We start from the raw sequence: 288,358 nt of genomic DNA, 5'->3' as shown, positions 1-288,358 counted from the left end.
AATGGAACAGTGATTGTATTTTAATTAGGCTATGCATTTATAAAATGACATAAAATCATCTCCAGTGAATAATTAATTTTAAAAGGGCTGCTTATATGTATATTACTTAGAAATAACTCTGAAGTTTTTGGAAGACTGTTTCTATGGGAGGAAATGCTACTGTGAGGTTATTTTACTCTTCATCCATTCTTTCCAGTATTGAAACAACGGAGCCTTATATGCTTCACCTGCGGTGCAGAATCCCCTACTGTCTTGCCCAAATAACATGTTTATCAAACACCACCACTGGTGGTTCAGGCAAGAAGGACCTGGACTGAGTGCCGGGGTGCTAGGGGAGGATGGGATCAGCAGACAGCGCTGGAGTTAGAGCCCTGCTCCGTTCTGCACTGAGATTCAGCAGCGCTGGTCCGGGAGACCCATCCGATGCTGCGGCTGTGCTCGGCTGTGCCACAGGGTGAGCAGCCCTGCTGATGCCTGTGGGACCCCTCACAGGTCAGAGCCTGGCTGATCTGAGCAGCAAGGACTCAAGGAGGATCTGCTCGGGTATGACATCAATCTAGACGGAGTGTGAGAACGTGCCTGTACTTCTGCTGAGTAAGCAAAAGCACCCAATGCGGTGTTTAGGCTGGCTTGCTCCACAGGCATCCCTTGGATCTCACGGCACCGTCTGAGACATCTGGCCTCGCTCACCTACCCGCCTGCTGCATGATGAGATGCGGTGTTTGTAGCCTGCTGACCTGGGAGTCCAGCCTACTGAGATCACCCACCACTCTGAAAAAAAGTGCCAGCTCTGGGATGCCACCAGCGTCTTAACACTGCACAGCATCACTCCATTCTAATTTCCCCGCTTCCTGGATGCATTCTGCAAACTGCGCTGAGCAGTGGCACTATCCATACCTGGCAGCAGTCTCTAAAACAGCAATGCCAATGCATGCAGTCTACCACCCGTTCCTTCCCGTCCTGAATCCCATACAGCAAGAGATGGTGCAAGTGGCTGCAAACTACTCCCCAGTTTCTCATCCTAGTCCTGGGCTAAGAGGATACAGCTAGGGCTGTAGTTCTCCACTCCACCCGCTAGTGCTGCTCTGAGGCATAAAGTAGCAGCAGGGAGTGGGACTGCCCTTTTCTCAGACCTTCACTCACTTTACAACCATGCGCTTCTCCAAACAAGGGCTTCACCTGTGTCTAGACCAGGCCAAGGTGACATGAACAGATGGACACTGCAGCATCAAAGACACTGCTGTAATCACTATCAAATATAGCAGATGTACCAAAAATGTATCACAGTCCGTTAAAACTGAAGAAATTTATCATTTTCTTCATTTTCCAGTGCAGAAGGAGCTGACATCTTTTGGTGTCCATTCTTCACTCCTGTAAGACCATGACAATCTTGCTCCAGTGCTGCTGTCAAGTAAAAGAAGGTGGCATACTCTTGTGGGTGCCGGAAAGCATGGTCTTTTCGGGGTTGGCTGGAGAAATGGCTCATTGGCAGTCCCCTTTCAGTGGCAATTTTTCTGCTGCTCCTTAAACTGTTTTCTTCTTCAGCCCAGTCATGAGAATGTGACTTCAAAACCATCACGCTCAAGAGGAATATTCTTTGCTCACTTGTCTGTTTTGGGAGAAAAGAACAGAAAGTTTTGGTGCTTATTGTTTTCCACAGATATATTTTAATGGCAGAAGCCTGAAAGTGGAGATGATGTGAAAGACTTCACAAAGATCTTGGCTGTCTGGTAGTGAAACTCAAAGCATAGAGATAATTTTCTAGTGTCCAGTGCCTAAAGAAACCAATTAGATGGAGACAGAATCATTGCAAGTGAGAACAGCAGGAGGTCCCAAAGCTGATCTCTGCAACACTGTGTCTTGAAACAGCGCAGGGGAACCACAGGTGTTCAAGAGCCCCGAAAACGGAGCTGTGAGAAATGAGTCGTATTCCAACCAGGCTCGAGCTATTTCCTCCCTTATGCATTCTCCTTCCGATTCCCTGCATCTCTCATCATGTTTCCTTTTAATTTTGTGTTCCTTGTTCTACTCCCAAATTCTACTGCTGGATTTCACACTGCCCTTTTAGCAATCCTTTGAATGCCTTCCTCCCTCCTTGTCAGTCACATAGGAGAAATCAGAAAGTGGATGACTATCTAGCTGAAAGGAGACACAAAATCTTTCAGAGAGTGCTCTAAGAGCTTTAACTCGGCTCAAACACATTATCAACCCAAAGTAAGTAGCTACCAACATCTCAAGTTCCCATCAAGAGCCAGTAAAGTTATATGCATTCATCTTACATGAATATATAAAAATATGCATCGTTTGCATGAATATATAAAACATGGACTTCCAAATGAGATACTTGCATTACTAAATCAGCCAGGAAAGAACACTTTCACTCTTCGATAGGCTGATGATTTGCTAATAATGTTGTCAAGCACAAGGGCCCCTCGTTAATGAGTTCTAATAACTGGTGACACAAGGAAGAATTGCACTAAGACCAGGACTGGCTACAAAAGCTATGATGCTGCTGCCACCTGAGGTTTTCTTCTGGAAATACAACTCTTGCGTGGAAGAGATTGCACAAAAATTGGGGTGTAGCTGGAAAAGGGAATCTGAGGCTCATTAGAGCCAGAAGAGCCTCGCCAATGCAAGAAGAGACTGTCCTCATGGATATCTTTTCCAACTCTGCAGAAGAGCTGCAGAAGCTGTTCTCAGTGCACACTGCTGCCAGCAAGGGCAGTTCTGCCCTCCTCGCTGCCCTCACCAGCCTGGGCCTCCTCCCTGCCATGTGCTGGCACCAGTGCTTTCACAGCCTCGGGCTGACACAGATCAGAGAAGTGATCCAACTAAAATTAAATATTTTTTAGACTGCATCTAGAATACCATGCCCAGATTTGGGTCCCCCAATACAAGAAGAAGTGCAATAAGTTTAGCCAAGGGCCACCACAATGGTCAGGCCTGGACCACTTGCCCTGTTGGAAGAGACTGATGGACCAGGGCTTCTTCAGCCTGGGACAGAGAAGGCTTCATGGGGACAGCAGCTTCCCAGTCCCTATGAGGAGGTTATGAAGAAGGCAGAGGCAGGCTTTTCTCTGCAGTGTACAGCGAAAGGCAAGAGACAAGGAGCGTAAGTTGAAAGAAGAAGTTCAGGCTGACTATGTGGAAACCCTTTTTCACCATGAGGACAGTCAGGCAGGGCTACAGGCTGCCCAGAGAGGTTGTGCAATTGCCATCCTTGAAAGTTTTCAAAACCAGTCTAGACAAAGCTGTGAGCAACCTGGTCTGACCTCGTAGCTGACCCTGCTTTGAATGGGAGGTAGGACTAGAGACCTCCTGAGGCCCCTTCCAGCCTCAATTACTCTGTGAACCCATGATCCTTAAGCCACTTGTGTCTTCATAGATCTTTGTAGCTGTGTAATCTATTTCAACTTCACACGCAAAAATATTTTTCGCTACCTCTACCTTGATGTAACCTAAATTAAGGATTGCAAAGGAGCCAGCTAAAGTGAAGGCATTCCACCATTACCATGCTGGCAATCTTTAAAACCAGAATACTGAACAACTCTCACATAGGCTGTGGTCCACACGCACTGCTCCAGAGTATCTACAGCACGACAGGGAATTCTTCCCACTCCGCACATAGACATCTGCATCGAGCAGCTTGCTAGCAATACCGGTGCCCGAATCCATGTAGTCCTGATATAGCATGTGACAGAGAGGCAGCCATGTAGTCCTGATATAGCATGTGACAGAGAGGCAGCTGGGGGAAATGGATGGGGTTTTGAAAAGCCCAGCAGATATTAAAAAAAAAAAAAAAAAATTATATATATTTGATCATCTTCCCATCTTCTGTTGTTGGTATTTGATTGTAATTGGTAGAGACCATGCTGTCATTTGTGCCCAGCTTTTGATCCTGTTCTTGGCTTTCTCCTCCTGTTGTAAAATACCATTTTAGTCATAAAGTTATCATCTCATTCAAACTTATCTCACTGTGGACCTCAGCTTTGCACATGAATGTCCATTAACATACTAGACCAAATCTAGTTAAACCTACTCTTCTCCATCACATTCACCATCACATCTTTCTGGCTAGAAAAAGTATAAATTACATTTAAAAAAAATTAGGAACATAGCATGCTTTTTTGAACTGTGAGTCTCACCAACAGAGTGTTTTGGACTCCTTAGCTCTGCTTCAAAGCCTGTCAAAGCTTCCATTATATCCTAAAATAGTTCAAAATAAAGGTAGGCTATTTTTTCAGATCATAAAATATTAATAAACCATGAATAACCAATTATAATTATTAAATATCTTTTAATAGTTATCTTTTTTAGCAAATGATTTCATTCTTTATTGCTTACATTCCTTATAATGGTAAAATTATCGCACAATATTTAACATTAAATCAAATAATGATAAAAGATTAAGATCATCCTCTCTCGCAATCAGATAATTTAGAAAAAAATATTTGTTTCTTGGTTTACAGAAGTTGATATTTACTATTCCATAGCTGTAGACATAATTTTACAGAGGGTTTGCCCGATTTTAATAACTCCTCTGGCATGCATCTCCAGAACTTACTGGTATCCATACTTTCAGTGCATTTCTGGAGTACCACATGGGATCTCAGACATGACACAGCAAAATCTGATAATTTTGGTTGATTATGGTCATCCAAAAGTATATTTGTACTGGAATTCTATATAGATGTGTACATATATAGCTTACCTATGAGAAGGCGGGGAGGGAGAAAGAAGGGAGAGAGGATGAAAAATCAAGCAAAGGAAATTCAATGCTTACATTTTCCTAATGCATCAAATTCTTCCTGTTCATTAGATAAATATTTTTATTGTGCATTACAGCTCCAGTGAAGCAATCCCATTTATGTTCATGCTGGAAGAACAAGCTGAAAAAGTCTACCACTTTCAGTGAGATTCCTTAATTTTTTTCAAGTTGAGCAGATGCTTAAAATAAGCATGGACTGGGTCAGTGCCTAACCACACTGCTTAGTATTTAGTAGTAGTAGTGAGTGGCTAACATAATAGTTCTTTCCATTCTAAATTCTCTCTTCAGCTGTTCATAACTTCCAAAACCAAGTTTCTTTTTGACCTTAAATTCCAAATACTTGGCCTCATGCAAAAAAAGCCAATCTTTGTATATGAGTTCCTGTAAAATCCATCCATCTGAATTCACATTATGTGGGGAAGACAGAAGTGATTACTGTGAACTCTAGCTCAAATTTTTTCATTTATATAACTAAGAATAACCATGAAGTTTCAACCATGGTTGAAATTGCAAAGTTCAGCCTCTTGTTTTACAACGAATCTTCTGCAGGTGCACCATGAATCCCATTCATGGTTTCACTGAGGTCAACAAAAAATTGAGGAGGATCAAGGTTTCATCTGCATGATGTTTAGGGAAGGACTGAGCACCCACAGTCACTGCAAGGGGCCAGGAGCCATGGGGAACCCCCACAGGGAATCCCCATGAGGGTGAGCAGGCTAGGGACCATCCCACCAACGCAGCAAGGGAGCAGAGCATACAGCATGTATGAAAATGTCATTTCTATGACATGCCTTGCTATTCTGCCACATATAACAGGGCAGGGCAGGAGAGAATGCAAATACTGAAAAGCTCTGGCTATTCCTAGTAATATATTCAGACATGTTTGCTAGGATAGAGAGAGACTGTCATGATAAAAGTAGAGACACTAAGTAGGTACTCTGTATAATACAACTATTCCACTTCAAAAAGCATAACAGTTGAAGCCAATCTTAAAAAACCCCACCATATGATAATTGCTACCTCTCTGTTTTTGAGTATAGACTAGATATTCACTGAAGGGCTTTGATACACAGTCTACTCTACATTCCCTCCACCTAAATGGTCTGGTTTGGTTTTCTTCATTAAATGCCACACAGTTGAGTTTTGTCATCAAAATTAGGAAATAACCTTGCAACATTTTCAGAGGGGCTGAAGTTCATATGACTCTTTTTCAGTACAAAATAATGACACTACTGCTGAAGAAGTACAAATGTATCTATCTGCAATACCAATACTTTCAACACCACCTTTTCTTACCTTTACAAAAACGAAATGCTTAAAACAGACATTGAAGCAATTGGGTTGGTATGAACACCAGTGGATAATGGAGAGTGGTTTACATCGAGTTGTACTGGAGGCTTTCAAAGCCCATTTAATCTCAGGAAAAATCTATTGCTATTGCAGGTTTCTGTTATTGGCAACAAGGGTTTCTCAACTCATGTTGACAGGGCAAATCCATTTTCAGTGCAATTATAAAAGACAGAGACCTAGGAGTTTATGCGCCATCACGCGCCTTGAAAGGGTGCTGAAAATGCTTTTGTTCTGTACACGGCAGGATTAAAGAACTTTTTCCTCTCTACCCCCTACCGCTCCTCTTACATCACAGTAATTAGGATAAACGATCTCCTATTTGACCCTCTTCAATGCCTGCGGTGCATAAACCCGGTGTATAAGATAACACAGGTGCTACACTTAATCCCCTGTTCAGGAAAGCACTTAAATGTGTATTTTGAGACCAGATTTAAAGGCATGTTTAAAAAGAAACAGTTCTTAATGGCACTGGTGAATTGGGGCCTTAACAGACTTTCACGGTCATTGCTCAAGGAAGCCATGAGTTAATGTAAATCTTTGGAGAGCAGCACTTGTTCCGTGCCTCCCGCCAGTAACACAGCTGTATTGCCCAGCACGCTCTGCCCCTCCACACCTTACACCCAGGTATTGCTCCACGGGGGCCTTTGCTCGATCATACGCGAGTGTTCCTCCTCTCTCCACGTTCCAGGTTTCTTCAGGAGCATCATTTGGTGGTATCTACCGAGAACCATCTTACACAGATATTGTCCAGGGCAGAAGTAACGGAACAGCCCTGGTGTCCCACGGTGTGGCAAGATGTGCACAGCACTGTGGAGCCTCGCATGGAAAGAGAAAATCCCAGAACATAAATTCAGGTCAAATTCTCGGACCAAAAGTACTCTCCAGCAAACATTTTTCTTTGGGAATATATTTTAATATAGTCAACAACAGGATACCTCGTATATTATTTTGATGAAGTTTAACACAGAACGGAACTGCCAGTATTTATTTGCAACTTACGACTTCCATATTATTTTTTCTTAACATATAGCAGAACAGCCTATTCTGAGCAATATCCATCTAGTTCAAGTAAACTCGGATGAAGAAACCTTGGCATAAGGTAGATTTTGAATCCTTGATCACTCAGTAGAAAGAAAAGGACCAGTATTTTATATATGCCAGTGTGGTCTCAGGAAAAGCACTTTCACAGACAATAGTTACCAGCACAGAAAGGCATTAAAGGAAGTAAACAGTCATCTTAGGTAAATGTGCTATGAATTTGAATGTAATGTTGGCTGATGACAATACAGAAAAAATAAGACTAAAATGAGAGCTTAACTTCAAATGTAATGGCTTTGAACTTTTTCTATAGTGTTCCAAGTGCAAATTGTTTTTTTACCATAAATAAATGTTTGGTGGATAAAGGCTGTAAGATTTGCTGGCAAAGATGCACGGCCAGAGCTATAAATATGTGGGAAAATCTAATAGTTCAAATTTACGCCAAAGGTCATCTGGAGTATAAATGTATTCTCAGAAAAAATTATGCAGAAATTTTATCATTCTCTTCTTCACATGGGCTAAGATTGCAGGAAATAAGTAAGTCCTCACAAAATATAATGACAGGAAGAGAAAAATGCCTGTGCTGTGACTGAATCCAGTTTCTATCCAGTTTCTTCTAACAAATTATTATGTGGTCTGTGACATAAATTCCAACCATTAACCACTTCCATAGGCATGAAGCCAGAAGAATAGCACTGTTAAGACCAGTTTCAGCTAACCCCTGGAATATTTTACTCTTGAAAAGGCTGCATTTTCTAGACAAAGGAGGTTTACATGCAGCTTGGCAAGAAGCTAACGTGAAAAGGAAAAGCTAAAACATAAAATCAGGTCACAACTGCAAAGCTTCAATTTCTGAATGAAAGAGTTTCCACTGTTTCTTCACATGTTTTGCCTATATATTAGTCCGGAAACATATATAATCAATATGTGAATTACAGTGCACAGATGTTCTTAAGACTTGTTAATGTGGGATGCAACTGCTCTATCATAAAGAGAAAATGCAAAGGCATTACATCTAATACTTGGGTCACAGGGGAACGTGCAAGAAGTGCTGTGTTTGCCAGAATAAAAGATAAGAATAAATACATGCCAGGGAAGATGCCAAAGACTTTTCCTGTTCCTTTGCTTGTAGACAGGCACAAGGTCCCAGGAGCACTCTTGCATTAGGAGTGGCTCCAGGACGGCTGTAAGAGATCCAGTTCACACTCTTGTCCATAATGAATGGGAATAAGCTACACTTCATGGGAGCACGTATATGCTAATTAGTACCATTTCTTCTGCAATTATATTTTAATTAAACAGTCTTTAACAGAAAGCAGACTGATAGCAAGTCCTCCCAAAAACAAGCACACAAAAAGCCTCTGCCAACAGACACTACCACATAACAAAACCCAAGAAAATTATTACAGTATTTCCATCTGTACATAAACTAAATAAAACCATGTGCAGATACTTTCTATCACCTCTGATGTCTCAATACCACTAGCCAATGAGTTATTTGTAGCATTATTGACAGCAAAAGGCAAGTTAATTTTCCCTTCTTCTTTTGCCCTCTTCTAAACATTTACCCTGGGAAGTGGAATTTCAAGTCATTTAGTTACAATGTTCCTCCTATTAAAACCACTCAGCAGCCTTCGAAAACCCACACCAAAATAAACTTAGACAAAATTAATATTTACAAGACTCAGATTACACACAGCACCTCCTGCCTGGCCTGCTAGCACGTGCTAGCAAATACTAGCTCAAAGGGATGGCCACTACCCTCGCCCAAAGACTGCACATACATGTGGTGGAATATGAGGTCGTATCTCTACTGATTCCTGCTTTGTTATCTCAGCCCTCATCAGTACAGGGTAGGCTCAAAGTCCCCTTACTGATTTGTATTTATCACTAAAGATACTCAACCCAAATTTCAGAAAACCTGTATTATTTAATGGTTCACTGCTCATGAGGTTTCTTTTTGGCCAGACCTTCAGGAAAACTATTATTATTTAAAGCACACTGAAATCAAACCTCAACATGACCAGGTAGTTTGAAACAGTAAAGCTGAAACATGCACTGTTTCCAAGAGGTTCAAACTGTTCCTTAACATATTTTGAATCATAAGGTCAGTCTCTAGTCTTCTGTACTCTTAAGCACCAGCAAATAAAGAAAACTAGGGAAACCCCCCACATTTCCTGAATGGAATTATGCAAAAAATGAATGTTCTGTGTATTGAGGAGGATTACCCATTATTAAAACATGCAACTGTCAATATTAAACCAAAAGGCAGCCTTGTTTTAAAGCAATTTCTTATTTATATTTGTATTTTTCACACACTCTGGACTACTTTGCCATAAGCCACTGTTAGATCCAGACCAACATTTCCATGTGAAGTCTTTGAAAATTGCACAGCTAATAGTCTCAGAGTAGTACAGAAATAATAGAATATCTCATCAATATTTTCAGCACCAAACCATGGAAGTGTTCAAGGCCAGGTTGGACGGGACGTTGGGCAACCTGGTCTAGTGGAGGGTGTCCCTGCCCATGGCAGGGGGGTTGGAACTAGATGATCTTTGAGGTCCCTTCCAACCCAAACCATTCTGTGATTCTATGATTCTTTGGATGTCCTAGCTTATCAATGTGCAACATACATTGCCCGAGAAAGTTAAGACTGTCTCAACTGAGAAGATAAAGAAATATTGGGCAAGATCTTTGTAAGGCAGGAATCTCATTTTCATGAAGCAGCATTATTTTTAGCCTACACCTGTGTCTTGGTTTCAGCTGGGATAGAGTTAATTTTCTTCCTAGTAGCTGGTATAGTGCTGGGTTTTGGAGTCAGTAATGAGAAATATGTTGCTAGCACACTGATGTTTTTGTTGTTGCTAAGCAGCGCTTACACCAAGTAAAGGACTTTTCAGCTTCTTATACTGCCCCACCAGAGAGAAGGCTGGGAGTGCACAAGAAGCTGGGAGGGGACACAGCCAGGACAGCTGATCCAAACCAACCAGAGGGATATTCCATACCACATGACATCATGCTCAGCATATAAGTGGGAGGAGTTGCCCGGGGGGCAGCGATCGCTGCTCAGGGACTGGCATCGGTCGGTGGGTGGTGAGCAATTGTTTTTCATTTGCATCACTTGTTTTTCTTGGGTTTTGGTTTTTTTTCTCTTTTTGTTGTTTTCCTTTTCATTACAATTTAGTATTAGTATTAGTATTTTATTGTAATTATTAAACTGTTCTTAACTCAACCTGCAAGTTTTCTCACTTTTACCCTCTGATTCTTGCCCTCATCCCACCACAGGGGGGTGAGAGTGAGCGAGCAGCTGGGTGGTGCTTAGCTGCTGGCTGGGGTTAAATCACAACAACCTGCTTCAAAAAATTAACAGCATATGTTTGTATCTGTATGTATCTGCTTTGTGGACTTCAAATAACTTTTCCACTCCAACCAGCAACTTTTCACTGAAATTTTATGTTGTATCATCTCTGATGTTTTAAAATTGTTATGGGGGTGCAAGGTTTTTCATACAAACTGAGCATTATTTATCAACCGTTTATGGAATTAAAAGATCTTCATGGTTGTTTTCCCCTTTTTTATCACCACTATTACACTCTTTTCACTGTTGTGTCCACAGAATTAAAACTAATAATTGAAGAGAGTGGTAGAAGGATGCTGAAGAGAAAAGTGAGACTCTGGCAGGGGATTTTCCCTCTGGCGGGATACTGCAGTTCGGAGCAGCAATGCCGTGGTCCAGAGCCAGCACTGGGGACTCACACTTGTGCTGAAGGCAGGAACAGAGCTGGAGCTTTAAATCTCTTTTCTATTCCTTGCATTTTGGAGGTCTTCAATCTGTCTATTTCTTCAATCTCTCCAAAGACCAAAGCAAAGTTTACAACAAAAGTTAATAATGATGATGATGATGATGATGATGATGATGATGATGATGATGAAGTGGTAATGCATTTTTAGAAAGAAGCAAATGCTAAGTAATAAAGTGATGTAAACAAAATAGTATTATTGCTGTTCATTTTTTTATCTTGCCAGAGGTACAGTGGGTGATTTTCTGTCCTTTGGGTGTGGATCCATGATATTTCACAAAGACTTGTATTAGCCTGCTTTTTCATCTATGTCACAAGAGTAATGTTGCTGAGTTGGTAATGGACTTATCAGGAAAGCAAAATAATTTCCTTTATTTTGCTAATTAAAATTTATGTATTTTTAAAATATTAATTTTAAAACATTTTACATTTGACAGCAATACACATTTTCATACATAAACTCACTTTCTCTATTGTCAGAAACCTGATTGGGATTTTGTTAATAAAGAGCTTTTCACATAAAAGACTTTTCTGTCACAGAGATTAATTACTACTAATTAAAGTAGTGGTATCAGTGGGATAGGACATGGGGTACACATGTAACTGATGTAACCTAAGAGATGAAACTACAGTTTCACAGCCAAAATAAAACTGTGCTAAAGTTAGTCTGTATTTAGAAACACCATCGATGATACCATAAATGGAATCTACATATTGCTAGATTGTTGATGAATTAAAACATCTATAAAATTAAAAAAATGCAGCAGTTCTATATTTGTTTTCTATTCTGTGTAGAAGTAACAAACTTCACAGATGCAGAATGACAGTAAGCCTCTGAAGGAAAAATCTACATTTGTATTCTGAGAACTAGAAGGCACTTAACATGAGTTTTGCAATTTATTGCCATCATGGGAAGCATAAATTTCAGGAAAGCATGTCAGCTTCTCAAACTATATTCCCAGCATCAACCTATTTACAGAAAGAATTTCAATGAGAATTATAATTGTATGTGGGGCTGACGAAAAGCATCTTTTCCCACATCAGTGCTGCTAGAAACTGTCAGTCAAAGCATATTTAAGTATTTTTTTACCTTAATGACAAGATTCAGGGATGCATGCTACGCTAATTGTTTCCTAAAAGAGAAAGAGGAAGAAAGAACTGAATTCTCTATATTTTTATCAGCACTTCAGTAGAATTTTGTAGCTTACCTTAGTGTATTAATTCCTCTACAAAATTCAGCACAGCACAGCCAATTAAAAACATTAGTTAAAAAATGCGTATGTTGCCAGTTTGCCTCTGGAAAGCTCTAGTTTTCAAGCAGCCAGGTCACCATAACCACTGCTACAACTGGTTTCCCAAAGAGAACGCATACGTGCCCGAAGTTCTGCTTCTACACATCTCTCCGAAAAAAGCTGCGGAATATTTGGGGTGGTTTATGCAGGTTCTGTATTTCTAGGCTGCGCAGTAGACGCAGGTATGTTCCCTAGTACTGCCCTAAAATGCCATTAACGAACTTAAATTAGATGAATGATGCCCTCTACTTCCTGGAACATAGGATGCAAAGAATGTTTAGGTAACATTTTCCAGCACTGCAAAATTTATTCCATCATGAGGTCAGAAACTTTTGTTCCCCCTAGCTCTTCATTAAAATCATATCCATTGGAAAATGTTCCAGACGTGTATTTTAGATAGAGGAGGAGCTCTGCTTGGGATTTCTTCCCCCAAAATAGTATCTGACAGGACTGACACCTTCAGCTGCCTCCGAAGTGCTTCCCGAGTGTAACCACAGCCGTGCAACCTCTCAGCGACGTGCAGATTTCATAGGAACCTGAAGAGAAAAGCAACATGATTTTGGAGAGGGCTTAAAGGAGAATTCACTATGCAGATAACGCCTAACTTCTGTCATCCACACAGGACAGAGATGCACACAGGGCAATTTTCAAAGTATTTTGAGATTGCGTGCGCATTTCCATCTCTGGGCAAAAATCCAAAGAAGGCCAATGTGAAATACCAGCCACAACGTGTTTCTGAGACTGGCAAAGAAATATTCAAACTGTTGGCACCACAGCATGGCTGGGAAACAGTACCAGTTTTCCTGCCACCTACCTTGAGCCACACACTTTCACACTGGCACCTGGTGTGTACCAGAGCTCCAGTCCTGCTGCACAGGAAAAGTTATTTTTTTCTGATGCTGTCCCAAGCCTAAACACTACTGAAAGACTAACTCTTGCTCCAAATACCGTTGGAATGTGATACCCACAAAGAAAGTAGTTGGGCCAAATGTTAACTAAAACTGTGACTTTATAATTAAAGCTGCTAGAACAGGGTGCCACCCAAAAAGGGCAATTCCCTCTCCCTGTCACCAACCCCTGTGTGCCCACCGCCCTCCTCCCGTCAGCACAACCAGCAGCCCCCATGCAGATCAGCTCGTACTGATTATGATCCACACATTAAGTTATTCAGTACGGAGTTATACCAAAATATGGTTATCTGTTAAAGTTTATTTTTGGAAATGTTTGCTCCTGAAGTTCTTCAGGATGAGCTGCTCCTCTTGCCATCCACATTCCTTCTAGCCTAGGCTAACATGCAGTTGTAAACAAATCACTGTATAAAAATCAAACAAGGGAACCAGTTTAGGAGAGAGCAAAGGCATAAGGCAGTCCCAAATCCATGCAAACTCTGCTAAAATTACTACTTAATTTTGGTGAACAAAGGTGTTTTTAAGTGGGACGGTAAACCCCACCTTTCTGGGATGAACATCTGGCTCAAGCAATCTCAAGTACAGCCTATTCCACACCCTCAAAAAAGTACACAGATCTTCATAATAACCTGTGCAGGCATGCGTATTGCAAAGCACTTCAGAAAACCAGCAGTTTAAGAATAAGGCAGTCCCAGACCTGCCAAAGGAGGTGGAATCCCCCTGCTCTCATGCAGGGAGGGCATGCACCAGGCAAGGAAGCCTTCCACACAGAAACTCTCCACCAGCCTGGGAAATTCAGAGTCTGTCTGGGCAGCCCTGGGAATTAAAGTCCATACTGGGTGATTTGTCTGCAAAGAGTCTGCTAGTATTTAAGGAGAATGAACACAGAGGCATGGTAGAGGGCATTTGAAGATATTTTTTTATAAAAGCTTCTTTTCTTTTTTTTTTTTTTTTTTTAATTTGCCAGAGGAGCTTATGCTGGGTTTGTGGCATTTTTTGGCATTTTTGCCTGGAATGACTTGCATCACAGCCATGTAAATAAAACCACACATTTCAGTCCTGCTACTATACTAGAACACAGAAGTCTTCAAACTGAGATCCAGTTCTTAGAAAATACCTTGGAACTGATGCTTTGGAAGCCTGCTGACAGATCACTCTCTCCTTGTTACAGAGATGATTAAGCAGAATCCTGCCCCAGCAGTGATGTTCAGTTAAAGGAAAAGTGGTAGCATCTAAAACACAGCTAGTAACTTTGGACATAGTGCTTTAAAGTAACTGCACAACAGTTGTGAACAATTCCTTCTTTTGGCCAAGAATCAAAAAAGCACCATTAAAATGGTTCACTTGCAATTACAATGATTTTGTTGGCAGGTATTAATGAATGTCTTTAATATTTTAGCACTGATATTAGATTTCTAATTAGATTAGATGTCTAACACCAAGTATTAGATATAATGAATCAATTACTTTAATGGCTGACCCATTAAGATCTAGAGACAACCATCTTCTAAAATAATTTTAAAATCTATTTTTCTCAGGCAAGGATCTCTAAAATCCAAAAGCAGTATTGGATAACTGGATTAGGATGTAATACAATGCAGATGTGCTCCAAATGATGCATGCTTACAGAATGGTCACTAAGATCTCACACAGATGACAGCAGGCCAAGTTGAGGGATTTACAGTAGAGATTTACCTGGATCACTCAATTGCCTAGCGTTAACTACCACTACTACATCATTCTGGCTGCTTTCCTGCATGTTCAGCAGCAACCATTTCTGAAACAGGCTTAAAATCAAACACTGCTGTTGAAAATATGTTCCCTTAAATTAAATGAGTGTACTTGACCTATCAATTTGATATGGTTTTTCTTTCCTGAAAAGCAAAAGACACATAGGGTATGTCTCAACATGGACTTTCACCTTCCCCTTGTTTATGTAACTTAGATGCCTCACTTTTAGGAGGGAGAGAGCTCAAGCACAGCTGGTGCCTTAGCAGAGGACTTTTTTGCAAGACCAAGACAGGACCTACATGCTCCAGCCCACTCAACCAGCAGATCCCCTGAAGGCGGCTGTTAGTAACCACAGTGTAGACCCTTTGATCCCAAGGGGTAGCAGGCTGACAGCCACCACAGAGATTACAGATGTGTTGAGTGTAAATCCACTCTCTAGCCTGCTTGCCTCTTAGTAGATACATCCTTCTGGAAAAGGCAGCACCGTGGATTTTTTACCAAATTGGTTTCATAGAGGTAATGCCACTAATAGCAGACCTTGTAGGCAACACCTGCAGAGTTGGACACGGAGTGAAATACGTAATTCATTCTTTTTAAATGAACAGGGGCTGCTGAGCTGCTTTGTTGCTGCAGAAGTGATACTTCTGCTTTTTAAGTCACAGCATTAACACCTGGCATTAATACATCTCAATCCTAAAAGCACTGGAAAAATCTCACCCTAATTCCACTTCACAAAAACCTGAGCAGTTTTTCACAGGAGGCAGGGTTTGTCCAAACAGCATCTTCAAAAGGCCAAATGGGGATGATGCAGACAAGAGTATTGAAAAACGCTGGATTCAACAAAGATCATTGTCCAGGCCATAATCTCTACAAATGTACCACACACCAATGAATAATATTTCTCAGGCATATCATTCAAAAGCAAGTTATAAAAGGAACATCTAGCTAAAAATTCCACAGTTATTATCCAAACCTCTGGCTGACTAATAAACCACTGTTCTTCCTGCTAGTATCTGAGAACGTCAAGATTACACAAGACTCACTAATGTTCTTAAAAATGGTATTTAAATGTTAATTAACACTAGGAAACACTCAGGTGAGAGACCTGTCTTCAACTCTTTTTTCCTTTGCCGGACCAAGTGTGGTATTTAGGGGTCTGTACTATTCTTTTCTGACTGCTGTTCCAGAAAGGCACCTTGAAGCGACGTGGAAGTACTTTGCTGTGTCTGGAGCCATGAGCTTTGTTTCTGCCTCACGCAAAATGAGCAGTAACTATATATCTGGCACACGTATTCTGAGACTTAACGCTGGTCTGCTTCGCACAACTAAATAATTAAACTTGTGAATAAGCAAAGGATTTGCCACTGACCCACTTCCTGAAGAGCCTGCATGAGGCTGCCAACAGTCTTGTTCCACCAGCACCGGAACAAACCTCTCACACCACTTTTGTCCTTCCCTCCATATTTTTCAGCGCCATGAAGCTCCAGCAAGTGTCTCGAAAACCACTCAAGCTGTGGAAAAACAGGGTGCGAAAACTCAGGGCTGCTCGATGAGTAACAGCACCTCATGGCCCAAAGCCCCCTCAGTGCCCTTCGCATTTTTGCCTGAAGACACTGAAAGACACCGAACATCTCGTTTCTTTTCTGAGAGCCTGTTGAGGGCATTGCAGGAGTTGCAAGTAGCCTCTGCACATCAGGGTCAACCTGCATGTGGCGGCAGTGAGGAGACGAAGGTAACTTCAGGGACGCCTTGTGCCTTCTGCAGCCACTCCAGACAAGCTCTTGGTGCAGGCAGCGCCTGAGGGTGAGCTGTGCCCTCCCCTCCTTCCAGCTCTCCTAGCACCAATACGCAGCCAGAATTACTCCGTGTGGGTACTTCTGCAGTGATAAAGCTGTCCTAGCAGAGACACGGACTGTGTCATCAAAGCAGGTTTGCTGACTTGGTTTTATGGGTACACCTACAGCAACAGGCCTGCTCTTCCACGGCAATAACCATCGCCTTCGAGTTTTTTTGCCAGCTCCTCCTTCTCCTTTTCTGCCCTTGCCGTGCCCCCATCCCAGCTGACATTCCCACCCCAACTGCACACTGAAGACAGCACAGTGAGCTGAAGCAGTCCTCCATAGTTCAGACTGCCTCGTGATGCCCTTCTGCTGGTGTAATATTCTGTACATTCAGGGTGCCATTGCTTAAGCATTGGCATCCAGTGCCTTTTAGGATGCTCCAGGGTATCCAAGGCATCTGCATGGCTTTGCAGATATAACAGAGGATTTACAGACGTCCGGTGATTTTCTGGAGGAGCAAATGGGATTGAGGGTGATACCCTGAGGGCCATAAAATGACCCTGGACGCTTATGTTTAGGCATCTGAATGCCACCCCTATTTCCATTAGCAGTAAAGGTTGCTTAGGCACTTAGTACACATGTAGATACCTGTTTACAGACACCTAAATGCAGTTGTCTTCATCTGGAGCTGAATCCTGCTCTTCAATCTCTGCAGAGCAGACTCGACCAACAGCTGCAAAGCCATTGCTACTTTAAATGCAGGATTTTTTTTTTCCTTTAACAGCATACAATTACTGTTGATATCCATGGGAGTTCTTATCAGGGTTCAATTGCACTAGACACTCAAAGAGAAATAAGCAAATCTGACCTCAACTTTTCAAAATGCAAGGAAAAGAAAGGTTCAGAATTAAAAGTGTTCATGACAAAATAAGCTCAAAAGTTTAGATAAACTAATTTACACGCGTACACCCAGGTTTCAGACGACAGAATGACTAGCCATTACAGGTGATGTAGGCTGGCCGCTGAAGACAATTAAAGCACATTGGAATTTGTACAGAAAGAGTAGTTAAGTGTTTTATAAACAGACTCCATATGGCATTCCCAAAATTCAAGCAGCTCCTACTGCTAAATTGAAACTGAACAAAATAATATCAAACTCGAACCATGGTATGTAACATTATCTCCGTGCAAAAAAAAAACCCCAAAACCTTCTTCCATAAAAAAAGGAAAAAATACGTATAACTGGGCTGCCAGTGTAGCACTCTATATTTCCCCAGGATTCAGTCTTGCACATGGAATAAAATGGTAATGCTCTTTTTTTCAACTTCAGCAGTTACTAAAATAACAAAGGTGGGGTTATTAGCAAAGACAGCTTTCAGCTCGATCCTGACCTTAAAATATAAAATACCTCAGCTTGTCAAAATCAGATTGCACCCCTGAAAGATATGAGACTTGCATAAATGGACAAATGCCTTGGGAAAAGACTTTTAATGCTAGGATTAATTTATTAAGTACCAGCACTACTCTATTAGCTGCCGAGATATATTGATCCTGAAGTTCTGTTTCCAAAAGGAAACACACCCACCCTGACCCCATTCAAAACGTCTCACAAAATTGCATCAGTCACGCCAACGTATCTGTTCAAGAGCTGTTCACAATCCTTAAAATAAAGGTCCAGGCAGTGCAGGCAGTTAACTTCCACATCGTGCTCCCCGGCAGGTAAGCTCGTACCCCCCACACTGATGGACTAGTGCCACCAGACAGCTCGGTTCCTAGCCACAACCCATTTCTTATTGCATCTGAGACCTCCAGAGAGTCCAAGACCCAAAACTAACCCGGTGTGTCTTATCAACAATGCACAGGGAAAAAAAATAAAGGAGCTAGTCAAGTTACAATATGGTGAGGTATAATGAAAAAATATATAATGCAGATGGGATTTAATAGGAAAAAGAATATACGTATCATTAGGGAAAGATGAGGGCTTTAGGAAACTGAAGGAATATTGAGAGAAGTTTTTAGTCCTGGAATAATGAAAGGTTGGCTGGTGACCTGCTTGCTAAAGAGTAGAGTCTTTCTCAGGAAACTGTAAGTACTAAAGAAGATAAACTCTCTTCCCTTGATGAGTGGATCTGAAAATTCACCATCAAGGATTTTAGTGCCACAGATGGCACATCTGTCCCTGAATTTGTTACTTTCCTGCCCTGTAAGAATACCACGACAGTTTTGCAGCTCCATACTGTACATTTGAAATATAATTTGGAAGAACTTTGCAATTACAAGGTTATCTCTACTTCTCATGGAGAACTTCGTATTTTGAGTGTGAGGATAATTTCACAGTAACTCGTGTTTCTTCAAATTAAGATTCCTCAGGATCACGCAATAAAATGATCCCTCTAAGTTAACTAGCCAGCTATTTTGAAATTAAGAGAACAAAGTTCAGCTGGGGATAAATTAATGGTTAATGGCCATGCGGATGCACCTATATAATCAAACTTCTCTCCTCTGTGTTCCCACATCACTTTGCATCTGAACTGCGTGCGTTCCAAACACAAATTGCCTGGATGTTACCTCCTTGTTGAAAGGCTGGCGGGCAGCCACGGGGCCCCATGTGTGACTACGTACTCCTGGAACCGCACACCCGGCGCTCCAGCAATATTACAGCAGTCATGTCTCGTGCATTTGTACGGAGCCACGCAGAGGTCACGGACTTTGCAATCTGGGAAGAGGAGACTGCTTAGCTCTGCCTCAGCAAGAGCTGCGATGATGTGAAGATACACAGACGTATATCAAAGCGATGCTGAGAGGGGTCACTCTGGGAACACCGCTCCAAGCTGCAGCAAACGAAGGGGCTCTGGCACAATGATTTAAAAACAAACCTCTGGAAAGAAGCAGAATCCTGGCCACGCTCCAAGTACCTTTCCCAAGTACCTCCCAGCGCCAGATGGACTTTTTCCAGCAAAGCCACCGATTATGTATAACACAGACAAAAGGCACAGAGGAGTCCGTGGTGCTTAGCCAGGGCTCTAGCGAGAGCAAGCTTCCTTTCCCCATACCGGAGTCCAAACCAGGACCCGGAGAACAGAAAGCTCTTTCACCCCTGCACGCACGCACGCAGAGTGGAAGCGTCTAGCCAGTCCTAAGCGAGTCACTGTGGGACCGCAGCGGTTTCAAATAAAAATAGTGTGATGGAGGTATGTTTATGGAAACATCAAATACAGAAAAGAAAGGCAATGTAAAACATACTTTGCTTTTTATAAGGCATATTTAGCATTTTATAAGGTATACTTTCCCAAGTGAGGAATGGAAAATTGCAAAGCACTCAGCCAGGCTCGATGTTATTAAACCTCGGTTGAGTACAGTCACTCCAAAGCACTGCTCACTGCACAGTGCATTCTGCGTGCAAGTAAGAGAAAAAGATCTTAAGACAAGAACGATGCTCTCTGGCATGAAAATCACAGGCTTTATCGGTATTGCAGATGTAAACAATTTTTCTATTCCCATCTGCGGCAATCCTGGCAGACTGTGCTCGTTGAGTAGCGTCATTGAATCATTTGCTGCTTTGTCTCCTGCCTTTCTGAATAGGCCCATTACTGCTTCTTGGTGGCTTACGTCAGACCTACATCTTCCATGCAGGAGGTGGGTGTGCAAAAGTGCAAAGGTACACATGCCTGTTTCCTGCAATCTCCTATCTCCCAGCCTGTGCCTAAACTATTAGCCCAGCCAGGCTAACTATTCCACAGCTTTAGCCTGATTACTCTAAAAAGTTCTCAACTTTTCACCCTGAATCTTCTTTACAGCAGTTTAAGCCATGCTACCTCTTACATGATACTTTCTCCACACCTGGAGAAACTGCAACAGCCTTTTATAAAGTATTTGAACACTACCATCATGTTTCTCCTTCAGTCATCTCTGGGCTCAAACTATTAGCAGGAGATGACTCTGCAGCAATGCTCTGAAATTTTCTGTTTCTCAAGCAGAAGTGAGGCCGTCTCTACAAGGCATTTCAAAGAAAATTGCACTGCATGTATTAGGAGAGGTCAACACCAGATGCTTGTCCGGAACTCTAAATGCTTCTTCTGGGAGAACATCGGTGGTGGTGTTCAGCAGAGGCACATGCATAAAAACAGACAGCATAATTATTTCAAAACAGTTACTATTCAGCAATGCAAACAATGCATAAATTTCCAAATTCAGGATTCAAGCTGAAAGATCCTGCTCTGCAGCAACTAAAAATGCAAAATGACATTAGGAAAACCATAACATTATTATAATACTATATAATCACAGAATCATGTAATTTTTTTACTTATCCTTTGAGAATCTGAATACAGTAGAAGCCACTACTTTCCATTTTTTAAAAGCACTTTATTTTAAAAATAGTCTGATCAATAGATGTATGTAATACATTTCTAAAGTGTCTATCCCTTCAGTTTCTTGGCATGCTTTAGATAATATGCATAAGTTAAAGAATAACATATTGTGCTCCTCATCCCACATCCCAAAATTGTAGCTTTTGTGGATTCCTAAATGTGAGCTACAATCTTGAGCAACTTTGGGGGGGGGGAGAAGCAATTCCACGAGTATAAAGTCTGATTGTACAAAGTGCTACATGACGCCTGAGAACTGTTGAGCATCTTTGTATTCTATTGAACTGAGTTTACTTTGAAGACTAGGAGATAGATCTAGGAGAAACCTTGAATAAAATTCTACTTTGCATTACAGGTTTATAGAAGTGAAATTCATCTCTGGTGGGATATACACCGACAGAGAACATGAATGCCCAAAGCCTCTTTTACCAGTTATTGCTGAACACAACTGCATGTTTGTTGCCGAGGACAGCCCCAGCTTGCTGGAGAACTCTAGCATAGCAGCTAGAGGTGAATCAAAGGTGAAAGCCAGTAGAAGGGCTGATTTTTCAGCCTCTGGAACTTCATCTCCAGACCTTTCAGACCTAAACAGACACAGGAAATAGTGTTTAAGATAAACACAAACACAACTCTTCCTCAAGCCATCGTGAATCATGGCCAGGCCTGGGCGGGCACGCTGAAGAAATCTTCATAGGGAACCCAATCCTCCCCTGCTCACGCAAACCCCGCACGCAGAAGCTAAAGGACGCGGGTGTCTCTTCCCTCCCAAGGTCACTGCCCGCCCAGGCACACCGCGCCGAGGCCCCACACCCACCGGCCACCCGCGGCCTGGTGACGGCCGTTAGGCCGCAGCCGTTGGCACTGCCACCCGCCACCGCCGCCGCTCTCCTCAGCCCGGCCTCCCTCCCGCTGCAAACTCTGCCCACCCTGCAGCCACAGCGGGGAAGGCCGGGCGGGAAGGGAAGGAACGGGCGGGCGGCTACGGCCCGGCGCCGCGCAGAGTCCCCGCCGCCGGCCGGGCACGGCCGCCCCCACAGCGCCCCCTGGGCAGGCGGGCAGCCGCCCATCGACGAGCTCGACCGCTCGACGGAGGGCCCTGCTCGGCGGTGCGGAGTGCGATTGTCGCTCCCGGAAGCGGGGCGGTTGTCGCTGCTGAGGGGGGAGGCGGCGGTGAGGATGGCGGCGGCGGAGCAGTTCTACCCGCGGAGCTCCATCGAAGATGACTTCAACTATGGCAGCAACGTGGCCTCGGCCAGTGTTCACATCCGCATGGGTAGGGACCGGGGCGGGGGATGAGTGAGGCCGCCATCCCCTCTCCTTCGCCCCCCTCCAGCCCTTGCGGAGCGGCCCCTGCTGCCTCCCCTTGCTGGGCGGTGGAAGGGGGTGTCGTTCCCCAGCGCTCCCAGCTAGTTCCTCTCTGTTAACCCCATCGCCTGTGGCGTTCAGCTGAATTCAGGGTCTGCGCAGTATGTTAAGCTTCTGGGTAAAGGCTGTGAGTGGGGAGCCGAGGCGTTACTTAGTCCATCGAGGGTGAGAGAAAGATGCGTGGCTGGTGAAAGACTGGATTTCATCATTTCAGTGTATAGGGACAGGTCTTTTTATCTGAGGGATTAAACCCATGTAGGTTCAGACTTGATTTTTCCCAGAGTGATGCATTTTGAAGCCCAAACATGATACTTAAGATGTATAAAAGTTAAAATTGCTACTCGTAATCACAGTAGTTTAACCAGGAGGCTGAGGGATTTCAATTTCTTCTGAGAGGTGTTCAGATATTGTCTCTTCTGCTTAAGCGTTTGCGTGCTGTTAGGTCATACTAGTGGCCGTGAACTATTGCTTTGCTGTTAATACGCACATCTCCAATGCACTGAATACTCTTGTAGAAGGTTTTTAGTCAGTAATCATTGCTGAAATAGCTATAGTGTTACTGGATACATCTTGGAAGAAAAGCAACTGTGTGCTGTGAATTTTTATAAGAGATTTCTGATAAATAGGAGACCTCTTCCTATAAAAAATACAGTTTTATCTTTGGAAAATCAAGGATGCCATAGGAAATATGAAAGAGGTATTGCCATTAGCAAAATTGCTGATGCACTTAATAATGTGGGGAGAAGGCTATGCTAGCTAGCAAGCTGCTTCTAGGTTTGTGCAGTTTATTACAACAAAGTAGGCCCTGGTCCTTCATGGCTTACAAGCATATTTAACGTTACCTGCAGCAAGTATGTAATTCAGCTTCCTGTAGTATGTGCTCTTAAACTTGTTTAGGCTGTGCTGTTGAAGATTGACTTGCTTCTCCCTGTAAACTTACTCTTCCTTTCCGAGCATTTTGCCTAATGGACTTGGTCTTCTTCCATTCAGAACAGAGGATATCTATATGTCCTGAACCACTCCCCACACTTCATAATTTTAGAATTATGAAGCCTGTTAGCTTAATTCTGGGATTATTTTTTTCTAGCAGTCTGTATCTGTTGATACCCATTCAATACAATGCAAGTCGCAAATGATGATTAATGATATTTCACATGGCAGAAGGTAAATCAAATAGATACTACTGTAAAAGCTTTTCCTTTTTAAACTTTAATGGCTGTTTCTGTCTTCCACCAAACTTCCAAGTCAACCTTTCTTCATTTAGGTCCATTAGATACCAGTAATGTGATGTAGAAGGTATACCGTTAGTAATTTCTTGGTGAGGTTAGGTGTATATGGTTTTTAAAATAGTCTGAAGTAGTGTTTTTTACGGAATAGAGAGTTTCTAATGGTTCCTTATCAAACAGAAAGCTTGTGTCTGATTTACTGTTGAACATTGTAAGTGTAACTCAAAAGTGATTTCATTTTTATTTTCCTTATTCTAGCTTTTCTACGGAAAGTCTACAGCATTCTTTCCATTCAAGTTCTTTTGACCACAGTCACATCTGCAATTTTTCTGTACTCTACTGGAGTGCAGGCATTTGTTCATGAAAGGTAAATACTAAAATGAATTGGAGGTGTTTATCATGTGTAAGGTGTAGTTTATGTAGTTTGTTGCTCTGGAACACTTTAGTATTCCCAGTAGTTTTGATACCCTGTATTTTGATTCTGTAATAGAAATTTTGTAACCTGATAGAAAATTACTTTTCTTCTCTGACATTGTTCTGATTTGGCTCGCAGCTAAAAAAAACACAGAGCCGTTTGCTCACTTCCCCTCCCCTCAGTGGGATCGGGGAGAGAATCAAAAAGAAAAAGATAAAGCTCATGGGTTGAGATAAAGACAGTTTAATAGGACAGAAAAGGAAGATGATTGTGATAAGAATAATAGAATATTCAAAACAAATGATGCACAGCACAATTGCTCACCACCTGAAAGCGGTACTCAGCTAGTTCCTGAGCCACACTGCCTCCCAGCCAACTCCCCCAGTTATATGCAGAGCATGATGTCATATGGTATGGAATATCCCTTTGGCCAGTTTGGGTCAGGTGTCCTGGCTGTGTCCCCTCCCAGCTTCTTGGGCGCCCCGCACCTTCTCATTGGTAGGCCGGTATAAGAAGCTGAAAAGTCCTTGATTGCTTGGCAACAACTAAAATATTAGCATGTCATCAACATTATCCTCATCCTAAATCCAAACCACAGCACTACACCAGCTGTTAGGAAGAAAATTTAACTCCATCCAAGCCAAAACCAGGACAGACATTTTTCTCTTTGGTTTATTATCAAAATTTATTTTTATTATTATCATTAAAGTTATTTTAATCACTATTAATAGTGCTTATTTTAATATTTACGCTATGAAAACCTATACATCAGTAGCAAAACTTCTCAATTATTGACATTTCTTCTTTTATGATCTAAGTATCTGCTTTTAGAATCTGGAATGCTGTTCAAAAAAACTGAATCATATCTTACTCCTCTCCCTCCCTCCTTCCTCCATCTTCTTTTGGATTGTTTTTGGTTGTGGGTTTTGGGTTTTTTTTTCCCTGAAAACTAGTCTGCTAAAATTCGTGTGGGCTTGCTTCTTTTTGCCTCTCAAAAAACAAACTGTGGTGAATGGGCAGGGGAAAAGAACAACTAGGGAAAGGAGGAGGGCACCGAGTCCAGTTTTGGTTTTCACCCAAGTGCACTTGCAGACTTTGCTTTTACTTTCACTTCAAAGCCCAGATAAAAAAGGAGCATCAAACACTACGTGAAAGTTTGTATAAGCTGTAGTGCGTACAACAGAGGTTGTAAAACTACAGTTTTCTACTTAAATCTGATAATTTACAATCGTCCTGCTCACTTAGCACTGTTGTGATTTTGTGTTTCATTTTGGTCCAGTTTTTGCTAGGAAGGTTGCTTGAATGATGTAATTATAGGAATACTTACTGGTCAGTAATGATTTTCTTTGGTGCAGTTAGTGCCCATGTTTGTCGCATTCAGGTGCTTATAAAAAAAGAGTTCCCTGAACGTGAAGTTCTTAATAGGCAAAATATAACATATACTTTAATACTGTTAGTTTAGTACAGATGGATTTTCCTCTTCATACGGATTCATCTCCAGATGATGGATTCCTGGGCAATCTTTAGCTTCAGTATGAAAAAATTGTCTTTACTTGTGACTGTATTGTTTTTATGTGATTATCTGTGGTGATATGTTTTAGAGCAGTTCTGTAAAACTTGCTTTACATTAACTTTGGATATATGGAGCAGTATCTTCATCTAGGTGATCACTTGAAAACTTGTTTTATATAAACTGGTTTTTAGTCTTCCAGATACTTTATTTTAATTTTGATGACCTTTTTGTATGAAACTTTACAGGCCTGCCTTGCTTTTGATATCTGGGTTTGGATCTTTGGCTATAATCGTGGCACTGACCCTCTACAGACACCAGCATCCTGTGAATTTATACCTGCTTTTTGGATTTGTAAGTATTTATATAAATTCAATCTTAGTAGTCCCTAGAGTATCTTTCATTGTGATGAACTCCTTGAAGCAAACTAGTGGTGGCTAATTTGTTTTTCTTGTATTCCTTGAAAGATACCCTGTATACTTAAAAAGTTCTGAGTTACTTTTTTGGAGGTTCTATCTACAGGATGTTCCTAGATAGCCTCTACTTCATGTTTCTTCCAGCATCTTTTTAGGAAGAGTATTAGAACTTGGAATCACATTGAGCAAGCTTTTTTTTCTCTGTGTGTGTATAAATGTATCTATCTGTCTGCTCTCATTGTTCTGTTGATGTCAGTGATTTTTCTATGAAACTGCTCAGTAGGAAAGGAGGCATTTCTGTTACCTTATTTGTTTAATGGATGACCTCCAGCAGAGACCCAAATGCAACCAGCCATATATGTTTATTTCATTACTTGTTTTCTTTTTGATGATGAATTCTGAGCATGTTTCCAACAGAGGTAGGTCAATCAGAGCTGTCCTCAAATTTCAGTCTCCTGCCTGATGTTGCAGATTGGTAGATATGGGCTAACTGATGCTCTTGGACATTTTGGATTATGTAGCAAAACAGTCTTCTGAAAAGAAGTCAGAGTAGCACCATTGGAATTTGATGCTTTAGGAGTTGCCTAAATTGTATTTGTGATACAACAGAAAGAGAGCTTTGCTATGTAACTAAATAAACTGTTCAAATTGTAACACAGTTATATGCTTCCTGAATTCAGAACTCTTGCAGCAGAGTAAAATGGTTGAGAACTTTCAACAAGTGCAGCTGGAACAAAGAGTGATGTAATGGTTTGGCCAAATGTGGTGTGGGAATTTGTGATATGACAGTTTAAGTATTACGTTGCGTAGGAATAGCAGGATTCAAATCTGTGTGTGATAAATTGGTTTAAACAAATCATGGGTTAAATGTTCTGTTATTTCTGACCTCTTGGTTCGAGCCATAGGTACTTTTCTCCTCTTTTATTGTAATGAAACTTAATTTGAAATTACCTTTTTGAAAAATTCAGTGCTTGTACTAGCCTTCAGCCCAGACATCAATAATAGGTTTGATTTTATGTTGGCTGTTTCAAAACAAGGACAAGTGGGAAAAGGAAATTGATGCAGACACTTAGCTGTCTAATGAGATTTTAAGAGTGTTGGATGAAAGTATTTCAAATATTGAAAAGCATGCAAAAATCTGAAAACAATTAATTTCTTATAGCAGCTCTATAAGCTCTATTTCTATATGGAGAAATTTTATAGCCCCTTGAATGGTTTGTAAGAAGTGTGATAAGAATGCTGTGTGCTTTGAGTAGAAAACCTAAATGGCTTTTTTCTACAGTGGCTGTCTCTTGTTCATTTTCAGTTTATATTGTATTATTTTTATGTAACACAACAACTTCCAGCACAGTAAGGCAGTATGATTTCTTGTTAAAACTAAACATGTTTTCACATACAAAGATGTAACAGGAGACCTAACGTATTGCATGCTGGGCTTACATAGCAGAATGGGACTCATGGCATGTGAAGTCTCCATGTAAGTGTTTTGTGAGGTTTTTTTAATCCTTGTAATTTTTTGTTTTTACTTTTTGTAGACCATACTGGAAGCACTGACAGTTGCCATTACAGGTAAATGGTAGCCATCCTATTGTCTGATTCCTTAAAGAAATTGGAAAAGGAATCCAATATGTTGTACTAATTGCCATCTGAGATTCCTAGACGTGATTAAAGTGATAATAAATCCCATGTTTGAAAATTTTAATGACAGTAATATGAATTTAGCAAAAAAACCCCAGGGAATCAACAGAGAAAACTGGATGCTGATCCAGAACTGAAACTGTGTAAACTTGAAGTGAAAAATGAGTTGTGCCATCCATTCTTTTGGTACAGCTAGCAATGTTCTTTCCTATAAGGCAGCTCTCAGCAGAGCTGCAAGTGAAATAACCTCGTCTTCCCCCTCTGTTTCCTCCAAGGGGATTAATTTGAGCATGAAGAGTTCTGTACTTTGTTGTCAGGGTTGAGATGGGGTGGTGTGCGGAGAAGTTACAGCATCACCTTGCACTGTAGCTTCCAGCAATCATTATGGTTTATGGTCTCCTGAAAAAAAAAAAAAAAAGCCATTTGGGGAAAGGAAAGATTGAGGAAGGAGGGAATAGAAAAGTTCCATTCATTTCTCTTATCTTTCTCTTCCTACCCCCTAACCAAAACTTTTATGAGCCTTTGCAGGGGACTGATTGTCTTGTGATTTAATTTTTTGTTGTTTGAGCATCCTGAAAAATTCAGGTAGCTTTTTCCTTAAGATCTCAGATATCTAGACTTAAAAATACTTCTTATTGTCTTTTTTTGTTTGTTTGTTTTTATTGTGAGTAAGATCTGTTATCTCCATTTAGGAAGCTACAGCTATACTGTAACTGTCAAACTTAGCTAGTGCAAGGGTCTGTAAGTCCTATGATCATAACTTCGAAGTGCAAAGGCAAGTTCAGGCACAATTTACTTTTTTTGTTCATAGTTAAGATTATTTTTTTTCCTGTCTGTGAAAGTTTAAACTTCTGTTTTCTCAACAGAAAATTTAGCAAATGTATGGTGTAGTGCTCTTTAAATGACAGTTTACTACTTCTGTTTATAGTGAGTTTCTATGATGTGTCCATCGTCTTGCAAGCCTTTATTCTTACTACTGCTGTATTTCTTGGACTGACTGCATATACCTTGCAGTCAAAGAGAGACTTCAGCAAATTTGGAGCAGGGTATGTTGTCATATTAATGATTGGGGTTTTTTTTTAAGCTAGTTTTTCCTTTTTTAAAGCAAGCTTTGCAGATATGATAATGAACACAGGTCAATAGAACTTGCTTCAAGGGAATGGTGAGACTGTTATTTATCTTAAATTATTAATTTTATGCAGTTCTGTTTTCTTGGTAAAAAATTCTTTTCTGTGATTATGATTCTTAAAACCATAGTATTACACTAAAGCACTAGTTTATCTGGATTTTTCACTCAAAGGGAAGCTGCTTCAGATATTTTTTAAAAAGTACATTTAGGACAACTTTTGACAGCTTTATAAAACCGAGTTTTACTGCTGATGCCAATGAACAGTTGGCATCTAAGAATTAGGGACATTGACTTACCAAATATATTATAAAGAGGTTTTATAGAAAGGGAAGAGATTTTAAGTAAAATTTAAAAGAAAATATATTGTTACTCACAGTTTAATTTTTTTTTTCAGCCTCTTTGCTTGTTTGTGGATTTTAATCTTCTCGGGTTTCTTGAGGGTAAGATACCTTGTGTTTACAGTTAAAAAATATTCTTTACCATAAATCTTTTACTAACTTCTAGTATAACAACAAGGGTTTGGACAGTTCAATATAGCTTAATGAAAGAAATTTCCTAACCAGATCCATTATTGCTGTTGATTGTGCTGCTGATCTTCTAACCATTTGTTTCCAATTCATTTTTTTGTTGGATGCTGTTCTTGCTAACATGTGAGTGGTATTTGCGTCGCTTGATGAAATTTGTCAGTCGAGATCCACGACTTGACTGAGAAAATGGGAAGGAGATTTGGGGTTTAATTGCATTTTGTTTTTCTAATCTTTCTGCTGTTAATATTCTGGAGACCAGAGCTTCCTCTCTCTGAAGTGGAGGCACTTTTACTCAGTTCAAGAGATTGTGTGACTGGAGACTATATGAAATAAGAACATTGAAATATAATACTGTATTTGTATGTATATAATAGTAAAAAGTCAGTGTGTATCCTTGTTTGAAGTATGGCGTATCACTATGCAGGGATTTTAATATTAAAAAGAAAATTAAATTTACAAATTTTTTTTTCATGTTTCATTTGCCTCCAGCTGTTTTTCTATAGTGAGACAATAGAGTTGGTGTTTGCTGCTGCCGGAGCTCTTCTGTTCTGTGGATTTATTATTTATGACACTCATTTGCTGATGCACAAATTATCCCCTGAAGAGTACATACTGGCTGCAATCAATCTCTACTTGGACATCATCAATCTGTTCTTACACCTGCTGCGTTTACTAGAAGCATTTAATAAAAAATAGTCAAAAGCGGTGTGGTTTGACTATAGCATATATAAAGTTAAGTACCTAAATAGCATTTGGATGATCTACAAACTGTGTAGCTCTGTCTTCTGGACACTGAATCTTTATTATTTTTTCATTCCATTAATATTGATCCCTTAGGGGGAAAAAAAAAAAGGCTTTTTATGTAGCTAAACTTCTTCTCTAGAATATATATTTTATGTAGTTGACAGGCTGTCATCATTTCAGTCACTTTTTAAATCACTTAATTTGCACTTGACATAATTCACAAGTAAAATACTTGCCAACTTGCGATTGCTCCAGAGTAAGCCTCTCTCTGCTCTTCTGTAGCTGCTGGAAAGGTTTCCTTTGGGATTGTAAGTGTGTGCACCACATAAGGGTAGCCTGAGTTTATCATTATGCAATGTTTTACTAAGCTAAAATTTTTTTATAGTTTTTGTTTGGTAAAATGGAATGCCGTCTCTAACAGAGATACTCTGTTCTTGTTAAGGGCTGTCTGATTATTATGTAAGCCGTGAGGGTGTTAATTAAAGGGAATGTTCTTCATGTAAGTATTATTTCTTGCCTATCTTTCAGTGTTCTGAAAAATCATTTGGCGATGGATTCTGGCATTTTATCAACTTGTGTATATTAAGGTTAATCGTCCGTACGTAAAAATTGGGAAACCTTTGGTCTGTTCTTGCAGCTGAGACCGGAGGCCTCGGGGGCGAGGAGAAGGAGCGTTGCTATCCTTGCCGAGCGCTGGCCGGCGGGGACCGGCTGCTCACCAAGCTGCTGAAACCCTGGAAGGGCAGGCAGGGTAAAAACGATTTTGAAAGGCTTTCTTACTTCATCTGCAGCGTTTCTGTGGAAGTATGGTTACCGCTCGCTGTCGTGTCAGCGAGAGGTCAGCAGAAAGGTGACGCGCTACGTGGGGAACGCCCCACGTCCTACACGCTGGAACTTGACCGAGGCCACGAATTGTTTTGAGCAAGCGCGACGATTTCTCTCATCTGTCGTAGGGTTTCATTAAGAAATGTGTGGAATTAGCTAAAAATAAAACTTCGCTTTTTTCCTTGTGATGAAATACGTGTTTATTTTATCACCCATCCCCACCACTCGGTGCTTGGACGTTATTCCCCGCCCGCAGCTCGGTCCGTGGCACACGCACGGGGTGGGAAGGCGGCGGGGCGGGGCGGGGCTCGCCTTCCTCCCGCCGGTGGCGGCCGGGGCGCGCTGGCTCGGAGAGTTACGGTAGGCGCTGCCGGCCCGCGGGGAGGCGGGGGAAGTTCGGTAGGGGCGGGGCCTGACGAGATCAGCCTGCGCCGCCCTGCGCATGCGCGGACAGGGATCGCAGCCCAGCGCGAGGGTGGACGGCGGGCCTCGTGCGCGGCTGGGGTGAGCGGGGGGAGGGGCGGGCCCCCCCAGTTCGCGTGCTGCCCGGCCGTTGGGAGGCCCTTAACGGCTCCTCTGCCCTGCGCTTGCTTCGCCCTCACTGCTTCCCTTTTCCCTCCCTCAGGACATGGCGAAGAGCTTGAGGAGCAAATGGAAGAGGAAGATGCGGGCGGAGAAGAGGAAGAAGAACGCGCCCAGGGAGTTGGAGAGGCTGAAAAAAATCCTGGGAACCAACGCGGATGTCGTCATGGAGGAGGTCAAGGAGGTGGCGACCGTGCTGCCCCCTAATAAAGTCCTCGAGCAGGGGGGTAAGTTGGGCTCTCGCTGGGCGGTGCTGGAGTTACGGGGAGGGCCCCGCTGACAAACCGGACCGGCCCCCGAGCGAGGCCGAGGCGCCCGCGCCTGACCCAAATCTTTAGCTTTTAAAGCTAAAAGATGCTGTTAAATCATTGAATCTGGTCACATCACAACATTAGCTTCTGTATTGCATCCGGTCACTTGTGGAACAAGCTTATTAACGTTTGATTTAAAGCATGTAATATCTTATAGAGACATGTCTCTCTGTGAAGACATCAGGTGAGTGAGGATTCATCCCTTAGCAGTTGTTCCAATCACAGCGTTATATTTGCTGTTAAACTGCAGATAGGATATAATTTCCCTCCTAGTTAAAGGAAGACAGTAAACATATAAAAATTGGATCTAAATCTAAAGTAATTTTGTAGAGATTTTGTCAAGAATAAAATGATTTTTTTTTTCCTTTTCAAATGTACTGTCTCAGGGTAGAGGGAGTAGGGACCGTGGGTTTGTGTGCTAATTAATGCTGCGTTGCACATGGTGCAGAAGTGGGGGGTATCAGGTGTCTACACGTAATACTACCTGCCTCTCTATTCCTTGAATAGGATGTAATCTGTAAAGGAAGTAACCCAGGAAGTGGAAACAAAGGTTTTAAATAGCTAGATACTGGACAGGAGTCAGAAGGACACCTCTTTCCAAAACTGCAGTCCAAACTAAATCATAATCCTCCTTACTTCTCCAGTTTATGCCACTTAAGCTGTTGGGATATGATTTTTATGTGGCATGCAGAAGTCTCTTGAGATGCCACAATGGGGATGTAGAATAATATGATTCTGTGATTCTAATAATGATAGTAATAGCTGTCAGTCACTCAGTCAGTGTTTCAGAAATTAGGAGAGACAGGGAAGTGTGGTGAGGTTGAATAGCAGAGCCTGTAAACTATATTGAAAATGGAAATCGAATCCTATATAAAAATACTGGCCCGATTAAGGGTAGCTTGGAGTATAATTTGTAATTTTATCCATGGTTCTGATTTGTCCCATAAACCAGATGTAAAAGTTATTCTTTATGGGACTGTTAGAATTTATTTTCCAAAATGTTTTGGAACATTGTCAACCTTCTGATGCTGAAGCTGGAGGAAACATCGATGTCTTAAACCTAGTTTCTGAAGCAAATGACTGGCTATCTGTCATTTCTGCACCCCCTTCCAAGTCTACTGGCAACTTTTCTACAAGTTTCACTTGGCCTTTGTAGAGATAGCAGCCTCAGAAATACCAAAGAATATGTATATATTTCACAAAACAGCTACAAGTTTTGCGAAAGTAACGGTGTCATCTTTGAGAGGACCTTTCAGCACTAACTGTTTGTGGACACAAGGGAATTCACATGGCCAAATGTTATAAGGACTGAAGTAGATGAAAGCTTCTTCCCACATACGTACTTTCAACAGAGAGGTGAATAATTTTCCAGCCTAAGAAAGTATATAGGTGTATACTATGGACATTTTCCTGTGTTACTTTAAGGTATTTTTTTCACAGCACACTGTGAAATTTATTTATTTATTTTGTTGTCAGGAGAAAAAATAATGGAAGGTCTGGCTAGCCTTTGGTCAAAAATGGTTTTGTAGGGTTTTTTTAAAACTTTGTGGGCATGCACATATTTTTCAAGATAATTATATCCTCTATTTTGGTAAACTACTTTTATAGCTTTTTCCTTTCGTCCTTTTCTCTTTGTCTTTAGCCCCTTTGATATGTTTTCTTTATGTCCTTGGACCGCTTCTGTTCAGTAGGTTTCTTCCTTATACTAATTTCTACAGCATCCTTGAGATTGCAGAGTATGAGGAAAACATTGTGCTATGTGAACAACTGGTATTATTATTTGTCCAGGAGTATTTCTTCATTCAGTTAATGTTGCGGCTGACTTTGATTGTGGATGTGCTTTTTTGCAGTCAAAATTCATGTAAAGATTAATCTTAATCGTATGATAGGAGAGGAATTGGGGAAGAAGCTTATGTATATAGAGTTGGTTTTCTTGGGGTGTTGGTTTTTTTGTGTTGTGTTGTTGGAGGCCATGTCTCATTCTATGACATTTGGAAAAAAACACTGTTAAGAAGGCCTTGTGTTCTGTTTCTCTGGTGTCTCAGGAGGTTTCTGGAGCTGGCACTCTTCTTTGCTGCCAGTCCCATGCTGGATCAGCCTTTGGTTGTGCCAGCAGGCTGTAGGCCTCTGCAGATTCTCTGCTGACAAGTATTCACATCCCAATTTCAGGGCTCCCTAAACACATCTCTGTGGTGCAGATCTGTGTAGACACATCGGTGGATTGGAAATAAGGTTGAAATTAAATAGTAGAGCGTGGTTCAAATCTGTACTTAACTAGGTGTTCCTCTTGTAGCCTTGTCTCACTGAGACATGACATTCATGTGGTGTTAGCTAGCTGGGGACACCGTTCTTGGGAGCGACCATGTCACAGGAAGCCTTCCTGATCCTAGAGATTAATCCTCTCTTTCTGTCTCTAAAGATAGTAGACTTGACCTTGTGGTCACTTCTTGATGCAAATGTAGCATCACTGGCTCGTGCTTCATACTGTCATTGTGTTTCAGCTTTTCTCTTTATTCTTCTCTTTACCTGTCTTCATCTTCCACTCAATTTAATTTAAATTTTTTAGAAGAGATCTTAAACATTACATCATAAAAAGTGTTTAATTGTGCATATGTTTCAGGAAGCCTGTGGTTTCCTGTATAGTTGCAGCTTTTGATGGAGACCACACACGTTTTTAGACACAGTATTGGAACAGATGGCAAACTAAAGAATAAGGTCCTTTGCGCAGACATGGGCCTTTATGGAAAATTCTGCATATTTACTATCAGCTGTTGAAGTTACTGGGTTATAATTGTATTGGTTTGGAAAGTGCTTTCTACGTGCAAATACTGTTGTGTGTAGGGATATTTTTATCATTTTTGGCAATCTAGTAACAAAATAGCTTCTGTGAAACTGATTCATGTATTTTACTCACTATAGATACTTTTGTTTTTCAGATGACTGCAAAATGGACATAGATAATAAACGAAACAAAAAGACTCTTCTAGACCAGCATGGACAGTACCCAATATGGATGAATTCCAGGCAGAGAAAGAAGTTTAAGGCACAGCGTGTTAAAGGGAAAAAAAAATCAAAATTGGCCAAAGGCCTAGTCTGGTAAAATCAGAGTTTTGTAAGATCATATTTTACTCACAAAATAAGTATCCCAAATAAGTACATGATATTTTTGTGCTTGGCCACCGAGTATAATTTATTGTGTTGCATGGACTTTTGAAGAGATTGTTAGGCCAGCAAATCATGAAAGCAATATCAACTTGGTGTCTGCCAAACTTAAAAAATAATAATACAAAAAGTAAGCTGAGTGCCTTTGAATAGACTAAGTGTCTGTGGTTATCTGTTTTCTTGAGGGGGAAGGGTCTTCATCTTTTATGTTGCGAACATTGAAAATGCTAAAGGAAATCCTAAAAATAATGAAACTGTAAATGTTTTTTGTATTGTGGTCTTTGTCAATGTAACCTGTCTTGTAGTAAATTTAACCAAAGGATTCTGTAAATTCACCATATCCTTTAAATTCTTCTGTAAAATTACTTTTGTTGCGCCGATTTTTGTTGCTTTTAACATCTGGTAATTAAGAAAAACAGTCTTTTAATATGTAACTTAAAAGAGGTTATACACTGAAATCAACACCAAGGTTTCACAAAACTTCTGTAAGTAAAAAACCAAAGTCTTCACAAAGAGAAAGTTGTTGGAACAAAAACATATTTCATTGCTGTCTGCAACTGAAATATTGTTGGAACTAAATAACTGAAAGTAAACCTGATTAATATGAGAGAATAGAAATGCGCAGATTAGAAATAAAATTTGTTATTTAAGACCTTTTCCAAGTTTTAGTAAAGTAAATGAGAATTTACTTTTCCATATGTATTTTCAGTAGCCTTTTATTCTTCTTACAATGGTACTCATCTATCATGCTTTACATTGTGGGCATAGGATAAAATATTGCATGATTGCATAGCAGATGCCGTTTGTACATGATTAGTTACAGTTGGTTGCACATTACTCAGCAATAACACACGATGACAGATGCAAGAATTAGTTGCCCTGAAAGCTTGTGTTTTTAAAATGTCTCTCATTACAAGGATGGAAATAATTACAGTACCGGTCCTGCAGTATGTTGCCTCTTGAAGTACCATGCATCAATACAGAGCGTAACCTTTGTCCAGCTTCATCCAAGATGGGATCCACATTCTGTAATTGCCCACAAATTGCAACGTATCTCTGTTGATAACTTGGGCATAGGAAATAGGATTTATTCCTTTGAAGGTAATTACACTAGTTTATACTGTGCTAAAATCCACTGAGAAGACATTGACCTGATAGAAAAGTTAGTTTTTCTTGAAAAATATGGTGGGATTTTTATTATTGTTAGGGGAAAAGTATTCTGATGCTCAGGTAAAGAGCTCCAAAGACGTTGGAGGAAATACCAATGCTTCTGTTTTCACATATGTTGACAGTTAATGAGACTTGGTAAGGTGTATAGATCAAAGTTTACTAAATGATGTGCCATTAATAACTTTGGACTTTAAAAATATTTCCATTAAGTTGATAATAACCCTGCTAAAAAAACCAGATGCTCTTATTTTTTTTGTTTTATTAGATAAATGGGTCTAGATTTCAGTATCAAACATTTAGATTAGTGCTACTTAAAAATTAATATGGAGGAAAGTGTCCTTTAAGGATCAAATTATGTTTATCCAAAAATGGAATAACAGTTTGTGTTTGTTTACTATTTTAATGACATAGACTGTATTTTGCTGAATGTGTGCTTTGGGAGGTTGTGGAGTGGAGCTTCTTGGGTTTAAGTGCTAACAATTTGGCTTCTTTCTGTAGAGTAAGCACAGTGCTATTTTTAACATGCTTGTTTGTAAATCAGATTACTTTCAAGCAGCTGCTGGTGGGAAAGCAGGCTGCTTTTCCTGTGTGGGGGTAATCTAATTGGCAAAGTACTCCCATTTAAATGTACGGCTTCAGAGTGAGTTTATTCTCATTCTTTAGGTGCGCAGCCATACTCTGTATCTCATCTTAATCAAGGCTGCCATCCCTGTACTGGCTGTATTTTCTCTCCCTGGAGTAGTTCCAGTTCTGCCTCTGCTCCTTCTATAAGAGAAAATGATCTGCACAGCTGAATACTCTTTCTGATTTCTGCTTTCATGACCTAGCCCTGAGCTTTGTTGCGCAAATTTATTAGTCTACTGCTTTTGTGACCAGATTAGGGATTTGGATATCAAATGAGAGACAGCAGACGCTGCACTGATCTTTTATTTAGCAGTTGCTTCCTACCAGCTGAAACAATACTGGCTGTGTGAGGTATTTCCTTCATGGTGTCCAGGATAGAGTCAAACAGGTTCACTTAAACTACAGATATTTTAAGACATCCTGTTTGATTTTTGAGCTGAAACAGAGGATAAGAAAGGAATAAAGCCCAGTCTTTACTGGGAGGCAGATCTTAGTCTAGTACTGATGTACTTGTGCGTACAGCGTTACAGCTCGCTTGAGTGAGGCACACCTCTCTGGGCCAGGAAAGATTTTGAGAGCCTGGTTGGGTGGGATCTGTAATCCAGGCTGAAGGCTCACTTGCAGACAGATAGCAGGAGCCTGGCTAAGTGCAGCACGGATGTAACCTCGGAGGTTGAGTCACAGATGCAGCAGGAAGTTTTATCTTCTAGGGTTTGAGCATATACTATTATTGTGGTTTAACCCAGCCAGCAGCTAAAACCCCCATGGCTGTTTGCTCACTCCCCCACCACCACCCAGTGGGATGGAGGGAGAGAACTGGAAAAAAGGTAAAATTTGTGAGTTGATATAAAGTCAGTTTAATATGACAGAAAAGGAAGATGATGACGGTAATAATGATAAAAGAGTATACAAAACAAGTGATACACAGCACAATTGCTCACCACCTGCACACCACTGATGTCCAGTTAGTTCCCAAGCCACAGTCCAGCCTCCATTCAGCTTCCCCTGAGCTATATATTGAGCGTGACATCATATGGTATGGAATATCCCTTTGGCCAGTTTGGGTCAGCTGTCCTGGCTGTGTCCCCTCAGCTTTTTGTGCACGCCCAGCCTCATCGCTGGCGGGGCAGTATGAGAAGCTGAAAAGTCCTTGGCTTGGTGCAAGTGTTGCCTAGAAACGACAACAATATCAGTGTGTTATCAACATTATTTTCATCCAAAATCGAAAACAGCGCTATACCTGCTGCTAGGAAGAAAATTAACTCTATCTCAGCTGAAACCAGGACAACTATATATGGATATTGTAATTTCGTGTCTGGAATTTGCTTTAGATTTGCTTTGAATCTTTTTGAATGTGAATACCAAGTTTTTAGTTGTCATTGAATATGTGATTTACCTTGCTGAATCTCAAACACATTCTGTTTGGTCAGTTGATGGAAAAAAAAATCATTTGTGTTTCCTTACAATAGAAAATGAATTTAAACGTATTAAGGTTTGGCTGAAATATGTTTTAAAAGCCTGTAGAGGGATTTTCAAAAAAGTAAACTATCTGCCTCTAAACAATGTTCTAATTATATCATAAGTTGTTGATCTTTATCTAAAAAAAAATTTATGTTGTGATTGAGGGAGAAAAGATTGCAGTTGATTAAACAAAGTAATGGAAGTCTGTAACTGAAATGGCATTGTCAGAGTTGTTTTGGGTTTTTTAAATTGTGTAACTGCACTGTCATGAAACTTCTTTGTTGAAGCTTCCTACCACTGTAACTCTGCCACCTACCTGCAAAGTGCTGTGGTAGCTGTATTTCATGGACCTACGAGAGGTAGGGGAAATAACGTAGGCAGTTTCGAACTACAAGCATAAATGCCAGAACTGAAAGAATTAAATATTGTCATTTTATTGAAATCTTTATGTGTATAAAATGTGTCTGTGTATACAGTGTAAAAACTGCATTAGCAAATTGCCAAATGTGCTGCAGATTGTTGGCAGCTTCCTGAGAAGACGACAATGCCTGCTTTTTTTGACGCAGTCCGCAGGATTTGGTTTTAAAGTGAGTTATTTCAGATGCCTAAAATAACTGGTGGTGGTGGTAGCACAGTTCCTGGGCTTTTCTGGGAACTCGTTCCTGCACTGGGACACCTTTTCACCATTGTGTAAGTCAAGTGGGTTGAGGAACTAATCTAGCTGAGATACACTGAAAATATTCCTCTTTTCCCCCATTTTTTTTTTTCCCAGCTGGATTGGTTTACAGCCTTACTGTACAAAAAGCATTGTCAGTAGGAGGCAATGCAAGACTGGGAACAAATAGCTGGTGTGAGACAGTCCTGTTGCTTGAGCACTGATCTCATGTGCCACCTTTTCTCCTAATGGCACTAGCGGCTCTTGTTCTTAACACAGCTGCCATGCAGTACAGAATTTTGAAGACTGGGAGAGGTTCTGGAGATTAGGTCAAAGAAATGCATTGAATAGTGGTTTTGAAAGTTTTATTCAATGGAGGGTATAGTATTAGAATAATTGAGGTCAATGTTCCTTCTTACAGGCCCCGTTAAGTTTTGCTGTAACGCTCAGATGACACAGGCTCCAGTGGTGCATGTAGTCAGCTGCGAGCTTTTAGAGATTCTTTCTGTTTGCTTTATCTTCGGCTTTATCTGCAGCTGATGCTGCGGTTATAGAGCAGACTAAATCTGGTAGTGGGATGTCTAGTACTGGAGGAAGAATGTCATGACCACGTGATACAAAGTGCTCCTCTGTCATATGGTCACAACTTTTTTTTTTTTTTTTTTTGTTTTTAACAAAAGTAGCCCTCCTTCATCCAAAGGCTTTATACTGTTCTAGTATGCTACTTTTTCCTCCTGCAGCCTAAAGAGTCACTTGGGTTCTAGTGAATTTGGTGGAAGCTGGATGTCTGATCTGTATCAGATTTGTAGTGGGAATTGGTCTGATATTAAAGATTGTAGGAGCACAACCTTAGCGTTGCAGAAATCTGAGAGGTGCGAAGCAATCTATTCCTCTGAGCGGCATGGTCTTAACTGAGTTATGGCAGTTACAAGGATGATCAGAGTCTGAAGCAGTAACTATGATTTGGTCTCTTCAGGCCAGGGTTTTGCCATCAATTTTAACTTACTTAAGGGTGAGGTTTCAGGGGAGGACTGAGCCTCTGATAGCTCGCTGCTGCAGGAAGAGGCTCTCCTTTTCAACTTTTTCCTCTCCTTTCTCCAGCTGCACTGCCCAATTCATGATTTACTGCTTCAGGAGAAACAGGCATTGTGGTTTTTTGTTTGTTTGTTTGTTTTTGGCTTTTTTTTTTCTTTCCCTGAGCTAAAAGTAAGAGAGAACTGATGACTCTTCCATTTAATAAGCACTGCACAGCTGTGACAAGCCCGCCATGCCCACTGTCTTTTTATTCTTCCTACACTACCCCAGTGTTCTGATTTCAACTTCCCCTTATCAATAGCAACAGTATTCAAAGGAAAAGAGAAGGCAGAATGGGAGGAGGAGGAGTTTTGCGCTGCCCCCCTCCCTCTTCCCAATCACTTTAACATCACTCTCGCAGGTCTCTTAGTTTTTCTGATGTGCATATATTGATAGAAAAGGTCGGAAATGTTAGAAACAGTAGGTGGCATGGTAATGGAGGGTTGTGTATCAAGGGTCCTACACAAGGTAGCATGAGGACTGCTTTATGAAGGGCTTGTATACTGAGAGCAAACAATCAGTGACTTGTTTTCCTCTGATTTCAATCTCGTTAACTGGTCAGGAGACTATGAAGGTTATGAGTTCTATTCTGGTTCGGTAAACTATTATTTAGCATGTTTTCTCTCTAATTGCAGTTAATTTTCTTGCAAGGCTTCTAAAGTCTGGATGTAGATTTTATAGCATTTTAAAACTTTTGCCTTTAATCAGAAATTCAGTTTGTGGACAGTATTTCAGAAAACAAAGGTACCATTTGTTGCCTCATACTGTTCATCTGACCCAGTCCAGCTTAGCCGTTCATACCTATTGCTGTTATGTGAAACACATATAATGTCTCTTTTTTGAAAGCTGACAAACTCATAATGTATAGGCACAACACCTATTCCATGCTACAGCTTGCTACCTTGAGTCTTTGAATGACTTTGACAAGAGACGTTCTGAAAATTTGGCTTGGACAGATTGTAACGTCTATAGATGAAACAAGAACTTTTTAGACCTATTGATTGCGCTTCCTGGCCTGGCACTATAAGCCTTACCGTTAATTTCTGTCCATCCTGCTTCTGCAAAATGTGACAGCACTCAGTGCAGAGCGGATCAGAGCTGCAGTTTGTCTCCAAGTGAATACAAAAGATTTCTATGAAGGATTAGAGGGAGGGCTGTGTGTCAACAGCTTCTTGTTCACAGAGTCTCAAGTTTAGACCATTATCATTATACTACTGAATATCCTCACCCCAAATGCAAAATTCCAAGTTAGTTCACTTAATATAAAGAATATGTGCAAAAATATATCTTAAATGAAATTGCTTGAGAGAAATAATTAAGAAAGATATGATATATTGCTTTTTCTAAACTTCTTGCACCCCCCTGGAAGATTTTCAGAGGGTATTTTCAGAGGATGCAAAGAACGAAGCTGGAGACCAAAGTGCACCAGGTTATGTGGGAAGCTGGTGGTGGAGCTGCAAACTGGCCCATCCGAACCCCAGCCTGGTGCCCTCAGACACTTTCATTACTTTTTCTCTCCTAAATGTTCTTAAGGCTGCCTGAGTTCTTGTGAAAATGACACAAGGTTAGCCATGCTTATTCTAGAGCAAGTGCAGCCCAAGTGTGGTCCATGTACTAGCAGTTGCCTGGACTGCTGCTCATTGCCTTGGCTGTTACTGTGTTGAAGAGAAAAAAAATTTAATTCCTTGAGCGTAAGACCAGGGTGTAAGATCATCCATAGGAAAGATTATAGGTTGGTCTGTTGATGCAATAACTTCAGAAACTATTGCTATATAGGGTACGGTGTGTTTATATACTGACACCTGCGTTTTTATCTGTCCCTTTTAAAGCAGTAACTAAGTGTATGACAAGCACTAGGCCTTCTCTTTTTCTCTCTTGAGGGATTAAATTGCACGTGGATTTCTTGTTGTTATTTTGCTTGCTGTTTAAAATGAATACTCATCTGCTAAGCCCTCTAAGTGTCCAATGTTTTAGAAAGATTGTTGTAAAACGTCCAAAAAATACATTTGCAGTTTGTTTCCTTAGCCAACCAGTAAGATGCTAACAGCCAATGCACATCCTTACCACATGCTATCAAAGCTCATCTCCAGAATTTCATCCCCTGCTAACTGTAGAGAGATTGGAGTTTGAGGAAGTAATTTTATTTTTAATTTTTTTTCCCCTATGGAAAATAAGCTTTTTTTCTAACTCCTTAACAAGCTCCTGACAGATACTCCCAGCAGTGGGAACTAAATCTATGCTTCCATGTCTGGTGATTGCCTGGTAACTGTGATGGGAGGAGGAGGAGGAAGCAAGAAGTATAGAATCATAGAATGGTTTGGGTTGGAAGGGACCTCAAAGATCATCTAGTTCCAACCCCGCTGCCATGGGCAAGGACACCCTCCACTAGACCAGGTTGCCCAAAGCCCCATCCAACCTGGCCTTGAACACTGCCAGGGAGGTGGTACCCACAACGTCTCTGGGCAACCTGTTTCACTGCCTCACCATCCTCACAGTGAAGAATTTCTTCCTAATATCTAATGTAAATCTACCCTCTTTCGGGTTAAAGCCATTACCCCTTGATTTTTAAATATGTACCGGGAATGATAATTTTGCTTCCCCTCTTGTTGTCATCCCCCTGCTAAAAAGCTTACAACACATAGAATTATAGAAAGATACAATGGTTTGGGTTGGAAGGGACCTCAAAGATCATCTAGTTCAAACCCACCTGCCATGGGCAGGGACACCCTCCACTAGACCAGGTTGCCCAAAGCCCCATCCAGCCTGGCCTTGAACACTGCCAGGGATGGAAGTACGTAAGTATGCCAGGCAATGTCTTTGCCTGGTCGCCATCTCAGCATTTCACTGTCCATAACAGTGTTATCCAAATTCACCAGTAAGGCAGTCTGGATTATCTGTTGTAGGGCCCAATGGCGTCGCCTCCTAAACAAGCGATTTGAATTCAGCGGTGACGCTGATGAAATCAGTTAGCGGCTTCAGCCCGTTTCCTCCTACCTGGATTGCTGCCTTCACTAACCGGACCATCTCCTCGATATTTTGAGAAAGACGTTGTGAAAACCGAGCCTCCCTCCAAGGAGCGATCCGACCTGGGGCAGGGAGCGGAGCCTTCGTACAGCCCGGGGTTTGCTTTGGAAGCTGCTGCCCGGTAGGTGGCACCAGCGGCAGGGGAGAGGCGGCGGGAGGCCGGCGGCCCCGGCACCCCCGGACCGGCCCCGGCAATCCCGACACTCCCGGCCTGGCCTCGGCCCCGGCCCCCCCCCCCGGCCCCGACAGCCCCGGTCCCGGCAACCCCGGCAACCCCGGCCCCGACAGCCCCGGCCCCGACACCGCCGGCCCGGCCCCGACAGCCCCGGCCCCGACACCCCCGGCCCGGCCCCGACACCGGCCGGCATGGGGAGGGAGCCAAACGAACCTCTGAACGTGTCCCCAGCTCAAAGGACCATGTGAGAAATCACATCGCTTAACACCCTGTACAATATTTTTTTCGTTTAAGAAATATCATTAGTTTCCCATCGGGGACATGCGTTAATTGCAGGAAAACGCCGGAGGCTGTGTACGTTGCAGAATATGGCAATGTTCTGCAATTGTCTGGGGGGGGGGGGGGTGGGGGGGTGTTTGCTGTGGGTATTTCTGGCGCTTTTAGAGTCATCGTTTCCCTAATTGTCAGAAAAAATGCTGGAATTATTGTCAGATACTTTATCCCAATAAAGAGTGACACTGAAATGTGTAAAATCACTTATTTTTACTGATACTCAGTTATCCTCTAAAAACATTCTAAAAGTGCTACTTGATGTGAGTGCTTCCCCAATCTAATTTTTTTTTTTCCCTTAAGCATGTCATTTTTCCAGAAAAGGACACAAAAGGATCCATGACTACTTCTGATATATGGTGTTTTGTTTTTAAAAGGAAGGTTCTTGAAAAGCCTTTTATCAATCAACTGAAATGTTTTAATGAAAATTTCAGAAACCTGGTAGAAAGAGACTTGTTTTATATTTGCTTGTTTTATTTGGATTTTAAAATCTCCACGTGGTGATTTCAACTAAGGTACTGTGTCAGGGAAACCCAGAAGTGAGGTTGACCAGAGACAAGTAAAAATGCCTGTGTTGTTTTCATTGTCCAAACGTAATGATGTGCAATAATTTAAACCAGCAGTTTCACATGGTTAAAAATGAATTGGATTTTTAAAAATTCTAAAAGTAACCTCAGAAATACCAAAAAGGATAACTGTTTGTGTTAGGTTAGAATTAGTTTTGAAACTACAAAAACTGTTTTCTATGCATAAAAAAAAAAAAGGTTTTATTTTTAGGAATGCATAGACAAATTTTTGTTCTTATACCAACAAATACTGCACAACAAAGGCATCCATTCCTGTAGCTATCATTGAAGCTGAGAAAAATAAAACAATGTGTTTCAGGATTAAGATACAAAGATATAAAATTAGAGAGAAAAAACATTTTAAACGTACAAGATACACTCTGTAATTAAAACACAGAAAGCAAGGTTTCTTTATCTAAACAGTGATTTAAAAAACAAATACACAGTGATACAGTTGAACGAATTTAGGGAAAATATTTAAAACTGGCAAATATTGTTTAAGTTATAAGGAAATAATTGTTGCTTAACTCGGAGAAATAGATTCGTATTTTTTAAAAAACTAAGTTAGATATAGATTTAATTTCCATAAATCTATACAAATAAACTAATTTTATGTTGTATCTAAACTTGCCGATTTCAGTGAATGGGAATTTTGCTCTTGGTTTGCCTGGAAACAAAGATTAAAGCTTAAAAAAAAATTAGAGAAGCTGAAGTTCCAGCTTTCATTAAAGAACAACAAATGAAAATAACATGTGCAAAAAAGTTTTTGCAAAACATTTTCTTCTGTTGTTGTTGTTGTTGTTATTATTATTATCATCATCATCATCATCATCATTTCTTTTTCATTCACAATCTCTACATTTTAGGATCTTATTTCTATCAGAAACCTCACTGCCACAAAAATGTAACCCAACGAATGCAGGTTCTGCTCTGCCCTGATATCTTTAGAGATTGTTTCATGAGAAACAGAGGACCCACAGCTTTCATTCACCTTTAGATGTAATGTGAATTTGCTGTGGAAGGAAATTAAATGATTTCCAAAATGATCTTTCCCAAGTATCTTCTTGCTTTAAACAGAGTTTGGATTCAGTGGCTCCTAATGAATTTGGATATGTTAACAGTGACTGGATCGTATCCAAATATGACTTGATGGGAAAGCCATTAGTTTTCTTCCCTGAGGTTACACTGGGATCCCATCTGGTGATTGCTAATAAATGTGGATATGTTCTGGGGAAAAAAAAAAAATAGATCTTGTATTGGATTCTAGTATGAATTACTAGGAGTGCAGTTTCTTGAAGTTTCATTCATGCACTTCAGGGAAGCTGAATTTGGAGTACCTTAAAACTTGACAAAAGGAACGCGTTGCTCACAAGACGTAAGCCTTCAGATAATTTTTTTGTTCTATAGCAATTGTTTTTGCAATAGAATTGTGTTTGCGATCGGCAAAAATGTATTGTTATGTAAAAACATTTATGAGAAAATCAAAAGCAAAACCAATCATTGAAAGCAATTTTATATTTGATTGTAGCTACCAAGTACTTACGCTAAAATAACAATTTTAATTACCAAGTGAGTGCCTGAACAGCTTTCCTCCTTAGTGGGACGAAATCCGGTTTATCTTTCCTCTGAGCCATTCAGAGCACTTAGGCAAGTAGTTTCATTTTTATATGCAGTGTTAGGGCGAAAAATCTTAAGAGGAACAGAAACATATGTTTGTCTCAACAAAGAGGAAATGCTCATCCATTTTCGAAATGCTATATATTCTTGGAAAATACAGCAGTACATTTACAATAGTAAGGCTAGTGGTTGTATGCAGCGTATGTATTAATTACATGCAGGGAAAGATTACATTTCTTTCATAAAGAAAAAATTCTGTTGTTCAGCTTTTTTTTTTTTTTCTTTTTTTTCTTTCTTGACAAACCAATTATTAGCCGGTGCAAATTGACCCTGGTTTTGATCAAAGGAGCAATTCATCTCATCCTGCAAGTCCTGCAGCCTCAGAGCTATCTGTCATTACAGAATGTACGGGTCGTCTTTAGCTGCCGACCCCATCCAGGCATGAGAAAAGGGAGTGAGGAAAAACCTATAAAGCCCAAAATAAAACTGCGGATTCTTCTGGTTCTTGTCAGGTTCAGTTACAGTGGGGCAGAAACAGCAGTAAATTCACTGAGGCTCTATCAGATCAAAACAGCTCCGTTATAAATATCATTCATATAAACCATGTGGGCGAGAGAGAAACTGTCAGAAGAAGGAAAGGGAAAATAGGTCTTCTGCACTTCAATAAAGTATATGATGTTTTTATAGATTATAACATAAAAAATTAAAACTTAACATATGTATGCCTATACATGTGTGAATGCATGTATGTGTGCATAGCCACACGGTAGTAGTAACTTAAACATTCAAGTGTTATTAATCCAAATATTTTACTTCAATAAAATACAGAGATTTCCGTGACTCTAGATAAAATGTAGGTATAAATCTAGGAGAACAAGAGCTTTGAAGAAGTGTTTCACCTTTTCCTCAGCAGTTGACTCAATAACTTGACGTGCTTCTGATGGGATGAACGACATAGTCCCGCTTGGATTTGCAACTGGTGAGTAGCTCAGAGGGTTGTGATCATTGAAGGTGATGACCTTTAAAGGTGACAGGGAGGTGATGACCAAAGCCCTTGTTTACCTACACAGTTGACAGAAGAAGGTGGGTTCCTATGTCTCCCTGCTATAATTGAAATTATCAGTAGGAATCTTAATGACATACAATTTTGCCAAGTTCTCTGTGCTTGATGTTGATGCGTTTGGGATTTTTACATTTTGAGATGCCTTGACACTATTATTGGAGTACAATTAAAAAAATCATTTACATGAAATAGCTAGAAGTTGCCAGAGGATAATACATTTCCCCTCCTTTCCTGTCTCAGCTAGTTCTAAAGCAGTGTCTTAGCTACCAGAGTTCATTAAGTAGTGAGAGGTTTATATATATATGTATGTATGTACATATGTCGGTTCAGTAAAGCATAAATGAGAGAGAACACACTAGCAAAATTGTTAATATTGCAATGACTACAGCTATACAATAAGAGAATAGAAATACATGAAAATGATGGGAGTGCACCAAGGCTTTTAACAAGGGAATTAGCTTTGTTACAGAAGTTCATGAGAAGCGAAGCTACGTACAGATTACATGCCATCTACCAAAACGAGTAAATCTGTTTTCTTCTTAAAAATTGTCATAATTTTGGGCACACCACTAACTTTGAGCTTTATTTTAAAACAAAACGAAACAATTTTCAAGTGGGGTTTTTTTTGCCACTGTCTCTTGATTTCTTGCCCGGGGGAGCTGAGGTCGTTGAGTTCTACTGTCAATGCCATGCATTTGCTGGTTTAGGTCCCGAGTCAGCTGAACACACGGATACTTGCTTAACTTCAAAGGGGTAAACCACGGGTTTCAAGATAAGGTTGGTACTTATCTACTCAGGGTAGATTGCTCGCTGCCTTACAGGTCAGTCCTTAATGACCACAGGGAGTAAAGCCAGAGCCAATGAAAAATGAGGTTCAATGGAAACCAGGAGCACAGAGGAGGAAACATACAGAAATAGGAGCCTGAACTTCAAACCTGTGAAGCAAAAAGACCCACTAGCTGCCTCCAAAGTTTCTTCCGTTCTCTGTTGGGTTTTCGTGTTCACTTGGTGCCTATAATTGTGTTTCTGGTCATGTCCAAAACTATTGCAGACTGACAGCACATCCTTGAGCACAGCTGTGAAATCAGAGAGGCATCATTTGCTCCAGCTTTAGATTCTTTATGTTAGGTGCTTTAATCAGAGCTGGTTGTCCTTAGCTCCCTTTTCAATAAGTGGAAGAAATAAGGGACAGCTCAAGGGGATATTTAATCTAATTTCTGTTGACTACTTCTGCATCTAGTAATGTGTTGTCCTCTGCCCACTTCTGTGCTTTCACTGCTAACTACAGTGAAAGCCCCAGTGAGTTAGACCTTTGGATTAGACCTTTAGCATAGGGATGCCCAATGTCTCTCTCCCAAAGTTTCCTCTTTCCCTCCCACACTCTCTTCCCAACCAGCAGAGCCCACAACCTGGTAGCTGAAGCCACAGGGTGACAGGACGGAAGGACTTGACTTCTTGCAAGCAGAATTTGTGCCTTGCATTAACCTTGAAACTATTTCATTAATGGGGCTGCTCCTCTGGCTGTATCTGAAAAGACAAGGCTATGAAGTTTTTTGGGAGGAAGGATGTAAGCAGCAGCCAGCCCTTTAGGGAGCTTCCCAGGCTGCGGATTCCAGGTGAGCTGGCATCTCCTGTTAGTCCTGGATGTGGCACTTCCAGGCAGGGACAAGATTCAGGGCACAACTTGAAGTGGATGTTCAGCAGACTCTGACTCTTTTGCGGAGCCACTTACTGCTTGTTGTTTACTGTGAAGAATCAATAGACATCAAAGCCTAAGGATCTCCGCTGAAGCCTGCGATCCTGAAGCTTAACATTGAGCACTTCTTTTTTCTTGGAGTTTATGTCTTATGTTGAGAGTTGCTGTGAGGGCTCAAGTCAGTACCTTTTGCACATGCAGGTGTGTATAAAGTCTCAGGACTTTGAGAGTTTCCAGCACAGAGGAGAAGGATAACAGTACTGGGCTCTGAAGCTGCTGCTTCTGCTAATGCACTGGCAAGCCAGACCAAGCACACGTGCACTTGAACTACTAAAGAACACAAAAACCCTACAGATCTCGCGTTTTAAAAATGAAGGAAAAGTTTGGCAATACCTTTGATGGTGACCTCCCTACTGCTAGGATATCAGAAACACCTCCTCTCACCGGGAGTTCTCCTTCCTGCTCTGCCATATGTTGGCTTGGAGGGGGCAGAATTGTCAGCAGCACAGCCAGAAATAGTGGGGTGAATCCAGAGGTGAATCAGAGTGCGCGCACTGGGCCAGCATTGTCTGTGGAAAGGCTACTCTGAGTATTGCTGATGTCTGAATGTACAGACCGCCTTTGAAAGGTAAGTTTCTGTTTCTCTTCTTGACTACAGATGATGAATGATATTTTTCTGTAATTTTATTTTCTGCTGCAGCTGCCATCCAGTCTTTTAAGGTAAAAATCTATAAGCTACTGCTATAAGTCACTAGGTGGAAGCATCTACCTTAATACTAGTAGCATAACTCCTTATTAGAGAGGTAAGTTTTTCAGTTCTTTTCTCATCTTTAATTTCTTCATCAGATTACACAGTGTCTCATTATCAAATGCTATGAATCGCAGTGCTATTATTGTCTGGTTCAGCAAAGTACTTCAGCACAAGCCTGAGTCCATCCTGAGCCCTGACCCTGTAACATTTGGGAGCGCACTTTATTTTGTATAGTGACTAGTACTTGCAGGGTTGGGACTTCATTCGGTGAGACATGCAAGTACGTGTTTAAATTGAGCTCACGGGGGCAAATGCTTGAGTGGCTGAGCTGGGACTAACACGAGTCTTTTTGTCTTGCAAAATCTTTAGCAAAAATCCAGCATGATGCCTTCACAGAAGGACTTTCTGAGCCCCTTCCTTCTGTACCAGTAACTCCTATTGTCTCCACCCTGTGATTTCTCTTCTCCCTTTCCTCTCTCCACTCAGAATAATTGTTTGTCTTGGATAGAAGTCAGGATGCCAACTAGCTGTGAGCTGGGCAGCCTGGGGGATGGTTTTGTTATGATGGAAAACATCACTAATTTGAGCAATAGGTCTTCTGCAGCATCGTAGCTCTGTTAACTAGGTGGCCATGATCCACGCGTCCTTCTTTCTCCAGGATTTGGTTTCCTGATTCTTCCCCAAATCTGTTCTGGTCTGGAATATTCACAGATACGGAGGCAAGTGGAGATGGGCCATCCGGCTGGGTGTTGTGTGCTGGCATGCCAGAGGCTAAAGCTGCAGGGTGATGATTTCTAGGTCTCTCCACGCCTGCTGAAAAGGCTTCCCTACTCTGCTTCCCGCTAGCTGTTTCTGGCTGAAGAAATGATATAAGCATCTCCTAATCTACTTTAAGCAACAGCAGCAGGGCTAATTCAATTTAAACCACCTAAGCTAACCTGGTAGATTTTGCATGAAAGTGGATTAGTGAGTGCTGAAACCACCACTTTGCCAGCAGAGCTCCGTAGATGATAACCTCATGGAAAGGGACTGTAAGCAACCATTGGAGGTCAGTGGTACGGAGGCCATGCTGCCCCGGCGGTCTTTCACCCTTCTCAGCCATGGCAAGTCCGCAGCAGGAGGGCAAACCAGCCAGATCCTAATCCAGCTCTTCCTGGGTTCTACCCCAAATGCCAATCTTTATTGTTTGTGGGTGATACGTGAATAGGAAAGCACCGAGTTTGCTTTTCGTACTGCAGACTACAATGCTGAGAAATAAACAAAAAGAAATCTGGTTTTTACTTGTTAACTGAGCAGTTTGGATTTGAAAATCACTGACAGACGTCAAACATGGGACCCCACAATGAAATGTTTACAGTGCCATTTCAGAGGGACTCTACTTTGAAATTAAGTGAAAGTATGCGGGAAGTTTGCAGAGCAGGGCATGTGTAGGGGTAGAAAATTAAAGCATGATGCAGCCATCAGCATTCAGGGGTTAGCAAAAAAACTGGTATTCATATTCCTCATGTTTCTTCTCAATTGACAAGATGATCCCTTCCATTTGTGGTTATTGGGCTAGTTTTTGTCTTGATTTCTACGTATTTTCAATTTGCCGGCTTTGGCTTTGTGTTACTTTCCTTCATAAGTAGTACTGGTGAACTGTGGAGCTCTGCACAATTTATTGTGAAACGGACAAAGAAAACGACTTCTTTATGTTTTTCTTCTGTTTGCTTTTCTTGTGCGAACATGTGCAACGTATTTCACACGAACCGACGTGTTATTTAACACTGACTCTGTAATGGTATTTTAATTTGATGGAGAAATGCTTAACACTCTTGACACTCTTATTTCTACTTCATTTTCTCTTGGAACACTAGATGCTGCTTTCCGTAACGTAAATGAAGAAGACTAACTTTGACACTTGGAACGACTTTATTTTTTATTTATTTATTTATTTATTTATTACTAATTTGACACTTGGAAATACTTTATTAATAGAATCTGTCTGATTTGTTTGAATCTGTCTGGTTTGTCTGTTGGCACACCCCAAATATTCTTCCAAAGAGGAAGTTACTCTGTTAGATCTGCTATTATATATATATTAGAGTTATACCTCATGTTTTACCTATATAAGGCTCGTTCGCTTCCCAGTTCACTGTTTGTCACAGAGACTAGAGAAACCAATTACAAGGCAACTTGCTTTTTATTTTTAAAATGTGAAAGTTATAAGCTGCAGTGAGTTGGAAAAAAAAACGGAGTAACTCTATTGGGGCAGACATAATCCGAAGCACATTCAATCGGCTGTGGAAGTACAGAAAACAGGACCGTCAAGAGACACTTTGTGGACGTACCTGGCAGTAAATGAGATGTGACTCTCTTGTGCCTTCTGACAGCAAAGCCCCCTTTGCAATTTGGGTTTGTGTTTCAAAAGGCAGCATACAGGTGAAGGGAGGAAGTGATTCTTCCTTTGTACGATCACACCTGCAATATCGCTTTTGTACTCCAGGCTGGTGATTAACAGAAAGTATCGTACAAACTGGAGAACGGCTTAGAGAAGAGAGCACCAGAATTGGGGCAGCTGGGGGGAAAGGGATGCTCATTCATGTTGGGGGTGGGGGGGATACACAGGGGGTGGTTTAGGGGCCACGCTGGCAGCATACACGCTCTTAAAAGCTCTGTGCACTGTGGAGCAAGGGGGTCTATAGCGATAGGCAAAACTGAGGGAAAAACCTCAGGATGAATAAATATTAGTGCGTAAAATGGAAAGAAAGATATGAAGAGGGGAGATACTAGCTGAGGAAGCCTTCCTGTGGGTCAGCGGTTTGAACTTGCTGACTGCTCTCCCTGGGGAAGTGGCAGAAACCTCGTTGTTTGGAGCATGTGAAACTAGTCTAAACAAGACCATAATAAATGTTTGCTGGAGAATAGTCCTGTGCTGGCAGGGAGTGCTGGGTGACCTAATGGGTCTTTTCCATCTGTAGAGTCTATAAATATCAACACACAATGCAAAAAAAAAAAAAAAAAAAAAAAAAGGTGTGAAACTTGCACAGGCATTTTTCTGAAAGCAAATCACTTTCCTAAAACGGAGAAAAAGCAATCTGAAATCACAAAAAGACATTTATTGAACCTTATCTAAGTCTGGTTTTACAAAATGTGTTAGTAATCAACTGGCAGGGTGAAACCTTGGGCTGACTGATGTCCAGTGCAGTCCTACCACCGACTTCAACGGGGCTGAGGTTTCACCGCGAGGGAGGCTGCATCGCCTGGAGCTCTCCAGAGAGGACCCTACCTCGGCAGTGGTGGGGAAGGCCACGGCACCACGGCAGCACCACGGGTGGAAGGTGACTGTCTTCTCCACCAGCATGGCTGGACCCAGAGGAGTTGTTTGTTCACTGCCTCACAGTGGGTGACAGAGCATCCACCTGAGGATCCAGCTCTGCCTGACAGCGTACAGCTCTACAGCTCAGGGAACAGCTCTCCTGGGGCAACGGGGAGCACTCCCCACCACGGGGGCCCTGGTGTCTCCCCGGCCATGTCCTGAGGCAGGTGAGGGCTCTGGCACACCGGTTGGAGCAATTGGGGAACTAGAGTTGTTCGGTGCATTTTACCAACCAGAACTGACAAATAAACTTAGGCACAGCCCCTGCTCAAAACAGGTTTTAATCTCATTTGCCACCCCCCCAAAAAAAAAAAAAAAAAAAGAAGAAGAAAAGGGTCACAGGTATTTTAAAATCATCTAGCAATAGAGCAGATAAGAGCAGTGCACTTGCAGTCTCGCTCTTTCCTTCTCACAAGCCTGCCTCTCCCCCTCGCCCGTCACAGGAATCCCGCAGGGCTGTTTTGTTTGGTTTGCTTGTTTTGTTTGGATTGGAAAATTCCCATTAGTTGTAGCTCAAAAATTGTGGCAGGAAAACTAGAAAGTGAAACCAGCCAGATACATAAGTAAAAATGGATGGCCCACTTTCATTATTTTTCCTTCAATTTCAGACAGAGCAGATGTTCTCTCTTTTCTTCTTGTCCAAGAGCCGACACTCTTTGCTCAGGCTTTGTCCCCACTGCCCTGGGGATGCTTTGCCCTTGCTGGGCTTTCGGCTCTGCCTACCTTCCCTCCTGTGGTGATGCTCCTGAAGTTTGGGAACACGAGGATGATGGTGAGGAGAAGCAAGAGGACAACTGGTGCGAGGCAGGAGAGCTGTACCTCTGTGGTGGGCCAGCTGGGTGGGCAGGGGGACAGGGATGGGACAGCAGCAGCTCCCCATGCTCAGCCCCAGCTGCTGCGGCTCAGTGGGGCTCCGCGGCTCCCCAGCACTTGTTCCTGCCCGTTTCCCCCACCAGCCTCCTCCACTCGGTGACCTGACCTCACGCTCTTCCTCAAATCCCCCTTTCTGGGGAATTTCTGTGAGCCAGGGCTGCCAACCCTTGGTCCCCTTCATCGGGGGACGGGGGCGAGAGGAGGGGAGCGGTGCCGGGCTCCAGCCCTGCCGCGCTTGCTGGGGCTGTGCAACACCAGGATGTTCAAGAGAGCAGAATTAAAAATAGGGCAGTGCCGAGCCACAACGTCTTTGATTCATGCTCAGTAACCACATGAGAGGATCCCATGCTTATAAAACTAAACTGCTTCAGCATTAAGAGAAATATTTATGAAGATGCTGCCAGCACAGCTGACCTGTTAGTCTTCGGCAAACAGACTGATTTCCCGATGTCTCCTCCCTCCCACAACCTTCCTTTTTCTGCTAGGTTGTTGCATCTTTCTTTTGTCAGCGTTTGTTTTGTTGTGTCATTTCAGGGAGCAGAAAGGATGAGTCCCTCACCCGCCGCACCCCGGCAGCCCTCGGATATGCAGTGATCTCAGTACTCCTTTGCTGTATCCGACTGCTGAGTTTGGCATCTTTCTAACTGCTCCCATGACCTGCCCACAGTTTTGGGGACACCAAAGTCTACCTCCTTGGAAGTTGTGTCTTGGTTTTCTGGCCCACCAAAGCCTGTGCTTGGCCTCTCCTGCCAGTCCTGCTAGGGCATGCTGTGGTGGGCCAGCTTCGCCGGCTCTTCCTTATCAATCATGCTCTTCCTTCACCCTCAGGCTTTTGAACGTCATTATGGTCAGCTTTGCTTTGGTTGACTCCAGCAGCTTTCAGGGTGCTGCAGAGAAGATGCTGCGTGTGCTCAGATTCTCATTCAGGGCAACAATTACCTTGTACCCTTGGCAATGCCCAGGTATGCCAAATCGTACAAAATGGTCCATAATTTTCCAACTCACAGTGCTTGTCTGAACGTCCTCCAGGGAACTCCCCTGTCAGAAATGGAGGAAATAGTCCCTGGTGACCAGACAGCACCCTTCTAGTCTTTTCCCATGGCTGATTTGGGATTTCATGATGCAGCAGAGTTTCCCATAGCTGTTGGTCACCGTATGCACTGAAAGCTTCTCACCTACTGTGCAGGCTCCCCATCACACCTGGAGAGCAGACTCGCTCTGAGATTCATCTCGAGCGTGGTTCTCCCTTTGACCAGAAGTTCTGAGCATTTCCCCCCCTCAAGCCTCACTGCTGTTGCCTTTTCTTCCTGGCCATTACACTAGGTCCCTGCCCCTTCAACTCAGTCCCTTTCTTGCCCGTCTGGCTACTGCCTTGCACTGGAACTCTTACCTCCTTGTCCTTCAGAGAGAGGCAAGTCCAAGTTTTGCAAACCATCACGTGTGGCTTTAGGCATCTGAGCTTTAGAATGAAGAGACTTTCATTGACGCCTGCCCTGGGTTATCCTGTGGTTTTTAAAACAAGCTCTGGGCTGTTTGAAGGAAGCAGCAATGTTGGGGCCCTCACCATCATGTTTTCCTCCCTTCGCTGAAATACTTAGGCCTATCCATGAGGATACTGAAGGAGCAGTGTTCATTACAGAAGGGTACATATGTATGTATGCATATATGTGTGTTTGCGCAGGCATGTGGACTCCTTGTGCTAGATCAGGTGGCAGCAATGGGGTACAGTGAAATGAACGCCCATTGCTTGATTTTTTTGGATGTGCCAAGAACCCTACGGTTTTGTTTGGCACTGCGGTCGCTCAGAGCTCGGGAATTTTTTTGTTGTCTTTTTGACAGTTTATACCCTCTGGCAGGGAGAGGTTTTGGTGGTTTGATCCTGAGAGGCATGAAGAGAACATTTTTGGACTGGAGGCTGGCAAAGCATTTGCCAATAATTGTTCTAAACCATAGTAATAATATTAATAGGAAATGGCTAATGGTGTTCAACATTAAGCAGCACAAGGATGAAATAAATGGGTAATAGTAGTGGTGTAGGTTGGTGGATGAGGACTGTCTCCCTTAATTTTGCAGTGAGAGAATGCAAACAGTACTCAGTGTCTTAGAAAGTGAAACATTTTAAAACATTATTTAAGAATGAATGCTGCAAGCATCCCACTTGTAAGAGTCACGCGTATGATCCGGAGAGATCTGCTGGGACCCAAAGCATTTCAAAAGCGTGTTCCCTAATTAGATGTGTGCAGCAATGCCTGGCAAAGGGGTCTGAGCTCCAAGCAACATTTTTAGTTAGAACGAAACAAAGGATCAATCATAAAGAGCCACCAAAGGGAAGATGTGTAATATTTGCGTTATGCAGCCTTCGGGATACTGTAATGACAGCTCTGGAGCTTGCCCTGCAAAGCATCACCCTGCACGTCGCAGGCAGCGCTCGCTTCACTAACCCCACCAGGAAAGCTCTGAGCGACGCTGCTGGGGCCAAGTTTCACCCCTTACCTTTAGTCTTAGAATGCTGCTCATGGCAGTAACACATAGGCCAAAAGTACAGGCATGTTGGGGATTTTTTTTCCTGCAAAATAAAATTATGGCCCTTTCACGGAAGGCCCCAGAAGCCCAAAAAAAATTGGTTTCCACAGCATTGTGTGGGCTTCTGCACGATGGAAGCCACACATATCTTTTGCTGACTTGTGCCCCAAGAGATTATGGTTTGGAATGTAAAATCGTTGACAGTAATATACATTGAACAATCATTTTTTATTAGGAGGTTGAATGGTAGCGGTTAACAAATTAATCATGGAACAGGGCTACAAACATATGCCTTTACAGCTTATGGCATGGGTAGAACCCTTATTTTCTCCACTCAGTTAGTCTGTATGTTTTAAAAAGAATAAGTTATATGCTCATCATTTTTCTTGTTGTCCAAGATCCCAGCAACAAAACAGTAGGGAACTCCCATTACACATTTCGGCTCGAAAAGTATTCCTTTCTGCTCTCTGTAAAATGCTCAGGTCTAGTGATCCAAGTTAAACATTACTGGAATTTCACCATAAGTCAAAAACAATATTAATTTTGAGCCCACATATTTTTCTTCTGGTAGGGTATAAAAGTTTAAAATAAGTACACGTTCCAGACAATCTGTAAATGGTAGAGAGCAGTGGATGAAACGAGGAAAGGAAAACAAAACAACACGCGTGTTTAACAACAGAGCAGCAGCAATGTTGGGTGGTATGAACTTTTTTTTGGTACGATAGCAGGAATGAGAGGGTTTTTTCCCCCCTCTGTGGTCTGGTTCAAAGGGAAGTGAAGGCTGGCATCATGCCGCTGAGCCGGGGTGGAAGATTTCTGTCCCGTACAAATCCGTAATCGGGGTTACTCCTCGGTGGGAAGCACAGGGATTGTTGCAGAATATTCGTGTGGCATTTCTGAACTCCCGCATCCCTCACTCCCTCCCTGCGCGGGAGATACCGCGCTGCTGTTTGTCTGAATGCCACAGCCATCTTTTTCAAATTAAAATGGCAATGTAAAGTTTTGTAAATGTTAGTTCTCCTAATTGACAGTGGCTTGTATAATTAAAATAAAATCACTAATATTTTCTCTTGTTTTCTTTTTTATCACTGAAGTTCATTTTTCAGTAACTCAGACAAGGTCTTCATTTTTATGAAGACCGATACTGACCTCTAAATATCTGATTTTTTTTCAGTGAGTGTTTATGCCCATCTGGTTTGAATTTAGCATCTTATGAGTCATTTCACTTTGATAGGAACACTATGCTATAGAAAACTTCTTTTAATATTTTAACATTTTAAATCAAACATCGCATAGTGCATTACCTAAGCCCCGCTACAATTATGGAAACCGGTGGGTTACTTTTCTTCATCGGACATTGTGTTTGCTCTCTTTGTGAAATAAATGTTTCTCATAGTGGAAAGGTCTACAAAACACATGTGTTCAAGTGTTTTACCATCTTTTGCTGCCACATCCTTTCCCAGACTTAATAACAGCCTTTTTGGAAACAGCCTCAGTAGAGGAAGGATGAGTGATTCTATAGGAAGTAAGGATGCTCAGCACTTCCTTACATCTGACATTTAACCCAGGCAAAAGTGCTATATTTATTTTTCTATCAACATTGATTTTATTACTTATTATGTTCTTACTACATGCATTTCCTGATGTTAAAGACATAAGCAACTCTTTCGGGCTCTTTCTTTTTGTTCAGGGAAGCTTTTAAATAGATATTTTAAGAAACTCTTCAGTGATTTGCAAAAGAAAGGGAAAGAAAAAAGTTATAAGCAAGCCATTAAAAGTATTGTGTTTTAAAGACCATTCTATTTCAAAATAAAATCTGAGTTTGTCAGTATGTTTTGTTGAGTTGTAACTGAATCATCACATAAAATAGAATGGGTCAGTTCCAACAGGAAAACAAATGGAATATTTTAAAGTATTATTTGTTTGCATTAAGTGGAAATATGTTCTAACAAATTCACACTCCACTTCCTTTCTTGACTATTTAAATACTTTTTAGCTCTTAAGAAAATACAAAATAAAATAAAATGAAAACCTGATGGATTTGTATGAGTGAATTGCTTGAAACCAGGTGAAAAATACAATATGTGCTACAGGAAAACATAAGAAGTTCTTTTTTTCCGTAAATACAAAATGTTTAATCACTCATTTATTCTAAGCCAATCCTTAGCAATTTTAGAACTTGCGTGTCTTCTCACATACATGCAAATTAGACTCACGCTTAAGTCTTTTCCCAGTATATGGCCCTAAAATTTCCTTCTTCGAAGGGTCTGTTTCTCCTCTCACTTCTACCAGGGTAAGTTAGGATTCAGGTAGCAAAAGACGGGACCTAATCTTCAGAAGATCTTTAGCAGAAAACGCAGAGCCACACCATAATGCAGCATCATGAGGATTCAAATCGTTCGGTTTTTTGTATACCCATATGCTAGGTTATATTTTATGATGACCAGGGCAGCAGAGCAGCTCACGTGCTTTAGGCAAGACTTTTTCTCTCCAACAAAGCAAGTTTTTAAATGTTTGGTGAATCAGAGTCATTGTGTCTGCTTTATTTTGGTTGTGACTCAGTAAGAACAGGCCCATTAACAGGGGTTGAAACACAGTCCCTTCATTTTCACCATTCATATCTAGCCCGGAATATGATGAATACTTTTGTAATTCACATTAGTCACATTATCATGATGGAATAATGAAAGAAGAAAGGATTTCTTTTAAAGTGCAGTTCACAGGTGTACTGTTGTCGGACTGATGTCAGATTACCGCACTTTTTAAAAAATACTTAACTTCCATCAGTCAGGCAGATAAATACTAAAAAGACCCTTTCTAATCTATTTATTTCAGACATTATGCTTTTCTTATCCTTTATATAAGATAAGGGAAAACTTCAGCCTTGGTAAGAAATCTGCAGATATTTTATTGTAGAATTATAATTTTGCCAATTTTCAGTAATAACTTTTCACAGATTGTTCAACTTTGTTTACTCTATTTGCAAAAAGAAAAGCAAAATAATTTCTCTCGTTTGCTCAGTATACGTATACCCTGGTGACTGTTCATTTTCACAGGAAGAGTTCTAACATTTAATTGACCTAAGAAACATCCATCACATACATAGTCGTATGCGTGTATGCTCTCTGCCATTTTACTTCTGAGGATTAGGGAGAGGTAGTGGAAAGGCCACCCTTGCGAGTGTGTGAATTACAAGGGCTGTTAAGCAAAACACATTTTGAAGGTCTGACATTTTTTTTAATAGCTTCCTGCAGGTAAGCTCTTCCTTTCGGACATTCCAAGCACACAATCGTACCTAAGTATCATCCACAACTAGCAAAGGACAGAAAGATGTCCTTACAGAAAATCATTCTATTGTTGACTTTTTATTTAATTTCCAGTTTATAAAGGTAGAAACGGGACAGGCTTGCAGTTAAGGCACTGATCTGAAATGCTAAAAACTGGGCTCGGTTCCCCATTCTGCTGCAAATACCTTCCTGGCCACAGCGCACGCCCTCGGGGATGCAGCTGCGCCCTGCGGCAGGTCCAAGTCTGAGACAGAACCCCTTTTGCACGGACGCCATATGGGCGCAATGCTTTGTTCAGGTGCTTTACTTTAGTAAAACTGGGGAGGAAGGTTAGGCTCTTGCTACGATGGACCCCGATGCAAGCGCACACTGACCCACAGCGAAGGTGGGGAGGCCATACCCTGTTATCCCAGCTGCCTTCATGGGGACCCTGCGCCCCAAGCTGGGGGGGCTGTGGTCCCCCCCCAGACTCAGTAAGGCCTTGGACCCTGACCACCTGGGCAAGGGTTATGCTGTTAAATTGGGTTGAAATTGGCTAAAAGTTGTTTGTGAGGAGACTGACAGCAGATGGACAGTGTGGCTGCATAAACCTAGTTTCCTAAGGAAACTGGGTTAAGAAAGGAGGATAATAGCACTTCCCGACCACACGAGGATGTTGTGAGAATACAAACAGTTCTGATGGTGAGGTGCTCAGGTGTTACAGGGATGGAGACAATGCAAATTCCTAGACAACTAAATTATTTTTAGCATCTTTCCTTCCTCTTTGAAGTTGTGTACCACAGATGGTTACTTACGGGCATATCTTTGGAGCCAGCGGTTCTGCTAATACAGACTGTGTATGAAACATCAGCAATGAATGAGGTGGGAAGAGACTCAGATTTTGTCTGCTGAAACGCTAAATGTATGTGTGGCAAAACACAAGGATTCCTACTTACTCTTCCATGAGAAGAGTACATTTAGAGTACAGCACTAATCCCTGCCTCCAGAAAGTGCATCAACTGAAAGCAAACAAATATATTCTTTATATTTTTAATTGTAGTGTATTTTCTTTCTTTGAATTTAAAAAAAAAAAAAATTGTGCATGTGTAATAGCGGGAACAGCTTTGCAGCTCAAAACAGAAGCAGGATGGAGCCTCAGCTGTAGACAACAGGTTGCTCTTTCTGAACAGAAAGGTGAGCAGCAGTAAGTCATTAAAGCTCAGGTTCATGAGAAGCCCAACCGCTTCCAACAGGAATCTGAAAGAATTTGGGAAGCTGTTCCAAGGCTAGAGAGCCTCAAATCTGCTGTTCCTCCGCTGCCTGGTGCCGCAGGGGATGAAACTCTGGAAGCTCTTCAGTTTCCCATTTCCAAGCGCTGGGCAGGGGTAGCTCACAGGGAAGGTGGCCTCCGAGAGTCCTGGGCATGGGGGTGTCTGCCTTGGACTGAAGGTCTACTGAGACCCGCGGTGGAAGTATTTCTTCTTGTCATATTGTGCCTCACAAAACAGGTCGCTCACTAACCCAACATCAGCTCTTTTAATGCCCGACGGCAGCGGGATGGGAGAGCAATGTGCTGCCCTGCGAGGTGGGGCTAATCCCCTGATCGTATCTCCATGTACGCTGCCCTTGCTGAGCCAACCCCTGTTGCTTAACAAAAGTAGCAATTACTTGGCCAGGAAGAAGGAGCTGGTACATCTTTGTGCTCCTCAGGATGGAGGAATCCAGGCATCTGCTCCAGCATCTCTTTATACATCTCACCTAATGGCTTCTCCATCTACAGGGGGTCAGGGCCCTGGGTTGCTGCAGGCAGACAGGGAAATCGAATTTGGCTCTCCCACACGCTGGATGAGCACTCCTGCCACTGCATTACTGTATAAAGAAACAGCTGCCCCTGCCAGCTGGCTGTTAAGGGTATAAAAAAGCAGGCTGGCTCTGCTTTTGAAGGAGAGAGGTTAGCCTCTGGGCTCAGAGGAGAGGGAACCGTGGCATGCACCTCTTAAACCCTCTTTTTCCTCTGTGCGGGTTTTTCTGGAGCATCTCCAAAGACCACCAACTCCCCCTTCGTGCTGGAGCTCAGCACCCAGGGAAAAGGTCTAGACTCCTGTATCTATAACAGGCATCTCAAATTAGGTGGTGCGAGCCCTGGCACACGGTGATTTGGCCCTGCAGTGCCTGTGTTTGTTTAAAGAGCTATACGCTGAGCCAGGTCAGTGCCTATTGCATTAGTCATAACAAGCTTTCAAGATTATAAATGGGGAAAGTGCTGAGTAACTTGTGATTCAGCCTTATTATGATTTGTAAGTACATATTACTAATACACTCCCTGCTATTACGCTACTTCCCCCTCGATTTGACGCCTACACTCGTTCCCCGCAAAAAGCCAGAGCTGAGAAAGCTCCACTTATTTTCAGTAGCTGGTAGGAAATGTGAAGTTGGCTCATCCTCCACTCGGCATTTCTGTCACCCTCAAAAACTCTTGTTTTAAACTGTTTACTCTGTGCCGAGGTGTTTTCTTTAGAAAATAGTAGCGACAGAAACCAGCCAGATAAAGGCAAAGCTGCAGGTTCTGCACCCGCTGTATGTAGCTATCAGTATTTTTTGCCTTTGTATTTACCATGAGTTATCCACAGGATTTTTAAGGAAGAGTGAAAATTGAGCCATCAGGTGGTTTCTGTGGTCAAAGTTTGAATGTTTTATATATATATATAAAAAAAGACAACTTTGTTTCTTTTGGCATTGTCTTAGATGAAGTTAATGGTGGGTGGAGGCTTCCCGGGAAGGAAATGTGTAGGGGTAAAAAATGAAATTGTGGTGGGCCACCACCCTGTAGGGCCTTGGTGGAAACCCTGAATAATTATCTAAATGTTTTGGGTTATGGAAGTTTGAGTCCTCTTCAGCCGGGGTTCTGCAGTGAAGCAGAGTGTTGCAGAAAAGCCTGTTTGTGCACCTTCCCGTTGGCGAGAAGAACACCATCCCGTTTTCCCCCGAAGAGGGCAGACCCTTACCTGCTGGAATTCAATTTCATCAGCTTTACTTACATTGAGACATTTGTTACACCAAGAAAGGTGTCTTTTGAAGAAAGAAAGGTTATTTCTGTAGTAAAAGCCTGCGAGTCTGAAGTGCTGGGGGAGGCTGGGAGCAGCGATGCCAAGCTCGGAGGGGTTCCCAGCACCAAGAGGCATGCTCCTGCTCCCTAAACGGGGTCATGGAGGCTCCGAAAATTGGAGATGGAGCCCTGTGGCTCCCTCAGCAGCTGGTAGGAGGAGAATGACACCCACAACCCCCTGCTCATCTTCTCCCACTTTCTCTCCAGGGGCTGTCAAGGGACACTGAAGTGACCAGGCTCCTAATTTAGGCACCTCGGTTAAGCACCTGAAGTTAACAGGGATGAGTCTGGGACCTGAAGTGCAGATTACATCCGTGACAGCAACCTAAGAAGTTCCTCTCCCTCCTCCCCAGCTCCGCTGAACACCCAAGACCACAAATTTTTCTGGCATGGTCCCAGTTTGGGAGCTCCGGTACGTGGCTGGAGACACTACCAGTTTAGCATCACGCTGAAAAGTCAGTGCAGTGGTGTAGGTGAAGCCTGGGGATGCTGAGATGGACACCACTGTAGTCGATGAGGCAGGGGACGGAGGAAGGTCATGGGTGCCCAGGCCAGAGCTGCAGCCTGCTGACCGTGGACATGGGGAAAGAATACAATCAGCTGGAAAAGACCTTCCCAACAGCTGTTAAATGCAGACAAAAGAAGACACGTACAAAAATAAAAATTACAGAAGAAAAGCTAGGGGCAGTGACCCATTTGGAGTAAATTCGTGCAGCCCTTGAAGGCTTTAGTGGTGTTGCTGTGGTGTGCAACTGCCGGTGACATGGGGGTGAGACTGCATGGCATGGGTCAGGGTAAGCAAGGGGTGGTACCTGACGCCCCGCTCTGTGTCAGCAGGTACATCTCCTACACAGTATCAGTTGCTTCTGCAGTTCAGACGGACCGAAATGGTCACTATTTCCTGTGCAAAATGAGAGCTTTCCATTTCATAATTCTCATTTCACTTTCTTTAAACATTTGGATATTTTCCAGTGCTTCCCGGTAGCTGCCGTTATAATGCTGTTTCGAACAGAGAATCGCGTGAGTCACTGCGCTGCCAAATTTAGAATTCATCCTAGAAATGCCCAGGCTCTTCTTTCTCCCAGTCCCTTCCTTCACACAAGCTTCCTCCAGATTTTATCCTGAGGTCCTCACCACACCACCTGACCTCCTCTTTGTGGTAAAATCTAGTTATTACAAAACATCTTGAACTCTGAGAGGTTAAGCAGGCAAGCTTACATTAAATCCAGAGACATTTGGGTAAGCACTTTCTGACAAAAACAGTTTTATGTATTTGTAGTTCAAGGTCTGGTTGGAAGTGCCGTTCATAGAAAACAGAAAGACAAGAAATTCACATTTAGGAGTGGAAGGTTCACAATCAGGTTAAGGATACAGAAGGGAAAATAATGTTAATGGTCTTAAGCATTATTCTCTAAAGAACGTTCTCTCCCATAATTAGTTAGTCGTGTGCCTGTGTGGTACAATTTGGCTATTTAAAGTTTGTGTCTCTAATCCTGGATGAGATTATTTTCTGCATTACGGGAGTGATCAGAGCGCGTCTTTGGAACGATCTGTGATAATAAGGTAAACCTTCGTCCATGTGCTCTCCCAAGATTGTGGCCAGAGTAGTTAGAGGTGCAGAGTGCTGCAGGTCTTCAGGAAAGCTCTGTCTGTAGCCTGCTTCCTTCCCTCTCTGCTTTTTTGGAGGACATATCACAAAGCTCATGCTGTAGACTCAGCTTCAGCTGGAAGCATCCTTTCTATAGATGCAATTTGTACAAGGTTTTGGCACCCTTATCTGCAAAATAATCAGAATTATAGACAACTTACAGATTGTGTACTCAGCTGGGCATCCAGAGCTCATCCTGAAGATAAGCTATATCCATCAAAGGGATTTGAGGCTCAGCCCTGCTAATTGTGTTGCTCTTTAGCTTACCACTTTATTTCCTCTAGCTTTTCTTCTGCATGGTAGAAATCATTATGGTGTTTTTTGGACTTGTGCAGGAGTTACAGATCTATTTTTTTCCCACTCTAGTGTTACACCTATAATGTAATAGAAACTGCAGTCTTGTTTGAATTACCATTGTGTTGCATTTGGATGCTGCTGTGTCTGGTGGTCAAAGCACTGGGAAAAGTAGCTCATAATCTGTGAAACACGTGAACTACATTCCTGCGACATTTAGAAATACTTGGCAGAAAGAGAGTGTTGACTGAAAGGGAGCAAGGCACCGTTACCTTCCCTTGTAGTTTGCTTTGTGTTATGGTGGCTAATAATACTGTTGCATAATGATTTTTAATTGTATTTTTTGTAGGTGAAGAGGCCAGCTTCTTTAGCATAATATTCCTTTTTTTTTTTTTTTTTGTGCATAAAGAACATACTCATCACCACACAACACTGCTCATTTCCCAGTACGTAACTGGCAGCTCGAGTGGAGAGAACCTCCTGAAACTCCCTGCAGGTAAAGATGACCGATTCTTTACCAGAAAGACCTTGACTGGGCCCTCAGGTTTTACTACCGATTACAGTGTTTATCCTCTGGGAGATCAATTTCTTGAATTGAAAAAAAAAGTGGCAATCTAATAACCAATACTTCAGCTATAAACACCTCTTTTCCTTGCTGAGGACAGAAAAGAAAACAAACCTTACATTCTATACTAAGCCCCACTAAGACAGTTTTAGGTATGAAAAGGAATAACAAATCGTAAGTAGGAAAATGGCAGAACTTAATACCGAGCTGAACACTAGTCAATACTCTGTCACTGTGTCAGACTTTCAACTGTCCAAGTCTTGGTGAGTTTATTTAGCCATAAGAGCTTCCTCCACAAGTAGGGTATCAAAGGAAACCTTGAACCCTCAAAGATCTCCATGCACACTCCCACTAAGCCCCGTAGGATGTGATGGGATACATCCTTATGTCATGCCATAAACCAAGTTTGTCCGGATGCAATACAGCGTTCTTGTTATTTTGGGCACTTTGATCAGAAAAGCTACTGAAAGCTACCATTATGACACAGCGCCCAGGGAAGCTCTGTGCCAAATACTTTGTGATACGGCTAGAGCACGCCAGATGTGAGCAGTCTGCAGCAGCTCACCCAGGAATCAGGCTTTCCTCACTGCGGTACCCAAGGCTGCAGTAGCTGTGGGTAGCTCCTGATAATTTCTAACCTAAAGCAGTGTCTGTCTTCTGGTTGAAGAAGTCATGGGTCTCAGAGGTGGGACAGACTCAAGAAACTGAACGTTCATTCTTCCGTTGACACTCTGCACTCGTTTCCAGCCCTCTACCTATAAGTGATATTAATGAAGGATAGGTAATAGCTATAATAGCATATAAATATTAATTTATGATAGGTATGTGATAGGTATACTAGCTATGTCCTGGCGAAAGTCAGAAGCAGAAAGCCTCAGTACCTTGCTTATTCCTAAAGGACACAGACTTCGAAACGGCTTTTCATGTTACACTTTCTCTAAAATGGTTAAACTTGCTCCTCAGTTGCACAACAATTTGCCTGTGGCCCAGCTGGCAGGTAGCTGTATCAGCAATCCTCGGGGAATCAGCTGGCTATGCAGACCCTCTTTACCTCTGGACAACGGCCCTTGTGACCATGAACCGTACTGTGGTCTGACAGATTTTATTAGCCAGGGTGAGAGAGAAGCTTGATCTGAAGGATGAGGTGACGTCAGTTCAGGTGATGAGGTGTCTCTGTGCTGGACTGGTAGTGGGAGGGAGAGGGAAGGCAGAGGGCTATCGACCTCTCACCTTTCCTCTCCTACTAACACACCCCAACTATTCATATTGGGTTTGTATTTTTAAAGAAAAGAAATCACTTTTTAAAAAAAACCCCAGAACCCCCAACCTGCTATTAAGAAACATAACAAGGATAACTCTCTTTAGGTAAAAAAAGAGACTAGTAATCTCACAGCCTACATTATTGTACATATTCCATACCACCTAAATGGCGCTAAATTGCTAGAAGAAAGCTCTGTTTAACCTCACGCAGTGGTTAAGATCTCCCTGTCTCAGGGCTCCATAGCCGTGGGCTTCAGGAGCCAGCTCTGCGAACAGAGGTGTAATACTCACCGCTGTGTTTAAGAGCATTTGTTACTGGGGATTAGTAGTTTTCCCATAGCGCCCAGGAGCCCCGGCCACAGCGCAGGGCCCCGTTGTGCTCGGAGCTGCACGAACATGTGGTGGTGTTGTCTTTGTAATGTTTCAGCTTGATCCAAAAAAAAAAAAAAAAAAAAAAAAAAAAGGAGCCTGTGGGAGGAAGGTTTGTGTTGGCTGTAAACCAACACGTGCACAGTTTAATAACATACATCTATGTTCAGTGATTTCAGCTCTTATCTTTTAATTAGAAGCTATAGGACCCTAACCCAATTTTAAACAGCTTACAAGTGCAGATTTTATAGTCTTACCTTTTATTTTCTTTGTACTGAGGTGAAGTAGTAAGAAAAATCACTGTTAAGGAAAAAGCCCTTGCAGTAACTATTATTCCTCAACAGATTTTAAGTTTTTCTACTAGCTTTGAAGCTGCTATTTCCAGGTCTCTCTTAATTAATCCTGGGAACAGAAGGATTTGACCAGAGTGTGTTTTGCCAGTTTGAGAAGCCCTATCCTTATGAGCTCTTCAATTACATTAATTAATTAGTCTTATATAATTCAATTCACAGAGCTGAATAGACCTAATTAAAAATAAGTACATTTACAAGCTATCTTGTTACGACAGCAGTAATGGTAATGAGTTCATTAAGCTCCACGGGAAGACATTATCAGGCCGAGGGTACAGGCTGCAACATGTTGAAGACACTCGCCGCCGAGGAAAGGAGGCTCTGCCAGCAGAGATAGCCTATCTGCACCAAAAGCATTTACTTCAAAGATCATAGATAACGTTGGAGGGCTTAATGAGGGTGTATTTTTAAAATGTAAATAGGAGGATCTAGTGGGCACATAAATTGCATAACACTCATAGTACACCCTCCGTGCTGGCTTATGGAAGCAAAGAGGGGAAAAGTTAGCAGGTTACGTCGCTCCCCCTCTTTCAAAGGGGGTTTCTGCTTACAGATCGAGTGCTATTAGTCCGGGAGTGCCTGGCTGCGCTTGCTCACTGAACTCGTATCATAAGCTTGAAAGAGCTGCCACACACCCCATTTGTCCGAGTACTCCTATTTGTGAGGTTACTCCCAAAATGTTCAGCCGGTAACTGAAATAAATAAAAGGTGGCCAGCAACGCTGTTGTGCTGCTCTGCTTTTAGAATTGTGAACTTTTGAAAAACCTCTTTCAGATCAAAATGACATAAAAAGCATTATAGTAATACTGAAAACAGGATTTATTTTATGATATTCAGCACCGATAATTGATTCTTTAAATGTTTGCTGTGTTTTCACATGAAACATTAAAATGTTATGTGCTGAACTGGCAGACACAGGAAATTTTTAATATGCTGAAATAAAATGTGCTTAAATAACCCTCCACAATACTGTTGCATTCTTTGCTTTGCTTATATTGAGAACCAGCCGTCACTTTTAAGTTTTAATAAGTTTCATATGTTTTGTAGAGGAACTGTGTTTGGTTAATTCTAACCTTTAATTAGTAGCCTCTGGATTGGTGTATACCCCAGGCACGGGGATGTTATTAGTGTGAACTGAAAGCTATGTGTGTTACTCCATAACAGATCAAAACAAACCTTGTATGCTCTGACAGCATTAAACCCCACTGAGACCTGGTGCAGGATATGGTTTTCCACTTGCAAAAGAAAATTGTAATTCACAAGCCTTTGCCAGATGTTGTCCCCCCGATACTTCAGCTTCATTACATACCTACCGAGTAGGTGGTCACCTAAGGTAAAGCCAAGTGTGCCCTATTAGAGCATTAGCTAGACTAAATAATTTCTCCAGAGGGTTTTTTTTTCTTTTTTCTTTCTTTTTTTTTTTTTTTAAATAAAGAACAATAACAACAACAAATATTAAAAGGACGTGCTGGAAAAAAGGCTGTTTAATACAAAGAGGATCCTATTGTTTTCTGAGAGGAATGCAGACCCACGCTCGTGATCTCTTGTAGAGGGAAGACGTAGAGGCATGAAGGAATCTGCTGAGGACTTTGCTTCTGCTGAACAATGTCACTACAGAGCATGCTGCACTGCAAGTGCTGCAGCAGCACAAAAGCATGAGACAAACAGAACGAAGAGGGCGGGAGAGCGCAACAGAATACTTTGAACGTGGATTTCAGAAGACGTATTTGTTAAAGACAGAGGTATTCCTCAAACTGAAGAACCAAAGAGAGGTGTCCTCTAAATGAGAGAATAAAGCATATCAGTGGCTGCTCATCCCTCAGATGTTATTCACATGTAGATAGCTGGCACAAGCATGTATTACTATCAGATTGTTATCACATTTTAGCTGGTTAGCAAAAATCATCTGTATTATCTGTACAAAATGAAAAAAAGTCTTTTTTTTTTTTTCTTTTTCTTTTTTTTCCCCCAGAAAAAAGTGGAAAGTTTGCATGGAAAAAAGAAACTTGAACCAAAAAAAAAAAAATTGTACTCAGCCTTTACCCAAATTTACTTCGGAAACAGCTTTGGTGACCCTGTCTTGATGACTTTACATACTCAGCTGTAAACACAAAAACATCGCTTACATGTTGTAAATGTTATTGTACCTTTCGTGGTCCAAGGATATAAGTGAGGTAGGATTGTGGACAGAAATTAAAATTAAAACTGTGTTCCATAATTGGAAAACATGGAATAATTTTTCTGTAATTGTATGTAAATTTCTGTAAGTAAAAGGAGAGGTTTCTGTTTTAGGATATGCAGATAGCTTTTATTTGTTCCAGGAGATTTTATAAACGTGGCGAGTAATGACTGCAAGTGCATTTTATACACTAAAAAGCATTAAGATGACTTTTAAAAAGAAATTAAGTTCTCCCTGGCTTCTGGACTTTTCGAGAAGAAATAGATAAATGTTTGACTCTGGATGCCGTAAGGCAGTTAGGGTATGATTACTTGAAGCCATAGAAATCTTATCTGCTACCATGGTGGAAACCATCCTGTGAACATCAGACATTCAGCAACATGCTTACATGATCTATTTTTGACCGGGCCTAATGTAAGCGTTGTGATACAAGGGCAGGTCCTGCTGACACATTGGCACGTGAAGTGAAGTTCAAGCACCGGTAGTGCCACACAGCAGTCCTGCAAATGGTTTTCCTTCCAGAAGTAGCATGACGGGGCCGTGTCTGTAGGCATGGGTGCTCTCCTGCAGGATCACGCCTGCCTGAATGCAAATGGGATTGCTTTATTGATTGTTTTGATGCTTTGATGCTTGCCTGAATCATTTCTCAAGAAATGTATTGCAGCAAGTACGTTTCTTCCGTAAAAAGCCTCACGTAGCTTTAGTTCTATCGACGGGCTGCTCCGTCAGGAAAGTCAATAGCTGTCGTGGAAGTGATACGAAACTAGTCACACAACAACTCCTAGCTATTTTATTACAGTACACAGAGTGCAATGTTATTTCTTTGTCTAGAAACACCACACTGGTGACCCATTCTGAGCAACTGCCCCATATCTGTCTTTTCACACGTCTTGGATTTAGTGGTATCACAACTTATCTCCATGTAATTGAGGAAAAAAATCTTCTCTCTCATCGGCAGCAAGAGCAAATTTTTTTTTCTGAACCTGGCTTTTGAGGCCTTCCAGCACTGAATGTTGTGTGTGAACAAAGCAATAAAATTCACAGGCCAACCTGAGCTAAGCTTTGAGGTTTGAGAAGTCTGAAAAGCCAGGGCAGTTTTTTCCCCTTGTTTCCCCTCTTTTTCTTCCTCTTCCCTTTTAATAAACAGACCGAGGCAAATCTGCCAACTTCTATTCTAACAGCCTCTGCAACATACATCTTCCTCTACAGGTAAACACCGCAGGTCATTTCTTTCAAGCATGTTATCTTCCTGAGATTAGACTTGGATTAATCTCTTCTTGAGATGGGTGACTTTCAACTCCTTGACAGAAATCTGAACACCATAAAAAACCCGGTTCTGGTCAAAATTACAGATCAGCTGGAAGTTCACATCCAGTCACGCAGGATTTCCTCTGGAGGAATGAATGAATGAATGAATGAATGAGTGAATGAATGAGAGCCATTTTATTTGTCAATTATGTTATTTGCCTCCAGAGGATAATAGCCAAGCAAATTAATTAGTGAAAATAAGCCACAAACCCATCAAAACATTCAGGCAAAGCTTCACTCAAACTAACATGTTCAATGAAACAGAAACTTGGACTGGCAGCTCGGTGTTTTTACACTATTTGTTGATTCTACTGACAGCTTTAATCATAGCTGAGCTGACACTCCGGTGGTACAAATGAGTAAATAAAATGTCAGGTTTGCTTACTATGACATTGAACATAACTGTTCAACCTTGACAGGTCTATATTTGTAGAGAAGAGAATCACTTCTTTAGACTTCCCTGCAAGAATAACACAGCTAAAATCTGCACAGCTACCACATACATGGCCTGTAACCAATAAAAGTCAGTTATTTTTATTTGCGATGCTTTGACAAAAACTAATGGTGTCTTTTTTTTTTTTTTTCTTAGTCAGAAGGGAAGAGCAGCCACAACATGCACCCAGCTCCAGAGCTCAGAGCAAAAGCCTCACCACACCGAAACCGATGGGAGTCTCGCTATCAGCTCCTGTGGGCTCAGCGCTGGCTCTACGCTCGGTTCTGAGGATTACGTGAAACTCAGGGTTTTTCTGGGAAAAATCCTGTGTCAAAGAGGTTCTTTGTTTAAGGCATAACCTGAGTTGTCTGTCAAATGTGGGCCCCGATCCAGCAAAGCACTTAAGCACATGTGTAGCGTTGTTGAAACCGACGGGACTACCGCTCACATGCTTAAAGTCACGCGTGTGTTTAAGTGCTTTGCCGGCCTGAAGCCTTGCAGAAGTCCTTTATATCATGTTGATTTCAAAGCACATTTCATTATTACATCACCGTGCTGTTCTTGGCAGGGAATGAATTAATAAATGAGACAAGGAGAGGTCCGGCAGGAGCTGCCGGGGGAGTGGGACACTGCATTCCTTTCAAAACAAGGCCGTGGCAATAAGTTTTCAGGAGACATGAATCAGCCACGTAGGCAGTTATAAATAACATGGAGCAGCCGGGCCGGGTGACATACCGCTGCACTATGTATGTCACAAGAACATATCGATACTGGGTACTTTGTGTTTTTAATCTTCCCACAGACTTGGCATCCACTCACCTTCCGAGGCCAGCCGGAGTCTGGTCAGTGGGAGAACATGCTCGCTCCTCTCCGCACGGGATTTTAATGCTATTATTTCATGAGCTGGGATTGTATGGCTGGAGAACAGCGCTGTTTGTGCCACACAATTGGCGTGCAAGTGCTCTACAGATATATTAAAGCCAAACTGTCTCCCTGAGGACACATCAGGAAGCATGGGGTTGGGTGGAGGGATGCGTACGCTCTCAAAGCACCAGCTGAGCTCCCCAAGAGAGATGCTCCTGAACCCTGTGGCCATACCTGCATAGCTGCTTGAGCGCTGGACTTAAAGCTGAGCTTCTCTCATTTGCACAGTCCCGTTCAGATCATGCATTTTGGGGAACCCAGGAACCCACCATTGCAACATGACCATGCTACATCTCACCAGCAGCATCTTGATGCCGGTGGGTTGGCTTGGCAGCCAGGTCCATGCCTGTTGGCAAGGTTTCAGAGCCCACATTGCAGAGACCCCTGTGCCACCGCTGGCACTGACATCTCACCCAGGCTTGCAAGGCACAACAGGACCTGCAGGCAACATCTGCTTTGGTAGGGGTGGTGGCAAAAGCCATGCTGGTTTGTCCCCTTATCTGGTGATGGTAAGCCTATTTAGGAAGGGAGCAGCTAAACGGAAAAGAAAAAGCACTTTGGGGAATGGGGCAGGAAAAAGAGGGCAGGTGTAGAGGAGACGAGGAAGGAGGAAGAAGATGGCAAGCAATTGGTATATGAAGGCAATGTCCTGGGAATGGCTGAAGGTACCTTTTGGGATCTCTCACCTGGGAACTACCAAAGCAAGAATGGGGACAGGGGTGCAGCCACGCTCAGCTGTGACGGTGAGAGCACGTGCTCCATGCTGCGGGAAGAGCGTGCCGGGGGGGGGGAAATCTGGGAATGGAAATTTGGTACTGCAAAGAATCTGGCCTGGTGTTACCTGGGGAAGGCATCAGTGCCCCTTTCCCTTTGCTGGGATTGAGTTAAATACAACTTGTATTGATCGCACGAATGGGAGGGAACAACAGAAGCTATGGAGCTTTCAAAGTTATCTTCACACACAATAAAATGTAGATAAATAGCACAAGTCTAGTACTTCTTCCCTTGGAAAGTTTCTTTTAAGTAAGCCACTGTGCTACAGATACTGACAAGCAGCTGGAAGAAGAAACTTCCAATACTGTGAGGGCTGGTGGGAAGAGGGGCCAAGCTCCCTATCAGAGCCTCAACTCCATATGTCTTTTCTGTCGAAATCTGCAAAAACTTGGTAGGAAGGACAAGGGATTTATTTATCATTTCATCTTGGAATTCTAGCAGTTTGGCCCCGGTTTTCATTTTCTTGCACTCTTGATTTGTTTGCTTATTACTGATAGATTATTTTAATACCATTCATGACCAGAATACAACAGATCATGTAATTAAATTTAAACAAAGTAAAACCAACTACGGTTTTCTAGTCTGAAAAATGGCATGATTTAAATTATTTCCTTGAACTAGGACCCAATGTCCCCTTTGATGAAAGTTACAGGAAAGCTCTCAGCAGCAGCTTAGACACACACTGCCAAGCTCGCAACAGAGAAGGAGCACTCTCACACTTTCAGGAGGATGTTTTGCATCCTGTTATTCCAGCAGCACGCGGCATTGCTGTTACCGTGGAGGCTGAATTGCTGCTTTTCGTGGGAAAACCTCGTTTGGAGATGGGCTATAATCATCTTTTCTGACGCGTACGTTGCACAGGGCTGGGTCTTGATACAAAATGAGGACCTAATCCAAAGCCCCTTGTAACTGAGGGCAAACTTTCTGTGATTTCTCTGGGATTTGCATCAATTTATCTGCCAGTAGTTGCTGATACGGAAGGAATGTTATTTTTGCTGTGGTACTTGCATTAAGAATCAGAGCTATCGTTTGATCAAGCTTGTTGCAATATGTTTGCTAGCAAGAGACTTAACTTCTTTGAAGGATTTAAATCTGCTAAACCATCTGGGAAAGCAAAGATAATGCAAGATGTAATTTTAATGTATGTAAATGTAATGCAAAATGTAATTTTAATCAATGTCAGAAGTGAACCACTTTTTACAATCTGATTCTTATCTGCAATTCTTATGAATAATGTACTACAGCTTTTACATTTCTTGTTTTAGGACAGCTACCTCCCAATGATTCTCCTTTTAAAACTGCTTCAGGAGGGAGGCAAGAAAAAGAAGAGCTTGTGATAACGCACTGCAGGATATAAGTTATCTTCCCGATGCCTGTCACATTCAGCTTATCTCTGTGTGTGCCGTTCTGGTGCGGCTGTGGCTGTGCTGTGTAAGGAGTTGTCCCTCCAGCCTGGCCCCGGCAGTTCATCGCTGCCCTCCTGCAGAGGGTAAAACTCCAACAGATGGGCGTACCTGGCTTTTTCTTAACTCAGCACATCTCATTTTGAGCAATTTTGAGTTGTGGGTTCTGGCTAGTGCAGGTTTTTGTCTGGAGCAGCTTTGGGAGCACTCCCCAAGCAGGAGCTGCCTCCTGCCAGCGATGAGGACCTTGGTCCCATGTCATCGTGCTTTGCCACCCCCGTGAGCTCCTTGACTGTGGGTTGCCTGTGCAGGGCATTGTCCATCCTGGAGCTCTCTGGCATGAGCAACTCCAGCTGCTACAGCTGCAGGCAGGGCTACGGTGACAACTGCTGATCCACCTGAGCCTGTGGTGGTCTCCCCAGGCAGAAGGTCAAAGATACCGACAAACTGCACCTTTTAAAAATCACTGAGATATCTAACCCCTGCCACCAGAGAAGAGTTAGATGTGAAAAAAATCTCTTGGGATCCTCGCAGGGGTTTTAACCCTCCATATGAGTTGAGGCAAGTGACTCCATTCAGGAAGGGTGCCTGGAAACGCAGGTTAGAGGAAGGAAGCGTTAATTTAGGTAGGGGATGTCAGCGCAGGGACAGGCTGCAGGTAAAATTGACAGCACCTCCCAGAAAGAATCGGTTGCTATATAGCAGTAGAAATTGGGGAGGGCAGAGGTCTCCTGAGGGGGGCGGGTAGGGAAGGAAACTCCTGCAGCCTGCAAAGAGAGCAGGGGAGCACCTGGTCACTATTTACTGCTTTCCTGCACTCTTCTGCCCTCTGCTCCGTTTGGCTGTGAGCAGTGGTGATGTTTATCACTTTTCAAAGATGGCATTTCTTCTGCATGACACTATTTATGCTGGGTGTGGGAGGAGGTGACCCACTGATTATCCTAATGGACCGAAGAAGCAGAAAGTCAAGTTTCAAGCTATTGCTGTGACTTAAGAAACATGCAAGGCTTTTGCCTCTGGACATAATCAAGTCAACGTGTTCAGTATTGGTTTATGCTTAAAAAGCAAAGTAAAAGCAGATGAAGTGTATTTATAGGCTCATCAGCCGATGAATGGATGAAAGGGAAAAAGAAATTAATGGGAAAATGTCAGCCAGGATAGAGAAGGGACTCACTGTGAAGTTCATGTCCAGACCAACAACTTGGAGCTAATCCCAAAGACCAGGGTATCTTGATTTACAGTAGAAGAAAAATTGACACTTTGTCAACTCTGAATTTAAAAATAAACCAGTAAAAATAGCCTAGTGCAAAGGAGATTCTTTTGCCAGACTAGCTCAGGCTGGGAAAGGCTAAGGGGCTCTTAGGTCTGGCCACTTGCAAATGTGTGGCTTTGATTTGAAGCTCAAAATCTTAAATAAAAAAGGGAACACAGAAAGCAATGTTACAATAAGGAAGCCTAGGCTCCTTTACACTCCCCAGCTTCAGATAAACCAGGATGTAACTCTGAGAGCGATGAAGAGGATAGAGAAGTGGAGGAGTAAAATTCCGCTTCTCTCCGTGTGCTTTCCTGCTCTGCTGAAACTGCTGATTTTTGTGTAGGCGAAAATCTCGTATTTAAAAGCTATTTTCAGCAACATGAAATACAGGGACAAGCAGAAAGAAGCAACAGCCTTGCTAATTGAAATGTGAGGGTAGGCTAGTAACACAAGATACGATCACTGAACCATCCCTCTTTTAAAAATGATTTAGGGACTTGAGAAGAAGACTTTACATTTCATAAAAATCTCGTTGTCTGATCTAGTCTAGTATTTAAGAGAAAGGGATACGAGGAAAGCAACATAATGAAACCCAGCCCAAGGAGGCCAGACTAGAACAAAGGAGTTGCTGTTGATTTCGTGTCAAGCTTTGCCACGATTTGACTGTGTGATCTGGAGCAAGTCTTTACGTCCATGTTGCCATCAAAGGTGTGATTGCAACTCATATAATCATGCCCTCGAGCTCTTTTTGCGTCAGTTTAGCCATCTGTACCAGAGCCATCGCACACTTTTACCTCTTTTAAGGGCTGTAGCAGCAACTGATGTAACCTGAGTTTGCAAAAGCTTTTGTGGTCCTCTGATGAAAAGCATGGAAATGTAAGACACTGTAATATTTCTGCTCGTTGAACCTACTGCGAGAGGCATGTGTCTTGCCACTGGAGGAATCCTTTAAAAAAAAAAAAAAAAATCCATTGCTCATCCACTTTCTTCTGGCTGCAAAACTATCGCTGTGAATTGACGCAGGCTTAAAAATGTAAGCCAGAGCACAGAACTGAGCAATAATACACATATATATATATGTTCTTGGCAGTGCCTTGATGCAGATCATGACCACGATCTGTTTAATGAATGTGTATTATTTAATGGTCTCATCCGGTGTTGATTTAAAAAAGAACAAATTCGAGTATTTGTGCTCAAATGGCAACTAGGGGAAGATGACTCAAAATCAAACCATTCCCTTAATTCTGGTAGAACTCAGGGCTAGAAAGAGCCCCTTGAAATGGCTTTAAATGAGCCCAAGTGGAGTTTACACACTGGTATTCGTAATACAATTCATGTTCCAGAAAAGTAATAATGGAGAACACACGCACAATAGAGGCTCAGTGCACAAAGCTTGTAATGTATTATTTGCGGGGAATATTTCTTTAAAAATGTAGAGCAGGAGTATCACTTATCGTTCCCACATGGAACAAGTGGTGAAAAGGTTGTGGAAATCATTTTTATTGTTATCATATGTTTTCCCTAAATGTTGCTATAGGACTAAACCTTTTTTGGTATTACTTACAATATGCTATTGTTTGACATCCAACATTACACTTATGTTTGAATAGCTTACCCTTGTAGCATCCTTCTTTTCCTTTGTTGATTAAGTCTGAGATAAATATACCATTGTTTTCATGAAGACTTTAAAACTATTCAGTCTTCTGCCCGGCGACCGAATATTAAAAGAATGGCAGGAGCGATCTTAATGGAATAACCCACTCAGCCAGTTGCTCTTCAAACTGAGGGATCCAGATCGATGCTCTGATCTAGCTGCCTTCAATTCCTGTGCCCTAGGATGGTGCACGCAGCTCCTGGAGACACTGACTGACTCGTGCAGCTACCCAACTCCATCAAGAAGGGGGAATTTGTGGTCTGAAGCAGGTCTACAGGATTCGGGGATGAGTAAAACTTCCTACAGTTGGTTTCATTTGACTTGTGTGGTCAAAATGAATCATCGTGGGTCTTCTATGAAAGCTAATCAAGAAGGTTGTGCTGAAAAATGTGTGTGTAAATCTCTTGCAGAATGTATTTCAGGTTTTAGGAAAATGCAGCCTGGAGATGTAGGGGAGGAGGTAGTTTTCAATGTTACATTTTTCCAGTTTTCAGGGGAATACCTGAAGGTTCAGAAAAATAAATATGTATATTTTGATTTATTTTTTTTGTCAGAAAATCTCATTTTCTGATCATATATTGCCACTTCCATGTGAAAGGCATAGCAGGTCACAGTTTTATTCCATGTGAAACAGCTGCAGTAAGCCAGGCAGACATCCTTTGCTACATCCCAGCTGCCAAGAAACAGTTCAGTTCTACTGATGTTGATGAATATAAGATACCTAGCTATATTTTAAAATATATTCACCTCTATGAAAAGTTAAGAAGACTAGTACCACCTGACACAACTCCTCTTCACTCTTCCCAATGTGGAAACCAAAAGTGATTTTCTTATGCTTAAAGATATACGATGCATAAATACAAGGATAAACAGACATTAAGATATGTAAATATGTAAAGGAATCAGTGTTTTAAAAGCTCAGTGAATTTCCAAGGGCTTTAGAAGAAGCTGGGGCTGTCAAGACACTGATCGGATCACTGGACAAGATACAGAATCACAGGATGATTGAGGTTGGAAGGGACCTCTGGAGGTCATCTTGTCCAATGCCCCTGCCCACACACCTACAGCCAGTTGCCCAGAACCATGTCCAGATGGCTTTTGAATATCTCCAAGGATGGAGACTCCACAAGGTCTTTGGGCAACCTGTGCCAGTGCTTGGTCACCCTCACAGTGTTTCCTGGTGTTCAGGAAGAACATCCTGTGTTTCAGTTTGTGTCCATTGTCTCTTGTCCTGTCACTGGGCACCACTGAAGAGAGCCTGGCTCCACCTGCTTTACACCCTCCCTTCAGATATTTATAGACATCGATAAGATCCCCCTTCAGCCTTTTCTTCTCCAAGCTGAACAATCCCAGCTCTGTCAGTCTTTCCTCCTAATAGAGATGCTGTAGCCCCTTCACAATCTTTGTGGACTTCCACTATGTCCATGTCTCTCATGTACTGGGGAGCCCAGGATTGGACCCAGCACTCCAGGTGCTGAGCTGAAGGAAAGGATCACCTCCTTCGTCCTGATGGAAACACTGTCCTTTTGTTTTATTGCCATCAGTGTTCCTTTTGACGTAATTCAGCATCTAGAGGTTTTGCAGTGTTTGAGTATTCTCACAGATGGTTACTTGTCTGATTTGGTCTGTTGATCACACCTAGAAAAAAAGCATGTCCCAGATCCACTGATACCAGTTTGCAAGTCCACCACTGGCAAAAGAAATACCTCTTAACCTAGAAAACTTAATGAAAAGGGGAAGGAGGTTCAATTTCTAGAGAATTTTCTAGGGAAAGCCCAGCCCGTGCAAGCAAGATGGGCAGCATCCATCATCCACACAAAAAAAAAGAGTCCTTGATTGCTCAGCACCGGCTCAGGCCACACACCAGTGGAGCACAGCCAGGAGCACTCCAGCCTGGCAGCTGCCATGGTCTCTTGGACACTGTGGGTTGGTGCAAGGCCCAGAAAACTTTGATAAATTAGCCCTGCTGTAAAGAACAAGTGAAGGTGATAAATATTTTCACTGCTCATCTCAGGGAGAGGCAGTGCAAGCCAAAGGAGAGAGCGACCTGCTGCATGGCCCTGCCGAGGCCTCTTACCTCTCCAGCCCTCCTTCTCCCTTCACACACATCCCTCGCCACGTGTCTGTACAAAGTCCTTAGTGCCTAGTGTGCCGCTGTGACACAGAGAGTTTCAGCTGGTATTGCCTGTGTTTACTACTACACAGTATTTCTTCATAGACCAGGCCCGGTAATACAAAAAATGCAAAATAGCAGGAAAAAAATCCCTGGAAACTGCTCTGAGGCTGCTGGTCCTGCCCTTTTAGGGGCACAAAGTAACTTTGTTTCGGGGCCAGTGCTACAGAAATCCACATCTCTGCAGGAGGAGTTTGCCACTGGCTGTGAATTACATGCTACTCTCTGCTACGTGGGCTAGTGTCCACAAAAAAAGGGCTGAAAACCTGCCTGAGCCCGCAATCACATTACACGTGGCTTCACGTCGTGCCCTCTGAGGTGCACCATGGATATTTTATCGGAAAAACAGCCCCTTGCATTGAAGTGTATTGATTCAATAAACTTACCTCAGCCTTTAAAGGTAACTTGCTTTCACATAACGGTGCGTTATGTCAAAAATATATGTTGTGTAGCTTATGTAAAGTTTTCATCTCATTTTCAGTAACCATTTAAACATAAATGTTTCATTTTAGGTAAATGTTAACATTATGTTAAGTTGTATTCTACTTCTGTGTACTAACAAAGGTCATGAATAGAGTAATAAGTGTTTGAGGTTTGCAGGATTGCTTTGATGTAAATTCTATTTGCCACTGGTATTCTCCATTTACCACATATATCCCTGGGGAACGGCTTGCCTGCATAGCTCATAAATTTGTTCTAAATCATAATGCTTCTATTACATCATTTCCAACCTATCCAAGCTAAAAGCACAATGTGATTTTTTTTTTTTTCCCCTATGTGAAATTTCCAGTTTGGTGGCATATCTGCTGCATAATAAATTCCAGACAGTCATTCTTTCATGGTATATCTAACGTCTGCATTTTGGACCCAATCTAGTTGATTATTGAAAACTGCGGGAGTTTGCCAGCGGTTACGGCAGGACCAGAATTGGATTCTCTCTGTATCTAACTTGCCTTTGTTGAAGTAGCATGCTGGTTTGGAACCAGCTTGTAATGAGAATGTATCTGGAGCTGCAAACATCAGATGTGCTAATTGTCTGCTGAAATGCTGGTTTCAGTGCCAGCAGTAAGCATTGGGTTTCTCATTCAGTGCTGTTTGCTTTCTCTGATGATTTAACACCACAAAATTCATCTGTTACAGTTTGTAACAATGGCAAATGAGGAAAATGTTGGCTTGCAATGAACAGTTCTGCGATATGGCAAAACAGTGACGCGCTGTATTTCTCATATGTTTCTACTATGTATACTTTCACTCCAAAATAGGGAAGGGGAAAAAAATTATGTGATTTTATGTCACAGTATTAACCATGCTAGGTATTAAATCTTGTTGAAAGATAAGTCTGTTAGCCAAGTAAACTGTAAAGTATAAACCACCATTTGCAAGCATTTCTATACATAAGCTAGTCTCCAGACGTGCATATTCCATTGAATTCAGTGGAATTATCCACGTGTGTTCAGTTATTCAGTTGTGTGCCTGTAGTATTGGGACTTTGGTAGGAAACAGAAAGCTGAGATAAAACTGCTGGTTTATAATATTCAGAAATACATCAGCCTAAAAATAAATCACAGTCATAGTAATCACATGTTCTACTTCTGACCGGGGGCATAATTTGGTGCTTACATGTGAGTCTACCTGTTTTCTGTTTGTCTCTGATAACAATATAATGAAGAATAAAACTGCCTGAATAGAGAAAGCGTGTTTAACAGCATGATCTCTAAAAGTGAACAGAGATAGCAGAACTTACGTCTTTCATCCAGATTTTTATACAACTCATTAAGAAACAAAATTGGATTTGGGGGACTTAGTTGTTTCAGGTGGTAAAATGGTGGAAGTCTTTTCACAGTGTATTTATAAAAATGTGTTCTGAAAAAATATTGAAATATTACTTTCTCATTTCTTCATCTCATTCTTCTCATCTCATCCAGCCCATTCAGCACAAATGCAGCAGCATTTGGAATCAAGAAGCGGGACAAGCTGCGTCAAGTAGCGAAACTAGGGAAAAAGCTATGACAAAGGAACCAGAAGGGTGTAAAAACCAAGGCTTTTTAATTAATATTTTGGTCTTGTGAGATAGTTAGGAATGTGCAAGACCTAGAGACCTTTTGGGTTTCAGGATGAGGGCAGATTTGCAGAGGGCTCTCTAGAGATGAGTCTCTGCAATGCAGCCATCAGCAGAAGGCTGCCTACACCCAAGGGTTTTCCAGCGGACCCAGAGCAGGGACACAATAAACTACAGGGAATGCTCAGCCCACTGTGCTAAGCACTGACAGGATACAGGGAATCCCACATAGTCCCTTTTCCACCCCCACAAAACACCCTGCAGGAGAGTGATCTACCTGCAGAGCTGAAATGAGAGTTAAAAAAACTGTATGCAGCAATGGGTCAATTAGGTACATTTTTGCCAGCAATTTCCCGCATATACCCAAGCTCCGTTTAAAACAGAAGTCTCCTATCAAGCAATCCTTTGAAATTATTTACTCTTTTATGGTTGCAAAGTATGGCAACATAATACCTTTAATGGAAACCCAAATAAACGGCATATGCTGTGAAGTGTCTATGAACGGGCTTTACAATTATGACTCCAGCAAATGCCTTCAGGACACAGAAGAACATATATAGAGTTTTAATGAAGGTATAAACTGATAATGTTTATTTTAAAAGTATATTATCACGCTGAGAGAGAAGGCAGGGGAAATGTCATAAATAATGAAAAGACTTATTGTTGCAAAGTGCTTTACAAGTGTTACAATATAATAAAGAATAGTGGTCCCCAGTAAAGGCATTGGCTGCATGGGGCAGTCCCACGGGCTCGGCAGCAAGCACCACAAAGACCCCCTGGGCCGGGGATTAAGTGGCAATGTGATGATGTTCAGCCCGACGGGCTGTGGCAGTGAGCATCTGCCCCGGCGGTCTCTGGTCCAAAGGGCTGACACAGAAGTTTAGGGGTTTACACAGATGGGGACATACGGGGCACGTTTGGGTGTATCCCTGCGCCCTGTTGTGATAAACTCTTATTAACTGTGATTATCCAGACCTTGACATCCTTTCGAGCATGCTTGGTGCCAGACCGTAACCAGCCTGCAGTCCTTGGCGGGAGCCATTTTCTGCACATATTGCCAAGTTAAGACAACAGTATGTGACTGCTTCAGCTGGAAATGTTTTAAAACCAACTCTGGTGTGGCTCAGTGTTCTCATCCTCTTCCCGTCCCATACTATGCTCATCTCCTTTTTTATTTTAAAATCTTATTTTCACAGTACTAGAAACATGATTTATTTTTCCCATTAACAGTTGAAATGAAATTCCTTTACAACGTAATAACTATCCTATGTATAACCTTCCTCTCCCCAAAATGTTAAGATCCCACACTGTTATGAGATTATTCCACGATTGACGTATTTATGATCAAGCATTTCGTGGCCATATTTGGTGTGTGTTTAGCTGTTTCAATATGTGTTCAGTCCGGATATACTCAGCAATCGAACAGTTGTACGTGTTGTAAATTGCAATTACTTTAAGAACAGCTTTAGTGGCAGCTTTCCAATGGCGTGAGAGAGTCAGACCACCGCTGTTTTGGTACCCTGCCCCAGTCCCACTCAGCAGAAGATGTTGGGAAGGTGTGTGAGTGCTTAGGCATATCAAGATGTGGATTTGCAAAGTGTCCAGAGGAGATGCCAAGTAATTAGTGAGTCATAAGAGGAAAAAACAGAAATCATCTAGGGACCTGAATCCAGACCTACCCTGTTCAGGTGAACGCCATAACTTTAGTACCAGAGTCGTGTTTAGACGTGTCTATTTAGATTTGTACATATGACACAAGCTGTGCTGAAGGGGCAGATCCCCCACACCACAGTCCTGCTGATATCCCTGGTGGGTCCAAGCCCTCCAGCATGATCCACTGCTGGGGATCCGCAGGGACACATCGGGGCAGCCCTAGGGTCGAGGTGGCCGCTTTGCAGCCGGTGAGGGGGAAAGGGAAGATTTTTCTCCTGCTCTGAAAGGAGTCTAGCTGAATTTGTCACTTGCAGACCTCACCCAGGAGTGTGTGGGCTTTGGACGGGGCGTGCGAGCAGCAGGAGAGGCTGGCAATGGCTGGAGATCGTAAAGATCAGTGCCTTTGCCTGCAGCGCGGGCTCCTAAATCATCCGGGGAAGGCATCCGACAGCTTTACCCTAACCCACCACATGTGGGATACCATACGTGTTTCCCCAACTAACGCTTTATGGGAAATACAAACCAGAAAACGTTGACCCAATCCTGCTCTGTGCTTCTACCGCTGCCCCCCCCAGACAGCGCTGCCATCACGAGCTCTTGCACGTCGGTCCGGCAGCCTGGCTTCCCCACCGCTTAGTCCCTCCATGCACATACAGTATCAGATGACCCTGCTAACAATATGTTTCGGCTCCCATCACCTGGATGGTTGCAACAATCATATCCACTCCATCCTTACACGGTGAGGGTGGAGGGACTGCGTTTCAGGGACAGGCAGCCATCAGTCCTCTCCTGGGATTCTGAGCACAGAAGCAGGGAGAAGCCCAGAGGAAAACTGCATCCCAGCACCCTTTCTTACAGCACCTCCCAGCCCTGCCCGCTCACTGCTGTGTAAAAAGGCTCCCCTGTTCATCCTGTATTTGGAGTTGGGCCAGCGCTCAGAACCGCTGGTGTAATAAGTACCCTTACTCTCTGCAGAGAAGGAGGAAATCCTGGCTCCGGCAAACTTACAGGCAAAACTTGGAGGCATTTGCTTTATTCTAACAGCACTTAGCAGATGGGTTTCGCTGTTAGTACTGAAGCCCTGCACCTCCTTTCAAACTGCTCTGTGATGTGACTGCTAAAGTACTACAAGACCAACATTTACTATAAAGCTGAAATGTTAATATTTATACACAGTGTCCATTGGGATGGAGTAATTCATTTTTTATTAAGAAGCGATTACAGCATTTTTCTCAATTGCCCCAAATAGGTTTCCCACCTAAAGCATGCTGTTCCTTTTTTCCCCCTAACTCCTTTTTCTTCTCAGTGTATGGCTTTGATCTTTTGTTTGACTTGTGCTTCATGGAAAAATGCTCATAAACCTTCACAGAAAGGTTCTCTTGGCTTATAGCTGTATTCAAGAAGTATGGCAGATCTGTAGCAAAACTGTTTTAGGAGCACTTAGGAAGAGAAGTCTACTTTCTGAGTACCAGAACAAAAAGGTTCGCTTTCCCCAAATGTTTAGAAAGACACTTTCCAATACAGAGAAGTCTATTCTGATTTTGGTTGCAGATTGTACTACACTTTATAAAGCTTGGCCCTTTAAAGTATGAATGAGCTTTCATGTATTTTAATTCTTAAAAAGCTTTCAGGAATGCCGCAGCAAGTCCATGCAAGTCTTTCTGAATGCTTCCCCGGTTCAGACAAGCACGAATCCTGTGGCTACAAACAAGTCCCCGCCTGCTGTAACTCCGGGGTAGGAACCGACCGCGGAACAGGAGGGTGAGAGTTAGCAATTTGCCGTAATCCAAGATTACTACAGTTTTATTGCAGGTCTCCACAAATTACAGATGTATGTGAAACTAATGGTTTTTCTAAGTGCCGATATGTGCTCTGCTCAGGGGTACGGAATTAAGAGCAGAAAGATTATTTCTCAACAATTAGCACTTAAGCTGCTATTGCTGTAGTTTACTAATAAAATCCAGGAAGAAAAGTTCACCATATGTATATTATTCTCTCTCTCCTGTGCTGCTTTAATCCTTTTTTTTTTTTTAATAATTTCACTTTCTTCTGCTAGAAGCAAATAGGATGAAAGTAGTAATGAAAACCCTGCACATTATCCAAAGCGCTGTTGCTCTTTGCATTTTACTGTTTAAGCTTCACGAGAGATACTGTTTGCAGATGCAGGAGAAGGAGAGACCAGCCATCTTGCAAGGTGAAAGGAGAATTCAGGCAAAGGATGTTTTGTTTTTTTTTTCACTTTTACCCTATCCCAAAGCCTTTGAATCAAAGTTTGACCCAGGTCTGTGAAAGCTGAGACACAGCATGTCCAGGGAGGACCTCACCGAGTGCTGCGCAAGCCGGCTCTCAGCCTTCCCCACTCGCGGCTTTGGCTGCTTACATTGACTAGAGAAACTAGATGTGAGGATCTCATTTGGTTGCAGTACCCAATGTAGGTTAGGGTATATAGATGCTAAAAGGGTGCTCTTGGCCCAGGGACAAGAACCTATTCTGGGAAACACACTGTCAAGAAGGGGCTGAAGAAAGGAAGGAAACAAACTTTAAAGCAAAGTCTTCTCTTTCCCATGCAACGACTCTACAGGATGAAATAGAGAAAAGCTGTGTTTTTGGAGTTCCCTGGAGTTCAGAAATCTTCTTCTGGAAATTAATAGAAACATTCGTGCCTCCTGCTGAGGGCTGTAGTCTAACTCAGAGGCACTGGAGAATGTATCTCTCCCCATGACACTCAGCAGGTTTGCACGACACCAGGGTCGGCGCAGTCTGGAGATGTGGCTATTCAGTTTTGCAGGGTGCTGGTGACTTTGGGTATGTGCACAGCTGTGTGTGCTCATAGGGGTTGTCCAGGGGAGCTACATGAGAACGCGAAGGGGAGAGGAGTGATTGTAGAGCCCAAGGTCCTCATGGGAAAATCCAGCCTGGTGCCTTCACCCAGGAGTCAGTGCATTTAAACACAAAGTTTGCTTTTCTCATTAAGGTAGGTGCCAACTACGATGGGCTTCTCTGGACCATGTAGTGAGCCATGGCAAGGTGGGCGCTTGCAGGGCTCGATCACGTTCATCGATGCAGAAGTTATCCTTACAGCCCCGACTACTCCTGGGCACTCAAATCTGGCAGAGACCCAGCACTGCCCTCCTGGCTCCCACGTCCCGCTGCTGGTCCCCTTGGCTTCTGCCTGACCACACAAGCCCTTCCATGGCTGTTCCTGAACTGCATCAGGGGACAGCATCTCTACTTCTGTTGTTTTAGTCATTTCCAGCCAGCTCAGACTGAACAGGAAAATGGTGGAAATGAGCAGGGGAGAGGGGAGAGGAGAGGCTGCCCCTTGCAGCCAACAGATTTGTGCCTGGCTAAAGTGGCTCTGCAGCTCCAACCTCATGTTCCTTCACACCCCTTCTTTTGGTTTTTATTTTTCCCTTCCGATTCCTAAAAATTCATGTCTAACTTGCCTTTTTCTTCCTCTGTCTCACATGTTTCCTTTCTTCCACAGCTTCCATTACTCATCTCCCACCATTTCTCTCCCATAGCCCATGACCTCCATCTCCTCCATCTGGCATCATTTACTGGGTGCGCGCAGGGTAACCTGCTTGCGGACATACTACCAAGTGTCTCAGAGAAGTCCAGCTTGATGGATGAGTCCGTGGCTCTGGACAAGCTATGACTGTACAAAAACAGACATGACAGCACAAAACACGGTGGCCAGCACACGAGTGAAGTTTCTATTCTGGTTCTTCAGGCTGCATAGCAAAAAGAGATGAAGGAGAGAGACAACAATAATTGGGAAACCTTTGTAATTCACACAGTGTGTAATCCAAAATGCCTCGAGTTCAGTGCAAATCTCTGTATTTACTCCAAGCTTTGCCCGAGAATTGCAGGTAAGATTTGGGTCCATGAACCTCAATGGGAGGGCTCCTGCTTTGCCCTTGGGCTGTTTCCTCTGTGAAGAAAGGATGCTGGGACCAGGCTGTGGGCCATAAGGAAGGATGCAGAGAAGGCTGCTCGAGACTTTTATGTGCCCTTTGCTACACTATGTGAGCAAGGAGAAAGGAAGTATCTGGAGATCTAAAATGGATTAAAAGAAATACTTCCTTTTTTAACCCTCTGCAAAGATTGCTCAATAGGACAAAAATTTTAAACTCAGGGATAATAGTAATATCTATATTTATACCAGCTGAATTGCTGGTTGTCACAGTAGAGTTACAAAATCTTCAGATGAAGTGTTCTCAGCACCTTGCAGCATAAATGTTGACCCTTCTCCCTCCTCCCCAGATAACTCTGATACTGTAAAATGAATAAGATAAATTTTAGATTTAACCTGGAAAAATACTGTTGCGCTATCCTAATGTTCAGAAGAGAAGTTGTGTTTATTTAACACAAGAACATTAGCAGCTGGGCATGACATTATGATTCATGGAGATCTGCACTTTTAAACTCAGGAAATACAAATCAACCTATTTCTCATTAACCTTATCTCAAAAATCTGGTCGATGGGACATACGCGTAAGTTTACTCCTTTTTCAAAAAGCTTTTCCCTCCTCCAGGACTGCTGGTGTTCACCGCTTAGATCAAACTGCCAAGGTTAGCCATCAGGCTATTGGCTAACTACTTCTTGGATTAAGACATTCTTCTCAAATTGTTTATAGGCTGCTCCTCTCTTTCTGCTCAAGTCTGGACCTCTGTTTTTTAAATTACATACTGTGTTAGGCATCTTATCCCATCAACCCATGAGATCTCTTCTCTGCCCTCCTCGTTTCCTTTTATTCCAGAATAGATGGGTGCCATATGACTAATCTCCCGACACAATTCATTTCTTGCAAACCTGTATCATTTTAGTGGTTTTCTACCGCACCTTTCTAATCTTAGCAATAACACAATAGAGCCGGCCTCTCGCACGCGGCGCTCGGAAAGGGCTCTCATCAGTGTGCTTGACACTGCTGGAATAGCTTCAGTGGATTTAAACATCAGGCCTATATACCCAAAGAGCTCTCTTGGCTTTCTGACAACTGCCTAGCATGGTGCAGATGGTTTTAGTTTATTCCCCATTTACCACCAAATGATTTCCCCCTTAAAATTAATAGAAGAAAAATATTTGGAAAGTGATAGCTGGTTGTTAGATATTACTTTTAGTGTTCCTGTTCATATTTTTCTTTTCTTTCTTTTCTTTCCCATATGCGCTTGTTCTTGTGATCTTGCAGCATTGTAAAGTTATGATTCAGCAAAGGGCTGAAGGCGAGAGCACGGCCCCGCTCATGCCGTGGCCACCGCTGCAGCCGGGACCACTTCCCTGGTGTGCCTTCTGATGGGGCGCTCAGCTTGGTCACCTCTGCCACAGCACCCCGGCTCTGGGGTCACCATCACCTTCAGGATGTGGAGGAGGAGATGGTGTGCGTGGTGCCATCCCTGTGTTTGCCACGGACATGGTTCTGGGATGCAGCATGTGGATGAGGGAGGTTTTCAAAAGGTTTTCAAAGGGGTGTACAAAGAAACCCCCTGTTGCCTGTGTTTATTGCTTTTGGGGACATCCAGCCTCTCAATCCAGACCATCCCAAGGCTGGAGAGAAGAGGAGGCTTTTGATTCATACAGAATTGATAGCGTCTATTGAAATTAATTCCACATGGGGAAGTAAGCACTGTCTCCGCATAGTAACACCCAGTGTGGAGTATACTGCTGAATTCAGGCTCCGACTCCGAAAACGCTTGAAGGCAGAACATATGTTTTGGGGGGTTTTGCAGATACCACAACCCATGAGATATCTAAGGCAGCATGAACATGTTTCGTATAACCCACGAATGTAAAAAAATAAAAATTGTCAGAAGGCTTGAAACTTTTCCCATACATATTGCACTCAAATGAGCGTAACCAAGGTTTCTGCAGGGTTGCTACTCATTTATCCTCATATAATGACAATATGCCTTCACCTTCTAAATGGATTTGGTTGGGATCTAATCTAAGCATTCAGCTGGGCCTTAGAGCACCTGCCCCATCTTCAGGGCAGCGCTGTTAGACATTACCTCTGCTGCTCCTGTGCATCCCCTCTCTCCTCCCTTTCAGCCAAGGAGACTCTGAAAGTGTTTTGGCCCGAGTTTGATAGGTTGACTTCTTCAGTGGCGTAAGGTAGAGTGATTTCATTGATTTCCCAGAGCTACACAGATTCACACCATCTGGGAAGCTGACACAAAGGATTTACAGTGAAAAAGGTACATCATATTTTTATTATTTCCTGATGTTGTTTTATTGTTATGACATCACATTCTGGACAATGATAATTCAAAAGCCTCCTTTTATAGCCTTTTTACTGGACTGCATAGATGGAGGTTTAGGCTCCGTTCAAAGGCTCGACTGTATAGTTTTCATTCAAACTCAACCCAGCACGGGTAGAGTCGGTGCAGCAGGACCAAGCCTGACGGCAGTGTTGGTAGAAATGAACATTAGCTTTAACGAAGCAATCCAAATCACAGGAAGTGTCTGGCATGTTTTGATATGTTTAATTGCAATATTATCTGTAGCTGAGGGAATCTGATCAGGTTTGGGCTTGCAGTCTCCCATGCCCTGTTGCCGTCACCTGCTCTGAATCAGGAAGAGCAGTGCTGGTGAACTTTGCAAGTCTCAAAGAAGCTGCTGGCTCTTATTTGAAATATTTGTCCTTGGTGCCTGCAACATAAGTGCACTCCCTGAGCAGCAAGTCTCAGCTGAGATGGCTGGTTTCCACTAGAAATTTAAAACTTTGAGCATTTTTTCCTGTGTCTCATCCTCAGCTCACAAGGAACGTGACTGGACAGAAAAAGCCTGAAGTTAAGTCATGTAGGGGCTACATTCACTGCAGTGAGACTTTTTATTATGGAAGATAAGGAAGTATGCCTTGTGTAGAAGTGTATTTTGGCACGATGACTTGTGATCGAGGACATATAAATTTTTTAGTCTATAGGTCTAATTAGCCTTTCTTATTTAATTAATTGTTCCAGGTGATTTTAAGTGGAAACTATTTGAAAAAAATAGAGAAATCAGATGAAGAAATACCAGAAGACAATTATTTTATGACACAAAATGCTTCCCACTGACTCCTCAGCTGGTGCAGCCCACCTGGCCCACCCATCCTTTGGGAGAGACTGCAAGCTTCACGTTAGCTCCAGTATTTGTTGTGACTGTTGACGCTGTTCCACCCACTTTCTGAGTGTCGTACCGAGGGCTGGACAAATCATAAACAAAAAAAAAAATGATAAGAAGGTGTAGTGATAACATGACACTGTATTTTTGCCTTTTATTTCTATGTTTTAGATGCATATTTATGTTTGCTTGAGGCTTGAACTGATACTACAACAAATTAACATCTCCTTGGAGGTACGTGACAGCATTGTATAGCAAGACTTCAAAGCACGTATGATCTTAGTCTCCCTAATATACTGGGGGCATCGAAGGAGGGACTGGTGCATGTGAATAAATACCTCTAAGCTGTAAGTTTGAAATTACTCTAGCCTTCAATGCGTAGCATTCAAGGGACAGGTACGGGAATGCCTGCCTGCTCCAGGCAACGGGTCGTGCTGGCTCGGAGGGGAGATGTCAGTCTATACTGACTCTGTCCCTTTCCCAGCTTGGAGTTAGATGCAGAGCCTGAACCCTATTCCGGATTTTATGCACCTACCCGGTGCATGTGATGAAAACAACTGGCTTCTCTCCCTTTGGAGACACAGCTGGAAGAGGAGTCCAAGGGCAATTGCTCATGAGTGGGAGCTCTCAGCTCAGCCATGTAATTGGAAATGACCCATATTCCCATTTTTTTGGAGCTAGGTTAACATCACTGTCTCAGCTTCCTGAACAGTCAGTGGGGAGGGATCAGTGATTCATCCCACCCAGCTTAGACCCATATTTGAGGAAGGAATGAATTGCCCTCTGGCTGATTAAAATCTTAGATGAGACATCTAACTTTTAAATGACTAAACCTTGGTGACACAGATCTTCTAAATGCAGAAAACCTGTTTAATTTGGCTACTCTTTTGACCTGTATCTGGAAAAAAAACCAGTAACTTTTCATCAACACCAAACACTTAAGTTTACTTTTTTATTTACTACTATCCCACTGCTTCCTGGGGTCAGCCCTCCTTAGCTTGTGGGCGTTTGTCTCAATTAAAACCACAGCGTAGCTGCTCTAGTACAACCGCCTACACCTCCACAGGCTACGAGGGCATCTGCTCATTTTCCTGGTGCTGTCAAAGTGTCTTTAACTGCCCTTGTGCACGTGATGGAGGAGAAGAGCTCATCCCAAAGGTTTGCACTGCTGACATTATTGCAGGGCTCTGTCACTGAGGGGACTCAGTCCCCTTGGAGCAGAGAAGCCTTTGGAGTTTTGTCATTGGGAAACAGAGAGCACCACACACCCAAGGTGTCTGCAGCCTTACATCTCTGCGCATCGCCTTCCCAGCAGTGTAAAATCACATCTTTACATCCCAATCACCCATTGCAAATCTGTGGGACTGGCGCAGGTGCATTGAACTCACAAAAATAAGAAGTGTTTTGGAAGCTTCTCAGATGAGGGTTGGCTTTTCTCTGCTTAGTCACCACTGGATAATTTTACTGAAACCCACAACAATGGGTGAAAGGGAAAACTCATGCAAACCAATTTAACGCTGTACATACAGTACAGCAACCTTAGCAAGGGAACTAAAGCGAAGCCAAATCTGTACCATGCTTGCTGAGCTTTCAAAGGCACTTCAGAAGTCCTGAATACCAGTAAGGGTGTTTCAAAGCGACCCTGTTTTAGAACGTAATGGAGTTAGTACGTTAGCTGTGATAGTGTGGAGCAGGGAGGGAGCGGTTACTTCTGAACTGTTTATTGATCTATTTCCTCATTTTTAATTTTCTAGAGCAACTCACAGTTATGCTTAAGCAAACAGCAGCATGTTAAGTTTAGTAGGAGCTGTGTGTTAGCCTCTGAATTTCCATAAAGTATTCGAGCAGAAGAGAAGCAAGTTGTGTAAGTAGTTTGGTATCAGCAGCCTTCCGTCTCAAACAGGGGGGGAATGAGTAGGGGTCCCAACCTGCTGATGCACCCTGGGATGCCCTCTGCTCCGCTCCACATGCACGCGTGCATGTGACTGTTTTGAGTACTTTCCTATTTCCAAGCCAAGCAATTAGCCAAAATTCAGGGCCCTGGATGTGGTTTCATTTAGAAAGACAAATCGAATCAGGTGTTGCTTGACCTAAGCTTGCCTCTTGGTGAGGAGCACACTGAGTCTGGTCTCCCGAGCAAAGCAGGAATGGACCGAGGAGCCGTACGCAGCTTCTTTGCTCACAGGTTTAGTCTTTCTAGTCTGCGCTTGGGCTAAAAGTGTTCTTGCTGAGCTTTCCTCCAGCCATGCTCCCAGTGCTATTTGCGTCGGTCTGTCTCTTCTTTCCCCACTTCTGTTTTTCTCTTCCTTTTTTTTGCATATAATTTGCTATAATAACAATAAAATGTCTTTTACTAGTTTCAGTGTACAGAACAGAGGTTCCAACTTTAGCTGGTCTTCACTTCCATGAAAGAGATTAATTCTTGCTAACACTCATTGCCATAAGCAACTCCAGTCAGATTTCACCCAACTCCGCAGCACTGTTTTCCTTGCTGCCTCTGTCATCTGTGTGCATCCCCATCTGTGCTTATTTAGCCTCATGATTTTGCAGGTTTTGCTGTTACCAGAAAAGTCATTACTTATCCACGACCAGTTAGTTTCAGGTCTGCACATCCTAGAAGTGTATTTAAGACCTTGAAGTTCCCCATAACGTAGAGTTCAGAAAAGTACAAAGGTAAATCTCTGCACTACAAGCTGAAGTCAAAACTTCATGAGAAAAAGGCAATAGTAGAGGTCATCCTTTCCAGGTCAAGGCTAATTACTGAAAAGAATGGAAACAGCCTTGAAGTTGTTAAGGGAAAGGGGATAGACAGAAGATTATGAATGCTTCCTGTGTTCCACAGGAAATGAAAACTTCCTATTTTCCTTTCTTAAGCCTATTTCCTATCGAAATCAGGAGCTATACCATTTAGTTGTGTGTATTGGTTAAGAAAGATGGGGACTATTTTCATGTAGCGCACACATATAACCAAACCGAGGTGTTCTGTGTCAAATTCTGACAGAAGGAAGCCAGCTTCCATTCCCAGCATGGATAATTAAATGCTGATGAAGCAATTTAATTCTAAGGATTTTAATCAGAAACTGTAACTTTTGCCCCTATAAAAATGTGAACAATAATGCACTGAAACTTATTTATGAAACAAATGTCCTTATTGGTCTGGATAGTACAAGGCTTCTGACATTCATTCTCATCTCCTACTCTGCACTGTGTCATTGCTGTGGTGTTGTTTTAAATAAAATATAACGCTTTGCTGAGCGTGCCAGAGACACATGTGATAGAGAATCACCAGACACCTTTGAAAAATCTAAAATACGTGTATTTTTTAAAACTGGTAGAAAGATACAGTGAGAGCTATGGTCCTGCTGTATAGTTTCACGCACCCAAAGACAAACAGATGCGTCTCGTGACTGTAAACTGTTTGCAAAGGTGAGAGCGGGGGGGTTTGTTATGGCCTCCTCAAACACAAGTTCTGTGTCGTGAGCTTTGCCACACAGGGTTGTTTAGGGCAAGACCCCCTCCTCCCTGCAAAGAAGTAAAGTGACTTGTTGACCAGTCATGGTGGTACCCCTGAGACCTATGGGGACTATAACTGGACAGGGAGGTGGATCTCAAGGGCGTTGCTACTAACAGAAGAACAGCTGTATGTGGTCCTGCTTTTCTCTTGCTTTTTCCATGCTCTGGGGAGACCAAAAGCCTGGATTGCGGGGGGAGACACCAGCGGGTGACATTCCTCCAGGTCTTGGATCTCATTGAAGTTGCTGTGTCTTTGTTGGGATATAAATGCCAAACCTAAACCATCCCAAATGGAGCACATTATGAACCTTTGGCAAAATAGTCTTATAACAGCGCCTTAGATAGAGATTAATTTGTCTTGGCCCCAAGCGCAGCTGCAGTCTAGGAGTGGTAATTCATTGTAAACACCTTTAGAGCATGTCAGGCCTCATAAAACCCCTATCTTAGACTATGATGTAGCTTTAAAGACAATACTCTGCAGTTATGTAGGGCCAAAGTAACTCCTTCTATGCATCTGCTGAGCTGATTTGTTTTCAAATGTTGATTTAAATTTTAGTTTTTATTATGTGATATTGCTAAAACTATGGTTTTACGGCAAATGTGTTCCAGTGCAATAAAAATGTGCTTATTTTTCTGCCTACTCCCTGAACTAAGAATAAAATGCCTTAAGGGACTATATATATTTAATAGATTTTCTGAATTAAAAACCCCTACGATTAAAATCATAATCTTTGGTGGTCCCACATAATATTTTGTAGCTGACATTCATATATAATGTAATACAATCCTGTTTTTTGATGGGACTTCTGCCTTTGCTAAGTTTCCTCTCTGCCTAATTAATGTTTCTGCCTGCCATTGATTTTTCAGATCCACCCAGCTTTCATTTGTTATTTTCTTTCACCGATTATTTTAATAGCGTGCCTTAATGTAGCATATGTTTAGATTCCAGCTTCAGTTTTACCCCAGCCATTATTAACAATGTAAAGCTCCTCCTTTATATGACAATGCTAATGTTTTTAGCTGTGCTTAATTAGCCCCATCTTAGTAGGGAAGCACTGTTGAAGACTTGTGTCTTATCTCCTAATGTTTCAATTTCCCCTTTTGCTAGCAGATAAAAGCTGATGATAATCCTGTGCTGCAGGTTTGGGGCACAACCATCTGCAGCCTTATTTTAGACTGTAAACAGGCAGATTGCTTCCTACTTAAACTGCTACCACATTAGACTGTTATCTTCAGGCTAATCGTAATTACATTCACGTACCTTCAGAGGATGTTCATTACAGGAAGATGCCTTCTTTTTCTTGAATCCTGGAAGAAGTGCATTGCACGTCTGGAGCAATAAAGCAAGGGGAAGTGTTAAAATACAGGTAGGAAGGAAAAAAATGAAAAAAAAATTCCCTAAGCCAAAAAGGTGTTTGGGTGGCAAAGGGAAATAAAAGGTAGGAAGAAAAAACACACGTTAAACCTTGCTGTCACATGGAAGTGAATCACCCCAGAGCGTAAGAGCAAAGCAGAGCTCATCACACCGACGGAAGCACACAAGGACAGTCAGAGCAGCAACTCGGCCAGAGCAAGTGTCCCGCAACAAGGTGGAGTACATGCACGGGGCGGCTTTGCTCCTCCTGCGCCTGCGAGTGAGGTGGGGTCGAGGTTCCCTGTCACTAGTGTCTCCTAGCGTGGCCCATGGGCCCAGGAGCCAGGTGGGAACAGAGCATTAACCCACACTGACTATGCCAGCTACGAAACATCCAGACAGCAAGGATGGCTGTATTTTTCAGACGATGTATATAACACACAGTGGCAGACATTCATCTCACTGAGCAAGCAGATGTAACAAAGCTTCAATCGGTATTATTTCTGAATCAAGAAGGCATATAGCAATTGGACCTTTCTTTGCACTTAATGGCTATATGCCAACATACATTTGTATGTTTAAAAATTAATGTGATCAGGAAGATGGTGGGAGACTGAAAAAAAAAGATTAATTGAGAGACAAATTCTACATCCATATATGCAAATGTACTGGGGTGAGAATCATTGCTTTGTTCGGACATCAGGTGAAGTTTGAGCTGTGACAAATCTGACTCCTCGCTTGCCATCAGAGGAACACGTTGTTGCCATTACGCTGGATCCTGTCCCTAACGATGACCAGACCAGATGTTTTGGGTTTAAAAAAAGCTATGGACAATTAAATTGCTGTGCAAGGCACTGGCAGCACCAGCTTTAAGTAATTCCCTGTCTTTGTGTGGATGTGATGTGATGGGAGTGGAAAGCAAAAGCAGAAACTTAATATGACCCTTGCCACAGGCATCTTGGATAAAACACTCTTGGCTGCTAGACAAACGCAGGCCTCGATCCTGCAGAAGCCGATTAGTTTTATACTCACAAATAGTCCCAGTGTGGCATAAAGCGTGCAGAAGTTTACTGGAAGATGCCCTGAGAAGGGAAGTGGGCGAGAAGCAAGCTGGAGAAATGACTAGAGGGGAGTTAAGCACAGGGTAGCAGTTCAGCCACTTGGCTGATCCATAAGGTGGGTGGGTTACAGCTGGAGCATCCCATCAGATAAAACAACAGGAAGAGCCGAGTGATGGCAACCACAGGGAAGCCGACCACCAGGGAGACCGAAAAGTGGAATGATCCTTTAATACCACCAAGCTGGGTGAGAAAGGAGATGAGAAGAGGATACATAATGTGATGAATGCAATTACTCACATCTCTGACTCAGGACTGAATGGGTGTTACTACTTAATGCTTTTTTTGTGATTGTATTTTGGTTATTTTACAAAGAACCAAGTCCAAAGGGAACATGCCATGAAGCCCTTGGGAAAGCAGAGGTTACTAAGCCAAAAGAGATTAGGTGGAGAGTTTGCAAATGAGTGAACACAAAGAATGTGTAAACCTAAACATCTGAGGAATTAATATCTGAACAATCGTCTTAGGTGAGAGAGGCATGGTTGCAAATATGAACCAATGGACATGCACCACAATCTTTGAATCTCACTGAACAGGCATGGGGATCATGTAAGAGCAAATGAAGAGGGGAAGCCAGAAGAATCCTGTCCAACCTGCCTATAACAACTTCAGAGGGGTGAGTGTTTAATGCAGTGTTTCCTGAGCTCAAGTTTTGCTCCAGACTGTACCCAGCCACATCCCTGTGTCTGCTGCTCTGAGTACCTGCTCTTTTTAACCGAATGGCCGCAAAATATAAACTCCATGCACTTGGATGTGAACTGCAATCTTTCCTAAAAAGAGGAGAAGGCTCATCATCTTGGTGGACCCTGAAAAGGCAGGTTAGAAGCCAGACAACAAAACCCATTTTGGCCTTGCCTGAGCTATAGTATTTCCTGTTTGGCAGGGAGGATCGCTGCTCCCCAGCGCAGAGCTGAGCCCTTAGCTCGGCACAGCAAGTCCCATGCCAGGAACGGGTGCCTCACCTTTAGGGGAACCTCGTAAGACGTGTCCCCCTGCTGAGCGCCCACCCCTGGGGCCCCTAACAGCAAAGGCACTTCTCAGGCACATGCCTATGGTCCTGGGACAAAAAAAGACTACTTGCATGCAAAGCTTTTACAAATTTGGTCACTGTGACCAAACTTTATTACCCATTTTATGGAACTGTGACAAAAGTCTAGGAATCAAACAACATGGGGATCACAGAGGCTATTATGTTTATTGTGCTGAACAGACTGTGATAATCCATTAAAGGAACATTTTCAACAAGCAAGCGATTCAAAGTACAATCATAGACAGCAACTCTACACGAAGAACAAAGCAAAAAGTTAGAAGACACTCAAAAGAAAAAGTAAACTGTAGTTAAACATCTTGAAGCGTTTTTTTTTTTTCCTGCAAACACACCTCTCTTGCAGAAATGGTAGAAGTTAAATGTCCAGTCTTAGTTAGCAGTGACCAATGACAGCAAAGAACAGTCGTATAAAATTTATCTCCCACAAAAATAAACTATATATATAAAAAATTTTATGATGTTCTCACTGATTCAATGGCCACATGCAATTTTTCAGTCTGAAAAAATGAGGTATAGTAGGCCCTAAGAGGTAGTAATGTGTTTTGATTGTACTACAATATACAGAAAATATAAGATTCAGTTCATCAGAGTGGTAAGTCTCTTGGAGGTTGAAGCGTGACACACACCCAGCGATTATTTCTGTGTCAGCCACTGAATACTATGGTTTTAAAAAAAGCAAAAAAACCAACCCCAAACCCCAAAAGGGACTTGCTAAGGCTTGATTCGATGCCCTTTGAAGTCAGCAGAATTCCTTCTGCTGCCTTCAAGTGACACTGGATTTGGCCTGTTAGAGCTACTGTATAGCTAGGATTATTTCTCTTTCACTCAACATTAACATGTCTAGTTGTAATACTCCGATCAGCTCTTTCTCAGTGATTTCCGTCACTGAACCCTCTGCGGGCGTTCGAGGAGGTCCACATTTCTTGACACTGCCTCTTGGAAGAAGCCAGTAAGTAGTTATCTTTAACTGCATTTGGCTCGGTACTAAAGCCATACCAACAGACGCCTTCCTGAGAAACTACCCCTGGCCCAGTTATTAATACAATGGTACAAAGTACTGACTAAGAAAGAGAGGAAGAAGGGAAATAAAACAGAAATAGAGAAAACGAACAGGAGGGGAGAGAGAGAGAGAGAGAGAAAGAACAACAAAAGTGAAAGAGGAGAATAAAAAACCTCTACATAAGAAGCATTTAAAATAAATCTGGCTGAAACATATTACAAAATCACATTTGTGTAAAATACATGAAAATACTTGTCAAGTATTTTCTTACAATCTACTAATTATTTTTTTAAAACACATATTTGTGATTGCATTATGCAAAAGCTGAGCTTGTTGCTTCCCACCTACAAAGCTTCAAGTTTCTTTGAAGGTTTTTTTTTGTTCATTTTTTTTTTAATACGAAAGTAATTTAAAATGTGTTCATTTTCCACAAGTTATTTTACAAAAATACTTTTGAATTAGGGATTAGTTGCAGTCCTAACTGTTTCAAACGTCTCAAAACTAATGCTGAAAGTAACAAGTTCATTCCATTTAAAGTCTGGAGGTAGGTCTTTGTCAATCAATTAGTCCATTTCTTTAAACAATTCATTTGAGGTACAAACTTGGACAGTAATATTTAAACATTACAGCTAAATTTTTTTCTATGATGTCATGTAGTGTCATTGAAGAAAATTATCCTCACAAACCTATCAGCAATTCAGTACAAAAATATATTCAAGTTAACAGTACATTACACAGAAGTCTAGCAGAGAATAGGGTAAGTACATTTAAAAAAAAAAACACAAAACAAACCAAGAGAAAGAAAAATACATAGTCATGCTGAAACACAATAAAGATATTGCTTCCTTAACTGCAATTAAGTGTTGAAGTAAAAATAAGGGGAAAATGCAGATACTCATGATATATCTACCCAGTAAAAATTTCCTGCATTGAATGTGTATAGCAGCATGTATTTATCAGTCTGTTGAGTTATTTGTAAAAATCAGAGGTAGTATTGAGTAGTGGGGTAATATTGCATCTGGTGCTAAAAGTGCTGCTTTGAATGAAAAGATGGAGAAATGCCACTGGCACAGAGGTGCTCAGTGAACCATCCTATGTCAAAATATATCGCTTGAAGTAATGCACGAGCTTAGCTGAGGTACGTTGGTGTTGGTCTTTACATCAAGACTGATGAGTAATGAGGAGAGATTCAATTCTTTTGAAATACTGGTACGGGGCGAGTGGAATTAGTTGAAACTAAGCGAAACATCTGGATTATTTTTGTTCCGATAAATTCATGATTAATTTTGAGGTACCTTTCTGTATGTTTTAAAACACTTTTCCCAATAAAGACTTAATCATTAATGGTGTAAGAGTGTTTGGTGTCAGTCATTTGTGTTTCCAGAGTAAACGCCTGGCTTTACAGAAAGCCGACTCCGTCTAGCTTCCCACCATCCAGAAGATGAGGGCTGTTCATTTTGTTTACTACTACTTCTGCCGATATGTTCGTATCTATAACTATGCAACGTATCTTTGTCTTTCTTCCCTTTTGCAAAATGAAAGTACCTTTTTCGTGTTGATTTCTTTCTTCCGATTACCAGCTGAATGAAGTGAAAGATCAGCTTTCAATTTTTTTTCCTGAAATAACAGTAAGTCTTAAAAAAAAAAAAAATCAAGTACAAGTCTACATGAAGGTTACAAAAAAAAAAAAAAAAAAGAGTAGTATCTATCCCCTATCTTTGGTGTTCTAAAACAGGGAGTTCACTAAGTAGGGAGTGGGTTGCTGGAAATGTTGCAAGGCTTTAGTGTTACACACCCAGCCTTTCCTATTTCAATGCCCTTTATAATGACTATGTTACAAGTTTCTTGTTTATATGCAGTGCAGTGAATGACATAAACCTGATTCGGAGTTCTTCTTCACCCATTCACCCTTACTTAGCAGCTCAAACAAACTATTAGTAGGTTAAGAAAAAAGAAAACAGTAATTAAAAGTTGCATCCTTAATCTGTGTCCCCTTGTGTTACAGCAGTTTTTCACTAAACCTGGGACTGTGAAGGGATTACAAAGATGATGATTAGTCAAATCCTTTTTAAGGTTATGTGATTTTTTTTTCCCCCCAGGCAAAAGTGGAAAGACCATGGCAATAGAAAATAAGTGGTCAAGGCAGTGTCTTCTCCCTTCAAAAGACCCAACTGCTGATGAGGTAGAAATTGCATGGTGTGGTCTCCTAGTCTTCCTCTGCAGACTCTTGTGAGGACGTTTCTTCAGTCTCTTCCTAGAACACACAAAGAGATAAAATAAATACTGTGGCGACTGTGCACCTTGGACTCCCACCTCATTCTTCTCTCACGCTGCTGTCAATTACCTCCTGAGCTAACAAAATGCCCTTGACAGCTGCTGTGACATCTCAAGAAGCCACCTTGGGGAGGATAGGAAGGTTCCCTGCTCTCTGATCCCCCCACTTTGCCTTGCCAGGCTTTCCTCCTCCCCCAGGGATGCCAAGAAAAAGTAATCTGAGCCATGCTCTGTCATGGGCCTCGTACAGCCAGCAGACAGGGGCAGCTAGAAAATGGAAAGCATTTTAAGTAGGTATCCAACGTTAAGCGGGTGCTCTGGGAAGCCTTCTCCTCCACCCTCGTGCTGCCTTCACGTTTGCCTTCAGCAGGCCTGACCAAATGCGATGCTCTTACGCTGCTTATTTAACAAACGTGCAGAACCTTTCAGGACACGGGCAGTAAACTGGGGGCAATAAACATTTCTGATAAAAGGGGCTGTCAGTGAAAAGTTGTTTTTTTATCAAACACTGCACATCATCACCTAAGACAGCACGTGAAAAAGATCTAGGAAGAAGAGGAATTTACCCTCTCGGCCAACTGAGACCTTTTAAGAATGACCAGCTTAAAACAGCTTATAACAGTCTTCATACTTTAATAGATTTGATTTTCCACATGGCTTCATTTGTCTGGGTGGCTAACTGACACAATTTATAACTCTCTTCCTTTCCCAGGCCACTACAGTACACCATTCAGCAAAGCATGCCTTAAAGCTTCCCTGCCTTACATGACCAAACTTCCATTCATTAGTGTTTGAAACACCTCAGCTGTGAAGGGCTCCTAAATGCTACCATGTGTGACACTGCTGCGGAGGAGCGGCATCAAGGAGAAACACTGGGCTTTAATCATAGGCCACTGCTTGCTGCAATCCCCTTTCAAAAGGTTTCAACCTCCCCCCTTCCACCTCCCCGCAAGAAAAGGCTGGAAAAAAAAAGCTGTAAATCCAGGGAATAAACATAAGTATAAATGAATGGATGACAGCTTAAAAAATATAACCATAGCAGCATCAAGCCATGAGATTTCACACTGGTTTTGTTTAGTCTGCTTTGGGTTATGTGGGAAATGTGAAAAGCATGAAGCAAAGGCTCCCCCCCACACCTTCATACCCCCACCCCCTGCTAAAGCTTGGGCCTCAGATATTTAAGCCAGTAGGTTTATACCTCTTGACTAGGAAACAGGCCATGACCCTGGGGTACTCTCTCGAGCACCAGGCACAAAGAAAGATGTAGCATGATCAAAGCTCTGGATGGAGGAAAGAGAGCAAAGTCAAGAGTCAGCTGCCCCCTGACCTTGAGTTTTCAATTAATACTTAAATTCCAGAAGACACCAATCCATCATGCAGATGAACAATTTCTTCCTCGCAACAACTTGTGTCCACTCATAGTGGGGTTATATTCACCGTGCTGCTACAAAAATGATCCCCAACTCACAAAACGATTAAGCGAATTTTCCTCCATCCCTGACAGCACTGGGGGACCTGAGCTCATGCTCCCATCGAATCCCATGAACGTGTAATGCATTTTCCTTGCTTATCTTCCCTGCGGAACAGGACCGTGACTGTTACAACATTTCAGTCAAGAAGAAAAATGGTATCTACAGGCAGCTAACGAAGGGCTAATTTGGGCTGCATGTGGAGAGATAATGCAAAATATGTTGGTTTGAGCCTTGGTAATTCAGAATTTGGGATGAGCATGGCAAATACTGGCTTTGCTTCCAAGCCAAGTATTTCAGTTAAAAATTATGACTGTGGGTTCTGTGCTTTTAACATAATACAGGTAGACATATTTTGGTATTTGATGAGGATCATTTGATGATGATTCCTTACAGCACCGCAGTCAGCCCTGAGCCTCCCATCATTGTTTCCCAGAAGACGGCAGAGCACGCGTGGGAGCGGAGCGGCAGCTCTGTTTTATGCTTGGCTTGTCAGGAGACTACTGAAACCTGATGGACTCATTTTCCATGAAGGTGGACTTCCGATCACAGCATAAGAAGGATGGGGGAGAGGCAAAATATGTGGAAGGACATACTCCAGCACCCAGCCAGGGTGGCCACAGAAAGCTATTTTAGTTAAAGAGTTGCCCACTCTACTGATTTTTACTGTGAATCTCACGCTATTTTTTTCTTCCTTGTAGCCCCTGCTTCAGTGACCAAGAAAATTAATGAGAAGGTCTTCCTTCGTGTGTGTGTATATATATATATGTTCATGTAACGAAGGACGAGTGTCTCTCATCTGCATATGTACATGCAAATGTGTGTACCTGAAGTACCTGGAAGCATGAGAAACCAAAAATAAAGCCACCCCCTCCAAATATTTAAATAATAAACTAATTATTAAAAAATATTTGAGACTTGCAGACTTCAAGTTCACATCTGTCTTGGGAAATACTTTTTTCATGAAGCTGGCAAAGGGATCAGATTGTTGTGCAGCAAAAAGAAAACTTTCCTTAAGTTGATTCCTTGCAAAAGCCTAAGATAGCTCAGTTACAGACGAGTGGTTTTAAGCCAACCTATCACGTAAGTCTCTTGTCGAGACACAGATAGAGACATGATTGCTGCTCTGAAGTGCTTACAAGTCAAACAAAGGGATAATACAAATCAGACATATATGCATGGAGGGACCCAAAGCAAGAAGCGAGTAGAGGTTCTGAAAGAGAAAATGCAGATGTGTAAGACAGGAACAGAGAGGGATTTTTTTGCACTTGTAAAAAACTGGTTGCAAATATCAGAAGGTTGTCCAGCTGTGATCCTCAACCCATCCTCAGCCCCCACATGCACACACACTGCTCTCCAAAAGAATGGGGGGGGGGGGGGGGGGGGGAGTGGGCAGGAGTTTTGAAAACTGTGCACTCCTTAGAAGTTGCAAACCGGCTCAGTGCTGAGTCGTTTCAGCCAGAGATTCACTGACATCCATTGCTTGGCATGTCAGGGCACTGGGCACCTCAGGGGAAGGATGCTTTACCATCAGTTAGTGCCCTCCAGGCACTTGCAAGACCTCACAGACCCACCAAGGTCAACAGCATAGCCATGTATCACAGGATCAGTCCCTGAGTCAAAAGTCGAAGGAGGAACCAGGGCTGGAGTGAAATACTTTGTAAGTCCAGATGTGCTTCCAATCAAGTTGAAGAGAAGGGCAAAAATTAAGAAGGAAAAGCACGGTCATTAGAGCAGCCATTAGAAACCCAAGTCACTCAGTCACAGCAGGACAGCCATGCAGAGCATAAATTCAGCAACACCACCATAGGAAGTGCTCAGCCAAGAAGCAAAGGTTTCAAGTTACATGGCAGTCTTAATTCAGGTTGTTCTCACTTTTTTGGTGCATTCACTGTAGTTGTGGAGACAGAACGGTGACATGTGTTAATTGAGCGTAAATGTTCATCGACCCAGTTTTGCCTTGAACAGCTACTCCCCTGGTTATTTGTTTTCTGCTGCAGCAAGCTGGCAACAGGCTGGGCTACCAGACTGCAAAGGGAAACCTGAGAAAGCTTCAAACTAATCAGGTTGGATCCAGCTAACAGGGAAGCCACAGCCACACAGACCTCAGGGTGAATAAGACATGCACCTGAAGGGCAGGGTAAATACTCACATGCGTAGCTCAGGCTTTACTCCTTGCTGCTAAGACAATATCCCAGGTGGCTCCCTGCACATCCGTATGCCCCGCATGCATATATCCTCAGGGGCTGACTGACACGGGGATGCACCGCAGAGGCAGTTTTACGTGGCATGTCCTGTCCTTGGTTGTCCCGTGCATGGGTATGTGTATCCTGAGTAACTACAGGTCACAGCATGATATTGTAAGACAAACTGCAAGCCAGCACCCTGAGCCACTTCAACCCTTAATTGCTATAACTGCCCCACCAAGCTGGGAGTGATGTGGAGCTGCTGTCTCTCCCAAAAAAGAACACCAAGAAGGCTTTCTCCAATCTCCTATGCGCACAAATCCTTAACAGGTCTTTTGTTGAGAGGTATCACTGGCAAATGGCTGGCAGATGCATACACTGGACTGGAATTCACCAGTGCAGCCCCCTCACCTCTCACTGGCATTGGGTCCCAGCAGGAGAGAAAGGACAGATGTTTCCCAATGGCTCACAGCAGGTATCTGCCCTGGAAAGGACTACTCTGCGAGGGACTGCCACTGCTGTTGTTAGCCCTGATTTAACAGTGGTGAAGGCAACAAAAAGGACTGGGAGGCATCAGTTAGAAATGCTATCTGCAGCCAGTATGCCCATCTCCTATGCAGACAGGCTGAGAGAGTTGAGGTTGTTCAGCCTGGAGAAGAGAAGGCTCTGGGGAGATCTAATTGCGGCCTTCCAGTACCTGAAGGGGCCTACAGGAAAGATGGGGAGGGACTGTTTACAAGGGCAAGTAGTGACAGGACAAGGGGTAATGGAGGAGGGTAGATTTAGATTAGATATTAGGAAGCAATTCTTGACTGTGAGGGTGGTGAGACATTGGAACAGGTTGCCCAGAGAAGCTGTGGATGCCCCATCCCTGGAAGTGTTCAAGGCCAGGTTTGATGGGGATTTGGGCACCCTGGTCTAGTGGAGGATGTCCCTGCCCGCGGCAGGGGGGTTGGAACTAGATGATCTTTAAGGTCCCTTTCAACTCAAACCATTCTACGATTCTATGATTTGGACTTGCCCAACACACTATTTCAAAATACTACATCCTTGGTGGGATCTCGTTGCCTGAAGATAGGAGCCCAGAGTTGTTTTAGATGCCCTGGGTATCTCATCTGGTATCCAGCAGCCAGGCCAGAAGGGTACTGGTCTCCTGTATCATGCCTGCCTGCTCTGTGTGGATGTCTGTGATCCCCTAGGACACCTAAAAGGGCACAGAACAGCAGTGTCGAGATGCATGGACCCACTAACCCTCTCCAGAGCTATGATGCTGCATCTCTGCTTTTGAAGGTTCTCCACTGTGGAAAACCAAACCATTGTATGCTGCAGGAATATGTGAAATGATAACCACTAGCATGTGCACACCTCATTTGTAAAGCTCAGAGGTGGCACCATCCAGAATGACCATATTTTCTTTTCTGACCTGAAAAGATGTGTTCCCCGTGTTCCCAAGAGACTTCTTTCCCATGATATCCTGCATGGGTGAAATGTAGCTTTACCTGCCGCCCAAGACCTCCCTTTGGTGATCCACAATGGGTTGGTGCGGGCTATTTTTCTGTCAGTACAAGCATCCTGGTGTCCTCAAGAACACACAAGCTTAGTTGGGTCTTTGTATGTCCTCCGTATTCCTTTTTTTGCTGGACCCCCACAAAGTGGTCACAACAAAACCTGATGATGAGACAATTGTTGATGTTTGAGAGGAGCCTTCCCCCCATCTGGAGAAGGGCAACTGTTTGGCATTTTTATAAAAATGTTTGTTCTGTTCTAATACCCTGGGAAAGAGCTCCTTTACGGCTACTCGTCTTTGCCTCAAGAAACTCACTGGCAATTCAGCTGGCAATTCATTTTTTCACCTTCCGCTCATGAATTTCTGAACTGTGGATTAAAAAAACTAGAACCAATTTTGTGAGATGAACTGCAGGATCACTGTAATGCTACATATGGAGCCTCTGAATTTGTCAGAGCTTTTATTTTATAACAAAGTATTAGCTATTGGCACAGACTTCACTGGCTGCTTTCTAAGCCTGAGTGGCTATGCTTGAATAGATATGTCAAAAAGAACTGCTGACAAGAGCAACTTGGAAACTGTGGCCCATTGTCTGCTGTTAACTTGTCTGAAATCCCTGGCATGCAAGCTAGTATTTTTCGAGGAGTCCCTGAAGCCAGTGGCTCCTATTGCAGAGGCAGGGCCCTGGGCTGTGCCCAGCTGAGACACAGTGTCATCCCCACTGCTCTGCAGCCAGCGCACCAAACCACTTTAGAAATTCTTACAGCACTGACACTGAGAGTAGGTTTGCTCTGCTTGAAGCTTGAGGTGGGATCTGCTGGTTCAAGCCACTTCACCCCCTGCAAAGCACACTGGTGAGCTCAGCTACAGCTGTCATTCATCAGTAAGGCAAGGTTTAATTCCACAAGCTGGATTCAGAGCTCAAATTGTTGCAGGTATTTACTTCACACATCACAATAGAAGGATTTATTAGGGCAGAAGAGATCACCATGACCATACACAGGCAGGCCGTACAACTCTTCTTACAGCTGGATTAAAGTGTGTTTTTAAGAAGGGCACCTAAGGAAATTATTTTAATACAGAAGCTCTGTATCCAAATACATCTAAGTCAATCAGCCCACAAGCAAGCAATTGCTGTGCACTGTCACTCCTAGCATGCAAGAAGGAGCACGACTTCTGTAGCCTGGTGGTTAAAAGCACTGTTAAAACCTCTGCCCACAGAGCAGTTCTGTGCCTTCTCCCAGTGCTGTTTCTGCAGTCATTGTCTAAGGCATGGGACAGCCCTGGGGACAGTGAGCAGGCAGGTCCCCCAAGGAAGCTAAACTCTTGGTACTTAAATGACATTAAACAGAGAGAGAGAGAGAGAGAGAGAGAGAGAGAGAGAGAGAGAGAGAGGTGGCAGCTGATGGGGCAGTTCTGGGTTGAGATTTAAGGACTGGAAACCAACATTCTTTCTTTAAATGTCTAAGTCTCTATGGACTTAGCCTCTAATGGTCCACCTGGTCACCTAAGGATCTCGGCCTTCAAAAGACTACAGACTTGGCCATAGCGTGCATCCAGTATTTGCATACCAGCAAGCAGCCTTGCTGAGCTGCTGCTTAACTTTCCCGATGCTGAAGTGCACGCTGGTGGGCATATGCAGAGCTGCCTAATGCTCTTAGGAGCAGTCTAAGGGCTGGCAAGTGCCTTAAAGATCATTATGAGTTGGAGATGTCCTCAAAGTTTCTACACCCAGGAAGGCAATGCACAACAGACAGCAAGAGTAAGACTTATCTTTGAGTGAGCATGTATGCAACAGCACTGATTTGGAAACTCACATGCAGACTTGTTTTGAAATCCCTATGCTCTCTGATGTGAAGCAGATCCTTCAAGCTAGGTTTTCTACCTTCTAGGAAGAAGTCTACCTACTAAGCTGTTGTGTACGGAGGATGCATCTTTCTTCTGTTGAAGTCACTCCACTTTTATATAAATAATCAAATATTCTGAGGGATGGCATATGAGCAGAGAGAATAAAGCAAAACACTGATGCTGTCCTGCAAGTGACCAGCCTGTGGCTGTTGAGCTGCATAGTTAGCAAGCAAATTAAGGGTGTCCTCTCCTTTCACTGCTGGAACAACACTGCTTGACTAGCAAAAAGGCTGCTCATGGGGATTACTGGATAATCCACATCCCCAGCTGTCGGAGGAAGTGAGCTAGCTGGGGCAGCCAGAGGGAAGTTGCTGGGGCTGCGCTGGGACTCAGCTGCTGGTGAGCATGGCCATGGCCAACAACAGTGGTAGAGGTCAGAGAGAGCTACCATCCTTGCACACCCATCTACCACTCCTACAGATCCCCTTCCTCTGCAGCACAAGTGTCTCGCAAGGGTTGGTAAAGTTTTGGTCCTTGAGTAACAGGTTCAGATAAGTGGAGGGGACAAGGACAGTGCTCAGGAGGATCCCCTCAGGACAGGACAGGAGCGGACAGGACAGGAGATTCCTCTTTAAGTTAAAACAGCCTTAAATTCGAGTCTCTTCTTCCTGTTAGATTAAGGGGGATTCAAAAACATTTCTCTATCTCCTAGCTTATCTCCCACTAGGAGAACTGTTTGATATAATGGAGAGATAATGTGTCTCTCTGGTTACTTCGAGAGAAAGGGCTTATCTGACACAGGGTTTTTAAATCCAAGAAGGCTCACACCTCAGGACTTCCAGAGACAGGAATTAGGCTGGCGGATGTTTAGATACCCTAAAAAGTATCTGCCTTAGGCTCTACCTCTAAGCATCTCCTACACATGGGCTTAAACCAACCTCAGCTCCAGGTGCCCAACTTTGCCATGGATTTTAAAGCAGCACTGAAGTTAACTCAGCAATGAGGTTTCTGCAAGGCAGCAGGTCGCTCAGCGCTCAAGCCGGTGCTGCTGAAGCCTTTTGAAATTGAGATTCAGCTGTCTAAATTACATCAGGCCAGATTTCTTAAACGCGTTTTGGCATCTGAGTATAGCAAGTGCCTTTTTGATCTAAGCAGGTCAAAACACACTGAAAAAAATCTGTTCCCCATGTGATTAAAAGGAGAGTGAAAATCTCCAGCAAAATCTCAGTACTGGTCAGAAGAATTTTGCAGGAAGCACCGTTTAAAGTCCGCATAGCACAGTCCTAAAGCAAAAATGGTGCTTGAAGCAATTGCGGGTGCTGTGCTAACACTGACAGAGATGCATTTTGTCTTGGAGAGCTTCAACCCTACATGTAAACAGTTCTGGTAGGAAGGAAATAAAATAGTAAGGAAAAGAAGGCAGCAGTGCTGTTAGAAACATATACAACCAAGCTGGACTAACCCCAACTTTGAGAAGCTGCTCTTACAAACCTCTTGTGGAGGCTGTAAACTGGAGGAGTGGTAAACTGTTCTGCATGCACACAGCACACCATGCTCCAGAGCCAAAATCCAGACTGGAGCGTAAGGCAAGCAGAGGCTCTAATAATAGACTCTAATCACTAATATGTATCTCCATAATTAGAAGAAAGAGAAAAAAAAAGGTGGACACCAATCTTTAAAAATCCTTAGGCTTGTACAGTTCACTGAAAGGCTGTGGGTCACTGCATTAGCTCTGCTTTCTTGTGGCATGGAGACAGCAAAGGTAAACCTGAGGGAGTCTGCCTTCCTCCCGAGCCCCTCTGGTACTCAAAACGGCGCCGATGTCTGCGCGTATTTGACGTTGAGCGACAGAGGAAGGACTGTGGTGAAGGTCTCCCAGAATGGAGCGGGGAAAGGAACGCTAGGACAGGCTTTGAAATGGAGGTCAAACCCACATCGTTTACCTTTTGCCTCTCCCCCCCATTTTAGAACATGAAAAGGAGAATAAAGTAAGGCCTGTTAGACTTCTATTCTCCTTCCCCCCCTCAAAAAATGACTGCTTGTTACAGACAGGAAGCAACTGCCAGAAGTTATTCACCTCCAATCCTTTATCACTTAAAAAAGCATTATGGCTCAGTCCACGGAGCCACTGGCAACAGCTATCTATCTGTAATGATAAATAATAAAATAAAACGTCTTCCCTTCTGAATCCCAGCTGAGAGATTTTGCCAAGTGATCAAACTTGTCTGAACCTCGGAGCAGCAGCTTTGAAGTAATAAGAAAGAGGTTGAAAACCTGCAGCCAAGAGCCGCACACACCTCATTAGGGCCCAGCCATGCGGGAAGGCCGAGCGGCAGCCGCCGGTCCCGGTCCCGCGTACCCACTGGAAAGGGGCTGCGGGAAGGGAAGATAAAAGAGCCTTTCACAGTGGAAGTGCACCGGTGACATTTTTACGAGCACCAGCCCCAAGGCCGAGCAGTTCGCGGCTGCGCACACAGCCCGCGCCATGCTGCTGCCCGCCAGCGCTGGCCTCGGGGCGGGCAGGAGCTTGGGGGGCTCTGCCATTGCCATCCATCTTCTTCAGTCTCCCTCAGTCTTCCTCTTCCTTTCTTTTTTTGTTTCTGAAGGAGAGAGTTTAACGTACAGGACTCTACCTTCCTCAGGTCGTGCTCAGAACTGCCCCCCCACCCCAAATGAGAAACATATTTCTGAAAGATAGTGAGCTGGGTTCTCTGATCTGGTTCAGCAGAGTTCATGTGAGACTTTGCGGTATAATTCAGCTAAATGATTTTTTTCTTTAAAAAAGCTCAAACTCAAACCAAAACAAAAACAGTAAAGCTTAACAGACTTGTAAAACACTTTTACAAACGTCTGAAGAGTTTAATCATAGATCTTACCACACAGACACTGGTGAGGCTGTGTGCTGGCAGTAAAGCAGAGTATTTAACTTTGAGAGCTGAAGTTCTGGGTTTAATTTTCAGTTTCAGACTAAACAGCAGGTCTGCAGCGAAAGGCAGGGCGATGACTCCTGAGCAAAACGGGGTAATGGAAATGCTTTTCTTGCAAACTTCACTGGTTGTGTAACCATGGAGCACCTCTTTGTCCAGGCGAAAGCACAAAATCAGAGAAGTTTGTGTTGGTTTTAATAAACTCCCCGCCCCATGCCCTCCCTTTTTTTTAGTGCAAAGAATTCTACTGCTATTTTATTATGTAATGCTGCAGGCTAAAAATATATCCCTAATTTAAGCCATCTTGCCAATAAATCTACAAATACCAGGTAATCCAAAAAGGGTAGTTATGGTTTAATGACATACTCTTCTTGTCTTCTTAATATGTTCAACTCCTAAAGGATTTAGAATGATGCATTTAAAGATCATTTTTTTTTTCAACTTCTTGAATATCTCCACACAATCTGGTGGAGAGGGTGATAAGGTATGATCCTCTTCAGCACAGAGCAGCAGCCCAACTTTTCAAGCTCCATCTGTGCCGCGATCCGTGCTACCACAGGGTGAAGGTTTTTCTTCCTCTAAGCAAGATAGTCTGATTCAAAGTGAGCGGGGCTGTCCAACTTAATAGATAGTGATTATTTCTTTTTGATTACAGACCCTTTTATGGGAGTTTCTCTTCCAGTTGAACACATCTATATTCTATAATCAAACCAGAAAAGGTATCCTGGTGGAAATGTGTGTTCAAAACATGTTTTCTTTTAGGATTGAGACAGATTTACTGCAATTTATATCTCAATGTTAATCTATTCTCCTCTTCCAAAAAATAAAAAAATACTAATATAAATTACAGTTAATGCCTTCAGTATATAACACAGTTCTCAGGAGACAATAAAAGCCATGGGCGAGCCGCCTAACATACTGTAACTGTCTCTTTGCTGTTCTGATTTCAGTTTCCAGATTTTGCCTCAAAATATGTTTGAGAATCAGGGAAGGGGAGGGGGTGGAAGCCATTCACTGCGCCGAATCTGATATCTCTCGGGTCCTAGAGCTCACATGTCCCTTCCTTCCAGACTCAAGTCTGGTTTCAATGGAGCTCTCATTTTTCTTCCCACTAATCCTGCCGTGAGATCAACCATTGGTAACTCTGTGAGAAATTAAATACCAGGATGTGGGAAATCTGAGATCTGAATTCGGGCAGAATGTGGGTGATTCATTTTTTTATTTCTCTCCTTCTCTTTTCCCATGGTTGTTGTGTGGCAAATAACTCTCCGAACCTGAGATCAGAGATCGGCCCTGAACAATGTGACTACATTGAAGGAGCAGAAGCAAAGCAAGAAGTACATTGGCAATATTATATCCCTTTTTAGTATGAGCAATAGTCATTTCTGAAGAGAGATTTCGGCCAACATTTTCTGAAAACATTCAGGCATTTCCAGAAATGCCTTACAATGAGATCAGCAGCAGAACTTCATCATGGTGATGCTCACCATCTGCTGGAGCAGACTTCATAAAAAAATTAACATTTGTGGCATTGAGATCCCAATGAAACAGGATCCATGAGATAGTTTGCTATGGTGATGTGAGTGCTACAATGCCCAACAGTCAGGCAGTCATTTGAATGGCTTTTTTTCTTCCTTGGTGTGAGAAAAGCACATTTATTTATTTAGGTTCTATAAGGATGAATTAAAGATGCTTACAAACACTGGACTGCCCAAAGGTTTAGGTCCTTCATGCACTGCTTGGCAGTGTGCTGATGTCTGAAAACCTCCTACATACTCCTGTAGCCTTCAACGTGAAGTACCTAGGAGCATAACTCTCACTGCATAGTCTACTAAGTGGCTGTGATACTCCCAAACCTTTTGCTCGGTCTATAAACGTGGCAGCACCACGCTCATGATATCCAACGAGCAATCGATGACCATGACCTCTGAACGGCCCCCAAACAGTGGCCTGTCTGTCACAGCCCATACTTGCCGGCTGGGCTGCTTCACACCATCACAGCACTAAGGGACAGCACAGTGAGACCACCAACAGAAGTGATATGGGATGGAAGCTCCACCGGGGAAAATGGCTTTAGAGTATCTACCACGATTTTATTTTGTGCTTTTATGAATCCTTGGCCTGAGTTGTCCTCTCTGAGCTGCAAGGGAGGAGGCATGCTTGTAGGTCCAGCCTATCCATCCCAGCCTTAATGTCTGGCACAGGTGTCACAAGGTGATGGGCTGCCCAGGGAGGCCAGATTTCACCCCAAGGTAGCAAGGCAGCACTGATTTCAAGGAACTGAATTCACCAGATTCCACAAATGCCCCATAGTGACTGACAGAGTAGCTGTGAAATGCTTCTTATTCTTCTACGATTCCAAGATTGTTATTTTGGGCAACAAAAGGACCTTATAAAATTCCCCAGATGTCATGGAAACCCCAGAATAAAATACGATATTGACTTCTTATTGCTTCCTTCCAGAACATGTTTAAAGATGTGTATCAGTTAATAAGGGCTGAGCATACCGCTCTTTTCCCTAGCCAAATCTTTTTTAATAGTGCTGGTATGCAAATACTATAACTGACCATCCTAGCAAATTATTTAACAGTTAAAAAGTGTATTTTCATTGGTCTTAACTTTGATTTTCCTTGTGTTTACCTGATTCCACATCCACTGCAACATACCTCATTTTTAACATACAATTTGCAACAGATTTTATATAGTCCTGAACTGGCACGACAAAGCTGTAGCAATTTCTAGAAGCGGCTACACAGAAGGGTCATGTCCCATGTTTTTCGGTGCAGCAGATGAGCTGGATTACAGCCCTGGAGTATCTATTAATAATACTTATGTCAGGAAATAGGGCATCTTTCAGTGACTTCAGCCGGGTGTGGAGGAGCAACAGCGATGCTGACTGTGAAAGATGCAGAGCCTTTACAAGAAGCTCAGGAATCAAGCTCTCAGCGAAGAGCACTTTCTTCCTGCATAGCCTTCTGACACACCTCATCTTTGCTAAAAATCATTTTGATTATTTTTGTTGTGGTAAGTCCAGAGGCTGATTGTTCTGGTAGTTTCAACGTTCTGGATATCATTCTGGAAACATCTTAAAATAATCCAAATTTTCAGGGGGTAGCCAAGTACTGCCTAGAATCCTCTGTGTCTGTGAAGTAAGGTACCCAAGTGTTAGCAGCACGGACTCTTGTTACTCTTGGAAATCTTGGCCAAAACACGTAGCATGTGTATGCAAAAGTAGCACTGTTTAATTTACTCCTGACTGACTTTTTTTTAAACACTGTTCCCTGCCCAGCCATCTTCCTCGATGGTGTTTCCCAAGCACACGTCACAGCCCCTTGTCTTCTATCGTTAGTGAGATTTTGGTTCGCATCAAGTTGGAGCTAAGTTCTGAACCGGATGGAGTACCTCCCTAAACAGATCCTCTGGCCACAGCCACGGGGTCAAACACAAAGCCGCCCTGTCCATGTCCACTGCCTGCCCGTCTCAGGCTGCTTCCCCAAGCAGGGAGGGGACAGCGAGGAGGTGGGGAGAGGGCAAAGAGGAGCATTGCTGACTTAGGGAAGTGTTTTAGCTTACCTCTTCGGCCTCCAGCCTTCTACCACCAACTGCTGTGGCTGCTGGGAGTGCTACGCATAGAGCAGCTCAACAGCTGTAGTCCCTGAACATTTCTATGTGTCAGTAGGAACAGGTATTGCCCAGCACATGGGGAAAGAGCAGTGACCTGAGAGCATGTCTGTACTGAATGGGCAAATGTGTGACCAATGCTGCAGTCAGAAAGCTGCCTCCTGCTCTAGGGCTTGTCTCAAGGGAATTAAATATTGCATATTTGAACAGTTAAAATAATATTTTTTTGCTCTTGTTCAGAGCTGAAGGCTCCTCCTGTGCTGGGCTATGCCATGGCACTCCTGCTCTTCGACTCACTCAGAAACTGGCTGACAAGGACATGACATCTCCAAGCAGCACGTTGCAGCAGGCAAGACTCTGAATCCCCCAGACAGTCCCTGACAAGCCGTGAAGCAAAAATACCTTGCTAAATCTGATTCCTTTTTAGTCACATCAAATCATGAGTGCGTGCACTCTCATAACTCCCTTACGCAAGAAGGGAGCATCAGCACCTCAGTTTTAGCAGACGGGGAATCAAGGCACTGGGAGACTTGCCTAAAAAGGGACTTGCACGCTACAGTGCTCAGCACTAATGGCTTCAAGGGAAACAAGAGGCCCGCTCCCCTGCAAAGCTCATTCCACTCCCACCCCCTGCCCCCCCCCAAAATACTGGATCCGAGCAGAAGCCACACAGGGTTTGTAAGACCCAAATAACGTGGGAGAGGAGCCTGCAGCAGGCAGTACCTTATGGCAGTGCAGCGCCTGGGCAAGTGCCCTCGCTCCTGCGGTGAAGCCAAGGCGCCTGCTCAGTGCAGGAGAGACTGGGCATTTTGTCCTTTTCTCTATTACACATCCAAATGCTGCCTGCAGGGAAACAAGGCTGTCTGCACACCTCTGGGTAAATCAAAAAGGCTGGATAACAAAGCTTATTTGTGTATCTGAAGTGAAGCAGGGGTTTATGATACGCACTTAAATCTTTAACTACCTTTGTAAAAAACGTCTGTTGCCTTTGCATTCTTCATGAAATGGTGGAAACGTTGGGTGAGCTCTTTCTGTATTTTCATTACTGGTAGGAAGGGTTCAGTTGAAGAAAATACTCAAATAAGCTGTGAGTAAAGGCAACTTTTATAAAAGTGGTTTTTATAAAATTGATTTGTGGTAATGACCCTGTGACTCCAGTGTTCAGTCTGTGGAACTACTTGCTGGCCAGGTCTTCGCCATCCCAACACTGAGAGGCCAGTGTGTACCTACCACCATCAATAAAAGAAAAATTGCCTCATAGAGCAGCAACCTACATCTTCAGATCACTCCATGCATTTCTGATTTTTGACTCTTTAAAAGTGACTGAGTATCTGAACATACTCCTGTCCTGAAGGTAATTTTTTTCCTTCTCTTCCCTTCCTTCTAGTCACATAATATTTCAACTTCTTTAAAGTATTTACAGCCAAATTTTTGGAAGCAGCCATCTCAAAAATGTCAATCTATCATAGCTATGTAATAAATGACAATCAAAAATACTTAAAACCTTGGAAACCTGAATCTTACACTGATTTGGTTATTTAGGCATAGCCTCATTGAATGATGTTATTCAGAGTCTATTCAGAAGTTATGTCATACAAATAACAAAATATTTGCTGTCAGAAAGACCTAACTTCCTCTTCTAGCCCTCATTCTTCCGCACAGGTTAGTGCTTCATCTGTTCATAGAACTAGTAATTGCAACTTCTATATTTTTCCTCAGATTTTTGTTTTTATTTCAAAAAACTGTGTGCTTTTTTTTCTTTTTTAGTCATCACACAAACTATTCATTCTCCCTGTCACAATCAACCAATTATAAAAGAAGACTGAATATGTCTCACTTTGGAAACCATTTTACTTTGGAAGGAGAAAGAAGGTAAGCCCAGCACCCTCCATGAGACTCCACGTACTGCATCCAGGAAGAAAGCAAGAGACTTTCCTGATTTCCTCAAAATCAAATTCAAACCTCTCCCAGAGCAATGGTAGGTCCATTCCTGCAGTTCAGGCATCCACCTAATTTCTTAATAATTCTGGCTCCAGTCCACAAATCTGTTTTTTGTTTTTTCATTTTACACCAAGCAATCCTTACATGTTGCTTGAAATAAAAACAGCAGAACTTGTAACAATGAAACATAATTTTCAAATTGGAGCCATTTTTCATAAGACTTCCCATGACATTTTTATCCATTTGTTAAAATGATGTTTTCAAATCAGAAAAATGTTTCCAGAACACTAAGAAGCAAAATCTGGAAGGATTTTACAGAGCAGAAGTGTTCAAAACCCAAAATCAAATCCTATTTTGATTTAAAAAACTCAGTCCCCAAGCGATCATAACATTGTGAAGCTTTGGAAAAACAAATTTTCCGAGGACACATATGGGGAAAAGGGTCAATAAAACCAGGTTATTTCATCATGAAGCTATTTATGCAAAATCTCTGATCAGTTCCAACAAGCATCACCCCGCCAATGGTGGTGGTGGGAGGCAGGGCACTGAGCCGGAGGGTCCCACAGCAGGTCCAGGGCTCAGCCCCTCTGGGAAAGCTTTGGGCACCTCCACTGGGACCATGCTCCACATGGGGAGGTGGAGTGAGCCTGGGCTGATGAAGCTGTGATACACACTTGCTCGGCACGTGAGCACGTGGTACTAAGGGCCTCTAGCACATATAGGGTGTCTCCTGCGGCTGTCTTTGGGAAAACATTCGGTATTTGCTTTAAAAATAACAATAATAAAAGAATGGTAACTCAGCCTTTCAGAGGATGTTCTGGAGTGGTGTGTGTAACACATCGGCAGTTACCCTACTCTGAACTCTAAAATTCCACGTAGCTTTGGAAAACAAAGTTTTGTCCCTCTGGAATCTGACAACTTGCTGACTCTTCATACCAGTAAATACAGAAAAAATACATGAGACACAACACAGCTTTTACAATGAGGGTGGTGAGGCACTGAAACAAGTTGCCCAGAGAGGCTGTGGAGGCCCCATCCCTGGAAGTGTTCAAGGCCAGGTTGGGTGGGACTTTGGACAGCCTGGTGTAGTGGAGGGTGTCCCTCCCCATGGCAGGGGGGTTGGAACTAGATGATCTTTGAGGTCCCTTCCAACCCAAACCATTCTATGATTCTATGATTCTAATATTCCTGGCTCGGTAGGATGCAGGGTGGGCTTGGATAGTGGCACACACTCTCTCAGATGTGTATGTGCACCTGCACAGGTGCGAAGGATTTACCACCCTGCCTGTGACACTGGAAGTTTCTTTTCAACCTGCTAACGTGGATGTCTGGAGTACTTCTACTATATTTCTCTCTGGGATTTCCCAGAAGGGAATAAAAATAAATCCACATGTGGTGGGTAGCACGTATGCAGAAAGCCTGAAGCTTGTGGAAGTGCAGATTTATTGCACGGCACAGAGAGGCGATGCAGCACATGCACCGTGGGCCCGCCGGCCAGGGTGTCCCAACGCATCGGACCTGCCACACAACCACCATGGCTCCCAGGCTCAGCTCTGCTCACAAAGTCTGCTGCTTTTGGGCTGCATATAAATGCGTGAGTCATCCATGTAGCTCCTGGGCTGCAGAGCCTGTCTGCCGCTTTTAGCATTTGCTGTGTGCTACATTGAGTAGGCATATGTGACGGATGCAGCTGGGGAACACATATAACTTGAGGCTGTGAGGTGTATGTATATTATGACTAATTAACATCCATAACTTTACTGATATCAAGACTAAGAACTGAGTAATAGGAAAAAATACAATGAATCTGCATTTTCTTTCCTATACAAAATAACACTTTTTAGCTTTTATTCTTGTTGGGATTTTATTTTTTTGGATGTTGTTTTAAAAGCATCTAATGCTTTAGCATTAGGCAGAAAAGTACACTTTATGTATGCCTTTGGTGTCCTCCTTCTGTACACTTCTTTGTGTACACTTGTCTGTACACTTTATGTGTACTTTTCTGATACACTGTCTTTCTGACTGATATGAGTCTTTCGGACTCATATACAAAGGATTAGCAAGGATTTCAGATTTTAACAGACCTCCCAAAGAGATTATAAGAAGATTTTCAAAGGGCTGTTCTACACTCATAGTTTCTCTCCAGAAATGTTAAAAATAAAACATGTCCTGTTTCCAGAAAACTTTGATAGCTTTCATGATGTTTTCCTAAAAATATCTATTTCCTTTGTATTACTTACGAGTGTAACTCCCCCATATGGCTGACGCTACGGCTGCTACAAATAGCTTAAAAATGAGGAAATGGAGAAATTTCTATTTCTATTCTGACTGTTTATTTGCACACCTCAGTAAGAGTATTACTACGTCATGATTGTAAGATCTGGCTGTCCATTCTTTGGAGACAGAGCAGATTTCAAAGGAGCACCTTGTTTTTGAGGTTTAGGCACATATTTACGTGAAGGTGCTAAACTTACCGATGTCACGCAGTTAGGCTGGGTATCTTTTCCTCATTTTTCCCAAAGAAGTGTGAGAGTATGTGTCAGTGATCATCACAAAGATGTGTACAGACCATAGTAGTTAAAGGTTTGTATTAATGATATGGGTGTGTAGATTTCCGGTGGATTTTACTGTTGCATTTATCGTCTGCGTGATGGGAAATCTTCAGAGGTCTGGGGATGTTTGAAGATATTGGAGAAGTTTACATAGGCATCTGTACGGCCCTAAACTGGTCGGCAGATATCCATAAAGAGATTTAGAGCATGGTGGAGCCCTGCACAATGCTTAAAATCTGGGAAACAGTGATGGGAACAGCTGTCACTCATAAAATGCTAATTTTATCTGGTCTTGCCATTTCTGTATTTTTCAAAATGACACAAACCCAAGAGGCACAGGTACTAGGAACAGTAACAAGAGTAATAGTGATGTAAACTAATGCTCATAGAAATCTTTGAGAATAAACCAAAATTGAAGGCACGGCACTCAGGGGCAAAATCTGACCAAGAGTTTCTGCCACTTTTACCAAGGCAGGCTGGGGGAACATGTTCACCATCACACAGCAGTTCTTGACTCTAATGTCTACAGTCCCCACTGATGAAGAAAGGATACATTTCTAACTTAATCCAGACTGCCACATGGTAAAGCCATCTGGGAGGATATTTTGAAGGAAACAGATGGAAAAGGAAGAGATTCCTCTGAATGTAGTGTAAGATTTACATTATCCTCCATGAACTTCCATGTAGTCCTCATGTTTATATAATTTATCACTATTTCCTTAGACAGCTCAGATTAGGAAGCCTGCATGAGCTCATGTTCTTGTTGTTAATTCTGAGTCTGAACCTCCCTCCTTTAAAGGGAAATTCAGTAGTGTAAAAAGAAAACGGAGAAAGGCAACTGGACTTAAGTGAAACCCAGCACCATGAAGTTCCTGATCATCCCAGGAATTACACTGTTTTACCTCTCCTTCTTTCAGCCTCAGGAAGACACTGTCATGAGCGCTTGCACACAGCGACAGTTTTTGTTCTCTGCCATGCACCCACACCCAGCAAAACCGCAATGTTGTGCTATCATAAGCGTGGGAGCAGGGCCTATTAAAACCAGGAAGGGTTAAAGGCAAGTCGATGATTTCACTGAACATCCCCCAGGCCAAGGATTGGAAGAAAAAAAAAAGAAAGAAATGTTCTCTGAGTGAAGACATGGCACACAAATAATTTAAATAGTGTAATTTCACTAGTCGTGTTGTGATGACTGGGGATTTCTAAAAAGCCCTCTCTCTCCTTTCATGCATTCTTCTGTGCCTCCTCATTTTTCTATACAAACATTTCCATTACTAATGGGAATGTTAAAGGGCCTCCTTTTCTCTCTCTCTGTCTCTGACCACGGAGATGCTGTCGAGGCACCGTGCAGCAGCGGCCGCATCCGGCTGGCTGAAACACCCTGCGGCATGCCCACTGGAGTCACCGCTTTGGGAAAGAAGGGACAGGAAGATCTATACAGGAGCCCTGGTGCTTTGGTTCAAACGCCTACATCATTTTGCCATCAATTAAATCTGTCGTTACTTTGTTCTGCTACCAAAAGATGGAGACCCGGGTCTCCTCTTTGTCCTCCCACACCCCAGCCCAGCCTCAGTCCCAGCCATTTGCTCCTCTCTTGCGCTACGGCTCGTACAAACAAAACACTCGCAGGAGTGAGTGCCCGGGGAGATCAGAGAGCTGCAGCAGCACCACGTGTGCCGTCAGCAGCTATGGCTTCTGCCAGGCTGGGCTGTGGGCAGAGCCACCAGCTCCAGACTCCTTTATCCCACTGACGGCGGTGGGGATGAGCTCTGCTGTGTACCAGAGGAAACCGCAACACGAACAGCCTCCCGGAGCCTTTGCCGCCTGGATTTGGCCTCCCTTGCACAGCAGGGTTTAAGCCTCCCTGTCTCTCAGGTGCCACGGAGGAGATGGCTGGCTTTGTGCCCACAGGCAGATTTACTACCATGTTGTAGTAGGAATAGCCTGATGGCGGCCGTAACAGTTGAAGGATGTAAGCGAGACCAGGGAGAGGAAATATCTTTTATTAGAACAACTTGGTGTGTTTTGAATTGTGTGGTGTAGTTAGAAGGTTATAGATGGTAAGTCCTTGGGGACTGATGTTGTGTTTCTTGCATAAGCCGGCCTAATAAAAGACATTACATCTCCTTGCAAAACCTACCTCACTTGAAAATACTACTACGTTCATCCTGTATGTTTTATCCCCCATTCGGAGATGTTAATATTATTGCTAGTGCTACGGATTCATCATTGCTGTGATTGTATTGATTTTTTTTTGGTAGAAACCCAATTCTTGCGCATGCTTTTCAGAGTTACATCATTTCACCCCTTCAACTCACAGCTAGGATGTTTTCTGTTTCTTACGTAACAGCTCCTAATTCAGATTACAGTAGACATTATAATGATGTACACTGTACAACAACGTATTAAAACCAGAAGGTGGAAAAAGAAAAGGATTATTCCCTTCTGAAAGCAGACCTCTTTCCAGAAAAGCAATGGACCCTTTACGCTCTTGACTCAGCAATCATTCATATTCACTGAGGTACGGCAGCACAGCCCATGGACTCTGCCGGGCAGGGACAGACCTGCTCCCACGTACACAGGCTTTTCTCTGTGGGTGCATACAGATCAAAGTGGCAGAGTTAGGGTGTTTGGGTTTTTTTTTTTAACATGGGGTGGGCTGGGGAAACAACGTGGAGACGATCACAGATGCAGTGTTTGACCAGTTTAATGACACCCTAGCTTCTTCCAAGGTATTAATAATAATACCATTCAACAAAAGTTGTTCAAATGTGTTAGTCTTTACAATGGATCCAGTCTTGTTACCAAGTTCAGCCCTTTTTTTCTTTTTTGGATTGCATTTAGAGACTCTCTTAGACCAGTGGGGAGAAGCGTTTTATACCTGTGCCCCCTCCGTGCTGTAGCAGTCCCCAGTACCCACGTTCAGGACTCACAGAGATACCCATTGCATGCTAGACTTGTACCAGATGTGTGCTCGCCTGCCTGCATTATCATCGTAAGGTGGCTGCTGCAGAAAGAGGACATTTCTGAGCAAGCACTGTTCGCTGCTTCCTCCTCTCATTCCCAAGGGCCACCATATGAATTGTTCTGGTGGCTGTGCCTAGCAAGACAATAACTGTCCCCCAGCTCATACGATCGATGTATTTCCCTTCATTCTTTACAGCAAAAGAGACCAGTTTAAATAATGAAGAATTACTTCATTTGAAGTAGTTTAAAGAATTTAAATTAGCTTTTCTTACCTGAGCAGGCTTCTTTTGAACCACTTGTTGAGGCTGAAAAGTAAAACAAAAACATGGTGAGAAACAAAATTTGCTGAGGCCACTTCACAGTGATTTCACAGATGCTTAGAAAAAGGTTTTCAGCAATAGAAATAAAACACAGGCAAAGCCCACATTCAGAAATGGAGTGATGCATACACCCAGCTCTCACACCCAATCTCTCCTACACTTGTCTATACAACCTTGCTCTGAAGTAGTTCAGATTGCCATGGATGCAGAGGAATATGTTAAGTTTGTGTAATTAAAACCAAGGTGAATTCTAATTTAGCATGTTACGTCTGGCCTAATTTTGTAACTAGATTTTGTTGTCTCCTCTTATGCTCTCTTTCCACACTCTTTCAGTCATGAGTGGAGTGTCCTGCTGTGGGGAAGCCTGGCTCAGGCAGAGAGGTGAGGGACACATAGCCCCATCCCCGAGCCAGGGATTCCCACTTGACCTGCTGAAGCCAGCATGGGCTGGGAAGGGCAGCGGCTCCAGCCCTGGGAAGCTCTGGTTTGGGACCTCTAGCTGAATGAAGGCGATGATGTGCTGACCCTCGTGAGCCTGTTGACATGATTTGATGGATGCCCATCACTGGACTGGTTGGGCACGTGGCAAGGAGAAGTGGAGGCCATGTCCATCTGCCTTCATGGGACCTGGTGGCACAGCCACGGCTCCTCAGCAGGTCTCTCTGACTGCTCCCACCTGGGAATGGGAAACACAATCTCCACGTGAGTCAGGAAACCCACCAAGGTGCCAGTGCCCTCCATCCCCGCCCTGGGGAGGAGCAGAAACTAACACAGGTGTGCTTAAAATACACCACCACCACCCAGGTGATGTGACGACCCTTGTGGGTGCTAGGAGCAGCATGGAACAATAAGACCACAGATAAAGGACGAAATCCTGACACTGAGAGCACAAAAGGGCTTTTCTTATTTCAGCAGGGCAAAGCTGCTGCCTCCCCCCCCCCCGCCCAGGACTCTGTTTTCAAAGTATATGAATTGGACCCAATGATTTTCTTCCTGCCCTTCCTTCCTGCCTGTTCCTAATCCCAGCCATGATTTCAGTGCCTCGCTTGGGCAGAAGCCAACATGCTGTCCCTCTGCATGGCCAAAAACCTTATTTTCATGACAGTGTAGTAGGAAATAACTAGAATATTTCTGAATAAACAGTTTAGTGTAACTGGCCTTTCAGAGCAATATTTCAGTGGGAAGGATCAATGAAAATGTAAATTAAATGTAACTGATTCAATTCAGACTGCCCACTACAAGCGTCCCATTTTAACAAGAGATGCTTTGTTTATTTTCAGTCTTTTTCTAATTCAGTGGAATCCTGTTGCTGTTATATTTTTGTATCTGTGCCTCAGGCTCCAAGTTCTGCTCCCAAATAAATATGAGAAAAAAACTATGTGATGACTGGGTCCATCTTTAAACTTCAGGGTGGACCAATTTCTTTTCCATTAAATTCCCTCGCAATGGAGAAGCTATTACCAAGGCACACATTTTACTGATGCCTTCTCCAGGTGGACTACAAGCCCTGAACTCATTAATGGACATTTTCTGCCCTTGGACAAAGGAATGATTTGTTTTAAAGGAATCCCTCGTAATTACACAACTTAGTGAGCTCTTCAGTAATCTGCCACCAGTGCTTTCCCACTTTATTTTTCTTTTTTTGCCTGCTGATCACACCTGTACACGTGTTTACTCCCAAACCACATGAAATCTGCAGACATTCTTAGAGGCTGACTGTTTTCTCCTGCTCAGAAATCCCCATATATTTTTGGCCGTGCACTCTGCATTCATGTGACTCTCACACACTGTAGCTCAATGAAATCTTCTGAAAGAGCTGCCAACTCACCAAATTTTCCATGAATTAGGTCCTGACACTTCAATGAAAGGAAAGACAATGTCTGAAACAAGGCCAGCTCTGGCTTTCTGCCTAGTATGTGTCACAGTAATTCTACCAGCTGCCCTTCTACACAGCACTTCATACTTTTCAGACCACCAAAAAGCCCCTTGAATACTTTCAGTGATAGCTGGGGCTCAAGCTGCCAGCGTGTTTTCCCAGCCTCTGGCACCCAGTGGCTCCAGACTGGACCTACAAAGTTTTGTGTGTGTGTTTGTTTTGTTTTGTTGTTATTTTTATGAATGGCTTTCGCAGGGGACTCTGACTCCAGCACAATCCCATCCAGCCATTCATAAAAAGCAGAGGGAAAATATTGTACTTTGCCCAGTTGGAAACTGTCTCTGATACTGACCAAGGCTTTCAAGAATCTTAGTCATTCAAGACCTTTGCTATCGTAGTGCTTCATGTCGAGAGCTCCCTGGCAGTGCTTGCTTACTGCTGGCTAGGTTTCCTCTGGATTTGGGATCTGGAGTTCAGCGTGTGTTAAGGGAGCGCCTGCTCCCTTAAATGGAAGCAGCACAGCTATGAAAGCTCAAAAGCTCAGCCCCTCAGCCGGTATTAACGGCACACACCACCGACACGCCAGGAGCCGTGCCCACTCGTGTCACGCCGAGGGCTCCGGCTTGTGGCGGCTGAATAAATCCAGCGAGGATTGGCGGCTGCAAGCACTGGTTTTCAGGGGCATTGCTTTTCCCGATTCAACCTGGCTGAATGGGAGAGCAATCTGGATGAATGTGGGCTGAATAAATCCAGCGAGGTCCAGTCCTGCGAGGATTGCAGTGTCCCCTCACTTAGGTCACCCCACACCAGAAGAACTGAGGCGTATGGGAATAATGAGAAATTTCCCAAGCACCCCCTTTCATTCCTTTCACTGCTGTGGATGTGACGCCTTTGGAAACTTTTTGACACGCTATAGATACAAACGCCTCAACTCCCTGAGCTTTGTGTTCACTAAGAGATCTTTTCAGGGCTTCAAAGGAGACACCTCTGATTCAAAAGAGTGTTGCAACTGCATGTTCAACTAGCTGGAAAGAAAGAGAATCTGTCTTGGTTATGGAAAAGACTGGAACCATAAAAAAGCCAAGGACAAGAGACTTTAAAAAGGTGCTTTGGAGCAAAATAAAGTTGTATGCAAGACACGAGAGCTCTGAACTATTAAGTATCCGTGCCGGAGTCTGCAGAGTAAGGTGGCAGACCTGCTCTGCCAGAGGCTCTCTCACTTCTGTCAGTGATCATACGTAAGGGGGGCTTCGTGCACCACAGGACTTCCACATTTTATTTTTTTACCCTAAGTTTAAAAAACAGCTATTGTACATTGAATGTGTATCAGCTGAATTTCCATTCGCTTGAAAGCAAAATTAAATTCAGGGTTTTTTACATCTTATGCTAGTACAAGTCAACCTTAAGCAGCTTTCTTAAATCTGCATGAGACAGAAAGAACAAGTGACAGTGTTGGAAAAATCCTATGACCATGTCATTTAAATGTCTATCATACAAGAACAAATCCAAAATACAGCAGAATTTCTTTTGCCATCTTTAAACTATTAAAAATGTGAGCTAAGGCAAAAGATAATCCCTTAAAACTTCAGGATAAGATTCCTAACTTTGAACAGGAAAAAAAATAAACCACCTAAAGAGGAAGTACATGAAGTTTTGGTGGTGTTATCTTTGCTGAAGTTTTGGATGTTCAAAGCCCAACTGGTTATCTTCTGCAAGACACTTCTTCCACTCCTCCTCTGTCACCACATCCCTCATTTTATTTTATTTTCAAATTCTGTTACTTTAATCTTTGTCAATAACTTAGATGTATTCTTATAGCCTATACACTCACTGGTCAAACAATTTCTTTGCCTTCTCCACGAGAACAATAGAGCAGCCTCATGTGATGAGTCCATATTCATCTTGTACCAGCGGTCAAAAGTTGTATCAAATTCAATTTGTCTCACTTCTCATTCGCTGGAGTGCTTCTTACCCTGTGACTTCTCACAGCGTTATAAAAATAAGGAAGGATAAGGGTAAATCTATGTCAACTAGTATGAGCAATGCTGGAACACATTCTTAACGATCAGAGATAAAAGCACCGGTCTGAACGCAAATCATCCCCTGACTGCTGTGACTGAAGCTCCAAGGGCAAGCAGCTCCTGGATCTTGTGTTCGTGTCGTCTTCTTCAAACTGAGTATTATGAAGATGTTTGACTGATGCTTCTTGGCAACAGTGACTCTCTGTTTTATTCCCACAGTCTGACACAGACAAGACATTCGCATGGAGGTAGCTCTGCTGGTGAGATTAAATGACCATGATGGAAACTAATACCCAGTTAGGATGACATTTATAGTGCTGACAGCTCAGTGTTGTGCAGAGATCATTAAAATAATTTCATAGGTCACCCAAACACTTGTAGTTCTAAATTAAAAGATGAGTAAAACCATATTTAGTCTTTTTGTCTACATATCCTCAAAAAATCAGGAAGTTCGTATTATACCAGTTGAAACCAATATAATCCAAAATAAATCATGTCTTCCAAGCAGTTCCATATGACAGCAGAGTAACTACTGTTCTGCCCTACAGCTTTAATTGGTTCGAGTCCAGCCTTTCCCTCCCTCTCCCAGCACAGAGCGATACAAGGCTGGGACCGGGGGGCCCACGCAGCCTGCGAGAGAGCCCTCGCCCCTGGGCAAAAACTACTTTCAGCGCCATGACCATCAGCAGGGATCCACCCCAGACGGCACGGGACGGCAAGTCTGCTGTTCGCTCCTCTGATCCAGGTATGCTCACGGCTGGCCCCAGAAATGCTCTTCCTTTCCACGGAATAGCAGAAATGCTTTTTAAAGCCATCAATAACGAGGGGGGATGCCCCCTCTGCCCAGGCAGGAATGGCTTGTGTTTTGGAAGCACAGGTCATGAATTCTCCTGCCTCCATCGCATGTTTGCAGTCAACTGGCAACCGTGGTGTATGTGTACGCACTCTGCTGTGGGTCATTAGGATCTAACAGCAAAACCATCTGGCCCTTAGAGTTCAAAGGAGATTTCACAGTCCTCTGTGCAGTCTCATAAATGAGGCTAATAGTAATCTGTGGAGAATTTTGGCAAAATCTGTGGAACTTTTATTCTTTATTTTCTATCCTACTTGGCACTCCTCTGAGTTTTTAATACCAAATACAAAGTCAGGTCATTCAAAAAATATTTATTAGCTTATTAAACTGACCTCCCCTGACTGCTGCTGGAAAACCCTGCAACATCTCAGGAGCTGCACCAATAACTTTAGCTGACGACAAAGTAAATAGTACTTCTATTCCACTTGTGGAGGAGAGCAGAGAACATCAGAGTTTTCCAGGCGAACAAAGGGACTTTTAATAGTTATTTGACTGGCAACAAAATTTTATATTTTAATTGGCTTCAAATGACTCTTTTGGTAGCCTGAAAACTCAGGCACTGGCACTTACATTCAGTCAGGTATGTATACATCCAATGGAAGTCAAACAACTGACTTCAGCAGTGTTAGGATTTCACCGTTTTGTTTACAGAAAGCTACCTGTACTACAAAACACCTGTAAGTTGCTACATTTGCAATGGTTTTATGTTCTGAGAGGATAAAAACCATGAAAGAAATGTATTAAAAAACAAATTATGTTTTCTTCTACACTCGTATAGCCCATTATTTTTCAGTTGCTTTGATCCACCCTTCCTCCCAATGGTAGATTTCCCACCATTACCGATCTTGGTAAGTACAAATTTAATGGTTAGAATTAGAAGGAAAACCCCACAATTTTTCTTCATCTGCTAGCCAAACTGTTAGTTCAAGCACAACAATACCCCATTGAGTTTATCAAGGATATAATCAAAATTCAAAGCACAGTAGCTGTTAGTTCAGTGCTCGTGATAGATGCTATTAATTTTTGTTTCAGCCAGTATTGGTTACATTTCCATAAAATACTTAGGGTAGTGCGGCTTATGAAATACCTATTCAATGAGCCTTATATCTGTGGTTCAATACTATAAGCAAGGTTTAAATTGGCATACTCAGCTAAAATCAATACAGTTTGTCAGCAGGAGGATCTGTTGGTGCTGACTGCTCTTCTTCAGAGTCACCGCAGCTCTGTTGGGTTCCCCTGTTACTTTGTTATCATCCATCATGTATCTGATAAGCTTTCCTGATGCATTTTGCTCAGGTTTAGTTCAGCACCCTGTGCATTTCTCTGCTAAAATATTAGGTAGCAACTTCTGCCTTTCAGAATAATTCTAGTACACAGTTCAACATTGAGGTCTTCTTGATATGCACCTAAGGAAACGTGAGCTGGCTCTTTTGTCTGGCGAACATCATATGTATCTGTTTATTTATAACTCCCTACACAGACAGACTATTGAGAATGCCAAATGGGAGGTTCCAGTTATTCTCAGTTATAGTGTAAGGAAAAAACCCTACATTTTGGTAATGATATAAATGAAAATAAATGATAAGTTATTTGCAAAGAAACCAAGTCCTCGTGATTCAGGGATATAAACCGATCAGAAACTACTTAGCTTTATACCTTGCAGACTTCTCCAGAAAAATAACTACTGTGCAAGTGTTTATCTCCGGACTATCTTGTCCGTTTGGATACAGCAATCCCAGTGTTCAGCATGCATTTCTCTTGGCCCATGTGGGAATGATTTTTGGTCACTACTAAACAGGCTAGATTTGAATTGATGACCTAGAGGTGAAAAGCACCGTATCACATTACCATCCGGTTCTAACTTTTGTTTTAGAGTCTCCCCTCTCTTCTTGCTCAGGCACCTCCTGCCGTATGGACCGAAAAACCAGGCGCAGTTCCTATTGTCAGACAATGCTTCTCTTTCTGGCCTCCTGCGTTCATTCTCCTCCTCATTTTAAGGTCACAAAAGACCTTAACTCATTCAGTAACAGTGTCCTTATGTCATTTAGAGACTGGAAAACATGCACAGCCCATTTTCCACAGTGTAGATTTATATACAAACAATCAAATTCATTTCCAGGCCTATGAAAGCTTCTGCCAACAACAGGGCCAAGCCTAGAGGCAGGAATGGAAAAAGAACTGAAGTGGCAGTGACAGAAAACAAGGTGTAACCTGCTCCGCAGGGCAGCCCAGGGACACGGCGGTATCCCAGCAGTGTCCGGCAGCAGCTCTGCCCCCTGCCCCACGTCTCCACCAGACTTCTGCTGCAATGGCCACGCCACAGCCCTGAGCCGCACGTCTTCACAACAGCCCCTGGAGGAGGATACTGGTGAAAACACAATATGCACTTCCCTCAGCCCTTGGCATCTTCTCTACCCTGGGCAGGTAGTCATTCAAACTGCCTTGAAGGTAGCAATTTAAGCCAAGGAGTCTCAGTGTCATCCCTTGGGTATTTCCCAGTGGCAGCCTGTGACATATTTCTTCAGTTTAGCTGCATGCTAAAAGTGCTGCTGCGTCCAGGAATTTGCACTTTGTGTTTCAGCAAGGCACATCTCAACCAGAGGAGGAAACATCAGAACGGGCACTATGTAAAGGCAGGTGCAGGAGATGACGATCTGCCTAGGAAACCTGCAGACTTCACCTAGAGGAGAAAACAATCCAGTCCAGGTCCACAGCCCGGCTTGCATCCGTACCACCTTTCCTCCTCCTGTACGTGGTCGTCTTTTCCACGCTGCCTAGAGGGAAGAGCCCCTGGGCTGTGCTATTTCCTTAACCACACACAGGCACCAGGTTAGGTGGCAGAGGACAAGACGGTGAAGGAGAGAAGGCCCCCGACTGCACAGCACAGACGACTGCAGGCCAGTGCTTGCAGCTGTGCCCAGGCACTGTTCAGCTCGCTGAGCACAGACACAACTCTAGATCCTGTCAGGAAGAGCCATCTGTCCCCTCGTCTGGGGTACAGATACGAGGGATCTAGGCAGCCTCTCTTACACAGCCACTTCTGCCCCTTCAGAGATGTAAAGCATCTTGTACAGAGCTTATGTGGTCATCCCCAAGCCTGGCCCTAAACTCCTGCAGGAGCTTCCCCTTCCCATCCAGCCCATTGCCTCCGTGACCTCCTGTTGCCCTGTGATGGCTGGGCAGGGTTTTCCTCCAAAGAAAAGGCACACAGCGCAAGGAAGGGCTGGCTGATTTTCTGCAGCTGAGGATCTGGCCTGAGGCACTTCTCTTGAACTTCTTTGTCTGAGCAGACCCATTGGTAGCCACATGGTTGGCTGGGGATGTTTTTGTACGTCTGGGATATACAGATGTCTGATAGCTGTCTGTCTATCGAATAGATTTGATAATTATTACTGCCTCCAGGAAACTGATGCTGCTAAGAGTGTCTGTCAGGGTCTGACCAGAGCCTGCTGACATCCTGGCACAGTTTTATAAAGAAGTCAGTGTCCAAAACAGAAATACATTTTCCACGTACATGAACTATACCAGGGGCTTGGTAGCGAATGTCGTAATTAATCCACTTCCTGGCTTGATATATTTTGGGATTATTCTGGTGTGTGGTATGTTAAATACTGAATTCAGTTCACACTGTTATTTTTTAAATGGAAATTACATTCATTATGTCCAAAGGCATGATTTCTAGGCACTTCCTGCAAAGCAGAAAAAAAACATTGCTTTGCTTTGCTTTGCATTTCTGGTGTGCTTTTACTATTCACTCATTAATAGCAATTTCATCCCATGCATCATTGTGAAATCCACATGACACAGTAACATATTTTATAAGATGGCAGCAAAACGATTTTCTCTTTTAACCAGCTAGAAACCATTCCCTAAAAGATTGCAAAGTCTACAATATCCTATCATCAGCCTTTCGACAGCAGCAGAAATATGAACAATGTCTGTGTACACATGCCTCCCCTGGCCTGAAAGATGGGGGAAGACAGGGAGGGAGGAAGAGATTCTGCTCTTGATAATCCTGGTGTAATTTTGGAGTTGTTCTATTTATGTCCCTGGACAGACTCGTGACTTTAGCCCAGTCTAGGAGAGAAGAATTTGACTGTAATTTTTACAGGACAATTACCTGACTGTCTAGCTACAGTTATTTAATAGCCTTTTGGAAGCTACATCTGACCTGAAGATCCTATTTGTTGCTTGGATCTAACAATGTGAACATCAAAGGTATGCGTGTTAGGTATGCACGCAAATCCCCTGCAGCTTTTTTCATAATAGTACTGAAACGCAATACCACATCAAGAATGCAGCGCCTGGAGCACCCTACTACAGCCCTGCTCCCTCATACAGCTTAAAGTGGTTTCCTCGCTCCATACGCCACTTGGAAAGCGGCCCGCTTTTAAATGTTAGGGTCGCTAAGGAGTGCCTGTGAACATTTTGCCAAACGCAGGTCATTTCAGAGAATAAGACTGCTTGGTATTTACTCTCAGTTCCTGATAACTCTTCCATCTTTTGTTTCTGTTGCTTAAGTGACAAAACCTGATTTTTCATGCCATGCAAAATGAAGCTATATCCTGTCCTTGGCTAAATTCTGCCCCTGGTTCAAACCAGTTGCAGAGTCTACCCAAAGAGGTAAATGCTTCAATTTCCCAACTAGTCACATATTATTGTACTTGGAACCTATGTGGTTTGGGACGTGCCAAAAATACACCAGTTGGTAGCATCGGTGGCTAGGTGGTCCTGGCAGCAGAGGTGAAAGCAGCTTGCTAGGTGAAGGAGCAGGATAGTTGGCCTCCAAATGCTGCTGTAGTTGGCACAGAGAGATACACCCTTTCTGGGAATTAGGTATGCTGGGTAGACAGAAGCTTGATTTGCAGCTGAACATAATCCACCTCCATGAGATCAGGTATTATATCAGCACCAGATCGCTTAACAGCAGCTGCAAGATCATTTTAGCATTGGCAGCAATGTGGCCAAGGACACCCTGATACTCTAGATATTAACGGGTATCATGGGAGCTACTGATGGTGTGGAGCAAGGCCCTTCTGCTGGTGGTCAGCAGGCACCTAAATGTCACCACGATCCATGCCTGTGACTAGCCTAGCCTCAAGCAAGACTTTATCTTGAGAAGGGAGCCAGGGAGCCTGAGGGTGCACCTTGAGGTGAGCCCCATGGACACCAGAGGTTGCTGAGAGCCCACTGCTCTCCCAGGCAAACCCCATGGGGAGGGACAGCATTTGGTGGAGGGGTGAGGAAACAAGAGTACAGCTTGGGACAGTGCATGTACACCTAAGAGCTTCCGGAAATCTTTGCTGGTAGGGAACAGTGCTGAGAAGTTTTGGTCGGGTTGCACAGTGGGAAAGATCCAAAGGGATGGGATGGAAGAATGAAAATAGCAAGGAGAGATGGTGGGGAAGAGGGGGACCAAACGCACACCACCTTCCCTGCTTGCACACACATGTGAACGAGGGCTCTGCGCTGCCTGTTATGGGCAAGGAACTGAGAGGAAACACATAGAAATACCTTATTCACATTTCTTTCTGTCCACCAACGCATGCAACATGTCTGTATTGTTGTCAGATTTTTGGCTTCTTTTATGCTCTTAAAAGTGTGTGCGTTACTGACATATTTGGGGGTTTTGTGGTGTTTTTGAAGAGAGGGATTGGAAAGTTTGCTTAGACAGACTGTTTTTAGGCACTGGTGGGTTTTTTAGATTTTAGGATCAGATGCATTTTGTAGGGTTTATGGGAGTGCTTCATCTTCTCAGATCATAAAAAGAAAGAGAGAAATAGGAAGGCCCTGGGACTGTACTGCCTTGGGGAGCGGTGGATTACACCCCCACCTGCAAGCAGAAAACAACCTGCCATTCAAGGCTGACGACAGCAGGATCCACAGCAGCTCATGCTCTTCCTGAAGAACTCAAGCCATCTCTCAGTACGGCAATCTGTGCAGAAGCAGGTCTGCTTCAGCTGTGTGGTTAGACAACGCTAGCAGTGGGACAGCCAGGACGTTCTGTTTGTTACACAAGCACTTCGAAAGGGTAGGGGACAGTGATGGGATAAGGAGTTGCCCATTGCCTCTCTGCTTTTCATCACCTCTCAGGAATGTCTGCCTTTGGGGCTAATTTAGATGCATTTACATTAATAAATGTGTGGCCTTTTCAGCCATGTTTTTTCACTTTAATTCCTGTCTGCCCTTGCTGGCACATGCCCTTGGCAATTTGTGGTTATTTTGCTCATTCGGCACTGTATAATTTCCTTTATTACTGAATATAGGGGTTTTTTTTACACTTAAGCAAATGCAGAGCTCATGAAAGTGATATAGTCTAGCTCCATTTAGCTAATACTGGGCTTTTCTGTTTTTCTTTCTTTTCTTCTTTTTCTCAGTCAAAAAGACAATGTTTTGCTAACTGTAAACTGGTTTGCAAGCCCAAAACTGATGATTTCGTGAGTCTTCCAGATGCATCATGAGAGTTCCAGAAAGCTTTCTGACTGACAAGAAAGCCAGGACTTCTGTGAGACCTCCACATCAGGATATTATTAATAAACATTCTGTACCTCAGAGGGAACCCCCCCCAATATCACGTAAGCTCCATATGGCTCCCTGCTCAGCACTATGGATGTCTCCTCCCTCTCCTTACTCCTGAAGTGTGATGGGGCCCAACCTTTTGGGCTGGGGTTGGTTGAATGGTCCCTTACGGAGGTACTCAAGGTCTCTGTGCTCAGCTCCAATCATGACTTAATACATGAAGACACTTCTTTCACATCCACACTCATCCCATGACAAGACGATGTCTGTGCTTGGACCAACCAATAGACATGTGATCAGATGGGTGAAGAGCAGGATCCACACACCCTTGAAGAGAAAGCACAGCGGAAAGAAGGCTGCTGCCCTCTGCCCAGGGTAAGAAAAGAGGACATACGGTAATTTTGCACTGTTGATAATTTTGGCAGGGAAGATCCAGCTTTAGTTTAACCAGCCCTGCTACAGAAAACAGTTAGTAGGTCCATTTAAAATTTTGAACCTTCACTTACAGCACTGGCCAGTACTACCTGGGAGTGTGCTTTCCCCCAGCGGTCTTGGCCATGGTACACTCCAACTACAGGGCTGCCAATGTCCTGGGGGAGTCTTTCACATGCAGGAGTTACGTTCCTGGAAGAGCCTGGGATGCCAATGAACCATGGAGACTTTAGGAGCAAAATGCATAATACGTTCACTGATTAGCATCCCATAGTAACATAAATACAGACAAGGACATCTAGTTCCTGTAGACTACAGAACTAATCCCAATCTGAACCCGACCTATTGGTACACAGTAGAGAAGGGCAAACTCCAAGCAAAAAAACTTGGGAAGTGCCTGGATACCACCGTGACAAAAGTGTTTCTCTATCTCCTCGTCAGGATCACTTGAGGTGGATTTCTTTTTTTTTTTTTTTTTCCCCCCAAGTACATTTTTCTTAACCCTTAGTGATCCTTCAGAAATCAAAATCTAACTCATTACCAGATGTCCTGTGGGAGGGCTGTGATGCTGCGTGACAGGTCACACCAGTACTACTCCTCAGTTTAACATAGACTTTCTTATGAAAAGCTTAAGAATATATATCAGATAACTAAAACCAATCACAGTATCTAAATACATAGTCTCATCTCTGAATATCCTTTTCATCTCTGCAGATCCCAAAGTGATTTACACACTGGAAGTGACATGGGAACCTTATAAAGGGATCTGTTTCACTCTGCACCGAACTGCAGCCATTTCTGGGATGAGGTCTGGCGGCTGTTTTAACAGCACAAGACAATGGTACATACAGTTGGGGCACGAGGTGAAAAATAGCATAGCCAGTGTATACATGGCAGGGAAGGAAGGATGTAATTATCCAAATTGGAATTTGGCCAGGACACCAGGGTCAAAACCCCGACTCTTTTGAAAAGTGCCATGGGAACTCTGATGACCATGAGTGGTCAAGGGCCTTGATTTTACCTCTCATCTGAAAAACACCACCTCCAACAACAGTCGTCTTGAGTACCATGCAAAGGCATTCATCCTAAATGAACCAAAAAGAAAAGTGCGTGCCAGCACAGCAGCTAGATGTTCTTGGAAGTATTCATTTTGTTTCCCAGTTAGCCCATATAATCCGATAGCCCAGGGGACATATACACACCCCTTTCTCAGCACTGGTGTACAAAGAGAACAGGACACTGCTTGTGTTGGATGGATTTATCAGAAACTCAGATCACAACCCTACTATTTTCAAAACAGCAATACTCCTCCCATGACCATCTTGTGATTTGACTTCTGTTGTCTAAAATGTGAATCCCACTGAGTATTTAATCTGTGAACAGCTACTAACCAAACAAACAATTTTCCATCATGGAATTAGTGAGCTACTGCATTCTGCATGATTTAAGTACTAACACATCAATGACTTAAAAGGCATTTTAAAAGTCACCTGCAGGTAAGCAGCAATAACAGAATACATACAGGTTTAGCCTACTTCAGATGTGAGGATATACAGCATCACTTTAAACTATTTTACTAAGGTGAAGGAATAGTACTTAGCAATGAGGACAGGCTAGCAGCCTGTGCATGTGTAGGCACTAACACTTATCAAAGCTCAGCCAGGACCGTAACTCAGTTGTGCATTAAATATCATGTCCATGTCCATATCCATGTCCATATCTGTTCTTCCAGATTTGGAGAGAGGAGCTTAGTGCTAATGTACTAAGGTGGGTTACACCTTAAGAATGTTCATTTTTGATCGGTCTTAATTCTTAAAATCAAGTTCAGCAACCTACTCAACCTGAACAGATTCTGCCTAGCACAAACCATCACGCAGTTCTCAACAAGCCACTGCTGCTTCCAGGGTGATTCTCAGACTGTGCCAGCTGAGAGCTGGACCTAATGGCAAGGTGCCTCCAGGCTCTCCAATGCATGTAGCCCTTCAGCAGCTCATGAGCTGTACCGTGCTGGACTACGTACCACAGCCAGAATGGGACCAGGAGGAATCAAATCCTGCACTACTGGAGACAGGAAAACCCACCAAAGCTGACACTTCCAGGCTGCCCAGCAAATGTTCGCCCAGCTCCTCGCTCCGTTCCTGTCTTCTCATGGCACTGCACAACTCTGGGGCAACAAGCAATGAATCCAGCAAGTGAGGCAGAAGGACTTTGGGCAACAAGATTTTCATACAACATTGGGAGAGTCAGGGAAATGTCCTGTCCCTGCATTAGATGCTGCACAGCTGATCCCCTCACGTGAAGAACAGGTGCTCCAAACATAGAAGACTGACAAAAATTGGGCTGTGAAGAAAAGAGGCCCAGAGTGATGAAATGGTTCCTCACAGAACATGTCAGTGTCAAAAATATTACTGAATGCAGGGTTCTTGGAACTGGTCTAGACCTCCTATCGCAGTCCCCAATTTTAAAATATGACTCAAAAGATCATGAGAGTCTGTCACCTGCATTCAAATGCCACCCATAGGAAGGGATTCCCCTCAGGCTGTAATCCTGAGCAATCTGTAGGAGACCATCGCTTGCAATGGACTCTGATGGCCCATCCTGCACAGGAGGTCACATCAAATAGATTATCACATGGTCCCATGTGACTTTAATATCTGTGATTCAGCGGTCGGATACTAACGTCACTACTCTAACCAGTGAGAGCTAGTCTGTCTCGTCAAACCACTGCCAAGATGGTTTTTTTTTCACAAGCATTTCTATACATAGCAGGAACATGCGTGCATGTGCTGCAGAGAAATTAAATAATAAATTATGATCAAGGAAAATTCAAAGAGTTGACACAAACCCCACTAAGACCAGACGCACATAACGAGAAATCTCAAATTTGTTTGAACAATCTCACAGAAGCAAACCATACTCAAATCCATCGGGTCAGCAGCATGAGTAACTGCACACGGGAGAGCGCAGGACTGCGGCATTGGAAGAAAACAAATCTTGGAGGTTCTACAGGGTGAGCCAAGATATTACAGAGGTCTTTCAGCTATAAAGTTATATATAATGTCGGAATATGCAGCAATGCCTCTTCGGAAGAAATTTAAAATCCATTATCAGATTTTGCTTTAGGTAGGTACTGGTTTTGAATACACTTGAGGTAATAGCATTATGTACGTAAGATCACATTAGACAGCTTTCACTCCAATGAGATACAAGCGATGCAACGTGTAGACCAGCAAACCTAACAGCTCATCTCCTTTTTATAAAATCACAATCAAAATTATGGTTTTTGCCTGACAGCAACCAAGCACAGATCATCCTATTTTCAAAGTAAAATCCAGTTAACAGAAACATAGGTGTGTTTGCTCCCGATCACACTGTTAGAAGCTCAAGTGAATGTTTGTCTGCTTTGCTGGACAGTCACAAGTATTAATTAACCTGTCACCCAGCTAATTTTTACTTATTTAATTATACTAACACTATTAATTATTCCATAATATTTCCTCATGCCCTTAAAAGCAATTGAACTTAATGTTAAACGTTTTCTCCTATTTCCTTTCCGCCACTGCCTTTTCTGCAAAAAGAGCGCTGCTGCATCTTAAACGCACCCAGTGCCCACAGCATTATTAAAAACCCCAACAACAAATTTACAAAATCCAAGCCTTCTCTTGCTTGTTGCTTTACTCCGTTTACTATCCTCATTGTTTTACTTTAATTGCTGGAGCTTGATATCGTACTCATTTTCCTCAGTCAGTTCATAATATCAATTTCCCTGAAGGTCAGAAACAATACCTCAGGAAATACCACCTGCTATTCAGGGATATCGCAGGAAATTTACATTTCCACTTTGTAAAGCATTATTATTTTGGACTGACAACCTACATTTATTTCATTATCCCAAGTGTTGGGATCCCTGAAAGCTAGAAAGAGAGAGAACGGGTGTCCTGGCCAGCCTCCCGCTAGCATTTCATGGTCATTAACAATCAAGAGTGAGAAGACAAACAACTGGCTGCTGAAAGATGTGCGAGCTTCACACGCAGCTCTCCCTGTCACCAGCGTCTTCACCGGTCTCCCCCCAGCTCGGCCAGCCCTCCTTCAGAGCTGGGTCGCTGCCTGAACCCGTTCTTCCACCCTCTGCAAACAGCACCGAGGCGGCGGATGCAGCCAGAGGATTTACTCCCCTGCAGGAATACAGGAGGCTCGAGCGTGGTTTCCGCAGGGAGCTGGACATATTCCTTCTAGCCTTCTGTTCACTGGGTGTGAGAACGCAGTGTTTTGGGACCACTGGCAGAGGAAGAAAAGCTGCCCTCAGTTAGGTTGCTCGCAAGCCTTGCAGCCTTCACAGCAGCTGTAGTAAATAACCCAAAATCAAACTTCAGCCCTTCAGCATTTTTTCCCCAGAGGGGCATTTTGAGGCGGTCACCAATACAAACGCCAGCAATTTTATTCCTTTAGTGTTCTCTGCACAGCCGTGAGGGGTTGGGCAGGAAGGAGGAGACCTGTTAGAGGAAAGCTGCAACCTGCATAATTCTGATGCATTTTCTACACAACATGGAGTACATGAAGCTTTAGCAGCGTTCTTCCCAGCTCTTCAAACTCAAACTTATCTTTGGCTGTTTTGTTTTCTCCTCCCAAGCTAACGCTGGCAGGCAAGAGCCATGCCCTGCAGTGCAGAGCAGAGTACCTGCTTTGAGCAGACACGGCCACGGCAACGAGCGGTGAGGCTGCGCATCACATCCCTCACGCACGTGTCAGGAAGCTTGTGCTGCGTGAAATGTTGGGGGGAGAGGAGTATTCACAACCGCCTATCGCTTCTCCCAGCGAGTCTGCCCTGCGGCCCAGAAACATACCCAATGACGAGCACGAGGCAACTGGACTGGAGGCAAAAATGTGCTTGAAAATGGCTTTGTGGGGTCTGTCCGAATCCAGCTCCGTGGCTCAGGAGGAAGCATGACTGTGGGAACTTTCTTGCACAGTTTCTTTTTGGCTGACTGAACGCATCCCAGAGATTTCACTTCTGGGAGGAATGCCTTGAAGCAATTTTTTTTTTTATGATGAGGGTTTTTCAAGACATATCTCTATTTCAAGCAGCAGCACTGGAGACTGCTTGCGGGAGGGCAGCAAGTCTTACTGGCCAAATTAAAGGAAACTTTCTTTTTGGCTGGCTGCACGAAAGGGCACGATGGAGGCGGCAGCAGAGGAGCGCACTGCATTCACCAACAGCTTCCCTGAGTCACTCTCCAGCCCCGCTCACGCCGGGGAGCTGCACTGCCAGCGCCAAGCCAGCCTGCTGCCAGGGAGCTCCACGTTATGCAGAGCCAGGGGTGACGCAGGATCCTCTGCCCCGGTGCAGGGACGAGCCTCAAAGCTGCCGCTACGCCAGAAGGTCCAAGCTGCAGATGTGACACAGGCACGAGCAGCTCCGAAGCTGCCCAAAGTTACATGAGCTCGGCTTGCTCCTCTTGCCCAAGAAGAGGAAATGCAAAGAGGTATAAAGTCACCATCCCCTTTCCATCGCCGGGACTGCTGCAAACCAGCTGAGAATTTCCCCCCTTGGGGAGCCCTGCCCAGGTGTTAAGATTTAGCAGTCGGTGTGGATGGTCAAAGGAGAGGTCTTGCTGGCAGAAGAGAGCTTGAGCTGGCACTGACTCAGAGGCTGTTTGCACAAGGGCTGTCTTTTAAAACTTGAGACTGATAAAAGTAATGACTGTGTTGAGAGATGCTCATAAAACACTGAGTCACCTCTTATTCAATTAAGGAAGCTGTCACTGATCTTTCAAGGAGGCCTGAATGGGTTATTCCCCTCTACGCGCTGTTGAACTCAGAAATATCAATCTGCATGACATTTTGGATGACCTGGGCTGGCAGTCAGAAAGTTCAAAAGGTGAGGAACACCTCTCAACAGGAATAAACAGTGACGCACATTTGGAAATAACCCTTGCAATTACAATTAGCCATTTGGTACCCTCTCCTGCCTGGAAGCTTTTGTGCTGCTAAAAAGTTATCTAGGAAGGAAGGCAAGAAACAACTGTAAACCAGCCCCAGCCGCCTTCAAGGCTGATTTAAAAATCAGGAGGAGGAGAAATGCCAATGTTTAATATTTAAACAAAAAAATGTTTAATTTTTAAACATTTATGTTCCTTTTATGATTGTTAAATCAATATTAATACAGAATGTAAACCATTTTATAGCCTCCACACAGGACTCCCCTGTCGTTCCCTTCCCAAGAAGTCTGTTTTTTAGGCAGATGAGCACTACCAGAGGGATGTTCAGAAATACTGGCCCTAATAAATAACTGCAGAGCGAGATCTGCCGCCCTTCTTCAGACACACTGCCTTCAGTGAGAGTTCTGCCTGAGTAAAAATACCGAGTTTTGGCCCATTACCTTCAAATGAACAGAACAGTTTATTTGTGGTTTGAGGTGCTTCCTCCTGTCTGAACTTTCAGTTTTCCAGGCTGAGCCAAGGAGGTACAAAGGGGGTTTCCTGCGATCCCCCAGGTTGTACGTGCACTCAAGAGGGCTCCCAAATTGCTCTCTTGAGCTTTGTGACTTGAGTTTGTACCTGCAACTCCTGCCTTCACTGAGCAGTAGCAGTGGGAAGAGACGGGATGTCTTAACAGTGAGCTTTGACTGAGTTGAAAAGTAATCTTTCTCCAATGCTAGCCTCCAAAGACAAAAATTTTTCTCTAACATCCCTTAGCCTACATCCCCTCTGCAAACTATATATGCTAAGAGGTGCTATGTTTATAAAAAGCTCTTACAACCTATAGAGGAAAACCAGGACAATGCAGAAAAGCAGGAGTAGAAACAATAGCCAACGGCCATGCTTCCACCATATATTTCCATGAGCTTGCTGCAACAAGACCGTCCAAAAAGCAGTCAGTAAATACTCATGAGCAAACCTCACACCAGTCCGCTGTGTCCTGCTAACATCACGCAGCTGCTGCCCCCTTCCACTCACTTCCTCAAATGTTTGAACTCCATTCATTCATTCACTCATTCACTCACTCATTCATTCATTCATTTGGGAGAAGGTGCTGTGGTTCTGCCCCCCCAGACCGTTTTCTTTCCAGAGAGCACCCCAGCGCCGAGGGCTGCAAAGCAGCCTCCTGGCTCCCCTCCTTAGCGTCCCCCCCGCAGTGGTCCTCGGGAGGGGGGCACGGGAAGGAAGTGGTTCTGACATGTATTTTACTGATGTTTTAAAGCATATGGTCTGACTGCTCTGAATGCCGTGGAAGATTACTGTCACATGTCCTAACCCACTGCCTATCTGTTGACACAGTATCACCTTTCATAAATTGCTGGATACCATTTTCCCATCAGCATTGCTCTAAACACAGGAATTATAGGCAGGACAGAAATCCAAACAACCCTTATATGCTTAATAAAATAAATAACAATCAGCCCCTTAAACATTTCTCCTTTAAAGGAATTTTCCTTATTTTAGATCAAACGTTCTTTGGGATCCATGCTAATTTGTAGTTTCCAGTGCCATAACTAACTAACGCAAAGGGAAAAAAAATCCACCATGGCGCATTCAAAATCAGCCTGATTTGTATTTTTAAATTCTAAAATGTGTGCTCATGTCATGCTTTGGGTACTGGCACAATTTCTGAATGAGCGCAAACAAAGCAAGATCTGCTTGAATGCATCAGCCCCCCCTAATGCATACTTAGCATAGCTCCAGGTCAATGGAGCCAGACCAATTTACACCAGTTCAACAGTTGGCCCGCAAGGTTCACATGAGCGTGGTATCTCCGTAAGTACCTCCTCCCTTCTCTCCTTCTCAAACTTGTGAACGGGTTAATGCCGCGCATCTCGGTACGCCTCCGAACTCTGCAAACTATTTGGATTCGGTTCAGGTCACGCGAAAGCAGGCTGGAAAACGCAGATGCACCTCTGCCGCCTCCCCCGCTCCACAGACACTTCCACACACTGATGGAGAGATAACCCCAGCTTTTTGGAGGAAAACGGATTACTGGTACACTAGTTCAGTGTGGACTATAAAACGTTACCTTTTGCATTTTTCAAAGTCTTCTGAAGTGAGCAAGTGCTTTCCGTTCAAAATTTCATTTTCACCTGAAACCCAATTTTCTGCTGAAAATATTTCAACAGAAATAGCCTTTCCAGTAGCTAACAAAGCTTTATACCGTGCTGTAACAGTGCACTTCAGCCTGCTTCCACTCCCGAAACCTGCATCCTTCTCAATCCCTACACATTTCTGCTTTCAATATGGCCTGCAGGTCCACAGACGGAGACTTCACTGACTCGGACCCCCGAGCGCCCTGCTTTTATCCTTTCGTCACCTAAGCAAAGAGAAGGTCAGTACATACTAAACCAGTGGATTTGTCTGCTCCAAGTGTACAGGGAAAGAATAGTGATGTGTTTGAGAGCCAAAAGCCATTTGGGGATGCGCCGGACAAAATCAACACCTGGCAGCTGACCCTCAGACAGGTTTCACTCCAGGGATGCAGTACTGGTGAGAACTGGCTCGTGCCGCGCGAGGAGACGCGCTCTGCTATGAAAAGCTCCAAGAGGAACACAAGCGTAGAGCCCCTCGGAGCAACCCAGTCACTCAGCGTGGCAGAGTACTGGGACTCTGGCTTGCAGTACCCTATCAGGTTTGTATGAAGTACCAGACAATTTCCCATACGCTAAAAGATATACATATATAATCATTCTTTTCCCCCTTCCTGTTGTCTTATAGAAACAGTCTCTATGGAAGATGTTCTCACAAGCATGTACAAAATTCCAGCACATTTGAGCAGCCATGCTTATGCACCGTAAAACAACCTCTGCCACCTAATCTTCTAAGATCTCCTCTGCTCAATTCATGTCCCCAAAGTCTCTAAGGCACACACATTTGCACTCAAATCCTTCCATCACATCTGCATGAGCCTCTGTCACATCTGACACAATAGCGGTCTGGGAAGTGAAATGTTAAGCTGGCAGCCTGTGTTTAACACAGGCACTTTCATTAAAAAAACCCACCAAACCTCTGGAAAAAGTGCCATGTCTGCTGTATCATGTCGGTGTACATCACGGGGTCATTAACCCCCTCCCCGCGGGCTGCCAGCACTCCCTGCGGGACGGGACGGCGGGGCAAGCTGGGACACAGGTTCCAGCAGCGCAGCACAGCCCAGGCTTTACCTTGTGGGCATGATTACGGCACCGGTCATCGGCACCACAGTCTTAGTGGCTCCTTCTGTGCAATGACCTTCTAGCATAAAAGTTTAAAACCTGAATAAAGATACTGCATGTGTCACTCAAACTTGCAACAAGTTTTTTGGTGCAAAGCACAGTGGTGGTGTCCCAGTCCTGCTACAGCAGCCATTCGCTCTATACGCAAGGATGCTGCAATTGCTGCTTGTCAGAGCTCTCATTAGCAGTCACAGACCAAGCGCAAGCAACCAAGCTGTTTTGTTCCTCCTGATCAGGACTTCAGCACATGACTGCTGAAATTATGGGGCTGGTACCTTTTCCAGTCAGCTTTGATAGTAGTGATGGTACAGTAATGATGTAATCTAGATGAGGGATTATCGGATTACTTTCATTTCCAGGACTCTGTCCTGGTTTTGGCAGGGATAGAGTTAATTTTCTTCCTAGCAGCTGGTATAGTGCTGTGGTTTGGATTTAGGATGAGAATAATGTTGATAACACACTGATGTTTTAGTTGTTGCCAAGCAGTCAAGGACTTTTCACCTTCTCATATGCCCTGCCAACGAGAAGGTGGGGGACACCCAAGAAGCTGGGAGGGGACACAGCCAGGACAGCTGACCCACACTGGCCAAAGGGATATTCCATACCATATGATGTCATGCTCCATATATAATAACTGGGAACTGGCTGAGAGGCAGCACGGCTCAGGAACTAGCTGAGCATCGGCTTCAGGTGGTGAGCAATTGTGCTGTGCATCACTTGTTTTGTATATTCTATTACTGTTATTGTTATTATTTTCTGTCCTATTAAACTGTCTTTATCTCAAGCCCTGAGTTATATCTTTTCCTTTTTGATTCTCTCCCCCATCCCACTGAGGGGGGGAGTGAGCAAACAGCTGTGTGATTGGTTTAGCTGCCAGCCAGGTCTTTTAAAAACTACCTTTGTAGTTTTTAAAAGAAAGACCATACATAGTGCTAGCTTCTGCAAAACAAGGTGGGAAGCACTGACAGCAGTTTTATAACTTAAAACAACTCTAGAATTTCCAGGTAAACCTAGTGGACATTATAAACTAACAATACCTACAAAAGCTCCACCTAAAAATCATTCTCTCTCCTGCCCTCAAAGAAATCCCCCCCAAAACAGTGAGACAGCAAGAAATAGGGGGAGTCCAACTGCGAGAAGATGGAGTTATCTTTCCTTTAGCACTCTGCTGAGTCTTGGGTCACTTGTCTCAGGGCTGACCTCCCTACGCCGAGTGAGAGCAGCAAGGTTGATGCTGGTGAGCAGGGTGTCACCCAGTGCAACTTCGGGTGATCAGACAGCGGCTGATGGGAGCTGGGAGCAGAGAGAGAGTGAATCACCCTTCCCCAGCACACCAGCCTGCGGACACAAAAAGTCTGGGCACCAGTACATCGCTGCGCCCCCAGGGTTTAGACCACGACACCTCTGCAGTCCCCAAACTGCCCACAGCTAAAGAGTGCTCTGCGGGGGCTGCATGAGGTGTCTGTGGGGCCAGCGTCCTGCTTGTGGGTCGTTTATTTACATCCAATTATCAAAAGTAGCTACAGGAACTCAAGGAGAGTGGAGAGAAATGAAAAAGTGGATTAGTGCTGTTTAATATCTACATCCTCGCATTTCAGGGCATCTGACAACCATTAAAGGCCAGTAAACCAGATGATTGAATCTTCTCTCACAGGCTTCCTTCATTAATAACTGTCTATTAGGAGACTGTTTGTATCCTTTTCTGGTGCTGACTACGATATACAGGACATTAGATTAACAAATCCACGACCTCATCCTGTATTGTACATGTATTTTATTTAAAAGGAAATGCCTACACGGTACTTGCAGAGCGTAACAACCCCTATTCCCTCACTGCCGACCTTAAAACAGAATGCCCTTGCTGAGAAGATGGGGAATCATGCCATATTTTCACATGTGGATAGCCAGTTAAATTGTACGCAAAATCTTTTTACTGTCTGGTTCCTTAATTTTGTTATATATAAAAACAGTAAAGAAAATTATTGCCTATAAAATGTTTATTTCTGTTTTAGCGAAAGAAATGTAAAATATGTCCAAATGCAGCCAAAATCCTATTTTCGTCTTATTCTAACTAAACCATGGCCAAACCAATTTCCTTCAAATTTTAAGGAAAAGAGAAATGTTCTTGGATCTCGGCTGAGAACTTGCGCACTACATTTCAATCTGGAGAGATTTTTTATGGCTGTGTTATTACTAATAAACAAAGTTTATAATGGAAACATTGACAGGACCTCCACCGAAGCAATACCAGCACGGGCCACTGTAATAAATTCAATTAACATCTAATAGAAACTCTGATCTCATCACAAGCCAACTAACATTATGCTCGGAATAAAATAAAACTAGCGTGGACCGGCTGCTGTCAGTTCTTGCAGACTGCCATCCTCAAATTCCTCCTACAGAGTAGCAGGTTTTATAAACTGATGGACCTTCTTCACATCGGTAGAAACTACTGATGCTAGACCAGATTCCCTCCACATTTGACCAGATTACACTCCTTTAAATCTAGAATATCACTGCTGGATACACAAGCCCTCAGCCTCCTTACTGAGGTTATGACTTTGGCTTGGTAGCTGTTGAAAAGATTAAACAAAAATTAGCAGTTCCTGTACGACAAAATATTTGGATATTAACCAGAGTTAAAAATCAAGCCTTAGTTTGCTTCCTGCCTGTCGGACATGCTACACTGAACATCCTTTTTAAATTCCACAGGTAATAAAACTTGCGCTAAATGAGGCCGGTCTCAGCACAAGTTTGTACTGATGCCAGGCACAGCAATCTCTTTCACGTGTGCTGCTCTGCAAGCACTGAGGCTGCAAGGCATAGGGGTTCATGGAAAGATGCTGCTTTATGGGTTCGCTGATAACTTGATAGAGCTGATAATGCAATTACTGCTCGCCGGGAGCTGACAAGTTAAACAGATTTTCGCAGTAGTGGTAGAGTAATGCCAGAAACGAGCAGGAAAAACAAGGCCAGTGCAACTCACAGGATATGAACTTCTGTTTCCTAGACGAGTAAATAAAACAAATCCTTTTTGAAAGGATGTGCACGTAACCCAGACTTGATATGGCGGAGGTGCAGTCAAGATAATTACAGTGGAATTCAGGTGGGGCTCGAGCGCGTGCAAATATGGCAACAAAAAGCCTCACGCCACAGGATAATTAGATGAGACCGTCTCCAAGGTGGGAACTGGGCAGCGGAGAGGGGCAGGGAAGGGAGAGCCAGCTCTGAACCTGAGGACAGGCATCCTCTTCCCACGGGAGGACAGCACCGCTGCCGGCTGCCTCTCTCCCCGCTCTGCCACCGGCGTGCATTGTGGCATGGCTTCCCATCCCCTTCAGACAAAATTGGCCAGGCTCGCTCAGATCTACCATTTAAACTGACTGAACTAACCCGGCTGATTTGACTTGGAGAGGATTAGGAAGCACTCACAGACAGCGCTCAGCCGCAGCTGGGCAAGGTCTGCAACCTCTGGCCGGGAAGCCGTGACGAGCAGCGGAGGGCAGTGACCTCTTCCACTGGATCTCAAAGGGGACATCTTCCTACAGCTTAACTACGTGGTGTCCTCCACCAGCAACCGGCAGCCAGGATGACTTGTCCTCTTTCCCAGGGAAATCCCTCACCCAGGGAATCGTTCGCTTTTCACCAGCATGCAGCTCTGGAAGGGATGACGTTTTGCTTTCAGATCATTTTTACTGCTCCAGCAATGTGAATAGTCTTCATGGTAACAGCAAACCAAATAAAGCACCAAACTGAGGCGCAGTGTAGGGGTCACAATAATTAATAAATCCCCAAACACCCCCAACAGATACCAGTAAGATCAGAAGGTGCCATTGCCATCACCTAGTCTGACCTCCTGCGCATCACAAATCACAGAGTTTTGCCCGGCAACTCTTGCATCGAGATCTTAATTTCGGGTCGAAGCATTGCATATCTTTTAGAAAAAAGATCCAATTGTGATTTAAAGACTGCAAGCCTTGAAGAATTCACCACATCCCCTAAGCAAGCTGTTCCCATGATCAATTGCCTTCATTCTTCAAAATGTATACCTCATGTGCATGTGGGAACTGAAAACGCAAAGGCTGAGCGAGCCAAGTTCTGGTGCTCTGGCACAAGTGAAGAATCAACCTCGTATCAGTTTTATGAGGTTATTATAATTCCACATAAGAGGCTATACTATCTTTCTGGAAGATCTCGTGCAGAATTTAGCACTGATCAGGACACATCTTCCCCACTTTGTGAGAACTCTTCACACTGTGTTTCTTTCTCAAGACTAAACCAGACTTGACACGTTGCACACATTTTTGCACAAGATACATGATCTACAACAGCCACCACGATGGTAGTGGTACCATGACTCTTCTCTGACCCCTGCACTGGCTTGTTTGCTAAGCAGCTGGGGCTGAAAAGTTGGCTCCTAAAGTTAAAAGAGACCATGGCGCTATCAATCAAAAAGCATGGTTTTCTTTCCAGCCACAGCTCTGGTTCTTCCATATGAACCAACACAGAGGATGTGCCGCTGACATGCAACCAAAGGGGAGTGACTTTGCCTTGCTAAGGGCAGAGAATTGGAAGCTGTGTGATCCAGCAGCTGGTTTTTCAAGGACCGAGGAAGAAAAGTAACTAAAAGCCCTTTGAAAATAAAACCATCAAAAAAGGTTCATGAAATGAAAACACCAACACAACGTATCAACTGAAATTTCTCATTTCAGGTATTGGTACTCAGTTCTGATCACTCATGTTTGTTTTAATCATAGACTGATTCATATTTCAAACAGAAAAGCAGACCTTTTCATTTAGAAAATGCCGGAACAAGACCCATCTTTTTTTTTTGTTTTAATTGAAATGGGAAATTCATTGAAATGGACCTTCCCTCTTAGGAATCTCTGATTAAAAAATTTAATATTTCTGGATGAAAAAAATAATCCTCCAAAAATTCCAAACCGGTTCCAGTCAACTCTTACCCAAACTGAACCATGTGCCAGTGCGTCTCAAATTTTGCTGCAGTTGTAATCACGGCCCTGCACATAACAGAGAGAGGATGCATCTCCTCGCACCCAATTCATATTGCTCATGAACTACACCTCTGCAACAGAGAGGAAAAGGAGAGCCGGTGCTGTGAACTCATGGCAACGGTGGGACACGGCTGCTCACGGCCCATCTGAGCAGCAGCTGCAAGCAGGAGGGAAGCAATGAGCAGTAAGGGACATCTTTTTTGGGGGAAGTAACTGCTGTGTGTCTTCTGTTTTGTTAACTTGGGATAAAGTCCAAAACAAGCACTGATGTATGCTGTCATCTGTTTTTCCCTTGAGGAAGATGTCAACCTGCTAGCATCACTGGGAACTAAGGAGACAATTGTCATGGTGCTTTCTGTAATGACAGAGGGTTTTCTCCAATGTAAATCTCATCTCCCACAAAGAGCACGGATTGTCCTTCAAGTATTTTTTCACCTGGAGGAATCAGATCACCCAAAGGGTACAGCTATGGAGAAGACCTTCAGCAGATCTTGTCCGCTGGTTGACTCCATCCAGCAGAGGCAGAGGTCCAATGTCTTTTTTCAGCGAGCTGGAAGAGGCCAACTGGCACATGGAGGCACAGCATTCCCCCTCCTCATGTCAGTATTTCCTACGTTTGACAGGAAAGGCAGCATTTTACTTGAGTCACCAGAATTTTCAAATGGTTATCTTACGCTTTTTCAGGCAAATACATGGGAAATAAATCTGCAGAAAACCTGAGCTTGTGGCTGGAGACTGACCTCTGGGGTGACCCCTTCAAGACTCGACTCTAGTCTCCAAGTGAACACTAGAAGGACTTCACCTCCAATCACTGTTAAATGTGACCTCATGACTATATTTGCCTGCGTCAGTTTAGCTGCAGGCCTGTGTCTTAAAGTTCAGCACTATAAAAAACGAGATTATTAGACACAATCAAGAATTAGACTTCAAAGACCTTTAGTCTGTCATGTGTAATTAACGTACTGAATCACAATTAAACCATGATTGGCACTAGTTCTTTGAGGACAGCAAAGCTCATTTTTACCAATAGTCTTCAAGAAAAAGACTCCATTATTCAAAGGTATCTCTAATTTCTATACCATTCAAGATATTCTCGGGAGGTATGAAACATACAATTTCGAACATAAAGTTGCTTTCACATTATTTCATTATCCCTGCGGTATTTTTGGCAATGAGTGTTTTGGAAGGTGAATTTAAAAAGAGAACAAATACAAAATAATGTTGTCAGTGCACTGATTGGAGTTATGACTACGCAATCTTTAATCATGTGTCCCACTCAAACCATGCAACTCTGAGTCTACATAGCCCAGGGCTGAATATCCCATCGTGGGCATTAAATGCTGTAATATGTTTAATTAATTCACTAAAATTCACAAAGGTCCTTGGACACCACAACGATTGGTGCCAAGTAAGTGTTTATAGTTAGAGCAATTGTTAATAAAACATCGTACACTCTAGGTTTGGAAGCTGATACAGAAGAGCTGAGGGGCTCTGGGGCCTTGAGGTCATTCATATCTTGTGCCTCCTTACACTTAAGGAGACTGAATTTTTGTCAAGCCAGTACCTTGACTCCTTTCTGTACTCTCCTGACCCTGAGCAGCTGCCAAATTTCCACAAGCACACGCTATCAGGTATGGTTTCCTTGGAAGCAGAGCACTTGGAAGCTGGTGAAATACACCCAACAGGTCCTGGCCGTGGCATGACCAAGGCAGGTGACCCACCAGGGCATCTGTTACGTCCAGACCCGCCAGCCTGGTTAGCTTAGACAGCACCACAGTCATTCTCATCCCATTTTTTCCTTAATTTGACAGAGATGCAACCCCTTACTCTCACTTGTTCACTTTCATTTTAACCTCAGAGCTGTCAGCTAGATCTCTGAGGGCTTTCCATTCCTGTGACTGTCAGCTCAGGCAGCCTTTTCCATCCCCTGAGTACATCAGAAAAGCCCTGCCTTCTCCAACGACTTTGCAATGAGACTGAGATGGATAGACGGATGGACACGTGGATGGACAAAGGAAGGAAGGAAGGAAGATTAAACTGCATATTTCAAGCCCTCAGCATTTTTCCCCAAATGAGCTACAGCTAGGCCGAATTACAGTAGATCTTTTCGGTTTCCTTCAACCTAAACAATCCCATCAGGTGCTTAAGGTCAAGGGTCTTATCTGCAGAGTACTCCAGGTACCAAAAAAAGGAGTTAGAATTGCAATGCCTTCACATGTAGCCTGCTGATCTATTGTTTACAAGTCTAAGAGCTCTCTAACATACTAACAGTACATCCAGCTTTCCCCCTGACACTTCCCAAACACTGTGTTGTTCAGCAGGATGGAAATGTGAGAAGTTATGTGCGACACATGGAAGACAACGTGCTCATTTCCCTTCTGTGTGATTCCTCCTTCTTTTAATTTTGGAGAGGAAAACTCCAGCAAAAAGTCTTCTTGTGAAAAAAGATCAGTTGGCTTATGGAAATTCTGAAATAAAAATCTCTGGTTTATGTTTATTATTTAATGGATTCATTATCAGCTTCAAAAATAGATGAATTAACACTTTAAGTAGTGAATGTGAAAATGAATTGGTTTGAAACTGTTTGTTGGAAATTTAGTGGTTTTTGAATGCAGAATTTTAAAATGAAAGGTTTATTAAAGAAAAATCTTGCAATTTTTTGTTTTTTCAAAAGGAGCTGTACTACTCAGCCAAGCCATCGGTGTGATGTTTCATCAGGTGTGCGAGATGTTTAAATGAAAGGAGGGGCACGTCTGGTTGGTGGTTTCTGCGGGGACCAGCCTGCTCCCTGGGATCCTGCTAGCATCTAGATGCTCCAGGATCTCTCGGGCTTCAGCTCGGGCAGGGCGCTCTGGAGGCTGGGGCTCAGCCGTGCTTTACACGAGGAACCTGGCAGCTCAGCTGAACCTTCCCTCAGACTGAGAAAAAGATCTGTGTGTTAACCAACCTTGGGCTCCAAAGTTGTTAGAAAGAGCATCGTAGTGTTTATATTTTAATGGGTCCCATCACTCCACAAAGAAATGGCTTGAAAGAAAAGATGCAGTTCTATCTTATCATTGATTGCTGAATTTACTTTTTATAAATACAACTACTTTTGCATTACCTCTCTGATCTCAGAATATTACTTTTCACAACATTATGAGGACAGTATAGCACTTCTTAAAAAGATGCTAGAGAAAAAAACCTGTAAATGTGTTGTTTAAAATACTACAAAGTCACTATTACCAATGAAGTTCAAAAGCAGCGGCAACTTTAGCTTTTATTTTGATACCAAAGTGAGTCCTTCCTTAACTTCTTTTCCTTCCTCCCCTCCCTTGGACACCACTTATTGATGGGAATGAAACCGATTGATGGGAATGAAGCCCATGGGAGGGAAGACAGGAATCTGGATCTGTTTATGTCTCTGTTCTGATGGTGTACAAGACCTCTTGGAGCAACCACTGAGCTGCTGAAGCTGGGCAGTTTGTATGGGCTTACTGAATCTCCTGGGGCTGAGCACGGGCAGTGAGCTAGCCCGCTGCCTCCTCAGGTGAGCAGAGCTGGCAAGATCCACCACTAAAAATGGTCCCACAGATGAAAAAGAATGTATGTTCATAAAAGCAAAGGAAGGATGAGGAAAAAATGAAAGGAAAATGGAGAATGGAGGGAAACAGAGAGAGAACGGAGGGAAAAAGAACGGCACTGCTCTACAAGAGCAGCTTTGTGATTCCTCCAGTAATGTTACTCTGTTTTGTTTATCATGAAAAGATCCCATTAATGCTTCAGCCCCATCAAACAGCAGACCAAGTTCATGAATGGCACCTATCAGAGCGCAGGGTAAATCCAATGATTAGAGGGAATTTGCCAAAGGGCCTTTGTAGCTGAGAAAAATGCCTACTCCAGAGAGGAATGCAGAAAATTCCTGGGAGGACAGGCCCTCCTTTGTTGGCAGTCCTGCGGTATTCTGGAGCAAATAAAGGCACACAAAAAATGGGATCTTAGATGCAATGAACATTTGAAGAAAACGTTCAAAGACCTCCTTGAAACATTCACACACACACACCCCTTTCCCAACTGTACTAATTCTGTTTGGGATGACTGAACAGGCTAAACTCAAAACACTACTATTTTAGGATTACATAATAGAAATGTCTCCCGACAGCAACAGCTTTACTTAGTTTTTTCTACCGCTTGTTCCCCAGTTAAAACTTTTGTTGACACAAGCTTTTAGGGGCCAAATTCTCAGCCAGTGCAAATTGCTACAGATCCACTGAAATAAAAGGATCTCCGCCGGCTTACAGCGGTGTAGAATTTGACCTCACATTTAGCACGTAAAATAGAAGAAATGCACCTAAACACCAGCATGGACCCACAGCCGGTGGGGAAGGGACGTTGACGCCCCGTCTCTGATTCACCCCACCTTGTAAATGTCTGTGCCAAATTAATATGCATCACCTACGAGCTATGCAGCAGCTAAGGCTGCACTGCAGAATGGAGGATTCGCCTGGATAGCTTCGTCTTGAGAGCATAAACACATCCAGGCAGAAATTAAATTTACAAGATCGGACGAGACAAGCTGTCACTTAGCAACTGAAAGGGACACGACACGTGGGTGTTGATTCGTTTCAGACTCACACAGTGGATGCTCTTTTACTTCTTCTGAGTTAAGAACTCGTTCACAAGAAACTCATTTAAACTAGCAAATTATACGGAGACCCAAAGAACTCAGCCAAATATCAGCAAAATTATATTAAATCTGCAAATTGTTCTGTAACGTTTGTCTGTATTTGCTTACCATGACCTTGTCAACTACATTACAGCAGTATCAATGTATTTAAAATAGTTTTTGTATTAAAATAGCCCCAAATCATACTAAACGTACAGAGGCGATGTTCTGTCTGCCACAGGCAAGGCTCTAATCTCGCTTACATCAGTGTAAATCCAGCATATTTCCAACAATTTCACCAAACACCAGCAAAAGTGAGATCAGAATTTGGCCCTATGCCTCCTTCCCTCTGTTTTCCTCCAGAGAAAACAAAACCATTTTTTGTTATTTCTTTGGTGTGAAAAATCAGATACAGATTTTATGGCTGATTTAGAAGTTCTTATCTGCTCCTGAAATCTTGAATTGCATAAACTGCATGTAATCCTCACATAAACATATTCAACAAACATGATTTCCTCCTCCCCTCCTCACTTCCTACGCTCTGAACAATCTTAATGCCTTTTTTTCTTCACAATGTGCATTTAAACACAATATGCTTCCTCATAAACATTGTTAATGACTTTTATTTTATGTCCCGCATGAAAGGATTTGCTGTGATGATGAAGGAGTGAAGTAACAACCATGCAGTTAGAAGTAGGCTCTGTAAGCATCTATGGGCGTATGCTGCCTCTGTTTGTGTGCGTGCATCTGAAACTTAATAAAAATATTATTTGCAACTTTGGAGACTGATATTTTTCAAAATGGGGAGTGAATCGTTTGCAAAGGTGTTTCCTTTATTGCTCTGCAAATGTTGTTCATTTTACTATTTGCTTTAAATGATCTTTTACTGGTCCAAGTGGATTTACCTTCATACAACAGCGCAGTGGCAGTGAAGGGATAAAGAGCTGGGTGTACAAACAACACTGGGCTGCATGGAGCACCACCACGTTTTGCAGTGGTGGGTAAAAAAGCAGTCATGTTAAAAAAGCTCTTTTCTTCTGTTTTTTAAGGAACAAAAGCAACCAAAGTTTTCTACTAACAACTAGGTTTGCTTTCTTCTGAATATTCCCAAGCGAGTAGGTTAGAGGATGCTTTAGCTTCCCTCAATGTCGATGGGAGCACCGCTGCTGTAACAGACTGCAAAACTTGGGACAGGATCTCCTTCTCTGGTAGGAAAGGGAGAGCTGGAGTCTCTCACCCTCAGTCATGCTGGTTCATTTTCTTCAATGGGATTCCTTTGAGGGTAAAGATAGTAAACTGCTCTCGCAGGTGAGAAGCCCTGAGAATGGGGCTTTGAGAAAAAAAAAGAAAATGGCATTAAGGGAGACAGACTGGAAGGGCTCTGCTGCTCACCGCCCACCCCCCCCCCCCAGTCCACACTTAATGCGGACGCTAAGCAAAACAACAGGTCTCAAGATGCATCGCTCCTCCAGCAAAGGTATACAGCACCTACGGTGCCACTTCAATACAATGGGAAGCGCAGATATTCAGCACCTTCCAAGGTTAGACAATCAAAGCACAGTTAGCTATAGTGAAAAAGAAATACGCTGAGAGATAGTAATTAAATTCCCTCCAAACGGGGCAGATGTCTCCCCACCATAGTTCTTTAATTGCCATCAGCTGCGTAAATCCTAGGAGCATCTTCTGCAAAATATGTCTCAACTTAGAAAGCCGGTCATTGGAGACATATACAAAGCCTGCAAAACACACGCACAAACGTGTGCGCGCTAACCTTCTCCTGCAACCTTGATTTATTGAGCCTCTGCCTGGCAGATGGCTGACAGGCTCCTAAAACTACAGATCTGTTTGTTTGTTTGCTTGTTTTCCACCAAATGGACCGTAACAACTCCAGCCATAATCCATTAAAATCCAGGCTAGCAGGGTAAACGACTGTCACTGGAAGCCTGACTTGTCACGCTGCCATGGAGCAGCGTGAAGCCCTGGGCTCTTCCTCCCAAGCTGGGGTTACATCATCTCACACATGCTCCTTTTACTAGCCGGTGTTTTGAGCTCCCTTCAAAAATGTCCACCAACGACGTACTGATTTACTCGCTGTTCTGCACCGTCAGGGTCCCTCCCTCAGGGAGAAGTTCCTGCTCTACCACAGATTTCCTCTGTGTCTTTGCGAAGACGTGTACACCCAGGCGTTTAAAGATATTTTAGGAACCTGAAGGCAGAGACAGATGTTTGCAATAATATGTCAGACCAAAAAAAAACAGCAGACACCTTGGCCAGCTCAGCCAGCAGCACAACCTCCTGCACGAGGGGTGACACAGAGGCTCAAGGTGGGAACGGCATGAAACCACCCCGTGTGAGGTGGCCGGTGGGTGAATCATGGCAAACGCAGACAGTAACACCCCGGTGATTCCTGCTCTACAGGAAAAAATGAAGACTGGCTGTTTAAAGAGGGGACTCAGTTCAGAAGAGTTTGAACTTTCCTTTCAATCAAAGGCACAGCTATTTACCACTGCAAACAACCATTAAGTCCTAAGCTATTAAATCCTGTAGTGAAACAAGGATTGAAGCAAGAAATAACTGACTGGCCTAGATTCAGAGGCCGGTACAGACAAAAAGATAAGTGGAAAGGCATTTTTGCACCCCATGATTTCTGGGGCTGGCTCAGTTTCTTTGATAGTCTCTTACGAGGAGTTAGGTACTGCTCGTGTCCACAGACCCGCTTCTCCTCCAGTCTCTCGGCGAGGTGACCAGATCCCACAACAGCAAGCTAAATAAAAAGGATGTTTGTCCAACAAACGTAAGAAGTAAGGGCATTTACAGAGGCCAGAGAAAGGCTCAGTGTGTCACTCCTTCTTTCTGGTTACCACTTCGCATTGCCTTCTTCTGGCTGCGGGTTTAGACTCAGAACTGAGAAGGAATTATTCCAATTAAAGCAGCGGTGCCAAATCAGTATGAGACCAGAAGGAGGGCTGTGGTTTATCAGAGCAGCTTCGGGGATTCTTCAAAGCCCCAAAGACCCTGGCATCACTCCTAACACATGCCAGGAACCTCTAAAGCCCTCACTGTACACATGAAGATTCTCCCTCCTCCGCTGTCACAGCGAAACAGGGAGAAAGCAGAGGGAAAGGAGGATGGGTTGAAGGAGTATCTGGTCCTAGAATACTCTGGCAGAGCTAAACTTGACATTTGCTTGGCTTTCAGAGCCGTGGCCGGTGTTCGCACTCAGGCTTGGCGGCTCAGCCCCAGCGCGGGAGGCAGGAGGAAGAAGTCACCGTCAAGGTCAGACGGAGGATGTGGTGACTGCCCCTCCGAGCCACCCCAGAGTTCATCTGGATATGAATGTGTCTGTGCAGGAGTAGGCACTGTTTCCAACATGAAATCTGGACAGTGTTAATTTATCATGTCTGAGCCTGAGGCCTGAAATAACAGTTACCAGCATTTGTGTTTTTGTATACACTTTGAAAGTTCTGGGTAGCTGAAAGTGGCTGGTTTTTTTCAAGAATTAAAGCACTTGTGGCCTTCTTTTCAAATACCCCCTGTACACATGATAAGAGATATAGGCACACATTTACTGGCTTTTCATGAGCCGGGGGAAGTGAACTTAACATAAAGCAAACTGGTGAAGAGAGGGCAGAGGTAGCTCCGAACACAAAAGGTCTTGCTCTATTTCTTAAAGGTTCTCCTGTACCAACAGCAATTAGAAAGTTCAGCTGTAATTTCACCCCTCATTCATACAGGACCTTCTCTCACCTTCAACAGGAAATAGGGACTGAGTTAGGAGAGCCTGAATATAATAGAAGTCTGTGGCTGTGGCGCACTGCTGCCATCAATATAAATCTGTCATAAACACACTCAGCGAGGAAGAGGAACTTCCATACGCTGTGGCCTCTACGTTTTTGGATGCAGACTCAGATTTATGGTGCATGGGAAGCAATAAGCCTTTGAGCCAGCGTGGGCCTTGCAAGTGCGCGGGGCTGCGCAGACCAGTGTTCCTCAACTGTTCTGCACTTCCACAACTGCATTTGTGACCACCTCCTGCCGGACAAGGGAGTTGGGGCGAAATAAGGCTAAGGAGATGGTCTGCTTACGCTGGATTTTCACAACAAGGTGGCCTACAAAAGGAAAGCCAAAATTCTTAAGCTGGACCGGAACTGATTTGTTACGTGGTCTTCAAACTGCCACCCTGCACCTCCACGCATATGAAATGGTGTCTTCCGCTTCCTTCGCTCCTATGCAGGGTGGGACACGCGTGCAACCCAGCGCTAAGGGGCCATCCTCTATAAGGAAAGGTGGAAGAATCAGGCCCACAAAGCCATCACGATTCCAGTACAACTTTGTTCACCTTTCCAGCAAACTTCTAATCCCTGATAAAAAAAACCAGAGCTTTATCTAGAAGGCAGTTACATCAAGTGACTGGATTAAGGCGGTTACTCTTATGAATCATGGTATCTTAAGAGTGGTTTTACATAAAGGGAACTACAAATGAAAGCAGCTTTGAGCAAATTGAAAAACAGCTCAGTGTCACTATTAAGTAATTAAAAACAATTTTTCCAAGTCAGCCTAATAGAAGGCTTCCTACATGCAACCAGTAACTGATTAAGTGAGTGACTCAAGCAGTAAAATCACAGTTGGGCCTATTTTCTTCATCCTGGAAGGCCAAGTTCAATATTTTCCCTATGAGGCATGCCTTACTATAAAAAGAATGTGATGTTTGAACGTGAGTGTCTCTGCTCTCGCTGCTGGCACTCGAAGCCTTTCCTAGCCCTCCTGCCACATTTCAAGAGTGCAGGATGAATCACAATCATGTGGCTCACCTCCCTGCCAAATTCTTTTCTTCTGCTACCACTGCGAGTTCCTCCCAGACCGCTGCCAGCAGCGGCTGTCCCCCAGCCAAGACCATGGGGGCGAGCGTCGGCGGGAGAGACGGGGCTCCCTCCTCCTCCCTCCTCCCTCCTCCTCCTCCCAGGAAACAAGCAGGCGCAGCCTGCTATTGAGACCTGTAATCACAGGGCTAACTAAATAGGTGGTGGAGTAGGTCGAGAAGGAGGAAAGGAGTAAGTAGGAGACTGAAATGGAGGGAGAGAGGGGAAGGGGGATGTGGTGCAGGGCTGGCTGAACGCTGCAGCCTGCACAGTGCTGCAAGGTAGCCAAGCACCACATCCTCCCTCCCACCCACCCATAGACACACTCTTCATCTGTCCGTCCCACAGCAGCTGCTCAGTACAATGCTGCTTTCAAACCCACATGTTTCTTCAGCAACAGAGACCCCCGCACAACAGAGCTGCGAGGCTGCTCAACTCTATCATAACCTATATTCGGAACCTATAGCGTCAGGGCCCCACTCTACGGTGGATGCGAGAGTGGGAAGAAAGGTATTAACTGAGAGGAGCTTGAGGAACATGAGCGCATAGGTCACATCATTTCACTTTGCAAAAGGCGAGAAAAGAGGATATCATGCAAAATACTGTTCTGTGTGTCAAGTTCATGCTTGCAGCTGAAGCAAGAATAAATGTACTTTACGCTGAAGGGGGGGCACGCTGCACTTACACCACATGGGCTTCTGGATGTTTCAACGGGCAGTGAACGTGTACAAAAACATGCAGAGCCATGGATGAGAGTTTTTCCTTCCTTTCCAAGAGCTGCCCACCCTGTCACCGAGGGCTGAGGTGAGAGCTGGAGGGATGTGGCAGGACCTGCAAGCAGCATCCTCGGAAGGGTGCAAGAGTGGCCCTCGCAGCCTCACCCCTGAGCCGCCCAGCCAACAGCCCTGCCAGCCCAGCTCACAAACCCGTGCCTCTGACAAAGGTTTTTACCTCAGTCGCAGAGAGGAATGAGAGGTTCTGTGCCCTTCTCCAGGGTCTTTGCTGCTGGCATTGATTTTGTGCAGAAGGCACCCAGGAACTGCAGTAAGGGATGACAATACAAAATCCTGAAATAGGGTTTTAAGCAAAGAAAAAAAGTGCACGGCACTTGCAAGTCATCATCAACTGAATCCACCCGCTAGCTGCTATTGAGTACCTACAGCATGAAGAATACACTGACTACCCCTGGTAAAAATAAAATAATGGAAAATCCATGACCTCTTTGATGCAGAGCTTTCAGACAAAAGAATCCTGCCTTTCAGATGCTTTTCAAATAATGTGCTGATATTATTTACCTGCGCAAAAAGCACTGCCCATCTTAAAGAAAGTATTTCCTTTTCATAAGAAGAATGGCTGTGACAGCCCAGAACACTAGCAAAATTGGAGATTCAGAATCGTAAAAGGTTCATTTTTTAAGGCATGACTAAAAGCACCCCTACCTGGCTTTACAGATTACTGGTCTGCTTCTAAATGATTCAAAAGTGATCAAGATGAATGTTTGGCCACTGGAAAAGCTTTACTAATCTTGGATGTTTTTACTTGCTTTAGATAGTGACAAGGTTCTAGTTGAATAATACAGAATTAGTTGTGGGGTTTTTTTCCTAATTATGCCCTGATTCTTATATGCAAGCACGGTCCCAATCTCTTTGATGGCTCTACACTGATTTACACAGAGCTGAAACCTTGGACTTTTACAGCTTACCTTGTGCTATAAAGAATATGAGACTTAAAACGTGTACAGTAAATCTAGACTTACATTATTCTCTCAGGTTTATTAATTGTCCACAAAAGCAAGGAAGGAAAAGCACCCCAAAGGATATTAAACTCTGGAATCTCAGAGCTCTGGTGCTTTGTTCTGTGAACACAGGGTTCCCACATCCAGAGACCCCGGGCTCAGGGACGTCCCAGAAGTGAATGCCCTCCTTCCTGAGACATTGCAGCTACGCTGAGAACCCCCCCACTAAGGTCAGGATGAAAAGTTTGGACTGACTTCTCCCAGTTTACATTGAATTAATCCCCTTTTTACTAAGCCTGTTCCCATATCGGTTATGTCTTAAACTTCCTCTGCCAAATGTCTCTCAGGTAGATTTTACTACCGACCGATCGCCCACCTCTGGGTCAGTTCAAAATAGGAATCGCAGACACACAGTCAAGTTACTGACCACATGCTCGCTCTCCGAGAGCAGTTTAAGTGATGCCTTTTACCTTCTGTTTGCAGCGGGCTAATGATAGACACGTGGCTGGCTACCACAGGTCAGCCAACAGGCAGAACGGATCCTAGGTCCCACTCCTTTTGTGAGCTTTCTCTACGAAACAACACACCGTGGCTATCACAGCTCTGACTGGCTTTGCGGGGAAGACACACTGCATAAGAACACGTGAAACGCCCGGGGTCAACCCTTGCTCCTTTTCTGTAATGTGAGCAGCTCATTGACTAGATTTTCCATTTTCAAAGTATTCCTTAGTATGGAGCTGAGGCAGAAACTGCTGGCAAGCTTCCACGTAAGAGAAAAGGCAATTTTTGAGAAAATGTACTGTTGCTTTCTGAAACACTTTCACGATACTCTTTTCTCCCAGCTGAAGGATAAAACTTTACAAAATACATTATTTTTCTTGCAAGCAATAGGAAAATATATTATGTACCTTATAACATAATTTAAACTCCTGAAACCCACTTATGGATAATAGAAGCAGCAGAGTCTATCAGGCAGGGAATGAAGAGTTGGAATATGCCACCAATTCACTTTCTGCTGCCTAATTTCCTAAATCGGACAATGGAATTCTCCTTTATACAATTCCCAAGAGATCTACACACTAGAAATGCCATATACATAGAAGATACTCAATTTTTCACTCTTGTAAAAAGTACTTCCCCAATCAGAGGTCCAGAGGACTGAGAACAAAAATACCAGTTAATTCAGAAGAAAAAGAGACTATTTAAAATGTGGGTCACTCCATTTTAAATAAACGATTATTAACTTTCCCCAGCTACATTACATTCTCTTAGTCTAGAACTTTCAGAAAGCTGAATAAACCATTGTTACTTCTGTCTTAATGGGAGAAAGCAGTATTTGTAGGCACCAATAAATTCTGGAAAATAAAAGTGTCCGACTACAAGACCATACTATTCATGTTAAAGATATTCCCATCATTCTTGATAGCAAGTTGCTTTAGAAAATGTAACAGACTGATCTGAGTCTTTGAACTAAATCTAGTAAGTGGTTCCACTAAGGTTAGCACAGGACACCACCCTTGGGTGTACCCTGACTCCCAAGGTGATCACCTAACTAGGTGGTTCAGAACGAGTGCGTGGAAGAAAAACTGGAAGATCATTTTTCAGTGAGATGCCAAGAGGAGAATTCAGCCCCAGCATCAGTAGGTACTGTTCCCATGGGGGAAGGCTAGGATAAGCCTGTTTCTATCAGCAAGTGTATCCAAAATCAAGCAGTCCTGAAATGATGACTACCTCGACAAACAGCTTTTCAGTAAGAACTGTATTCATATTGCCAGTTCAGATTCAGCATCCCAAATGTCATTTGTGGGCTACTTCCCCGGAGGATGTTTTCAATTACTTGGCTGTTTTTCTTGCTTCCCTACCCCCTCTGTCTCTCCCAACTATTATTCAGTCCCTATAAAAGTATTTCTGTTGTGGCTATAACTTGGGCATGAGACACGTAAGTGTATACCCCGTCTGCACATTCAAGTTAATGATTCAGATTCTCTCATTACAGGCTGTTTATAAGCAGCTTTTACCATTGCCTGGACAGAAGAGATTTCTACTTTTCTGCTATACCAGAGCTCAAATAAATCATCTAATCAACTTGATCAGTTTAGACCAAGTTCATTCACCTCCACCTACCCCTGAGTAGTAAATGACTCAGGGTTTTCCTCCTGGTGTTCTTTCGTCTAACAAAATAGCTATTCAAGTTGAGAGAAACATATGCCCATTTTTACTTTTGACATTCAATAAATCTAATGCCCTTATTGCAACTGAAGGGGAAGGGAAGCTCCAGGACACCGCTCCAATACCTATTCATTAGCGAACACAGCTGATTTGATGGGGTTGTTTTGTTTTGTTTGCTGGATCCACTACAAACACAAGCGATTGGCAGCTCAGCTCGCAACATATGAGAAGGGGCTTCCTCTCCCGTCGTAGTGTTCCTGGCTGCTTGAGCATGAACAGAAAGGGTGGATGGATGCCAACTGGCAAAACAGATAGAAATAGCAGCGCATGATTCTAATACAAGCAGCAAAAAGACCAAGCACAAAACATCTCTCGCTCTCCCATTGACTAAAGTTGCTTTTGGCAAACAGCAGCAGGCTTTTGCATGCTTATTTCCCTCTGGTCAGGGAAGATAGCTTTAATTACGTAGCCATGCGAGGTAATGCTGTACAGTCTCTGGCACTGCTGACATACTAGGGTAGTAAATAGAGGGCAAAAGGACTAATCTGTTAAGCAGCTCAGAGATACTCCCCACCTTGGCTTTCTAATGAAATTCCACATAAGGGGCGTAGCTGGAAGACTCCTCAGACCGATTCACATGCACTGCAGGAACGCATGGGAAAGGGCGTGCACCTACAGGGAAGGGAAATGTGTCAACAGCAGTGACGCAGTAATCCCGGCACATTTATGAAAGGCAGGTTCACTAGGATTCACATGCTTCCTTCATGAACAGATCTTCGTTAACAACTGCGTGGAACCTGTGCACATTTTGGCGTGTACAGAGTATGGCAGTGGGTGGACGATATTCTTTTAACAGTTTTTTTTTCTTTCTCTTTTTTAGTTTCCAGCAGGGAATTGGCAGCTAAAAAGTGATGCAGGCCAAGGCTGATCTTTCTACCACTTTGCAATGAATATGAAGACTTGCAAGGCGATTTTTTCATAAATTATTATTCTTATGATTATGATTGTTGTTATGATTATGACTATGAGTATTACTGTTTTGTTTTTAAGGATTCCTCCTCCACCCAACCAATATTTACACTGTGACCAACCAAAGCAAGATGGTTAATTCAGGGACTCCACAGAGCAAGGAAATATAATGTAAGATCATTCCCAAATCCGAGGTGACTTTTCTGCCACTTCTTTATTTTTCTGCCATTTCCCATTTCTTAATGGGCTCATCTGACAAAAATCACAATTGCTATTTCTTTGTAAAAACCTCTGGCAGATGTTTTGTTGCAGGAGGGATTGAGCAGAAAGGGATGGTGATCAGTGAAGTGTTTCATGCTGGGCAGGGACATCTGATACAGATCTTCTAGGAAGACATACACTCTCCTTAAGTACTAAATTTGGTGTCTGCATGTTGGAAGACCACTCAGCACCTGAGGGCAGCACCAAGGACTTGATCTAATCCTCAGTAAAGCCAGCTTTCCCCTGGTTTTGGTCTGCTCACCATCAGCCTGATAAATGCACTTACTTACTTACACTCAAGCCAGAATAAATGTGCTCATGGAGAGTATGAGCTTCTATGACATCTATTTTGATAGACAAACATATGCAATTTGATGTTTAGATTCACTGAAGACATGTATATGGCCTCTGATGTTATTAAAACATTGCAACTGTGAGGTGTAGTTGAGGATGCCAAGGTCAGCACTTAGCTCATGAAAATCCTGACCAAAGGATTTAAGACTGTCCTAGGACTGGTCCCCTATCCAGGCAGATTTCCAATGGAGTCAATATGGCGCTGAAGATTGAGCCTTTAGTATCCCATCATTGGAGGCTGATCCTGTATGGTGCTCATATAAGAGGAACATACAGAAAAGTAAGAAAGCTCATCATACGGTGTTCAGCATCTTCAAGAATTCACTCCTGCCTGCGTTACTGTTGTTAAAAGGGAAGGCAAGAGAAGCTGAGTGCACTTAGAAGATATGTCTACTATTAGACTCATGCTATGTATACAGGAACGGTCCTACTAGGACAGAACAGATGTTATCTATCCATGTATTCTTCTTCTGTAAGCAGATGCCTAGAAAAGGACACACAGAGGAAGGATAATACCCTGATACTCTCCAAGACCTTAGTTATTTCATGTTGTGGGAGCTCCTCAGCCAGATGTGGTCTGTGTGTGTTTAGTAACCCTCAAAGGATCTCCCTTCCATGAATTTATCCAGTTTTCCCTTGAACCCTCATAAAATGTTAGCATCCAGCATCCTGTGGCAAGGAGTTCCACTGATCTACAGCCTGCAGTGTGAAGAACCATCTCTGCTTGTTCTGAAATATGCTACTACTGATTTTAGTTGATTTCACTCACTCCTGTCTTAGAGAAGCTTGTCAACAGGCAATCCTTACCAACTCTCTCCATGCCTCTCATGACTTTGTAGACTCTTCTAAATCATCTCTTTCCCAGGCTGAAGAGTCCCAACTTATTCATTCATCACAGGGTAGCCACTCATACGGCAGCCTCTTTGATCAGCCTTTGAGCCCCCTTCTGTTCTACTACTTTCTTTCTAGGATGAGCAGACCAGAACCACATGCCGTATTTCCAAGACGTTGACAAACACATTAGCATACAGACTCCAACTTACCTTCAAACTTGCATGTGACAATTTTGGTGAGGAGCTCAATACAAAGGGAGTCTAATTAGAGGAAATGGTACCCGATAGCACCACAAATGGTACCATCTTAGTAGAAAGTTTTCTCTGAAACACAAGTCAAATTTAAATACACAGCTCTACAAGTTACACCTTGTCATAATGGAAAACAGTTCAAAGAGACAGTTGGTCAAAGAGGCCTCACTACACATATAGAAATCCTGTGCTTTTCGCTTGGCTATGTGGGTGGGTGGGGAAGAAGGATCAGGGTGGAGTGAGGGATGGGAGAACGGTGTGTTTTGTTTATAACTTGAGTGATTTGGAAGTGTGTGTGTTTTCCTGTGGGAAGTGCCTAGCTCTATCTCCAGTGATCTAAAATCAGTGTCAAAGGTTTGTGAATGGGTTACAGAATGAGCAATGGCACCTCCCATCGTTAGCTGTCTACATTTTTTATAACCACTCGCATACTTTTGGTCAACCACTGTAAAATAAACAGTCCTTCCCAAATGTTTTTGTTTTCTTTGACAGCACGGCAATAATTCACTTGGAATGCTGCAGAATATAATAGCACTTTAAAGCTGTTGTAAAGCTGCCTTTTTATGATTTATGTTTGAGTTGTTTTCAAGCAAAAAAGATGCCAGAGCTACAAAAATATATGAAATTAGAAGATGTATCATGTGTGCATGTACATGATATGTATGTGTGTGTGTGTGTGGGCTCAAGTGGGAGAGACTATTTTAAATAATTTTCATTTCATGGGGAAGATCTGATCATTTGCCTGTGTCTTTGAAAAATGACTCAATGCAACAGCCAGCTTAACTTCTGCAACTACCAAAATCTAATCAAGATGACCGGAACAAATCTCTTTCAACGTGAACTCTTAGGACCTCATGCTTGCTACATCCCTTGAGTAGAAAAACAATACACTCACAACTGGACATTGCATCTGACCAGAAGAAACATTTTACAGATGGAACATTATACAACCGCAAATGCAATCAGGAAATCATACTCCAGGCTAGAGCAGAAACCTGTGAAAATTACTCCACCGTCTGTTATCCTGCACTACCAGGGAGCGAGTCCACGTGACCACAGATGTTTATGTTCAGCCAGCATCACTGCATTTATGTTTCTCATACTCTTTCCGAAAACTCTCGTCTCCAGCCTGCACAACAAAGACCCTAAATTGTGCTGTATGGGGAACAGGAATAAGCTGTACATTAAGTTTGCTCTTGAAGGCTCAGAGGTTATCAGTTCGGCCATCACACCTGCATTCCTGACAAACAGCTGGAGACCCAGAGGCCTGGCCCAGCTCAGTGCTTCTCCAGCAGAGAGCAGTGATACGCTGTCAGTGAGCTCAGCCCTGGAAAGCAGGGCAGCTTCCAAGCTGGAGAAGAGGCAAAGCTCAAAGCTGGCAAGCTCGCCAATGTGAATGTCAGAGGAGCTGGACTTGGAGAAACAGATGACAACGTAGGGTCCATCTGAAAAGAAAACCATTAAAAGTACCTGCAAAGGCAGTGCCTGAGCCAGCAGCCCTCCCTTCAGGTGGAATACTCATTGAACAAGAGCTCTCAGGTCACATATGCAATCCTTGCAGCATTTTGCACTGTAAGCCAAGAAGTGCAGGGGCATCTGTACCATGAAGTCCACCTGCCTCCAAATTAGTGCCTAATACTCTCTGGCAGCCATTGCTAAAGATGCTTATATCCATGCTGTCAAGAGAAGAGCATCTATCTAACAAACTGTGTTTGAAATAGCATAGTCACTGTAAATTTGACCAGCTCAGGTTGTGAGCAAGGCAATATTTGCAGGCAGAAAGAGAATCTCTTATTAGACTAGCCAACACTGACTTAAAAAAAAAAAAAAAAAAAAGACAAACTTGTCTCAAGCTTTGTCCTGTATATAAGCTGCTTCACTTATTACAAAGACAGGCTTATGTATATACGCATACACACACACACACTGGACACTTCACTCTTTACACCTTGTATGTATTTTATCCTTGTATATATTCTCAATAGCCACTACTAGCAGTAACAAAGTCAAAATGTGAATCACACTTAGGCAATAATAGGTACTGAATGTTAAATTACAGATTTCATGGCAATGGTCTAAGCAACAGGTAGATGATGGCCTTACCTGTCCCAAGCCCAAAGGAACCGATCTGAACCCCTAGAAGCAAGCCTTCCCAGGTAGAAAGATTAATAAATGTTTGGTTTTCATCTAAAGATCTCAAAATGTTTCACAAAGTGAAAGACCAGGATTACCATTCCTATTTGACACATGATGAAAACTGAAGAACACGAAGTACACCGAGACCAGACTGAGGACATGAAGGCAGGCAGGCAAGTTTTGCATCGTACGCTGATGCTTCCCAACCTGCCTGTAGCCAGGACACCCTGCCACTGCTTTTTTGCCTGCCACATCACCTCGGCTCTCTGCCACTGCCGCCTCAACATCCCTCGCCACTTCACTCTTTCCCCTCTGTCCTGCTGACATCAGCCTGCCCTCTCCTCCCTGGCTGCCGCCTCATCTTTCCCTCACCCTCCCGTGACAGCAGCATCCGTGGGGATGCTCATACTGCCTGCAGAGCTTTCAGGCCAGCGCTCCCCACAGCACCCTGGCTCGGCAGGTGACCTGGTCTATTGAGAGCCACCTCCTTGGGTGACAGTAACTGATTTAAATCATAACTCATCTTTTCTGGCTTTGTGTCCCACATGTAGACACCAGTCTGCTCTTACAGTGGAAAAAGACACAGAGCATCCATTATATTACACAAATTGTATTCTCTGAAAAGCACTGTTAGGCTAGCCTTAATATTTGAGCTATAAGGCTATTTCGCACCAGCTACCACCAAAAGAAGGTCATTACGTCACCGGGCAGCTTTGTGAATCAAGAATATGCACGTGTACTCACACCCTCCACCCCTCACCGTGGTCACCTCACCTTGCCTAGAGCAGCAAAGGAGACTTTCTTGTCTTAATGAAACCCAAGCAGAAACTGCTCTTTAAGCAACGACGGTTCAGTCAGAGCTGGCTCTGGGTTATATATAGCTGTATAACCTGGCCAGCCAGTCTCTCTTCCCACCCATGTGCAAGATAAAGAAAGCTTGTGAATCCTGCTACACCCTCTGTTGAAGGAGACGGCTGGGGTGTAGGAGAAAGGGTGGTAGTGACAGCCTTGCTGGTGCTGGTAGGAACCAGACTGGCTCCCCTTTTGCTGGAGCCTGTCTAGGTGGTGGCAGGGCTGGGGAGTTAAGGCAAGCTTGTATCCTCTGCTGCAGCAACCCAAGAGATGCTGGCCACTGGCTCCAAATGAGGAGCTCATCGTGATTCTTCTTACTTTCCTCCTCCTCATTCCTACCTTAGTAGCCCCAAGATATTTCCAGGTCAGCATCTACTATAAAACTTATCTGTAAAACTGTTGAGGCAATAGAAACATATAAGAATTACATCAGGAGAGAATTTCACAGTGGTAAATACGGGATTCTGCTGTTTTCTCCTCTAATTTCACCATATCGTGCCTGAAGTAATCCTATGCTTTTTGGTCTCAAGTATGTATGTGGGCACAATTCCTTTTTTACTCAAATAACCACATGGTCTTTCTACATCTTGCGGGCACATGACCCTGCAGGATACAGCGTGAATGAAAAGGGTCTGCGAGAGAGCTTTATCTCATGTAATGGTCCCCAGCCTTCCTCATCACTGGGCAACAGCAGTAAGGAGAGGGAAACCCTTGCTTCCTCTGTCAGCTTGGACTGTAATGCCAGTGGCATGTTGTATCTATGGAGCATGCTACATGGTCCTGTAGACATCATGTAGCCTGTAATCAGCAGATCAGTAGCCTAAATGGTAAGAAAAATAATCGTGAAAACAGAAATGAAGGACTTTTTTGACGAGCTCTTTAGCCGTACCCTGACCTTACACCCTTCCCTTGCAGCCAACATCCCCATTTCTGTTTGAATTTAAAAATGATAAAAGCCTATTTGTAATCAGCATTTTGAAACTGAAGTCTGGCACCACATGAAAAGGTAAAAAGCTGCCTTTTTAAAATTATTATTATGAAGAGAGCTTGTATTATTTTAAGGACAGCCTCTGTTAGGGTTTTCTGATATCCTCTCAATCCGAGAGATTGAGGCGGCAGTGACCTCCTTTCCCCAGATACCTGGAAGGCATAAAAAGAGCAGAACACTCCTCTGTGCATGTAGCAGGTGCAAAACTTTGGAGCAGATGGTTGTCTTTCATATTCTCAGAGCAAAGATTCTGGCTTTAATTGCTATTTTTTGGTTAGTTCACTGCTCATCAGTACCAATATGGTTCATACTGACACATCTTTGTAAGCTTCAAGCCCTTGTGGTGACCTTTTGCGCTTTCAAGAGGAGCAAGAAAATGCATCTTTTTTGTAATGTTGAGGAAATGTGGAAAAGAACAGCTGGAGTTTTCATCCAGGATAGTGACCCCGGGGATAATGATGAGATACCATGTCTGTAACAGGGCTTGCTACCAAGCCTGTAAGTGGCAAAGCAAAGCTCTCTATATCCACTACGTGATCCACCTTTGAAGAGTGGTTCACGTGACAGGTGGAACCAAGAGCTTTAGGTCGCCTTCCTGAGCTGAGCATCCAAGGATTCAGGGGAGGAAGAAGGATCAGTGCGGCACCTTTCCCAAAACACACACAGTGAACTGAATATTGGAGGCCTGCCTCAAAACAAAGCAACACTCTGCATTTTGTATTCCTCTCGGCGATCACAATCTCCTGCCACTATGTGAGATTCTCTTCTAAGCGATCCCGGGCCCCGAGAGCGTCTGTCGCCCTGCTCCCTCCTTGTTCTGCCAGCACCCTGGGCCACGCTTGCGGGCGGCACTAAGTAAAGCCACGCTCAGCACACCTCAAGCCCGGGCTCCCCGGCTAGGGAAGAATGCGGGCTGCTGTGCAGGCTGAAAGGCTTGGGAAAGTGCAGCCCTGCTGTTTCATGTCAACATTCCTCCCCCTCTGCCTTTCCCAAGGTCTCCGGCAGAAAATCCTTTTTTGTTCTTATCAGTTCAAACAAGAACAATGAATTCCTCAAGCCCGCAAGAATGTGACAAGGTGCCAACAAAGCCAACCAGGAAGGTGATGTATGGTCTATAGGCTGAAGCTCAAATAAATCACTTCACAAACCAGTGCTGCAAGGAGGGAATTCAAACAGCTTAGAGCCTCTATTTCTAGTTCTCCCCTTCAGATTTTCACCTGCCAAGTATCCCGAATAAAAGCAGTATGTGTGATGCTAAAACACTGCATGCCCTTTGCTTTTGTTACCAGGAATAACTGCAGAGTCTAATTAAATCGATATTACAGTGGTGTGTCTGCACAGCCTTGGTGAAGGCAGAGTTGCAGTTTCCATTATAAACCTCTATATTCGAGAGTTTACAACTGGCTGTAAAACTGGCTCACAGAGCAGAACTTGGCGCAGAAAGCTGTCAGCCAGGGAGCAAATGATTTTTACCATATTGCAAAAATAATTGGTTTGGTTCTTTTAAAATCATACTAATGTTAAAAAAAATAAAAAACAAAAAGAGGTTACCATGTCTGGGTGCTTTTTAGTGTGTATTTTCTATTTCTACAAAGAAACACTGATCTCCTAGTCAGCAACTCTGATTGGGAAAATAAAAGAATAATGATCAACATAGTCATAAAAAGGCAGCTTAGCAGGTACATACTCTGCGTATGCAAGGATTCAGGTGTTTCACTCTTTGCTTGGACAATATGCCTTCAGACAGAATTCACATGATGCTTGACACTGAAGAAATTGGAAGAATAATTGTTTCGTACTAAATTACACACACCATGATGAAAATTCATAGTCCAGACAGAATGGCAAGCAGGTGTCTAAGATGCTCAGCCCACACACGGACTCTTTACCCACTAGTGATTGAAATGAAGCACACCTAACCTTGCCGTAAGTTAGGGGCTCCTCAATTTGGTTTTGCCCGTGCATCCCTACTGGTGCAGCAGCAGCGCCCAGCCCCATGCAGGCACAGGACACGGGCAGGAGATGCTCAGCTGTGCAGGCAGCACCTGGGTAGCCCTCGAAGAGCCTGTATGCTATTACTGGTATGTATAGCACAACTCTGGCCCTAGGGAGCAAACTTTCTGGAACAACCACCCATGACTCACCAGCAAACTTTCTCATCTATTTCTAATGTTGCCACACTGAACCAGTCATTTGAAAAAGAACAGGTGGACCCCTTTCTTGGCTAGAGACCTGCATGGACTTCAACAGGCCAGCTCTGTGTGGAGTGAGCACAGAATGGCTGCAGAGGGGGAATCTGCCGGCCGGTGCCAAGGTCCCCGATGGGCCACAACCCCGCACTGCTGCTCTCACCCAAGGCAGGGAGCTGCAGGAAATAAAGGCTTACAGCTCGCCACTGTGGATTTCTCATACCTTCCCCAACCCTGTCCCTTAGCACTAACCTATATTAGCATGAAAAACTTTGTTGGTGCTACACCTGGGGCACCCAGCTCTCTGCCTGCAGCTCCTCAACATAACCCTGATATGGTGCTTCGTTGGTACAGAAAATGTTTTCACCACAGATGGATTTTTCCTATTTTACATCAGCTCAGCTCGGGAGACGCACTACTCGGCAGACACTCCAGCACTGCTCATTCTCATCCACTCATCATCCACCTCATCTACATCCTGCCCCACTAGTCTACATACCATTGCGATGCCAGTTGCAACAGGTACACTAAATTCGTACATCCCTGTCTTGCCTATGGATCCTCAGAAAAGAAAGCACCACTGTATCTCCTGCTAGTAGCCTGTGGCAACCAGGCTTTGCTGGATTTGCTGGGTCTAAATTAGCCTTGTTTGTCGTCTAGTGAATAAGAAACACAGTAAAGAGGAAGAAATAACATACCTGACTGCTGGAGCATGGTGCTTTTCAGATCAACTTTTACTTCTTGTGTTAATAACTGATAATGCACCAGCAAATGTGCTGCAGAGTACTGAAAAAAGCTGTGTCATCTCTGTAATGAGAAATCTTAGTATGGCTCTGGATTACTACATTCTTCCTAACGAATGGCGAGAGACAGAGTTGGGGTTGTGTGAGGCTCCAGTCTACTGGTCCTCTCTTAAAACGGTTTCAGTTGGTCCTCTGTCTTTAATGGACAGATTTGCACATCTTTGAAGAAGCAGTTTTCTTTACTACGCGCAGATATGTTTGAAAAAAAAAATCCCTGCCCTAAATACATATTTTATACAACATATCAAAGCACTCAAGTAAGTAATTCATATGCTGGGTTGAAATGGCTTATTTGGAACTGCTGCAGTCTGCTGAGCATGTCGTACAGGTCAGGAAAAAGTCCTCCTGAGAGATTCCCATGTAAAAGTTATTCTAGCAGAATGGGAAAGGTTCCCTTCTGACAGTCACCTCTCCACTTGTACTGGAGGAGTACTTTTGGGCATGGATCTAAACCTGGAAATACTCACGGATACGAGTACCCCTGGATTATGCCAGTCAAAACCATCATTCCAGAAATGCAGCATTCCTGACGGGTGAGGTGTGGCAACAACAGAGGTGAGACGTGGCACGAAGCCCTAGCTCATTCCCTGAGACATCGTGATCAGGCTGAGCTCTGTGACACTTTGGTGGGACGGTGGGAGAGGCAGGGAACGGGAGGAAGAGAAGACAGCTGGGCTACTGGGGCCAGCAAGGCAGGTTATGGAAGCAGCAGTCCAGACTGGGAGTGGATGGGATGCTGAAGAGGCGAGAGGATGGCAATGAAGGCTGGTAGAAGAACGGTTGGGAGCTACCACCTTGAAAGACTGGCGCACTAAGTTCCATGACGTGTCCTGTGATACTGGGTGAGTTTCTTAAACTCTCAGATGCTGGAGCCAAATGCATATATAAAAATATTAAAATACATCACCATTAAACTATTTTTAAAGGAAAAGCTCAAAATCCTGAAGGCAAATATAAAAGCAGCTTCTCTTTTAAGTCTCTTATGATTCTCAGCCAATCTCATGAAGCCTTGTGTATATGTTCTCTTTTAGAAAAACTTCTGTACAGCTACAGAAATTACATACAGAAGGCACCAAGGCACTTCTCAAAATCACACATATAGTTTTTATACCAGAGAGCTTTTGATGTTTTAAGAGAAATGACAACTAAGGGGTAAAGAAGAGGAACACCAAGAAACAGCAACTATTTTTACATTATCACTATACGTTTATATTTTACGTTACTGATAAAATGTTGACTGTCTCTATCTACTCTACAGTCTGCTGGCCCAGCTAAATAGAAATTACAAAAATATAAAGCTCTTTCAAGTAAAATACATAATTTTATTGTGCTCTTAATTAACTTTTGCCTTTTAACTGTAATTCAAACCTTACTAAATTATTCACCTGCACCACATAAAGATAAAAAAGCCTAAAAAGCCCTGAAATCAGCTCCATTCTTCTATTAAATGATTTTTTAATATAAAGCTTGAAGAACACCAAGGGAATTTTAGCTAACAAACAGAGACAGTATGTTAATCCATTTCACCTCAACGGCACAAGGTCTTAGCACATATTACAGGCAGAAATGCTCTTTAGCATCCTCTTATTCTCACCTCATAAAACAAACAAGTGAACATGCCGTTTGGCACAAAACTCCCAGCTGAAGAAAGGCCCCAAATGACATAGAAGCAGATGCCACAGGCTGGGGCTGAATCGTAATAAATAGCCGCCCATCATGAGCAATATCTCCTGTGCTTAACACAGGTATATTCTGCTGCAGCATCTTACTCAAATAAATACATATTTGCATAGCAAATGAATGGACATTTTTAATATAAACAAATGATGCAGTATGATTAATCACCAACTTCCACCTCTGAAATAGTGTGAAAAGTCAGCTGACCGCCTAGCAAAATTACATCTCAAAAGTAATATTTAACAAAATCCTGTATGCAGTTTATCATGTACTAATTTTGTGATGTCTGTTAAAGGAGAAACTCGTTTTCCATGTGACCTAAATAAGCACTTTCATCTGAGAGGGAAGAGGGATAAATGACCTAATCCTGCTTGTTGCCAACTTGAATTCACCACGCTCTCAGAAGGACTCCACTGACAACCGACAGTACTCGGCACCTGGAGCTCGGAGACCCCACAGAGTTTCCAGTTAGGGTGGGACTGCAAGGGTCTCTCATAATGAAAACGAGTGACTGGTAATATTGTATGCTCGATCCTCCACTGTTAATTACAATAATGCCTTGTTTAGTTGGTTACTAGTATCGTGTCATTAGTAAAATCTCTGCATTGTTATTCAGATCTCAGACACTGTCTTTTCTCCACTACCTCCCTCCTGAAAAGATGAGAACAGGCATTCCGGTTAGACTATCAAGGCCAGTATCCTTTCTCGCCAGTGAGGAACACTTAGGAAAGAGCGTATGAGTGAGACAAGCACGTAGTGATATTTCCCATAATGCTGCCTCAGTTTTCAACAATTATTGCTCTGGGACTTCCTGAACCTAAGCTTTGGTATTGAATAGCCCTAGATAAAAATCACATTCTTTGCATCTGTCCAATTAATCTTTGAATTCACATAAAAACTTCCAGTTTCTGCAACATCCTGTAATAAGGGGTTTTGATATGCCTTGTGTGAAAAAGCATCTTCTTTTGTTTCCTTCAGAACTACCAGCTTCTAGTTTCATTAAATGACTCCTAGTTCTGTTATCAGTGAACATTCCCCCTTCTGTGTGCCACAACCGACTTCTGAGACCCCCTGAACACATCCTACCCACAGTCACCTTCCCTCCTGGCCAAAGAGCTCTGCTCTGTTTGACTTCTCACCTGAAATTAATTCTACACCTTTAACTATCCCATGTGTCTTTTCCACTCCTACTCTCCTTTTAATTCCTCACACCCTCCACACTCTCATTTTTGGCTGGCAGAGGAGAGCCTCCAGGATGGATGAGGAATGCTCAGCGGAGTCTGGAGGAGACCTGAAGTTTCCTTTGGCTGTGTCTAGACTGAGTGGCGGCTGAACGCTGCGGTGTGCCAGTTGTCCAGATCAGAGATGGGGTTTGAGCACTCGGTGGCTCCCTTCTGGCCCATGCGTTCTGCTTTCCTTTGCACAGAGAAAAGTGTGTTTTGGGGGAGGGAAGAGTCGGAGGCTGGTTTGCTCCTGGGTGTTGCCGGGACACAGAATTGGAACATGGCTTGGGTGCACATCTGGAGTTAGGAGCTCACAAACACTCTCAAGTCCACTAATTTATACGTAACCTTTTTATTTTCATAAAGCTGCTAATGACTGGCCTAGCTGCTTGGGTAAGTAACAATTCCTGTTGCTCTGAGGATCAAGTCTGAAGTCACCCTGACTTTGTCCTTACAGCTCCATGCAGAGTGGTGATGCTTTTCTGATGATAGCATGAACTCAGGCATCCTAAAAACCCTGCATGCCCTTTGAGCACACAGCTCTAGGAAGAAGCCTGATGTGATCTCTACTTCCCAGCATCAGTCACATAACTTTACCCTGAAGACAGGGGATGAACTACTATATGGCAGTGGCTTGAAACACAGTGCCAGATCATCCCTTTTGTCCCTTTCCTCCTCCAGCTTGTTGACTGCAAGCCTTTCCTGTGACTGTACAGACCACAGCACATTTTTGAAAGACCTGCACTGGAATCGCCACACACCAAGTCTCTGTCCTCCCCTGCAAAACATCAGCTCAGCTGCAATCTTTCCTCAGGACCTCTGGCTTCCCCAAAGGTTCATTCTGCAGAAGGCAGAGGAGACAACGTAAAACTGGGGACAGCCATGCAGGTTTTACCTTGTTCTCTTTGTAGATCTACAGAGATTAACCAGAAACAAAAATACAGCCTGTGGCTCTTTCACCAAGTTATCGGTGTTTCCAAGAAACATGCTAAGCATGCAAAGTACATATTCTCAAGGATTTATTTTTGTTTACCGTTTGTTTGCTTTTTAAACTAAGCTTCTTAAATTCCCATTAAGGAATCACACACTGCATACGCAGGCCCAGCTAAATTAGTTTTGCAGCAACCCACCTTTGCCCTGAGCTGCTCTAAATTGCTCCTGATGACATTCCAGTTGTTTTGGGAAACCCAGGATCTGTCAAATGGTAACATCGTCTTCCTGCTGTTAAACTGTCCCCTTCAGCCAAGGAGACGGGAGCTCAAAGGATCTGGTTTCTCTTCTGATAGCTTCAGTAACTGGACCTAAATTGGAATTGGAGTGGATTTTCATGGTGAAAACAGAAACACTGTCATCACTTTGTCTCTGCATAGAGTCCCAGATAGGTTTGCACACTCAGTAGATTTTTATGTCCACTTTAACACCTGCTGTTCTCCAGAGAGTTTAAAAAATGGACAAATTAAACCACCATTGACCTACATTAAGAAGAGTGAGGCAGGCACTGCATTATTTGGCAATGCTTTCATGGCTTGAATTAACCCGACCATAAACATATTTTTAAAAATGTGTAAGTGGTCCCCCATCTTTGACTGGAACCTCCGTAAAATATTATATAAATCTACTTTAACATGTGCACAATTTCACAAATCGCTGTTTAAAGGCTTTGTGTCTACAGTACAGTAGTTGATGGAGAAGGAACAACCCTGTAGGGAACAGGACTGGTATATGTCGATGCTGTTCCTGGTTATGCTAAAGACTTTCTATACGTCTCTCAGCAAGACAATGACCCTACTTTTCATTGACTGCAAAAGGGGATATTACTGCCTTGTTTCTATTCCAGCTTAGGTCACAAACCTTTATGGAAGTGCTCAGACATTGCTGCAATAAATAAAGACTACATTTTCAAATGTTATAGGGGCTAGAGAGTCTGTACTGGTTCAATATATTAGAAAAAAAAAATCTCTAATCCATGCAATCTTCATGCAAACTCAACAGGAGTCGGCAGTGTGCGCTTGCAGCCCAGAAAGCCAACCATGTCCTGGGCTGCATCAAAAGAAGCGTGACCAGCAGGTCGAGGGAGGGGATCCTGCTCCTCTACTCTGCTCTTGTGAGACCCCACCTGGAGTACTGCGTCCAGCTCTGGAGAGCTGTTGGAGCGAGTCCAGAGGAGGGCCACAAAGCTGATCAGAGGGCTGGAGCACCTCTCCTGTGAGGACAGGCTGAGAGAGTTGGGGTTGTTCAGCCTGGAGAAGAGAAGGCTCCGGAGAGATCTAATTGCGGCCTTCCAGTACCTGAAGGGGCCTACAGGAAAGATGGTGAGGCGCTGTTCATCAGGGAGTGTAGTGACAGGACAAGGGGTAATGGGTTTAAGCTGAAGGAAGGTCGATTTAGATTAGATGTTAGAAAGAAATTCTTTACTGTTAGAGTGATGAGGCACTGGAACAGATTGCCCAGAGAGGTTGTGGATGCCCCCTCCCTGGCAGTGTTCAAGGCCAGGTTGGATGGGGCTTTGGGCAACCTGGTCTAGTGGAGGGTGTCCCTGCCCATGGCAGGAGGGTTGGAACTAGATGATCTTTGAGGTCCCTTCCAACCCAAACCATTCTATGATTCTATGATTCCACTGACATAAACTAGAGAAAAATGAAAAAAAAACCCTTCTAATAAGGTGGAGACAGTACCTGTGCAGTACTGCAGAACACGCTCTAACCCAACACTTCCCTACCATCCCTGCTGCCCACAGGACTTACCCCATGCAAGGGGAAGCCGCTGCTGCTCTTGCTGCAAGCCCTGGAGGAGAGCTGCAACAGAGGTACCTCTGTTACCCCATCTGCTTGGGAACCTGCTTCCTTGCCCAGCAGCTCAGCAGAGCAGTGCAGTTCACCTCCCAGTGCCCACTGAGGGCATTCGGGTCTGAGTCACGTAATTTAAATTTTGCGCATTGTGTTTGTGCAAAATCATCTGTGGAATAAGTCAACTGACTCGACAGACTTCTACCACAGGTATATCTGACTTGTCATTTTGAAAGGATGCTTTTAATTCATTCTTTTGCTTTTTTCTGTTGTTTTGGGGTTTTTTTAGTTGGCTTTTGTTGTTTGGTTTTTTTAGGAGGAACAACAGAATCAGAATCATTTAGGTTGGAAAAGACCTTTAAGATCATCAGGTCCAACGATAAGAGTAGTGCAGTAGGCTTTATTTTCTTGCTCTGCCTGTATTCATTACATCTCACCTCATGATACTGGGATGAAATTCAGTGAATCCAAATGCAACTTCTACCACAATACTACCTGAAATTCAGCATGTTCACAATTCTTCCTATCTGACTAATAAGTACACTTCATTATGTATAACTAACCCTGAACATTTGGAAATGTTTGGGTATTAATACAGAAAGTTTTTCACCTACAGAACTTACTTGCAACATGCTAAGGCTTATTCTCTCTGCAGACACACATATATGGGTATATGTATGTACAATAATGGAAATGGAGACCTAGATACACTGCTATGGAACTGAAGTGCTGTCATAGGAAAAATTGTTCTACACCCTTATTCATTAAAAATGTTAATATTTCTGTTCTGTGTTCAGGAAAGTTCTATAGCATACTACCATACACCAGCATATCTCAAGCAGGCAAAGAATTGACAGCACACAGAAACAACTGCAGTTTCTCTACATACAAAAGAGATTATTATCTTGATTTGTGTCATGTAAAAAGATGTTAATTAAAGTTGGATAGCCACTTTCAGTCCAGGGGTCCCAGATACTTTACATCCATCAAAATACATATTCCTTACTGTAGGATATATTAGAACTGCTATTTCAGCTGAAATTTCTTACTGAAATAGTAACTATAATATAGAAGCATACTGAATTAAAAATTAAGACCTGCAGAGCCCTTGCAGAGTCAGAACAAAAATCTGTATCTAGAGTAGTGCCAGATCAGACAGCGGCTAATAATGGATGCCAAGGAAAAATACATGTGGTAGGTACGGAATGGCACTTCCTGAGTTTTTGAAGTGGGAGATGGCATTCAGTCCACTGACTTTAAAATATCTTCTGTATAAGCTGCTTCTTGTTACCTTGAACAGAGCAACACGAAGTCTTGCCTGCCATTGCATTGCCAAGCCATTCAGTACCACGAGTTCCTTCTTCCAACTACTCACAATCCATTTTATTATTAACAACCTAAATAATTTTTTATCATCACCAACTTGTAACTTTACTCAATTATAGTTTCAGAATGATGAATTTTGAGCAGTGTATGTCCCAGCACAATTCATGCTGGAAGTATACTGATATCTCCTCTCCATTGTCCAAGCAGCCCAGCAGAGGACCTTCTCTCTCATCCCCTGACCGCTTAATTCCTTTAAAAGCACTCAATGAATAACATTACCAGATGCATCACATTGATTGAACCATCCCATGCCACACAGTTACAGGTATTCTTTCAGAGAATTACAACAGGTTTGCGATATACAATTCCTTTCTAAGAAAGCTAACTGCTTTTCTTGGGTTTTTTAATCATTTTTCCTATCAATATTATACTTGCCCAAGTCTCTATGATTTTATTCTTTTTCATAACTTATGTCTATTTGCCTGGTGTGGTCATCAAACCTACCAGCCTGTAGTTCCAGGAGCTCTCTTGGTGTCTCCTGCCTTCTTCTCTGAGGCTGAACCACCTAGTCTATGCCCTACAGCTAGGACTTTGCTGTAGGACATCTGGAAATTTCGTATTTCAGTTTGATCTGACTTCTTCAGAGAATAGTATTTGGTCCTGACAATTCATCGCTGCTAATTTATTGATCTGTTTGAGAACTCCTTCACCTTAATGTATTTCAGCAATAAGACAATTCCTCAAAATCATTCCCTGTAAAGAAAGGTTCTGGTGTGGGAATCTTCTTAAATTCTTCTAAGGTGCCTAGCATTCGTATCGCTCTACTGCTGTGAGCTTGCCTTACTCGAGCTCTCCTTTTACTTGTTCAAGATTCATTGCCTCTACAGACTCTTCAATGACTTCCTCTTTCCAGCATGTTTGAAAGTGTTTTTATTAGTACTTCCAAGCCTTTTACAGGGTATTCCTCAGCACCTTTTTAGGCCTGCTTCATCAATGCTTCACATTTAACATAAACATATTTTCCTTTCTCCTTCATTTGGACATGACTTCTACTTTTTGAAGACTATTTATTTAAAATTGTTCTCTTCATTCTTCTCCTTAAAAATGGCAGCCTTTCCGTAATCATTCTAAAGTATTTTTGATAGCTGGTATATATATACTTTGAACACTTAACATGTCTGTAAGTAGTCTTCCTGCTGAATGAAAGTCACTTCACCCTGCTGACTCTTCCTTTTAATTCCCTTTAACCTCAGTGTTATGTTGTTTCTCCTTATGAGCTCAGATATGACTGTAGAGAAATTAAGGTAAAGTAGAAGAACAAGGATGACTCAGTAGGACATCTTTGCCCAGTATGACTGTGTGGATTTTATACCTGCTATTTTTTATAGGATAATTTGAGGTTCCTTTTCCCAAGGACCCATAAAACACTTTTTGCTCTGGAATTGTGCATTCAGGTACAGACTCAATGACAAGTGACTGGGTATTCCTGCGCTTTAAATGCTGGTCAATTGGCTTACGTCAGACGAGTCTGTGGCATCAGCTTCGGCTCCTCATGAGTATTATTCCTCGGTTCAAGTATACATTTTTGAGGCTTTCAGAGAAACGACTCTGGAGTCTGTATTTAAATCTACCCTTCAACAGCTTTAGGCAAGCTGGTGGAGCAGTGTGGGCCAACCTGCAATTCTTCCGGCTATGATCAAATTTTTATTTGCATGCAGGATTCTATTTCAGAAGCCATTTATCCAGCACCTTTAATTAATACCTTTAGTTTCATTAAGATACTTATATTCTACACATGTATTGCTTTTTTTCAACAGTGTTAATCACCCCTTATGTCATTGCTTTTCCAGATCAATCAAATACTTGTATCATCATTCACCTAACAAAAACCATGGCAATAACCATTTTGTGAGAAGACTAATTTGGAGGCGCTGGGCTTTTTGCTGTGATTGAAAGGGCCTGACCTCATTAATTCTTTGGTTGGAATTTTGCTTCCAGAAATACCTGTGAGGATTATTTCACAGGTTCATTTTCTAGTTCTTAGATGTGTAATTGTATAATTTGTAGATGTGATCAGGTAGTTAGTGTTCTAAGTACCATAAATGACAACTACAATTATTTCCTGAAGCAAATTTGCAGGCAAAAAAAGGAAGGCCATTTTTCAAAAATGGACTAGAAATGTGTTTTTAATTGTAGATAAAAGTATCCCCAGCAGCGCCAAAATACAGCTAGACGTGTCATGCCCAAAGCGGCAAAAGCTAGGTTCATAATTGTTAAATATCGGCTACGTTTAGTGAAGTTGTAAATGTTACATGGTGACAAGTACTACGTTATACTTGGCCTTTTCAAACCTCCTCTTAATTATTATGAACCTATTATCAAACCTAAAAAAAGAGTTGGGCAAATGCACCTAAGATCTGTTTGTCTTTTTGTACTTCACTGCACAGTGTTTCTTGCATGCATACCTGTGTAATAAAAGTGAAGCCTCCCCTTCTTCTAACTACTCGAGGTATGAAGCCAGTGAGACCAGTACAAATGCTACTCTGAGTTACTCCCTTTCGACTTGTGGCAATTTCAGTAGCATCATAGGCTCGCGCCTATCATCCTCAGATGTGTTTATCTTCTGTAGATTGAAAGAATAAAAGGCAAACAGCGTGCAAGATAAACATATAAGAATATAAGTGATCCTCCTACATGATATTTGGGCTGTACACAGCATAATGCCTTGCATTGCCATCAAGACTCCTAAAAAATGTACGGTTTGCTTATGGGAGCTGACTAGTGACCCTTCTGGCAGCACCTACTACAACCCTGGTAGACCTCAGCATTGCTGCTCTTTCAGCTTTCTGATGATTTACTCCAACTTATAAAAAATTATTTTAAATAGTGAGTGCCGCATGCTGGAATCCTCAGTTAGTATAAAAAGCAGTAACTCAGGGGAGCTATTGCAGCTTGCTGCAGCTAAGAAATCTTGGGCAAACCCTTCTCTAACTCCCCTCACTTACAACCTGGCTTCCACCCTTACAGCTTAGCACCCTTGCATAAGCGAAGGTCACAGTAACACAGACCCTTAGATTCTCCGAAAACACTAGACCGTGTCTGCAAAATCTTTCCATGGGAATAAAAATCCACAACAGACAAAAGGCATTTTGCCTGTTTTTGCCTTGGATACTAATGAAGGAAAATTACAAAATCAACACTCTTGAGGCAAAGCCTTAAGTCCCACTTCTTTAACCGGAAGTCCCATCTGTGGAATGCTGGAACTGGGAAACTGAAAGTCTGACTCAATATAAAGCACTTAATTGTCATTAGATGTAAAAGTGAAAGGTATCTCTACTATACTTCCTGTCCTGGAACTTTAAATGGAACATATGGCACAAGTGGGTGGAGAGCCTGGATGTGAAAATACAGATACAGTTCTCTTTCCAGAAACACTATGAAGAACAACTTACTGATCAAATGAAGTTGGAAACTCACAGCACACCAGATATGGTCAAGGAATGTCAGAGTTTTAGCAACTGCTGATTAGTTACAGAGACCTAAACTTGCTTACAGTTGTTGGTTATCTGGTACCCATTAGGGTTAAATCCATTATAAAGAATCAACCCATCTCTACCGAAAGAGAAGGAAGGAAACAGAAACTGGAAAACAGTATCTGCACTCTTAGTGGCAGCTGCCTTTCTAGCTGGTATCCTTACGGGACAGAAGTACATTGCAGTGTTGAGTACCTAAGATAGGAATGCTATCTAAATACTCCTTGAGTGATACTAGTGTGCAGAGCTTGCTGGGTGACGATGCTTGAACCAGTTCTGTGTTATTTCCTTTTCCTCTTAACCATGGACACTAATAGCAGAAATATTCTGTCTCATTGCTCTTATATAAGAGTTCTCCTCCTACACCAAAGTTTTAGTCAGAGGGCAGGTCAGTGGGCAAAACACGCTCATGACTATTTCCTTTGCTTCAGAAACACTTGCCAAATCGTAATGGCAAAAGTTTTGCATTTGCCTTTCGGGCTGAGTGGTCTGGAGACTCTGGAAACGAGCCAACGTAGAGTGGGACAGTTCTGCTGACCACATGGAGCCTCTAATCAGCCTGTGAGCATTGTCTTCAGGGCTGCTCAGTACAGCTTCCCAAATGAATAACATCTTATACAGCGGATAGCTTCACTGACTCTCCATTTAAATATGCAAGTATAAACTCAGAATTCTGTGAGTTTATACTCGTAACCTCTGAGGTTTCCTCTGGAGTTTTGTCCTTTTTATTCCACGCAAATTCTTATTTTCTCGGTCCCTTCTTTGAGCTCCCCTCCCCTTCTGCTGCTTTAATGTCACAGAACCACAAAAGTCTGGACTGGGAAAGACTCTTCACCTCATCTAGTCCACTGACTGCAGGAAAGCCCACTGACTTTCTAATACATATTTTTATAATGCAATGTAATCTCTTGCTTTTTCTTACTCTCTCTGGCTTCGCTCCACTTTTCCTTTATGTTGTACAGTAGATTACAGCCTATCTTTCTTTACACTTGTCTGTAGTGTCTGTTTCCTCTTTCCTTTCCTTTTCATCCACCCTCTTTTTTTTTCTCTTTTTCTTTCTGTGTTGCCACTTCTACACTTCCCCTGCATTTTCTCTCTTCCCCTTTCTCACACTAAATCTCTGCCACTCAATCCCGTTTTATCACCCCATCTTCACGTGAGAGGGCTAGGTCTCCCAACCAAAGACACAGAGGAAAGAGTCGTTGTGTCTCTGCAGTCCCAATTATGACACTGATTACTTTACTTTCACACATTCTCCTTAGGTTTTTGACTGTCTAAAGAGTACGAATCCTTCTACACCACCCCTTTCAGGCTGTCTCGCTAGGAAAGAGAGAGAGAGCATGTTCTCGTTTGCCCCTTTTCTTGCTGTGCATGCTCAGTCCCACCGGGCTTTTCTGACTTGTCCACAGTCAGATGCTCTTTCTTATTCTACCTCTTCTCAAGCAGAGTTTTTCCAATTTCTGAGAAGAAACCCGGGGTCTAAAGAAAAAGCAGAACAAAGAAAGTATGTGTTGGGAAAAGCTTTTAAAAATAAGAAGGTAAGGCAGACAGGAACAGTACCCATGTGAGTGGGAGGGTTTAGCAGGAAAGAGAAGCGTGCTTTCCTAGGAGAGAAATGTGCCTCGCTGCTGACCTAGCTGAGGAAGATGGAAATTCACTGCCAAAAAGAAAGTGACTCCATGGATTGTAAGAGAACAAAAGCATTAGAAAGGACATCACAGACTTCTCACATGACTCTGCTCTTTCCCCATAAACCTACAAAGAAACTGAGGCAGGGAAATACATGTGGACATTCATTATTTTGCCTGGGTCTATATAAGCTAGAGCATCTTAAGACACTTTATACGTCCATTTTCTTTCACAAAGCATTCGTCTCTCAGAGTGAATGAGAATATCGTACTGCTGTCAGGATTGGCCCTCTGGGACAATATGAACCTGAGAAAGAGTAAGGGCAATCAGTGGCTGCAGAGGCCATCCGGCCTCACATCTGTGAGAAGTCACAGGTCTAACAGTGGGAGAGACTCAGGCAGACCTTGAGAAATACAGCAGCAGCAGTCTTCCTAGACTAAGAAACCATGGGAGTGACTTTAGTGGGGCATCAACACAGCAACCTGGCGTGCTTCTAGGTGAGCATCTGAGATGAGCGGATTGGATTCCACCAGAGCAGCAAAAGGCAGTGGGGAAACTAAGCAGCTAAACTTGCTGTGATCTCTGCTGACCGCACCTCAGCTAGCAGTGTATCAGCAGACACAGCTGATCTTAGCGTAACTCCAATGTCATTTCAGTTTGGTAGCTCTCCTTCAGGTGTCTCAAAGCAAAGGGGTTTCCAGTACAACCCTGGGGAGTCTGCTCCCTCCATGGCCCAACACATTTTGGTTTTTTAGAAATATTCCTGATATTCAATTTAAATTTTCCTTTGTTCAGTTATTCCTACTACATCCACTTCATCTTTTAGTTTTTATTGGGTCCTTATTCATCTTTATATTAAATGTGCCGAAAGTGCTGAACTATAAGCTATCCTATAGCTTATAGGATAAAGCTATAAGCATTTCAGATACTGTTCTGCATATTGACTCTCAAGCCTCTGATGGAAAAAAACTTCAATTACGAAAATCCTTGAATCATGAATTTCATTACTGTTAAAAAAATATCAATAGGAGCAGAAGGGAAAAAAAACCCAAATCTTAGTATCCTTAATCACTGTATCTTTGCTACTGCATTATACAAAACAATATAAAAAGAACATATTTATCTATTATTTTCTACCTCTTTTAGAAAAATAGCTAAAGAAACAAATAAAGCTCTATAGCCACATAAATTTCTACTATAATCACTCATTAATGACCTCTATGAAAGTGAATTTTCAGCCCTTCTCGTTTAAGATGTGCAAAATTCCTTCCTGGGGAAGGGAGTTGCAAAAATCACTGAAAAAAAAGTACTGAAAACTAGCCCCGTATCCATTGGGGGTTTTCTGCATTCATTTTACAACTCATTACTACTAGTGTATCTATCACTGTCACTGCAATGATTTTTAATACACAAAAAGAAAATTTTAAAAAAGCCATAAAATTCAGTCACTGCTATGTGAAAGAGGTGATTTTAATCGCAACAGGCTAAGATAACTCAGCAGTACTTCTCCTATCTGACTTACAGAAGTCACTTACAAATAGATGAGAGAAACACTTGGAAGTCCGACTGAAGGGAAATAGTTTTCATGTAAAAAAGCTTGCCATCTTCAATTTAAACACAAGAACATTTTGCAACCCAACCTAAGAGACAAACATATTAAAATCAAAGTTTTGGACTTTAGCTGAACAAACAACTTTTATTGCTTAGCTCTGCAAACTGCATTCTAGTCTTAAAGAGCCATTTTGGTAGTAATAGCAAACTGACAATTTTACATCAGCACCTCATTACTATTCACAAATCTCCACTGACCACCACAGAAGGCAATGTTAATAAAGGTCAAAATTACCATCTATCTGCATAATCTCCTGTAAGAACTGTACTGTAAAGGATCAACCATTCTAATTGTTTGATGTATTTGTAAAAATCTGATTAACCCACACTGAAGTCACAGAAAACACTTCCACAGATTTTAAGTACTTGAGTCGAGCCTCAGCGATGAAGGTACAATAGGTTCTTTATCAAATATTTTAGTTTGATATTAAATTATTTCCATTCCTTTAAAGAGTACACTAGCTGACTTATTAAATCAACTAGTTACTCATTTAAAATTACTTCCTTGGTTTGTGGTACTAGGAAATGACTCTTTAACAAGTATTCTTGAAAGTGTATCTTTGCTCATTTGCTTGGTAAGATAAGTCGATGCCTTTTAAAGCAGCGTATCAACTTGCAATTTTTAAAATCAAAACTGAGGCAGCAATTAGCACTATAAGCATGCAAACAAATAAAAGACGGGATTGTTCAATTCTGATTACCTACCTAACCTTAAGTCTTCGCACTAACCCCACCAAACATTTACCTTTCATATTTATTTTGTAAAGTGCTACATTATCATTATTTTCCTGAAAGAGATTAGTTGCTGCAAAACTTCCTTTTCCTAAGAACTTCAAGAAAACCAGCGCACATGTCAGTGAACTTAATGGAAAAGTCACAGGGAGCTAAATGCCACATGTAGGACACGCCACATTAAATGCAGCCCAAGCTGCATTCACGGAGAGTGAGATTGTTTGCCAAATCATTAAACATTGCTCTTAGCACATTCCATACATTATATATGTTCTGTACATCGCACTCCGTGTTATTTATTCCATAAATGTTATGCCATCATTTAAAGATTTGTATCACATCACATCTATTTACAGATACAATGTTTGTGTGACTAAGGATGTAGAAGTAATTGTTGATCAATGCTGTTGGGTTGTGTATGACTTCAGGAGCCAGATGGGCTCTTTTCTTTTTGCAAAGAAATACTAAATTAAGTAACTTTGCTATCACCAGGCACAAACCAGCAATGCTGTCCTCACAACCTGCAAGTTGAACTTGATCCACAGATAACTCGGTCTCCAGACCCGAGTACGGTCCCCACACAGCCGGGCATAAACAGGAGCTGCCACGGTGACTCCAGATCAAACTCAATTCATCAGTTGAAATGGAGTCAGAAAGGTTGCCCAGCTCTCTCCAAATAATAGCATGGTACACGTTTAGGATTCAAAGACAAGCTATTTGAGGTTGAAGTAAAAATCACAATTAAAAAGAGAAAAGAAATCAAATGAATCCACTGGAGAGGTTAAAATTTTGTCCCCACTGATGTCTGCCAGAGCTGTCATGAAACGTAACTTATTTAAAAATATGTTTTTAGTATTAGGTGTCACTACTGCAGTGTCTCTGCAGAAAAGGTTGTCACTAAAATTCTGGTTGTGAGAAAAGGGACATCAGGAGGAGATAAAGTTGATTGACCTTAAGTAACCATTTGCGTATTTTCCAAGCTTTAGGAAAGAGCATATAGTGGGGGTTTGGGCTGTTTGGTGTTTTTTTTTTCCAAATATAACCTGAATTTTGAGTCTCTCAGGCTGAAAAACATTAGGATTGATAAGTTTTAACTGCAATACTATTTTCTATATGACAGTATTTTCTATTTCTATACATTTTAATACAATTTAATTTTATATACAATTTAATATTTTTATTTCTATGTTATATTAATATATCTTCTATTTTTATTATCTATAATAAAATGTTCTTGCCTTGGAATTTCTTCAGTTTGAAAATATGTCTGTCTGTGTGTATATGTATGTAAAAGAATTGTTCAAATGGAGGCACCTCTGGGGAACTCGCAAGCCACAGACCGGTCAATCTGTTCTTTCTGCGATGGCATCCAACCCACACAAAGGCTTTCTCTCTATCACTTCTCACTCACCATCTCATTCTGATTGAATCAGATCTGACTGATCCTTACATGACTCCTCACTACAGCCACTCACGGCCTCCTGACGTTTCCTTCAAACAAACGAAGGCATTATTCAGTTGTTGCAATATGACTGCAGGCCCTGAAGTACTTTTGTCACTTGCATAAATATACTATAACGCACTCGTCGGCCACAGAGGTTTTACATATGTAACATCTGAAGAATATTTAACCGAACGAACACTAAAATGCATTCCCACTAGCCTCTGGACTGGAAATACTCTTCACCAAGGCTCATGGAATAAAATACTCATTTAAGAATGAGAAGCAGCTAAGGAGAGGCTGAAAAAAATGAAACCCAAAACATGAGACTCATCTCAATTTTTTTAACGTTTAAACCTCTTAGTGAACATGTCTGTCTCCAACCCTAGCTCCGCAAGCTGCAGGGAAGTTGGTTTCTTTTTTCGCAGAGATGTTACGGTGCTCAAAATGAAACAGAAGCTGCTTACTGGGAGGCGGTGAGTTAAGCACTCTGCGCCGCGGGAAGCCGCGAGTGCAGCAGGGCTGGGGTGGAGAAATGGGTACGGCGGGTCCCAGCCCACGCCACTCACCACCGTCATCTGCATTCAGATGTTTGACGTTGTCGCTGGTGTAATCATTCCGGGTACAGTCACTGTGAAACTGAAACTAAAATAACCACCCACAGCACGGCTGAAATATGGCTCTGCGCGTATAAAGGTGAATGACTTCGCAACAACTGCAAGCAGGATTTCGGAGCGCTTCAGGCGTGTGCACGGACCAGGAATGTGAAGAGCGGGTATGTTTGCATCTATCAATTGACAATGATAGATTTTTCTAGGTACCTGATAAAAGCAACAGGTTTTCTTTTTATCCTCTTTGTCCTTTCTGGCATGCAAAAAATCAGCAGATGCTACCTGTTGGTGTCTGCACATTGCCTCACAAAGCTGAAGGATTTGCTCTTTTGTCTTCAAGGCCCAGGGAAAGCAGTGCCTACTAGGGTAAATATTTCTAAAAGCACCATTCCCATACATCAGGTTTACTTAGGTGAAAGAGAACTGGAAAGAGGTGCCTACAGCAACCTGCAGCCGGCAGGAAGACCTGGCCCAGGGGGAAAAAAAGGAAAATGCGACAGGCTGACAGAGGGAAGAGGAATCAAACAAGCACCTTACAACTAGTCCGCTCATTTCTTCATGGCGTGGCTTTACAGTTGGACCACATAGGCAGCTCAAGGGATGGCTGCTCACCTCTCATCTTGACTCCTCAGTCAATGAGGAAAAGCGGTTAATCACCTCAATTAAACCTCTACCCTAGTTGGGTAAATATTACCCACAGGGCATGAAAATAATCCACATCCCTGAAAAGACGTCAGTACCGCTGCAACAACCCTAAAAACATCTGCCAAGTACATTTACCCTTACACAACCTTAATTTTCAAGCACCTGAAGAAACCGTACTGGGGCTAGAGTTGTTAAAAACACCTAACGTTCAAAAGAAGAAAGGTACCGTCCTGACAAACAGTTGTAAAGGTTACACAAGAAATCTGACGAGAAAGGTCTGCACAAAAGGCCCTGCTCCCCAGGACTGTTCCACCTCTTCTCCTCTCAGTTAATCAAAACGAAGAGCAAACTCACACCGGCCGTTTCCTCAGGATGGATAAATCAAGAGTCAGCAACCCCTCCCAGCCAGTCCCTCTGCCCAGGAAAAGCCCTATTTGTTGTTCTTACTCCAACACCAGTTGTGAGAAACCTTTCTGCTGTCTCAGGAGCAGCAAACAGAAAATTCCTGCATGAAACCCCGTGCGTGTGACTCCATTAACAGGCCATGGCTGGGCACAGAGGATGTAATTATTAAAACTCCAGGAAGCAGAGAGTCCCTGTCCAAACTTTGAAATGCTAGAAAAAAAATTTGAGACAAATCCTAGGGGAAATATTTCTCAGAAACGAAGAAATAGCGCCCGTGGGAAAGTAAAAGGGAAAGGAAATTTGGAAAGCATTTAGGGCTAGAACGACTGGCCCACACAGAAACCCCTCCTGTCGTTATCAGAAGAGGGAAATGAGAGCAAGACAAAGATGCCTGAAGAACACAAATACAATTAAATGAGGCAAGACCTACCATAGCTCACCAACTTTATTAATTGACACGTCCATAACCATGAACCCTGTCTCGAGGTTTGAGATGGGAAGAAGCTGAAGAACAAATGTGGAGAGAGGAAAGCTCCACCAGGATATGCTGCCCATTTAACAAAGTCTCCATAAACTTACTCTTTCCAAGTGCTTTTTGATAAAGAAGCCTGGGGAGGAGGAGAAGATCACTGCCACAGGGAGAGAAAAGGGTTTCGGAGCCATAAACCCAGAAGTGAAGCTGGAACTACGAAACATCATCAAAAAGATTTGGGAACTTCTGGCATCAAAGCTAAGATTATTCCTGACAGAATCCTTTCACCATGTCACTCCAACAGTGAACACCATGAAGTTCATCAGAAAAGTCTGTTGCTGACAATTGGAGGAAGCTTTTGCAAGAAACTCATCGGCTGTCGGCTACATGTGGATCACGCTCGCAACAAAGTCCTTGAGGAGCCAATAGCGTCTTTTTCAATAATAGTTACACTTTGGGGGCTTGTGTTGTTTTGAACACACAAGTCAGGAGGTAACTTGTTCCTGACAAAACACAGCAGCTTTAAATAAATAGCAAATTCAGCATTTCTAACAGAGATGTGAAAAATTCATTTCTGACAGATTCATGTGTTTTTATTGCCTTCAAATAATTCCATAACCTTACAGGAAATCCTAACAACTGTTCAGCTTGACTGACCTCTGTCAGTACTGTACATTGTGTGTTTGGGGGTTTTGCCCCTCCCCTCTCATTCTTTATTAATAAGGTCATTTGCCTGAAAACCTGTTTCTTAAAGAGTTCGTCTGTTCATTCTGCACCTGAAGTCATAATCCTTTGTTTGCAACCTCACAATCGGTTGCTGTGGAAATGATTATGATGTCACATAAAAAAGGATTAGTAAAACTGCAAGTAAGGAATAAACAGGTTGAACAGATGAACTCTTAAAAAACAAAGAGGTTGCTTTCCTGCAACTATTCACAGAATTAAAAAAAAAAAAAAAAGAAAAGGAAACAAAAACTTTCCCCCAAACCTGATCTATGACATATGTTCACACAGTGCTGTCATAGGCCAGGGATAGAAGAATTTCCTTCATGATTTTTGGTCCAGGAGCAATGTTCAGAAAAGTCTCCTGGTAGTGAATATATATATTGTGTCTTGATGAGATACTTCTAGAACAGGACCTCACATTCAAACTACTGTTAACCCTGTGCTTCTCTTCCCTTCTCAATGCAGCAAAAAAAAAAAAAAAAAATTCTGTGGCTAATATATGGATTTTTTTCCCCTGGAAAATGATGCATTTGTCATAGTGATAAAATTAATCTTCTCAATGGACTTCAGATCAAACTAATTAAAACTAACCCCTCATGGCTCCTACCTGCTGCTCTACCAATCAGAACAACTTCTGCTCATGCACCTTTGCCACGAGATGCTCAGACTTGCAAACTCCGGCTTTGGCGGGTGACGTGGGTGCGGCGGGAGTCATGGGACAGGGCCGAGGCTGGCCAGCTGTGGGGTCAGGGTGGCAGCACAGGCATTAGCCTGCAGCTGAAGCGTTTGCCTGACGGGGTCTGTCTCTGAGCGAGGACCTCTCCCAGCAGCTCACTGACCACCGCAGCCTCTCTTCTAGCTGGCAGGTGAGGTCAGAGCAGAGGAGGGAGGTTGTGGCTCTGCAGAGCCAGCGTGGGATGTGCAGCCCATGCTTGCAGGAGCACTTCCACGCTACTGGCCTTGAGTGTCGCGGCCAACCGGGATCCCAGAGCCAACCGTGCCTTGATTGCATCCCAGATGGCTCCTGGATCACCAAGCCTGGTGCCTAACCATGCCGATTCCCCTCCCTTGCATAAGAGACATACATGTGTAGCCTGTCTCTGCATGGACGTGGGATACCTGAACAGCAAGCGCAGCAGAGGAACAAGAATAGCATAAGGTATCTAATAACTTTACGGCTGGTCCTCTTACAGGCACAGATCCTTGCTGTCTATTTCTCCCACTTTCCCAAGCCACAGGACCAAGCACAGGGCACTTGGATAGATTTTGGTCTGCCAGCTCTGCTCTTCTAGGTGACACAAAAGAAACACAGATGAAATTGCCTTTCACCTTTGTTTCACGATTTAAGATAAAGAGCAGCAGATTCTTTGTACAAGGGTTAAAAATCCACTTACTAACGGGGAAAAATCTCTTCCCTCTCAGAAGCAAAGAGCACGCGCAGTGCTGGGATGCCATCTGGCTCCCACCGAGACTTTGGAGAACTAGAACTCTCTGTGCTCCTCCCTTCACTTACTGCTGAGTGTGATGGGCAGCTGAAGTAAAGCTGAAGCAACTCTGCTATTCATTCCAGGCTTGATCTTCCACAAAAGGAAATCTGCAAGTAGCCAGGACTCAAATCCCTGTCATTTCACTACTGTGAATCAGGAACACCACCAGGAAAGCTGGTCAGCTCTGCAACAAATTACCCAGCTGCTTGGCAAAAGGAGCTGCCCTAGCATGCTCTGGCCATTCTCAAATCCTTTTTCCCCTTCCCCTCCCAGGTAAAATAGAGCAAAACAGAGACTGACAGCAAAGCTGACAGGCTCATGACAGGCTTGTGCTTGACAGGGAGGAACCCAGCACACAGCTATTCTTTTATGCACCAGAAGCGCTTTACGTTGACCAAATCTAACATTTTACTAAATATTCCATAAAAACCCAATGGAAGATCCTTAAACCTAATGTATCCCCAAGGGATCAACCAAGAATTTGTGCATAATTGAGCCCTATTATCAACTTACTCACCCAGACGACATTCCCAGTCATTAAAAGGTTCAAGACACAACGAGCTCAAGTACATTGACAAGTATAGCATAAAAACACTGAAAATCTGATTTGGAAGGTGCCTAGAGCTTATCTAATCCAACCTCTTGCTCAAAGCTGAGCCAACTTCTAAATTGCATGTTAGCTCAGGTTGGTCTGTGCCTTCTCCAGTTGACATTTGGAAATCTTCAAGGAGGGTGATTCCCCAGCCTCTCCGCAGAGTATGTCCCGTGCTCATCCTCTTCCACCGTGGAAATTTTTTCCTTGCTCCAAGGGAATTTCCCTTGCTGAAACTTGTGGCCATTGCCCCTTATCCACTTACACCATTAGATAATTGGGGAAACGCCATGGACTCAGTAGACCTGTGTGAGTTGGGGAGAGCAGAGTTCTGCTTCTGTTAGGAATTTGGCTAGTGCACAAATGACACTCTCCATTCACTTGCATCCTCAGAAGCCTCCACTCCCCATGGCCTGACTTTGTACCTGATCTGTGCCTCCCAGCAGGCTTAGAATGGGGAATGCTGATGCAGAATCACGGTGAGCAACTCGCACATAGGTACAGCATGTAAGTGTTCATCCCACTTATCTTTCCAAGTGTCTTAATCAAGGTTTCGACAAGCATAATGTATCGATGTTCTATTTATACTGTGGATCATTAATTTTAAGAGGTTACAAGCACTTCGCATATAGAGTTGGAGAGGTAATTCTGTGGTAAAGAATTAAAAATGACAATAATATTTAACCCTGGAAAACAGGTGCTAAAATGTTCTTTATTTGCATCTTCTCATTGAAATGAATGCTTTAGCTATGCAAGCAACAACCACAGATCTGAAATAAGGAGATGCCTTGCACTTGGTAGCTATGCAGCGTTCATGAAAGCTTTGTGACCTCCTCAATGGAAGATTGCTTTTACTTTCATTAAATATATATATATTATATCCCCAGTAAAACCAACCCAAAAGACATCAAACACCAGAAAAAATACATTGAAATAACATTAAGGATCTAATATAAATCCACAAAAGCCAGGAAATTCAGAGATAAAGAAAGACTTTCAGATGAGGGAAAACTTTCCAATATATTAAACTGGAGCATAAATTCACTTCCTCTTCACATGTTTGCCATCAAGTCATTCCAGACACAGGGGGGTAAGTTCCTCCCTGGGTAACTCAAGTGCCTTCAGCAGTACCACACCAAGAATCAATTTGGCCCTACAGAACTATGTCTTAATACTTTCTCTATTTCTGATAATTACCAAAGATATTTGAGTTTAAACAGCAACTTCCTCTCTTACAGCTCATTTTCCCATCGTTCAGAGACTGCTATAAAACTGAATTTGTGAGATCGCAATAGTTTCCATGATTACAGACTATGATGTCAATCGTGGGGTTATGACTTCATTGACAGACCGACTAGAAGGAGAACCTCTGTGTGAAGGAGAAAATCCACACTCAACTACAAATATATCTGAGATTAGCAAAGACAACACCGCACTTCACTGGGCACGGACATTTCCATCTGCATAAATAATAGTCTCTACTTTTCACTTGAGCCAAGTATGAAAATGCCCCTTAAAAATTTCTGTTTCATTCATAAGTCATTCACAGTGCTGATGTGTTGCCACCCAAACTCAGCCGTGGTGCTAGTGCTGCGTGGGCCAAGCTTGATGTCAGCAGCAGTTTAATTCATGTGCTGTGGGTCCAATGCTTTGCTGCACTTTCTGGAAGTGCAAAATCAAACATACAGCTTAAGACGGGATATGAAGGGAATGAAGTGATTTTGAATTGCCTTCAAACTTCCCATGATTCTGCCCTCGTCCTCAAGCAGACACGGCTTTTGCCTCTGGGGTCTGGCTATTCCACCCCTGACAGGGCAAAACAACCACAATGAACCAGTCACTAGAAGATCCCTAGGTGTCTGCCTGAGCAACAGGATCCAAAACAGGAATGTGATGGGGAAAACTGGAAAGAGGGGAGACAGGAGGCAATCTCCTGAACTGCATCGTTCCAAAGCTAACTCAGGTACGTAAGACAACTGCCCTGAATCTTGAGATACGGAGCAGAACTGCTGTAAACAAAAGAGCTTTCTGCATCACTTCTGTTTCTGAAAGAGGAAAAACTATTTTTCCTTTCGATTTCCTAGATTGCAAGAGGCAGAGGGGCTATGGCTGACCCCACAGAGCCATGCAGAATAAGAGATGGATAACTTGGGCACTCTCTTATGCTGCATTGCTATCAGTGTCCTTAATATCAGCACATGGGACACAACTGAGCTGACAGCTGGTGAGGTCAGATTCAACCCAAGAATCCAGGAGTGACAATTCCCCGTTGCTCCAAGTATGACAGAGACTTGGACTCTATGTTCATGCTTTTTGCCTGTCTTCTACTCCTTGCTGTAAGAGCTTCTTGTAGGTTACCTGAAATTTCTCATATTTAGTCTTGGACCAGATGTTTACTTTGTTGGATAGTTTCCAAATAAATTCAGTCAGACATTTTTTAAATTAAATAAATGCCCTTTTCAAGCTCAAATTACTCAAAACAAGAACTTTTTCAAAGCTTCTATCCGTGACATTTACGTAGCCCTGAATAAGGAGAGTGGGCAAGCTAAGTATTCAAACGTCAACCTGGAGAAGACAAACAGAGAATGGATGCAACTACAGTTCACCCCTGCCTCTATACTTGTGCAAAGTGTCTAGAATGCTCGCATTGCAAAAGTGCGAAGGAAGGATAGAATCCTTCCCCTGGCTTTTTATTGTAAGGCCACTAAAAAACTGCTGTGAAAACTAACAAGTCAACAAAAAAAGAGGAAGCTAAATAAATCAATAGAGTTCTGCCTCCCAGTTATTACACACTCAAGATAATGGCTTTTGGGGGTGTAAAGGGTGTGCAGAGCTTTGCAATGTACAAAGCTTGCTCTGGGACATTACTTAATTAACTATTTCAAATTTTAATCATGCACAGCAAACCACAATGATTTATAATTATGCAAAAAGATCATGATGGCTCTAACTTCTCCCTTAAATAGCTTTCTTAGTGATTTGGAAGGATAGGATTAATAATCTCTTTCTTGGAAACCAATGGCATCTGGTTTGCCTGCAGAGGCTCTGAGACCTTCTACTTCCTGAAATGAGCAATGAAAGAGATGAAATAGCTTCTGCTTGGAGCAAAATTATTATTAAGTATATAATTTTGAAACATTTTTGTGTGCATGTGTGAACTTCAACTATAACATAATTTCTCTTTGTTGCTCTCTGTGCAACGGATATTGCTTTTACCTAAGGAATTTTGATCTAGTTTAAACAAAAAGTACGATGCAAAAAAACCTTCTCCCTCAAGATATGCTGCAGATTAAAGGGTAAATTCCTTCCCTTACTCAAAACCATAATCAGTGGCTTTTTGTTAGCATAACTAAGAAAGAGTTTCCAATTTACATATCACCATTTACAAGTATTTGGAGAGAAAATCCCAACTCCAACCAAGTCAGCTGGAGTCTTGCTATTGAATTCATTTCAATGGAGCTACTACTTTACACAGACCTGCTTTAAAAAAGAATTTGTTTCAGTGAGTAATATACCCTCTGTATGTATCTACCTAGGACCACAGCTGAGCATATCCTTAATCAAAGTTATACATGTGGAAAAAGCAAGATCATTCAGGCATTTTCAAAGTCATGTCTTTGTATATCTTAAAAAAATTGCTGAAGTTTAAAGTACAGAGGTGTCCATATTCAAGTTTTCAAATAGTCCACTGAAAGTATTAAATGAGAAAAAAACTTTTAAGCAGCAATGCTGTCTATATGGCATGCAAGTTGCTTTATCATTAAAAAAAGCATCAATAAAAACCTTCTGTCTGTACAAGTCTAGCCCACTTGTTACTCACACAGTGAGTAACTCGAAACTTACTGACGTACATAACAAATTTATCATAGTCTCAGATCGATTAAATATTATTCTTGCTAAGTGAGAGTCACCATAAAGTTTCTGTTCATCCAGTGCCTAACTTGAACATGTATAGATCTTCTGCCTCAAATGACCCAAGTTCAGTGCAAACATGGCTATTTGCACAATGTATAGACCTTATAACCAACCAGCAGACACAGTTATACATCACATTAGTGGCAGATGGAGAAGGGCTGAAATCCAGGCAACTGATTTCATTAGGAGTTTGGCCACTGACTTCAACAAGCCTAATATTTTATCATGCATCTCCTGGCTGCATATTCAATCTACTTGACCAGAGGCATCATGTGTCACCGACAGACTATTTGTCTATCTCAGTCAGACTTACATATAAAGCTTGATAAAACAATTGTTGCATGCTCTAATGGTCCTCCCTGACTTGAATGGGAAGTTTGCAAAAGAAGGACCTTAAAAATTGCATACACCTCTGCCTCCTCCAAATAGCTGATGAATATTAATGCCTGTTAATGAATGCAAGAGTGCATGCCAAGGCAGAGATAGCCTTGTCTCCTCTACATTTTTAATACTCTGATCCACGTACCGTATGTACTTTGTCAATGTGTTGCGTGAGTTGTTTTTTCAAGACCCAAACAGACAGATGTCTGTGGAAGGAGAGTCCCCAAGCAGATTTCTCAAGGTGTTTAGCATCATTAACAGGAAACAATGCAGGAGGAGCAGCCAGAGCATGAATGGGTTCTGTGTGAATACTAAGGAAACCCCAAGAACATGTTAACACAATGCAATTTTGATAAGATCATAATAGTGAAGCTCGCGTATATGTTTGTATTACGTCTTGTAAAAGGCCCCAATTGCTGTCTATTATGATAATTGATATAACAGTCAAAATGGATTAGGAGAATATATTGGGTAAAGTTATGATTTCTGCCGTACACAGGAACTACCAGTCTGACTGCTTTTTAATCTCCCAGCAGTTACTCTGAACAGACAGGATGTAAAAATCCTCAATCTTGCCAATTCACTGATAATCTTAAAGGCTCCAAAATGGAGAATGCCACTACTGGTAAACCACTTCTTGTAATCAAAGCAAACCAACCTCTGTGGACCAGACTCCATTTTCATTGACACTGATACAGATACACAAGTAATGCATTACTTCAAATGTAATTTATCAGTACTATTATTTAAATCATTACAAGTAGCGCCCAAGTCTGATCATGCAGTTCTGCAGTTAAACAGTTCTCGGGATTGACAGACTAGAATAAAACTAACTGAAAATACCAAGTTTATTTTTGAAAAGTAAAAAGAAAAAGCAGAATAAAGATATACATTATACATTACTAGCCTCCTAAAACTGCTGTGGAAATAGCACACACACAGATATATAACTGACCTGCCAAAAAACCTCTGAAACTACAATACTTGCAATAATAACAGGCAATACCATTTGAACTGATAACAGAAAGAATTAAAATCACGTGCAACTAGATTTCAGCAAGCTGTTGCCCGCAAAATTCTTGCAGCCACACTATAAAACGCACAAATAATGTCTTACGTGCGTGAAGATTTCTCTAGGGTGGGATTCGATCCATCTATTCTCCACAACTGCCCATCTCTTTAAGTTCCTCAGTTGCCTAATATTTTCCTACTTAACCTTAAAGCCCCCTGCAGACTGAAGTTTAATTAGCTGAACATGCTCAAAATTGTTAGTCTAAGATAGCAAGCCTTACCTCCCAACTAACGCTTCACTGCATTTCAAGTTTCAACTGACAGCCACCCAAAATCCAGCTCCACCCTCTGGAGAAACCTTCAGAGCTACCTAAGGTCAGGACAGAGCACAGCTCCATTCACAACTCCTACATTAGCATCTCAGGGTGAGAGTGCTCACAGTGGGTCTGCCCATGAGTAAACATGATGAAGATTTAACCCCACATCTCCTATACAAGTGTCCTCATCACCAGTTCCTATGATTTCCTGGATGAGAAGCATCCTCCAGCCCTTCTCCTGAAGCTGAAATGTCATGCAGAGAAAAGGTCCCAGAAGAAAAACAAGGAAGAAAAGGGTATCTTTTGAGTATTAGTTAAGGCCCATTCTCAAATTGAGACAGAAGTGGGGTTCCAGGCTATGTTCTCCAATGTCTGCATTTTAGATCAGACAAAAAGCAGCCCTAAGGAGGTCACCTCAGATCTTCACACGGATGTCTAAAGCACCAGGCCAGGCTTCCTCGTTTTCTTCTTCTCCCGTGTGGCCCTACTACTTTTAAATACATCGCAGAATAGCAGCTCCGGGTCTAAAGAGCTGTCACCCAGACCAGCTCATAGCACATCACTTCTCCTGGCACACAGGTTCAGCCCTGGCTGAGCAGTATCTAGAGTCTCTCAGTGCTTCAGTTATTAGGCTATTATACTAAATTGTACTATACTAAATTATACTATTTCACTAAAGATGGACTTACAGTTCTCCTCCACAAAGTGTCCAGCCTTACGAGATGGCTAAGCAAATTGGTCCCGAGTAACGTGAGGGGAAGCACCACATTTCTGGTTCCCCGTACACAGAGTGGAGGGTAGATGTATTAATTCAAAGTCAGCTCAGAGGATGACCTTGCGGAGAGCGGGAGGCACGTAAGCTAGATGAATGGATCCCTCTCTGCGGCCCTTCTAAGGCACCTATTTCACAGCACTGGCTGTATAAAGACAGAATAAGAATGGGTTTTGTCAGGAAGATTACGTATCTGTCCCCTTTCAGGACAGGCTCCTAAAATTCCAGTGAGGCAGCACATAGCTTGGGTGGAATGGATTTCCCACAGTGTCAGGCTACAAAAGAAAAGGGATGAAACCCAGAGGTGCTTGTGTTCAGGAAACAAACCCACCTTCTTCTCCTGTCTGTCAGCTCAGGGTGGCGAGCGACTGCCCTTGCGCAGCAGAAAGACTTCCTTCCTAGAAAGAAATCACTACAACATCAAAATGACAAAGAAGCCTCCCTACCTATGCTGCATCGTGATGAAGGAAGTCATACACCATCAACAGCCTCCAGTAACTGCACGGCTGGTAAGCATTTTCTGTGCAATCAGAATCGTTCTGAACAGGGAGTTACAGAAGACTGCAAAACAAACAGCTCGCTATGAGCTTTTATCGGCCTCAGCACCATGATTACATGTTCCTCAACATACAGCTTTCTCATGCAGTCTGTCATCTTCCCAGGCCTTGGTGTTGCCCGTTTCAGGGTTCCCCCAAAGGCTCAAAATACCTGGATTCTCTCGGACCTGAAAAGATCTCTTCCTCCTTTGGCAGCAGCGTCACTGCTGCACCTTTAAACCACTGAACTGCGTATCCCAATCTTGACTATTTAAATAGTACAGCCTGTGAAGTCACAGTTTTCAAATTTCACAGTCAGGTTCTTGTCCCTCTATTTTTATTGTATTTTTCCTTTGTCGTCTGATGAATATCTCAGACAGATCTTGGGACAGAAAACCAGGTGCACTTGTAAACACCATCATAAACTATGCTCCATTTCTATCTTAAATCGGTAGCTAGCACAAAGTAAATTCAAGATCGCAGAGCAAAAATGTATCGTGCTAACTAAATCACATATAAAGTACATTGCTGTTGATACAGAAAATATTTTTCCTCACTCTTGAGTTGTGTGCTACAAAATTAGAAGCTACCTCCTGGTGAGGATATTTTGCAGCTATTTACTGAAAGCAGCCCACTTTCTCGTTGAAAACCTAGCCTCGTACCTAAAATGTAATACTGAACTGCAATTTAAGGTGAGGCTTAGTTGCAGGATTACAGAAGAGGAAATAACAATACTTGCACTTAAAGCATGTAATGACTTTCATTCAAACACCTGAAAGCACTTTCCAAATATCAATTATCACAGTACTAGCCTCCCCCCAACCCTTCCAGGAGAGGATCAGCCCTGCATTCCTTCAGCATCCACATCTCCTGCTTGGGTCTGTAAAGAATGCGGAACGAAGCCAAAAGTATTACTCCTCTTTAATTATTATCATAACTCTTAATTGAGAGGAGCAAACTCACCACACAGGGACTTTTTGCCATTTGTAAGATGGCCCTTTTCTATCACTGGCAGAGAGCAAATGGTATTTTCTCGTGAGGTAACTGCAACACTGGGGCTCACAGTATAAAGCAGAATTTGGCACAGATACATTAAATAAGCTGCACAATCAGTCAGAATTTATCAGAAAACCTAGATGTCTTGACTCCAAATCTTCTGTCCTAGATCACACTTTAACACATGGTTTTCCATTCCCCCTGCACCACTACCTGTGAAGAGGATGGGGAATGGAAATACCATCTCTGGATGAGGTACCTGGAACAGCCCTGTCCCACGGCTGTGGTTCTGGTCAGCTAGTCCTGAAAAGTGGGGTAACCGCACCCGAGACATTCAAGGAACTAGGCACCTGGGTTTCGTGACTACATTTGTCATTTACTGGAACAGTATTGGACTTCTATATGTAATTAAGGTACAAAGATGAGAAAATACCATCAATACACATCAAATACCTTTCATGCTTACATTTGGGTTTGGTTCAAAATCCTTCCACTCCCAAATCTCTCCACTCTATCCTCTTTATAGACAATACATAGATTTTGGGTTTTTTTAATATTTTACTCCTACCCCTCATCGCCCACCAGCTAGACATACGCTAGAGATACCGAGATACGTCTGAGTTTACAGAAACAGGTAAAACCCATGTATTGGTTGAAGATACAGAATTGAAAAGCGTGTTTCCCTCCCTCATCCAACCTGTTCACAAGCAAGCTTTGCTGAAGGAGGATGGCCTTGAGCTGAAGGCACAGGGCAGGCTGCCAGGAAATCCGAGTTCTATTCCTGGCTCTTCTACAGATTTCCTTGGGCAAGGCAATTAACCTTGTGGAGTACAGTTTCAATGGAGGCGAGGCCCAGCTTCTCTTTCTGCATTCATAACATTTTCAACAGTGAAAATGGAATTGTAGGAGCAAGAATGAGTGCCTGTACTTTTCAGTACCTGATAGGTTTTCTCTGTCAGGCAGTCGGATGCACAATTGCTGATAAATACTGACAAACCTGAGAATTCAAACACTGCAGGTGCAAAAAAACACCTCCTGATGCTGCCACGACCAGCCTCAGTGTTCCTCGTATGTAAAATGGGCAATGAGGCTTATAAAAATCAAAATACATGGCCAAATGGAAAACTAATTTTTAAAGTTCTTGAACAGCCATTATCTGAGATCATAAAAACCAAAACAGCTTAGAAATTCAGGTTACCTTTCAGTACAGATGCTGTAATTTTACTCTGTGCATTTTTTTGCCTGTTAAAATTTCCTTTTTGGATCTCAAAGAGAATAAAAGATTTGCCTTTAAGAATTCTGAAATGATAGCTGAAGTCAAATTATTTCTTTAGCTAAACTGGATATCTTTTAATATCCCTTAAGAGAAGCGGAAGTGAATTACAGAATGAGTGAAATATCCTTTTGGTAATACAAATTTATTTTAGAAAATAAATAATTTGGCTGAATTTTCTGTTGTGGGCTACAGGAAGACGTGCACTTGAAATAAAGAGTGCCACATCTACTTACACCAACAAGGAACAGGGCCCTGAGATTCCAAGGAAGGACACTATTTGCTTAGAGAAGCTTCAAGAGAAATGAAGACATATACCTCTCTCAACACAGGTAAGACAGAACATATTTTTAGTGATTTTTTTATTCATTTGGCACAAGCATGCAAGATGTTTTTTCCTTTCCCAGAATGCTGAATAGAAAAAAAAAGACAAAAATTGGCAAAAAAATAAAAAGAGCATTAAATATCTGTCATACTGTATCTGTCAATATAGGAGGAAAGTTCAACAATCACTGCTTTTGTCAAAATTTTCAGGTTTTGAGAGATGATTTCTTCTACAGATCATCTGAACTGGAAAGTAAATGTATAGGCATAAAGCTTTTAAGGATTTCAATTTATGCCCTTCATCCACTTCTTAAGTTTAGGAATTTTGAAGGAGAGAGGTCAATAGTCTGGTTTTTGTAATTATAAAAGCCCCTTCAAGCTCTTTAGACAACTGAAACGATGACCCCTCGCAGGTGACAGTCTTGCCCACACAGAGGTAAACCATGTTAATGAAAGAAGGTATTTCATACTACCATGTTACAAAACAGCATCAATAACCATCACAAAGAAGGTAAGGTAGTTTGGAAGATTAAAATAACAGCAACACATGCAAATTTTCACGATGCTTCATACAAAGCAGTAACACCACAGATAATGCCAGTCAAAAATTGGAAAGACGTAACTGAAATGACATTATTCTTCCAAGTACAAGAAACTGAATTTTTATCTGTGCTATCTTCTGTAATTACATAGCAACTTCCTTTTTCATTCATCATCCAATGCATGTGATTTAAGTTTCTACCTCAATCATGGTTTGCTCCAAATGGACCATGAAGTAATTCATTCAAACAAATATATGTTCTCATAACAATGGAATCTCTAGCCTAGCTTAGGAATGCACCAGTAAGCACCACAGTATCAAAGGGGGGGATCTCTCACACATAGCTTTTGCTATCTACAAGCCAGATATGAGTCTTATTTTATCATCTAGGTTGTCCTTCCCAATGGCAAAAGATTGCCGTCTCCGGCCGAGAATACACCACACCTATAACAAAGCCTTTTTTAGGCAGGATGGACTATCATCTCAGAGCATCCTTCTCTCTCCACTGCCCAGTGAAGAAGCCTGCATGACTTTAAGCACCTCCTAGACTATGACTTCATACGACACAGAAATGACTGCACTGCATGAGAAATAAGCAAAATTGGTTAAACAGCTTCACAGAGCATGGCACTACCAGATAGAACTTCTACTTAGATAATGGTTTGCAAAGACACATTATGAGCAAGAAATAGCCTCAAAACATCAATGGGTCTTCTGAGGCAATAAGGTTCTCTTGATATTTATTCCTTCAATGTTCAGAACCTCATTTTCAAAATCGTACATGTGAACGAGGATTAGGAGACCTTGCCCTGACACAGGCCTTCTGGAACTGCTGGCATAGAAACATCTCGCAAATTCCATGTTTAAAGTTTGATATCTCAGCTATGTCAAAACTGCAGTGGGAAATAATCTGAGCAAAAAGTGACTAGGAAAAAAAAGCATTTTTGTAATGATTTTTTTAAACGTGGTTTGGCACCGCTTAAATTGACTTTCAGTATCAAGTGAAATTCTGCCCTTGTTAAAAAGGGGAAAACCTGAGCTTCCAAAGTACCATAATGTCTAGCTAATCATGATTGGATCAGATAAAGCTCCTGCTTAAGGAAATTAAGTTCATTTCTGATTATCTTTTATCTTCTACCAAACTGAAATGTGCTATCTAGACTACTAGCAGAAAACAAAATTCTTGGAATAGAGAGCTTTTCTGAACAAGTCGCAGTTGTTACCTGGGCATCAGTGACAAGATGTGTACATGGATGCTTCACATGCACCCTGCACTTGGAAATTCACTGATTCTCTTCTGCTGTTAGAATTTTGCGGCTTCCAGAACTGCATCTTTCCATCCTTTAAAACAGTTTTGTGGCATGGCATCAGCCATCTCTGCTCCCCACCAAAGTCCTCCTAAAAGCTGTAAAAAGTTCTGGACTGTTCCTTGATCTTTTAAGCAATTCTGCCATGCCATGCAGTCAATCTGTGGTTCAGGTTAAATAACGTGGAGGTGAAATTAGACAATACCAAAAATCTATCTAAATACATAACAAAACCAAATATGCTTTTAAGCATCAACTTCAGAATTGGGTTTCAGGTTTCTCCATTAAACTGATCCCTGAGAGCACCAGAAGTCTACGATATTTCCACAGGGGTTTTCAATGCAGTCCTTTGGAACAAACAGCAGAATAATTGATTATTCAGTCTCCCGCTCCACTCCTAAGCCTTCAGTCCCCTCCTTTCAGTCAACTTCTAGACATACTCAGAAAAAAAAAAAATAGCTTTGACTGTGAGCTCTTTACACGGGGTTATGTGAAGCCATTGGCAAAACTGCAGAACTGCCAATTCCACAGGCAGCAGCGTGAGGTGTCAGTGGTGAAAACCTGGCACTGATGAAGCCAATGACAGACCTTCCACTGGCTTCTGAGAAAATGAATCTCCCTAGCTATGAATTTGATTTTATGCCTATGCTACATAAAATAATTCTGCTAATAAAAACCACGTTGCTTCACCTGCCTTTTCCAGGCATCAAAGGCGATGTCTACAATACATAGACAATATGGACCAGCAGGAGAAAAAAAGGCTGGTGCTGAGGACCTAAGGTCCACACCACACACCTTTCAAGAGGTTTTTACTTCACTCTAGCCTAGTCCTATGGGGTGAATGCCTACTGGATCCAATTTTGTTTCCCTCAAAAGGAATCCAGCCCATGAGCTCTAGGACTGCTCCACAATGCATACTCTGAGCGGGGACAATTAGGAGATTCATTTCCAAAGCACACTCCTGATTTGACCTAACACACTACAGTAGATGCATCCAAAGAGCTTAAAACATGTTCCTGCATCAACACCTCTAAAATTAAAGAGTACCAAGGTCATGAAGAGTTTACCTCCCTCCCAATTAACAGGACTCACAGCCTTCAATGCGCTTCACACACGTGCAGCAACCTACTGTGAAGATGAGCTCTGCAGCAGCAGGCATTGTGTTTCTGATTGCAAATAAATTCATTTCCCACCTGTGTGATCCTTGTTATCTTCACGATTTTTATTCAATTAGCTCTCCACATTTGGAAAGTGTTTTTATGTAGCTGAATATTTTATTTTCAGAAGAGTTTGTCAATCTTTACTGTCTGTTGTACTGACAAGAGTCTTCTTTTCCTTGACAACTTTGCAAAGTACACGTTACTGCATTAAAAGGATTATTGGATGTCTCATGCGCTTCTGATAAACTTGGCTCCTTGCCCTCTTCACTTGGGGTCTCCCTCCCCCTTCCCAGTTTTATACTAGTCAAAAAGATTTACTTCTCTTCTAAAAAATAATATATTAATAAATACATTGCAAGTCACAAACATTAAATACTTAATTTGAACCGGCAGAAAGACCAGCTACCGGAATTCTACAGCGGTCTGTTAGCTCGTATGTCTCTGCGTCTGCATATTGAAGGAAACAGCAGAAATAATACTTTACAATTTGATGAACAACATATGACACAGACTCACAAAAAAGGGTTACAAACTTAGGAAAATACCTGCCATATAGAATTCTGCCCTCTCCAAGAAAAAAAAACCCTACACATTCCTCACTTTCACTGATACGGAACTGTTAAGGCTTGATATAGAAATAAATTGGATTAAAGAAGAAAATAATCACTAAGGACTTAACTGAAGTTTGGGTGATAAAAAGGGATGTTTACTGAGTACCTGTTGGATGTCAAAACAGAAAGGATGATACTGTGCTACCTGCTTTTAGGCAGAATCCTCCCTTGATTTCAACTATTAACTTTGCTTATAGTTGGCACCATAATGGCTTATAATAATTTAACCACATTTCCTTCTGGAGCAAAATATAACATCACTCTCCATTTCATCATGCACAGAGGAGGAACCCATGAACCTAATTTAAACTGGAAGGAGAGAAGAAGAGAGGGAAAAAAGACACATTTGATTCTCAAGAGTCTACAGAATTATCTCAATGCAACTGCAGACAGGAACGCTGTCTCTGCAAATCACAAGAAGCAATCATATTGTCGGAATAAGCAAAGAAGACTGTGCTTTCAACAGGCACAACAGCAAAGTAATACCAAGTTTGAAAAGATGCCTTAGTTACAAAAAAATGAGTGCAGCTGTTGTAAGTATCCGTCTCACAATAAAGTGATGCATGCGCCTACTAGATAACCAAGAATACCCCCTTCTGCAAATCGGATTCTTCACCTGACAAACAGCCCATACTAAAGTTAATGCTCCGCTTGTACTTCCTATTCTTCCCCAGAAAGATACAAAAATAAAGGGGAAACATTCTAACCTAAAAGGTGCCACAAGCGTTATATTTAGCCCTTTTCACGGAAAACTCATCTTAATTTCTGACTATGAGTGCTTGGGAGAGAAAAATCTTTAAACATTTCAGACTGATGCATTTTCCCTTTTCGTCCAGCTCTTCAACCATCCCTGTTCCACTATCCCACATTCCCAATTCAGTGGGGATGGCCTGCCTGTTATAAATTACTCTCATAAACCAGCTATTTCTGCTGCTTCCCTTGGGATTGCACCCAAGGTGAGGATCAAGCAAGCAACACTCAGCATCCACATGTGCAAGCTCGGAGCCGGACGGGAGGAAGCAGACAGTAACCGATCCATATTTTACTGCACTTGGCGTCTGCCTTCTGCAAGCTGCCTTTGCGAAGATCACCAGCACGGGGAGGTCTGAGCATGCCACCTTGTTTCCTAATGCCAATGAGCTGCTTCATGTACCCAAAATCTGCCTGACTTAAAAAGCAGAGGCTTAAAAAGCAATACACCTAGTGTGTAATAGTCTATCTTCTCCACAGAAATATCCTGGGGTACTTTATCACCATACAACGCTATAGAACTAGTTGTTAAAGTGACTGGTAAAGCCATCTCTCCTGTGTTATAGCTGCTGATACTCTGGAGAACCTTAGCTGTCTGAGCTTTCGCAAGCATATACTTTTACAGCTGTGTTAACATCTATGCAAAAGAACTGAGCAGAAGGAGGCAAAAAATGACGGGACTGCAGAGGGGAAAGAGAAGGCAGAGTAAAATACGGGAGCAAAGCTGAGATGCGGAGGGATGGATTCGAAAAAGAAGTTTAAAGAAAAATGTTGACCGGATAAAGGGAGAAGGAACTAGAGAACGGAAATCAAAAATGTTAACGTGTGATGGAGCACATGGCCATAGCTTTGTATCTCCTAATACCCGATTATGATTTCCAAGCGACATACCCATCGCTTTCCTTTTGAAAGCGTACGCGTAAGTGAAAGACATGCAGAGGAGAGGTGCACAAGGCAGACTCTCATTAGCTGTAAACACCAGTGAGAACACAGAATTTCAAGTATCTGAGACCAAAATCTTTCCATGGCCGAAGAATCAAAGCACATGTGTCTGACAGCCACGTCTACAGGCTAAACGGCCGGGGAAGAGGAAACTTTTAATGAAACATATAACCAGTCACTACAATTATATGGGGCATGGAATGGCCCAGAATGGAAAAACTTAATTCTGAGTGCAAGTATCCTGCTGTTCATTTTTCTTCTTTCTCACTGGATTTAAGGAAAATATGCTGTGTTTCCAGGCAATGTAGGACAAAGACATTTAGGTTTTTAAACTTTATCTTGTGCACACCACACCTGAATGTTATCACCCCTCTTAATCACCTTCTGATGTCTGATAGTGCCCCTTTAACCTTTGTTACTCAATTACTGAACAAGTTTTCTCATTGTTACTCTCTTTTGAAGAAAGAGTTGTGCCTCTTTTCGTGCTGATAAGAGACACATAAATATTCACTCCCAGCAAACATCTAATAGTAAAGTGTCTTGAGCAAACTACCAGAGTCTAAAGGTAGGAAGCTGTGGTTAACTTCTCTGCTATCGTAAACTTCTAGCCAATCCACCAGAACAAACAGAGAAGATGGATGCTCTTTTTTTACAAATAAAGCAGAAATAACTATTCTCTAGAAGAATGGACTTTATAACATGCTTTATAACACAGCAAATAAATCAAATGATTGGAAGTGAAATACCTACCCATTTTCTGGGCCGGCCTCTGGGTCGCTTTTCACCAGTGGCTTCTGCTTTCTGTAAAGGGAAAAGAAACACAACATATTTTATACCTCAGCATTCTTTAACAGCCTCAGTAACTAGGAACTCCTTTCCTGTAACATTACCCATAGTTATATCTCTTGGGTGGCACCAAGCCCCCCCCCCCCCCCCCATGGGTTTTCTGGTGGAACGTGATTATGTTGGTTCTTCTGCCACCTCCTAGACAGCGTGGTCAGTGGATGCCTCACCTGCACCCAAGGGTGCCCCCAGCCCCGATCCACGCTGGGTCCAGGGGTGCAGAGGAGTGTGCCCACACACACCCAGCTGCTCAGTGCCCGCAGTAAAGCCTGGGGTGCCCCGGCCCCGGCCAGCCACGGGGCATGCAGGCTGTGGATGGGGGCCCAGGGCAGTTTGGGAACATGAGAACCCCCAAGAACATCAAATCTAGTCTTTCACAGGCTGTCAGAAATGACCTGAAGATACTAAATTAAAAATGTAGCCTGTTTCAAGCCTGAACAAAGCAATTTATAGCAGCCACAGTTCCTGCTTTTATCCTTTGTGATGTTCATGCATGAAATGCATTTGGACAGACTATCACCATGAACGTGTGTGTGTTCATATTGGGAAATAACTTCTCTCTTCACATGAAGTTTTCCAGGTAAAAGCTCACCTTTAAGATGTAAGTAAACCTTCCACTAGTCCAAAACACACCTTCCCTTTTCAGGTTTAAGGAAACAGTATGGAAGGTGCCCTAGAAATGACAGTTATATTTGTATAAGCCCAGCAGCTGGTCCTGAAGCTCAATGTAAAGGAAGCATGGGCTCTCTTACAGACTCTTCCATTAATTCACTGTGAATACTACTACTTATGCATTACACTAAAATACTTACAGACTTTAAAATGAAAATTGCAGGTTATTTTCTCTAGATAGGCTCTGCCTATCCATACACCCCATCAGGTAAATAATCCTGTCCCACTGAGGGTGATGAGGATTTTGCCACCAGCTTTAGTGAGGGCTTGACTTGCCAAAGTCCCTGAGAATGAAGGCTTTTAGTACACATTCTGTAAATGTGCTTCCACATTTCCATGAATTGCTTTTTTTTCCAGTTATCTGTATTTGTATTTGATTTGCCCTTAGAAATCAACTGTGTCATTAAATAAATCACCTTCTGGACAACCTCTGTAACATACACTGTAACCTAATGCTGTGTAAAGCGGACCCCTCTAAAAGAGAACTTGAGCTGAGGAAGTAGCGGAGGAATCTCTACCAAAAAAACCCTGCCCTGTGAGTTAAATGCAATGACTTTGAAATAAATACTTCACCAAGAAGAAAGCTGTGAAAAATAAAATTCACACTCCTAAAGGGCAAAATTATCACTCAGACTTGTTAAAAGAGTAAACTTGCTCCTTAATCGTTTATACCAGTGTTACATGTAAGGTGAAACCCTCTTATGAGAATACTTGTTAAAGTGCATTTACCATATACTGTAGCTGTCTATTTCAGAGTTTTGTTCCCTTTTAAAGTGTTCATTCATTTATACTTTATAACCTGAAGGATGCAAAACAAGATGTGGTTTAGTTTTGACAAGCTGTAGCCCCCTGCATTTATGTTTACTTCACGAAACACTGGGCATAAATCTTAAAAGAAAATATTGGTTAAAATTGTTCTTAACAAATCAACACCTGACATGTTATGACAGCACAAACGCCATTTATTTTCTTCTGTATTTTACCGCATCTGAAGGAAAGGCCCTTTTCCAAAACTCTATGAAAAAAAAAATAAAAATTAACTTTTTGGAAACGAAAACTACTTTAGTCTCACAATTAAAGTCCCTACAAACCTGACACAAACAGTAAGTTTAAGTACAGCGTATAATCTAGTTTGATGGGAAAGAGAACATGAGAGATTTCTTTGAATAACTAATCTTTGCTTCCTGCCATAAACTGTCACACAGCATGGCCGCTTGCCATGAACAATGCGGCGCTTTACCCCGAGGAAGGTCCATGTCAGAAGCGGCTAGTGTTCCTGCTGGCTAGTTTGGGTATCAGTTTGTCAAGCGCTTGGGGACCCTTCAGATTGAAAGGCACTGTATTCCTGCTGTATATGATTTCCACCTCATGTTAGAAGAAAAACATTTCCATAGTTCTTATCAAAACCAAATCTTTCCCAGAGGTGAGCTGAGCAAACAGCGGGGCATGCCAGAGACGATGTTTTGGTACAGAGCGATTCTGTAAGTAAATAGGAAGGTTTCCACAGACTAAACTGCAGAAACTCAACGACAAGAACCTCCAAAGTGGACGTTTTTATCTCCGTTCCAAGGGAAGAGAAAGACAAAACACTTTTGGAACAACCAAAAAGGAGTAGTGGCAGTCCAGTGGTGATAATAGAGACGTGAAGTTTAGGAAAATATTCCACCTCTTTGCCTCTGGATTTTTTTCCAGGTTGCATTTTGCAAACTTAGCCCATGTTTCTCCAACAGCACAAGACTGTCTTTTAATTTAAGCACTTGAAGAAATGTTTTATTGTGTATCAGACAAATAATTCAACGTTTCTCCATATAATTTTCAAGTAATTAATAGGAAAAGGAACACGTAAGTGCCAAAGCATTGTTCTTCCTCTGAAACAGGTATTTGCATAATCAGAAACATGCCACTCTGTTGGCTCTTTGCTTTAAGAAGCTAGCACCAAATCCAGGGAGAGCCCCAAGCCACCCGCAGGTAACGCGGATTCTGACCTGGGCAACAAGATGTAGGTGTTCCCAGCCACCCGACACACAGCAGCTGGTACCTACTTAGTCCGAATGAGGCTGCTGCCTTCATCCTCTGAAGCGCTTTTTGAAATTAAGATGCGTTTGGTCAGGATTTTCTTAACCTTTGCTGCTACACTATGAGGCATGATCTCATTCTACATAGCTAAGACGGGAAATCACCAAACTTAAAGGAGGGATGGGAATGTTATCAAACACAAGTTTATGATATTTCATGAAAAATTATGAAATTTCTCATGACCATAAGATGAATACTCATTTTTGCTATGTCATATTTCAAGAACAGAAGTAGATTTACTCGCTTTTAAGTGCATGATCTATACAGGAATTTCTTTTTTGTGTGTGTGTGTGTGTGTGTGTCCAGGTGAGAAAGATGGCCATTCCAGTCATTGCCATCCGGAAGAGAGCTACCAGTCGCCACGCAGATTTGCAATTCACCTCAGCCCTGTACCACAACGACATCAAACTCCACTTCCAACCAGCTGCTGCCAGCAACTATAGGACTTGACTGCCCATCATCTCTGCCTCCTCGTTGCATAAATGTGCTGTGCCCAGACAGAAACTGGGGCTGTACCACTGAAGGCAATTAACAAGACAAGTATAAATAATTGAACGGCTATAAAGTGCTCTTTGGGCATATATCTATTGTCAAGGAAGAACTCAAATGCAACAGAATCCAAATTTGAAGAACTCTATCCACTTTGCAGAATGATCTGCTGGAGACCTCAGAAGAAATGTGTCTGAGCTGTACGGTCAGGTGAAATAACAGAGTTCTCGGGGGGAGGAAGATCACTGTTGTCAAACCGTGTCAAAAGACCTTGCCCAGGGCAGTGTCCCTCTCCTAAAAAAACATTATTTTGTTTAAAAAAAAAAAGAAACTTAGGCATTGGCTAGATTAAAAAAAAAAAATCACTTGCCACGTCCTGTTTTTCCCATTTTAATTCTAAATGGGAGTCAGTCTTCTCCTGCTTCTCCCATCTTGCTCAAAACACCTGATTTTGCGGGCTTTTATTTTTTAGGTACAATAACCAATTATGATCACTTGATAAATCTGATCTTGTTTTCCTTTTAAGCCTGTAATGACTGGTGTTGGTGAGAATGAATGAAGCATGGAGAAACCAAATAGATTTTCATGAACCAATTTAGGGCAGAGTCCTGGTCACATGTGCTTTTTTTTTTTTTTTTTTTTTACCTTTGGACTGCTTAACTCAGGGACATGCCTTTCTACATACCAAACTCTGGCCATGACATGGCCAGAGATCGTAGTAAGCGTATTCACACACAGTACCACAAGTTCTGGTTTTCAGAGGATGGTATTTCAAGATCTGGAGGTATTTTTAGTGAATTTTGCTACATCGATAACTACAACAAAACTCCACATATTCTAACTGAAGGTGAATTTTTCTAAAGAGCGTTTACTTTTGGATATTCCTGGGATATCCCTTGACATTTTCTTTCGAGACAAACACATAGTAGCCACTACTCCTTCTTTTTTTAACTTCACAATTGTGTTTCCTCCTTCCAAACAGGGGAGTATTTATGCCTATACAGTATTTTTGTCAAGCCCAACTACAGGAGCTAAACAAAGAAAAGCCCTTGAATGCTTAAGGGAAATGCAATGGGCTGGGAACACAGCTCAGCCTAACAAATAAAACTCAACCACAGAACACCCAGGAAACCAAAAAGGAACATCCCTACTAGGATCTTCCCGCAAAACTAGTCATTCCCTAGGAACAACCAAAAAAAGAAAATCTTTGCTTTTTGCTAATTTTTTACAAATATTTTAAATGAATAACAGAACGGCTCGTTTAAAGACTCAGACTTCAATAACAGCCTGATTGTGGGGACTCAGGCGCAAGGTGGTTAGAGTCTTTTTGCGTCTATCCCTTCTCATCTGCTAACATGTTGTGTTCCTTCTGTTTGTGAAAATTAAACAACTGAGAAATGGTTTGCTTTTCTACAAAATGCAGTTTACCTTTCGTGTCCAGTTCACAAGAAGTTAGGCATGTGTGATATGCAAGGCTTTTTAAAAAACACATATTACCTAAAATTAGAGTAATTGCCACATTATTAGCTGTCCAATTGGTCTTGCAACACTCTGTATGCATTGTCAAGTTTCACATTGCTAATTTCCTAACAAGCACAGTTTGTTTTCAGATGCCCCAAGGCCAGTTTACTAAGACCAAACACAAGCTCTGAAAGCTAAAAAAAAAAAATAATAATAATAATAATAAAAAATCCCCTGAACCAAGAAATTTTAAATACACAACACAACCATGATTTCAGGGTAAATTGCCCCTCAACTGATTTAAGGGTATTTCCTTTTTGAAGTGTAACAAAACAAAGTCCCAGTACTGGAGTATTTTTAACTCCCTGCCAGTTTGTGCAATACATTTTTAATTGTGATGTGTAATGGTTTGCAAGAGAACACCCAATCAATTAATCATGAGTGCCTTCTCATGGCTGCTCGGTGGGTTCTCCTGGCCGACGTTTATCTTACATGTTGTGAACACTCTAATACATTTCAATGAGCTCCCTTTGAAAAACACAGGCCACACACTATTCTTTAGAAATTCCAGCAATTTCCAGTTGCGTGTATAGTACCCAAGTTCACATGTAGAGGGGCTTAAGCTAAGTTAGCCAGCTCTCTTTCTGAGAGCTGAGACAGGCTGTAGAAAGCCTTAAATAAATATATGTATGCATATGTATGTGCAAATATGTTTACCACAAAATCAAACATATAGCTCGCTCTTTTAAGAGGTGATACCCTCACCACCAAATGAAGCTTTCTTACAGTGCCAAAACCTTTCCATTCATATTACTGTTAGAAAAACTATCGGAATTAATATTACATAAAAAGATACTTTGAGATGCCTGGTGAGAAGCTGAACCATTTTAGAGAGGGTTAATTATCAATTTGGAAAAAGAGCTAAAATATTTATTTGAAATGTGATCTCAGTGACTTTCTTCTAGTAAGGCTTTATAAGTGTTTGATAAATCCTCTAAAACATGAAACATTTATATATTTTATCTATAAGCCGAGAAACAAATAAGACTTGTAATTACGTACCCATCAAAGATTTTTATTTTTTTTTTTTAATGATAAAAAAAGACTTGTGGTCTTTGGTCAATTTTTTACATTATCAACACCCAAAAGGGTTTGCTTTAATTAGAGCAGTAACTTGATGCATTCTGAAAATCAAAATGTTACAATGAAATTGCTCAGTTCATAAATTAAATTAAAAAAAACTCCAACTATATGCACCAGAATCATCTGGAAAGCTCTTGACTTGATATACCTACATATATATGAAAGTTTTAAAGTTATTTTCCTTTTATATTGATTTTCAAATCACTCATATAAATGAAATAATGTTAATATTTCTTTTAGAAATATCTTTTTAAAACACATTTCTATGAATTACTTAAAATTTAATCTTATTACAAATATTTCTCCTAGGAAAGCCAACACTCCTAAGAGTAATATTTAAAATACTAAAGCTCACATTTGGACTTGCTAGACTAATAAAAAACTGCTCTCTCCCTTTTGAAGACTGAAATTTAAACTATTTTAAAGTGAATCTGAGGAACATTTTTACCATATAAAGAAAAAAATCAACATTTTAAGCTCACTAAGTCGCAGAGTGGCTTTGATATATTTTAAATACTTAACCTGTAAAGCATTTTTTACTAATTCATGAACTTATTGACAGAACATAACGCTTTTTTTCCAGCTCGGAAAGTAAAAAACAATTTTAAATTTAAAGAGAGTTGGAAGACATCCCTCAAATAAATATTGAAAACACTTATAACAAAAGAGACGTGAAACCATAGTTACCCCTTAATAATTTAATATTTATCAGTAGTTGCTATAGTAATTTATAACAGTGAAAACGATGAAAGTTAATATGGTCAGTACCATAGGCATATTAAAAAATGAACCATTAATTAGATGAGGCCACAAAAATCTTCCACACACATTTTGTTACAGAGCTACTTAAAAGATACTGATACACTTAAGCACTCCAGTTCCCTACCAGATTTTGTAAGCTTTTGTTTCCAATTTAGTACCTGTAAATCAGTGCTAACTGCTGTGTAACCATCAACACAAACAAAACTCCCGTATTTATTTTCAAGCCTATACACAACTATTTGCCTTCACGAAAATAATTCATACAGAAAGGTATTATTTGCCTTGATAGCACGGTTTTCTAATGCTGAGCTTTCCCCAACTCAAATAAAATCAAGTCCCATTTTCATGTTGTATTTGTGATGCAAAGTCCATGCACTAAATGCAATGACTTCAGGGAGCTTCTCCTATAGCTAAATGCATTCAGAACCACCAGAATAAAAGTTTGCTCCCACCACCAAGCAGAAGTAGTGGTTCAGAAGACTAATAGCACTTCAAGTAAAAGTCTCTTTGAAACTGATTACTAAACAAGATAGAGTAGGCTTTTACTGTAACTCACAGTTTACTTTACCATCACATTTTAGAGCTGTAAATTTCAATATATGCACTTATTTCCATCAACACATAATTGGATTTACTTCTAATTAACCTATGTTTGACAAAACACTTAACTTTAATATACAGATTTGGTCTGTAGTACTAACGACTGTAAGTGGGCAAGAAATTAATCTTCCTCTTTCAAAAATCTTAATTGAGAAAATAATATCCTTAATATTGATTTCCTTACTAGACACAGGAGATCTCAGTAAATACATTAAATACATTATGTTATTTCACTAATCTGTATACTATTCAAAAAGCAAGCTACCCTTATAGATTCTGTACCTAGGGTCTTCATGCAGCATGTTAATTCTAATCTTAAAAATGCAAAATACATGCTTTATGCAGTTTCCATTACCAAAAAGCTTCCAAGCCCTTAGTTCACAGTCTAAATGACTGGATTTTTCGTTACCAGGTGATGAAAAAACAGCATTAGGAACCGACTCTCTTTATAATCTCACCTTCTGAGCTGCTTTAGAGGGACTCTTGTTTTTGCTTCCTTTGGGTCTTCCTCTTGGTCTTTTAGGAGATGGTTCACCAGTTGGTTCCTAAACAGAGGAAAACAGGCTGTTGTGGCAAGAGGCTACAACTAACCCAGATCATCTGAAGGATAAACTCTAACTGAGAAGTTACTTAAAACATATGAATTAACAGTATAAATAAATAACACAATATTTAAAGTACAACAGAAAAATTAAACAACTCGAGGTTAAGAAAAAAATGTATTTTGCACAATGAGAGTTTAACTTCCCTTGTAATTGCATAAAAAACTTTGAAAAATTTTCATATTCTAGCACGTAAGTTACAGCAGAAAACACATTTTTAAAAGAAGATGGCTATGATTTCTGTCATGTAAGAATGATTATTCAAAAAATAATAGCTACCCATTTAATTTCAATTGCATTTCATTATAGCAAGGTACAACTATCATGCAGTTTCTAGCACAAACTTTTAGGGGGGAAAAAAGTTAACTACTTGAAAACTGTAAAGTAAGCTTTGACTATTTTCTCTCTCATGGGCACAAATATCTGGGGGGATTTTTTTCTGTTGTTCTGCAGTCGGCATTATATTCACACCTATGCTAAACATAATTGATTTGTATTAAAATGCAAATGTAAAATTTTCTCCAAATAGAGCACTAGCAAGCCAAAAAACCTCGACGAAAGCAAATAACCAAAACAAAAGCCCAACTCTAAGATGACTCGACAGGAACACGGATTATTTTAGCAATTTTCTTAACTAGCTCGTCTGCCTGACAGTAAATAACCAGTCTTTAAAAATGGGTATGAATTACTAAGAGTTCAGATTGCAAATATTTATTCAGTGAATCATAAATACTATAAAACTCTTCTAGTCTTAAATATTATACATTTCATTCCGATTACAGGATGTGGTAAAACTAATTAAATGCAGTTTGTTAACTTAAACCAGCTTAAAACCCTTCAGCTTTTTAATTCCCGGGTAGGTTAAGGGGAGGCTGGAGAGGGGACTCCCTCCCTAACTGCTCTCAGTGGCGAGCCTCGCAGGCACTGCACATCTGGGCTGAACACGTTTAAGGAGACGCACTTTTCTTTCTCTTCCATACATTCAAACGCTGTAGGAGGGAGGGAAAGGGAGGGAAGGCAAAGGAAGGGGAAAAAAAAAAAAAAAAAAAAAAAAAGAAGGAGGAGGGAAAAAATAAAAAAAAAAAAAAAAGGAAGCCCCGGCGCAAGCTCGCAGGGCTGATGCCGGCTGCTGGGGCTGGGCGAGGGCAGCCCGGAGGCGCGGGGGGTAGAGCGGGATGGGGGCCAGAGCCCGGAGCCGCTCCGGAGAAATCGGTGTCACTGAGGGCAGAGCGGGAAAGCCGGGGGCTCCGCTGTTACGGTTCTCCAAAAAGTACTTTCTGGGCAATCTGCAGGAGCACATCGCGGGGAGCAAAGCAGCCGGGTTTCCTCTCCGGCTTGGGGCTCTGCTGTTCAGCTCCCTCCGCGTTTTCGGATCCCCTCGCAGGCTCTCGTGGCAGTGGGGTGATGCTAAATGAATGGAGCAAACATTTTTAAAGTCCGCGGCCGCTCGCTTTAAAATGAGCTCCATAGGGCAGCCCTAACTTCCCAGTCCTGACTTCCGAGGAAGGCATGGAACGGGCTGCGAGCGACTCCCGCGCTGCCCCCGCCAAGCTGCGGGTTTAACTGGCTGCATCCGCGGGCAAAATCCCCCCTCGGCGGCGCCCGCGGAGGGGCTGCAAAACGCGGGGGGCTCCCGGGCCGCCTGGCCCGGCGGCGGGGGCTGAGCGCAGCTCGGCATTTCCAGGCGATGCGACAATGGCACTTCGGGAGAGGAGGGGAAGGGAGGCAAGGGGGATGGAAATAATGCATCTAGCAACCTTAGCGCGGATTCAGGTCTTGCAAGTGAAAAAGAGGAGCCCGTCCCTTTCGGGGCCCGGGAGGACGCTGTGGGTGCGGGTGGGAGGGAGCCGGGCTCCGCTCCCGGAGCCGGGAACGGTCCCCCCCTCGCCTCGACCTGCCTGGAAAAGCGCCGGAGCAAAGGCAAAAGGTGTTGCAAAGGCAGGGCAAGCCCCCTCCGGCTACCTCCCCCACCTCCATCGGCAACGGGGGCACCTCTCTGCATACGATGACGGGGGTGAGGGAGGAGGTGGGGAAGGGGGGGACGCCAGGGGAAAAAAAAAAAAAAAAAAAAAGCGAAAAAAACCTATGCGACTTTCTAGACACCCTCCTCTCCCCCAACCCCAGGATCTAGGGGCAGTCAGGGGCTGGGCTGGTCAAGATCGGAGGCGGCAGCAGCCCCCGGTGGGACCCGACACACGCACACACACGCACACACACACACACACAGATTGAGACATTGCAAGGGCTGCGAGAGGAGGGAGACAGGAGAGCCCCGTTCCCTGCTCCTCGCTTTCGCAATTTCAAAATCAGCTCGAAATGACCCAGCGAGCGCTGGTTGGTCGGAGCCGCGCTGCTCCATGTTCCCCATTTACATTGAAATGCCCCAGCTCGCTCCCTGCACAATAGTGAAAGTCCCGAGGAGGCTCTGCGGCTCAGCCACACGCAGGCAGCACCCCGCCGCTCCCGGGCCCCGGGGTCCCCCCGCCGGGGCGCCCGGCGAAGCCCCTCGCTACGGCTCTGCACCACCTCGCCGGGAAGCAGCACACAACAAAGCCCCCCGCCCCGTCTCCAGGACTCCTTCACTTGCAGCATAATACGTACATGTACATGCCTATAATACTATAGATCTGCGGCTCTACGTATCTATACGATACTGACTTGTGGTTGCTTCCTGGGTCTGCCTCGTCCTCTCTTCTGAGGCTCTGCGGTTGCAGGTTGCTCCTGGGCAGCAGTGGAAGGCTGACCGGGTCCCTCACCTTGTGCACTCATCGTGACTTCTGCTGCTCAGCCTTAAACCAGTCTCTCCAAAGCACCTTGGAAGGGGGGGAATCAAAACGAGCTCTTGCTGCTTTTGCTGCTCGCTGCCACCACCACACCGGACGTCCTGGTGCTGCCAAAAAGGAGAAGAGAAGGGGAGGAGGAGGAGGAGGAGGTGATGGTGGTAGTGGTGCTGGTGGTGGTGGAAGAGGAGGGGGAATGAATCTCTCTTACAATTTAGGAATGGTTAGTAACATGAAGCAATTCAAAAGAGGGGAGGTAAAAAAAAAAAAAAAAAAGAAAAAAGAAAAGGCAGAGTAAATTGCAACCCTGGAAATGCAAGGAGAGAGGGAAATACTCCGAGGGTAGTCGGAGCAAACCAAGAAGGGGAAAAAAAAAATCCTACAAATTGAAAGCAAGTGGTGGCTATCGCGCTTAGATCGGATCAGGACAAATTAAGATAAGACACACTGAAAATGGACTGAGAACACTGCACAATCTTGCCAGAAGCATGCACCCTGGGAAGACGGGGATTTCGGCAGCAGCGGGAGCAGCGGGCAAAAAGAGCGATCATTTAAAAAATAATAATAATAAAACGATTTGGGAGATTTGGAAGAGAAAAAAAAGGGGGGGGCGGTCCTGGGTTCGTGTCTGTGATGCGAGCTGCTGGGACTGGAAATATTATTATGCGAGTCCTGCCCACGGACTAAACTAGGATGAGGGGTTAAAAAAAAAAAAAAAAAAGGAAAAGAAAAGAAAAACCACCTTTACCCGTGGGTGGAAAAACCAGGAGGGGGCTGTACAAAAAAAAAAAAAAAAAAAAAAAAAAGAGGCAGAGCGAGAAACCGAAAAGCCCAGCGATCGGGGGCTGGCGGCCGCCCAGATAAAACATGAGCAGTACGGCAGCCGGGGCAGCGGCGGCAGAGCACGCCGCGGCCGCCTCACGTGTCCCGCACCGGCCCGGCCCCGCCGCCGCGGCAGGTTTAAAGGGCCAGGCCGGGGTCCCGGCCCCCCTGGCAGCCCCCGCACAGCGCCGCGGCGGGGGGGGGGGGGGGCGGCTCGGCACCCCCACAGACACTCCGCGGCGGGCTGCGCGGGGCTGCGCGGGCGCGGTGCCGTCCCGTCCCGTCCTGCCGCCGCCGCTGCACGTGGGCGCCCCGCCGCCGAGCGGAACAAAGGCGGCGGGGCCGGGGCCGCCCCTGGGACGGGCCCGCCGGGCGCCACCCGCGCTCCGGCCGCGGGCAACCGCCGGGAGCGCGGCCCCTTCGCTCCCGGTGCGGCCGCCGGGGAGGCGCTGCCATTGCGGCCGCGGGGCCGCGCCGGCGGCACACGCTGCGGCGGGCTCGGCGCCTCCAGGGACGGCAGCCGCCCGGGTAAGAGGTGGGTGGTGTAACCCGACAGCGGGTCGGAGCTTTCCTGCCGGGACGGTGACGGGCACGGGGGATGACCTCTTCTGAAAAGCCCTGCCCCGACATTGTTCCCATGAGCACGGCTGGGCTGCGGTGTACAAACCTCGGCAAACTGCTTTGCAGGGTGTTGCGCACAGCCCTCTCCCTCCTCGGGTGTTTGGTCCTTCCTCTCCGGGCGCACCATGGTTGGGCACCCCTTCGCTGTGGCGCAAGGAGATCGCCACAAAGGCCGGGGAGGACCCCGATGTTTGTGCGTTCCCCGAAGAAAACGCTCACACCTGGGCTCCATGTGCGACTTTGGCATTTCCCCCAGTCCCACACCTCCCTCAAGCTCTTGGACTTTGGCTGAGAGACAGCCACCCCTATAACTGTCTCCTCACATCCTTCCTCCCCTGCTCGGGGGTGGACAAACACAAGAGAGCTCTTAGAAGGAAATAAAAAGTTACATTATCGTATATAATGTTGAAGAGGGCAGAGAGATTGCTGCAACACTTCTTGCACTGGCTATCTAGATACATCCAGTTGTCTTGATACCATATAAATTCTTAGCTCTCTGTAGATAAATAAAGAAACGTAATCAGGCAAAAAGTTACTCCAATCAAACACACGCAATCATTGATGAGCAAGGACTGTGCTGAGGAGACAGCTGAGTTATTTTTTGTGGAATAAGAAAAGTACACTGCAGACAGATGGGCTAAAGAAAGAGTAATCCTAGAACACTTCTTAAGGCTGAAAATATTCCCAAAGTGTTCTTAATCCAATCGCAAGCTTCCCAAAGCCTGCTTCCCTCCCATCCCCAGAAGCAACCAGCTATGGAAGATGGACACAGTCCACCTGTTAAATCTCATCGCTATCAGAAAAGGCTTGTAGTCCCAACTGTACTTCGTAAAACATTCAGCTCCCATCACACCATGAAGAAATCCGCAGGGCCCTACATCCATTCTGTACATCAAAAGATTAAGCTGCTGCGTGAGATCAGGATTGCAAGTGGAGATTGTAAGGTCCATAGTTTAAAGCATAGCAGCAAATAATTTTTATAACACCCATTAATCTCCTTGAAGCATATTCATGTATCAATTTCTCTGGAAGAAAGTGGTACATGGAATTGCTAAAAGCCTGTAGCTCCAAAATTGCCATCTCCACAGGTTTATCCTGTATGGGCTATTAATAGTTCCATTAGTCTTCCCTTGAGAAGTTCTAGTAACAATACTGTGGCGCAAAGATTTTTACATACAGCCATAAGCAAATAATCTTCACATGAGGGCAATGTTCCTAAACTCACTGTTTGAAAGCTGTTCTGGACAAAAAGGGTGTTGGTGCTTGGACTGTGCCCAGCACGACAGAGTTTGGGTCTTGCTTGGGAAGTCTGCCTACAGATTGACTATCATAACAAGAATTAGCATCAGAGATCTAAATGACTATGGGTCCATCATTCCTTTGAAACTGTCCCTCCTTAACCAAAAGTTCTTGGATTATAAACCACTATGATATTCCTGATGGCAGCTGCGGGGATACGAACCTATCTAGACTAATCAAACAACTTGTTCTTTTATCATCTATATCCAGAGTACCTTAGCACAGGTAAGCAACAGGACAGAACCACATCCAGGACCCAGAAAGCCTGACTTCCTGAAGTGGCTGGTGGAAGCTGAGAAGCCAGAAATAGCTCTTGGTTTTGTACCAGATTTCTTCCCAAAATAGATGTGATAACTGTTCCTTCCACTGTTTCAATCCATCCTCTGACAGTATGGATTATTGCTCCATCCAGAGCAAACACCAGTGAATGTAACTGTATAATGCAGTGAAGAGAATACTGTGAAGTTACTGGAGTAGAGATAACCTACTTTCCACCAGTTTTGGTCTGAGATTTAAGTTTTGAGCATTGGTCTATCAACAGAAGTATTAATTGTCAGTGCCTTTTTTTTTTTCCTGGAAGCATGACAGGGTAGGAAATTTATACACATAAAACAAGGCCTGGTTTCAACTCTCTATAAGCCTAAAAACTCAAAAAATTTCCATGGAAATTAGAGGAACTTCCTACGAGATTAAGAAGAGAAGCAAAACCAAGATGGAGATTTTGCTACCTAACCTGGAAAACACGTAAAGAGGCTGTTCCTTATTCTGTAGTCAGTGTGATAGCTAGGAGGGGGTTAATTGGCCTCTATTCCCAGAGGGGATCTTTTTTAATCGTAGAGTCTAACAGCAGCAATAATATTTTGCATCAGAACACTGAACCGCAGGTTGCAGCAAAGTATCTTTTAGAAAGACAGAGAATTACAGGTTAAATAGGCCTTGGAGACTGTAAGTAGCAACAAAGAAGCCCCTTCCATTGCTCACTTCTTCATCTACCTACTTTTTCAAAAGCCCATGGATGCAGAAGAGCCTCACCCTGTAAGTCAACAGGCTCATGCTGTGCACCGTCACGGGGAGATGTCACCTATAGATAGCAACCTACATTACTAGAACTAACTCCCACCTGTGGAAGTCTGGGAGCTCAGATGGTCTCAACTGGTAGTGCATTACATAAGAACACTTTTTTCCAAGTTGCTGCACTTCCCTGAAGGTCTGCCAACGCAATCTGTGTGATAGGAGCTTCACTGACTTTATAGTGCCCGCTCACCATGGATGTGAGAATGCGGAGAGTCAGGCCACCCCTCATTCTGCTCAAGGCGGGGGTGTCCCATTTTCTCCACCCTAGTTCTCCTGGAGTACAAGATACTCCAAAGAGATAGTGATAAGGCAAATTTAAGGCCCTAGCTCAGGGGGGGAGCAGCAGTGGTTTGACTTCGAAAGAGGTCTTGATCCAGGGATGGGAGACCAGATGGTAAAATTCAGAATTGTTCTGCCTGTTTCCTCAGTACTTCAAGGGGCTCACAGATCTGCACTGCCTCAGAGAGCTCCTTGGAGGAGCAGTCTTGGCCTGGCAGTGTTAGAGGCTACCCTGTCTATATATATTGGTCGGGTATTTCACTTTTGTGGCCAACCAGAGCAGCCAAAGACTATTTATGTAGTCGAAGGCTACAATGAGTGCTCAAGGAGCTGGGAATCCTGATACTCTGTTTCTAGAAAACCACTCCTCCCAGGAGAAGTATATTTTGCAAATACTCTCTATTTGTGGGAAAAGTTAACTTTTGGTTCTTTTTGAATGGACTCCCTCTGGCCTCTGGGGATACAAGGGAGAGAAGAAGAGCAGGCACAGGAACCTGGAGTGCACCTATCCGATGGGCCATGGTGAATTGCCACTCTTCCACTCATTTCTTTTCATCCAACTGGTGGAACCAACAGCGGCTGCTGCTTCATAATCAGCATTCTGCAGATGGCTGGGAGAATGCTTTAGGGAAGCATGACTGCGACTGACAAACAAGACCCAGAAAAGAACATTAAGGCTCACTCTCAGGCCTTGTCTGCACCAGGGAATTTTCTTCCCTCCTCCAAATTCCCACCATTGCTAATATGAATGCAGCTGCACAATTGTTAGGGATGTTGGGAGTCATAATATATGAGTTTTCATCTCGTCAGCCATTTGCAGCACTGTGTCAATTAACCTTCCTCAGAGCAGGGTTAACTGATACAGTGCTGAAAACGGCTGCTGGAGCCGAAAGCTGTCTATACTAAGGCTCCCATTGTTGCTAACCCTGGTGCAGCTGCAGTGGAATCAGCCCACATGGGATTATTTTTGGTAACAATTCTCCAACCTAAAAACAGCCTAAAACTGCAACATAGCCACCTTATGGGCCAAGACACGCTTCTGCTGCAGCTCAACAGCTATGCACCTAGGCTGTCGCCCTTCATAATGAGATTTTTCTTACAGTCCTTTTAGTCCAGAAGGTACTTTCTGTATTTCTTTATGAAATACTCAGTAGACTTCATCTCGGCAAACTGATGTTGTGTCACCTCCATAGGACTGCCTCTGCTCATTAGTTCTGACTAGCTCTGGACTTGAAGATGTGTGAGGAGGAAGAGCCAATTGTCCAGTAGTGTCTTATCATTGATTCATACATTCATTAATCCAAACCGAAATTTGCCCTTTCACTCATATAAACTTTGTAATTTGATTTTGTTTTTAATTTCTTAATGCAGATCTCGTTGTTTAGTTTACGGCTAGAGATTCTTGTTCATCGGCATTTTGGGGTTTTTTAGTGCTCACAAGTAAAGCCTTATTTATGCAGAGCAGCACCGTGAAGACTCAAGCCGATTTCTGATGGAGTAGAGTTCTATTTCAAATGAGCAGAGTTGGCAGAATCAGTCCCACATGTTTCCACGTGCTTTGGGAAGCAGTTCTGCTGAAATGGGTGTTTTACCCCCTGATGAGTAAGACTAATACTTCTAAAAAGCCCCTCTCTATCCTTCTCCCACATCCATGTCCAACACCAACTACAGCAAAGAAGTGCTGTTTTGCATCTGTTATACTTTTGAACAACTATTTATCAGACAGATGCTGGCAGTCAGGTTTTTTTAAGTGCAGTTTGCAAGTGTGAAAATGTTGAAGCCCAGGCTCAGCAAAAACCTCAGTGAAAAACTGTAGCTCACTAAAGCCCTTGATTAATGGCAGGCAGGTTTCAATTCATGCATGGCATTTTATGCAAATGCAGAACACAGCTATATGCAGAACGGTGGGCAACTGCCTGTGTCTATACATATCTACAGAGGCTCAACGTAACTGCCCAGGGAAATGACAAAGGGGCAGACACAGAGGAGATGCTGTCCACAGCCTCCCAGCTGTGGAGGTGAGCTGTAGAGCTCAGCTCAGGGTGCTGGGATGCTGAGCAAAAACTGATTTGGCAGAAACTTGGGTACAGCTGGGTATTTTGAGAAAGGGGAAAGGAACTGGCTCACTCTTCCTTCAGCTCGGATACTGCTGCGGTAGCTGTTTCTCTCTCTCCGAGGGACCCCTTCGAACAAAGTGAGGGAGTAGGCAGAGAAACCGAGCAAAGCAGGTGCGACAGCAATCTGTGGAAGGATGGAGGAGCAATGTGTTGACTACCCCTTTAGCTCAGATTGAGGTGTGGGGATGCGTGGCAAAGTTCTCAGGTCACAGCTGTCACACGAGAAGCCTGCCTCTTGGTAAACATATTTATATGTTTGCTTAAATGGTTTTCATTAGTCTCTTGAAAGGTTCTTATAAAAATGCTAAAAAACTACCATCCCAAATCCCAATGGAACTGGATTTCTCCTCTCCCTTATCCCCTTTTCCCTTCAATATTAGGCTTGGTATCTTGCATATGTTTTTATATGAAACTCTGTGATTAAAAGTACTTAAGACTGGCTCATTTTTCTCTGCAATGAGTTCAGTTATTTCCTTTTTATACCTTCCAGAATTTACTATACCATATCTAAATATTGGCTGCAGTCCACATGTTTTAGATCATTCTCTATAATGGTCCTGTTGTTATAGAATCCTTTGTGTGTGTGAGAGAGAGAGAGAGAGAACATGCATATGTGTTGGAAGCGAGGCAGGGTGCATATAATTGTTTGAAAAGAGAAATCAGGGTATATTAATTCCATAAGTGATTTCTGAACTGATAACATAAAAGTGATAAAAATAGTGAGGAGAGAAATTATAGACCTCCACTTCATTACCTTGTATGTGTGGTAAATAATACTTCTGATCCCAACATATTACTCTACCAAATATATTCTACCAATAAAATGACTCATTCACCTTTTGTTGCTATATAAAGATCAGATTCATTATTGTCACATTTCCTCATTTTTACTTATGTTCTAAATGTAGATTTTTTGACCTGAGTTGTACAAGGTGTTAGTCGATGGTAAGCTACATGAAGATGAAACTAAGGCAGCAGTTGAAAGCCCTTACTCATTACACAAGCAGCTCATTACCTGCTAAAGACCATACAGAGAACGTACGCATGTAGGGTAAGTTAACGATCTAGGGGGAAAGCAGGATTTGATGATTCATTTGACAAATCGTAAGCTTTAACCAAAATAGCACAAAACCTGTATTCCCAGTGTCATAATGTATGGATAGAGCTCATGAGGATTTAACGGAGAAATGCCTCCCTACTCCCAGGACAAAATGAAGTAAGTGGCCCTGTCCCACTGCACACCTCTGACTCTCGCCTGTGACTCCACGCACAGAGGGTGCATTTAAGTGGCAAACAAACGGCATCGATCTACCACGTGTTCATTCCCTACACGGACAGACTTGGTGCACAGCAAATGTGACTTAGCTCACAGCACATCAGATAAGCCAGTTCACACTCACAGCAGGCTGAGTGTCCTCGCAGTTGTGCGTATGGAGTCGCGAGTGCATGGCAAATTTGCTCCCAAATTTCTTTTAACTTCTCCTTGTGGACAAGTCCTGAGAAAGTCTGCCAGTGATGTAAATTCAGACCACTTTCCCATGTGGAGAAGTTCTCAGCCACCCAGAACAGAACAGATGCAAAACCCCTGCACTAACTATTCCACTCATCTCCCACCCTGTAGGGCCCTGAGTCAGGGATTAGGTGGTCCAGAGGGCTGAGTGGGTATCATTTTGTGCTGCAATGAGTTTCACCCAAAGAGAGTATACTTAGTTTCTATAATTTTTTTCCCCACAAGCTAAGATAAATTTCTGCTTTGGTCCATTAACAATACTTGTATTTTTAATCAGAATTATTTTCTGCTATATTTTCTTTGGAAATAACAGTAATACAGTTTATGTGAAATACAAACAAATGAGGGAACGATTTTTACCTAAATGTATGAATAGCATTTTGCAATTTGTCATTGTGATATATTTATCTTTTGAACTTTAAGTGAGCTCAGCTGAAAAAAATGCTTCTCTTCAGCACATGACTGGAAAATATATTACACCAGAGAAGTATATTGCTGTTTCAGTTCAGAAATTAGTGGCTAAATATAATTTTCCACTATACTTACTTTCACAAAGTATGTAGTAAATTATTTACATTACAGTAAATTCTTAGTACATATTCCAAAAGGTGTTAAAATCAGCATTCTCACTCAAATTAATGGGTATTTTGTGAACGTGCATTAAAGCTAAGATCCTTAAGATCTTTTGTTGCCTGCTGAAGCCTTAAAACCACTGTAATACGGCTAGAACAAAACAAATTTGTCAACTAAATGAACCCAGGGGGAAAGAGAAGAAACTAGTACAGAAAGATACAGACTGGCCAGTAAAGTCACGACAGTTTACAGCAGCTGAAGATTTGGGTCCGCTGTGTGTCTTACACCCATCTCCTTCTAGTGGCACGGCATATGCCAGTTACTACGTGTAGTCTTTCTGATCAGAACTTCACACAGCTCCAGAGATGCCTATGGTTTCCAGCTGGGCACGCTGCATCTCTGCCTGCAGCGGCGGCGGGGAAGGCGGCCTCTCCCCAGCTGCAGGAGCAGAACCATGCAGGAGTGCTGTGCCCAGGCACCCTGGCAGCACTGGCTTCGCTGCACGCCTGCACGGGTAAGTGGTTCCCTGCTTCTGAGCTGCCCCAGCAAACAGGGCCACCGGGAGCAAGCTGCTACCGCAGCAGCAGAATCATTCACGTTCAGCCTGAGCCTCGCTACCTCCCTTCCCCTGGACGGCTTGGGAACAGGGAGGAGAGCTGGCTGCAAGCTGGACAAACTCTTCCGGCAATGGCAGCTGCTCCCAGCCGCCATTTTGCTCAGGGGTCATTTGCCTGTCACATCCCAGACATGTAACCCTCATGTGATGGGAGAGCAGCCAAGGAGCCATCAGGAAAGGCTGGGGCCGGGTGGGGGCCGTGGCTGCTGCCAGAACAATTCATCTGACACACAGCCCGTTCCATAGGCGCTCCAGAGCTGTACCCAGGGAAGGAGGCTGCTGGGAACAGACTGCGGGCCTGATAAATAGTCCCGTCTGCCATGAAAGTCTGCACTCCATAGGATGAGCACCTGTTTCCTACAGCGTACAGCCACCACATTCGCAGACCGTTCCGTTTCTCTGATAATTAGATTGCTTTTTGTCCATTTTCCCCATGTGCATGTATGAACTACGAAGGAGGGTCCAGGGCTTACAGCACCGGTTGGGAGCTCAGGAAACGGAGATGTCTCCTCTTCCATAGCCAGGTGTTCGTTCCTGTCTGACCTTGGGCAAACCACGTGCACCCGGCTCCTTGGAGGTGTTTGGATGCCTACCTCCCACCCGGTGGAGCGAGACGGAAAAGTCTGTGCCCTATTAGGAAAAGGCAGATGTGAGCGTTCCCTGTTTTCCAGGGCCATTACGAAGATGAAGACATTTCTGGCCTACAGAAACTAGGGTAATGGCAGTCATTCAAAAATCATGTATATGAGAGAGAGAGCAGTGCAAACACTGAGGAAAAGCTGCGTAGTTACCTGAGGCAAAGAAACATCTTTAAATGGTTTTAGTTGTGACTCAGAATTAGTAAAAAAGAGGTTTAAACAAATCTTCTTACTTCAAGTTCTGTCTGAAAATATTCCTAGCCTTGTATTTATTTTTTTGAATAATGATATTAGTAAGAGTCCATTATATAATCACAAGAAAATTAAAACTCTCCAGGGCATGATCTTAGCAGTGTAATTAACTGGGGTGGTTAAAAGTACAAAGTGAACCTGAAGCAAAATTTGTACCAGAACCACACCTCATTATGTTTTGCTGCCTAAGTCTGTCATAAATAGAGATGTTTATTACACATCTGCCATTTAAAGTACGTATTACATGCAATGTTATATTTTATTTAGATTTAAAAATTTAAAAACACATGATGACAAGCTGTGTTACTATTAACACATGCCTCAGGGACCAGGGGTGCACATTCACATTGTGCCTTAGGTTATATTACAATTCAGCCACTCCAGAGTTACAAATCGTTTACAGAAGTACATTGTGTAATTAGTGTGCCTGATTTCAGTCCATAAGACTTTCATTGGTGTGAAAGAACAATCAAGCCCTGTATATCCATTCACATTTATTAGACCAAACTTTGTAGTCTGTCCTTAGAGCACCGCTCCCTCCTCTGCTTTCAACAGCAAATGGCACTAAAATCCCCAGAGCTTCCCAAAGCAAAAGCAGTTATTTTCTTTCCTTATGATTTTTTTTTTCTTCACAGCAGAAGTGATTCAGAAGTGACTCAAATGTATGGGCGGAAAGGGCAAGAGATGATGCACTAGTTATATGCTTCTTAATTCTGTCTTCTTTGGGTTTGCTTTCCTGAACAGAATGCCCTCCTGGACCAGCTCCAGGGCTGGCTTTGAAGAAATCTTTCACAGAAAAGCTTTCGCAGAAAATCTTGTCCGGGATCTGCACAGAATGAAGTCCTTCAGAATGCATATGGGTTATTTCCAGCAGATCCTAAGCAATTTGCTTGGCCAGTGAGGAAAAACAAATATAGTTTCTTTGATGCAAGAACTTTGATGAAGAAAAATGCCACCTACTAGTCAGCTTTTCTTTGTAAGCTACTTATCCAAAGTCAATCTCTATCACCATTTCCTATTTATCACATCCTCTTAGTTGCGTAGTAAGGTAGGACAAATTTAGTATGTCTTATATATCTAAGATATATGAACACTTGATGTTGTGATGTTGTGGATAGCATTACTCGGATCACTGGCAAAGGATATCAGCCCTATGAGACTCTTCTGTAGCGTTTCATAGTATGGATCACCTGGCAGTCCTGACTGGTTTCTATAAAGCTAAAGTAGCAAATATGAGTGCTCCAAAATGAGTCAGGCCCATCCCTTCATACCAAATCCACAGAACTATAAAGTGCAGTGGCACCTTCAGCACTCAGTGCTTACCTGAGGAGTCTTTCAAAGTTTTATCTTTGCCTGATCCATCAATCTGCAAGACCTAGCAAGAGGGAAAGAACTGAAACGCTAGCAATTCACAAAGCCTATCCAAGCTCTATACTTCTCCTCATCAAATATAAACAGCAGAATCTCCCAAATTCCTCAATATCCCGCTATAATCCAGACCTGTACATAAAAGTAAGTGGCAAAAACTGAACCCAACTGAACCAAAAAGCTGCAGTGGGAGCTCCGCCATCCTCTACCTGTTTTGTCTGTCACACGCCCCCCCCCCGCTTCGAGTACGCTCAGGCTACTCAGGCAATAAACATACATATAGCTTGGAATCAGACACAGCATATATAGTGTCATGTCCATTTGATTGTCAGGGGCATGGAGGGAGCTGGGTTAACCACACAGGCATCTGACTGACAGAAGATACTGAGGGAGGGGAAAAAGGAGTAGGGGAAAGAAGAGGGAAGGGACTACGTCTGTGGTCAGGGGTGCTGAGAAAGGCATATCAAGCATAACACAGAAAATTGTTTCATTTATCCTGCTTATGAGAATACTTGGATTTACAGACAATATTTTTCGTGCACATTTAAAGTCTGGCTACCTTAGTACCACAGGTCTAACTACCAGGCCTGATGGAAGGAAAAAACGCACATATTAACACATTAGAACCCTCTTAATATGATCCGGAATTGCTTTTCCATATAGCAGTTTCATGCACAGCAGTCCAATGGCAGTTCTAGGGTCTATTTCCATGTGATCGAGTATGTATAACAACTAGTGCCTTAGAGATGCTCAGCTCACGTGAGGAATAAAATTCTACATTACCTGATAGATTAAAATGGATACCAGAAATTTAACATAGCTCCAGGTAGAGTATTGTTCATCCTTCCCATTAAAGGATGATATTTCATATTTATGGAAAAAGAGAAATGTTTAATCTTGGGAAGAGGGTGTTTGCAGGGTATATTTAACTCCTTGAGTTTGGTCCACTTTCAGTACAGAGTAGCCCAAAGCAAGCCACTCCAAACAAGAACCAGTAAAATATATGCAATGTACACCACGTGTCTCTAGTGTCTAAATGTGTAGTCTATAAAGATACCTACATCAATGAAAATTTGACCTCTGAGTTTAAGAAATAGAAACTCACTGACTTTCTTCTTTGTCTTTAAAGCCAAATGTTTAAACTTCTGTGAGTCTAGTAAAAAATGTGTTAAATACAAACATGTAAGTCACAGTTTCACATAATTATTTTATAACAGAGTAATTAGAATAGTTGCTACATCCATATTAGGACTGAAAAGTAGTAATTTTATTTTAATTTCTGACAAGGTATAAGGTAACATTTGCCCAGTAACATCAGTACAGATGCTTCCGTTGAATTGAATAACATTCTTGGAGTGTAAATTGTAAAGAAATCCCCAATATCTAGATGCCAGATGTTTGAACATTGGTTTATTTCAAGTGTGCATGTCCTTTAAAACAGAATATATTTATCTGGAATTCTTACTGTTTGACAGATCGAACACTCTCCTAAATGCATGAACTTTGTGTGAAGTAAAAAAAATTAGATGAAACACTCATACATTAATTGGCATAACTAAATAATGGAATAACAGAGCTGCATGGAATATAATACTCTCCTATTTCCAAAAGTCTATCTCACTCAAACCAACACAGCTTATCTTTGCTGAGAATTCAATACTTCATAAGCTCAGTACTTTGGCCAGGACCCAGTTGAGTAGGTAATTCTGTTCTCTTCAGTGGGGTTAGTCACATGCCTAAAATTAAGGAGGAGATTATGTGCTTAGCTGGACAGAATGAAGAGTACTCCAGATCTTTTCAGATTCTCCTCTGCAGGCTGAATATATTGAGACTTAGTATTTTGTTGTATAGCGTTGCATAAATTTGAGAAAGTAGAGTCAAGAGGGAAACTGATGAGACTAGGAACAAATACTTGAAATTGATCTCAGTTTTAATCCAACAGTGACCACCAATCTGGTTTTGCAGGATTGTGCTGCAGTCAGCAGAGGAGATGAGCTGAAGCCATTTTGAAGATAAGTACTGTTGGAAAGATACTTGTACTGCATCAGTACCGCTATTAGGTTAACATTTAGGGCAAGCTGCAAGGCTTTACTAGTTTTGCAGGAATCTTGGTGTCTCAATACAGAGACAGTGTGGGGAAGATTGCAGAGCACTGGAATATATGGGAAAGATGATTTGCTTTTGATGTCATGATTTGATAATTTATTTTGTTCTGTGGGGAGGACGAGCTTCTCAGAATTGTATACTTTTAAAAGAAACCTCTAGTACATTCTGCAAAATGAATGGCACATCACCAGCAATCATGTTAAGCCTGTTCTTCTAAAGAAACAATCCATCAATTTCTACCATACTTGAAAGAACAGTCAAAGTCTCAAAAATAATTAGGCTCCAACAAGTAAATAAGAGGGATCTAAATGACTGCTCCAATAGAGGGAAAGTTGGGCAGAATTCAGGTGTAATATGTTAAATTTGACAGTAGCCCTTTATCCAATCAGTACAAATGATTGACTCACCGCTCAGAACACGGACTGTTCCAGGCTTGCTGCAAAACTCCTCTTTTTCTCTGGTAGGGAAAGCCAAATGTAGGATTGTTTGCAGCAAAAAGGAGGAGGGGAATTAGAGGATAACCAACACCCACAGAGAGTTTGTTCAGGCTTCATTAGCTACTCATAGAACAATGCATATGGTTGCACCAGATTTAGCTGTCATTTAAGACTTTAGATTGTAAGGGGATAGATGTAGAATCCAGTAGTTGCTAGAGCAGGAGAGTGTGTGAAACGGTATGAATGAAGCAAAAAGGGATTCAAGTGATCAGTGTTTATGGATAGGAACTCCAGTTATAGAAAGTACATTTTTTGTTCACACTGGAAACAATAGAATAATACACAGAGAAGAGACATTTATTTGATACAAGAAATATGCTGTTGCAAAAAATAATAAAAAGGAGCTATAGAAAGTTATTAAAATGGAATATTAGAGAAACCAAACCACATTTATGTACTCATCTCCTCTAAGAAATCTTAGTGTTTGAAATCTAAGATTTGTCTCTCACAAAAAAAATAATCAAGCGTTCTCGTGGATTTCCACAGAACACCACTCTGGGACATGATGGACAAATAGAACACAGTAAATGGGTAGCCAGACACAGGTATAGGGTTCCTGGCAGCTCTGCTCTAAGAGTCCAGTAGGTTCTTCATGACAATTCTCATTGTGGGATTATTACTAACACGTATTCCCCCTTTCCAACCAGTTTTGCATTTCTATTTATTTCTGGAATGCTGCTTGCTTCCCTGAGATGCTGTTTTGAAAGAAGATGCCTCAAACACAAGCAGGGGAATGGTAGCTCAAAGCCATATACATTTGGATGTTCTTCTTCTCTGGTGTCATGCTTTGCAGGGAGAGGCATCTGGAAGAAGAACCGAGTCTCTTCCCTTTACTACAATGCCAAGGTTTGCAGTAACACAGTGAAACAAATCCCTCAGATCTAACAATACTGTGTCTGTCCTGACAGTTTAGAAGAGGTGAGTATCTTGGGACCAAAATTTAAAGTTTTTACTTGGTTCTTACTCATTCGTTTTTTGGGCAGAACTCCATTTCTTTCAACAGCTTTGCCTGAGGAATAACCGCAGGATTCAGCTCTTAAAGGATACCAAGTATCTTAAAGATTATCCTAAGTGCAACTAAGATCCTTCAGGCCCAAATGTATTCTTATACTTCCCAAATTAACCATTCCAGGGTCTACAGGAGAGATCATCGTCAGTCTTTAAGCAAAAAAATGAAACATCATTATTTAAGCCTGGGAACACTGGTTAAGTGCAACACTCCTCTGCTTTGATGTTCTAGAAAAAATGTAAACAAAAGCTGTAATTTGTGGGGTTGAGGATTGATCAAGTTTTCAGAGTGCAAAATAGCCCTACAGGAATCTGGTGGAAGTATCTGAAATTACTGTAGGGAAGAAATTTGATCTTATTTTCAACCTAATTAAAGCCTTCTGCATCTCCACAAAAACCTCCAAAACCCTGGAGATCTCTGATGGTTTACCCTCTGGGGAGAACACACAGATATGAATTTTAATAGTGTCTTTTGGTAATGTGGTGGATAAAGACAAATTGATTACAGCAGTCTGGAAAAAAGCAGGTGATGCATTACCAGGGCCACTGGGTTCATGTTTTCCCAGACATGGTGAAGGCCACCCAGATCGTAAAAGAAAGTTGATATCTTTAAAAACTTGAGTTCTATGATTTGGGGCTTGATATGGCTTTCTTGTTTCCGAATACACTGGATTATATCAAAAGAAAAATAAGATGTATGGTCCAAATTCTGTTCTCGTGTACACAAATCCAAATCTAGGCTAAAACTTCTGACATCGATGGATTTGCTCCAGATTTACACCCAACAGAAGAGCGGTATTGTCCTTCTGATTGTAATGATGCCTATCATTATTTATTATCTGAAGAGCAATGTGAAACCAAAAGAGAGTAATAGTCCAAGAAATCTGAACTCTAAGATAAGTGTTTCTACATTTTTGCATGAAATACCAAACAGAACGCTTTTGTAGAAGTCCCTTATGAAGACACTCGTGCCTGGTCTCAAAGGACATGGTTGTTCAAGACTTGTTTCCAAGAGACCACTAGGCATGCACCCTGATGGGACATAAAGTGAGTGTACTGCAATACGTGTAGGTTCCTTGCACTCTATTTCTTTCTAGCCCATTTGGATTTATACTGGAACAATTAGATATACATGTATGAATAGCAAAGACATTTCACTGACATGCATGAATATAGGAGATGGCAAGTCAGATGACAATCTTACTATTGTTTAACTCTCTAGCTTTGAACAGTGTCTAATTTTGTTGATTAATAATTGGTACCTGTGGATATACACACATCAATGCAAGTTCGCACATATGGATCAGATTGACATGTGATCTGCTTTCAGATCTAGCCATTTTTCAGTACCATAGCTAGCCTGCAGCCTGCCACAGAGCCATGCACTTGCCATGCTGAGGAGCCTCACTCACTCCAGTGTTCAATAATATTAGCCTAGATTTGAAGAAGAACATGGATCTAATCCAAACAGAGACCAACTCTCCGTACAGGGATGTAGCCCTGGAAAGCTCTGATCAGCTGCGTCTAGCTGAAAAGAAGTCACCTCTATCTGTGCCGTGGAAAAGCCTGAAACTTCTGCTTTCCCAGATATGCAGGGCTGTCCTTTATCAGGGCTAGAAATATAGCTGGTATACTGCAAGTTAGTATTCACCTTTTGATCCAAAGCTCATATTGTTGTATGTTTTAAAATAATACTCTATGATGCAATGCTAGTTCTGCATCAACCTCTTTCATCAATGAAATATAATAGAGCCACCCACCTCTAGAACAGCAGAATGGTTGCATCTTGTAACAACCATCAGTGCATGGTCAACAAGGAGATAAAGGTGTTCTCCTACACAACAGAGTGAGTCTTTGACTTGAGAGACAAAAATGGGAGAGGAGACTGCTAGGCATGCAAAAATTGTGTGAGAACAGACAGCATTTATGATAGATTTACAAGACCGGTACTTACTGGCTTTAGAGAGTGACTAAAGAAACAATTGCATAATATCTGTTTGTTATGTATGGTATGATTTTATAGCTAATTTGCAATCCAGCAAAGTTTACACAATTAATGCGGTGATACAGTTAATATAGTATGACAACAAAAAACCAACACAGTAAAAATGCCCCTATGATTTAAAGATGAAAGAATATGGGTTTCCCACAGAGTTGTGACAAAGAGTCTGGGAATTACATTTGTTTTCCTTTTGTCTTACTTTGCTTTTGAGATGAAACATCGACCAGTTTCTCCTATACCCATTCCAGCCCTGGATAGCTGAACTTGTCACATAGCTAACCATAGCATGCTAGCATCTAGGCTGCCACTGTTCAATGACGTTGCCAGAAACACTGACCAAAAGTGCCATACCATGGCTTTGAAAATAGCAGGAAGTAACCGAGGAGCATGTATATTGATGTGGAATACAAGGATCAGATTAATGTTGTGTTTAGTGTGATACCCCATCTCCAAGAATGTCAGCAAGTGATGAAGGCTCATGAAACTGAAGGAAGCTATAGGTCATTCTACTGGCATATAATGCTGCCTGGGCTCAATTAACTGTTTAGACCAGCCACTAATAACTGCCATTAGAATGAGTTCAGCTTCGTGAGCTGAGGGTTTGTGTCGCTACAGCTCTCATTCTTTGTTTGCTGTTTTAAACTGAAGATATGTGGTTATAACAATCTCGTTGCTTGCTGTATGCTTGCTAAGTTCATGGTGTGAAACTCGCAGCAACTGGTTCCTTTAGCTAGCTGTTTACCATGTTAAGTCATATTTTGCTCCCTTCACAGCTGAATGACCTTCAATTACACTGAGAGAGTAAGCAGAAGCACCCTATTTGTCTTCCCTGCATTGTTCACTATCGCATACAGCCTGTAAAAAGACACACAATAAACAGTTCCTATCTTGTCATTTGCCTTGGATCTCCCATCTGACAGACATTCTAACGTATTACCCATCTATGCCCTGCTGTCTTGCCTTTACAGCCCAGAGTTCAGATCTGATTGACATATCTGTTGCTTTGACTGGCTACAATGAAGAAAAAAAAAGCCACACAGCTATAACTACCCATTGCTCTTTTTAAAAATGTGACCGGCTTTCAAAAGCTTTCCAACACTGTGAGAAACTCACTGACGTAACAGTACTGCTGCCAGAAAACTAACAAGAGCAAAATTAGCCAACTGAGAGTATTCATGAACTACAAGAGAGAGAACCAGAGACCTGTCTTCGAAGACAGCAGCAGAAATAATACAATTCCGTAGTATGGTTTTCATGTGATGAACTAGCTGTTCCAAAAGCCAGTTTTCTTTCATAGGCTGCCAAAGCTGACTGAAGGAAACATCCAGTCAAAGCCTGTAACTTAGGACCAGTTTTCCAATTGCTTGGGCAGTTTCCGACTTGTACAGGTAGCAGTAAAGAGCAGTGGATTCATATTTCACAGACCTCAGGTTAAATCCAAACATTGATGAGGGTCTCCTGAGTATTGTTTGTGGGGTTTGCATATACCTTTTTTTTTTTTTTTTTTCCTTCCCCTTTGACAATCCTGGCAATAATCTGCAAGGAGTTCTTTGTTTGCTCTCTGTGGAAATTTTTGACTGGTTTATGTTTACAGAATCAAAATCAGAATCAGTGAAGAGAGACAGGGAAAGCATGAAAACTGATGTAGAGTGAAGAGCAAACAGGGAAGTACCAACCTTTGTTGATACCAACAAAACCTTACCCATTAGCCTTTGTTTACTCTCCCCATGTAGTGTGTGCTCTGTCTTCTCTCATTTTTTACAATCTAACAGATGAGTTAACTGAGAGGATCTATCTCTATAAAATAGGGAATCCGTTTTAGTAGGTTGACTGACTTAGTTGGCTGGTCCTCCCATTGGAGCAATTTACTAACAGCAGGAGTGTATCCAGCAAAATGTAGTTCTTCACACAGACCTCCCAAGTTGTCCCATCTCTCCATCAGAGAAACTTTTGTGGGGCCTGGGGAAGGGAGAGTCCTTCTGTGAAAATAAAAATAAAAATGCCATGTCTAGGTGGAACCCTGGAAAAATTCCACAGAAGAAAATCTCATTATGAACCCTTTCCCTACACACTGTATGGCTAATCTGAAATATTAAAAGAGGAAGAGAGAATATTAGTGGGGAAGGGAGAGAGGCTCGGAGTAAGGGGGATCTTTGGCTTTCTCTTGTTCAGGCTTTCTTAGAGATCTTGGGTGAGAGACACAGCTACTGTCCCTCACTTTCTCCTTGGAAAATAAAAATTGATTAATGCTACCAATGTCCACCCCAGAGCCATCTGGAGAGATTATTTATTAGGGTTTATAAAAAAGGAGGCACAATGTATTTTTTAAACAAATAAAGTAAGTGTGGCTCACACTTCAAATGGCTAGTGCAATGCACAGGACAAGGATTAACCTGCAAGCTTAACTCTAACAGATCTATTCTGCATGACGTGCAGTGTTCCACCGCGAGATGCTGTCTTGCTGTCTGCATGTTTTCTTCAACATATATACACTATAAAATCTATCTTAGATCAGCTGACTGAGCTATTCATTAGCAGGAGCTGCATGTGTTTGGTTGGCAGTTGTTTTGAAGGTTTCTAAACCTTGGTAGTTCCCCCAGCAAATTGCGCTCACTTGAGTCAATCCTTACCACTAGCAAGAGGAGAGGTACGCAAAGGCTGTTAAACAGTTATATTGGGTTCTGCATCTGACTTGGCTTTCAGAAAAATAAAATGGCTTATATGGGTGTGTGGGGGGAGGATGACTTAAAAGTGTAAGTTATGCACCTGGACTATTAAGCTGTTTGTCTCTGTGTTCCTTAATACCTGTTTTCTGTCTGCAAAAATGCACACAGGAGTACTTTCAGACTAAGGATATGTTATAGTCTCTCATCAGTTATACAAGCGGGACTGAAAAATACCAGGTTCTCACTATTTCTTTGCTCTAATGCCTGTTTCAATAGAGATACGAGTTCTGGGAGCACTGTATGACTTCATGCATTTTTTTCCAGAAGTAATGATAAAGAAGTAACATGAAAGACCAGCCCAAACAAAATCTTTGAACTGGAAGATGAACCAGATAACTTACATATATATTTTCCAATTCATTTCTATTTGTGCTTGCAAATTTTTGGCAGACCAAGTGTTCCCTTGGGTTCCCAGATGCCCCACTCAGTTGGAAATCTTAAAGGCACAACCCAATGTATGGGCAATTTTTCAAGAACAAAGGAAATGGGAAAACAGCAGCCTGTTTGGCTTTGAAGCTGCAGAGCATCTATGGATCAACATTCGTGAGTGCAAGCAACTTTTAAATTCATTTGGTTTTATATTTAAGAAAAACATTTGCATACAAACTTCCCAGGATGTATGTTAGTCAAAATGTATTGTGCTCCCCTAGAAAGAGCCAGGGAGGGAGAATATGAACTGCAACATTCCCTGGGCTTCTGCAATATTGCAGCTGCTCTCAATTAAAGTGAGCGGTGGTTTCTAGGGACCGTATCTATGGTATTTATCTTCCAACCATTTTTTTTATTATTTTGCAATGATTTCATGAATTGCAATTGCAGCTTAATAAAGGAGTGTTACAGTAGTGACCGTATTGTCTGCGTATTTCTTCCGTTGAGAATCCCAATACACATTATGTTACTGTCAGAGACTTAATGTACAGCTATCTATAAAGTACCAGAACATGAACAAGGCTTAAATAATTAAATCCACTACATCCACAGAAAGCATCCTCTATTGAGGGACAAGAGGGAAGAAAATGTATGTGCTTTCAAGAGCCTAGAGAAAGATACCTGGCAAACCACTGCCACTAGGTTATGCACAGTGGAAAATAGACACAGACAAGCCTTGTATTTAAAAACCTAAGTAGCTGATGGGGTTTCATCCTGCTGCATCATTTTTTCATCCCCTTTCCTCTGAAGTCAGTGGGGGACTTCCGTGCTACATAGTGACCAGCTCGAGCATTAATGTGCAAGGGTTAAAAAGGGACATTCTGCTTGTGCAGGATAAAATCCAATAATCAATTCTAATTCAATCCCAAATAGTTCCTAAAAGCAGATCTATTAATATTTGTCTATTTTCTATTTGTCACCTGAAATCACTGGTCGAGGCATATGGTGAGCTGTCAGAAGATATGTGCTATAGCACGTCTCTGCTTTGGGCTTCTTCCCCAACTCTGGATGATTTTTTAACATTTACCAGCTCTGTGTGAAAGGGATGGCCACAGACAAAATTCCTTCCCTCTTCCCTTCCTCTCCTCAGCACCAGCACATTGTTACCCCTCCTGTCCGGAGGTACGTTAACCAGGTAGCTCTGTTAGCTGCCGAGTAAGATGAAAAGAACCTTATGCTTATGATGCAGGGCAAAAAGGAGGCTCAAAACCAAGATTAAGTATTGAGAGTTCTGTTATCCACACACCATCAGCCCCCACTGCCAGATGTTATCCTCTCAGATACTATCCTGCAGCTCAAAGCGTCCACAGAATAAGTATCTGCTGCCTATCTGGGCTACACCATGCACAGAAACTAGACTGTATGAACAGAAACTAGACAATAACAGCGCTTGCCGACTCCAGAGGGCACGGGTACTTCTGCTGAAGTGACCTTTTCAGGCAGTCATGAGGGGTTACAATGATCATGGTTGGTGAGTCTGCGTTTGACAGCCAGTTCACCTTGGGACACCACCACAGATACATCCCGAGAATCTAACCAGGCTAATCCCCTGCCAGGACTACAATGTAGGTTACAGAATATAAAACATAAAAAATCAAATCTCCAAAGCTTGGAGTAGGTGCAATCATACAGGAAAAAAATATTTTCTGTTTTGAACTGCTTTTAAGGAATAGCCCTGCCAGCAAAACCGCAGAAATGTCAACAAGCGTATCCTTTGACCAATATGATCTTTGTAAAACTGTACTAGTTTGGTTCACAGAGCTTTAAAGAAAAGCGTTAGTCCAGAAATGTTTCCCCAGTATAAATATAAATTATCCAGAATACTTGGTCAGAAGACAGTGTAGTAGACATGCCCACATAATCAGGCATTCCCATTTTTGAATGGTTGAAAACACTCTCTATTCACATGGCAGCCACTACAGAAAAAAGGTAGTGATCACAGGTCACCAGTGGGGTGAATGAGAGTACTCTTTCTAAGCCTAGTGGTCCAAGATGACTATTGCTAGCCAACTTAATATGAAAAAGATCACTTTCTAAACCTGCAAGCATCATTACTTTGTATTAATATTGAAATAATAACTTCTAATTACAGCACAGCATATTACAATTGCTCCTGTGCTGTAACTAAAATATTTTGGAAGATGGAGTTGTTGAAAAATTCCCTATTCCAGAGAAAGGGCCAAGCAGCAGAAACAGGGAAGGCAGCAGTCTGTGGTTCCGGATGGCCCTGTCCATTTTTCTTCTAAAAGTACTTGACATGCTTGCAGCCAGCCCTTGTTAACATTAACACCAACCCTGAGAGTACAGTAGACTACTAAACTGATGTCGCAGAAGAAAAGCATCAGAATCTCCAAAGCAGCTGAAGTAGTGAAAAAAAGAAAAGAAAAAAAACGCCAGAGATAAATTTGTGTCAACAGATGTGTTTTACCACTAATGATCATGAAGCCATGATACAGTTTTAATTACCCAGACTTCCCTTTATTATAACGGCCCCATAAAACGCTGACTAAATAAAAAATAACATCAATATACATAAGATGGAAAGCAGATGGCTGAGATTTTTGAACTACAAGCCACTGCTGGAAAAGAACAATTGCTTTTGAGAGTCAGCCGCCTATTTGGCTAGATATATTCTTTTAAAATTTTTTACTGCATGATTAGAAGGTTTGAAAGAGTCAAACGCCTGAGGAGTGTGCTAACAGATACAGAAACATGAAAGCGTAACTTCCGTTTAAAAACACTGGCCCAGATGCTGTCCTCTACCAGAAGGCACAGAGGAGGACAAAGCAAACTCAGACACAGCCTTGCATACTTTCTGGTACAAGAGAACAAAATTTTATTCTAGTGAGTCTTGATAACAGCACGCTTATGAACATAAACTTAGCAATAGCAACCACCAGATAGGCTTTTTTATCATGTTCATTATGGCTTTGTTCCTCAGACCTCCATCTCACATTGCTCTCCACACTGTCTAGCTCTCCAGCCTGACTTTCTTACTCCTGCAAGACAGCTCCATGATTCCCAACTCCTGTGTTCCACAGTACAATACCTGAAGCACACAATAAAGTCAATTATCATTGTGGGAAAGGTTAAAAAAGGATAAAAGGCTGCCAAGAAATTCCAGTATGGTAAGGTGAAAACTCAAGCCTGGTTGTCTGGCTGCAGCCAAAGATTGAATTACGTGGGGCTCTGAGAAAATGACATGTTCTTCAGCTGCAAGACCATCTGCAGAACTCTGTGGAGAAGATGAACATATCAGTTTACTTCTCTAAGTGCTATTTTTAGGGGCAACTTGCTGACTCAGGCAGGCACTACTGAATGCATGACACATGCAGATATTTTTGCTAGAAATACCAACTGAAAACAAAAGAGAAAAACAGGGACAGGAAATAAAAAACATGAAGCCCCAATTCTTTGGCACCCCCTTTGAAAGTGAGGTTGGAATTCCATGGATACCAAACGTTTGGAACCTTTTTAATAAGAGACCATTAGTTCTCCAAGACAGAAGAAAAAGTGTGGTGACTATCAAGCACTCTCTGTGAAGTGTTTCCACAAATATACTATGGGATTAGAGCTTCACTGGCTTTGAAGAAAAGGCAGAAGCCCAGCAGAACAGTATCCCATGGACTAGCCTGCAGATTCCCTTGGGAATGCCAAGGAGAGAAGTATTATTTCTACTTCATGATTGCATCTGAGTTGGAGGAGGAATTCAAATAAGTGTACATGAAATCCATGGTGTCCAGTGAAGAAGGGCTTGATTTGATTAAGATTTGTCTTCTATAGATCTTCAGCTTATACATTTTCTACTTGTTCCCAGTGACAACCCATTCCTCCATGAGTTGAACCTCTCAGGATTCTCTGCATATGTTTTTCTAAAGACTGGTCAGTGTGGAACATGGGAACTAACATGTTCCTCCTGATGTTGTAGGTTTCTGTATCTGTTTCTATGACATCACGACTCACCTAACCAAATGTAAATACCTACAACATGGAAGCTTAACTGATTTAATTGTTGAGACTGCTTTATTAGTCAATGGAAAGAAAGAAGGTGTAAGTAATCTTGTTCTAAAGTAAACAGCACAAATGATGTTGAGGAATTGTGCTCTGAAAGTATTTCTTTCTCTCCTAAAAAGGAGCCTGTGGTGACTCTCTCAGTTGTAGAGGGCTCCGCTACAGGCATATCAAAACAGGAGAGATGAATCCCAAACCTGCGTTTAATGTAAGGGCAAGTGCTGACACAATAAACAGAGAGCAACAGGGAAGGCTCTAAATACTGCTGCTGAGTTTTCCTGTACAAATAGCATCCTTGTAAGTTTGTATTTTTGATACAATTACTAAAATTCAGTGAGGCTAGTGATACTTTTCACTCTGGTATGGAAATTTAAAGCACTAGCATCAGATCTAAACTTTAAACCTTTCCTGGCAGGTACTCAGCATGCTTTGCTCCTGTGGGATGAGAGACATGGAAGAACAAGTCTATCTCAGGAAAGTTTTCAGGGCAATGCCTGCACCAGAGTGAAGAGCACAGAAAGAATAAACATTGTTGAGGTCTTGGAGTAAGCACAACAACTTTCTATCAGCACGGATAATTTTCTACCATTCTCAAAATGGGGGCAAGATAAAAGCTTCCCTAAACAAACCGTGTTTTGGCAAATCTGGCTCACGAAAAAGAGAAATTAAGCCAGAGGAGCTTTCATAACATGAGAGTGACTAACTTAGGAGGACCTTTGCAAGACAACAGCAGAGTTTTAAAAAATCTGTCCCAGGAAACTGTTGGCATGATCGACTTTTGCCTTATGTACAGTACAGTGCAAGAAATGAACAGGAGAAGCAAAAAGGAGGAAAGAGGGGGAAAACAAGAACAGTCCGTTAGTCTACAGATTGAAAACAAAGAGAGGTGGTTCTCCACATGCTGTAGTCGCACTGTGAAATTACATGCCCTAGGATACTGTGGATGGTAAAAGTTTATTAGACAAATTAATAGGGAAAGCCCTCCCTCCACTGAGGGCTTTTAAACACAAAGATACAGCTCCTGATGCAGGAAATCCCTGAGCTGCAAGTTACTGGAGGCCAGGAGACATGTCTTCGCCCTTATATCCTTCCCTGTGCATCCGCTTTGGCTGCTGCTGGGGGCAGGATACCAAGCCAGATAGATCTTTGGTCTGAGCTGGAACGGCTATTGCTGTGATTTATCAATGGATTTTTGTAGTAACCATTCCATTAGGGTAAGTGTGATTCATGGTATTTTCTTTTTAAGCAGAAATTGGATTTTGTCCTAGTTTTGGCAACACCTGTATGAAGATATTAAAAAGCTTTATTTGTGGATGCACCACTTTTTGTTTGGTTTTTTAGAGGTATCGAAGACAATTCAAAATTTAAATCTTTGAATGACATTTAATGTTCTCTTCTATACTACTGCTACATATTCAAAAGAGATGGGTTTAATTCTTATTTTTAGATAGGCTGTTTAAAAGCTTAGGATAAATGGCTAATTTTCTATCTCCTTCTGATGGACAAGCTCACTTAAATCATCACTGGTGTCCCTGTAAGCAAGGTCAAAGATACAGGCACAGGGGAGAGTGAACAATCATGTTCCCTGCAGAGCAAGGTGGGAACATATTGGCAGCTTAGTGGTGAAGTAATGTCCACAGCTGCTGCCTGGGTTGTGCATGTTCTGAGGGCAAACAGGTTAGTTCAGATTTGATTATTTGTCAGTCTTGTACCTTTTATAAGTCTCTCTCTCTCATGCAGAATCATTTAAAACCATCAATAGCTCCAGAAATTCCTTTCAAGAACTTAGATTTTTCCTGGAGTAATAAGGGTTTCAAATACTTGGAAATTACAGCTTATCCAAAATTGGATAAAATTTTTGATTCCAGCTCTAAAATGCTATTTAATACAGTTCAACAAAGCTGGACAGGTGGTACTAACAGTACAGAAAAGAACAAACCCAAGTAATTCTCAAAGACTTCATTCCTTTTTCATTTTCTCTTCATTAAGTTACCAAACTCATTTTTACACACATATTAGTCCACTTGGAATGGAAAGGAGCTAAAGATAAAAAACATGAACCAGTATAGGAGAAGAGATAGATATGGCTTGGGCCTTTCTAAAGTTCTGAACTACCACATAGAAGCTATCTGGCATATCTACTAAGCGAAGAACCCTTGCTCAGACAGCAAGCTTAGGAGTGTAACCAGTATCATTGCCATCAATTCCCCAGTTACCATCTCTCTCCTATAATCCGAGCAAACCCACATGACGAAATATTGCTAACTCCCGCTTCCTTTTTACTTGCCAAAAAAAAAATAAATTAAAAAATCAAGAACTAAATATACAGTTCATGGCAACCAGACAATTTCTGTTGAGTCTCTGAACGTGCTTCTACCAATCTGCAAAGAGTGGTCCTACAGAGTAATTGGCCATCAGTAGAAAGCAAAATGGGAGGCAATTCAGCAACTTCTAGAGCAACAGTTTAACGAATCAAGTACATTTTTCTCATAGGGCTCAGTTTTCCAAGAACCTAAGGGTAATCAGTCCCTGGTGTCAACAGAATTTGAGGAGGATAAGCAGCATGAAGGGCAGGTCCTTAAGAAAAAAAATTGTCAGGAGCAGTTCCTAAAAAACCTTCATGAAGACCCATGAAGATCTTATAAATATTTAGCAAAATGTGAAGCACTGGGGAAGATTTACAGGAGCACTGTAAATGTTTCTTTTCACAGTGAAGGAGCCACCCATTCACATTTAAAGTATTCAATAACTTTCCTGCTTCTTTGCTCCACTGAGGTTTTAGCTATCTCAAGTGGATGCACCAGCTTACAGACTTCTAAAATTAGTGGATTTACTAAAATTATAGTCCCATAATCTTTCCAGTTTCTACCTATTTTGTAAAAATGACAGCAGCCAGACAGTAACATATTTCTATGTGTTGTAGATTTACTGAATCTTAATCTCTTTTGTATTCTTCTTCATACTCTAGTAATTGACATAACTGGAATGTATCCCACGTTTCCACAGTGACAAGAGACTGATTGGACCAGACAGATCATTTTTTAAAGGCAATAAACCAGACCATATTAATTTAAGAAACTCTCTTCCACCTGAGAGCTACATACAATTAAAGAAAAAAAAAAATCATGCCTCATGCCTCTAAAATCTATACACTTAATGTTTTCCACAAAAGCCACCAACAATAAACTTCTTTATAAACAATCTAAATTAGTGGCTTCACTTTAACTAGTTAACATATCCTAGTGGTAGGGTAGAACCTCAAACAGCAAGCATATTTGCAAGATTTTTCTCATGGATTATACCAAAGTGTCTAAATATGTACAGATGTGCTGGGGCACAGTAACAGCCTGCAGCTCATGGCCAGGACTAGAAAGAAAAGAGTTACTTTGCCTAGTCCTTTCTTCTTACAGAATGTATCATGTTAGTCATCTCTTTTTAGATTTCTTTATGTTTACTTAAATATTGCTAAGCTAAATTTAATGAGTTGTTATCATTACAAATGCACTCAATGATTAGGTTGGTAGCTGCCAACTACCATCTGCATTTCTGTATAATTGCTTTCCAACTGTTCCAATGGAGAGCTCTAACTAGCCATTAAAACTCAGGGGAAAAAAATTAATTTAAAAAGACCTGAGTTACTGAATTCAGGACTCCATCTCACGTTTTGGGTCCAGAAGAAAAAGGTGAGATGACAGTCCCACTAAGTGGAAACAGGTTCTGAGATCCCAGGTTATTCAATGCTCAGCAGTAGCTCTTTTAGTTGTTTATTATATGAAAAACTGATGTTCGGTTTGTGAAGTTTTGGGAAAGTAACCACCATAGAGTACTGGCAGGAATGACACTCTTTTCAGTGTCTACACATGCGTATTCATGGAAAAGACTAAACCCAACAGCTTTTCCTAATACCATTCCTTCTTCACCCTTTCCTCATCTTCCAATTTCTATCTCTGCCCTTCCAGTTTCTCATGGCCATTCTCTCTAAGCCATGAGCAACTGGGAGCCACCTGAGTCTGCCGACTCTTATTTTCTGCTCATTTCTTTTGAAAGCATGCCCTCCATTTGTTTCCTCCGTTTGTTTAGCAGTGAGCAAGAACAGGCAACTTTCTAAAAGGACAGTTGCTGTAGCGAGAAGAAAAAGTAAACCATTGTGAGCATTCAGCTGTACGCAGGCTGCGGAGCAATGTTAAACTGCACCATTTCTGGCTTTGGTTTGAGTGTAGTTTCACAAGAGCCTGAGAAGGAGACTAGAATTACTAGTGAAAAGGCATAGCATGAAAAATGGGAGTAACAGGTGCATGTTATAGTAGTATTACCCGGCAACACCTGTAACTGATAGGCCAGAGTATGAGACTTCTAATAAATGTACACTGCCTCTCTCTATAATTATATGCTGGAAAAATTCTTTCTAAAATCTGTAATAAATGACTATAGCATGGAAGGCATGCTGGCACCTCTCCAGTCACAGAGTTCTTACCCTCATTTCAGACTTTGCCCAAAGGACCTGCAAAGGATAAGCAAACGATTAGGATGGATGCATGTGGACGGAATCTACATGGGGATGGAAAACAGACTGCTTGTGTATCTGGAGCAACATCGTTATGGGAGGAACTGTGGTTCCCACAGACTAGCAAAGAGTATCAAGGCTGAAAATGCATTGACAAAATGGGGGACGGTGATCTTCTGAGGATGCAGCGTGGGAGAGAATCTGTGTAAGGGAGACAGAGTGGAGGATTAGAAAGATCAGTATAAAACAAGAAATATGTGTGGAGCAATACTTTTTTCCCACAGAGGTTTAACTGCCTATCACACTGCATATGACTCTACAGCAGGCTTCCAAGTAAGTACAAATTCATCTCAGCATATTTTCAAGAACATTAGTTTGGCCATTTTAAAAGTTGGAAGCCAGTAGTGGCATGAGGGCTGATTTGTAGCTAAAAACTAACTGGTTTAATAAAACCAGCCCATAATGATGATTTGCCTCTTCTAAAACCATTTTTGTAATGACAATTGGGAAGTTTAATATTTGCAAATTGGCTACTAAACACATGTAATACATTCATATCTAAAAAATGTTTTGAGTAAATTTGGTGCATATAAAGGCAAAGGACAAACTGCGCTGGTCTGAGTCAAGAACTGCAGGCAGATACTCTTCAAACTTCCACATACAGCTATCAGCGCATCCAAGTTCTTATCTGCAACACTTCAATGTGAGGCTTGGGCAAAGCCTTTGCAAATGGTGACACCTCTGCATGGTTCTCTCGCTTCTCCCATGAGTATTCCCACTGCCATCGGTCAATCCAGTCAGGCTGCTCACAGTCGTAAGAGTCAAAAGAATAAAGTTATTCCTTCCTCTAGAACACAATCCAATAATCTCAGCTATTAGTGCTGTGAAAAGCATGGATACTTAGAACTAAGCAATGTCAACGTACTTCATTTTTATTATCATTCTAAAAGATTTTTGCCTACCATTCCTTCCCTCAGCTATTTCACCCTGTCAGTTGTGGTAAACACCTAATCATCTGTCTGCGTGGCTATGCCCACCCCACAATGATGAAGCCACCAGCAGGAGAACAATCACTGGGACTCAGAACAAATTTTAATGCAATTAAAACCGATACTTGAGGAGGGAAAATTAGCAGTTGCCATTAACAATTACCAATGTGCCCTATCCTTCCTAGTATTTTGCATTATCTTTCTCACACGCCACAATATGCGCTCAGCTAGACCATATCAGATATTCCTCTGTGCTGGAATCATAGATGGTGCTACTATACTGTAAAGATTTGAGTTTTCAAGACCAGACAGGTGTGTTTATTTGAGCTCAGATCCTCCAGGGAATACATGTGGCTTGTAGCATTCTGACCCCTGGCACAAGCTGATAGTCACTGATGGACACCTCGGCACTCATCTCGCGTGGGAAGATCCCGTTGTGGCCAGCTTCGTAGCCTCTTTGGGGCTTCTCAGGTATCATTAAGAGATCTCAGCTCATCGGTTAATGAAACTCATAGTCTAATTCATATACCTAACAGACAAAATTATGCAGCTCTCACATGTAAATAAGTGGTTCTCAGATGAAAGAACTGCCCCTAGACAGGTTCTGCAGTTAATCAGAAGTGATGCAGATACCAACATTCTGAACTGACATTGAAAAACAAATCCAGCAACCTGCAAATGCTGGCATCTATGCTGACTGAATGGCCTTCATTTTTGTTACATTTATAAATCATGTGGTTGTGTCTGGAATTGATGGAAAATGTTGCAGTGAAGTATTCTGATACTGTGGATAAGAGTTTTCAGGAAAAATTCTGTTCAGTAAAGGTTGTAACATCTCATCCCTGCTCTGGATGAAAACGCACGTCAAAATATTGGAGTTTCCTGCTGAATGATTTTTTCCTTCTCCAATCTATGTGACACATTTCCATTTTAGAATGTACAGAATTTTATTCCATTTTATGAATTTGAATTGGTAAGTTAGAGACTACTCATTCAAGACTATTCAACACTATTTGACGCTATTCCATCTCCCTCTGAGACAGGCAATAAACCTTGGTCATGTAGTGGTTGTAGGTTCCGCTCTTCCTTATAGTCCTTGTTGTCTGCATATCCAGAGCTGAACTAGACATCCAAAGAGGCATCCAGCTCAGACATACATATCACCCCGACTTCAGTGAACTCCAGTTCAGATCCCTTGATATGTTTCCATCTAAATCAATCTTTCTCAAGAAAGTTAGACCTCACCTTACACAATTTTCCTGAACCTGTAGTTAAAAATATGTCTTGGTTCTTTCTGGGTCCTGCTACAGACAGTGCAAGAGACTTTGCTCAAATTATATGAACTCAGTTTCTGCCCCTATAAATTTAGAATTGCATCTATTTATACAACTAAATTGTCTGCAGGGGGCTGTGATTTCCAGTAAGACAAAGTCTTACTGCAGATTTGACATACTGTACCCAGATAGCTCGGCACAGATGTCATAAAACATTACTAACTTTCTTAAGATTTCCCCAAAGCATGACAGAATGACTTCAGTACTTGAAAGTACCATCACATGATTATTTAAGCTATCTGTGAAAAATAGAAGCTATTCAAGTCTTAGTGCTTTTATTGGTCAGTGGCAGCAATAAGTTCAGAAAGCCTCTGTTGACACTGTAACATGCCACCTGAGTGCTACCAGTGCTTCACAAATTGCCCTATAAAAGAGGGCAATTTTAGTAGGTGTGATTTTGCTAAACTTTCAGCATGTGCATGTGCTAGGGTAGCTTGTCAGGCCAATAAAATCTCACTGAATTGAATTAAAACTGAACACGGACTGACCTGCAAGAAGTCTGCACACCAGCTATCCGGTGCTGCCTGTAGTTTAATAGCTAGGCAAACGATCCACCATGCAAGAAGGTATTTTTCCAGTTTCTCAAAGCTGACAATGATGTGAAGCAAAATGCAATACAACACAGCCACAGGTCACAAGACTGCTCCTGGAGATTGAAACCAAGGAAAAATTTGTCCTATGGATGTCACCTGCCTCTTAATTCTCCAAAAGATGTCTGATGCCTGATGACAGTAACGCCCCTTTAAGACTCTGATCATACAGTTGCCATTCCACACTCTCCAACACACCACAGTTCTGGAAGCTCAAAAAACTCGAGGAACAAGATCTCTTGTATTTGACAGAAAAAAACATCTTTTATTTCTCAATTGAGTCATTTGTTCTGAGCAAAGAAGTATAGGAAAGGATCCCTTCAGCAGACAAGTCTTCCTCTCCTTGCTCAAAAGGAGATGTCTGCCATGGCAGTTTCACTGCGCACACATTTCTTCACATGTGCTATTACTCTATCTGTACCTAGGACTTCCAGCAAACACTGTTTAACTAAAGCAGTAATGCACAAGAAGGCAGAACAACAGTCATTCCAACAAATAGCTCTTACATACAAGAGAAGTTTCCTACCCTGTAAATCATCACAATCCATACACAGGGTCAGAAAGCAAAGGGAATTAAAAATTCACATTTCCACCCACAAATCCCTCTCTCCAAAACCAATAGTTCCAGGAAAACATGGAGCAAAATTTCACTAACCTTTCTCCTCAGCTCTTTGGGTGAACTTTCCATGTGAGGAGGCTGTATGACTTCCTGATAACGCCAGGGAGTGAAACATTCACAGGATATATACCAGAGCCCCAACTTTGGTACCTAGTGCTCAAAATACAAGTGGAAGATAATGTAACAACACAAGTAGTAGGACAGAGATCTACTGACTACAGTTGAGGCAGCTCAGGAACACACATTAGTCTTTCCAAAGCCAATTAAAACTTGGGTTTGTTAATTCAGTTCAAGTTCTAATTGCTCTGGACAATAGCACATAACAAAGATTTCTGCTACAATTGCCAATTTAGACCAAACCACAATCCTTTTGGAAACTTAAAACCATCATAAAAGTGGAAGATGGGGGTATGAAGAACAATGCTTTCAAGAGGAAGGTAGGATATTGTTGGATGGTAACTAAAATTTAAAGGTTACTTCAGGCCTTCAGGCACTTCAGAAACCCAACTCCCCCCCACATTTTTAAGATAACCTGTTCAGCTCTAAGACTCTCTTCTTTTTTTTCAACTGGCATTCCGCTATGTCCCAGTGTTGACTTCTGACTATATTTGTTGTGATCAGAATTGTAGTTGTTTATAATGTGAGAGCACTCAGTGGTCCCAAAGAAGGATTTGGATCTCCCCAAATACAAAGCCAAGTCTCTCTCTCCGTCCCTCTGCATATACACAGCAATACAGAGTCATATCTGAGACCTCCTTAGTCCAGTAAGTTGTGTCAACTGGTGGGACCAGGTATCTCAGAGTTAGCTGCTAGAAATCCTTCTAGATCGCTGTGGGACAGTCTGCCTTCATGAAATTGCATTATAACCCTTAAAAAGTTGTCTTAAACTATGAGCCATGATGAACTATGAAGCATCAGGTTTTACTCCCTATGCAAAATACGCCTCTTTTAAACCATTAACTATAACAGGGGATGTTCTTGTTATCACGTTTACCTCACTTGGAATATTTTGCTATATTCTTCAGTGTGAGAGGTTGGTGAAGTCTCAAGTGCCACAGTCAAGTGCCTCCTTGTATGAGAAAATATTTTCTTTGGCTGGTTTTCAGTTTGCCATCTTTCACTAGAAATGCCTTTTGTAAGAGATGGCACTCACTCAAATCTAAGATTATATTTAGTTATTTTTTATTATAATGTCCCTTGTCTTCTGAGTGGATCACTTCCAATCCTTTCAGTCTGAGTGGATCACTTCCAATCCTTTCAGTCTGACTTGTCTTCCCATGCCCCAGGCCTTCCATCACATCTCCATAATGACAGTCGCCTTTTGGAAATGGCAAGCATGCAATATTCTCATCAAAGAAAAAAAAAAGTTGCCAATTTTTTTAATGGTATAAACCATTTTCTGTGTTGTTCTCCAGACTATTCTTTACCCAACCTACACAGCCCCCACCTTGAAGACTTTACAGCCTAATTAAAACCAAGCTCTTTCCCTGTCAAACACACATGGAAGGTAGGAAGGAAAAATGTGATGTTCAAGCAAAGTCATTAAGATGACAAATTCTAATGTTATGTTAGTTCTGTAATTTTCTTTAACAGAATTGCTTTATTTATACTGGAAATGCTTAGGGAATGATTCTCCATCACCTTTGTACCGTAATAGGGCAGCTGGGCATTCCCTGATGTAGGAAATCCCTGCACAAAATAAGGCAGTGTAGGAGGCCTTCATAGGTGGCCAAGGCGGAAAGGAGCAAGTGGCATAGGATAGGCCCTTGGGAACTGTTCTAACTAGTGTAATTTAGAGCATTCCTGCTCTCAGTTATGCCAGGGGCCACTTTGGCATCAACTCAACCTAGAATCCAGGGAGATGAAAAATGGCTTAGAGCCACTTTCCCCCTCCCTATACCCTGGGTCTGCACCATGTGTGGTTTGGCTGGCTCCGAGGATCTGGCCCCTACATTTTTAAATAGAGCATTTTAAGTTGAAGTTGAAAAGTGAAAGAAAACGGAATATGAAGAGTAGAAGGAGTAGAAAAGCGCTAAAGGGAGAGATTAAAAAAAAAGGAGGGAAACAGAATAGGTAGTATTGGTAAGTGTGAAGCAGAGCTCATGGTTAGCAAACTGCAGGAGCACTGGGGAGGTCTGGGTTCACTTCCCAGCTATGCCAGAGACTTTTGAATGCCAAGACTAGTCTATTAGGGTCATTTTCAAGGTGACCATTGAGCTTCTTTGACCATCTATGCTAAATATGTTTAGCTTATTCCCTGAGAACTAACCAGCTTTGCCCACAAGCACGGTCTTAGAGTCTGAGGTCAGAAATGCCTTTTAGCCCTAATTACCCATAACAGGGACATGTCTGGAAAGAAAGACACTACTGTCTTCAGAAGATCCACAAGACACATGCATGGGATAGCTCTGGTGCAAGGCTGCGTGCATGGCACCCAGGAAAAGATTCTCTGCACTGTAGCTTCTCCTCAGTCGTGTCATGTAAGAGATCGTGCTGTATCAGATCGTGGTAATGGAGAGCTCAGGTCCCACTGTAAGTCTGCATTCACTGTAGGGAGGAGAGGGAGTAGGAAGTGCTTTTACAGCTGGGGGGCTCTGAGGTTTCACCTCAAAATGTGCACATTCATCAAGATTTACTTGGAGTCTCTCTTTGCGTTGGTTTCTCATCTGCAAAATGGGAACACTACTCCAACAGTAGTGTGGTAAGGATGCACTGAGACAGAAAATTACCTATGTCCAAACTCAACAGCAACATGAAAAATGGGGAAAAAAACCCTAAACTGATGGAACTTCAGCCTCAGATTTAAGTGTATCTTGACAAATAGACAAAGGGCAGGTGTCACTAGCACTATAATTCAGAATGTATCCAAATATTAAAATGTTGGTAAAACTTTAACATTCTTAGCCTAAAAAGGTGGATGATCTTATTGGACTCTTACAATATCTATGATACTCAACTTCTGCCACACTATGCACCACCTTGTGCCAACCAGCCCTATTGTGCCCCTTCCTTTCCTTTCTTTCAAGTCTTCTTGATATTATTACTCATGTACTTTTTCCACCTTAATGATGGGGCAGAGGGGATGTCCTTTCTCTTCCCTATGCGAGCCAAGGTGTTTCTCCTTACCCTCTGCAGAGAGCTACAGCAGAAATGCTGGGCATATGGATGGCAGTAGGAGGGATGCCAAGATTAATTCCCAGCACCTTCAGCATACCTTGTCCTGCAGCCTTTACCACAGGATGAAGCCTCCCAGGGATAAATCCTTCTCTTCCAGCAAGATTAACTGGTAAGCAAGAGTCTAACAAAGGAGGAATGGAAGAAGGGAGAGGGAGAAAGACAGCTGGAGTATATTTCCCATTTACAGCCCCCCCAAACTTCACTGACCATGTCTAAAAGGTTTAATAGCATCACAGTAGTGGTAGGCGTTGTGACCTGTTACTGCAGCAGGTTCACAGAAGATCCATATGGCATGCCCACTACTACTGCTTGTGCTGTTTTATGGTGGGAGATGATGTTCAGCAGCCCTGAATGTTCCTTACTACAAGCTGAAGTCCTTGTTAGAAGTGCCCAGGAAGAAAATCCTAATTTTTCCTGACTCAGAGATCCTCAACCCCCAAGTTTGAGAGGGTGGTCAAACCCCAACCTCTTGTACCTTTCCCTAAACACTTCCCAGCCTAGTGGAACACTACTCCAAACTTCCCCTGTGCCCAAAGCTCCTTCAAACACTAGTACTATTCTCCTTATCAACCCAACCTAGGGCATCCTCTCTTCTAAGTATGATCCTCCAAACTGCCTTCTGCAGTTTGGAACTGCACCAAGCTGTTCCACTTACTGCCTCCATGTTGCTGCCATTGCACTGCTTGCCTCTCCCCTCTGCTCTGTTACCACCCTCTCGTTAGATACCGCACAGGACCAAGCCCACCCCTTGTCTAGTTCTCCCTGTAGCAAAACAAAGCAGAAAGAAGGAAAAAAGAAAGAGAGAGAGAAAACAAAACAAAAAAGCCCCAGTTCCCACTCTGGCAGAAATTTTAAAACACAGAGTGCAATTATGAAAAGGTTACCCAGATGGGACCCAGCGGGCGGGTGAGGGGAAGGAGAGCTGTCATCCAAGGGGAAAAAAATCAGATGTATGGTAGCCCTATTCCTATAATGCGATTCCTATTCCATGTGCAAATGTACAATGCAACGATAGTTCTCTTAGCCAGCATGGGCTGGGTTAATTGGATGTAAGGAATTTTTTTTAAAAATAACCCATTCATTTGATAAAAATCCAGCCCCAGTGATCACACCAAGTACAAGTATTTCACTAAATGGCTTGTTCCTAATTGACTGAGGTTCCTGCCTACTGTTAACTCTCTACACCACAACACTGAAAAAACAACCCTGTTGAGAATATGGTTACAATGTAAAACAATAGGCAAGTGCTTCTAGCATTTTCAATTTCTCTTTGCATTTAAACAGAGCTGAACATTTTTATTTTTTTTTTCTGAAATAACTCCTGAAGAATTCACTCTGGGAAAGAAACCAGACAGAAAATGACAATGTAAAGGGTGAATAACTGGAAAGCTACAATCAACTGAATGAAAATGGGCTTTATAATATCCCAACACAAGTATAGGGTGTTGCCATAAGCTCCACCTGTACTACGTGGCTGCACATAATAAGTAACCATTGTACTACTGCAACACTTGAAGCCGACCATTGCTGACTGTACAAGTGGAAAGATATTTGAGGGGCTATGTACATGAAGAATGCTAAAATATTACTAGTTATTAAAAAAATACTATTATTTATCTCAAAAACTCCAAGAATGACTAAACCCCTGCGTGTAGCATAACACAGCTGACACTTATGGTACTGGAGATGCCAAACTGACTTGTAGTTATCTTTTCACCTCTCCTCCTGCTGAGGCTAATCAAGTTCCTGTCACAAGTTACAGCAGCCACAGGACTACCCTAAATTATATTTGCTGGCACAACCCAGCATTCAAAATAGCTTGCTCCAGCTGCATGCCCGCTACGTGCTACCAGGGTTTTTTTATGGCAAGGGAATCCCAAAATAGGCTCACAGATAGGCCTGGGTAGCAGCTATTTTATGCGTTTCTCTACTGCTAGAAGAACACAAATTGGGGTGGGGAGGGAGAAACCTAAACTCTACTAAGCAGTTACTCACCAAATTCAATAATTTCCAATTTTATACATTTAGCTAAGAGAGAAAAAATTCATATGATACAAAGTGTATTTAAAGGTTTAACCAAGGCATACCAGCAAGCAGTATAAAGTAACAAAATCATTGATCACATAAGATCAAATTCAACTTTCTCACAGTACTAAAAAGTTCAAGATATTGTGATAGGCAGGTTGGGGGGTGGATCTAGAGCCGATTGCATGCAATTTTCTGACACCTTATCCTGAATATTTAGAAAATGTCACGAACCACTGTTAACAAGAATAGTTACATGATTTTTCTACTCTAGTCTATCAAAATGGTGTTCTAATGCAATGTACTTCGGTGCAAGAGCACATTTCCATGACTTTGGAAATCCCTTCCTAGATGTAGTTTTCACATGTTGGCAGATAAGACCAAGTCCCAACCGCAGCTGGCTCTGAATGGCAGATGTCCACAGCCTGGTTATGTATTGTCTTGGCATCGTTCGTGCTCCCCCCTCCCTCCACTGCTAAAACTGCATGCCATAGTAGATTGCTTTGTACTACACACTACGAAGGACAACCCTCAGCTGGTGCCAAACAGCTTTTTTTTTTTTTTTTTCTTCAATAGTAACTTACACAGTAAACCGTACAGTCCTAAAATTGACCTAGAGAGGAGAGGGGGGGAAAAAAAGCGCACCACTATTCTATATATAACTAGAATGCAGCTATTTAGACAAGACAGGAGAGACAGAAAAAGTGCAGTCAGGAGCCTGTGTGTTTGACTTGGGTGCATTAACGCCCCCGACTCTTTCCCCTCCGTCTCTCCCTCTCCCTCTTTCCACAACGTCTGCATTTTATTTATTGATTGGATGTACTTTGGAGATCGGAGGGCTCTTCCCCTCACCCCCACTCCATCCAACCCCCCCGCTCCTGGAGGAGGAGGAGTAAGAGGGGGAGGAGGCAAAGTGGGTGCATTACGAGCTGATTGTGCTCTTGCCCCGACCTCCAACAGCCTGATCTGCCTTTGAAGTTTTCCACCCCTCGACTTGAAGTGAGATCGATTACAGAAGAACAACAGGGACAAAGAATCTGCTGCTTTACGTGCAGCCACTTTCCCACGATCGGGGCAGCCAGCTCGACAGCAGCAAGAGATCACCACTTTCCCTATGCTCCTCCTTGCCACCATTCAGAAAACATGCAGCCCCCGCCCCAAGCCCTCCGCTTCGCCTAGGAAAGCCGGGGGGGGGGGTGGGGGGGAGAAGGTTACAAAAATGAGTCATATTGTTTCAGAACGCAGGGACTAAGGGGCGACTAGCGCCGTGTCGATCTCTAAGAGGAAACAAGGAAAAAAAATCGGTACAGAGTATTTGGGGGGTGGTGGGGGTGGTGTGGTGTGCATTTAAAGGGCAGATAAATTAAAAAACACGGCTAAGCGGCAAAGTTTAGTGCAGATGCAAAGCAAGCGCCTCCTTCCCGGGCTGCTGCTCCGCTCGGGGCTCCGCGCACGGCCGCGGCCGGGCGGCCCCTGGGCCAGGCGGTGTCACTGCCCGGCAGCCCGCCCGGCGGAGGGCGGCTGCACTGGGGACGGGGCAGTAGGCAGAGCCGCCCTCGGGAGCGGGACAAACCATTTACCTTTGTGTCTGGTAAACATCTTTGTGTGCATGTGTGTGCGTGCGTGTGTCACTACCGCTGGGACAGTCTATAAACCGGGAGGGGAAGGAGGGCGGGGGCGCCGGGGGAGTTAAAAGGGCAAAACAGAGATCGTAAATGCCTTACCGAGGCGAGCGGAGCCGGCTCCTTCCAGCCCGGGGCTAGAGGTCCTAGACCTTGCCTCAGCCCGCGGGGATTCCCCCCTCCCCGGGCGCCGTGAGAGAGCCCCCGTCCCCGAAGCTCCTCCGGCTGGCCTCCTGGCCCTTGTGTCGGTTCCCCACCCCCCCCACCCCCCGTCCGCCACCCGCCCGGGCAGGAGCCTCCCGGCCACCGAGACCCGCCGCCTCGCCCACCCCGGGCAGCCTCGGGGGAGCGCTGCCCTCGCCCCCCCTCCCCCAGCCTCAGGGGAGAGCGGGACCTGCCGGCCCGGCCCGCGGGGGGGAGGGGGCGGCGGGTAGAGGCGGCCGCCGGTGCCGCGGAGACGGGGGGACGGGGGGGGACGGGACGGGGACCTCTGCCCTCCCCGGCCCGCGCTGAGCGGGGAGAGCTGGTGCTGAAACTCGGTTTGAACCCATCGCACGCCGGCTGGCTTTTTCCAAGAATGAGAAAAAACGGTTAATGTGTCACCGGGCATCCAGTCCATTCATAAAAATTAACAAAAAAAAAAAAAAAAAAAAGGGGGAAACGGCGGCCCGGCGCAGGGACCCCCAAAGAAGGCGGCTGCGGAGGGGGATTTCCTCCCCCTCCCCGCCCGGCCGGGCTCCTCCTCCCCAGACTGCGCGGCGTCGGGGCGGCGAGCGAACGGGACGAGGACAATCAATAGCCATGGTCACAAATTACTGCAGGAAGTGTTAGCTGCGCACCAGCTCCTAAACAAGATCGATTGCCTTCCACCGCCGCAGACCCAGAGAGGGCTCCCCCCCGTCCCTCCCCCGCCGCGCCGGGCGGGGGGATTCCGCCCCGCTCAGGGGACTGGATGGGGGCGGCGGGGCCGGGCGGCCGCTGTGTCACACACAAACCCGCCCGGGGGAGGACCGGGTCCGCGCCCGGGTGGCGAGGGGGAGGCCGCCGGGCCCCTGGCTGCGGTGCGGGGCTGGGTCGGAAGCGACCCGCGCCCCCGGCTTCGTGGACGGTGACTAAGGCCCCGTCCGCCCCGCGGCCAGTTCCGCGGGGGCGGGCCGCCGCGCCCCCCCCCCCCCCCCCGGGCCGCACCCGCGGTGCCGCCGCTGAGTGACACAGGAAGCACTGACTCAGCGCCCCGCCGGCCGAGGCTGCCCCGGGCCCGACGCCCCCCGGCCCCGGCTGGGCGGAGAAGCGGCAGGCTGCCCCAGCCGTGCGGGGCGCTGCGGTCCCGGGCTCCCCGCCGCCCCGCTCCCAATCACCCGGCGCTGAGCGCGTCCGACCGAGGGGCCGGCACCAGAAACGCGGCAGCGCCTGAGGTGTTCCGTGAAAGGAACCAGGATGGGAGCGAACGGGAAATAAATAAACACATAACAAGCCGTGTTAGTGCCGCAGGCAGGGGCAGGCTGGGGTGCGGGCGGGCGGACAGCGATTTCTAGGAATGCTGCAGTCCTGCAAAACGCTTCAGTTGGTGCTTCCAGCTATTTCACCGGGCAACCGAGCCTCGGACCGCCGTGTACCGACCCTGCAGGGCACGGGGCTTCCTTAGCTCTCCTGCTGCTGCCTCCCAAGCGCTTGAGGAAAAAGCTGCGATTTAAAAAGAAAGTATAACTCTGTCCCTTCTGGTTGTAAAAATACTCACTCTACGTAGTGGGAGATTCTCTGTTCGCTTTTAGGGTTTGGGTTTTTTGTTGACCGTTTCAACATTTGACATCTTAAGGCAGGTTTAATTTTATAATGTCTCTAAGTATTACTAAAAACACTAGTTTCATGCTGATAATTTTATTAGCAAGGGAAACAAGAGTCCCACTTTATATGTGTGCATTTATATAAGCATAATTATACCTCCACGGTACATGTGTACTAATACATCTGCATGTATGTCACAACAGGTAACCAAGTCACACACAAAATTCATTCTGTTATGTTGGTTTACATGAAGATTCGTTCTCCCTATGGTGATTTAATTGTAAATAACTTATAATATACAATGTGTATTATATACAGATATTACTGAAGATGGAAATATCATAATTTTAAGTAATCAAATTGTAAAGTCAAGCATACAGTTTGGAAAATACCTAAGTTAAGGATGCCAGCTTAATCAAAATGCATCTCCCATCTTGGTGATGGTCTTTTAATTAAACATTAACATTCTGGTTTTTTTTCTACTGCATCTTCTTTCAATGCATAGGGTATTTTTTGTTAAGCTCTTCAATAGTTTTTCTGTCCTTCTTAAGCACGTGACTTCCTGCATTGATAACGACATACTATTGAAACCTCACATTGAATACAGAATATCCTACTGAGATTTTTCTGTTATTCTTTCATCGTAATATCCTATCGTTAGGTGCATATTAATAAAATTAACTATGCAACATCCTTATGGAGTGAGATTTCTGATTGATACTGAACCATCCTAAGATCTAAAGTGCTCAAAAATTGACATCCTCCTCCCTCAATGAGGTTCCTCATTCTCTCCAAAGGAAGACTCGGAATTTGTCCTCAGTGCCTTTGTGCTGCAGAGATGCAAGGTGTACATCACCATAGCTCGGGGACTGGTATTAGCAGCTCAGGTGTTGCTAGTACATTGCTCAGCACAGATTAACCACCCAAGGTAGCGCCTTAGCCAGCCTGAAGTAAGTTTTACAGCCCAAGCTGAGCTGCTTGCTGCTGTGTGCCTCCTGCCAGGAAAACTCACACTACCTCCCCTAAGGTAGCTCAGACATCTACAAGAGCTGCACTCATGATGTAAACATATGTTTTGTCCTCATTCTCAATTCCTTTCACACATTATTCCTCTTTTCTGTGGCCAATGCAGCTGTTTCAATTGACCAATTGTCCTATTGCTTCCTCTTCACCTATTCTGCAGCTATTTTTTTCAAAATCACACACGCACAAAAGATAAAAAACCCCATGTTTTCTCATTTTAACAGCAAAGGGTTCATTTTAAAACTACAAAGAAAGCTTGGACTAAAAAATACAAGCACACCTATTACCTGTCTTGCATCACTGGATTGATGTTTCCTGACCTCTGTCATTAGTTTCCACACACACAGATAAATAGACACATGGTAATATATACAGTAGTCAGGGAAATCAAAGCTGATAAAGACTACTTTAAAAAAAAAAAAAGTTATATTAAAGGCATTCAAAGTACAGAACATTACTACAAGTCTTGAACTTGCTGTCACCACAGCACCATTAGTCTACATCCTTAATGTATGTCCCTTAACATACATCTGTACTCAATGTACCTTGTAATTACCTCATTATGGTTAACTACTGCTGACCCCTGTGTGGAACATGTTAGCATACAGAGCAACTGTGAAATAGCTAGGGAAAAGTAAGGGGGGATTTTTCAGAACTAACTTACAACTCCATTTACATGGTCTGTGCCACAGAGTTACCATTATCATAGACTTTTCTTCCATATTTAATTCGCTGCCATTCCATAAATATTTCTTTAATCAGCAAAGCAAAGAAACAGCTATAACATGACAGATGAAGCAAGTCAGAATTTATCGTAATACAAGTACCAGGTGGTGATCAGGCCTGGTATCTACAACTCAGAATTAAGTCCCTGGAATAATATGTCAGAACTGTGTTTACTTGCTTCAGCAGAGTTCTTCACAGCACGGTTACAAGAAATAGCAAACTGTGCTTTACCACAGAGAAACCACTTGCTGCTTTTCTCCCAGCCCCACTCGCTCCAAATCCCAGGGCAGTGCTTGTGTAAATACGGGTTAATTTTTGTGCACAAAATTCCTTCATCCCTGCAGCCTCCAAAATTAATTATCCACCTCTTCTTCCGCCAAACACAATTTAGCCTAGCTGCATTCATTAATTGAGTGGCTATCTTAGCTACCACTATGTCTTTAGCTCTTCTTATCGTATGCCGCCTATTATTGCACCCCCTCTCTTTACGAAGTGGTGAGCAGGAGAACAGGGCACCTGGTCCTTTAAAGGGATGCAGCAGGAGCACCTCTGGGTGACTCTTTCCCCAAGGAGGCAGGTGGGACAAGGGGAACAACCAGCCAGGGGAGCTCCTCCTACAGACCCACTTTATCCCTCCAAAACCTTAAGAGGTTCTGAAATCCTCCAGCCTGTAAGGAAAACCATTAGAGCTGGCAACTCTGCTAATGGTTCTCAGTTGCTCAGCTTTCACTCTCCTGGCTCTTGTAATGTCATTGTTTCCCCTTGCTCCCTGGTTGCCAGGGAGATTTCCAAGCCAGACAACACCTGAATTTCTAATGCTAAAAGAAAAATATCGTTTCGGGGGTTTCTTTACGCATCATAAAGAAGCACCGAAGGCCACACGCCACTCAGACAAGCTGCGGTGTTGGCAGCTGGCGAGCCAAGGCGATTCTGGCTCTAATTAGCGGCAGTCTGCCCATGGGGAGGCTTCCCAGGCTGCTCGCGAGCTCCTGCCCGGCTGCACCATCGCTGCTGCCACTGCCAGCGCTCGGGGAAAGAGAGAGAAACCAAGGAACAGCCCAACCCCTGCTCTTGCAGAGACAGTTCTCCTTCCTTCTCCTGCAAAAAACCCCAGTTCTTTCTCTGGTTCCCTTTTTCTTAACTTCCACAAAATGGTACCAGACCAGTTTTGATCCTGGTAATGCCCTAGAAAACTTGGGACAAAAGGTCTCTACAGGTATAACACACAGTTGGCAGTTTGAAAAGATGTGGGAAATAAACTTGTCCCAAATTTGGGAGCTGGGAGCCAGGACAGCCACCTTTCCAGCCCCATGCTCCCTTGCCAGCAGTTTCTGGGAGCAGGGGCCCGGACACAGCCTCCTGGCGAAGGGAATCACTGCAGGTTCAGCTGGAGGAAGGGGAAGGTGTGGGCTGGGCTGGACTGGCATCAATCACCGGGAATTTCTACATTAAGGAGAAGCTGTGAGTTCTCAACAGTATCAGATAGCACATGATTTCTGTGCTGGGTTTCTTTTTTACAAGAGCTTTTTCAGAGGAGGTCACCATTACTTTGCTTACTGTAAATTTGTGGAGGGTGGTAGGGCTGTAATTATCATGCATGCTCCTGCAGAAGGGGAGGAGGTGTTAAAATAGAAAGATAGGCTCAAAGAAAAAGCTTTAAATGACCGTATCTAAAAATTTTCTCTCTCGCAACTTTCTCAGAGTCTGACTCCTGATGTTTTCATTTGTTGGGGGGGGGAGTTAGCAGCTCCGAGCATAGTGTTTGAAATAAACAATTCGGTATCTCCAGCAGCAGTTCCAAAACTAAAAGTCATGACCAGAAGTGGGGTCACAGAAGTTACAAGTGGGGTCACGAGCTTGACAGAAATGAAATTGTTTACAGCAGCCTCTGGGGTTGTGAGCCCATCAGAAATGAAATTGTAATGTTTAGTATTTGCCCATCTCCAGTACTTGGGTATTTTTTTCCGAAGCTCCAGCTCCTGGAGCCCAGTGATCTTCTATTTATACGCAGAGATCAAGGAGCATAAGATCCCTTTCTATGTTGTGGGAAAACAGCATGAAAAGGTGAGAGACATGTGTCCTGATGACTTAAAAGAAATCACCCAGGGTAGAAAGGTTGTGGTGGTTTTGGTTTTGTTTAATTTTTAATGACTTGTTGTTTCTTAAGACGTTCAGTACTGACAACCAGTGCTAAGTGGAAGAGTGTTTCCACCTACGTGAATATGGGAAAGCTCCTCCCAGCACAGATACCACCTTACACTTTGTAAGCTGCCCAAGTTTAGCACCTCTAATACATTACTCTGTCCACTTTCGAGAGTAAAGCTCAAATGTTCTAGGGTGACAATACATCTATTTTTGTTATGGTCAATCATTCACCGCAGAGACAACCCCCCTGAGTACAGCAGTCTCAAAGGTGATATAGCACATATTTATTGAAGTACATTTCTAAATCACAATGAAAATCAAATGAATCTGTCTTTATTTTTTTCTGCTCCAAAGGCAAGGAGACACATTTCTGTACCTGAAGGAAGAGGTGATGTTTGGAAGAAAGAAGTTAGAGAATTGGTGACACTAATCTGTGTCACTAATTCTCAGTGACCTGTCTCATCTTATGCCATTAGTTTCTTTATCAAGCTGAAGCTCTTTGGCCTTTGGTTTCCACATGTGTCAAATGGTGATAAGTTATGCTTTACCTGGCACCAATCGTTTGTAAACACTTTCCAAATCCCATGCAGGAGGTGGAATATCAAAAGAGTACAATATATTGATGGTCTCTGAAAGTATAGATGCGCAAAGTAATCGTGTTACTCTATTACTAATCTTTTTTTTGTTAGAACTTTTATTAATAAAATACTATCTTTGCATCAAATTACTGGGTTTGGGTAGTAGGTTTTTGACAACTCTCTTCCCAATTTTCAAGGGATACTGCATGCCCAGTTTTGCCCCAGAGTAAATGCTTATGGATGAATGATGAAATCCTTGAAAGCAGAACTTTTTAATGGAAACTCTGAGACAGTATGAGCTATCAGAGCATCTCCATATGTGTAATGTTTTGTGATGTGTGTGCGTATGTGGGTATTGCCTTACTGTCCAGAATGACTAGCTATTATGCCCAAAATAGCCTTTGTACTTTTCTCACCAGTCACACTGAGTCTTTGCAGTCAAAATTTCCTAGCCAGTCATGCGATCAAGAACAGATCAACTGTGTTCACACTGCCAAAGACAGCTTGTACCACAAAGGCTCTTCAGCTTAGCTACTTCTCACAGCTTCCTAAGAACAGCTTCATAAAGGAGGCTTTAGGTAGATGTTTTGGGCATTACCCAGCCCACGCTTTTCAGTCATCTGACCTGCCCTTTCCTGGAAAGCTGGCCAGGGAGGGGTTATCTGATTGCCTTTGGGGCTGAAAGGGGAGATCTCCAGAAGCTGAGATTTCCCATCACCTATCATTACTTTCCCAGGCAGGCTGTGCAAACCTCTCTCTCCATCCAAAACAAGCAACCTACCAAAACCCCAAAGCGACAACTCCATGATGCTCTGGCCGAAAGTGATGCTTTGCTCCCCCTTTTCAGCTGCTGGGGCTTGCTTCCCTCATCTGCAAAGCTGGGAAGGCTGCTAGCGAGGCTCCGGCAGAGACACGGGACATGGCTCCAGCCTCTTGAAAAACTGTTGATTTCCTTCAGGGAAGCGGGGAGGAAACCGGCGTGCGCCCAGTGAGCGCCCTGGGGGGGAGCCTGGAGCACCGTGCCCACCCGCGTTGAGGAGGTGCCTCTGGGCAGAGTGAAGGGGGAACCAGAGCTGCTGACAAAACCAACTTTGTTTCTCTATGCCTTTCTTCTGGTGATAGTAGATGCATAGGAATCAGTCAGCCGGCCAGCAAAAGGCCAGCTCTGCTTGGCTTTGCTGGAGGGAGTTCGCGCCCCAATCAATACAGCCCCCTGAACAAGAAAAGAGCGGTTTGCTAATTATTAGACTTTCCACAAACATTATTTATTTGCCTTGAAACAAAACACATTCCATTCAAAATCCCCAACGGCTTAGATTATTTTGTAAAGAAAATAATAATAATAATAAAACCCCAAATGGGTATTATTCCTGTTTGGAAGTGAGCAGTTCTAGAAGTCACCTTTCAAACAAAGGAAACACTGACTTGTTATACAGAATTAACTGGAAAAAGTTACTGATAGTCCAGGCGGCCGTTCAGGGGTGTGGGTGGGTGGGGGGGGATGTTTAAATATAGCAATAGCCATAACTATCATGACTTCTAAAATTAAAAAGAAAAACGAGCACAAACAAAAATTTACAGTGTCAGTGAAATTAATTCACTGGAAAGTGAGGATAATCCACGCTCATAAAAAGCAGAAAATAACTTCACACAGTTGACAGTTTTATTATAGGAACATAGGAAAATGGTGACAGAAAATGATATTTTGATGCCGATTGTTTTATTTGTGCCTCTTTCTGCATGTTTTCTTTTCACAGGTCTGAGCTTTTAATACAGCCTGACTGTCAAGTAATAAGCAAATGGAATGGTGTGAATTAATTATCTCTTTCATTTAAATGTACATTTTAATTAAGTTTATTGGTGAGAGAATTGACATCTTGAAAAGTTCTTTACGTTTAAGAGATGTTAAAATAACAAAATCACTGAAGCTTAAAGAACATCAAGTAGGAATGGCATTTGTTTTCCTTAACTGACTGGGAGATGTAAAAGACTTATCCCGTTGACTTTTAAAAGACCTAAAAAATAAAAGGAATTAAAATAATTTAAAAACTCAACTAATTTAAAATATAGTTTTGTTAAGCACTGAATCTAATTAAAACCAAAAACCAAAGTGGGAGCTATAATTAAAAGTGTATTCCCCAGGGGGAATTACCGTTTTCTATACCTAAAAGAAGAAAACTTTTAAAGAAGAGTTAATGGAAGGCATGGTTTATTATTTTTGAGGGTGGAGGGAGACTTGGTCACCAATTTTTATTTTATTTTTATTTAGTTTTAAATAGAACCCTGTAAATATTTTTCACACCTATGGCTAAAATGGTAATGCGAAGGTATTTGCTGGCTTTACAAAAGATCAAAAAGATTGACTTTTCCTCTGGCACAGCTTCATCGTTAGTAAAAACAAAACTAAAAAAAAAAAAAAGGCTGTTATTTCACCAGCTTGGGTTTGGTAAGCGCCTGTTGTGTATCACAGCAGAGAGAGGGAAAAGGTCAAAGTTTAAATCGAGCTGGCTGCTTTGCGGGGTCCCCGTTTGAATTCTGCGCACGGGGCCGGATCCGTCCTTTCCGTGTGTGCCCCTCGCCCCCACCGCCGTGCTTCCCGCTCCCGCTCGCCTTAGCCCGGAGAGGGGAGAGGGGAGGAGGTTTGGGCCGGGGGTAAGCTGCGCTCCTGGCCACAGTGGGAGTTTGCCAGAGGAGAAAATGTGGTGCTGGGGGATGGGGTGGGTGGAGGCAGTTGGGAAGGGAAACAAAATTGGAGGGAAATGAGTTCTTGCAAATTAAATGTTAAGTGTCTTAAGCTATAATAAATAAAATACGCTTTCTCCAGTTACAGAGAAAAAACACACCAATGCAGTGGATAGCAGAGGAGCTATGGAAATAAGGATTAAAACTTTAAAAGGAGAGGAGGAGAAAGAAAGAAAGAAAGAAAGAAAGGAATATAACAAAGCCTCCAAAGATTCCCTCTTTTCAGAGGAGAGCAAAAGGCAGTGGCAGACGCGAGCGCAGCATCTTTCCTCCATGTGCTTTGTCTTCCACTCCCAGGATCTGGGTTTCCTGAGTTTCTCATTTTGAGCCACTGTGGGCCAAAGAGGCGTCGGGGGAAGGGGAGGCAGCAGGCTCCCTGCTGCAGGCTTCCCACCCGGCCCCTGCTGCTGCCCGCGGTGACGGCCCTCCACGCCGACATCTGCGGAAGTGCTTGGGGTCCCAGCCACACGGCCAAAAGGTAAATTAAAGCAGCTGCTCCTCGGGAGGGCTCTGCCCGGCCGGCACACACCTACCGCGTACCCGCCAGACCAGGCTTCTCACAAAAGGCGTTTGCAGCCACAGCAGAGGAAGGGGAAGGTTTAAATGTCTCACGGGCTAGAGACAGAAGAGCATCATATTCTGGTCCCCATCTCTAGAAGCATTTTCTTATTTTCAATTGACTGGCCGAGTGGATAACACGTAGACAGAGCTGACCCCGGCTGGTTACCAGGACACTGCCCGCCCCGCAGTGAGGAGCCCAAGTCTTTCCCTGGTGGCTCCTGACCTTGGCTGGGCTGGAGGTTGGGTGGCAGGCGGTGGGCGTAAGGCCCATCGCAGTAAGGAAGGGGCTGAACCTAGCTCCCCCAGCCTGGGTAAAGGATCTAACCTCCACTATGTGAACCCTAACAGGGCAGCCTGTCAGCACCACGGCTTAGTAACCAGCCTCCTGGAGAGAGGCTGAGACCTCCAGGCGAAGGGAAGCCCTCCTTGTGTTTCTGGAGAGCAGCCTCCCCAGGGCTGGGGAGTGCTGTGCTGGCCCCGGGCAGCTCCCCGCTGGGCTGACCAGGGTCCCCGAGGAGGCTCCGGGGAGCAGAGGCAGGCGATGGAGTTGAGACCTGTATTGCGTTGTATTCTGGAGTTAGGGGCTTAAAAACAAAACACGGCATCATGCAACTCTCAGGTGCCTTTTTTTTTTTGGATCTGTACCGATGTATGCAATTTTGAAAAGGCTTTTGAAGTGAGCTCACTACTGTTTTAATCAACATATTTTTAAACAAACCTTTGTACTTTGTGTCCATGGTAAAAACCGATTAAAATCATGCTAGTTAGTTGTAGTCACGTATAGGACTGACTACGATTACCTAAATTGAGCATGACCTAAGGCTGCTAGAAGTTGCCCCTGCAACTAAAACTTTAGCTTCTCATTTAATCAGTTGCTGTTTATCTTGCTGATAATGATATCTTGGTATCAGCAGAAAGAGTGCAACTCCTGTTTCTATTTTTGTAAGACAAATGCCAGCTTCAGCTGAGCTACAGGGCAGCAAAGCAGCTGGTTTGCAATCCCCTTGACAGCACAGACAGTTTCTTCTGTGTGTGGCATAGTTTAAGCACAAAAATTAAACTGGCTCACTTAGTACACAGGGTATGTAGGAGGGGTTTAGTCATTTATATCTGTGATAAGGGGCAGTTGCAGACTCAGTGCCTTGGATGTAGGGTGAAGCCAAGCAGAGACTAAGGCACAGGTTCTTCTCCTGAGCTTTGCAGGTCTTGAACTGCTGCCTAACTAGGGTTGGGACCTCAGGCCTGTTTTCTTGTCCCTAAACCAATTCTGCGTGGACATCTTTAGATCACATTGCCAGTTTTATTATATGATTGCACATTAATTAAATCAGATTTTCCTTACTCGTCATGTAGCTGTTGTTTACGGCTAAGCAATGGACTTGTACCTGTCACCTTTAACGTCGTGTGTTAGTATTTGGATTTGTAATAGCTCAAATGGCTCCTCTGTTAGTAAAAGCAGTGGCAGCTGTAATGCTTTTACCTCAAGGGGACCCCCAAATAAAATGTTGTTGCAGATTAGCTTGCGCATATGCACATGCATAAATATAAAGCAAGGGGAGGGCAATGCCCAGTCACTCACATCAGCAGGACCTGCCCTTCACAGGGGAAACCGAAAGACCGCATTTTAATTGCAGTCATTCCCTTAGCTAGAGATGGAAAGGGAGAAGGAGATATGGGCTCTTGCAGGGCTGCATCAGAAACCTGCAAAAATTGTACATTGGACACCTGTGAACTGGAGTTTCATACTTCTTGCTTTTATGATTTTTAAATCCAAGTCAGTGAGCTTAATCTAGACCTGAAATTAAGTCAAATGAATCCACGACGTTTCAGTTCTGTGTCTAAGGAGTTAAGACCTCTTGCTCATCCTTATTTTCAAACAAAATTTTGTATAGATCTGTGCGAAGGTCCCCACCTTGGACAGGCAAGCAGCTGATGTTCAGGAGGCCGTGTGGAACCTGAAGTCACTCTGCAAAGCAGTGGCAGCACCTGGGAGCAGGATCTCAGCCCTCCTGAAGCCTGGTCTGGAGCACCTGAGCGCAGCTAATGAGAGACCATCCAGTCCTCAGCTGAAGCATATTTACCCCTCAGGTTTGCCAATACAACCGTACAACAGCCCCGAGTCATCTGTCTTTATCGAGATTATCTCTTATTTTTAACTCTTTTGCTGTCTTCTTGCATGACATATGGCAAATCATTTACCCTTTTCCTGCTCCATTTGCCTTACCTACCAAGCGAGGATAACACTCACCTCCGAGGACTGTAGGAGACTAAATTCGTTAGCGATGGCAGGGTTGCTCTGAAATATGTGGGTGGCGAGCCCCGTGTAAGTCCAAAGCATACTACAAATTGAAGAAATGTTTGATTCCATCTCCAGCTGTTTGCCGTGGCTTCTCCGACTCATAAAAATTTTGCCATAGAGGCTTTAAAAGCTGCTGCCTGTGGCCCGTGCTTTTTTCACCGCTCTCCTTTCTTTATTGCATAGCTCACAGTTATGCCTTTTTCTTAAGCAGCTTTCCTCTGCAAAACGCAGCTTTCTCTTCCACTTCTCTGCACATGAAGAAAGAGTACCTTTCATTTGCTTGCATATGCACTTTTCTGCATTTTGTTTTTAGCTTTAATGTAACAGTTTTATATTGAATAGATGCCTTTTATTAAGCCATTATTACTTTTTTGTATTTTACCACAATCCTGAAGTGGCTACAAAAAACATTGCAAGTACAATAAAAATCTAGGATTCAACAGTTTCATTCACCTTCCTAAAAAATGATGGCATATGACATTCACGTTATTTTCCACAATGTTTGTTATAAAAAAAAAAAAACCAATTACTTACTCTTTTAAGAAGATAAAGTAAAAAAACCCACAACATTTATAGGACAGGAGCTTTCCTTTTATTTTTGTAAATGCACTTTCCAACAGAGCTCCATCTATTTGTAATTACTCAACACTACAGAATCTCTCCTTGGGCAGAAGATTAGATAATAAAGTGTCTACGACAGGCACCAATCTTTAAAAGGGCCAGAGAAACAGCACCTAAGATATCAGTAAGAGCAAAAATTCTACTTGAAAGAATACACTGGTGTTTCTATTTACTAACTTATCAGCTTTGCTTAAATTAACTATGACTGAAGTATGCTCTACCCTTTTCCTCAATTAACTTTTCATTCATTCACAAATTCGTTGGGCCTCACCCTGGAATGAGACCCTTCATTCTTCAAAGAGCCGGGGTGACCTGCTACAGTTTCCAACTAATCAGAGAAACAAAAAAAGGCTGAGATTAAACCCCAAGGAAGCCAGGCTATCTTGGAATTCACTTGCAAGAATAAACATTGTCACTTACAACAAGCAGATCTGCAGATATTTAACAAACCCCAGGGTGCTCCATACAGTGAAGATTTCCACATTTGATTGCCATCTTCTCCACCAGAGGAGTTTTCTTAGGTCTTTATCTAATCAAGAAGTTAGCTGGTGTGATAGACAAAAGAAACTTTCAGCACACTTCTAAGGGTTTAGACAACCTTCTATGCCCCTATCCATTGCAGTCAGCTCTGATATTGTGATTCATAAAAATCACCTTAAAATCGTAATTCAAACAAAATTGGGAATCATGATCTGTGTGTGCGATGGGTCAACTTATGTGTGACCTTTATTTTTTGTAAGAAAAAAAGGAAAGCGCTTAAAATTTATTGTGGTTAATGCTACCATTTCTGAAAAAGCCTTGTAATAACTTAGGATTAATTCTTCTTTCCTAGAAAATGTCTATTTCAGATGTCTTTTCACTAGCAAGAGCGGCTTTTGTGCGCTGACTGAATGCTTGGAGCTAAATTGGTATCAGTGTTATGGATATCCTTAAAAATAAAAATATTGCTCTGGAGTCAGAAAGTTGATAAGATTTATGAAAAAAATTCTTTGATCTGCTGGGCTGCTGGGATGTCCCGGTGCTGTTGATTGTGGCTTTTGTTTTATGCAGCAGAATGTTCAGTTCAGCTTAGATGCTGCAGAGCTGTCTGGAAGGTGCCTGTCAAAAACAGTCTGTCAAAGAAAAATCTCAAAAGAGTACAATTATCAACAAGCAATTTTGAGTTGAGTAAACTTTCTAATATAGTGTTTCATGTTGCATGCCTTTGGAAGCTGTTCCTTATGTGTTCTCCTTGGAGGTGCAAGGTATGGATGGTAAATATCTTCTCATAACTACTGTGTTCATACAGGGAAGGAGATAAAGCAAGGGAGCAAGAAACTTGAAACAAAATGTGCTAACCATGCACGACATATGTCGTGAAGAATGAAAAAAGGACAAAAGGAGTAGTCAGATCAATGGGTTTCATGCCAGAATCATCACAACACACCTAAACTGCATGCATCTCCAGCGATTACTTTGACCTCCTTTAATAGTAAGACATTTCTCCCTATTGCTTTTGTTGTATTCTGGAGAAGCAATGGAAAATTAATGCTTCAGTAACTTGAAAGACAGAGATGGAGAAAAGGGACAAGCTTCCTTAGACAGAAAGGTTTGTGCACCCCAACCTGTTCTGGGATGTTTAGATACAGATTAAGAGAAAAGTCCACAGTGTGAGGAAATGCTTGTGTAAGTGAGCAGTAGCTTTTATTTTAAGACTGTGCCTTTACAGGAAAAAAAATTCCATCTGTCTGTCTGTCTGTCTGTCTATCTATCTATCTGTATTTCTGCCTACCTACCCACTTAACTACCTGCTTGTGCATAATATTGTTGTAGCAGTGATAAGAACGTGAGCAATGTTCTTTCAAGTTCTGTAGGGTGAGGTGGTGTCTTTTTTGTTGTTTTTTTAAGACCAACCAATATGGCTAAAAAAAAAAAAAAAAAGACAAGAAGTGGGATGCAAAGAGTCTCCTTCAAGTCAGATGGCTGCTGGAAGTGGATCGAGCCCTCCCAGCAGCCGTCGTATGCAGTGGGTTGCCTAAACTCTCCCGCAAGTCCTTCCGCTGGCAGAACTGGGGAGTGCTAAACAGATGGTGGGAAGTGTGAAGCAGCCAGAGATGGTGAATTCTTTGGTCAGCACAATTGGATCTGAAAGCAGATGTCTGCCTACCACCTTTGCTGCACTGACAAAATGAAAAATACAGCAACACTGGGACTGGGGCAGATTACTTACCTTCCATTTTAGCACAGCTCGGGTAGACGCAATAAAATTTTAAATGGCGGTTTGACAGTGAGCTTTGTTCCTTAAAACACAACACAATCAGGCTACGAAGGGAAAGTAAAAGAGCTGCCTGTACGCTCTTGCTCCCCAGAACCACAGCGTAGGGCCGGATCTCATGTGTGGGTCTAACTCTGCTCCCGCTAATCTGATAGTCTATAGATGGTAGTGGTAGCAGTAAAAAGCCCCAGGGGAACAAATAAGGACTACTGTGCTGAGTAAGAGTTTGCACAGGCTGTGTGCTTTTTACGGTATATGTCTACATTTGGGATGAAGATTAGCAGGCCAGTTGCCTCAGTGCAAGCAGAAAACATGTTTCAGACTGCACATTTTCACGGCTGACTTGCAAACTGGTTTCAAGAGTGCACTACCAGAGACATATTAAAACCACTGTTGTTTGAGCCCTTTATCCTTTCTTGTTTAAAATTTTATGAAAGACTTAAAATTGCTTTCCTTTGATTTCAGCTAACCTAGTTTCTCTGCATTTCTCCATACAGGTTGCGGAAAACAGGATTTTATGAGCAATTCAAACTACGCATGAAGAGTCTGTTAACAAATATGTAGTGCCAAATTCTTAGATACACAGGACCACTGCAGTAAAAACAAAGGGATTGTATGGGTGGGAATAGGAATAGATTTTGCAAGGAATGTGGATTCCCAAAGGAAGTGGTAACTTTCATAAACTCTTGAAAACCCATTTTCCATACCCGCCACTCTCACCACCTTCTTCTTATAAACCTGGTCGTTCAGTAAAACCTGTAGTTTTCTGGCCCGCTGTGCTGTGCTATTATGGCTGAACAAGTGGGGTGAAAAACAGGCATGTGAAATTTTCACAGCGCAGCACACACCAACACAAAGCCTTGCCTTGGTTTCAAATTTCTTTACCAATCCAAAACCCAGACAAGCTTCATTGAAAGGTTTGTTAAGGTTCACGAACCGCAGGATGAGTTTGGGGGTGTGCCAAAAAAAAGAAAGGTCTGGAAGAGCGAGCAGAAACTGGGAGCAGATCTACTTTGGGCTCTGCCACAGGTTGGCTGCGGGTCTTGGGCAGCTCGTCCTTCTCTCCCGTCTCTCAAATGGCGCTGCTTGAGTAATGCTGCTGAACTCCCTGTGTCTCAGGAGCATTCAGAGGATGAACGGCTGAGAAGCCCTTTAAATAAGTGGAGTGTTATACCAGTACCTGACTAGGCTATAGAGACTTCCCAGTAGAGCCATAGCAGCAAAGCTCCAGCAAAGACCCAGCTGGAGCATCCTTTTCCTGGTTTGCAGGAGTCATCCTGAGGACAATACGTGTCATTTTCCTGAAGATAATTTCTTTTACTTCTAACGTACGCCTTCTCATAGATTTTGCCATGATACCTGTGGCCGCAGTTCCACTTCCTCTAAGGCAAAGGAAATAACTGTAAAATGCCGTTTACCGAGTGGGGCATTGGAACGAGAGAGCTTTGGGCTCACCAGGAAGACATACATAGAGGGGGCAGCTCTGCTGCCACATTCCCGGGCAGACCGGTGTGCGTACGTGCACAGGGGGAGTTCCTATCAGTACTGCAACAGCTCTTTATAAATTACCATGAAGTCGCAAACTGAGATTAGTCTGTTAGGAAAGTTCTGATCCTGGGTTCAGTTTTATTAGGGTCATTTAACTTTTTAGCAATTGCTTTACCAAGGATGTAAGAAAAGATGCTGAGAAAGAAAGAAAAACAAAAGGGCAAACATGAAAACCACAGTTAATACTTTCAGAAAAAAAAAATAAAAATGGTCCAAATACTGATGTTTTCTTTCAGGTAAAATTCTGCTGCTCTGGATCACAGCTCTACAATTTAATGAAAAACAGGGTGGCATAAAAAGAGACAGTCATCACTTCACTGACTTCAGAGAACACTTTGTTTTAAAGCTGAGTAAATACACTAATCTGTTTGCTAATCTATACTGTTGTTTGGAGAAATGCAACTATTTAAAGTTAGAAGATTCTGTGTTAAAAGTATCCAGGTGTGTCACAAGTAATTATATATAATAAAGTATCCCCCTATGACTCTATATTAATCAAGCACCTTATTTCGCTGTTTAAATTCCATGATTGCCTTTAAGAGGAGCCATGTGGGTTTTGACCATGTTATTAGTGTTTAATGTATCTTGTTGTTTTGTCTGTAAGCTTCATTTAAATATTGCAAGTTTGCAAAGCCCTACCCACAAATTCCTCAATACCAGGGGGAAGAGACCTTTTTCATGTCTGTAAATTAATTTTATTTATTTATTTTATTTTATTTCATTTCACTTTATTTCATTTTATTTTATTGGGTATTAAGATTACTTGCTGCAACCACATTCCTTGTGGGGTGATGATATCAGAGGCTTTGTGACAATCCTATAACATGCACAGTGGACTGTCAAGATATTGATTACACTGAGCAATTTTGGGCAAATTTCATTTTGCAGCAGCCACACCAAGTGGTGTCCAAGTGATGTCCAATACATTCAAAAAGGGATTTTTCTGCTGCGTATGTCTAGACATACGGTCTAGAGAGAGTAGAGAAATACTGGGTACAGTATTTGCAGCCATGCAGTAGGAAACAGGGAGGTCTCTGTTATCTTTACTTCGTATGGGATGAAGTGAGTCTGTTGCAAGTTAAGGTTGTTGAATTACAGTAGATACTGTTCTGATACAGGGATATGTAACATAAAAAATAATGTTTTTAAAAAAGAGTGCCGAAATCAAGACTATCAGCTGCATATAGGGCCACAAAAATGATCAGATGGCTGCAGCACCTCTCCTATGAAGAAAGGCTGAGAGTTGAGGTTGTTCAGTCTGGAGAAGAGAAGGCTCCAGGGAGACCTTATTGGGCTTTTCAATACTTAAAGGGGGCTTATAAGAAAGATGGGGACAAACTTTTTAGTAGGGCCTGTTGCAATAGGACGAGGGGTAATGGTTTTACACTGAAAGAGGGTAGATTTAGACTAGATATAAGGAAGAATTTTTTACGATGAGGGTGGTGAGACTCTGGAACAGTTTTCCCAGAGAGGTGGCAGATGCACCATCCCTGGAAACATTCAAGGCCAGGTTGGATGGGGCTTTGGGCAACCTGGTCTAGTTGAAGATGTCCCTGATCATTGCAGAGGAGTTGGACTAGATGACTTTTAAAGGTCCCTTTCAACCCAAACTATTCTATGATTCTATATTGTTCCAAATGAGGGGTACCTCCAGCTTTTTGATACATTAATGTGATTCTCAGCATTTCCGCAGGGAGGAATTAATTCCAAAATGTGTGAGCAGAAGCCGGAAGGTGTACATGAAAGGACTTATTTTCACGGGAACTACACATGGCCTACGCCAATGAATTCCTTCTGCCTAAGATAAGAAAGATCAGAGAGACCACGTGACAATCATAGTGAAATGTAAAACTCATCTATTGAACTTGTCATCCTCACTAGAAGCTTCAGACACCGACTTGATGTCACTGGGTCACGTACATGTGCACATGTGCACATCCGCACGCACATGTTCAAACACACCCCAATTTATCCTACAGGAAAAAAAAACCCCTAACATAAGACACCGTTATTGTCATTTTCAGGTCTAAATACCTGGACATGAGTAATCATTATGGCTATAATGTATATGCAGGATAGTTTCCAAAAATGAAAGGTTTGCTATGAACAGATCCTTCAGACACTATAGCTTCACTCTGAAACTTTATCATTTCTTTGTTCTTGTCACCACTAAATGCCTCTTAAAGACAATGAAATCTCAACATATTATTACTTCCAATATCTGTATCATACCAGTTAGGAATAAGTTGCTGTTTATGTCACTTTATATTTCAGAATTGTTGATATACACTGATTAAATATGACATCCTATGCAAAACTTGTCAGCTCAGATTAGGTACATCAAGTATATTGTTTTACAGAAGATTTTTTAGGATACATTACATCATACTTCTTTATCGCTTTCTGAAAGTCCAAAAGCATTTTCCAAATTCATACATTTTGTCTCATAATAAATCTGCTAGGAAGATGAGTATTGCGAATTTATCCCCCTATGTAGCGATAAGGAAACTGAGACATGGGCCTAGATCTTTGCTGTTGTAATTCTTCTCTTGCAATCTAACCAAGTCTTATGCGTAGAACAATAAATGTCATCCATTTATTCACTGCACGGTTTTAAAAAACATATTTAATTAATTAACTGGTCTATTATTATGACAAATAGTCACTGTATATTATTGGAAGGACTGGACGTCAGACTCCTCTCCTTTATCCAATATCCTAAACATTGTAGTCTCCTCTAGGAGTGTACTGGTTCTGGGGGATGCTTGAAGTGTCTCCTAAGGTTCCCATGAAAAAGACATACATGGATGAATCTTATTAATAGCTGATTACTTATAAATTTAATATGTATTAATCGACTGAGTGCAATCTCTTAAGAGCTGTAGAAATCTTCTAGGACTGTGACATAGCTGTGACCCGTAGAAGCCATAAAACCCCATCCTATGTCCTGTGTCATGGGTTCTCCGATGATCGCATGTTAAATAGGCACTTAGCCTCCTAGCAGCGCCCACTGCCCAGCCGCCAGCGTGCGTGGGTCTCCCTCACAGAGCTCCTGAGGAGGGGACCGGCAGAAAGGCAGGGGCACATGGCTGCCGCTGCTCACGATTGCTTTCCAAAGAAGGCTGGTGGTCATTGACTGGGCAAGGCTGGAAAATTTCCAGCACAGTTGTTTAGACTACTTGACTGCGTGATATATAGGGACTTCTTTTTACAGTGCTGTTAGTGTCTTCCTACTAGTGTGGAATAGAATTCAACAAAAATACTTTTTTTTTGGGGGGGGGGGGGGGGGGAACACTAGTATTTCATTTTATCTGGGAGAAACATTGAAGTGTTTCAATCTGACTTACTAGTGACCAAAACTCGCCGTCGCGGGGGGCGCTGAGCGGCCGGGCCCGACCCCCGGGTGCGGCGGGAGGCTCCCGTGGGCGGCCCCCGCGACCGCCGCAGCGTGGGGAGAGCCTGCGGCCCGCACTCGCCTTCCCGGCATCTTGTTTATGTCTCCAGGAGCCTCCCGGCCATCAGCCGGGACCTCACACCGCATTCCCCGGCGGCTGGAGGCTGAGCTCATGAGGCGACAGCCGGGGGTCGCTTTGGTAAGAAGGTGTGAGCGCGGCGCCTGCGGGGCAGGCGGAGCCCCCCGAGGCCAGCCCCGGCGTGCGGGCGAGCAGCTCCTCACCCGCAGGGCAACCGGGGCGCTGGGCAGGGCTCTGCCCGGCACGGCACCTAACCCCAGGGCAGGATTTGACCGGCGTGTTCCCCCCCCTCCACCGCCCCGGCCCCCCCGCGCAGCCGCCGCGCCGAAGCCGGGGCCCGGTCCCCCCCTAGCGGCCCGCCCGGCCGCCGCTGCCCGCCGCGGGGGGAGCAGGCTGGGGCCGCGCTGCCGGGGGTGCTGGGGGGGGGGGCGGGGGGGCTCCGCGCGGCATAGGCTGGGGCATCTGCCGGGTGAGAGGATGAGGTCGGTGTATGAACCCGCCGGCCTCGCTTGGTGAAACCCACTTTGGAGCTAAAAAGGCAGGAATGGCGCTCGCTCTGCCACCTCTCTGAGCCGAACGGGTGTTTCAGCCCGGCGCTCGGTGGAGACAAACCAATACTGTGGAAATAGCAGGACGTTTTAGTGGAAACTGAAGAACCTAATTTTAAAAACCACGTTTCAAATTCACCCTCCATCACAAGTTTGAACCTGCAGGTCCTACCCGCTGAGGTTCGGATTTTGTTTAAGGAAGGCTGCAATGAGGCAGAAAGGACTTGAGAGAAAACGTCTGTTTCCGAGTGCGGGAGTACATACGTACCAGGAAAAGGAGACGTTACATTTGATCCTACGTATGTTTATATGTGCACAAATAAGGCATGCTGGTGACATATGGATTTCCTATATTTTCCCTGTATAAACAAAAACATAAACTAAATGCACACAAACACACACAAACACACAAAAAAGGATGCATGGAGAGAACCCGCTATGCTGGGCAGCTGAGGTTCTCATCATAACTATAAAGCAAATATTAAAAAGCAGTCATAACCTCCTCTTTGCTTTAATAAACACAACAGATTTAAGCAAATACATGAACTGAGAAACCTATAAAATAGAAGATAAAATTTTGGGGGAAAAAACATTTGTGAAAGTTGTCAACGGCATAGCAAATTCCCCACACGTACTGAAAGGTTTGCGAGCCCTTGAATGTCATAAAGTTGCCCCATTTCCTAATTTGCTTGGTTTTATCTCCGTCACAAAAATGCTGTCTTAAAACTGTTCTACAAAGACTGTTATAACTTGTGGCAACAATTTTTTTTTTTTTTTTTTACTTGTAGACACCAAGAGCGATTCCTGGAGAAGCCCACCATGCTTTGCAAACAAGCAAATATAGTAGCAGCAAACTTCCAGTAGAAAGAATGCTTCCCTCTCCATCAAATCTTTGTTGGAGGAGTTGAGTTCACTGTATCAAGAGATTTGTAGAATTTGTAGAATTCTGGATTAATCTTATCTGGAGAGTACACCCATTCTCCCCCTTCTTTCTTTGTACTCACAACTGTTCTCTCAACTTCTTTGCCTCACAGCTGCAGCGCTAATAATTTATCGTCCCAGTCACCTCCCTCATACTGGTTGAGCTGAGTCTTCTTCAAAGCCAAAGGCGTGAGCTGTTGGATGGCATGCGGTACAGGCGGCACGCTAACGAGGGGGGTGTGAGCGAGCTTAAACTTCTCTTTGGTCATGAGTTCATGAGCCTCATAAAGCTGCTGGGCAGGGTAACCAGATAAAGCGGAGATTAAAGAAAATAACCTTTGAGATGAGGCCAGATCGTATTTGATCTAAGGCAAATTTGCGCTGCTCTGTTACTCTAAGCTTGCACTAAAGCAGACCTGGCTGGCGGCAGGAGAATGGGTGGAGGAGTTGCCTGAGCGGCATTGGGAGGCAGAGGTATGTTGCTTGCTGCCATCTCGGTGCAAGTGTCATGATAAAAGGAATGAGTCTGAAGGCATTTTGGCATCTCCGTAATCCAGGTGCAGTAGCAGCCCCTTGGAAACCAAACGTTGGCACAAATGAGAGCAGCCTTTAAGCTGCTCCAACGTGTACCAGAAGACTGTTCAGCAGCGCGTGGATTAGCAGTTGAGGCAACAGAAAGGTGGTTGGGTTGTACTCTGGGCTTGTAAGTGAAAGCAAAGCTTGGGGCCAAACTATGTTATCAGACAAACATACAAACTGCATTCACTCACATCTGGAAGTAGCAGCCAGCCAAATAAATTCAATATCAAACATTTGGAATGGGATAGTTTCCTCTGAGTCTCCATGACCCAGGCTACTAGTGATAAAAGAAAATTCACTGTATGTGAGCTAAAAGTTATTTCAGTGCCAAATTCCGCCCTCCCCCCTTCTCCCTCCCCTTCTGCACTCCTGCCTGGCTTCATGCGAGGGGCATTCAGTGCTGAGCCAAGCTTCCTTGTTCCCATTTGTTTTACTGTTCACCTTAAAGTTTTCCTTTCCTTTCTCTTTGCGTTTCTTTCAAAGGCTGAACAATGTTGTGTATGCAAACACACTCAGTCTTCCAGCCCCTGGTGAGAAGACCTCGACACCTTTCCACGTTGCTCTCTAGCCAGTCAAGACTCCAAGACAGTAAACTCGCCGTAGGGGAACAAGGGGTTATGAGCAAAAATGTGATGTTGGGTGCCCTCTTAGACCCACCACGGTATCCACGCATCAGGACAGGGCTTGCAGCTATGGCAGAGGACTTAAACCAGACCCATGTTTTTCCAGAATCACAGCTAGAGACTAGGGGAGACACCTTAGGGATCCAAAGCAGCACCAGATGCCATAGGTAGGCAAGCTCCCAGCTTGTCTATTTACCCCTGTGCTGGTGTAAACTGGAATAACTGCACTGCCTTCACAGAGGATTTGGGCCCCTGTCAGTTTTGTTCTTTTCAAATTATTTTCCCAAATTAAACAAGACCCAAGCTCAGAGCCAAATCGGCTGAGCCCATCATACGTTTTCAAATGAAGCTGGCCAACTGTGTAAAGGTTTCATTACAAGCACAGTTTTCAGTTAGACAATGGCCATTCTTGAGAGCATTTCCCCATTTTTCAATAGCAATTTAGAAACATTATCAATATCAGAAAACGTGGCCATCTCAAACCCAGTGCTTCTCTTTAAATACAAATTTTAAAACACTGGGTTTCACTTTGATCTGAAGAGTTGCCTTTTCTCTTTTGCTATTTCCAAACCAAAACATTGGTCCGGTTTTGCCCTGTGTTTAAAAATGTGCCATATTATGATGTTTTGTTTGCTTTTTAAGAGGAAAAAAAATCTGTTCTGTAGCAGTGTGACCACTCAAACCCAGTGCCTTACCAGGGACTTCCTCACATCGTGGTTTCCTGGTGATGTGCAAGCTGCTCTGAAGCGAGGTCTGCAGACAGCTTCCAGCAGCATAGCTGGAGATAATTTCCTAAGTTCTGGCATGAGGGTATTCACACTTGGGTTGTCGTGCATCCAGCAGTGGATCAGCAATAGCTTGTTGCCTTAGTGGCTGCTGTAAAAGCCCCACCAGTGCCAGCACCTCTATCTCATAAAAGCATAGGACATAAAAGCAAGGCAGGGCAGTAAGAGAAGAGAGTGCAACATGGGAGGCGATGGAAGGATGAAGGCAGATGTCTGACTGGGTGAACAGTGAGGATACGAGGTGGAGGATGCTAGGGTCTGGGTTTTGTTTTCTTGTTGGATCCCAGACTGAGTCTAGTGATGGAGTAGAGAAGAAGCCGTGCCTCCTCAAGCCGATATGGATGAGCTGCCACAGGACCAAGAGCTGCTACTGCCAGGGGTGCTCTGTGTCTGCTGGTTTGTAGGTTAACTACATTTGGAAACGCAAGTTTGACAATCCCTAAGTCTTTTTAACTCATCCTCTTAGTAGAAGAGAAACAAACTACACTGCATTTCTCAAGGAGCAAAGGAGATGATTTGTCCATCTGCTTGTACCTACCAAATAACATGTGTTGGTAAAGACTACATATTTATGCCATGATTATAATTTCCTTAATAAACAATTCCTGCCAGAGGACCCAAATAGCTGTATAACCTTGTCCCTGTACTAGTGTGGGCAAACTGAGATGCAGAACTGTTGAGACATAAGTTTTTCCAAGAGATAGAAAGGAGTCAGGCACCCAGCTTTGCCTGGGTCTCCCTGGGACCTGTGCATCTCAGCCCCCTTGGAAATTCCAGCCTAAGCGATTTGCCCCAGGGTCAGGCAGTGAGTCAGTGTGTGAAGTGGGAACAGAGCCAGGCTATCCTGACTCTCTGTTTCCTATCCTAACCACTGGACTACTCACAGGATATTTGGTCATGCAAATCTGATTGCACAATATCTTGTCAGCAATGTTTTGCCATGAAAAAGTTGTCATCCCTAATAGCGCATGGGATGCCTTGAAGACAGAAATAGTAAACTCGAGCCATTCTATATATTCAGTACTACAGATGACACATCCCACAGTCAGATCTTATTACAATCAAATACTTGTGGTGAAAGGACCAAGATGAAATGATGCAGTCCTGATAAAATGGCCATTAAAGACCAGATGTATGCACCTGGAAAATGAGACACACTGCATTAAGTATCAGGCCACAAATATTCCATTTCCTATTTGGGGTCAGATCTAAAGTCTAATGAGATCACTTCTCAGGCTGAGAAGACTCTTCTCAGTCTTAAAAGTTCATGTAAAACATGAAATAATGCAAGTCAGGTATTCATATAGATTGACCTGACCCAAAGAAAAATATGCTACATTTGTATATATAAACTCAGTTAGCTAGTGATATAAATATAAATATAAATATAAATATATTAGTGCAGCCAGAAGGAGAGTTTGGCACTACAGATGAAACTATCCCTTGTATACTGAAATTAGTGAGTTATAGTCAGCTATCTGTTCGGTTATATACATACATTTAAAAAGTATTGTTTCAGCACTTGCCCACTCAAATATTGCACTGAAATGAGGAACTGTTATGGGTAGTCTCAAACTGCAGGTTCAGCTTTATAAATTATTTTAAAATTAAAATAAACAATATAAATAAAATGTGTCATTTTCATTCCGTGGGAAAATAAGAATCCAGAGAATTAGTTAATAGTACAATACAGTTCTCTTCTTGATCCAGCAGTAAATAAATACAACTGGAATTTAGAAAACATTTCCCTTGGTATTCTATACAAAGAGTGAACTTGCTGGAAGCTTTGCAGTGGGATGTCCATTAACTGAGCGTATAATCTATCACCTTTCCATTACAGTGTCTTTAGCTGGAACACAAGACCAAGAAAAACACCATTTTGTCTTAAAAATAGCTACAGTCTCCCTCAGAAGCAGATTACACTGAGCTACAACAGACTTTCTGGATGGGGAAAATGTTCCTCATTTCCGCGTGCCCATAGCCTGTTAGCATTATTTACACCATGGGACTTCCTAGATACTCGGAGGAGTGGAGCTCATTCTGCTAAATGCTGTGGAAACATGTCATGAAAAAATAGTACCTGCCTGCAGATATAAGCTTTACGCTTACACTGCGCTCCTCTGTACTGCTTTGACAGTGCAAATCTGTTCCAGCTGCCATTTTCCAATACATTTCTAATGCCATAGTTTGCTCCAGGGTACATGAAAAACTATAACGGGTCTTTTAATCACCATGTACCACCAAAGATGGGAAAGTGGAGCAACCAGCCAGCCTTGTCTTTGCATCCAAGTGGGTGGAGGACGCTGCTAGATCATACTTTTGCATGCATTTGTGCCTACAGGAGTGTTTAACAGCTTCGTTACCAGGTGAGTGGAACTGTAAGAGCCATCTTTCCATTCTGTTCACGATGAAAGGTAAACCCCTGCTAGCAGCTGAAGCGCCGTGATGGAGAAGGGCGAGGGGCCACTCAACATGCTGGGAACATGAGCAGCCAGCTCTGAGGAAAAATGTTTAAGGCAAGCACTGACGTCTCAGTGTTGACTTCTTTGTTACTAAAATTAAAACTCAGGAAATGAGCATATTTGGACACTAATGTGGATTAAAACTGCTTCTAGGCATTTCACCATTTCTCGGTGAAGAGAAATACCAGGCTGCCAGCTTCAGTTTGAACACATGCTGCTTCTCGTCTCCTGCCTTCTCGCCTCCCTGGGAGTAAAGTTCCAGCCAGCGGTGGCACAACCCTAACCAAAAGAAGGGTGTTAGAAGGAAACAGTCAAGCATTCAGATGCAAATACCCCTGAGCAGTACTGCTGAGCATGGCCATGCTGGCTCTCTGTGGCCACAGTGAGCTTGACATCCAGCCACCCCCCAGAACTCCGTTCTCATTCCCGTTGCATTTGGATTTGAATCGTCAAAACCATTTGAAAACCTCTCTACCAAGGCAATAGCCTAGTTCCTACCAAGGAGCGGAGAGTTGTCAGGGAGGTGGGCCAAGCTGGCAATGAGCTTGCATGTTCGGCATCTGTGGTCACTGGCCAGGACAGACGAGAGAGTCTGCTGAGAGTTACGCAGTGGCAAGAACTGACCATCAACCATCTCCAGAGTTGAAGATGTGAAGCCTGTAACCGCTTGTCCTTCCACAAGCACCCTGAACAGAGGCACCTGCACTGTGATCGCACCTCCCTGTCTTCTGGCTTGGACAAAAGACCTGAAGGTCAGAGATCCAGCTATCCAGAGTAAATGCTGGCCCAGACCTACAGCAGGGGAATGTCACTTGGGAGACCTCAATTCCTCTTAAATGGGAGCTCACAAAATCTCATGAGCAAGACCAAAACCTTAAGCTGGGTGAGACCGTGAGTACTTGGATGTTTGCGTCCGTCCTGTCCAGGCTGGGTTATTGTAGTTACCATCTGTGTCTGGATCCAGATGAAAATAAACCTGTTCTGTTCAGTGGAGCAGGTTAGCATGAACGCTCATTTTTCTACTCTCTACTCCTGCATCGGTTTGTTGTGCACTTCGTTCTCTGCTTCCAGCTTTTACTTCTGATTTTCAAGACACTAAGGTTGACTTAAGACCCACGTAAGTCATATCACCACCATGATATAACCATCCTGACTCACTTGGTTCAGCTGTATTCTACAAAGATAACACAGCTAACAAAGCCTCAGGTGAATGAAGTAAACAGAAAACATTTTATGAAAGGAGATTCTAATAAGATTTTAAAGATAGATTTAATGCTGGGTGACTAGTGCTTGGGCATGTGACAACATCTCCCTCCTTACAAAGCATTTTTTCTCAGAAATAGCATGATGATGATACAGGTGATTAAAATGTTTCCCACTGCCTTGTCCAGAGACAGAAAATCTCTCCTGGTAGTCCCCACGAAGTATGTAGATCTCACTTACCTCAGTAGCAATTCAACATCCTAGAAAGAAATTCTATAAAATCCCTAAGAAAGCCATTGCCTACAGTAGGAAATGGAGTAATTTCATTTAAACTCAGCCAGTGCTGGCTCTGGGTTTGCTGAAGGTGTGGACACAAATAAATACACCAAACACGATATACATGGCTAAAACCCAGTTGAAGGCAAGTAGGTCAAAAAAAAGTTGGCCTGCTTTCTTCTGACAGGTTGGGGCAAATCTCACCTGTGTAGGCACATATGGTTTGTAATCCAGTCTTTAGTTTGGCTGCTTCATTGAGAATGACCTGTTTTGTCTTAATTTTATCCCTCCCTGAAACCAGGGGTTTGTGTAACAGCTACACAGAACAGCTGCTTGGACTATGCATAGGCCAGTTTACATTAGCCTGGTTTTTCTTGAGAAAGTCATAGTTTAAACAAATGGTTATGTCTATTTTAATCATTTTTGTCTTCTTTTGAAGTGTTTTTTCAAACATTAGCTTTTTTCCTTCAAAATCAAGTTTAGCTTTACAAATTAGTCTGCTCTGTCATGTCCCCTTTAAACACAGCTGTTACTACAATGTAAACAGAGGTTTAAAAATGTAGATAAACAGTTACAAGAAAGAGGGCTTCAAGTGTTTTTAACACATGGTCAGTTCTTGCTTACTTGATTTTCCTTGGTTTAAAATTAGAATTCAAAATACACGCTGTATTTCACAGATGTCAGCCCTTCAATAATAACACTTACATAGTGCTTTACATTTGCAAAGTGATGAACAGAGAGACACCAACTAATAATCCTCCAAATGCCCCCGCGAAAGAAGCGAGCATTATTTTATAGGTGGCGAAATGGAGTCACGTTGGTTAGAGTAGGAAACACTTGCAACATTTTCCTACCCTTGCAAACAGCTCCAGTCCTGTCAGCGATAAGAGCTGTTGGAGTCCCGCTAGTGCTGCAATTACTGTATAGTACTTCTTTATGTAGCAGCAGCCTGTTGGAGCACAAGGCAGGGATTGGCGCTTACTCAGTGGAACTAAATAGTTGGTCCTTGTTCCAATAAAACACGGAAAAATCAAAATTAGTGGTGAAAATAGCCAATGTCATTACATTGGTAGACCCCGTGCTACCACAAGAGACCGGTCAAAAATAACCAACATCATTTTAGAAATGAAATGAGAGGGCCAAGGTTATCACCAAGGGACGCGGTGGCTGGAGTTCAGAGTGGGATTTAAAAGCTTCTCCGCCAGGACCGTAGGCACTCATCCTTTCTCGGCAACATCACCTCTCTTTAACGGAGCTATTCTCTTGCCTTTTTTGAAGATTTGGCCATCATGTTCAGCAGCTGGCCTCGACGGGACATTACCACCCTGTTAAAAGAACGTCAGTCATGTAACGATGGAGTGCGCATGATTTTAATGTGAATACTTCTGTGAATGAGAGAAAGAGCATGGGGATCATAAATCTGAAGCGAATGTTTTCCTTCTAATGAATTGAGAATGACTTCAAACTTAGGAAGTACTAAAATAAAGTGAAATTATGAATGAGCTCTCCCTTCATGGTTATCTCTAACAACCAAAAGTAAAGTGTATGGTATTTGTGCTGCATTTATATCAGACAAGTGGGAATGCCTACAGAGCCATTAAAAGTCTAGCATAAAATATTATACTGCTTGTTTTTTTTCTGTAAGACTGCATACTGGTTCCCCCAGATGAAGTTACACATGTGCTTTCATCCCAAAAGCTCATTTTCAGATACTTAGAACTATGTTAAAACATCATCTTTTTGGAATGCGTGTTTCCAGTGTTGGACTGAACTGATTCAAGCAAAATTGGATAGGCCTTTTGAGAAAATGGAGAGTGAAATAGTATGTTTGGGGCACTATAAAAACTACTTGTTTTGCTTTTTTAAAATTGAGAACAGTTGCTTCTTAGGAAACAGAACTTGTAATTTGCCCTGAGTGGTAGGACTCAGCGTCAGACGTTAGGTACCAAGATCTCTTTTGAGGCCATGGTCCTCAGGCTGTAGCTTACGTCCTCTGAGAAGATCAGTTTTGAACTGGCAGAATTCAGTCCAATATGTTTGTGGGTGCACAGTATATGTTGTCACAAAATGGACCATTGATGTAGGAAGAAGGATTTTTTGTGGTTTAGGTACTGAAACTGGGAAAGACACAGAGTATTAAGAATCATTTCACTTTAACCATCAAAAAAAATTTGGTACTTAAGTTCAGACCATCTGTGGTCAACGGCAAGAGTCAGGGCACTACTAAAGGAAGGTCTATCATAAAACAGTGTTTCTCAGCTAAAACTGCTAAGCTAAAACCAACTTTCATACCAAATGCTTATCAGAAAAATAAAAATAAACCTAATTTCTTCACACACCCTGCAGCACGTCCTTTGTTATGAGTGTCCGTTGTGTGTAATGTGGAAGGACGGAAAAGGAGGTCACTCTTTTACATAATACAGAGCATAAATATCAGTTTTCTGATATTCCATGCCAGTATGTGAACCAAAGGGAAATTTCAATCCAGTAGTTGCTCTGCTGTTAGTTTATTTATAGTTGAATGCCAGAATAAGCAGAAGAAAATGAGCTTTCATTTTTAATTAGTGGATACTTTTAAAATAACGCTGCACCTCCCCTCTTTCTGTGTGATATGCAAAGAACATGGCTTCATGAAAAGCTGTATCAAAGGGGGAGTGCCAAAAGGAGACCTTCTTCTGCCGGGTTCGTTGTATCCAGTCCGGTTTTAGAGGAGCCTTGCCTTACAGAGCATCAAAATTGTGCAGACTGGAGCATTGAACGGTTACCTAGCAAATAAAAGGACATCTAAAGAATTCCATACCATCCACTCTCAGGAAAAAAAAAGGAGGGAAAGGAAGAGGAAAAGGAAGGGAAAAGGGAAGGGAACAGGAAATGGCAAAGAGAGAGCGGGAAAGAGAGAGAGAGAGAGAAATGGAGAAAGGAAAGAAAGAAGGAAGGAAGGAAGGAAGGAAGGAAGGAAGGAAGGAAGGAAGGAAGGAAGGAAGGAAGGAAGGAAGGAGGGAAGGGGAAGGGGAAGGGGAAGGGGAAGGGGAAGGGGAAGGGGAAGGGGAAGGGGAAGGGGAAGGGGAAGGGGAAGGGGAAGGGGAAGGGGAAGGGGAAGGGGAAGGGGAAAGGGAGGGGAGGGGAGGGAAAGGGAAAGGAAAGGGGAAGGGGAAGGGGAAGGGAAGGCAAGGCAAGGCAAGGCAAGGCAAGGCAAGGCAAGGCAAGGCAAGGCAAGGCAAGGCAAGGAAAAGGGGAACAAACAGCTGGGTTCATTCCTGTCATAGCAGGTAGCCACCTGCCTACTGAGAAATACCAAAAGCAAGCTGCCCATCCATCTGTATCTTTGCCCTGTCACAAGCAAGGCTGTTATTGCAAAGCCATGTGTTCTCCAACCCTCACCCACAACACATTTGCCTTTTCTTTCCATAGTTCATATTTGGGGATGAACAGAGTTGAGATTTTTATGGTGTTTTCCTTTTTTCTTTTAGGGAACTGAATATGAGATGGACAGAGGGAAGAACTTTGTGAAGAAAAGATGATGAGTAAAAAACCAGATGATGAGTAAAAAACCAGTTAGTTCATCAGTATCCTCCTTTCAAGGCTAAAATTTTGTTAGTTCTTTCAGAGAAGGGTCCTGAAGAAGAAGCCCGAAAGAGACTCGGGATGCTTGGCACCTTCATTGGTGGGGCCACAGAGCCAACCCTGAAGTGACCCTTGCCGCTTTGGACTAATGGACACACATCATGCGGATGGCCGTGATCTGACCCAGGGTCATTCTTTCCATTTGTAATAGAAACACATGTCACACATCTTCTGCACTGTCATGAAAGCAGCTCCTCCGTGCACCAGGCTACACAGGCTCTTTGATAAAGAATAAGGCAAGAAATTTCATGTGTTAAGTTATACACCAGAGGGAGTCCCATGAATGTAGTACAAACATCCTGATATTACCAAAGAAAAGTCAATTTTAAAATGACAGGACTTGAGTACTGTGGCCCATAGTTCACACTGTAGCTCCTCCTGTCTGCAAAAATTCACAGTCATCCAGCTTCATTTACACTGCACTTTCTATAAGCAGCCAAACTCAGGGGCTGTTCAAAGTGAAATTGCTCCTAACATCTTTTTTTTTCCAGGATGGATCCTCATCTATTTCTCATGGAGAAACCACATTAAACTGATTTCATGTAGGTAATATTAGATAGCAGATTCCATCTAGGTTTGCATAAAACAAACACTGTTCTCACATTTGGAACTGCTTTAAGACAATATCCGAGATTTCCCAGCCACTTGGCCCTATATGATGTGTATGATGAGGAAGAGCCCTCCTCCTCTCCCTCTTCATCCCCTATATGAACATGCACTTTTAACATCACCCTGTTTGCCGAAAGCATTCCATTTAATAATTTGTCTCCTGTTTTCATCTGCTGTAATTCCTTTCCCCCTGCCCCTCTGGAAATGTTACAAATTCCCTAACAGAAGACCAGCCAGCCCCTGCCTTTTCACCTGTACTTGAGTCAGCAACATTCAGCTCCTCCCTACAGAAATGACATCCAGAAACCTGCCATTCACTTGCTTAATGACTTCAGGAGTTACTTCAAATCTAGGCTTTGAACCATGGAGGAGACGCAACAGGTCAAATGCAGTTCCTGATGTTTTGACAGGTCTTCTTTCCTACTTTTTTTTTTAAAGCAAGTGAATGGACTTTGTTTTGTCTTTTGTGTTTCATCAGGCTATTTATAGAATAGGTCCCACCACGCAGTTGGAATTTTTTTTCTTCCAGTAACATAATGCAAAAAAAGGTATTGCCCTCATTGAAGGCAACTCTGTTAGTTAGAGGAAAGGCTTGTATTGTGTGAACATTTGATAACTCTGATTGTAGGCTGACTCGCTGCTGCTCTTTGTCTGAGAAATTCAGAATCCATTAGGCTGATAGCCACCGTTCTTCGGAGGAAACTACAGCCCTTGTGGCCCTTCCTGTTTCCTTTCAACATTCTTAATGTGATAGTGGAAGAGGATATCCTAAGGTCAGACATT

At 42.9% G+C, this 288,358-nt stretch overlaps 3 protein-coding genes and 1 long non-coding RNA gene across 6 annotated transcripts; 3 read left to right on the top strand and 1 right to left on the bottom strand.

The window, feature by feature from the left end:
* The first annotated feature begins 22,108 nt into the window (after positions 1 to 22,108).
* Positions 22,109 to 31,023, top strand: TMBIM4 (transmembrane BAX inhibitor motif containing 4). The gene is made up of 7 exons (XM_010302307.2): positions 22,109 to 22,308; positions 23,885 to 23,993; positions 25,800 to 25,905; positions 27,503 to 27,536; positions 28,534 to 28,651; positions 29,129 to 29,174; positions 29,751 to 31,023. The coding sequence occupies exons 1-7, from the start codon at positions 22,212 to 22,214 to the stop codon at positions 29,955 to 29,957; spliced, it is 717 nt and encodes a 238-aa protein (XP_010300609.2). The 5' UTR covers positions 22,109 to 22,211; the 3' UTR covers positions 29,958 to 31,023.
* Positions 31,024 to 31,227: 204 nt separating this feature from the next.
* LLPH (LLP homolog, long-term synaptic facilitation factor) lies at positions 31,228 to 35,581 on the top strand. Its single transcript, XM_075746000.1, has 3 exons — positions 31,228 to 31,334; positions 31,456 to 31,639; positions 34,660 to 35,581. The coding sequence occupies exons 2-3, from the start codon at positions 31,459 to 31,461 to the stop codon at positions 34,821 to 34,823; spliced, it is 345 nt and encodes a 114-aa protein (XP_075602115.1). The 5' UTR covers positions 31,228 to 31,334; positions 31,456 to 31,458; the 3' UTR covers positions 34,824 to 35,581.
* A 50,589-nt stretch (positions 35,582 to 86,170) lies between these two features.
* On the bottom strand, positions 86,171 to 218,111 carry HMGA2 (high mobility group AT-hook 2). Of its 3 annotated transcripts, XM_075745958.1 has the most exons (6): positions 217,261 to 218,108; positions 214,459 to 214,545; positions 206,705 to 206,755; positions 121,218 to 121,250; positions 86,746 to 86,796; positions 86,171 to 86,269 (listed from the first exon to the last, which is right to left on the bottom strand). In XM_075745958.1, the coding sequence occupies exons 1-6, from the start codon at positions 217,369 to 217,371 to the stop codon at positions 86,171 to 86,173; spliced, it is 432 nt and encodes a 143-aa protein (XP_075602073.1). In that variant the 5' UTR covers positions 217,372 to 218,108. The 3 variants fall into 3 exon arrangements, with proteins under 3 accessions (XP_075602073.1, XP_075602081.1, XP_075602065.1); XM_075745966.1 differs by lacking the exons at positions 86,171 to 86,269; positions 86,746 to 86,796 and adding an exon at positions 96,782 to 99,907 and having other exon boundaries at positions 217,261 to 218,094; XM_075745950.1 differs by lacking the exons at positions 86,171 to 86,269; positions 86,746 to 86,796; positions 121,218 to 121,250 and adding an exon at positions 164,458 to 164,699 and having other exon boundaries at positions 217,261 to 218,111.
* Positions 218,112 to 267,774: 49,663 nt separating this feature from the next.
* LOC142600558 (uncharacterized) lies at positions 267,775 to 272,961 on the top strand. The gene is made up of 4 exons (XR_012834105.1): positions 267,775 to 267,838; positions 269,721 to 269,832; positions 269,959 to 270,141; positions 271,422 to 272,961. It is a non-coding gene; the product is annotated as an uncharacterized LOC142600558 (long non-coding RNA).
* The last annotated feature ends 15,397 nt before the right edge of the window (positions 272,962 to 288,358 follow it).

Source organism: Balearica regulorum, chromosome 1, assembly GCF_011004875.1.
Source record: "Balearica regulorum gibbericeps isolate bBalReg1 chromosome 1, bBalReg1.pri, whole genome shotgun sequence".
Classification (NCBI taxonomy): Eukaryota; Metazoa; Chordata; class Aves; order Gruiformes; family Gruidae; genus Balearica; species Balearica regulorum.
The sequence above is the reverse complement of the archived record's forward strand: the minus strand, read 5'-3'. Positions and strand labels throughout refer to the sequence as shown.

Coding starts and splice junctions, on each gene's coding strand:
- TMBIM4 (XM_010302307.2), top strand. CDS start 22,212: ATGGCGGCGGCGGAGCAGTTCTACCCGCGGAGCTCCATCGAAGATGAC. Junction 27,537..28,533: donor ACTGACAGTTGCCATTACAG/GTAAATGGTAGC, acceptor TTCTGTTTATAG/TGAGTTTCTATGATGTGTCC. Junction 29,175..29,750: donor TCTTCTCGGGTTTCTTGAGG/GTAAGATACCTT, acceptor ATTTGCCTCCAG/CTGTTTTTCTATAGTGAGAC.
- LLPH (XM_075746000.1), top strand. CDS start 31,459: ATGGCGAAGAGCTTGAGGAGCAAATGGAAGAGGAAGATGCGGGCGGAG. Junction 31,640..34,659: donor TAAAGTCCTCGAGCAGGGGG/GTAAGTTGGGCT, acceptor TTTGTTTTTCAG/ATGACTGCAAAATGGACATA.
- HMGA2 (XM_075745958.1), bottom strand. CDS start 217,371: ATGAGTGCACAAGGTGAGGGACCCGGTCAGCCTTCCACTGCTGCCCAG. Junction 121,251..206,704: donor GAGGCCGGCCCAGAAAATGG/GTAGGTATTTCA, acceptor TTTACTTTTCAG/CCTCAACAAGTGGTTCAAAA. Junction 86,270..86,745: donor GTCAACATTTATGCTGCAAG/GTGCTGAGAACA, acceptor TCTCTCCTTCAT/CTCTTTTTGCTATGCAGCCT.